Source organism: Capra hircus, chromosome 13 (genome assembly GCF_001704415.2).
Source record: "Capra hircus breed San Clemente chromosome 13, ASM170441v1, whole genome shotgun sequence".
Lineage (NCBI taxonomy): Eukaryota > Metazoa > Chordata > Mammalia > Artiodactyla > Bovidae > Capra > Capra hircus.
This window is the reverse complement of record NC_030820.1, coordinates 60,592,303-60,868,646: the sequence shown is the minus strand read 5'-3', so window position 1 is coordinate 60,868,646 and position 276,344 is coordinate 60,592,303. Positions and strand designations below refer to the sequence as shown.

The following is a 276,344-nucleotide window of genomic DNA, read 5'->3' as shown; positions in this document are numbered from 1 at the left end:
CCTGCTCTTATGTGTTTGGTTTATGTACTTAAATACATGTATGGCCTTTTAAAAGGCAGATATTGTTTTAATTGTGTGTTTAATTTTCTTGGATAGTACCTAAATTTTTAACTTTTTTTTTCCCACTCCATCACTAGATACTATTCATATCTAGCCATGTTACTGAAGGTCATTGTCTATATTCCCCATAGTCTATTTACCCATTCCGCTAGTCACAGACACCCAGATGGCACACAGCTTCACCCTACCATAAACAGTGCCACTGTAAACATCCTGATATGAGTCCCCTTATGAACCTACGTGAGCATTTTATTAAGACTTGGCTTTGCCAAGAATGACCGAAACTTACCAAATGGCTGCTGCTTGGATTCTTCTCCACCATTTCCCCATATCTTGACTGTACCTTAGGTATTGTCTGCTGGTCTTAATTTGAGTCCCACAGGAGTAGACCCTAGACACAGATTAAAGTGAAAGTTGGTTGTTTAGAAGGTGCAGAAAACACGGGTAAAGGAGTGGGTGAACGAGAAGGGAGGAAAGCCACTCAAGAAAGCATGACCTAGCAAGCTCCAACTGGGGGCTCCTGGAGCTCAATCATGCCTGGGGAGTGAACCCACAGAGTTATCCCACCTGAGACATGAGGTAGTCCGGGCATTTATACACCAGCTCCTGTCAGACATTGGATGAGGGCTGCTCCTGCTGCTATTTAGTCACTATATAGTGTCTGACACTTTGCAACCCCATGGCTGCTCCGGGTGGGGCTGGACATTAATGCTCCAACATTTCTGGCCTGCCCCGTGCATGCTCTAGTCACCAGAGAGAGCCTCTAAGAAGACAGATGCAGGTTCTGAGGATGTTAGAGTGTTGTTGCCAGCATCAGCCACATCTTCTGAGTTTGCCATTCTGATGGCAAAGGACCAGTGATAGCAGAAACATTCTCCTTTTAATAGCCAATTTCTCCAATTTCTTTTTTTGCTATTAAAGTAATGCTGCAATGAAAATCGTGTATGTGTTCCCAAAGCCCCTATCAACTTTACTGCAGCATAATATAAATAAAATGCACCATTTAAAATACTCAGCTTGATGAGTTTTGGCAACTGTAGACATCCATGTAACTACCACACTAATCAAGATATAAAGTTTTTTTTTATCACTCCAATAAGTTACTTTATACCCTGATACATTCAACTTCCCCACTCATTTCCAAAGGTAAAAATTGGCTGTTGTCACTATAGATTAACTTTGTCTTTTCTAGAATTTCACATAAATGCAATCATACAATATGTTTCTTTTTGTGAGTAAAATGGGCCTTCATTTTACTCACATATTAAGAGTTTCCACGTTTTTTTCATATTAGAATATGTTTTCCTTTTACTGTGCTGAGTAGTATTCCATAACACAAATGTATCACTATTTGTTCATTCATTTACTTGCTGGTGAATATTTGGGTTGCTTCTGTTACATGAATAAAGCTGCTATGAACATTCATGTACAAGTCTTGGCATGGATACATTTTCATGTCTCTTGGTTAAATGGTTTGGACTGGAATTGCTGGATCATATAGTAATTACATGTTTAACTAAGCTTCCCACGAGGTGGCTCAGACAGTAAAGAATTCACCTGCAATGCAGGAGACCTGGATTTGATCCCTGGGTCGGTAACTTTATAATACAAACCTAAAGTGGTTTTCAAGGTAATTATACCACCTTGCATTCCCACCAGTGATGGGAATCACCATGGTTTCCAGTTTTACCATGTCCTTGTCAATTTTGTATTGTTGTTCTTTGTGATTAAAAAAATATTTCCCCTCTAAGTCATATTAGCATGAAAGAACATTGATACAATTACAAATTTTACCCCAAAACACTACCTTGCTAGTATTTGGGATAGCAAACATTTTGTCTACTCAGGCATTCATTCATTCATTGTCATAGGGAATATAGCTGACCACACGAAATGGTGCTAAATACTGCATCTTTGGAGTCAGACTGGAGTTCAGATCCCGACACTGCCATTTATCAGCTCAGTGATCTTGCACATACTGAGTTACCTCTCGGAGCCCATCTCCTCATCTGTCAAGTGGGAATAGTAATAGTATTTACATCAGTGAATCATTGTGAGAGTCAACTGACATCTTATGTCTGAGGATGGTAAGGATTATAAGAAAAATAAAGCAAAGCAAGCGGCAAGCTGGTAGGGGTGGGGAAGGAGTGATGGTGTGACCCAAGATGGAGTGGCAGGGAAGCCCTCTCTGAAGAGGGAGCATGTATGCAGATACCTGCTGAATTGGGGGAGTGAGTAACGGAATAGTCTGGGGAAATGTGTTCCAGGCAGAAGGAATGGTAAAGGCTAACGTCCTGAGGTGTGACTGCACTTGATGTGTTTAAGGAACACAAGGAAGTCAGTGTAGTTGGAATAGAATGGGCACAGAAGAGAATGATGGAGAGGATGTTGGAGAGGGTGTGAGGTCAGACTATAAGGCCATGAACATCCTGATATTAAACTTTAATTGACACAGGTTGGGAGCAATTGGAGGGTTCTGACTTCATGGGAAATAGATGGGGAAACAGTGCAAAGAGTGTCAGACTTTATTTTTTTGGGCTCCAAAATCACTGCAGATGGTGATTGCAGCCATGAAATTAAAAGACGCTTACTCCTTGGAAGAAAAGTTATGACCAACCTAGATAGCATATTGAAAAGCAGAGACATTACTTTGTCGACTAAGGTCCGTCTAGTCAAGGCTATGGTTTTTCCTGTGGTCATGTATGGATTGAGAGTTGGACTGTGAAGAAGGCTGAGCGCCGAAGAATTGATGCTTTTGAACTGTGGTGTTGGAGAAGACTCTTGAGAGTCCCTTGGACTGCAAGGAGATCCAACCAGTCCATTCTGAAGGAGATCAGCCCTGGGATTTCTTTGGAGGGAATGATGCTGAAGCTGAAACTCCAGTACTTTGGCCACCTCATGTGAAGAGTTGACTCATTGGAAAAGACTCTGATGCTGGGAGGGATTGAGGGCAGGAGGAGAAGGGGACGACAGAGGATGAGATGGCTGGATGGCATCACTGACTCGGTGGAAGTGAGTTTGAGTGAACTCTGGGAGTTGGTGATGGACAGGGAGGCCTGGCGTGCTGCAATTCATGGGGTCGCAAAGAGTCGGACACGACTGAGCGACTGAACTAAACTGAACTGAGCAGAGGAATAAGCCACAACTGGCTTGTATTTTAATGGGATCTCTCTGGCTGCTTGGAGGAGAATGAATTAGAGGGACCAAAGGGAAGCAGGGAAGCCAATCAGCAGGCTGAGGCTATGCTCCAAAGGCGAGATGATGGTGGCACGGGCCAGGGTAGTGGCAATCAACAGTTGTAGGTCTTTTCTCAATCATTTTCAGATGCCTTAAACTTCATGGATATGCACAGGAAAAGTCATTGCAGCACCACTTTTTACCAGGAAAGAACTGGAAATAAGCTAAATGCCTGTCATTTGAGGACTGGGGAAAAATGATAATACAATAATGGAGTGCCCAGCAGTTGTCAAAGGAATAAGGATGTTTAAAAACTAATTGTCTTTCTACACATTGGCAATCAACAAACTGAAAATAAAGCTAAGAAAACAATTGTGCTTACAATATTAATGAAAAGAATAAAATACTTGGGAATCAATTTAACAAAAGAAGTGCAAGATACTTGGAAAACCAAGAAACATTTTTGAAAGAAGCTTAAGAAGACCTAAATAAAGTCATCTCATGGGATGGAAAAGACATCCCCTTTGTGGACTAGAAGACTTAATATTAAGATGGTGATACTCCCCAAAATGGTCAACCAAATCCCTATCAAAACCCCAGGTATCTTTTTAAAAAAATAAAAATAGACAAGTTCACCCTAAAATTTGCATAGAAATGCAAGGAACCCAGAACAGCCAAAACAATCTTGAAAAAGTAAACACTGAAGGACTCACTCTTTTTAATTGAAAACTTAACTACAGTAATCAAGATAGTGTGGTTACTGGCATACAGGTAGAACTATAGATCAATGGAACAGAATTAAGCGTCCAAAAGTAAATCCTCACATTGACTGCCAATTGATTTTCAATGAGGGTGCTGAGACAATTCAATGGGAAGAAAGAATAGTCTTTTCAACAAACGGTTTTGGAACAATTGGATATCCCCATGCAAAATAATTAAGTTGAACCCCTACCTCACACCACCCACAAAATTTAGTTCAAAATGGATCATAGAACTAAGTGTATGACCCAAAACTATAAAACTCTTAGAATTAAATCTTCACGACCTTAGGTTAGACAAAGCAATCTTAGATGTGGCATAAGAGATAAAAGAAAAAATAGATAAATTGGACTTCATCAAAAGTAAAAACTTGTATTGCAAATGATACAATCAAGAAGATGAAAAGACAGCACACAGAAAGGGAGAAAATATTTGCAAGTCATACATCTGATAAGGTACTGGTAGCCTAAATATTTAAGCAACATAATTCAATAATAAAAAGACAACATACTTGAAAAGTGGGCAAAAGATCTAAATAGGTATTTCTCCAAAGAAGCTATACAAGTAGCTAATAAGCACATAAAAACACTTAGCCATTAGGGAACTACAAATTAAACCACAAAGAGATGCCATTTCACATCCATTAGAATGGCTGATAAGAATAAACACATAATAGCAACAGCTGATAAGACCACGAAGAAATTAGAACCTTCACATATCATGGTGGAAATGTAAAACCGTGCAGCCCCTTTGGAAAGTGGTGTGGCAGATCCTTAAGAAGTTAACATGGAGTTACCATGGAACCCACTTCCAGGTGGTCCCACTTCCAGGGTGTCTACCAAAAAGTATTGAAATGTATGTCTACACCAAAATTTGTAAATGAAATTTTCATAGCAGCATTATTCATAATAGCCCCAAAGTGGAAACAACTCTGATGTCCATCAGTGGATAAATAAAATGTGCTATATCCATTCAATGGACTATTATTTGAACATAAAATGGTATGAAGCATTGATATATGTACCACATGAACTTTGAATATTTGTTACATGAAAGAAGTTGGTCACAAAATATCACACATTGTATAATTCCATTTCTATGAAATATCCAAAATAGGCAAATTTACAGAAATAGAAAGTAGGTTAGTGATTGTCTAGGGTGGGAGTGGAAAGAAGCAAGGACTGACTGCTAATGGGTACAGGGCTTTTTGTGGGGGGGAGTGGGTAACGAAAATGTCTTAATGGCTGCACAACTCTGAGAACATATGAAATATTACTCGATTGTACATTTAAATGGATGACTATGTGGATTCTAATTAATTCAATAATACTTTTTTAAAATGAAGAAAGTTCTATGTACTAATAGGGAACAAGTGTGTAAGTGGAGGGGAGCGAGGTGCACAACAGCTTCAATTATGTTTTTCTATGTGTGTGGAACAAGAAAACAAGATATGGGAATGTACCAGCACATGCCTGGACTGAGTCAGGAAGGGCACACGTAAGAAGCAGCTCCTGTGGTTTCTTCCAGGGAAGGGAACTATGTAGCTGGATGAGAGAGGAGAGGCGGAGGCTTATTGGTCCTAGTATACCCTTGGTACTCTCGAATTTTGAACCACCTGAATACGTTAATTATTCAAAAAATAATATTAATTATTCAAAAGTAAAGTCATTTAAAATATCAGAGATTTCATGGACAAGATAGAGTTGAGCTGGGTAGGATTTTTAGGGGATGAAGAGTCCCAAAAGGTTCTGTCTGTGCACTTGACACTGGGGCCAGCAGGGCAAGAATGATGGAAGCAAAGGCACTGAGGCTGGACTGACTGCTTCTCACTAGCTGTGACGTTGGTCAAGTTACTCAACTCCTCTCTGTCCATGCTTCTTCATCTGTGAAGTGGAATGGTAAGAGCGCTGACCTCACCAGGTCACTGAATCATTGCATGTCAAGTTCATTACTGTGCCCTCACTTACATCATCTCATTTAATCTCCTTGAAACAGGGATGATTATAAGAGGATGGCTCAGAGGAGTAAAGACACTTGTCCAAGGTCACACAGCCAAGAACAAATTCGAACCCAGGTCTCTGAGCCTCCAGTGTGCCTCCAAAAGCTTGTACACAAACTTGGTGTACAAGCAACTACACAAACTTGGTGAGTGTGCCCTGGAGACTGAAGAGCAGGGAGAGAGAGATGCTGATGGTGGGACATGACACAAGGCTCAGTCTTGCAGAACAACGCAGGCTTCACTTTACAGAGGGCCAGAGGGCTGCTCTTTCAGAAACATATTTTCCTATTTCCAGGAATATTTGCATTTTATTTATTTCAAATGCTTTGGGAACTGCTGATTGTTCTACATTCAAAGCAGGATAGGGGATGGGGAAGAGAGCCACAATGATTATTTCAGGGCCCAGATATTTCCCCTTTTAGTTGCCAAGTAGCCAGTGTTCGTTTCACAGCTACACCCTCCCAGGCAGGAGGTCACTGTTGCCCTCATTTTCCAAGAGAGGCAAATGAAAAACTGAGAAGGTTAGCCCATGAGAACTTCACAATAGCCCCTAGAAGGTCCTTCTTAAAAAACTCCTCCAGTCTCCATCTTCTCTAGCTGCCCCCGCCAAGCCCACCTCCGCCCCTGCCCTGGCTTATTTTTCTCCAGGGAACTTGTCACCACCAGGCACTCTAATACATATCTATGTTAACCTGTTTGTTGTCTATCTTTTCTACATTTTTTTGGCATGTTCCATGCAGATACTATTCATGTACACTGTTTTATAGATGGAGAAACTGAATGAAGGAAACAAATAGAATGATGAAATGAATGGCAGTGCCTAGGATCCAAACCCATTCATTGATTAATTCTATTAATATTTATTAAGGACTTACTTTGTGTAGCTTCCAGGCTTTTCTTTACATATTTACATACAAATATAGGTAGGTGGCACAGTGGTAAAGAATCCGCCTGCCTATGCCGAAGCTGCAGGTGATGTGGATTCGATCCCTGGGTGGGAAATATTCCCTGGAGGAGGAAAAGGCAACGCACTCCAGTATTCTTGCCTGGAGAATTCCATGGACAGAGGAGCCTGGCAGGCTACAGTCCACAGGGTCATAAAGAGTCACCCACCACTGAGTGACTGAGCATGCACGCACACATAGGTAAAAAAAAATAACCATGTTATATTTTTTAAAAATGAATATACTCTCTGTACTCTTCTACAAGCTTGTTTTACAGCTCTCTCTATGTTAATTCACCTGAGCAAGGTTAGGGCCCATGTCCTTTAATCTCTCCGAAAGCAGTCAGGAGCTGCCAGGACAAAAATTTACAAGATAGTCTTGGCCCTCAAGCAATTCAGTTAGGGAGACAGAAACTTAGACCAACAACTTAGACACAGAAGTAGAAAATTCTGTGGTAGAGAGGCACATGACATTGTAGAACCAAGTAGGAGGGACACTGGCTCTGCCTGGGGTGCATCACGGAGAACTTCTTGGAGAAGGTGATCCTTTGAGGTTTAAAGGGTAACAGTGGAAGGTCACGGCAAAGGGTCCTCCAGACAGAAACCACAGCCTTTCAAAGACTGAAGACTGGCCTGTTTGAGGAACCACAAACCTTCTTTTTGTTGGTGTCTGAATGGAACTCCAATACTTTGGCCACTTCATGCGAAAAGTTGACTCATTGGAAAAGACTCTGATGCTGATAGGGATTGGGGGCAGGAGGAAAAGGGGACGACCGAGGATGAGATGGCTGGATGGCATCACGGACTCGATGGACGTGAGTCTGAGTGAACTCCGGGAGATGGTGATGGACAGGGAGGCCTGGCGTGCTGCGATTCATGGGGTCGCAAAGAGTAGGACACGACTGAGCGACTGAACTGAACTGAACTGAAGCCCTAGGCAAGAGAAGGCACATCTGGAGGCTGGAGATGGCAGCAGCAGCACCGGATAAGGAGCTGGGACTTTTCCATGAGGGTGACCAGGGAGATTGCCCTATGGGTGTCTTGGAAGCCCACCTACCCCAGGTATACCCTAGCGGCAGCCGACCTCCTGCTCAGGGGTGTGGCGGAGCGGAACGGGGACGGGGGTGGAGGGGGTGTCCACGGAGTTGTTTTTCTGCCCCCAGCTGCGTGGCCACCTCCAGCTGATGGATCTCCCCCGGGGAGGAGGGGTAGGGGACAGTTCGGTTTCACAACCCTACTCCCTTCCCCCCGTGTCTCCGGAGGCCAACAAAAGAGGAAGCGCTACACGGACTTCCTCCTGGGTCCGGGTGCGCCGGAGCCCAGGGGGTCCTTCGAAAGGGCGGAGGGATGGGCGGGAAGATGGGCGGGGCAGAGCAGGACCTGCCCGCCAACCCGCGCTCAGCCTGGTCTTCACACGGTGGCCGAGCTCCGGCTAGGTGAGTCCAGGCCTGGAGCCCGGGGAGGAGGCTCGCCTCCTGGCAGTCCTAACTCATTATTCCTAAAAAAGACCTCCTTTCTGAGACTCACATCTTGAATGAGAGGGCACATCCTACCCAGCAATTTAAAACTGAGGCGTTGTGTATGAATTATCATGGAGAGAGCCCAATATATGCTTTCAGAATAGTATAGAGAGCATTATTCATTTAAAAAAACAAAAACAAACGGGAAACACATTGTTTTGTGTCTACCTATATACACAGACGACAAGAACAGAGATAGTCACTGAAGAAGAGTGTAACATGGGACCAGAGAGAAAGAGATGGTGACCTTTCCTCTGCTTTTAAAACTAGACTGTATTTGTTTTTATTTGTGTAATTAAAATATTAATAAATGAGAGGATTGGTATGTATGGTTATGGAGGGTCCTTTCCGTAAAGTTTCTTATTGCAAAACTTCCCCCAAATACATCAAAACTGAAAGACTTTTACAACAAAACCCCTATACTCACCACCTGCATCTACCATGAACATTCTACTTGCTTTATCACATGTCTATCCATCTAGCTGTGCATCAGTTTCTCTTTAAAAGTATTTCAGAGTGAATTAGTTCAATGTTTGTTTACAAATTTTTGATGTGAAATATATGTACAACAAACTGCATAAGATTAAGTGTTCATTTGCTGAATTTTTGCAAATGGATTGTACATTTATATAAATTCAACCCCATTAAAATAGACATTGCCATCAATCCTGAAAGTTCCCCTTTGTCCTGGTTTAATTGCCAGCATTCTATGAGTCAGCATCTCACACAGGGCCAGGTATATAGTAAATGCTCAATAAATGTTGGTTGAAGGATGAATGTGGACATGGCCTTCTCCCCTGAGGGCAGGATCATGTCTTTTTTTCTTGTACTCCCCCACAGAATGGATGCACAGTATAGCTCAGATTGTAAAGAATCTGCCTGCAATGCAGGAGACCTGGGTTAGATCCCTGGTTGGGAAGATGCCCTGGAGAAAGGAATGCTACCCACTCCAGTATTCTTACCTGGAGAACTTCATGGACAGAGGAGCCTGGCAGGTTACAGTCCAAGGGGTCGCAGAGAGTCAGATACGACTGACATACTTACTTACCTTCAGTTCAGTTCAGTCGCTCAGTCGTGTCCGACTCTTTGCAACCCCATGAATCGCAGCACGCCAGGCCTCCCTGTCCATCACCAACTCCCAGAGTTCACTCAGACTCACATCCATCGAGTCAGTGATGCCATCCAGCCATCTTATCCTCTGTTGTCCCCTTCTCTTCCTGCCCCCAATCCCTCCTAGCATCAGAGTCTTTTCCAGTGAGTCAGCTGTTCACATGAGGTGGCCAAAGTACTGGAGTTTCAGCTTCAGCATCATTCCCTCCAAAGAAATCCCAGGGCTGATCTCCTTCAGAATGGACTGGTTGCATCTCCTTGCAGTCCAAGGGACCCTCAAGAGTCTTCTCCAACACCACAGTTCAAAAGCATCAATTCTTTGGCACTCAGCTTTCTTCACAGTCCAACTCTCACATCCATACATGACCACAGGAAAAACCATAGCCTTGACTAGATGGACCTTTGTTGGCAACGTAATGTCTCTGCTTTTGAATATGCTATCTAGGTTGGTCATAACTTTTCTTCCAAGGAGTAAGCATCTTTTACTTACTAGATGCTTAATAAAGACTATTGACTGTACTATTTACACATTGCTGTGTAACAAATTGCCCCTAAATTTCACAGCTTTAAACATTATAAACAGTTATCTCACACAGTTTCTGTGGTCAGGAATCTGGAAGCAGCTTAGCTTAGTGGCTCTGGCTTGGGGTCTCTCTGAAACAGGCAAGGTAAACCTGGTTTACAGTCAAATGAAGGATTGACTGGGGCTGAAGAGCCATTTCCAGGATGATTCACTCATACAACTGTTGGCAGGAGGCCCAGAAGCTCACTACGTGGACCCCCCCATAAGGTTGGTTGCCTGAGTGTGCGGATGACATGGCGGCTGGCTTCCCCTAGAGCGAGTGATTGGAGAGAGGAGGTGATGCGTCACGCTGGTCACACAGGTCATCTCCATTCCATGTGGGAGTGGCCCACACAAGAGCAGGAATGCCAGGAGGTGAGACTATGTGGGGGCTTCTTGGAGAAGGAAGTCATTATGAATATGGATTCAGATTCTCTGAGCACTTGCTTTGTGTTGGATGCTGTGGTGGGCTCCAGGAGGGAGTATAAGTCACAACCAGTTCTTCCCATCCCCCTCACAAGATCAAGATCTGTGTGTGTGTGCATGTGTTGGAGATGGAGATGGGGAGGTCAGGTAGACACGGAAACACATGGGGTTGTAGAGTATGATAAATACTGCAATAACATATTTTTAATTGTTTTTCTGTGATTCATACTCATGGCACAATATTTAAGATACATCACGAAAAGAGAGTTTCTTTTCCTCCATATTTTACAGCTGTACATTCCTCCAGCTCAGAGACAACAACTATCGCCTGTTTCGTATATCCTTCCAGAACTATGTATTTCATGCGGAGACACAGACATTCTCTGCCCTCTTTAAAGAACAGGATAGCACCATCCAAAGTGCATTATTCTGCATCTTGCTTTTCTATTTTCCAATTACTTTATCCTGGAAACAATTCCACATCAGTACACAGAGAGCTGGGCTTCCCTGGTAGCTCAGTGGTAAAGAATCTGCCTGCCAATGTAGGAGATGCAAGTTTGATCCCTGGGCTGGGAAGGAAACGGGAGGAAATGGCAACCCACTCCAGTATTCTTGCCTGGGAAAGCCCATGGACAGAGGAGCCTGGCAGGGAGTCCAGGAGGTCGAAAAGAGTCAGACATGACAGCAACTAAAGGACAGCCATACAGAGAGCTACTCCCTTCTTATTTATGGCTGCGCGGTATTCTGTTGTCTGCACGAGCCCCAGTTTATTTAATCAGTTCTCTATCACTGAACACTTGATTTATTTCCAATCTCTTGTCCTTAGAAGCAAAGCTGCAGTGATTTTCCTTGTATCTTCATCATTTCCATGTTGTGGGTATGAATGCAGGAGACACTCCTGGCAGTGAAACCGTTGCATCGAAGGGTGTGTGCATTTAAAATAATGATAGATATTGTTAAGTAGGGTTTATACCAACTCGCCCTCCCACCCAAAACGTGTGAGTGCCTGTTTCCTCACACCTACCCACACTGTAAGTTGTCAAACTTTCCAAACTCTGCAAATCTAGTAACTGAAAAAAAAAAAGACTTCTCAATGCAGTTTTAATTTGCATTTTTCTTATTAGAGTGAAGTTGAACATTGCGTCGCAAGTTTCAGAACCAATTATCTTTTCTTTGAACTGAAAAAAATAATTTGCCTATTTTTCTGTTGGGCTATGGGTCCTTATTATTTATTTGAATGTTCTCTTTATACATCAAAGGCACTGTCTGCATGATAAGCTTGAAAAATAATGTTTTGGAACAATTTGCTTTGAGACAGAAATGAGAAGTTTCTACCCCATGAGCTGCTAGGCTCTTCTGTCCATGGGATTTCCCAGGCAAGAATACTGAATGGGTTGCCGTTTCCTTCTCCAGGAGAGCTTCCTGACCCAGGGATCAAACCTGGGTCTCCTGCATTGCAGGCAGATTCTTTACTTTCTGAGCCACCAGGAAAGCCTGAAGTTTCTACAGGTCACATCATTTTCTGTGCATCACTGCAGGGCCACCTAAGGGTTAAGGGAGCGGCCATGCCATGTATTGTTCTAGAAGGTGATGCTAAGACCTGGTGGTGTGGTGGGGTTGCGGGGAGAGGGGTGGGCTAGGAGGCAGTTGTGAGCCTTGTTCTAGAAGGAAAGAACTGTCTCAGAAGACAGCAAGCTCTCCAGTGCAAGAAGTAGACAAAACAGGCTGGCTTGGCTCTAAAACATTTTGTCCTTCATCTGGAATGTCTGCGAATAGACAAGTCAGAAATGGGAGGACACAACAGTGCGTGTGTATGTGGTAAGTCACTTCAGTCATGTCCAACTCTTTGTGACCCCATGGACTGTAGCCCGCCAGGCTCCTCTGTCCATGGGATTCTCCAGGCAAGAATATTGGAGTGGTTTGCCATGCCCTCTCCAGGACACAGCAGTGGGGCTGTCAATTTCTGATCATTTGCTGGTTACTGCATCTGGAACATTAATAGCAATATAAACTCCTTAGAGAGGAAGCCCCACGAGGCCAGTGTTCAAGTGCTAAATAAACAGTTGTGAAGAATGAATGAAAGAGGGAATGAGTGTTCTAATCAAAGGATATTAGATATTACTGTCTCTCAGCTGATAGGAAGCCCTCTTCCCCTCCCTCCTTCTTTGAACCTGCCTTCCCTTCTTCCCTGACTTCCCTGGTGGCTCAGATGGTAAAGGGTCTGCCTACAATGTGGGAGACCCGGGTTCGATCCCTGGGTTGGGAAGATCCCCTGGAGAAGGAAATGGCAACCCACTCCATTATTCTCGCCTGGAAAATCCTATGGACAGAGGAGCCTGGTTGTCTACTGTGCATGGGGTAGCAGAGTCGGACACGACTGAGTGACTTCACTTCCCTTCCCTTCTTCCTTCCTCTTACCGCATCTGAGCCAGTTCTTAGCATCTCTCCTCTGGTCCTTGTCCCAGCCCTCTCCCTAGGACCCCAGGGCCCAGGTTTTTCTCCCCTCCAAACAGCTAGATTCATTTTGAGAAAATGCAAGCCCATTAGCTCACTCCGCACTGCCTGTACTTCCCAGCCTGCCCTTCTAGGGGCATCTCAGCCTGTCCACTTCTCTGATTTCCTCCCCTACAAGCCCTGCCCCTCACCGCGCATACTCCATGTACCTCCCAAATAAGTCATGGTCACATTGATTAAGCACTTACTAGATTACTAGATGCTTTTGGGGTTTTCCTGATAGCTCAACTGGTAAAGAATCTGCCTGCAATGTAGGAGACCCCAGTTTGATTCCTGGGTTGGAAAGATCCCCTGGAGGAGGGCAAGGCAAACCACTCCAGTATTCTTGCCTGGAGAATTTCATGGACAGCGGAGCCTGGCGGGCTATAGTCTAGGGGGTCACAAAGAGTCAGACACGACTGAGCTGAGCGACCAAGCAGCAGCAGCAGGTGCACTTTTACACGGATTATCTTGTTCACGCCTCACAGCAATCTACAAGACCTCTGAGGCCAATGCTATTATTGCCCCACGTTATAGATGAGGAAAACAAGACCTTTAGGGGCTTACCCCAGCTGCAGATGACAGAGTTGGGACTCAAAACCACAAGTCTGACCCTGGAGCCAGAGTGTTTAAGTGTCTCAGAGGGTGCCATGTTCCCCTGCCTACACTCATGCTGGGCCCACCTGAAGGGCTCTCCCTGCTCTTGTCAACCTGCGAAAACCCTACTTGTCCTTCAAGGTCTCACTCGTAGGTCACCTCCTCCAAGAAGGTTTTTCCAGCTTCCCCCGAAAGAGCCGGTTTTTCACTCTTTGATTTTACAGCTGAGAATTTTGTGTAGTGAAAATTTGGGGACCATCAGGCTAGGAGCCCCCAGCAGGCAAAGATTATTCTGTATCTCCCTCTAGTGTCTAGCACAATGCCTGGCACAGAGTGGGTGCTCCCTAAATGACAGTGACTGGATGGCAGTGGTGCCACAACCCATTCCCAACATGCAGGTGCAAAGGATTGCTGGGAGTCTCCAGGGCCCCCAGGTGGGAGGGACTTCAGGGGCAGTGGCAGTTGGAGACGTTTTCACTGCCCAGCACTTGTCCACGGGGCAGGAGTGTCCTCAGGGGATCCAGCTGGTCGGGGAGTTCCATCTTTACACCACCCCTACAGATCTTTGGGAATCAGCTGTCCCTGCCCAGGGGGGTTTCCTGTTTTGCAGTGCCAGGAACTGAACCATGATGGGAAGTGACCCTGGCAGGGTTTCTGAAGGCTACAGGAGGAAGTGTGGCCAGAGTCCCCATTCTCAGAGCCTGGGTCACCCCAGCCCTCAGAAACCAAAGGGTTGCATGGCTTTAGTAAGAGGATAGTTCCGGGGTGGCTAGGGACTTCCTCAGGGTATGAGGGGAAGTTGCTCCATCCTCAGAGCTGTGGGGTAAGAGCTATCTCAGTGCCTCTCAGCAGTCCTGACTCTGTGCCAGGCTAGGACTGTGGCCAATTTCCAAGCCTGATCCTCTTGCAAAGCCCTCAGGCCTTTAAGAGGGACCCCCACCTCTTTGGTCTCTGCCCCTTGTCAATGGACTTCCCCCTCATGGCTGCCTCATTCAGGAACTTACCAGGACACCCCATGGCCTCAGGTCTAAATACCTCAGCCTCTGATCAATGTATCCCAAAAGTAGGTAGACAGGATAGCAGAGCCAGTAGGAGCCTGGGCTCTGGGGTGAGCCAGATATGGGTCCAAATCCCAGCTCGCTGTGGATCTTGGGGGTCATTCACTTCACCACTTTGAGCTCCAGTTCCCTCATCCACAAAATGAAGACAAATAAATTTGGAAATATCAAAATTAAAAATTTGTTCAATGGAAATTTGCTCAGAGGAAGGTACCACAGACCAGTGGTTCTCAGTGTGGTCCCTGAACCACTAGCGTCATCGGAGTACTTGTCAAAAACATAAGTTCTTGAAGTTCCCTGGTGGTACAGTGGGTAAGAATCCGCCTGCCAATGCAGGAGACATGGGTTTGGTTCCTGGTCTGAGAAGATTCCACATTCTGTAGAACAACTAAGCCCTTGCACCCTGACTACCGAGCCCAAGCTCTGGAGCCCATGAGCCACAACTCTGAGCCTGTGTACTGCAACTACTGAAGCCCGCGAGGCCTGGCGCCTGTGTTCTACAACAAGAGAAGGCACGGCAATGAGAAGTCTGTGCACAGCAGCGAAGAGTAGCCCCCATTTGCCGCAACTAGAATAAGCCCACGCCCACCAGCGAAGACCCAGTGCAGCCAAAAATAAATAAATAAACAAATATTTTTAAAAACCACACGTTCTTAGTGCTTCCCCGGTGATCCAGTGGTTAAGACTTTGCTTTCCAGTACACAGGGCATGAACTCAATCCCTGGTTGAGAGCTAAGATCCCACAGGCCTCGTGGCCAAAAACCCAAAATGTAAAACAGAAATAATATTGTAAAAAAAAATTCAATAGAGATTCAAAAAAACATTAAATAAGTAAATGCTAAAAACAAACACACACAAGTACTTGGGCCCCATCTCTGTTCTATTGAGTCAGAAACTCTGGGGTGGGAATCAGCAATCTGTGTTTTACAGAGCCTTCCAGGAGATGCTGATGCATGCTAAAGTTTGGGAACCATTGCCATAAATAAACTTAATAGATGGGCAAGGGACTAGGAGAAGATGTTTATAACAATATCCAACAAGGGATTAAAATCTAAAAGGTATAAACTACTCCTGCACATCAACAAGGAACAGACAGGAAACCCGAATGATAATGGGAAAAAGACATGAACAAACACTACTGAAGGGGAAGCCTAAATGCCTTACAAGTATAAGAGGAGGTTCTGAATCTCAGGGTTAACAGAGAAATGCAACTTAAAGCAACCTGATGCCACCTTACACCCAAATAGGCAAAAGGTTAGAAAGTTAGATGATGGTAAAGTCGCTGAAAACGTGGGGAGACAGTATCCTTCACACACTACTGGTGTAGCCATTCTAGTGACTTTTAGCGAAAATGAAAACATATATACCCTATGATCTACTCCTGGGTATAGAGCCCAAAGAAATTGTCACACAGCCCCACAAGGGTCATGCACAATTTTCATCACAGTGTGGTTTATGGTAAGAGGAAATTGGAAGCAACCTGAGTGTCCATCAGTGGATGCTCAGCTTGGAATATTTTGCAGTGGTTGGATGTAGTAAGTTAGGTTTTTACACAGGAAGGAAACAACAGAATGAGTTTGTTACATAATACCATTTATGTAAGGTAAACACACACATAAGACATTATACATTTTATGTCCAGGGACATATATCAACACATAGAGATGGGTACCCATGGTGGGGAGGAGAAGGATTGTGGGGATGTGTGGATGAAGTCTGGGGAATATAAAACGAAGTAAGATTCAGTCAGTCATGTCCGACTCTTTGCGATCCCATGGACTGCAGCACGCCAGGCTTCCCTGTCCATCACCAACTCCCAGAGCTTGCTCAAACTCATGTCCATCGAGTCAGTGATCAGAAGGGCCTTCTGTGGGTCAGTTATGACGGGATAGTCATTTGCCATGAACTGACTATGAATCAGGGAATTTGCTGAATCCAGGCCCTGGTAATAATAATGATATTACTTTAACAATGGCGATAATAGTACCTACCTCATGGTAAGCACCTTGTGTCTGGCCATGTAAAGTTCTACAGATAAAATTTAGCTCTTCTAAGTAATTCTCTTGCCTCTTCTGAGGGCTTCTTTCAGCCTCTGAGCCTTTCCTGGGGCTGTGCAAGTCCTGTCTTTATGCTGACTTTTCTCCCCCTCCAATTCTGTCTTTGGGTTTCTTTGACTACCTGAGATGCGACGGCTGACCTGCAGAATCTTTTCATTTGGATTTTGAGCATGGAGTCAGGCTGGAAGAGAGCTGTGAGGGGCAAGTCCTATTTTCTCCTCCCAAACTGTGAGTTCCCTGAGGATCTTCCTACATCTCACCCTCACCTCAGTTCATGTCCCGTTGCACACAGCTAAAGACAGGTAAACTGAGTCAGAAAGTGTTCGATGTGGAAGGGGACAGCATTTATTGAACACTTATCATGTGTTAGACCTAGCACTAAGGTCTTGACCTTCAGTAACCCCTACGACCCCCTTGTGAGGTGTGTGGGGTCAGAAGAGAAAATGGGAGAGGCAGAGAGGCTAGGACACCTACCAGACAGGGAGCCTAGCCTGTCCTGCTCCAGTCGCCAGATCTGAACGAGCGACTTGTTCAGAGCCTTAGGGTGGGGGCTGGGACCCAGATCATGCTCCTCTGGGTCAACTCTTGGTAGAAAGAAACCTCTATTCCACACTAAAGATCTAAGTCCATCTGCAAAGGGGAGACCCTGCCTCTTAGAGCTTCAGAAAGACCCTCTGCACCATTTAGTATGTCCAGAGTGAGGTAATATCTAAGGGGAATCAGGAGACTCCCTCCAGTTTCTTCTCTGGAACCTCAGTTTCTCAAACTGTAAAATAGAAAAAGAGGTCTTCAGGCTCGGGGAATTCTTTTCTGAACCGGCCAGCAGGTGGAGCACACTCTCCATCACTCGCTTGGCCTCCAGAAAGTTGCGGAGTCTCTCGAGTGTCTGTCCAGAGGCCGAACGTCCGGGCTATTGGGACAGAGAAGTTCGCCGCCCTCCCCGACCGGCAGAGGGAGCTGCTGAGCCCAGCTTTGGGTCCCGCCCCTTGCAGGACATTCTCAGTACTGTAGGGACCGGGGCGGGGGACCGGTAGGGACAGACTCCCGCCTCCGGAGCGCGGAGCCCCGGGCTGGGGTCTGGGGAAGGGATCCTGGGGATGGATCACACACACGCACAGACAAGGGCGCATGAGACTCAGGGGCGGGAGTGCGGGGCCACCCCCTTGCCCGCCCTCTGCATGGACGGCGGCACAGGCTACAGGTAGTTGTCCTCGGCCGCGTCGCCCCCGCCCGGGGAGTCCCGGGCCTCTTCGTCCGTGCTTTCGTCATCGTCGGGGGCCAGCGCCTCGATGTCGTGCGTTATGTCTGTCAGCAGCCGGTGGAAGGCCTGCGCCTCCGGCCGCTGGGCGCCGTCGTAGCTGCGCACCGCCGACGCCGACGTGGAGCTCATGCTGCGCTTGATGCGGCCGAAGCTGTCGGTGAGGATGCCGCCCTCGCGGATGCCCACGCCCTCCAGGAAGCCTTCGAAGTAGCCGATGTCCTGGTCCGGAATGAAGGGCCTCATCCCTGCGGGTCGAGAGCCACGGTGATTCCCCGGGGTCAGCCCTTCCCTTCGCACCGAGGGATCACCTTCGCTGGAGGGCGGAGTTCAGATCCCCCGCCCTGCCACTCGCTGGCTGTGTGGCTTGCACAACTCCTTGACTCTCTGAGCTGGAGAATAATGGTACAGTGCCCCGTACACATTTAAATGCTCACTGCATGTTAGCTTATTCTTGTTATCATTATTATTTCGATGGTTATATTCCTATTTATTCGTTATGTGCTGTGCTTAGTCGCTCAGTTGTGTCCCACTCTTTGCGACCCCATGGACTCAATAAGTAGCCTCAATAAGTATTCTGAGCCTTACTGTCCTCACCTGTAAAACGGAGGTAATTGCACCTGTTCTCCCGGGCTGTAAGGATTAAATAAGGTTCTTAGCACACACTGAGCAGCCCATTTGACTTCTGTTTTACTTCTGTCAGTACTTACTAGCTTTATGACTTATGTACTTCGTTTCTCTAAGCCTCAGTTTTCTCATCTGCAAAACGGAGGCAAGTCATAGTTTCAGCTTTCAGAACTGAGGGCCTTCAACCAGATGATCCTTTGGCAAATGGTTAACTGCCAAATACATGTTAGCTTATTAAGAATGATCATTCCTGGGACTTCCCTGGTGGTCCAGTGGTTAAGGCTTGGCCTTCCAATCAAAGGGGTGCAGATTCAGTTCCTGGTCTGGGAGCTAATATCCCACATGTCTCAGGGCCAACAAAACCAAAACATAAAGGAGAAGCAATATTGTAACAAACTGAATAAAAACTTTTAAAAAAAGGATTATCATTCCTCTTTCTGTTATCATTAGCCCTCTTTACTAGCTCCGTGACCTTGGACGAGTTCCTTAGCCTCTCTGAATTTCGGATGCCTCGTGGAGTAAAATGGGAAGTGTCATGTCCTCTCGCACCTTTGCTGTGAAGGTGAAATCGTTACACCTGTGCTCTCTTTCCCGGCTCTGTGACTGCAGACAAGTCCCTTCCCCTCTCCACACTTTGGTTTCCTCATTTGTCTCATGGATCTCATGATGTGGCTTTACGGGAGGCCAAAGGGTAAAGAGTGAACAATCCCAGCCTGGGCAGGGGGCTCACCAAGCAGGAGGAACTTGCGCCGGTCTCCGTAGAGCTTCAGCAGGCCTGCACAGTAGTCCTGGATGGGCAGCCCCAGCCGGTACTCCCGAAGCAGCAGCGCAAACTGCTGGATCTCTGGGGGCCCCAGCTTAGTCCGCAACTGTGGGTGCACCATTTGAAATTAGCCCCCTGCCTAAAAGACCCAGGGCTGGATGTATCCGGCCCAGCCCTCCTCTGAAAAGCTGGCCTCCTGGGGGACATCCAGACCCTTTGGGTTGCATCTAAGAGTGGGATGTGGACTCAAGCTGTCTAATTTAAAATCCTGGCCCCTTTACTAACCAGCTCTGTGATCATGAGCAGACGATAACCTCCTTAACCCTTGCTTTCCTCATCCGCAAAGTGAGAATAATGTTGGCACTTCCTCTTGGGTTTTGTTGAAAGATGAAAGGCGATGATACATTATGGGTGCTCAGAACAGTGCCCGGTATAAAGCCAGCACTCACTGCTAGCTGACTTCCTTAAAGTCTTTCATGGCTGACTCCGTTTACTCTCCGAATGTCATTCCCTGCCCTGACCTCTGTGGTCTTACACTTCAGTTATGCCCAGGGTTGTTCATGATTCCTGAAACACCTGGTCACCCTGCCCTCCCCAGCTCACCGTGACCATGTAGTCCTGTAACTGCTCAAGGCCCAGGCCGCTGTGGTCGCTGCTGCTGCAGTGGGACCCAGGGAAAGAGGGTGTGGACGTGCCGCTGTAACAGGCTTCAAATGTGTCCTGGGAGCTGTTGCTGCAGGAACAGAGGGAAGGGGCCTCACTCCCTCTCTCCAGCTCCTCTCCATGTGGTAGGCTGAAGGTGGGAGGGGACAGTCACCCATGCCCTGGGACTGAGCCCTCCTCCTGGACCCCATTTTGGCCCTTGAGGTCTCCTGTGATCTGGCCCTGCACCACCTCTCAAGCCTCGCCTCACCCTTGCTGCTCAGGCTCAGGCCACCTGTCTTCTTGCTTTTCCTCTAATACTCCAAGTACCTCCTCACCTCTGGACCTTTGCCCATGCTATTACCTTGGCCTGGAATGCCTCTCTTTCCCTGTTGTGTGCTCAGCTAACTCTTCCTCATCATTGGATTTTAAAAGTCATCTCCTCAGGAGAGTTCTCCCTGACCCCTCCCGACCGGGTTAGACCCTCTGTCCAATATGATCACAAAGTCTGTAAGTCTACCCACGACATAGAGGCCTTTCCAATGCCCCCGCCAAATGTCCTTTCTAGCCACTCTGTCCCTCACATCCTCTGCCGCAGCCTCAGTGGCCTCCTGGCTGCTCCTCAGCCTCGCCAAGCATATCCTGCCTCCGCCTCCTTGCACTTGCTGTTCCCTCTACCTGGAGTGCTCTTCCCCCTTTTATCCATCAGGTCTCAGTTCAAGTGTTGTCACCTTGGAGAGGCCCTCCTGACTCCCCAGATGAGGCAGCCACTGTCTGAGCTTCCCAGTAGTGTTTCTTACTGTTGATGCTTATTGCTACTAAATAATGATTTCACTGTCCGTTTGCCACACTTGCAAAGCACGCATGAGCAGGGACCTTGGTTTTCTGTTTGCTGAGTACCTGCTATGTGGCGAGCACAGGTCTCATTCTTGCCTTGCTCCCCCTGTATCCCTAGCACACAGCACAGCACAAAAGGATGCCGAGGCAGGATCCGCGTGGTGAGTCTGAGGAGCAGCCAGGAGGCCACTGTGGCTGCGACAGAGGGTGTGAGGGACAGAGTGGTTAGAGAGGACATTTGGTGGGGGCATCCGAAAAGCCTCTGTGTCATGGGTAGGTACAGAGGAGGTACTCAATAAATAGTGCTTAAATAAAAGTCAGCCTTGGGCTCTGCCTCCCAATCTCTATGTTGTTCCAGAACCATCGTCAATGATTAGCTCTATAGAAGCAGTGTGGACTCTAAGCCTACTTGGGTTCAAACCCCAGGCCAACAACTTACTAGCTTCTTGACCTTGTGTCAAGTTACTTCTCTATTTTTCAATTTCTCTAGCTATAAAAGGGGATGGTAAAAATTGGTGTCATTGTGAGAAACAGAGGCGTTAGAGTTATGGACTAAGCAATAAATAAACAGTAGTTCCTGTAATGTTGCTATGTTGATTTTTTAAAAGAAGTGCATTATAAAATAGCCCTTGGCACATACCAAGTTCAAAAGATACTCATTGTCACGATTGTTGCCTCTCTAGCATACAGCAGATTGTTTAAGGACCGGCCTAAGGGTACATAGTATTAGGCAAATATATTGCTGCTAAAAATAGGGTGGGGGGAGTAAGGCATATATCACTGGCAGAGACTTGCCCTTGTCCAGTTAAAGGCCTTAGCAACAGAATTACGGTGACCAATGTGTCTCACTTTTCCTGGGACTTTCCTAGTTTTAGTACTGAAAATTCCATGTCCTGGGGAACATCTAAATCCTGAGCAAACTGGGGTGGTTGGTCACCCAAAATGGAACCCTGGACAATGTTCCCCACTGAGACTTTTTTAAAAACCCTGTTTTCCAGTCCTGCTTATAGCTAGCTGTGCCTATGAGACCACGTTCTGGCCGACAAGATGTAAGCAGAAGCCATCAGGTGGAAATTTTAGCAAAGAATTAAAGACCTGCTGTGATGGTTGGAGCTATTACCACTATTTTGGCCCATGAGGTGATTTGGGGGATGAAAGCAAGTGTTAGGGAGGCTGGAAAGATACATCTAGGCCCTTGATGACCACAAGGCCATGAACTCCTGGTCTACTTTATGTAAGAGAGAGGGGGAGGGGGAGGAAACTCTTATTTAAGCAGCTCTTTTTAGAGTTTTCTATTCCATGAAGCCAAAATGATTTTTTGGCATAAGTTGTGATTTTGGCCTCTGCAAGCCACTGAGTGTCTGGATGACTGGGGAAGAGCAGCAGGGTCATGTGGACCTAGTTCTGGCCTCTGGCAGCCTTGTCTCTCTCTCAGGGGTTCAGATTCTATCAGCTCACCAGAGCCTCAGGCTCAGAGCTCAGTGTCTCAGCACAAATCAAAGTGGAGTCACTTTCCCCCATCCTGTCTTGCCCACAGGATCTCAAGAGTGCCCAGAGGAGCAGTCCTGTTTGTGCAGGGACAGAAGGGACCAGAGTGGGGTCCCTGGCCAGGGCAGTACCCACAAGGAGCTGCAGCAGCTGAAGTCGGCGTCGTAGGCATAGGTCCCGTCAGTGCGGCAGCTCTCACCTGGGGGCAGCAGAGAGAGGGCAGTGAGTGGTGGCAAAGCGGGGACCAATATCCCCGGCTCCCCGAGGCCCCAAGCTCAGCCCCACCCTGGAGTAAAGATGGCGGCTGGAGCAAGGATGGCCTTGTAAGCAATCGTACAGGAGTTAGCTTACACACTAAGTGAAACGGGCAGCCACTGGAAGATTCTGACCAGGATTCCTGCCCCCACCACCAACACAGAGACAACCTTGGGCAACCCACCTCTTCCTCCTGGCCCTCACCTTCCCCAACGTTGTGACAACACCACCTTCCTGCCTACTCATGGGGACCTTGGGGAGAGCAAGCCAGGGAACAGTTGCCGTAGGGTTTGTAAGCCATATATGTTTGAGAGAGAGAGAGAGAAAAGAACTTTGAAGGGAAGGAGGTCAAAATCATGAGGAGAAAGGAGCACCCAGTGAACCCAGGTACTGGCCTCCTCCTTGGCTCACTGAGTGGCACTTCCTCAGGACACTCCCCTGACTTTCTAGGTCAGGCTGGTTTCTCATTATACATTTTCATACTAGAGTGTGTGGTTGCATTTTATTTGTGTAACTATTTCTTTTAAAGCAGGTTCTTTCTCTTAAAAAAACAAAAACAGGATTTCCCTGGTAGTCCAGTGGTTGGAAATCCACCTGCCGATACAGGGAACATGGGTTCGACCCCTGGTCCAGCAAGATTCCACATGCTGCGGGGCCACTAAGACCATGCACCTTGACGCCTATGCTCTGCAACAAGAGACGCCGTCACAATGAGAAGCGTGTGCACCACGGCTAGAGAGGAGCCCCCCTTGCTGCAACTAGAGAAGGCCCACAAGCAGCAGTAAAGACCGGTGTGGCCAAAATAATTATTTTTATTTATTTATTGGAGTACATCCGGTCTTCCTTGTGGCACACAAGATCTTTAGTTAAAGCATGTGAAATTTTGGTCGCAACGTGTGGGATCTAGTTCTCTGGCCAGGGATTGATTGAACTGGAACCCCTGGATTGGGAGCATAAAGTCCTCGCCATTGAATCACCAGGGAAGTCCCTGTGTAACTTTAATTATTGTCAGCTGATTAAGGGGACGACCGAGGATGAGATGGCTGGATGGTATCACGGACTCAATGGACGTGAGTCTGAGTGAACTCCGGGAGATGGTGATGGACAGGGAGGCCTGGCGTGCTGTGATTCATGGGGTTGCAAAGAGTCGGACACAACAGAGCGACTGAACTGAACTGATTTCAGCAATGCAAGCCTCCGAGGGAGGATCATGTCTGATTTTAGTCACCAGTGCATCCTGGAGATTAGCAGGATCCGACACTCAGGTGTTCAAGAAATATTTGTTGAATTATCTTATTTATTTGTCCATCATCCCTGGGAGAGTCAATGAACTTCCCCAGATTCTCAATAACCACAGTTTCCACAGATGGGAGTGCCTCCAGGGGGAAAGAGCCCACTCCCTGTTGCTGCTGCTGCTGCCGCTGCTGCTAAGTTGTGTCAGTTGTGTCCGACTCTGTGCGACCCCATAGACGGCAGCCCACCAGGCTCCGCCATCCCTGGGATTCTCCAGGCAAGAACACGGAGTGGGTTGCCTTTTCCTTCTCCAATGGAGCTATGCAAACAGGGACCACCCTGAGGGGGCTGTGGCTGAGCAAGTTCACTTTGGGGCCTTGAAGGCAACCTGGAGAGTGAAGCTTTTGCAGATGGAAGCTTTAGAATCAGGTGCACTTGAGTTTGAATCCTGACTCTGTCATTTGCCAGCTGTGTGACCTTGAGACATTTATTGACCTCTCTGAGCCTTAATAGCCTCATCTGTTAAAACTGGATTCATAAAGCCTCAGACAGTTCTTTCATCCATTCAGAAAATACACCTTGAGCATCTGCCCCTGATCCTCCTCTAGGCACAGGCGACACAGTGGCAAACAGGACAGATGAGGTTGCTATGAGGATTACAAAACATGTGGCACGTTGGGTCTGTGCTTGGCACATAGCTGGTGCTCAACAAACCTCTGTTGATTTCATTTTCATTCCAGCCCTTGACAGCACTCAAGGACCAGTCTTGAAATCTTGGTTTTGACCTAGAGTCCTAGCAGGGCTAGACGGCTCAGTAAACAGACAATCCCCCTGGGATGCCAAAATACAAAAGGGAGAGAGAGTTCACCTCTAAAGGGCTTATTATAAAGCTAGGCTTGAGGTCATTATGAAATTGGACATTTTATTTTAGCTATATATTGGGGGTACACTGTAATTGCTGTAGAAGTCAGGACCCCTAAAGGCTTTTGTTGGCCCCAGTCTTGGGACATATCACCCTCTACCCCACGTCTGACCCCCACCTCCTCTGGCCTTTCGGGATGATTCACAGGAAGGTTGGCCAGGAACTGGAATACTCACTGCGGCTACAGAGCCACGGTCGTTCAGGCGTGGATGTGTAGTGGTAACCAGCCCGGTCCACACACTCGATGCTCTGGTCTCCGTAGATGATCTGGAAGACCTGACAGATGAGGGCACAGGACTCCTCGGCAGCATCCTTGTCCAGAGAGGAGGACAGAGCTCAGTCTCTCTTCCGTGATCAAGATGCCCCTGCTTCCTGAAAACGCAGTGTGAGCGGGCACACAGGGGCACACATGCAACTGTGGGCGACTTCAGAGCCACTCTAAGGTCATTTTCCATCAAAATTATATAGCCATGTTCTGGGTGGCTTTTATAGAAATAGCCACTTACTGGTCTTTATAGAATCCTGTGACAACTGTAACTCTTGTGCTCTGAAAAGTATAAACATGTACCCCCAGTTTATGGGAGAATTATGGGCCTTCCTGAAGCTTATGCTAAATTAAATTAAGTTTACATGTAGGAAGCTGAAACCCAGAGACATAAAGCGATTAGCCAGGACTAGAACCCTAGTCTCCTAATACCTAGTAAGAGGAGGAAGAAATACATGTATGAAAATGTTAGGCTCATCATAGTTATTGTGCCATATTTAGATGTGAGCTTCCTGGCACCCAGGGCAAAAATGGAAGCAGGATGAATATATAAACTTCAGTCCCTGATAGAAGGAAGGCATTTAGGTTCTTGGGTAAGACTTTTTTGAGATGGCAAATTTGAAGAGGAATTTGCCTCTTTGGTTTACCTTTTTGAGTAAGAGATATAGAAAGACAACTAATGAAGAGTCCATCTTCATGAAGTCATTTCTTATTTTGTGCTTCTCAAAAAGTCAGCCCAGGGTGTAAGTTAAAATGTAACCTCAGGACAGGCATTTTGGGATGAGGGAGTGAAATTATCATTAAACCAGGATTGATCCTTATAATAACCCTATCAAGTGGACAGAGAAGAGAGGATCCTTATTTTATGAGAGTGGATAAGTGACTCATATAGCAGACTCATGGCTTTGGTTAATATTGGCACCCAGGTTTTTTGACTCTAACTCCTATACCCTTCTTGAGACCACGATGCCTCAGATTGGAGGCCAGAGGCTCAGATACTCCCCGGAAAAAAAAGCCTTATTTATTTACTCATTCTACAAATTATTACTTATTTCCACTGTGTGGCAGGCACCGGGCTGGGTTCTGGAGTCTCAGAGGTGAATTAGGTAAGGCCTAAAGCCCTCCCAGCCTAGTGGAATAAACAGGGCACACTGGTGCCTATGTCTGGAATTGACTTTCTTGGCTCTTTGCCCTGCTGCTTCCTTCTCTCTTCCACATTTCAGTTCAAAAGGCACAAACTCACTTTCCCTCTGAAAAATGGATCTCCTTCCTCCTTATCATTTCAAGTTGCCTGTTTTTTTGTTGGTCCCCATCACAACATATTGTAATATATTACGAACTAATCCATCTACTCAATATATTTATTGAGCAGCTAGGAAATGGCAACTCATTCCAGTATTCTTGCCTGGAGAATCCTGTGGACAGAGGAGCCTGGTGGGCTACAGTCCGTGGGGTTGCAAAGAGTCGAACATGACTGAAGCGACTTAGCATGAACGCACACATATGCCAGGCACTTTTCTAGGTGCCAAGGATAAATGGGAAAGTGTTTCAAGCCCACTCCATAGCCTGAGTTTACTGGTTACTATCCACCTTTCTTTCTAAAGAGGCACCATGTCCATTTTGTTCACCACATGGGATTTATATATAGGGGGAGTTCAAGGCCCTGGGTCAGAGAAAAAGCTTACAAGTCTCAGGGTTTGAAGGTGTCTGCTAGACAGTGAGCTCCCTAAGGGAGGACACTAATTATGTCTTGTTCATTTCTGTATCCATGTCACCTAGACCAATGCCTAGCAGAAGCTGGTACTCAATAAACATGGTCAAATAAATAAAAGCAAGGGTGAATGTGGAGGATAGAGGGTGGGGCAAGATCTGTGGGAAATCTTATGCTTTGGGTGATGACCATTGTTACCAAGAGTACCGGCTCTGAACTTTCGGGTCCTAGTGTTGAAATCACCGCCTGCTTCCTGTGCGACCTTGCACAAGTTGCTTAGCCTCTGTCTGTTTCCTTCTCTGTAGAATAGGAATGATGGTAATATTTGCCTCTAGGGGTTAACCTGAGAACAAAATGATTAATGCTGGTTTCCTGTCTGGCACAGGTCGGGCACTCAATTCGTGCTGGTGATCACTGTCCTCATGATTCTTACTGTGGTAGTGCGGAGACTGACGATTTTGGGGAAAGAGGAGGGCTGGAGGAGGGATTAGATCTAAGTCTGGGCCATTTTGAACTTTCATCCCTCCGGGACAAGTAAGGGGGAGGTGTCTGGGAGCTGGAGGGTAGAAGCCTTTTGCCGTTATGGGCGCACAGTGCCTGAAATCCTGGGGAGTAGGGCCAAAGGAGGGAGATGAAAAGGGACGGGGGGACGCGGGAGTGGGGGCGGAGGGTTGCGGGGGTAGGGGCAGAGGGATGGGGGGCGGGGGCGCGGGGGTGAAGACGTGCCCTGGAGGCAGGGTGCAGGGGCGCAGGGTGCCCTCGGGCTCACCCTGTTGGCCACAGCCAGAATGACCAGGTTGCAGTAGGCGTCGGGGCTGGGGTCCTGCGGGTCTAGCGGGTTGGGGCCCGGGTGGCGCCGCTCCCAGCTGCCACCGCCGCCGCCCGCCTGCCTCCGCTCCCAGCTGCCGCCTGGCTTTCCCGCGCCGCCGCCGCCGCCGGCGTGCCGCCGCTCCCAGCTGCCGCTGAACGTCTGTCGCCGCTCCCAGCTGCCCGACGCCCGCGCCCCGGCGCGCTGGCGCTCCAGGCTGCCGCCGCCGCCGCCCCCGGCCCGGGCCTCTGCGCCTGCGCCGCCGCCCCACGCCATCCGCCAGTCCAGGCTGCAGATGGTGTGGCGCCGCTCGGTGGTGCCCACCCGCCGCTTTTCGGGCGCCACGCCCGGTGGGCCCGGGTCGCGCCCCGCCCCGCCGGGGCTGGCGTCTACGCCGGCTGGCACCGGGTCCACGCCCAGACCTAGGAGAGGTCGGGTGGCCGTCAGAGCAGGAGATCCAGGCTAAGCGCCCCCTCTCCCGACGCCAGCTGGGGGTCCTGACCCGCCGCTGCGGGATGGGGGTTTGGGAGTGAGTCCCCCGGCCCTTGTGCTCAGGCCACACCCCTAGCTTCAAAGTCAGGAGGCCCGACCCCGCCCCACCCTCAGGCTCCACCCCTGGATCTGGCCTTTCCCACCCATCCCACCCCATCCAGACGCCCCTTGCCTCGGACCCTGCCGTCTGATCTGAGTAGTGGTCAGACTATCGCCTCCCTCTTTACTGTTAACTCTGACTCTGTTCTTGGTTTCGGGAACCTCTCCTTGGATCCAAGCTTCCCTTCAGCCCCGCCCCTGGTCTCAGGCCCCGCCCCTAGCTTGGCAGGGTCTCACACCTCCCACCAGGTAGCTCAGCCGCGAGCTCCGCCCCGCAGTGTACGGCTCCGCCCCTAAGTGAGACGCCGCTTCTTGCCCCAGGTACCCTCCTAGCCTCAGAGCTTTGCTACCCATGAATCACGCGTTCAGGCCTCAGGATTCTGGCTTCTCCATCATTTCCGAGATGGTGGGTCAGGCCGCCCTCCTTCAACCCTCAACACTGGGCTCCCACTTCTTGCAAACAGCCATGCCCTATCCCTAGTCTAGGGGTAGTTTGGTCAGGCCTTCCATCACCCCATCCTCCAGCCTCAGGCCCCGCCCCAGCCCCAGGCAGCGCCCGTTTCTAGGTGTCGGGCCGTTCTCTACCCTTTCCCCTCCCCGCCCACCGTACCGGTCTTCAGCACCAGCAGGTGCAGAGCGTCGTCCTGCAGGTAGGAGGCGGCGGCAATCTCGTGCGTGGGTATACGCAAGATAAGCTCCTCGTTGTCGCGCCAGGTGAGCAGCAGGCAGCGGGCCGACAGGCTCAGGATGCTGTCTTGCTCCGCCGTGGTCTTCAGCGGCAGCTCCTTCAGCTGCTGTGGGGTGGGTCGGATCTCCTGAGTCCCAGTGGCCACGGGTGGGAAACGTAGGGGACCAGACCCTGTCCTCCCCTCTCCCGGCGCCTCACCCTGGCCGTGTCCAGCAGCTGCAGGAGCTCGTCCCGGCTGGAGGGGTTCAGTGAGGAGGTGACCCAGGTGAGGTGGCCCAGGAACTGTATAGAAATGGGACGGGGGTAGGGGTGGTGGGAGAAGGGCAGAGAGGTTACCTTGAAGCCGCGGAGGACCCTGACCTCACTGACACCGTAAGGGTAGACTGAGATAGAAATATCTGAATTAATAATAATGGCTTGGTAATAACTGTTATTAAAGCAATCCTAGGACCCATAGTCCTGCGAGTTTTATGTACTCATTCATCCTTACTTTGAGGATGAGAAAACTAAAGCACAGTCAAAATAAATAACCTGCCCAGTATTATCTATAAAAGAAAGGGTGGAGCTGGACTCCACACACCAGAACCCACACTCTCACAGCTAGCTTATTTTTGCTAATATAAGCTTACTTTATGAACATACAGTTCTTTGACTATGGCAGAAGCAAAGGTCACTGTAATAGCTTGAAAGAACGGGCCACTTGTAATTTCCCACTTGGCCTGAGTGGCTCCTGTTCATCCCAAGCACCCGTGTCAACAGGTCACTGGCCTTCTTTATGACCTTGTTGCAGAAATTAAGTGGGAAGGAAAGAATATTGTATCAAGTTAGTATATAATTTTGTCAGAAAAATAAGTAAATAAATCATTCATTCTTACTTATAGCTTAATGTTACTTATAGCTAAATGTCATTAAGTGTAAGAATTAACATTTTTCATTATTTTTTATTTTTATTCTTACAGGTGAATTCTACCAATCATACCATTTCTCTTCTTTTTATTCTCTATAAAGTTTTAGTCCCCAGTTTTTTAAGTGGATTTGTTAGCTTTTTGCTTTATAGGGTTGCCAGATAAAATACAAGATGCCAATTAAATTTGGTTTTCATGTAAACAACTAATTTTTTAGTTTGTTTTTAAAGTAATTTTAGTTTCATGTAACACTGGGTATATATTAATACTAAAAAATATCATTGCCTACCTGAAATTCAAATTTTTAATAAAAACTTTATTGAAGTATAATTGATTTACAATGCTTCAGGTATACAGTCAAGTGATTCAGCTGTATACATATATAATATATATATTCTTTTTCATATTCTTTTCCATCATAGATTATTACAAAATATCAACTATATTTCCCTGTGTTATACAATAGGTCCTTGTTGTTTATCTATTTTATATATAATAGTGTGTGTTAATCCCAAACTCCTAATTTATCCCTCCCCCTACCAAAATTTAAATTTAAGTGGGTTCCTGTTTTTGCTAAATCTGACACTCCTACCCCCATATCAGTCTTTGTTGGGTAATGAGGATTCTCCACTGCTCCTTCATGGTGCGCATGAAATAGAAGTAAAGCCCTTGAATTGGCCCAAGTCCCTGTGACTTGCAGAACTGGCTTCCTTTAATCTGGACACCATCCAAGTAGCAGTAATGTCACTGCAGTAAAATCTCACAAGATGGAGACTGGCTTTTCAGTGCACAGGGCACCTTCCCATCTGCTCTGCCCTTGGGGTAGACTTTGAGCCCCGTGTTGAGATGGGAACACTGAGGCTGAGCAGATGGAGGTCACTTGCTGAGGGTTCCCAGCATAATGCACGTGCAAGGCTGGGTTGACTCCAGGCCTCTTTCCCCTGAGCCTCCCCTGTGTCAGACAAGGCTGGTCATAGGTTGGTGTGCAGGAGAGGTAAAGTCTTTCCTGATGGGGTCCAGAACACGCCACCCTAAAATATGGCACCTCAGCACGACTATTTTAAGCTGAAGGAGTCAGAGGAAACGACAGCAGCAGGAAGGTCATTCAGAATTCCCCTGCATCATCCTTCTTCCCTGAAAGCAGGAGATAAATCTCCTTGGTGAAAGGTACCCTCTTTTCGGAGTATCAGCAGGAAGGGAGACCGCCTTATCACCAGAGACAGGGAACTGAGGGCCGAGAAGTCTGTATAAACAATCCTTGTTCCTCCTTTTCCATGTACTACCCCTACTCCGAACACCTCTGCCTTGTCAGTTCTTCACAGATTTATCGTTTCTTTGTCCAAAATGTATAAAAGTTTCCGGCTCTAGTCACTTCTGAGGGTCTTCCATTCTCTCACTGAACGTTCTCATGTACATGTGAAAATTTAATAAAATGTGTGTGCTTTTCTCCGGTTAATCTTTGTTCAGTTTAAATTTCAGACCCAGCCAGGGACCCTAGGAGGGTTGAGGGAAACTTTCCCCCTAACCCGTTGTCCCCAGATCCTTCACACCCCTCCCCCTTCATCCCATGCATACCTTGACCTCTTTCTCCAGATAGTCACAGAGCAGAATCTGAGGGTCGATGAGGTAGTCGGGGGGATAGAGGGGCATTGAGTGCAGGGGGCGGCGGCTCACACTGCTCCGACAGGCTGCCCGGCGCGCAGCCTTGGGGAACACCAGCCTCCGGATGGGGGACACAAAGCCCTGGGGGAGCAAGGGCGTGGGGGTAACAGCAATAATAATAGCCACTGACTTGGTCTTCTCCAGCACCAACACTTATACGAAGCATTATATTATCTAATTGCATTCTAACAAAAACACTGCAGGGAGGGGCAGGTTACCTCTGTGATTTCCATTTTACAGATGGAGAAACTGAGCCTCAGAGAGAGCTAGTAAGGTTACCAGCTAGTGGCTGTAGAACCAATAGTTGACCCTGGGCAGTCTGGCTCCAAACCTTCATTCTAAATACCCAGGTTAGAGGTGAGTTTAGGGGAGAATGGATACATGTCTATGTATGGCTGAGTCCCTTCGCTGTTCGCCTGAAACTATCACAACATTGTTAACTGGCTAACCCCAATACAAAATAAAAAGTTTAAAAAAAAAAAAAACACCCAGGTGATAGTAGGAACCTACCTAGGCTAGGCTGGGGCAAGTACAGAAGAATATTAACATCCAATCTGGCTGAATGGTAGGTGCATAGGTATTTATTAAGCTATTTTCTGTGCTTTCCTCAATATTAGAAATGATTGATTTCTAACTAATGATATTGTAGTATAATCCAGTGAGCACCTGCATAAAAATGGCCTGGGTCTAGATTGAAGGAGCAAATTCTAGGGCCTCAACTCAGCCCAACAGAATTTAAACACTCAGGAAAGTGTGAGCACTGATTTAGAGCAGTGGTTCTCAGTGTGTGGTTCCTGGGTCTCCACCACCAGCAGTAGCAGCATCACCTGGGAATTTAAGAGAAATTTACATCCCTGTGCTCCATCCCAGACCTATTGGATCAGAAACTGGGATGAGACCCCCATGATCTGTGTTTTAACAAGCACCCCAGGTGATTCTAATGCCCAGTTCAAGTTTTACAATCAGTATCATGGATCCTGGATTAAGTACAGGGAAGCTCTGAGCAATGAGATCAAGCAATCTGGGAACAAACATTCCAAGAAGAGGGCCCAGCATGTGCAAAACCCTGGGGGCCGCAAGGGCTGGATGAGCACAAGCCTGGAGAAGAAGTACTATAGCCATTTCACTGCAGTCAAATGATGAGATGAACAAGTCATAGAGGGCTTGAATGTTGGCTATGGAGCCAGGGCTTTATCCCATGTATGGGAGTATGTGTGTATGCCTGAGTGGACCAGGAAAGTGGTTGTTTTGTCTGTGGCCCTGAATGCTCCAGCCTTGCCCACTTCTCCAACTTCACCTCACTGCCCCTCACTCCTGTCCTGTGGTTCTAGGGCCATCTTTCAGTTCTTCCTACTTGCTGTATTCCTTCCTCCTGTGGAGGGGCTTTGCACACACTGTTTCCCTGCCTGAAACACTCTTTCCTACCCCCTTTCCTTCCACCTATCAGCTCAGGCTGACCAGTCTAAGGTTTAACATTCTCCCAGCACTGCATATGGAGAATTTTGTGCACTTTCACATTAATTGCTTAAAAAAAAATTGAAAGCTGTCTCCCTCACTAGACTGTAAGCTCCAGGGAGGGAGGAGGGACCTTGTCTGACTTTGCTCACAGTGCACCATCACGAGCACCAGGCATGGTGCCTGGCCCATAATAGATACTGAATAAATATCTGTAGAAGGAAGGAACCAAGAAGCAACAAGCACCTATGTCTTGGCTCCCTTCAGAGCCTTCATAATTCACATGGGAGCCTTTTCAAACAGTTGGATCTTGGTTTCTTGGGGGAAGAGGGCTCGGTGGGGATGGGGGTGGGAGTTGGAAGCCCAGAGGCTTCCTGGACCGCAAAGACAAACAGGTGAGATGCCCAGAGAACCAGACTAGAAAATTTCTGAGAGTCAGGAAGAAGTAAAGATCTAGGGGGTTGGGGAGTGACCCTCAGGCTGAGGCCTTTGGAGCAGAACTGGTCCCTGTATAAAGATGGGGAGAGGGCAGGCTCAGCTAGAACCTGGCAGGAGGAGGAGGTAGATGTCCCAAGCCCAGATAGGCAGCCTTGTAGCACACACTTGCCCTGCCTGAGGTCCTTCTCCCTGATGAGGCAAGGAGCAGGGGAATGGGTTTGCTTGATGTCTGTTTTCCTGTCTGTCCTTCAGTCTGAGAAACTGCAGGGGCGAACCCCCAGGAACACCAGGGAAGCAGGTTGGGAGTGTCTCCAGACTAATCTGGCTGGCTGGATTTTCCTGGAAGGTACCTGTCCGTCTGTTCTTTTCTGGGATGGCAGAGGTCACTAAGAGCAGGGAGACTGGTTAGAGAGTTTGAGCCAAATGTCTGGCTGCCCAAGGGTGGAGAGGAAGGTCTTTCCAAATAAGAAGAAAGGTGCTCCTGACGCCACTCACTGCCCATCACCCCACCCCTAGGCTTCTCATTTCTCCAACTCCGGGTACACTTCTCTACCCCGAACCCTTTCCAAACCCCCACCTACCTTTTTCCCTTTCTTGACTTCATATTCCATGGTGAAGCGTCCCCTCCGCTCCTGCCACCCTCCTAGCCACCCCTCCACCTTCTCCCCCCACGCAGTTCCTTTGTTGTTTTTCCTGCCTGGTCGGAAACTCCACCAGCCCTGGAGTTCCTGCCCCTCCCATCTGATAGTGAGCGCCGGGTGAGGGGTGGATGAAGGATGCAGCCTTGGGACCCTCCAGCTGAACAGTGGAAGCCCAGTCAGAGCACCAGACCAGGGAGAAAACCCCAAGATCTCCAGCCCGCAGGCTTGCTACCGAGGGGGCTTGGGAACTGATTAAGGCTGGGAAGTGTCCTCTGAATTTAGAGACAGAAAATCCCAGATCCACCCCCACTTCTGCCACTGGCCTTGCTGTGTGACCTTGGCAAGGCAGGTGGGTTCCCCTTTTCACAGCCTGTTTCCCCCTCCCTTTTATAAATTAGGAGTAAACATTGCCTTCCTCTCTAGGCTGCTGTGGTGAGAAAAAAATGAAAGAGTGGGTGGGCAAATGCTTCATAAACTAGGGACTATTGTGTGAAAGCAAGTTATGATTTTAAGAATTAATCATTACCAATATTAAAGGAGGCAGTATGCCTGGGCTTCAGAGATAGGCCGCTGGAGTTTGAATCCTGGCTTTGCCACTTACTAAGGTTATGACCTAGGGTCTGTAACCTCCTGTGCCTCCATTTCCCCATTTGTAAAATGGGTACAATATCAGCCTGACCCTCAGAGTGAACTTGTAAGAATTAAACTCACTTAGAAAAACTCCTGGAACATGTGAAGTACTCGATCAACATTAACTCTTCACTTATCTGTGTGTCTGCGTGTTCTGGGCTGTTTACTGTCTCTTGAGAGAATACTGCTAGGGAAGCAGGGCTCACTTTGTGGTTCTCCACTGAGCCCTTTCTGTGTTTCATCTCACTTATTCTTCACAATATTGGTGTACCATTGTTATACGTGTTGTGTTTGTGTGTGTATTAGTTGCTCAGTCGTGTCCAACTCTTTGTGACCCCGTAGACTGTAGCCAGCCAGGGTTCTCTGTTCATATAATTTTCCAGGCAAGAATACTGGAGTGGGTCACCATTCCCTTCTCCAGGGGCTCTTTTCGACCCAGGGATGGAACCCAGGTCTCCAGCATTTCAAGTGAATTCTTCACTGTCTGAGCCGCTAAGGAAGCCCCATATGTACTATCCAGATTTTTAAAACAGACTCAAATGCGGAGGTGAACCCAGGGAGGGCACACAGTAAATGGGACAAGAGCCTGGAATTTCTGCCTGGTCTGGCTCCGATCTGAAGCCTGGTTACTTACCTCTCGGGCCTATGCCCTCTGCGTGGCCCACCCAGAGCAACGGGAAAGGTTCTGAGTGATCCCTCCTCACCTTGCCCCGACCACTCGGTTCTGGAGACCTAAGCCCTGGAACTGATTTGCTATATGATGCAAGCAGCCTGCTTATTGTAACCCCTCTGGGTCTCAGCTTCCTCATTTTTCCACTGGGAACAATAAGCCCCCAAACTCTGTCCTGGAGTCAGAGGTATGAGAGGAGAGATATCAGGCCATGGATAAAAAGCAGTTGGAAACTGTGAAGTGCAGGGGCCCATGCATAGGATTGTCTGGAAAGTTTTTTTTAAATACCCCAGTATGCCAGGCCAGTGCCCGTGGGAGCAAAGCTCATAGCTCCCTGCTGCCTCTGGGTGTGAGAGCTGCAGAAGACTCTCAGACACCAGCCTGCCCTCTGTCTCTTCCTCCCTCTTTCGGAGGTGGGGAAATGGCCCAGACTGCTCAGTGATAGCTCACAGAGCCACCCTCCCTGCTCCCTGACATCCTGCCCGTCCTGTCCCTACAGCAGGAAGTGAAAGCCTCTGCCTGTGGGCTAACAGGAAGAGGCCGGGATGTACTAGCCAATCCCTGACCGCCCTGGACGTCACCCTCCCAGTTAACCCCTGAGCAGGTCCCAAATTCCCACCCTCAGATGGCAGCTGGGAATGAGACGTGGTCTCTTGCTCTGGAACCTCCATGATGGCTTTTGCAAGCCTTTTCTTCTCTCTGTGCCTCAGTTTCCCTCTGTGTAAAACCTGGATGTCTCTTATTCCTGGATTAACTCCAAACATCCGTGAACTCCTATGGAGCTCAAATATGACCAGTGTTCTGAATGCCACTCAAAATAGCAAACCATCTCTGTGTTCTCTGCAGTCCCAGCCCAGGATCATGAACAGATCAGGTGCTTAGTACAAGTCAGTGGAAAGTGAAAGTGTTAGTTGTTCAGCTGTATCTAACTCTTAGTGACCCCATGGACTGTAGCCCACCAGGCTCCTCTGTCAATGGAATTCTCCAGGCAATAATACTGGAGTGGGTAGCCATTCCCTTCTCCAGGGGATCTTCCCAACCCAGGGATGGAAACCCCATCTCCTAGGTGGTCTCCTACATTGGCAGGTAGATTCTTTACCATCTGAGCCACCAGCGAAGCCCAGGAGACAGGTGGACCTAGGTTCAAACGTGTATGACCTTGAACAGATAGTTTCTCTCTTGGAGTCCCAGAATCTCATGCCTCAAAAGCAGAATAATGATGGTGTTTACCTCAGGAGGCTGCTGCAGGGATTAAATGGGATCAGAAGTATACAATGGTAACACTTAATAATAAAGCTGCTTGTGAATCAAAGAAGAGGTGAGTAAAACAAAGTCTGTGCCCTGAAGACTCGACGGTCATGGCAAATGGAATTCACCTCTTTTGAGGCACCTCCAATTGACTGGCAGGGGCTGCCCTGGAGTGCTGATTATAAAAACCAAATTTCCCAGTGGAAAGGGGATTGCCATGGGATGGTGAGTGGGTGGGTGGAGGATGTGGCAGCCAGTGCGTATGCTGACCCTTGATCTAATGAGAAAGAAAGACAGACAGGCAAAGAACTCTGACACGAGGCAAGCGGCTTGTTTGGGGAAAGCAGAATTGGGAGCCGTCCACCAAGCCTGTGGCAAACGAACCAGGGTTTGAAGGGAAGCAGGATTTGAAGGGCATGTGTATAGGAAGGTCACTCCAGGCAGAAGGAATCGTGTGAACAAACACTCAGTGCCTGAGATGTGATGCTTTGAGCTGCTAAGAATAGACTATCCGATCAAAGGTGGCTTATACATAAGGAACATTTATCATCTCCCAAGACAAAGCCCAGTGATAAGTGATTTCAGGGCTGGTTAATTGAGCAGCTCAAGAATGATATCAAGTGGGAGGGGAGTATAGGGGAGAATGGGTATACATATACGTATGGCTGAGTCCCTTCACTCTTCACCTGAAACTATCACAACATTGTTTGTTAATCAGCTATACCCCAATACAAAATTTAAAAAAAAAATTTTTTTTAAAGAAAAAAAAAATCAGGCTTAAGAGAGGAAAAAGTAAAATCCCATTAACACCAAACCATTGAGAGAGAAACTCTACCAGGAAAATACACAGCCTCAGAGCTCACTTTGAAAAGGCAGCACACATTATTTCTAAATGGGTTTTTAAATCCCTTCTCCGGTTTAGTGTTTGTATTACTTTATATAATTAAAAGATTTCCTCATGCAAAAAAAAAAAAAAAGAATGGCATCAAGTTTCTTACATCTTCTGCTTTGTTGGTGTTACAGGCTGAATTCTGTCCCTCCCAAATTTGTATGTTGAAGCCGTAACACCCAGTACCCCAAGGGTGGCTGTTTGGGGAGATAAGGCTTTTAAAGAGGTGATTAAGTTGAAATGAGGCCACAGTGTGGGTTCTAATCTAATCTGACTGGTGTCCTCATAAGAAGAGGAAATTTGAAGACACAGATACCAGGGGCGCATATACACAGAGGAAAGACCACGTGAGGACTCAGTGAGAATGCTGCCATCTGCAAGCCAAGGAGAGAGCTTCAGAAGAAATCAATCCTGCTGACAACTTGATGTTGGACTTCTAGCCTCCAGAACTGTGAAAAAAATAAGTTTCTGTTAAATTGCCCAGTCTGTCATGTTTTGTTACGGGAGTCCTAGCAAACTAGCACAGCTGGAGAGAGGGTAGCAATACAGACATCATACTCTTCATCATTATTCTGGTTTTGATGCTATCAACGATTGAGGAGGCCAAGGGTTTCCCTTTCTTGTATGTCTTTCTGTTGAGAAGGAAACCTTTCCCAGAGATTCTTCAAAAGACTTCCCTTAGAAGTCCAGGGGTCAGATGTATTAGCCAGGATATATTTCAGCTGTCATGAAGACCCCCAAACAGTGGCTTAAAGATGATAGAAGTTGATCCCTTCCATCACATAAGCAGTCCAGGTCAGGTATGGCAGTTCCATGTGTCCAGGACCCATGGGCTTCCTGTCTTGCTGCTCCACCATTCTAGGAATTTGCTCTCAACTTCATGCTGCCAGTGGGAAGAGTAAACTGAGCTAGAGGAGAGCACAGCTCCTCCCTCTAGGGGGATGACCTGGAAGTAGCAGGAAGTTCTACTGCTCATAACCCATTGGCTGGAACTTGTTTCCATGGCAACAACTAATTGCAAAGGAAGCTGGGAAATACAGTCCTCTGCTCTACAGTGGCCATGTGCTTAGCTAAAAAGCCCTTTATGGAGAAAAGGGGTGCATGGATACTGGGGACATACAGCAGTCTCTGCCTCACTGAATTGGTCACATGCCCCTGCCCCCACCAATCCTCAATCAGGGGAATTATCTTGGACCAATGGTTCTCAAACTTGGGTGTGCATCAGAATCACCTGGAAGGCTTATAAAAAAATGCTGCTCCTCATCCCCACACTGACTGATTCAGCAGGTCTGGGGTGGGCTCTGAGAATCAGCATTTCTAACAAATTTCCTGGTGATGCTGGTCTGGGGACCACACTTTGAGATTTCTGTCTTAGGCCAATTCAGTCGTGACTTGCATCCTGAGGCCAGGAAGAGGCTCTACACCCTGAACACTTGGGCTGGGGGCTCCTAGGAAATGGGGCTGTACCTGACACCATGGTGAGAAAAGCCATTGGGTGGCACCCAAGAGAGGCTCATAGAAACAGGAAGATGGAGGTTTGGAGAAGCTATAAGACTGTGAAGATATGAGGGCCAGGTATGATAATGTTGGATGTGAGGATCAAGAGATATTTTGGGTCTCATTATGAAAAGTCAGCATCAGGCAAGGGGTTTGATCTTACCTACTAAAGAAAGTCACCAGCTATCTGGCGGTACAAGAACTGAGTCATTAGCCACTGCAGTCACTGACCTTTAATACACCCTGAAACAAGGTTAGGAATGAGGTACTCTATGCTCTGGGAAAACTGGCAAAACAGACTTTAAGATAGTTAGACATTTTCAGGTGAAATTTTTATGAATTTGGATTCTTGCATCTTCTCATACTTAGAAAAGCACTAAGACCATTAACTAAGATATCTGTTCCTTAAGTCTAGCAGCAACATTCTACAGAATTGTGCACTTGGTTGCACATATCCTCCCTATGCCCAAATCACATATATACTAACCCCCAACCCCACCTCTTCGGACAGTTTCTCAGAGCTAGCTAAGGGGCTGTCTCCTGGGCTATAGTCCTCAAAAAGATGCTGAATAAACTTGACTCACAGCTTTTGCCTTGTGCATTTTTTCAAAGTTGGCAATCTTTATCCTGAAGGCCCTGGGGAGCCACAGGAGATTAAAAAGTCAGGAAATGTCATGATCAGATTGGAGGGAGAAGACATTAAAGCAGTGTCCTCAAAGAGAGGTTCTCAGACCCCCTTGCACCAGATCTGCTGGAGAGCCTTTAAAATTCATATTCCCAGGCATGCTGTATCCACCCTCCAATCATGGAGGTGGAACTCTGTATTTTATTTATTTTTTATAATAATTTTAATTGCAAACTCCCCCCCCCCACATTCATTTTTTATTTGTTTATTTTTGGCTGCACTGGGATGTCATTGCTGGGCCTGGGCTTTCTCTGAAGCGGTCTGTGGGCTTCTCGCTGAGGCGGCTTCTCTTGTTGTGAGCACTGGCTCCAGAGCTTGAATTCAGTAGCTGTGGTGTACCGGGTTAGTTGCCCCGCACCATGTGGGATCTTTCTGGACCAGGGATCAAATCTGTGTCCTGGAGCACCAGAGAAGTCCAGAAATCTGCATTTTAAATAATCCCCCTCTACCCCAAGCATTTTAAGGTTCGAGAACCACTGGATTAGAGGGTGGAAACACTGGAGGTAACCAGATCATTTAAGGGCAATACCTTCTAGAACGTAAGCTCCATGAGGGGAGCGATCATGACTGTTTCATATCTTTCTTATTCACTGTGTCTAGAAGAGTGCCTGGCACATAGTAGGTACACAATAAACATTTATTTTAGTGGCATCAGGAACTTCAGTCTAGCTCCTGACTTTGTCCATGGACTCATCCTGTTGCCTCTAGCAAGTCTGTTCCCAATCTCTTTTTCCCCTTATCTGTAAAATGAGGAGTTTGGAGAAAATCCCTAAATTTTTGGTCCCACCCACCATTCTGGAAGTATGGATGTGAGAGTTGGACTATAGAGAGGTGAGTGCCAAAGAATTGATGCTTTTGAACTGTGGTGTTGGAGAAGACTCTTGAGAGTCCCTTGGACTGCAAGGAGATCCAACCAGTCCATCCTAAAGGAAATCAGTCCTGAATATTCATTGGAAGGACTGATGTTGAAGCTGAAACTGCAATACTTTGGCCACCTGATGCAAAGAACTGACTCACTGAAAAGACTCTGCTGTTGGGAAAAATTGAAGGCAGGAGGAGAAGGGGACAACAGAGGATGAGATGGTTGGGTGGTATCACCGACTCAACGGACATGAGTTTGAGTAAACTCCGGGAGTTGGCGATGGACAGGGAGGCCTGGTATCCTGCAGTCCATGGGGTCACAAAGAGTTAGAGTCGACTGAGCAACTGAACTGAACTGAACTGAACTGAACTGAGCCATTCTGGTTGAGTGATTGAGGCTTTGTCCAATCAACAGGGAGCTTTGTGGACTGCCACCAAGTGCCTCTGTCTCTTAACAGAGCCCCAGGAGCCACAGGGGATGTGGCAGAGGGTATCTTTCCTCCCCGCACCCTCCTTCCTCATCTTTCTCTGGCCCAGAATAGCCAAAACAATAGGACACAAACAGCACGTACTGAAATGACTTTTAATATCTCATGTCGCAGCAAAATTAAAAATATACAAAAAGTTTGTGGTGTACAAAAGAGTCTCAGTACAGAAGTCCCAGCTTGGGGTCCCCTCCCCCTCCTGGGGGAAGGGTAGAAGAGTGAGTAGGGTCCAGGACTGAGGATGGCACAGATGTAGTAAATACCAGGAGGTGGGACTGGAATGGGAAGCACAAGTGGGCAAGGGCTGGGGGCTGATTAGGAGGGGCAGAAAGAACTCGGAGGGGAGAATCACCCAGAATTGTGCTGAAGGAGGGAACTCAGCCCCTCAGGCATGGCTAGTGGTTCCTGGAGTTGGCAAAGAAATGGGAGGGGAGGCATCAGGAATGGGGTGTTCGGATGGGACCTCGAAGAACCTGGGCTCTGGTCCTACCCTGCTACAAACTCACCGTCTGACTTTTCCTCTGGCCGTGTCTTCCGGGCCTTCTCCTTTGGTAAAACAGATGCTGGATGAACAAGCCACTAATTCCTAACTTGGGATCCCAGAGGCAGAAATGAGGGCCCACAAATGCTCTTGAGAATTATATATTAAACATGCCAACAGAAGGCAGATATGCCTCCCACCTTTAAGCCCTAAAAGCTAACTCAAGTCTGTGGAAGCATTTATCTGCATTCAGAAGCTCAGCTTGAGTTCATTTAATGTGGGAAAATTATTCTTCAAGAAGTGAGGCTCGTTTGTGGGGAGATCTCCCAAACTATAGTATCCCCAGGGGTGAAAATAATAAAGAGGGCTCTGGGAATCATTCGAGTCCCTTCCAGCTAGTTTGTGACTGGTTTAAAAAAAAAAAAAAACAGTGGATTTGGGGGGCTGTTCAGACAGGGTCCCTCCAAGTTTGATTGTTTAGCCCAGTGGAGACAGGCCTGTTTTGGATGCTGGGATTGGGGGGGAAAAGGGAGATGGAAGAACATCCTTTTCCTACCTGGTGCCATTCTCAATCACTTTGTCGCAAGCTACCCTCCACTCTGGAATTATTGCAGGTGCTCCAGGGCCCTCATCCCTTCAGCCTGGCCTGGGGGTGCCCTTACAATGATTGTGCATAGAATAAAGGCCAGGATTGCTGGGAAGAAGGCAGCCCCCTTCTTGCTGGGAGAAGGGAAGGGTAAAGGAGGCAGGGCACAACAGGACTCTGCCCCTCTCCTCTGCATTCCCTGTTGCGGGGAAGCAGGGTGGAGGATGAGGGGGGAAGGTTTCTACTTCCAGGAACCAGGCCAGCCCTAGATCAGGACTTCCATTCCCACTTCCACAACTTCCTGTCTTCTTCCCCTCCCCTCTACCTGTAGCAACTAAGAACTGGGAATGTCCTACCCGCTCCCCAACCAGAAGGGCACATTAGCCCAGCCCCAGGGTCTCAGAAGCCCCTCTGGCTGGGAAGTGGCATCATCGGCCCCATCTCCACTGCTGCCCATGTGGCTTGGCACTCACTTGTAAACTTTCATTGAGACATCACAAAGCACAGAAGTACAGAAACTGATAGCTCCTCCGCCTGCAGGCCTTACCTGGGAGGGGGCCATCCTCAGGGTGCCTGTTGAAGAATGGCATGGCCCAGCCCAGGATGGGGGCAGTTGGCTCCTGGCCTTCAGTCCTCTCTGCCTATACCCAAACTCTCTCTCAACCCAGAACAGTTTCTCCCTAACTGGGGGCCCCAAACTGGAGAAGACCCTGGGTTTTACACTGCCCCTCTCAGGCTCTGGAGGGGCCTTGTAGCCCTTATTGGTGGATAGTTCCCAAACCAGGGACCTCACAGATGCCCAGACTTCCCTGGCCTTTTCAGCTGAGAGGGCATGGGGCCTGCTCTCATGTGGCTAAGCCGTAGGGGTTTAGGGTTGGACTAGAAAAGTCTCAAAGGAGTTTCCAGACTCTTCAGGGCTTCCCAGAACCATATCAACATTTTGAACCAGGTTTCAAACTGCTCGTCCATGGGTCAAATACAAGTGTTTAGATTGCCCAGGACTGGGTTTTTCAAAATTCTGAGTTTTAGTTGCTACAGACAGGGCCTGCACTCTTTGGTTTCCCAGAGTCCTAGGCATGCTTCATTGTCCAGCATCTCTACATCTCATTTCATTAACGGGAGGGATTTGAATTTGCATCCCATGCACTCCTGCCCCAGAAATCTCCCCACTGCCTGAGGTTTCTATGAATTCTCAGCCCAGGTGATCTCCAGGGAAGGGACTTGTGGGACTTTAGCCCTTAGGAGGGCACTGGGGCTGCTAGGCAAGACCTTCTCTGGACACTCCTAGTCCTGCTGGCCCTGATCCTGAGACCTGGACCAGGGCTTGCTCTCCCTGCCCTCTGCTTTCTTTAATTTTCATGGGTGACATGTCTCTGCAGGACACAGGTATAGCAGGGAGCTAGCTGGGGGTAAAGGAGATTTGGGGGAGCTAGGAGGATGAGACAGATGAAAGGAGACCAAGAAAGACTTCCTTGGTGGGGAGTCCCCTGCAGGGGATGGATGGAGGTCTCTGTGTGTCCAACCAGGGTGAGAGTCACAAGGCACGTGGTACATTAGTGCGTGGGGGTGTGTGCTGCCTGGAGAGGTTTGGGGAGCACAGTCAGCAGCCTGGGGCATCAGTTCCAAACACCTGGGAGCTAGAAGTCTGCCCTGGGAATGGGGACATGGTCTCCTAGGGGTTGAGACACTGCGGGCAAGGCAGGGCCCGGCATACTTGATACCTGGAGCATCCTGTTCTCTTCTATCCCTGACAAAATTAAGATGGACCCAACTTGGTTGAATAGCATCACCAACTCAATGGACATGAATTTTAGCAAACTCTGGGAGACAGTGAAGGACAGGGAAGCCTGGGGTGCTGCAGTCCATGGGGTCGCAGAGTCAGACATGATGTAGCAACTGAATGACTACCTCTCATCCCCAGGAAAACACTACCTCTACTATGGACTTCCTCTGTGGTCTTGGGCAAGTCCCTGGTGCTTTCTGGGCTTCCGTTTCTTCTTTCTAGTAGATGTGGAGGATAGTGGCTTAGGGGACCCTAAAGTCCCCTCTGGGCTGTGGTTCTCACTGCAAGCACCCTCTAGAGGTTCTGGGAAGGACTGAGTCAGGCTAGGGTGGAGGACAGGGAGTGAGGAGCGGGAGGTAAGGACCCAGGGTGTCCACTTCTGGCAAGGAAGAGAGACTGGCTGAGGTAGACTGTGTCACAGAAAGGAAAACAAAACAGCTTGAATGGGATGGTGCCCCTTCTGCACCGACTTCTCCAACCCAATGAGACCAGCAGACCAGCAGGGATGAGATGAAGTAGGCGACAGGTCAGCAGAGAGAGGGACCCCAGGCCTGGGAGGGATGGGGTGCTGAGCTTCTAGGTATGGAGGGAGGGGGGAGTCCAAAAGAGGCCTTTCCAAGGATGAGAAGCAAAAGGTGCCTGCAACCCCCTCCTTTGGGCCCTTTGACTATGACGGCTCTGATGCTCAGACATCCTTGCAAGCAAATGCCTTTAAGGGAAGGTTTTGTAGGATTGAGACAATGTGGGGGTAGGGGTAGAGTAAAATCCAAAATGAGAGCCTGCAGCCACGAGTCAGCACTGCCTGCTTGTCTCTACTCTGGTTCTCTGGGCAGTTCCTGGAGCTGTCAGCTCCCAGGGAGGGTTGTTTAAACTTTTCTTTCTAGGATGCTAGGGAATGGGGCAGCCAGATGGACCATTCTAGGACATCAGGGAGTAAGGTAACTTGCCAAGGCTCACCCTCATGTCCCCTCTCTGAGCGCACTTGTTTCTTCCTCTGTAAGATGGATCGATAACACCTCTGTTGTCAGGATGTTGCCAGCAGGTGGGAGTCAAAGTGAAACAGTCCAGAGTGAAAACTCCTGGCACAGACAACCCAGGAGAAGCAATCAATCAGATCTGGGTCCACACCCTCAATGCGCCCACCTCACAGAGGGCCATGGAATTTGATCTCTGAAAACAGCTGGACAGAGGACAAGGAGGATGACAGAACCCACCAGAAAGAGTCTGAGTCAACCTTGGGCTTCCCCCAACTCCCACCACCTTGAGGCCTGGCTCCTGAGGCATCTCAGGGATCAAGGAAGTAGAAGTGAGAGAGAAGGGAAAGCACTCTTTGTATGTAGATGGGGAGGAGGTATACACCATCCTGGGCTGGAGGGGGGCTGCGGGGCGGAGCTGAGGTGATGCGTTACGGGGGTGCCGTGTGCTTGTGTGTGTGTGTACGTGTGTGTGCAGTCCTGTCTTCTCTGCCTTTGGAGCTACTCTGCACACCCTGAGTGTGGCCCTCTTCCAGCACCTTCAGCAAGTTCACTGTCAACCCGTCACTATCTGATGGGACACAGGAATCTAGGACCTTGTGAGACTAGCTGCCACTCTGGGCCTCGCTTCCCATCTTTAACCCAAGGGAGGCTGAACTATGAAGGGCTAATTTGCCCCTCTAATTTGCATAGTCTAGATTCTTACATCCACCTCGTCCCAGCCCAGGTCTGCATGTGTCCTTAGTATTGCCTGTTGAGCCCTTGCAGTGAACGTGCGTTAGTAGGCGTGAGCGAGGAGGTTTTGAAGGGAGGGGTTCCAAGCTTCAGCTAGAGGCTCTGGCCCCTCACCCCACAAAACTGCCTTCATCTTGGCTCCCATACCCCCCACACTATCCAGGACTGGCTGTCCCAGGTGGAGAGAAAGGACACTAGATTAGTGGTCACAAGGATGCCCTGGGGTGTTTGGGCCATGGGAATGAACCATACGTCCTCGAGGGTTGTCAGATCTGAGGCAAAACAAGTCAGTTTTACAGCTGCCGCTCCAGGGAGCTTCATCTGCAAGGTGGCTAAAAGCCAAGATTCGTGTCATGTCCTCATAGCTAATTTTTCCCAGCTGGAAACCAGCTGGCAAATTGAAATGTCTCAGAGGTTCTGAGGACAGTTTCTTCTTGGGGAGATGGCTATGGACCAAGGTTCATAGGGGCATAGAACTTATATAAACCTTAGAAGTCTAGAACTGGGGTACCCATTCCTAGAATATTCCACTCACACAGGGGTCTGGAGCCCCCACTCCCCTAGAGTCCCTGCTGCTGAGCGGGGGACGGGTACCAGTGTCTCCACCCTTTATAACAGAATACAGGTCAGAGTGACTCCCTAGGATATTTTATCAGCTACATGTCCTAGAACTTAGTCCAGAACTAAGAATGTCTCTCTAGAAGTTCCTCTGTTGAACGTGCCAGCACCTCATCTACAATTGAACCTGAACAGAGTATCTTCCCAGGAAGTTTATCTGTTGTGTTCAAAACCTTTATCTAGACGAAATGTTCCAGAGGTTCACCTAGAATAAAGAATGGCGCCTTGAAACATTTCACCTGAGGTATCTGGAGCCTCATCTGTAACAGCGCCCACAACAAAGGGGGTCTCCTGAGGAACATTCTCTACACTCCAGGTCAAGTTCCTCTCCCCCACATCCGCCACCCCTTCATGCTTCTGCCAGTCTGGACCCCTCAGATGTCTCAGGGTTCTTCCTCCTATCCACCTCCAGCACTGTCAGCCCAGCCCACCCCAACTTCCCACCCCACCCCAACTCCCTCCTTTAATTCCCCTTTTTCCCAGGCTCCAGGCTGACCCCCAAGGGCTATACCAACCTCGTTCACCAGACGCTCCCACCTCACCCCACATTTTCAGTGGCCTCTTCCATCCTTCTCAGAGGCAGCCCACCCCCACACCCCCTGAAGAGTGCAGGGCCTAGGTCGTGAACTCCCTCCTCTGCCAGACCTGCCAGGGCTGCCAGCTGGGCAACTCCAGGCAGGGACAGGGTGTGGGGCCCCTGGCACCGGCCGTGATACAGAGGCCTCCATGAAAGTGGGGCAGCTCACGAGGAGCGTAGCACCAGTTGGTTCCCTGGGCCCTGGTTCCAAAGAGTTTAGGAAATGGGCCGCAGGGTTGAAAACAGGACTGAGGGCTGGGGCTCCACAAGGCTGTCCCCTCCCAAGAAAGAACCCAGTGATGGGGGCCACTCTACCCTTGGACCAACAGATCCCCTCGCCCTCAGCTGGCGGCCCTCAATTCTGGGCTCAACACTGTGGTCGATGTGGGATCAGCCAAAGCTCATCCCTTTTCATGGGAAACTCTGGCCTACACCGTGCTCTCATACTCCAGCAGCTCCCGGGAGGCCCCGACGCTCCGGTACTGCAGGCGGGGTGTTGTGGGTGAGGAGTACTCCAGGGCCAGGATGGTCTTCCGGAGCCGGCGGTCAATGAAATGAGCATCCCAGGCGGGGTACTTCTTCCGGGGCAGGTCAATCCGAATGACAGGCCCCTCTGTCCGCAAGGTGCGGGGCACAGGTGTGGGAGGCAAGCCAGGCCGCACCTGGAAGACAGGTGGCGTGGGGGTCCCCGCACGCTCGCCTCCCACAGAGGCCCCATCCCGCTCAGGGCCTGTAGTCCTGGGCAGGGACCTTGGAGGACTTGTGACAGCGTCGGCTGGTGGGCCACAGGGCCCTGGGGCCTTAGGGAAGATGCAGCCGGGGGCCTGGGGGCTCAGCATGGGCCCGTTGGGGTGCAGGAGGCAATAGTAGACACACATGAAGAATACACCCAGTGCGAAGCTGGAAGCCACCACACAGACCAGAATGAGCGAGTGGAAGTCGGTGGAGAAGTTGCGGCTGGAGTACCAGAAGCCGGTGAGCGCGGCGTTCTCCAGCAGAACTATGCAGTAGTAGAGGGTCACGCGGTGGCGGCTGCGGCCCTCCTTGACGTTGAACCAGCAGAAGATGTAGATGATGCCCACCACCATGTTGTAGATGATCTCTTCCCACTTGGACATGCAGAAGTCCGTCTCACCCTGGATGACCCAGAAGGTCATGACGCACCAGTGGGCCACGATGAAAATGCCAAAGTAGAGCTTGTAGACACTGGCGAAAAGCGCGAAGGCCAGACTGCGGGCCGCGATGGCGAACAGGTGCCAGAGCACCTGGGCCACGGCGCCCTTGTAGGACAGCGGCCGCTTGTCGTCCCGTGAGTCTCGCAGCACCTTCTGGTAGGAGGCCAGTGTCCAGGCCAGGGACACGAGCGAGGCGGAGATGGAGAGGGCTGTAGAGAGAGGGTGGGGGGGGGGGCTGGGTTAGGGATGGGTCTGGGGAAAGGGGGAGGGGTCTGGGTCAGGAGCAGGGTTCTGAGGAGGTGTCGGGGGCAGGGGCTCTAAATCAAGAGGGGTGTGGGGAGGGTCTGGGTAGGTGGTCTTCCAGAACATGGATGTAGGGCTGAGAGTGGTGGGGGTAGGAGCTTCCACAGGGGTGGGGACACCAAGGGAGAGGGGAGGTGGGTGATTTTGATCTCTATAAGGGCCAGGTGCGGGTCTCTAGTAGGGAGCTGTTAGGGTGCAGGGGTCTTGGTGGGGGGTGGGAAAATAGGGTCCAGGACTCTGGGAGTGAAAAGGAGGTGAAGAGGCAGGGTCATGATTAGGGAATGGAGAGCCAGAGGGGACTGTTAGAAGCTATAGGCCACCAGGATGAGGCTGGGGCGTGGAAAGGAATATCCAAGCTGAGCACAGCTGAGGGCATGGGAAGAAAATGCCAAGTGGGAGGTTTCCATGGGGGCCCGGGACCCTGGGCAAGGGATGGCCCGGGACCCTGAGAGATGGTGATAGAGTCTTTTGAAACACTGAGGGTGTGTCAGACAAAGTCTGGGTGGGAGCCCCAGGGAGACAGGGAATGTGGTTTTTTCCTCTGACACAGGTGACGCAGTGGTAATGAATCCGCCTGCCAACTCAGGAGACTTGGGAGATGCCAGCTCAATCCCTGGGTTGGGAAGATCTCCTGGAGAAGGAAATGGTAGCCCATTCCGGTATTCTCGCCTGAAAATTCCATGGACAGAGGAGCCTGACGGGCTACAGTCCATGAAGTCTCACAGGGTCAGACACGACTGAGTGAGCACAGCACAGCAAGGTGGCTGTGTGGGGTGACTACCTGGGGACCAGGACAAAACCTGGGAGGAGTCTCCAAGGGGGCTGAAGAGCAGCCAGGGATGGGATGGAAGGGCTCTCTGGAAACGGGTGGTGACTGAGAGGGTCTGAAGCAGAGCGGTCCCCAGGAGATGCAGGCTGGGATGGGGACAGTCTAGGGAAAGAAATGGACAGGGAACTTCCCTGAGAGCCTGCAGTGTGGTGATGGGGTCAAGGGCCTCTCTGGATTTGGCAGAAGTGGAGTCTCGTCTGCCCTGGCAATGGGGAAGGGAGGGCGAGAGGGGGCCTGAGAGGAGGCAAGGAGGTGAAGTGGGGGGGCGTAGGTGTCGCCTAACATTGAGAGTAAGTGGGCCATTGGCGGGGACGTGGGGGGTCTCTAGAGGCCTGGAAGATGGGGAGAGGAGAAGGGGCAGGGCCTCTAAAACCCGGACAGTGAGTGGGCCAAGGGTGCGGGAGTGGACAGGGCCTCCCCAAGGGGCCTTAAGCCCGGGAGAGGACCAGTGACGCCGCCGTCCTCTGAATCCTGGAGACAGGTGAGCCCCCGGGGGCGGGGCTTTGGGGGCGTTCGGGGGCGGGGCTTTGGGGGCGCACAGGCGCGGGGCGGGGCTCACCGGGCAGCAGTTTGGGCGCTCCGCCTTCGTGCACCACCAGGCTGAGCTGCAGCACGAGCTGCGGCGCGCTGCGCAGGAAGGTCTCCAGCAGGCGCAGCATGCTCACGTCGGCGCTCTCGAACAGCATCCGCCAGTAGAAGTGGCGCCGCAGCCGCTCCCCGCGCCAGCGGCTCTGCAGCCCCAGGTACATAGTGCGCAGGTACCTGCGGGAGGACGAGGTGCTTAGGACCTTGGGCTCGCGCACGCTCGGCCCCCTCGCCCTCTCCCAACCAGCCCCTCGCCCTCGTCAGCAAGTGCAAAGGGCCGGGGCGTAGTGTAGCCCTGGGCAAGTCACTTACTGTTCTCAGCTTGCTTCCTAGGCTGTGAAACGGACATAGCAAAAGGATCACCAAACAGAGCTGTTCCCAGTGGGTTCACTATCTTGAAGCACCGGCACACAGCAAGCCTTTCATACAGCATTATCAGCATCACAATATTGCTGTGATGAGTTAGGTCCTGCTTTCTTTGCAGGATTCCTGACACTGTACCCTGAGTTTACACTAGCTCTATTATTGTCCCCATTTTATAGATGAGGAAACGAGGTCCTGAGAGTTATGTCCCTTGTCCAAGGTCACACAACTAGGAAGTAGTGGAACCAGGATTCAAATCCAGCCATTAGACAACACTGCCTCTCACTGTAAGCCCTAAAGAGTTGCCCACATACAGGTTCAGGCACCGTTCGGGTACCAGCCTTCAGTTCTGTTGCCAGCTTCCTGGCCTTTCCCCCAACCTCACCTCTGAGTACCCAGTTCTCCCCATAGGGAAGCTGCTCAGAGATCCCCTGGCATTGGAAACTTGGCTGCTTCCTCTGGTGCCAACTGCTCACAACAAACTTGACAGCTCCACCTGCTTTGCACTCATCACAGATGCTCACGATGCTCACGCTCATCTTCATGGAACACCTTGCCTTGCCCTTCAATCCCCACCCTAGCCCTAAACCTAGACAAGTCTTGCTTTTCATCCAAGGCTAAGCTATTAGACATGACTTCTTTCAGGCAGCCTCTGCTGACCACCCTGCTCTGAGGTGAGGGGCTTTCTCTAGCATCCCTCCAAGCACTGCACTTGTCATGGGGAGTTATAACTGCCTGGTTATGCATCCATCTGCCCCAGACTGAACTCCATAAGGATGACCGGTTGGCTTGCTAACTGCTACACCCTCAGTTCTTTGCACATGGTAGGTGCCAATCCATGTTGGCTGTAGGATTGCAAATTTGTTTAAATGAATGGAACTCTGGTGACCCTGTAGAAGGTATGGAAGGGAGCCTGAAGACTTGACTTCAATTCCTGACTTTGTTTCTAATTTGCTGGGTGAGTTTGAAGAAGACCTTCTCTGAATCCTAGCTGATCCCACCTAAAGTGGCTGTGACGATTAAATGGATGAGAGACTTTGCAACTATAAAGTGCAGTGCCCATTAGGGTGGCAAAGGACCTGTCCACCAGATCCCGGCCCTGGTTCCTTGCCCAGCAGCTTCACTCCTGGCAAACTCAACTCCCAAATTCTGAAGCACAGGACAGGTGTGCCCTCTGCTGAAATCAGAGATGGCTCCCCTAGGAGTCATATTCCCCCAGATCAGGGGAGAAAGTCCCACCAGATTCGATGGCCATATCACCTGAATCTAGAATCAGGGAGCCAGGGATCTGGGGGTCTATTCCCACGTGTGAAGTGCTGGCATTTCCAGGATATTCTGTAGTCAACTATGTGTCACCAGCCCAAGGGAGGAAGCACAGTGCTCCCTGGAATTTGTGCTCAGCTAAAACCCAGAGTTTCCCCAAATGAGTATCCTGGTCTGAGCAATGGTGTGGCCCTCTCTGAGGCTCAGCATTGCCATCTGCCGACAAGAGGGATGGCGTTGATGACGCTGAAGATCCTTTCAGAGCTAATGTTCTGGGACCCAAAGTGTCCCCCCAAGACATGGCCAGAAACACCCATATACGGCTCTCCTTCCGATCCCTTGGTCTTCCCAGGACCAATGGGTGGGGTAGACGTGCCTGCAGTGTGACACGCTATGGGATGGCAGTGAGGAGAGGGAAGAGGCTGTTCCCTCAGAATCTGACTCAAGAACTGCAAAGGCCCCGCAGTCTAACTCTCCCGTCCAGCACTGGAGTCCCTCTGGCAGTTCCCAGCCTATGCATTTACCCCTTTGCTCACATACTTCTCAGAACAGGTATACTCTACCTGCTGAGGCAGAGCCCTCAGTTCTGAGCAGCTCAAGAGCCAAACTGAGTTTCTTCTGATTGAGCAGAAATTTGCCTCCCTCTGATTACTATTCTTTGGACCCCTGCCTACCACCACCCGCCCCCCGCAAGGATCTCTGCAACTAGAATATTCACTTACATAACAAGGGTATCTTGACCTCTTGCTGTGTGCTAGGCCCTGTGCCCTTAAGTATCTCATAGTCACATGAGAGAGAGAGATAAGCTAAGAGTTGAAATAGAGGCTCTAAGATGCTGTGGAACTCAGGAGATGGATAACTTTAGCTGGGGAAGGGGGTCAGGAAAGATGTCTTGGAGGAAGAAACATTTGATCTGTTTTAAAGCAAGCATGGGAAGGCATACAGGAAGCACAGAAGGGCATTCCATGTGGAAGAACCAACTGAAGTGAAGGTATAGAGGCACAAGAGAACATGGCTTTTTAGGGGAATGGCCAGTGTTTTGCCAGGCCTGGAAGTAAGGGTTTTCCTGGGCCTTTGGAAGACTAGAATTATGAAGGGCATCGAATTTTTGGAATGAAGAGCTCATATTTCATTCTAAATCTGAATTTAGTCCCAGAATCAAGGGTGATATGATCAGCTCGGTGGCTTAGAAAGCTCACTCTGGAAGGTTGGCTTGGAGGAAGGCCAGGTGAGGCTGGGGTTTGGTCCAGGCATGAGATGACAGGGCTGAGTTAAGGCAGGGCACAGACGAAGGGGCTGAGCACAGAGCTGGAGATGCCAGAAGTGGGGGCAACTAAGAGAGAGGCCAAGATGACCCCCAGAGCTTCTGAGGCCCCCCAGTGCACACCAGGTGTCCCAGCCTCTGTCTCCCTGCTCCCTGTTCCCTCTCCCAGTCCTGTGGTTCTGGCTTTGGACAGGAAGGAGAGACCAGCTGGTCCAATGTGAAGGGGCCTGGGGAGTTGGGGGAGGGCAACACCCTGGAAGTTTCCCTCAGGCTGGAAGACCATCTGTTTCCTGGCCTAGGTCAGCATGAGGGAGGCCCCGGCCCGGCCAGCATCCGTCACCAACTGACAGGCTGCCTGCCCAATTCCCCGCCCACTCCTGCCCCCTCCCGTGCCAGCTCCCAACACCTATGCCCCAGCGAACCGCAGACAAAGGGCTCACCCAGCCCAGGGCCGCTGTGGGCTGGAGCAAGGGAGCAGGAGGGGAAGAGAAAGGCTTCTGAGATCCAAGAACATTGGGTCAGCGGGGAGCATGGAAAGATCATGCTACAGCCTGGGGATAAAAGGGTCTCCGTTTAGCCTCATTCTGCCCCTTTTGGCAACAGGACCAAAAACCGTGGCTGTCCCTTCCAGTCTGCACCGAACACATTGCCAAAGGCCTGCAAGGTTTTCATGGGCCTGGGAAAACGTCTGAAGCCAGGGGGAGAAATTGGCTCTAAAACACAGGGAAAAACTGTAGAATCAAAATTAATAAATGTTTAATTAAATGTCTGCAAAACAGAACATCATATCAGCCAGTCAACTGCAATTTGGCTTTCATCTGATTATATATAATTTACACTTGATGTTTGATATGGCTGCATTTTAATATGCTTGATAGATTGATGTAGGGACCATAAAGGTCTTAAAACAGCCCAGCCCAGGACATGTAACCTAATTTCCCTGGGCCTCACTTTTACCTTCTCTAGAAAGGGGCCAGCACTTGCCCTCCTGTCTACATCATAGCCACTGGGGCAAGGATCAGGAGGCAAGGTGGATATGCTGGGTTTGGGGGTTTGCTCTTGCCCTGAGTGCTGTGTGGCCTTGGATATTCTATCTCTCTAAGCCTCATTTCACCCCTTGTTGTGAACATTTGTAAACTGTAGGGGAATGTGCACATAGAGAGGGGGAGCATATGCTAGGTGGAGGCCTCTGGATCCTCCTGATCACCAAGCAGCCTCTCTTTTCATTGAAATGTGGTTGACATACTAGCAGCCTCCCTTAAAACCTCCTCCAGGAAGCCCACCCAACTCCATTCTATGTGGAAGAAGTTCACCACAAATGGGACTGATGCCATCCACGCAGGACATCCTGTCTCGGGGAAAGGAATCCAGCCTTGGGGCAGTGCCTCTGCTCTCCTTCAAAACATATCCTCAGTCTGTCCATTCGCTGCCACCACCTGGTCCAGGCCATCATTATCCTCTGCTTTCTCAGACCTATATTCACTCCTGCCCCCCACCCCTGCCTCCTGCCCCAACCCTGTTGCCGTAATCCATTATCCACATGGCAACCAATGGAATATTTTAAAAACTAATCATGTCAGATCATGTAATTCCCCATCTCAAACCCTTCCAAGGGCCTCCCTCCCACTTGGAGTAAAATCCAAGCATCTCCCCTTGGCTTGCAGGCCCGAAACCATCTGGTCCTGCCTGTTTCTCTTACCCCATCTCAAACCACTGTTTCATTCATGCCCTAGAGGTTCCTGGAACCCAGCCCAATTTGTTCCTGACTTCCGACCTTTGCACTTGCTGCCTGCTCTGCCTGGAGCCCCCTTTCCCCAGATCCTCCTGTGACTCCCAGGTCTCTTCCTCAGCTCCCAGGTCACCTTCTCAGAGAGGCGCCCCAGGCCACCCATCCCATGTCAGCCCCTCCACTCTTGCTGAATCCCTCTCATCTCTCATGTCACTCTGTCGTTTTCTTCTTAACATACCTTATGAAACAATCTTATTTATTAATTTACTGTGGTTCACTGAGAGTTGGGACCTCATCCGTCTTGGTCCCCACTGTATCCTCAGCATCAGTATGTGTAGTAGGCACTCAATAAATATTTGTTGAATGAATACATGTGCATGAGTGTTTGCAAGCATCTCCCTCCTGACCTTGGCAGCCCTGGGGCCTCTTTTCCTGAGTCTGCATAGAGCTGGAATATCTGTCTTTCCTCTTCCGGGAAGCCTTCCCTGATGTTCCTTGCTAATTCTGACATCCCCTCTTCCCCACAGCCTTAAACTGCCTGAGGCTGGTGTGCGCGGAACCTAACAGACAGTTTCTACCACCCCCATTTTACCGGTGAGGAAACAGGTGCTCAGAAGTCTTATTTTAGATCTAATTTGCTGACTCCCAGTCTTGGGCTCAGAGAAGAAGACTGTCTGGGAGGAAATTGGAACAGTAAGTGTTTATAGTTAAGACTGGGGTTGGGAGCAAAACAAGCAAGCCTGGAGAAAAGAGAAATCAGCAGTGGAAGTGTGACGTCCCTCCACTCAAGGATCCAAAAGGCTGTCCCCCACCACAAGCAGGCAGCTGGGCAGGAGATGGACAGAGCTCATTCCCTTCTCCCCAGGCCCAGCATCCCGCAGCACTGAGGGCTCCTCTCTAAGAGGCAGAAGGGAGGAGGATGAGGGATCCCACATCCCCGAGTAGCCCGGAAGCTTCTGGGCCCGGTGTCAGGGTCACCCTGTCTGTCTCCTGCGCTCCTGGGTTACCCCGAGTCTCTGGCACTAGTCAGGGTTGCTGGCATTGGCCTCAGTCTCCGTGCAGATGGTCAGCCTGGACCCGTCTCTCTGTGGTCCTCAGTCCCACTTCTTTGTGGGTCATTGTCTCCATCTCTGGCTCAGATCAGCCTGTTGTGTCTGTCCTGTGAATGCAGGGTCAACCTGTTTATGTGTCTGTTCTTGCATTACTGTCAATCCATCTTACTTGTCTGTCAGCCAGGGTCACCTGTCCTTGGACTGTAGGTCACGTAGTCTTTCAGATGCCATGTCCATCTACTAGCCAGCTTGGCCCTGGGGTCCTCAGTCAGCCTGTCTGTCTCTCTGTCCCTTGGATGTCAGGATAGATTGTCTGTCCCCTGGATACCAGGTCTGCTCTTTGTCTGTCCTTCTGGCTGTTTCGGGGCTACTGCCTGTTGGTCCGTCTGTCTTTCGGTCTCTCCATGGCTTGGTCCATCTGCTGGTCTGTTGCTCAGCTCGTGGCTCCCGTGACTGCCAGTTTTCCGGCCGCCCTCCCCTGCCTGCTCCCCCTCTCCCGATTCCAGGGCTCTCTCTGTCTGTCTGCGTCTCTCACATCCTCGGCGCCTCCATCTGTCGATCTCGGCGTTTCCGAGTGTGTGTTCTCGTCCCTCTCCACGCCCCCTCACAGCTCTGGGCCAAAAAACACAGCAGCTTCCAGCGGCTCCCCCGCGCCTGCTCCATCCAGGAACAGCCCTGCAGCACAGCCGGCTCTCTGGTCTTCAGTGTGGGTCCGGCTTGCAGGCTCCAGAGGGCGACCAGGCAAGGCTGATGGGAAGGAACGGGAGCATTGGACCAACTGAGCCCACTGCCGCTCTGGCAGTCTGTGTGGGGATAGTGTGCAGGCATTAATAACAATAATAGCTCACACTTATTGAGCACCAACTGTATGACAGGCTGTGCTTTTTATACAGTATCCATTCCTCACAGCAAATCTTTGGAGTGGACGCTATTACTATCCTTATTTGATAGTATCCCTATTACTATCCTTATGAAAAAGCTGAGACCCAGAAAGGGATGGCAACTTGTATAAAATCACACAGCAAGTTCGCGCCAGACCTAGGGCTCAGACTTGGCTCTCCATGGGCCCCTACTCCAGGGAAGATGCTTTGGTTGCCTGGAGGGTGTGCAGAGTGCTGTCCGGGAGGACCCATGTCGGACGGGGCTGGACCTAAAAGCTTTGTCTGGAATTAGGTGGGTTTAGAGAAACCTGAGGGGGAAGAAACAATTTTGGTTGGAGAGTCAGGAGACCCAGGCTCAAGGCTGGGTCTTTCTGGGAAAGTCCAGCCCCTCTGTGGGCTTTCGTCTTCCTATAAAATAGGTCCCAGTAACCTGATTCTTGTTTGCCCCAGGGAGTTTTCATTAGGCCCGCCTCCCCACCAATCTAGTTCTGACAACATTAAGACCCTTCTGCTGTGTCCTGAACCCAGGCATTTCTCTCCATTTCTGTGTTATTTCTCTGGTCCAAGCCACCCAACGCCAAGCAGCGGTAGCCTCTGTCCACCTTGATCTCCTTCCCTCCATCCTTGCCCTCTTACACCATATACTTCACACAGCAGCCTGAGGGGTTCTGTAAAATCCTCCATCAGGTCATGTCCCTCCCTACTCCCCTTAGAATAAAATCCTCACCATAATCTTTGGGGCCCAGTGTGATCCAGCCCCTGCCCGCCTCTAGGACCTCATCTCCCTCTACCCTCCCCATCTCCCCGGTCACCAGCTACACTGGTCTTGCTTCTTCGTGAACACCCCAAGCTCTTTCCAGCCCCAGGGCCTCTGCTTAAAAAGGGCTTTAACAACACCTGGCAAATTCTCATTCTTTCCATCTCAGCTCAGTGTCACCTCCTCAGAGAGGCCTTCCCAGATCCTCCCTGCCCCGCCTTCCAAAGCACTTCTGCCCCTCTGGCCACTTTCTGATCAAGTTACCCTATTTTCTTAATAATATACATCACAACTGGAGATGATCTAATTTACTTGCTTACATATTTCTTGTCTGTCTCTCCATGAGTGTGGGGACCGTGCTCCTCTTCTCTGCTATGCCACTAGTGCCTGGCACATTGTTAATGTTCAGTATATATTTGTTGAATTCTTGAAGGGGTGAATAAGGAGTATGAATGTATTTTATAAGCCCCCAATTGAAGGCTGTCAAGCGCAGAGGGAAAGAGTCAATCTTGAGAGTCAGGGAGCCCTGGGTTCAGATCCTGATGCCGTCATTTCTTGTCTGTGTAGTTTTGGGCAAGTTGTGTCCCTCTCTGAAGCCCTCCACTCAATGCTCACCTTTTCTGGGTAGCTATGAAATCAGAAAGTGCTGAGACTTCCCTGGTGGCACAGGGGACATGGGTTCGAGCCCTGGTCTGGGAAGATTCCGTATGCCTTGGCGAAATTAAGCGCATGTGCCACAGCTCCTGAAGCCTGCATGCCTAAAGCCTATGCTCTGCAACAAGAGAAGTCGCCACAATGAGAAGCCTGCACATCGCAACCAAGGAGTAGCCCCTGCTTGCCGCAACTAGAGAAAGCCTGCACAAAGCAATGAAGACTCAGGGCAACCAGAAATAAAATAAATAAATAAACATTTAAGAAAAGGAAAGAAAATGGTGATTTGTATAAAATGCCCAGCCCAGTGCGGAGCACTCAACCAATAAGAAGTCTTAAGAAGCTGACACTCAGAGGCTCCAGGAAGAAGAGGAGGTCTTGTAGTTTCTGGTGGAGCTGAAACCTATTCCTTGCTGACTTTCCCTGGTGCTGACTGAATCTGTCCTCAGAACAGAGGGCCAGGGAATTTCCTTCAGGACAAGGTATTCTCCGGGGCGTTTGCCCTCCTCCAGAAAATAACAACCACTCACCGAAGACCTTCTGTAGGTACTTTGCTAACATCCTCAGTGCAGCTTATGACATTTTGTGGGCATGATCCCCATTTTCCAGATGAAGAAACTGAGTCTCAGAAAATAGGAGGTTCACTGACATTTATTCACCCAGCACTTTTCAGTACCTACTGTATGCTAGGAGCTGTACTAAGCACTCTCAGGAGCGAGACAGACCTGATCCATTGGGTGCTGTCTAGTGGGGGACTTGGACGTTAATGAAATTGTCATGTGAACCTGAAACAACAGACATTCTGTGGCTTCTACACATGCTCCAGCCAGCTTCTGTGCTCCAGCGCTGAGGAAGGCAGTGCTATTAGAGAAGGGCCCAGCTGGGGAAGAGTGAGGCAGTCAGGGAAGGCTTTCTGAAGGAGGTGGCTACTGAGCCATGATCTGAAGCAGGCACAGGAGTTAACCAGGTAAAGGGAAGAAAGGGGGTTTCTGGCAGAAGAACAACATGGGCAGAGGTCCTCAGTTGGGAGGGAGAAGTAAGTAGTCAGAATGGCTATAGCTCCCGAAAAGGAAATGAGGAAGCAAGGGATGAGGGGTCCATGGTGAAACATTTAGTTTTTATCTGAAGCCAAAGAGAGGTTTTAAACAAGAGGATGAAGATCACGTGAGAAAGCACGTCTGCATTTTAGAGGGAGCACCTTGGCTGTAGGGAACAGATTGGAGGGAGGCAAAGGTGGAGGGTGGGAGGCCAGGTACCAGGTGAGAGGTGAGGATGGCCCAGACAGAAGGGATGAACCTCAGAGATGTTTAGCAGGCACTTAGAGAAGTGATTTGCCCAGGGTCAATAGCCAGAAGCATCAGAATTGCACCTCAGGTTAGGGATGGACAACTCCCCCATTTCACTGCAGGACACGGATCAAGCAGAGGACCTAGATGTGATCTGTATGTTCCCTGGGAAACATTGGGCCTCCAATTATATAGCTACCTCACCTGCACTGTGGCCAAGTACGCTCTTGGGGGCAATGGCCTTGCAGCTCCCGCCCCATCTGTCCACCCGTCAATGCTGTGTGCTCCTGCAAGGATGCAAAATGGGACCTTCCTGGAGTTGGCAGCCAAATGAGTCATAAATGTCAGTAAAGGATGCGATCTTACACGTTTGGCTCCCGTTTCGTATGGTGCTGGGAGCTAGGCTGTCTCCTTCCTCCTTAGCAGCCCCCTACAGAGACACAGCACTTTTTTTTTTTTTGCTGGGATAAGGCCAAACATCTCCCTGCCACTAATTTTAGGCTCTGGCTGAAAAGCTGAGACCCTCTCTCAACCCACCCACTGAAGTCAGCTCGCAACCAGTGCTTCTCTCGTTGCCTTGCAGAGAAGCAGGTAGCTCTTCTTCAGCAAAGTGTTTGGGACCAGGTTCCTGCCTCATGTCCTTCACTGTTTGAGCACAGCCAGATCTCCTTCCTTCTTGAGGCCTCACTTTCCCCATCTGTGAAATGGGTGCACAGCAGAGACTAAAACCCAGGACTCCATACTCTAACCCAAGGCTCGTTGTTCCCCCTTTTCCTGAAATCCTTGTGCAACATTGGGATGATGTGAGCCTGTGAGGGAGAGGGAGTTAGATCCTGGTCTCCAGGTGACATTTGAAGGTGCTTGAAGATCAAGGCAGGGAAAAAAACACCATTTTGTTTGTCTGTTCTGAGGGATCCTAGATGGTAGAGGGGCTGAGCTGATATTATTAAGGACTCTGGGGAATAATAGAGCAGTGTTCTGACTAAAGAGGCTGCTGTCCCTCAGCTCCAGTTGATTGCTGCCGTGGGAAGGGAGAATGTGAGGCCAGTATGGCTGGAATTTCAGTTTTTCAAGAAAAGCTGGGAATTAGGATACTTATGCAAAAAAAAAAAAACACAAAAAATGAAACAAAATTCAATTTGGAAATGTTGGCAACTAATTTTAAAGCTACCATATGAATTTTAAAGAAATTATTATCTCTTTTTTAGGTATGGTGACAGTATTACATACTTTAGTTAAATTTTAAAAGTCTATTTTTTAGATGTACTGAAATATTTATGGATGCAATGATACCACACACACACACACACACACACACACACACGAAATTTCCATCACTGCAGAAAGTTCTTTTAGATGGTGCTGGCCAGGAGTTGATCATTCTTGGAACAGGCTGGTGGTACATGGAGGAATCATTATCCTGTTCCCTCTGCTTTTATATACTTAAATTATCTCCATAATAAAGCTTCATTAAACAGGAAGGGAAAAAATACCATGTGGGCCAAATGAACACAGTCTTAGGCTGGGCTTGCTGTTGGGCCACTGATTTGCAACCTGTGGTCTGGCAAATAAGTGTCACAAAGCCCTCAAGTCAGATCCACAGACTCAGAACTGTGAGGGGCTGTAGAGATGACTGGTTTATCCTCCAAACTGAAGACAGGAGGCCCTGCTTAGCTCCCCTGCCAAAGTCAGCCACTTTTGTCTGCATCCATGTCTGGTGACGTGGAGTTCACTCCCTTGGGGCAACCCGCTTTCTTAGGGGCAGTTTGATTGTCAAGGTGATCTTCCTTCTTGTCAAACAGCTTCTGCCTCCCTTTAACCTATTGTCACCTATCCTCTGAGTCACAGATAAGTCTCCTTCCTTGAAAGAGAGGTCCGGTGGTGAGAGGTAGTGAGCCTCAGGTCCCTTGATGCCCTTCTCCCAACCCCTGTCTTGTTACTAAGAGTGTAGCATGGGCTGCTACTTAGGCCAATAAAAATTGGTGGTAAATATTTTCTGAGAATATAGTATGTTAAGGCCCATGCATTTATATTATTTCAAGACATCTTTTTTTTTAAATAAGTGAATGTGGTCATTTAAGGTAATGATGGTTCCTTAAAAAAAAAAAACAAAAAAAAAACAACTTTATTTATTTATTTATTTGGATGCACAGCATGTGGGATCTTAGTTCCCTGACCAGGCATCAAACCTGTGTCCTCTGCTTTGGAAGTGTGGAGTCTTAACCACTGGACCACCAGGGAACTCCCTCAAAACATCTTCACAAGAACCTTAAGGGGTGGGTTTTACCATCCCATTTCACAATGCAACTAGAGCTCCAGCTGGTGGGGAAACTTGCCCAAGGTCACCTAGTGAGGAAGCCATGGTGCCATGGGCTGTACCACTGCTCCAATCTCTTAGCTACTTTGTTTTCTTGTCTGAGTCCTGGGAAAACTCATCCAGGATTCCCAAGGCCCCAGCTGAACTTTACAGATGGGGTAGCTAAATCCCAGGCAGTGAAATGTCTTGCTCAAGATTCTGATTTTAGAAACAGACTCACAGAGTTAGAGAATGAACTTTTGGTTACCAGGGGGTAAAGATGAGGGGCGGGATAGATTGGGAGTGTGAAATTAACAGGTACACACTGCTATGTTTAAACGAGATCATCAACAAGGACCTACTGTATAAGTCAGGGATCTCTCCTCAATATTCTGTAATACCCTAAACGGGAAAAGAACTTGAAAAAGAATAGATACATATATATGTATAACTGAATCACTGTGCTATACTCCTGAAACTAACACAACATTGTTAATCAGCTATATTCCAACGGAAAATAAATTTTTAAAAAAGTCATATTTCTAATAGTAACTTTTAGTCAGAGAGGAAGAACCCAGAATATTAAGTGGGGGAAAAGTTCTGATTTTCAAGATTCTATTCAGTTCATGTGAAAATTTATTGAGCACTTACTGCATACAAGGAACTTTACTTCCTCTGTCTCTTAAGTCAGCCGCTCGTGCATCCTCCTGGGAACTCATCCCCAGGGTTGCTCCTACTGTATCTTGTACTAATACATTTGTATTGCCCTGAGCCTGCACTTCTTCACTGACAGTTTGGAGGCTGCAGCTGCAGATGAAGGCCTAAGCAGACCCCAGCATCATGTCTACACAGGGAAGTGCTCCCACATTGCCTTAGCGCTCCCCACTTCAGCCACAGATGCAAACCCTGCTTCAACAGACTTCATTTTCTGAGAATCTCCAGTGCAGGCTCAGTTGTTTCAGTTGTGTCTGACTCTCTGTGGCCCCATGGACCATAGCTCCTGCCAGGCTCCTCTGTCCATGGGATTTTCCCAGTAAGAATACTGGAGTGGGATGCCATGCCCTCTTCCAGGGGATCTTCCTGACCCAGGGATTGAACTCACTTCTCCTGCATTGCAGGAGGATTCTGTACCACTGAGCCACCAGGGAAGCCACAAGAATCTCCTATGGACCTCATCAAAGCTGGCAGGCCACCAACAGTAACAGAGGGTCTGCTTGGAGTCACTCACCATGGGGGACAGAGAGAAGAATGAACGAGGCTTCAACTCCCCAGGGGCTTGTAATCTGGTAAGAAAACCAATCAGGTGGGCAAGGATCACAAGAGAATCTGATCAGGATAGTGGGGCTAAGAGGAATGAGTAATTGTGCCTGGGGGGAAAGTCTAAGAGGAAGAACCCAGAATGTGTTAACAGTAGGTATTTTGTATTAAAATAAAATTAAAAAAATACTTTTCTGACTTTTTCTCTTTCCAAAGCAATAAATGATTATTTGTTTTCTACGAATACACTTAACTAGTCGGAGGCAGTATATTTTGGTAGTTACACATGTGGACTTGGGAGCCCAACTGCGTGGCTTCTCATGCACTGGCTTTGCTACTTATGTATTGAGAGGCTGTTACCTCTCTGTGTCTCAACTTCAACATCTGTAGCAATAAGCCAATAGCTCTAGCTAACACTAATCGAGAACGTATGATGTTTTGAGTACTGTGCAAAGCAAATTCCATATATTAATTCAATAGCCCTCACAAGGGCCATTTGTGGAGGCATGTTATTATTCCACTTCACAGATAAGGAAACAGGCCCAGAGAGGTTAAGTGACTTGCTCAAGGTCACACAGCTCATAAGTGGCAGAGTCAGAGTTTGGGCTCAACAGTCCTTATTCTACATTATCACACTCCCAACCTGACAGGATTGAAGAGGAATGGTCTAATCTAAGTCTCTAAAATTATAGTTATAATTTTTAATAACATCTGATTTTTTACAAACAGATTTTTTTTTACAAATATGTTTTTTAAATGCGTATGGGTAAAATGTATACATGTGTTTCTTGATTAATTAAAAACCAGAGTAAAATCTTCAAGTGATATAAGAAATACCTAGTTAATAAGAGAAAAGTCTCTCCTAACCCCACCTCTCAGCCCCCAGAGATCATGAGCAAGGACAGTCTTCTTTGGACCTCTCATGTGCTGCCTGAAGTTTCAACGAGCGCATACAGCTCCTTTTTAAACAGACAAAATAAGCAAGCAATTGCCATTTTAGATGAAAGAACAAACAGTCTGTCTGATTGAGGGGGTGGGATTTGGGGTCTGAGGGGTAGAAAGTGGCACATGTTGGGTTTGTCCAGGGAAAGCTATTCCGAAGAGGTGGCTTTTTTTTTTTTTTTTTTTTCCGATTGCACTTGCAGAATGCAGAATCTTCATTCCCCAAATAGGGATGGAAACTGTGCCCTCTTCAGTAGAAGTGTAGGGCCCTAACCACTGGACTGTCAGGGAATTTCCCAGAGGTAGCATTTGAGCTTAGCCTTGAAGGGAGTGCAGAGTTTCACTGGGTGGAAGATGCAGGGCGAGGGAGGTGTTGCTGAAGGAAGGAGAGCAGGCAGCTGCTCAAGGCACGAAGGAAAAGAGCGTGTGGCTTATGGGGGGGTGGGCATCGGGGATGGGCAGAGCGCTGAGGAGATGAAAGGGCAGGAGGTAAGGGGCTTGACACTAGGCTACTAAGACTCGCTCCACGGACAGAGGGGAGCCAGGGCTGGCCCTCTGGCTACAGAATGGCAGGATCAGCTCTGAGCTTTAGAACTATCATTCTGGCTGCAGGTGGAGGCAGGATGGGGAGGGGTAGGTTGGGGAGAGGAGGGACTGGAGGCTGATAGGATTTCCCAAGGGAAGAATTCCGAGGCCCTTACAAAGGCTGAGTGGTGAATGGAGAGGCCAGAGTAATCCCAACCCATCTTCCTTCCTCTCCCTAGGGACCTTCGCCCCAGCTGCCGGGGTTCAAAGCCATTTCCTGGCAGCCCTCCCTCCTCCCCCAGGGCTTCTCCTGTGTGGTCTTTATAGATCAAACAGGGGACACTGGGCCCAACTGCCGCCGCTGTGTCTGTCAGGGGCTGCTCTAATGGCCTGTTGCTGCCAGCTGGGCAGAGAGGGGAGGACGGTGGGGTGGAGAGCATCCTGGAGAGGGGTCTCCCAGGAGGTGGGTGGTGAGGCTGGACTGCAACAACCCTGCAAGGTCAGAGCAGGGAGGGACCTTGAGGATAGTCACAGTTCAAGGGGTTGTAAAACATGTTTCAGCTGTAGGGCTGTCAGAACAACATCTTAGAAATGCAGTCATCATATCGAGAAAAGAGAAACGAGATGCTCAGACTGAAATGATGGTGAGAGGTGAAACACAGTTTGAAAACCACTGTGGAATCCAACTCCTGACCTGTTTTATAAGTAATAATACAAATAGTAATGGTGACTGAGAATTGAGCATTTCCTGGGTTCCAGGTCCTGTGCTACACATACATTCTTCAGTTCACTACTCCTCCAGATCACACGTGATAGATATTGTTAGGAAGAATGTCCAGTTTGCAGATGAGAAAGTTAAGGCACAGACAAGTTATACCATTTGCCCCAAATCACAGAAAGTTGCAGACACAGGTAATAAGGCTGATTCCAGAGTATGAGTCATTAAATGTTAATTGGCCCCAATGGGGTAACTGACCAAAGAAGAAGAGCTGTCCTGTCTGCTATGCTTGAAACAGGTCCCTCCCTGCTTTGCTACCACCCTGGTCCAGCTCCCATCTTCTCTCACCTGAATCATTAAGCAGCTTCTTTGTGGGTCTCTGGACTTACCTTGGCCTCCCTCCAGTCCATTTTGCATCCAGCCGCCAGAGTGATCGTTGTAAAACCTAAGTCCAGATCCTGTTCTTCCTCTGCTCAAATCCTCCTGGGCTCCCCACTTTGTGCAGAGTGAAAACCCCAAACCTCCCCTTGGCCCTGCGTTGTCCAACCCCAGCCAATCTGTCCACAATCATTTCTTACACTCACCCCTCAGCTCTCTCCTCTGCCCCAGAGACTTCTTCTTGCTCTTCTCCTTTCCTATGCCTGGAACACCCACCCCAAGATGTCCACACAACTCCCCCTCACTCTGTTCAGCCCTCTGCCCACGTGCCCACCCCTCACAGAGACTGCCCTGACCGCCTTATCTTGAAGGACTACACTCTCACCCATTTCACTTTTTCCCTAGGGCTTACCGCTATCTTGACCCATTATATTTTATACTCTGTTATATTTTTATTAAATATTATGTTTATATTAGGTAATTGACTGGAAAAGCTCAGTTTTCATTCCAATCCCAAAGAAAGGCAATGCCAAAGAATGCTCAAACTACTGCAGAATTGCACTCATCTCACATGCTAGTAAAGTAATGCTCAAAATTCTCCAAGCCAGGCTTCAGCAATACGTGAACTGTGCACTTCCAGATGTTCAAGCTGGTTTTAGAAAAGGTAGAGGAACCAGAGATCAAATTGCCAACATCCTCTGGATCATTGAAAAAGCAAGAGAGTTCCAGAAAAATATCTATTTCTGCTTTATTGACTATGCCAAAGCCTTTGACTGTGTGGATCACAATACACTGTGGAAAATTCTGAAAGAGATGGGAATACCAGACCACCTGACCTGCCTCTTGAGAAACCTGTATGCAGGTCAGGAAGCAACAGTTAGAACTGGACATGGAACAACAGACTGGTTCCAAATAGGAAAAAGAGTACATCAAGGCTTTATATTGTCACGCTGCTTATTTAACTTATATGCAGAGTACATCATGAGAAACGCTGGACTGGAAGAAACACAAGCTGGAATCAAGATTGCTGGGAGAAATATCAATAACCTCAGATATGCAGATGACACCACCTTTATGGCAGAAAGTGAAGAAGAATTAAATAGCCTCTTGATGAAAGTGAAAGAGGAGAGTGAAAAAGTTGGCTTAAAGCTCAACATTCAGAAAATGAAGATCATGGCATCTGGTCCCATCACTTCACGGCAAATAGATGGGGAAACAGTGTCAGACTTTATTTTTCTGGGCTCCAAGATCACTGCAGGTGGTGATTGCAGCCATGAAATTAAAAGACACTTACTCCTTGGAAGAAAAGTTATGACCAACCTAGATAGCATATTCAAAAGCAGAGACATTACTTTGCCAACAAAGGTCAGTCTAGTCAAGGCTATGGTTATTTCAGTAGTCATGTATGGATGTGAGAGTTGGACTGTGAAGAAAGCTGAGTGCCAAAGAATTGATGCTTTTGAACTGTGGTGTTGGAGAAGACTTGAGAGTCCCTTGGACTGCAAGGAGATCCAACCAGTCCATTCTGAAGGAGATCAACCCTGGGATTTCTTTGGAAGGAATGATGCTAAAGCTGAAACTCCAGTACTTTGGCCACCTCATGTGAAGAGTTGACTCATTGGAAAAGACTCTGATGCTGGGAGGGATTGGGGGCAGGAGGAGAAGGGGATGACAGAGGATGAGATGGCTGGATGGCATCACTGACTTGATGGACGTGAGTCTGAGTGAACTCCGGGAGATGGTGATGGACAGGGAGGCCTGGCATGCTGCGATTCATGGGGCCGCAAAGAGTCGGACACGACTGAGTGACTGAACTGAACTGAACTGATTAAGTAATTTATATTATATTATGTTTGTTTATTGGTTTATCCTACTAGAGTTTTGAGCTCCAAGAAGGCCAAGACTTTGTCTTGTTCACCACTCTATTTCCAGCACTTAGAGCAGTGCCTGGTAGATAGCTGGTACTCCATGTATTTGTGGAATGAATGATTACAGGTTAAATGCACAGCTGCCATGTCCCTGTGGCTTCAGGGGCCTTCTAGGCCCTCTTACCTTCCTGCCCACTCCCAGAGCACTTACTCAGTGAACAAACCTCTTTCCACAGGGAATAAAGCTCAAGCTGATGGCATGAACCACTGCCAGCGGTTCTGAATACTTAATGATGGGCCGGTTCTTTGCTAAACCCTTGGTGTATTATCTTGTGAGACCTCAAAACAACCCAAGAGGTGACACAATTATGGTCTCGTTTATAAAGGATGAAACTCAGGCACAGAGATTGTGTCTTGTCAGGATCACATATATAATGTGGTACAGTCATGATTTGAATTGAGCACATTTGAATCCAGAGTTCATGCTCTTAACCATTATGTGAAGAATAGAGTTTCCCAGAGGGGAAATGCAGAGCCTCGTTTTCACACCAGGGAGGTCACTAATTCATTTCCAAACTTTTCTTGAGTGCAGAGCTTGTGAGGAGGCAGAGGGAGAAATACTGGGGCCTAAACATAGAGGAGGTGTTAGAGGGAGGGCCTTCAATGTCCAGTTTGCCTCCTTCCTTCTTCTCCCTCCTGTTTGGGGTCCCCAGATCCTGACAGCCTGAGAGGAATCCCATGCCAGATCATCTCCCACTAATTGGCTTAACAAACCATGCTTATCTGGGCAAAGCTGGGGCCCAGTGAGTTTAAGATTAGGGAAAGCAGGATTCATGGCTTACTGCTCTGCTGCCCACGGGGTCAGAGTGGACAGGGTTAGGACTTTAATTGGCTTAACAGTGCTGAGTGGCTTAACAGCTCAGAGGGTTGTGTGGGGTAGGGAGGAATGCTGGGCAGAAAGGGATGAATGCACAGGTTGGTGTCCAACCCACAGCCAGCTTCGTGTCCGACCAGAGGATCTGTGTGTTCTCTCAGGGATCAATCTGTTTCTGTGCTGGGCCATTGCTCTGGAATCTTCTAATGCAGCCAGTGTGATGGTACCGGGGATAGAGCTTGGGCTTGGGAACTGGACAAAGGTAGGTGGACATCTCACCTCTCCCCTACTACCTCGATGGGTAACCTTGGGCAAGTTACTTGACTTCTCCAAGTCTCACTTTCTTGTCTTATAAATGGGTAAATCAACTGCCACCAGAGGGAAGGTTTCAGGGCAAAAAAAGGATCACATTCCTTGAGCACCTCACATGGGGCCTGCTGAGGCATGGAGGGTAAACTGTGTCTGTGAATTCCTTCCTTTCCTCTCACACCTCAGAGCCCTATTTTGCATTTAAAATAATAATACCCATTGTTTGAGAACAGAAAAACAAAGGACTTCAATCAACTGCGAGGAGCTGGCCAGAAGTTACAAGGAGGATGGGGCCCACATTTATTTCATGTAGTTGATATTATTTTTTAAAACCTTAATTAGTAGTTAAATACTGGCAGAATTCAGCTCCCCACCCCCTCAAAAAAAACCCTGATTTCCGATTTCTCAAGAGAAATCAAGACAACACCTGGTCCATGATTTCACATGGGACCATCAGCTGGAGCTGGGCAGTAGCTTCATCTTTTCTAGGCTTGCCTCATACTGTCCCCTTGACTGAAACCCATGTACTGACACAGGTCTATGTTATCTAGCTCCTTAAAGTATTCAAATTTTGATTGAGCATTGTGTCATACAAGCATGAGGAGTTGAAAATTATCTTTAGGTTTCAAAGTAATTTATTTGGATTAATTTATTCAAAATTTCAGGAAGTAAATGACTGACCAATCCCCCAGCTTTGATTCTGCAGGTCACACACACGTCTCCTTCCTCATTACCCCAGGTTTCACCCGTGAGAACATCTGCACCAAGTCCCACTGAACAGTGAAGCTGTTCTTTGTGGGAACCTTTCACATGGTAAGCAAACACATTGTGCCCACATTGCTTAGTTTCTAGGAATACCAACCCTGGTGGCTTCTCATCTGGATTTGCCTCCATTTAGCCATATCCTCAGTCATTTTAGAATCCAAAGCTTTGGGGACAGGGGCCCAGAGGCTTCAGCCCTGATAACTAGACCCAGAGTCAAAATTCCAGAAAAGGGAAGGCTCTTAAGGTCATCAAATCTATTATTCTCATTTTACATACTGGGAAACTGAGGCCCAGAGGTGGGAAGAGCCCTCGCCCAAGGTCACCTAGCAAGCTAGTTACAAACCCGCATAAAGTCTCCTGATCCCCACACTACCCCCAATCCAGCACTTTACTGACAATATGCACTGTCTCCCCATCCTTATCCACATAGTTCAACTCCCTCCCCCTCCTTTCCCATTCTTATCTCAGTCTAGCAGAAGCCCTGAGTTTCTATCATCCTGGAATCTTGGGATCTCAGACTCATAATTCTTTGAGCTTGGGGGGACACTTTAGTGGCAGAATTGCAGGGTAAATAAATTGAACTTGGGTTTTGAAGGCAGAGAGTCTTGAGTCCCAACGCTTTTACTCTCTAGTTGTGTGACCTTGGGCAAGGATGTCCCCTTTCTGAGCCTCCATTCCCTCATCTGTTAAGTAGGAATGATAATACAACCATGTTACAGGATTCCTAGGAGGGATACAGGAGATGAAGCAGGTAAAAAGGCAACCAATAAGCTGGTGCAAAGTGAGTGCTTAATAAAACAATTGTTACAGAACTGTAAATTAGGGGTCTCATGTCCAGATGTGATCAAAGAGAATGGAACTGGACAAACTGAAGCACAAATACCCTGTCTAAATTGTTCCAGGCCTGGAACTGCTCGATGCTTTTTTTTTTCCACGGGAGAGTGAGGACTCTAAATTTTTGAAATACTATACAAGCTAGACAAAACACTACTGTAGCCCAGGTTCAATCCAAGAGCTATTAGTTTGTCATCCCTGCAAAATCACCTCATCCCAACCCCCTCACTTTACAAATAGGGTTGAGTAGAAATTGCTAGCCCTTTTATCTAAGAAACCATGGAGTTCAATGGACTCTCAGCCATCTGCGGCCACTCTCCTGAGACCCCACCCCCAACCCGTTGTCATTTTTTGCTCTGTTTGAGGGAAATTCAGTTTTATGTTCAAGAAAAAAAGTATTCATTCCTTGTAAGTAGATTCTGAGCATAGGGAGAAGGAGGTTTTGAGGTAGCCAGTGAGTCAAGGGGCAGTTGGCCCACTTTAGGCTGAAGGAAAAGGGGGATGAAGCTTTGGCTACCAAGAATAGGAAGTTACCATTTCAGAATCTAAAAATATCTTTCACCATCTGTCCACTCGGGCACAGAATGATAAATGCAGATTAGTTCCTGGATGTAGACATGAATATTTTTATGTGTCAAGCTAATAATAATAACACCACCTTGTGTGGATAGTGTTCCACCCACCTCTTCCCCCAGGGCAAACTAAATGGAATACACAGAACATCTAGGCAAAGCTTAGATGGGGAAACCAAGGCAGAGAGAGATTTGGCAACATAATAAGGGTGACACAGCAAGTGAGCAGCTGGGACAAACCCTGGGAGTCCTGTTTCCAACCCTCAGCCCAGAATTGAATCTACTGAGTTAAGCAGAACATGTTAACAAGTAGCAGAATAAACTTAACAACAGCAATAATCACCCTTTACTCCCAGTAGCATTGACTTTTTCCATGTTTTCCCCACATCTGTGATAATCATGATAATCTATTGTATTCCTAAAACATGTTACAGTCTGCAGGGCTTTTACAAAGAGCTTTCCTCACCTGACCAACCCAAAGAGGTAACAAAGTGTGATGGTAAGTCAATGAGATGAGAAAAAGAGGGAATCTCCCTCATTTCACAGGTAAGGAAACAGGCTTGGAGGGAGGATGGGTTTGCCTAAGTTCAAATAGTAGGCAAGTTCATTCTGTCAGTACACAGTAGAGCCCAACTTACTAGAGAAATACAGACTCAAGGGAAACCCTAGGTTCAGAATTCCCCCTGTCTCCAATTAATTCAGCTCAGCTCAGCAGGCACCCTCAGTCCTGGCAAAGGAAGAAGCCTAGAATTAGGCTGCTGTACAAAGCCTCAGTTTTGTCTTACTGTCCTGAGATGAAAGAACAGCTAGTGGCTATCTAACCTCAGATTTAAGATCCCATATCCCCATGGCCCTGTTTCTTTTGAGGGTAAGGGTAGAGACACTGAAGAAATCTTAGGAAACAGAAAGAGCTAGACACATTCTCAGCTGGGTCCAGCACACCCTTTCCCCAAAGTCCAAAAAGTTTGGGGAGGATATTCATTTAGTTGCCTCAAATTCTGTTTCTCATGGGAGATTGGGAATGGACTGCAATTCCAAACTGAGAATCTTTGAGAGCAGGGAAGGACTTCTGAGATCTTTCCTAAGCCCAGGCTCAGACTCAGCACTCAGGTACACTGGAGTAGGACAGGGCTGGATGGAACCCTGGGGCCCTGTTCCAAGCTTCATATTCATCTCCGTTGGCCCTGGGCCCTCCTCATTCACACACCCCTGATGATCTCTTTCTCTTTCTTCTTGCCCCATTCCCTATCTTTAGTAGCCAGACCAGAGAGGATGGAACTGAAGCTGGTCAGAGTTAGAGGGCAGAGGTCAGTGAAGAGCCGGCAGAGAAGGAATCAGAATTGTAATAGGGTGGGGCGGGGCGGAGGTCAAGACATAAGGGGGCGTGGAGGGTCATACAAGGACTAGGGCGGCGGTCAGCCCCTTACCACCCCCACTCCTCCAACTCGGTTCTCTCCACCTGAGCTTCTCCTACCTCCAGACCTGGCCGAGCTGCAGGAGGTGGACGAGGGTCTGCAGCAGCCAGACGCAGAGGCGGCAGCAACGGCGGCGGTAGGTGCTGGCCGAGGAGGGCGCGGGTCGGGAGCCCAGGTCAGGACTGCCTTCTTTGGTCCGGAAGGCGACGGCGCTGTCCTTGGTGCTGATGACCGGCCCGCCGGCACCGCTGTCCTTGGTGCTGACGGCGGGTCCCGGGGCCCCCGCGGGATCCGTATAGTCGTAGACGAACCAGCGAAAGCTGAGCAGTTGCACGACAAGCGAGGGCAGGAGCACAAACAGCAACGTGAGGCCGAAGTAGGTGTGCTGACCCTCCAGGTAATAGGAGGCCGCCAGCCACAGGTCCGTGGCGCCGTCGGAGAAGAACACGAGCAGCGCGCACAGCACCCAGCAGCAGTCCCGCAGCTCGTAGCGCGGCCCCGGGCCCCCCGCCCCCGTCACCGCGGGCCCCTCGGCTACCTCTGCCGCCTCCCCGCGCCCTCCTGCACTGCCCCGGGCTCCTCCGGCCGCCTCCTCCGGCCCCGGGCCGGCCGCGGCCACCGCTCCATCCGACTTCGCGGCCATGTTGGCGGAGCAGGAGGCGGGGAGCGACTTCCGGGCGGCGGAGGGGGTGGGGTGCGGATTGGGGAGGACCCTGTGCAGGCGGCTCCCGCCTCCTCTTCTTCTTCCTCTTCTTCTTCCTCCTCCCTAATACTTCAATTATTCATTCCCCTCGGCGCCGCCCCTGCCTTCCCCAACCCCGCCTGGGCTGTAGCTGGATGGGGGCAGACCTCCGGGGAATGAAGAGGGGGAAGGGTGGGGAGAGCATCCCAGGTCACCCTCTCCTTCCTTCCTCAGAGGCGTGAGGCTCCAGCCGCATGCTTTCTGCCTCTCAGCCCCCCTCCCCACTCCACTTCCTTCTTTCCTCTTTTCTTCACCGGTCCTTTCTCCATCCTTTCCTCTTCATCTCCTCTGTTTACCTTTGGTGGTCAGGGTCTGAAGAGGGTAGGGGACCAGGGACTTTGAAAACAAGGGGCTTTTTAGGCGGGGACCCTGATAACCCACTAGTAATCACTCCGTGCTCACACACCACTTCCTAGTTTCCAAAGTGTTCACATATTGTTCCATCCCTTTCTTTGATCGTGAGAGGTCTCTTTTCTTATTGTCTTTTTCTTACGGCTTTGAAGCTGAGTAAACTGCAGCTCTGAGAGTTGCTGTCTCTTCCCACTCTCCCCTGTCCCTCCCTCAGGGACTGCCTTCATCTGGCCACAGCCTTAGCTGAATAGAGGCTGGGAAGGGGGCAAAATCAGAGGGTAATGGATGGGAGGAAACGCCAGGTGGAGGAAAGAGCAAATGCAAAGGCCTAGAGGCATGAGACTGGAGGGCATGTTTTCAAGGAAGTCTGGATCACAGATCCAAGGAGGTGGAAAGCTAAGAAAGATGGGACTAGAGAGTTCCAAGGGATGCAATCCTAAAAGGCCAGAAGCAATGGGCAACCATTGCAGAATTTGAGCAGGGAAGTAATATGATCAAATCAATATTTGGAAAAAAACATTTTGCACCCAGAGGAGAGAATTGCTTAGAGGGAAGCAGCCTGGGGATGGAGAGACCAGAGACAGAGAGAGAGAGGTAACAGTAATCCAGGAGAGAAGTAGGGTCCCTCCCTGCTTTGCTCAGATTGGATGTACCAAGGTATCTATGATACAAAGACTCATGTAGCAGTTTCTCTTTGCTCAGGACCATTCCAAACACTGTACATTTACTAACTCTTTAACCTTACAATTTGTGAGGCAGTGTTTGTTTTCCTCCCATTTTACAGATGAAGAAACTGACTCACAGAGAAGGTTGTTTGTGTGTGTGGAATCACACAAAGTGCTTACAGTTACACCAAGTCAAATTCAAAGCCATCATCCAGTTCCAGAATAAGAACCTTTCTACCTTCCAAGGGGAGGATAAGAATTAGGTGAGAAGGGGAGAAGAGAGGAGGGGAGGAGAGGAGGTTTGAGGATCACCCTGCTTCAGAGTGGCAAGAAAGGGAAGATGAAGGGAAGACAGCTGCCTTGGGCTGGGAAGCCCCAGCCATCTGCAGCCCTTCAGCCCAGCATCCCTTTCACGTCCAGGGACTGTTTAGGTCCCAGCGATGTTCAGGAGGTTGGAGTGGCAGCTGTTGTCCAAGGCTGAATGTGGAGGAGGAAGAGTTAGGGATTAAGGGAGTTTTCCAAGCTGGATACAAAGCTGACAATCTCCCCATGGGCCTGTGTAGACTGGTGGGAGTTTTGATAGGTTGGGCTGGAGGGGAGTCAGAATCCCAATGTGATTAAACAAGAGTGGTGTCTCTTCCTTCCTTTCTCCTCTACGACCCTAGGTAGGGAGATTCATGGGGCGCACAGAACCAAGAGCAGAGGGAAGATCTGACCCCAGACCCACCTGTGGCCCTGGGCCAGTTCTACATGTGTCTGATAGGGCCTGACAGAGTCAGGTTCTTGGCCCCACCCAATGAAGACAGCCCCTCTACCTCCCATGCTTCTCCACATCCCAGGATCAGCCTGTTAAAACAAGCAGTAGAAGACACACTTTTGCATCTGAGACTCTAAAGTCAGGAAACCTTGGTTCCAAACCTTCTCACTCCTTCCTGGTTCTGTGACCTTGGGAAAGTCACTCAATTTCTCTTAGCTTCAGAAAAGAAAGTAACATGATAGGCATGGGGGATAACCAATGCCTTCCTCCTAGGGCTGTGGTGAAGATAATTAATGCTAATCATTTGTTGGGGTGTTGCCTCCCTCTGGAAGCCCTCCTGGATCTCCCACCCACCCTGGTCCCTATCCCTCAGAGAAATATCCCTGACCCTCCCTTGTTATGAGCTTCCACGACACTTTAGTCTTTTCCTTCTTAACATCAGTACACTGGAAATTTATCTTTTTATGTCTGCCTGTTTGGAATTGCCTGGGAGTCCCACCAGAGTTGGAATAATTCATCTATTTTCTTCACTAACAAATCACTGTTCCTGGCATTCAACAGATATTCTGTAAAAATCATTGAATGAAAGAATGAATGATCAGCCCTATGAAATAGGTTCTGCTAGTCTCTCTATTTTATAAACAAAGTAACTGATTCAGAAAAGGGCAGTGGCCTGTGCGACTATAAACCCTTCTGCATGTCAGAAGCTGGGTTAAGAAATCTACCGAAATTACCACATGTTATCTTCAGACCATCCATTTTGGAGGGGGTAAGGAAACTGGGAGTCAGGGAGGTCCTGTCATTTACCCAAGACCATTAATTAGGAAGTAGCAGAGTTGGATTCAAGAACTCTAGTTCAGGTACCTGGAGTGGCATAGGGAAAGGAACAGGTGGGGAGCCTAGAGAGTGGGTCAGATGGGAGAGACTCACCTGTCGGTGGCGCTATAGAGAGGACTCTGCCCTGAATGAGTTTGGACCCGTGTGGTCTGAGTGGCCTGAGATCAGAGATCAGGAATTCAACTGAGACCAATAAGGAACTACAGGGGTGGTGTTCCACTGGGGACTGAGGCAGAACAGCTTAGGCAAAGGCTCTGCAATGGGACTGAGCCAGGATCATTCATGGGCTACAATGAGGCTGGGCCTGGCTGATGTGGAGGCAGAAGGTAGACCAGAGCTGCTCAGAAGTGGGTAGGTCCTTTGACATCTCATCCAGTTTCCTAAGTTCTTTCATTTTACAGGGACACTGTAAACACAGAGAGAAGTACATATAACAAGTGGCAGAAGCAAATTTGAGAACTTTTCCTTTGTGCCCAAGGACATAGACTCTGGGTTTTGTTGGGAATCACTCTTGGGAACAGCTTTTATCACATTTCCTCAATTAGCCAAGAGCTCAGTTCGTGCCAACCACACCCTCTTCTTGGACCAGTTTCTAATACCATTCCTTAGTTCCTGTGCAAATTATGCATGATATAATTGACACAGCATTGTTTATAACAAGAAAAATTGGGAATGACCCACTTGCCCATCAGTAGGTGACTGACTAAATAAATTGTGGACTTCCTGACAACAGAATGGCATATGGCAGTAAAGGGGCTTTTTAAGCACTCTGTCTCCTAATATAGAGAGGTGTTCATAAGGAAAAGCAATGGACAGAACAGGTGAAAAGTGGGACTAATAATTTATATTTGTAATTGTTTGCATATGCATAAGGAAACTTTGGAAGTCTATGTAAGGAAATGAGATCACTGGGGAGGGAAACAAGGATGGGAGGGAGACTTTATTATATAACTATTTATAATTTCTTGAATCATGTGAATGTATTTACCTATTAGTAAAATGAAATAATAATGGGGACAGCTGCTAGTCAGCTACTGCTGAGTGCTGTCATATGGGAATAGGCGCCCAGTATGGTCACATTTTCCAATTATTCAAGAGAAGCCAGAAATCCAGATTTTATTGTGAAATCTCTGGATTTTTAAACCTTGGCTCCATTTTTTTCTCAAATACTTTTCAGGCCAAATAAATAGGTCAGTGGGTCAGACACTGCCTGAAAGCCACCAGTTTTCAGCCTCAGCTCTAATGGCTTCCGGCTCCCAGAGCTGGGAGTTCTCAGCACCCGAGGTCCCTGCGCCCACATGGGTAACTAAAGACAGAAACAGGAAAGCGTCTTGTCCTTCCCCTTTTCTGGCACTCTCCAACATTTGTCCCTTGGGGCTGTGACATTTGGGGCTTTTAACTCAAGATCTGGAAGGCAGAGAGGGGTTATGAACGCTCAGATAAATCCCTCCCCTGGGGCCCTGCAGGCCTCGAGGCCCAGCTGCCTCCTGCTGCCCACCCATCTGTCCCTGGGAGGTGGGGATAAGAGTGGGACTGGCAGTGATGCGGGCAGGCAGGAGTCTCTTCTCTGAGCCTCAGATCACCGGGCTCTGTCTAGACTCAGCATCCAAGAGATTGCAAGAAAAGAAAAACAAGGGCTTCCCTGCACCTAGTCAGTGTATGCTGAGGTAATTCAACCAAATTACAGAATGTCAGCACTGGAAAGGCTCTAAGGAGACCATCTCATCCAACCCGCTTGTGCAGCTGCAAAGACTGCCTTCTGCTCCCCAGCACCCCACCCCAGACTTCTTAGCCTTGTCACCTCTCTCCTGGACACCTGGACCACACCAGCCTTCGCTGGGTACCCCACAGCCTTTCTTCCTCCATCTTTTGATCAATTTTCACCATTAGCCAGAGGGGCCTTTTTGTTTTATTTTTTAACAGATGTATACATGTCATTGGAGAAGGAAATGGCAACCCACTCCAGTGTTCTTGCCTGGAGAATCCCAGGGACAGGGGAGCCTGGTGGGCTGCCGCCTATGGGGAAGCACAGAGTCGGACACGACTGAAGCGACTTAGCAGCAGCAGCATACATGTGTGTGTATATATATATATATTTATTTATTTGACTGTGCCGGGTCTTAGTTGTGACAAGCAGGATCTAGTTCCCTGACCAGGGATCAAACTCTAGTCCCTTGCATTGAGAGGGTGGAATCCTAACAACCTGACCATCAGGAAAGTCTCCGGTGGGGGGTGGGGGGAAGGGGGCTTTAGAAAAGGGGAATTTCATCAGACCCCATTCTGCTTAGAACTTTCTGACTACTTCCTACCTCGCTTTGAGTCTGAGTCCTCAGCTCTGCCTACAGCCCTTCTTAGGCTCGCCTCCCCAACCTCATCTCTTTCCGAGTTTCCCTCTCACATTCAGTTCCAGCCACACTCTTTGCTATTCCTTTAACATCCACCCTCTCATTCCCACCCAGCTTTTGTTCCTGCTGTACCCCTAGGTGTTCACAAGTCTCTATGTCTCTCTTTCCTAAAATGCTGCCTCTTCAGAGGGGTTTTCCTCATCATTTCCCCCAACACTCTGTCCCCTCGCCTGCCTTATTTTTCATTCACAGCATTTATCACTACACAACACGTATTTGCTTCTTGTCTAGAGTATAAGACCTGCGGAGGCAGCAGTCACACCCACATTGTTCACCTCTATATCCTCAGCACTTAGCAGAGTTTGGCACATAAATGCTTAGTGATCCTGAACCAGCTGTGACATGAAAGGGCACAGTCTAACAATTCAGGTGACAGCCCATCCTGGTTCTGCCATTACCTGCTTCGTGACCTTAAGCAACTCATCGCGCTTCTCTGGGCCTCAGTTTCCTCATTCAGTCACTAAAAGACACCGTCCATTCAACAGTCTGTCCCAACATCACTTTCTCCTCCAAAGGAATCTGGAAGTCCTTTAAACAAATGTAATTGTGTTTGTCTATTTATCAAATAGTTAATACATTCACATGACTCAACATCCAAAGGTACAAAGGAATACATGTCTCCTACCTTGTGCTCCAAGGCTCTTCCTGGGTGCACACAAGTTTCCCCTTCTTTCCTTCTTTCCTTAGTCCACCCCCCCACCACCACCACTTTGTTTATCTTTATATTGTCCTTCACCATTTTGAAGCAAATCATAGCTTAATTATACACAGTTCTGTATTACGCCTTTTTTTCACAAGACAGTAATTTGGGAGGCTGGTTTATTTCAGTGCATAGAGAGTACTCCTGTTCTTGGCATCCCAGTGTTCCATTGCTTTGATGTACCATAATCCACTTCACCAATCCCCTACGTGGTGGGCAATTAGGTTATCACCAGCTTGTAGCCATACGTCAGTGAATGACTTTGTGGACACACCATTTTGGATATCTGTAGAATAAATGGCCTTGCTGATTGAGTGGTAGGTGTGTTTGTAATTTTGATAGATGCCCCCTGTAGGGACTATACCAATTTATCCTACACACATCAGCATTGAGTAAAAGTGCTCATAAAAGGCCTTTTAAAATGGGCTTCAATAAGTCCTCAAGACTCCTTGTAGATGGATAAACTGTTCAGACTTGCTAAGCCTGTTTCCTCATCAATAAAATGTGGTGGTGAAGATCAATGAGGTAGTGCAGGGAAAGTCCTTAGCACAGCTCTTGGCACATAGTAGGGCCTCTCTGAAAGTTAGCATTCCTCCTCTGCTGGATGCTATCTGCCCCTAGTCTGTGAGCTCTGTGGGAACAAGGGCCTTGTTGGTTTTGTTTGCTGCTATAGCACATCCCTGGCAAATGGAAGCTGTCCAGATAATTATTAATTAAGTGACGAAGTCCAATTTCCAACTTTGCTTTGCCCACTAGGCCCTGTATTATGACCTAGCTCCTGCCTAGCTATTCAGACTCATTCCCTATCCCTTTCTCCCCTTACCCTTGGGCTCCATCCACATTGCCTCCTCTAGGTTCCCTCCTGCCACAGTGCCTTTGCACTTGCTGTTTCCCCTGCTTCAGTTTATCTATCCTGCCCCCCGCCCCACCACAATCTCTCCATTTGCTTAGTTTATTTCTACTCATCCTTAGGCCCAGGTCAAATGTCACTTTTTAAAGAAAGCTTCCTCTACCTCTATTCCCTGATTTAGGTTGAGAGACTCTCTATACAATCTCACTGAGCTTTTTATTTGAGTCTCATCACAATAAGAATGGTACCTGAATGAATGTCAATCTTATCTTTGTGACTGAAAGTCCATGAGACCCAGGACTAGGCCTGTCCTCTTAAGAGTTGGATCCATAGGGCCTTGCACAGTGTAGGCACTCAAAAACCATCAACTTGAGGGAAACAATGAGTGCCAACACCCATTTTACAGAGGGGTTGAGTCACGCATCCCCATGCAAGACAGGGGAAGTCTGGATTCCAAGTTCCACTCTCTTTCCAGTGGAAAGAGCCACTTTTGTAAGGTTCTGGTTGGTAAAGAAGAGGGAGATTAGACCCTTAATTACCCCCAAAGCATGATTAAATCATGATCTCACTTATTCAGCAGACCTCTCCTGAGGCATCCTCTGAGGATCCTGGGCAGGCGAAGCCCAGAGAGCCCCTAACCTCAGTAAGAAGAGGAGGACCAGAGTCCCTCTAGAAGACCTGAGAGAGAGCCACCCTCCTGCGGCATCAGGTCAGGGATGGGATGGGGTCTTCTAGGAAGAAGGGCCTGAAGAGAAGAGTAAGCCTCAACAAGTGGAGAAAGAAAGCAGAGGATATTCCAGGCAGAAAGCACAGCCTGAGCAAAGGCTGTGGGCAAGTCAGGAAGTATTTGGAAACTTGGGTTCAAGGAGAGTAGAGGAAGATGAGACAGAAATTGAACTCACAGACAAGTTTACCAGATGTGTCTCTGAAGGGTCATTGCAGCCATTCTTCTTTTTTTCATTTGAAAATGTCTTCAGTTTTTATGTTTTTTCCTAGTTTCCTTTTTCTTTCAATTGAAGGTTAATTGCTTTACAGTATTGTGTTGGCTTCTGCCATACAACAACATGAATCAGCCTTAAGTATACATATGTCCCCTCCCTCTTGAACCTCCCTCCCACCTCCAACCCCATCCCACCCCTCTAGGTTGTCACAGAGGACCATGTTCAGCTTCCTGTGTTATACCGCAACTTCCCATTTTACATATGGTAATACACACGTTTCAACGCTACTCTCTCAATTTGGCCCACCTTCTCCTGCACCCACTGTGTCCAAATTCTGCTCTCTGTGTCTGTGTCTCTATTACTGCCCTGCAAATAGATTCATCAGTACCATTTTTCCAGATTCCATATATATGTGTTAATATATGGTGTTTTGTTTTTCTCTTTCTGACTTACTTTGCTCTGTTATAATAAGCTCTAGGTTCATCCACCTCACTAGAAGTGACTCAAATGTGTTCTTTTTTATGGCTAATATTCTATTGTATATATGTACCACACTTCTTTATCCATTCATTTGTTGATGAATGGTTCCATATCTTAGCTATTGTAAAATAGTGCTGTAATGAATATTGGGGTGCGTGCATGTGCTAAGTCACTTCAGTCGTGTTTGACTCTTTGTGACCCCAGGGACTATAGCCCACCAGATTCCTCTGTCCACGAGATTCTCTAGGCAAGAATACTGGAGTGGGTTGCCATGCCCTCCTCCAGGGGATTTTCTCAACTGAAGGATCAAATCAGTGTCTCCTGCCTCTCCTGCATTGCAGGCAGATTCTTTACTGCTGAGCCACCAGGGAAGCCTAAATAGTGGGGTACATGTGTCTTTGCCAGTTATGGCTTCCTCAGGGTATATGCCCAGTAGTAGGATTGCTGGGTCATGTGGTAGTTTTATTCCTAGTTTTTTTTAAGGAATCTCCATACTGTTCTCCACAGTGGCTGTATCAATTTACATTCCCAGCAACAGTGCATCACTTCTTCTAAACCCCAAAGATGGAAAGCAACTAAGTGTTGATCCAAAAGAGAAAGGGTCAATAAACGTGATACTTACAGCTGCCACACTAGCAAGCCTTAAGAAGTTATTTAGTCCCTAATGTTGGGAAGGATGTGCATCACTGGTAAGAGGGTAAATGGGCACAGCTATTCTGGAAGAGAATGTGGCATTGTTTAGGAAAAAGAAGTGTGTGCACGCTCTCCGTCAAGGCAACAGCACACGAGGGTGTTTGTTGTGGGACTGTGTGGCTGGTGCAGAGAAAAAGGGAACTCAAGCACCCACAGCCTAGGGAGAAGACATATGAAATGTCATGGAAGAAGTCTGGGGTTCTCAGGAATGAGAGATATACAGAGGATGTGGACAGATGGATGGAACATTGAGATGAGGGAAAAAAAAAGTGGAAAATTAACACAACAGCACAATGATATTATGTGGATTATCTGTGTCTACTATCTATTGAAACTAAACATACCCAACAGCCCAATCCTCAGTATTCATGCCACAGGAATGATACATACGTGCATGTACCCAAAGGCACACACACGACTGTTCATACCTGCACTCTTTGTAACAGCCCCACGCTGCAAACCACTGCAGGTCTGAAAGCAGAATGGTTTAATTGCTATGTAGTAATTAAATTAATTAATTAATGTACACCATACACAACTACACTCAACGACAGAGATAAATCCATGAACAAAATGGTGAGTGAAAGAAGTCAGGCACAAAAGAGCACATCCAGTGTGATACCATTTGTATAAAGTCCAAATCCCAGCAAAACCAATGTGCCGTGTTAGAAGTCAAGGTGGCGGTGTTACCTTTGGTGGTGGATGGGAGGGCTTGGAGGATCTCCGTGGGAGGAGGCTGCTGATGTTCTGTTACTTGATCTGAGTGCTGGGTACAACGGTGTGTTCAGTTTTTGAACATTCATAAACTATAAAATACTTAAGATTTGTATGCTCCTGTATGTGTTATACCTTAATAAGAATGCTTAAAACACATAAACGTTTAACAAAACTACTGTGTATTTTTCAAGAAATCACAGATATTTTAGGCCATATATCAAACACAGTAGAGAGGGTGGGCTCAGAATTGAGTGGGGGTGGGGAGGAAAAGAGAAAATTATATAAACAAGACAGGGTCTTTGAAGACTAACTCAGGACCATGTGCTAAGAGCTGAGCGGTGAGATTAAGTCAACCATCTGCACTTTAGTGTGTGAAAAGTAAATGTAAAATTTAATTTAGAAAACCAGATAAACAAATGAACTCTGGTGCTTATACGCTGTAGAATACTCTGCAGCTGTCAGGGAATAGGAGAGATCTAAATATACCCATCAAAGATGTCCAAGAGCACACGGGCTGCAGAGTGATCATTTGTGTGCGACGCCCTCCTTCCCACCTTTCTACCCTGCCACGCATGTGATAGTTTTACATATGCTCTCTGGGTTCCTCACTATGTCTTTAAATGAACATCATCACACACCCAAGCTGGGACTCCAGAGGGAACTGAGGTGGCGGGGCCGGGGGATGTCAAAACCAAACTTTGGTCTTCTTTGTCATGTTTTCCTTTTCAATAAAAAGAATCTATTCATGTAATTTTAAATGAATGGATTTCGTATTAAAGGTAGCAGGAAAGACCAGCTCAGGGAGGCCTGGAATGTTCTGGGCTTGTATTCTCTTTGAGGTCATTTAAGATTTTTCAAGTCAAGCCTTGGGACCATCTGCTGCCTGATGAAATCAGGGCGTGTAGATTTAGGACGCAGGTCCCCACCTGGCGTCCCCATCTGGCTGCATGACCTTGGGAGGGTCCCATGCCCTTTTCGGGCCTCAGTGTCCTCAACTACCCAATGGGAGTCAGATTTCTTCATTCCCTGGGGACATGGGAGGATGGAGTGAGGGCAGGAGGAGAATCACATGAATATAAGGGATTATTCTCTGGGTCAGAGGAGAGGGAGTGGCGGCCTCCCCTCCACCTGCCAAGCCCACAAGGCACAAAGGAAGTGGAGGGAGGAGCTGGGGACCACCCCGAAGAGCAAACAACACTTCTGTGGGACAGGGGCACATTGTCAGCAGCTGGGAGGCTGGGCCTGGACCACTCACAGACCAGAGCTTGTGGGCCAACCACCCAGGCTGCCTGAAAAATTGGGATATTGAGCCAGCTTCCTGCTGCTCCTAACACCAGTACAGTCACAGCCCAGTCACCTCTCCAAGCCCCATCATTATCCTCCCATGCCCAACACACACACACACACACACACACACACACACACACACACACACACACACACAGGACCGCACCATACTCACCATTTTAATCCCATCCTATTGCTACAGCCAGAGAGGTTTCACAAAGGAAACCCAATCATGTCCCATGCTTGCTCAAAACCGTCCAGTAGCTTCATACTGATCTGAGAACAAAAGCCAATCCCCTTGCCTTAGTGACAGGCCTGGTGTGACCTGCCGCTCCCATTCCACCACCTCCAGCATAAGGGTTAACAGCCTGGCCTCAGTGAGAATCTGCCTTGCTTAGAATTCTGGCTCTTCTCCTCATTCATTCATTCAGAAATGTTTATTGAGCACCTACTGTGGGCCAGGTAATGTTCCAGATATTGGGGATCCATCAGTAGCAAATGAGACAAAGATTCCTGCCCTCACAGAACTTCCTTTCTAACAGAGAGAGATTAACAATAAACATATGTACATTCAGTAGCATGCTGGAAAGTGACAAATGCTGTGGGGAAAAGAAACAGAGCAGGGGAAGCTGATCGAGAGTACTGGGGGAGGGGGCATTTTCAGATAGAATGTTCAGGATAGGCCTTGTTGAGAAGGTGAAATTTAAGCGTAGACTTACAGGAGCTGAGGGAGGGAGATAAGAGGACTCAGAGGGAAAATGCAGAGGGAGCAGCCAATTCAAAGGCCCTGAGGTGGGACCGCACATGGCTGGTTTCAGGAGCAGCAAGGTGGGGAGAGAGACGGGAGATGCTCAGAGGGGGAAGGCGGGTCAGGGAGGGCCTGGTGGGCCTCAGGGAGAAGTTGAGCTTTTACTGGTGAGATGGCAGTGCTGAAGGGTTCTGACCATAAAGGAGTGGGGACAGGGGAAGCAGGACAGAGAAGAGGAAGCCTGGGAGGGCTTGTGGACATCCTGTGGGGGGCTGCTTCAGCCTGATCCTAAGGGAGAACTCCGGAGCGTTAAGCTATACCTCAGAGTTGTCCATCCCAACTCCTGTCGGCATTCCATGCAAGGAAGGTGGGTTTCCATATTCCTGAAATGATGAGCCACAGCTTAAAGTGAAGGTAAGACCCTCCCAGGAGGCCCCAGCAGCCTGAGAGCGGTCCTCCCTCAGGAGAGAAGTGGGTGCTGGTCACTGAACCCTTAGCCAAGACGAGCACACAGAAACAGTAAAAGGTCTCCAAGGGGAAGGAGAGTAGCGTCGTTCTTCTTGCCTCCAAACCCCAAAGCCCCAGCTGTTACAGTCTTTTTGGCCTGGAAGGAAGGGCTTGCTAAAGATGAGGCACACCCCAGTGTGACCAGGTAGACTTTTCTGGTTAAGAAAGACTTAGGGATCACTCCTACATGAATTGCAGAGGGATTCATGGTCTGTAATATCCTGACCATACGGCAGCCCAGCCTGATACAACTTTTGGCATGGGAAGCTAGTTACAATTGGGTTAGTTCTGTTCACCTTTGGATACTTTGGGTTTTAGAAAGTTCTGCCTCATGTTGAGTCCATGACTGAGTGCATACTGTATGCCAGGCAATATCCTGGGTTCTGGAACCCAGCAGTAAACAAAAGAGACAAGATCCCTGCCACAAGGAGCTCTTAGCTGGGGAGGGAGATAATTACAGAAAAAGATAGTGTCGTAAATAGAGAGAGGGGTATCCCAGGAAGCTCTGGGGGCTGAGGGAGAACTCTTGATCTTTAGGAGAAGTCGCCAAGCTGATAAGTGGGGGTTGTGTAGTAGTTATACACTTAGAGGTGTGGGAGAAAATGAATCCGGGTGGATGGGAAAGGAAAGTGAAGTCGCTCAGTTGTGTCCGACTCTTTGCGACCCCATGGACTGTAGCCTACCAGGCGCCTCTGTCCATGGGATTTTCCAGGCAATAGTACTGGAGTGGATTACCATTTCCTTCTCCAGGGGAACCTTCCCGATCCAGGGATCGAACCCAGGTCTCCCTCATTGTGGACAGACGCTTTACTGCCTGAGCCACCAGGGAAGTCAGGGTGTGTGCAAAGGCTGTGAGGATCCTACAAGTGCTATCACTGTGGCTACCCTCTGTCCAGCAACTATCCTCTCCTACGTGGATGACTGTAATAGCCTCTTCATGGGTCTCCCACAGAAGGACAGAGAAGCTGGGGTACGCAGCCACTAGCTCTTTTCTTGGCTGAGGGCCACTCCTATCTGCACTAACTCACCCACATTCCACGCTCAATCTGTATCCATGAGCAGAGAGAAGCTGGAAGCCACAGGCCCTTGCTGCAGTACCTGCCAGCCACCTCAAGGGAGGGCCTTGCCGTGTGAGCAGGGCACCTATAGCCCCTCCTATGAGAGTGAAAAAATTGGTTTAAAGCTCAACATTCAGAAAACGAAGACCATAGCATCTGGTCCCGTCACTTCATGGGAAATAGATGGGAAAACAGTGGAAACAGTGTCAGACTTTATTTTTTTGGGCTCCAAAATCACTGCAGATGGTGACTGCAGCCATGAAATTAAGACGCTTACTCCTTGGAAGAAAAGTTATGACTAACCTAGATAGCATATTGAAAAGCAGAGACATTACTTTGCCAACAAAGGTCCATCTAGTCAAGGCTATGGTTTTTCCAGTGGTCATGTATGGATGTGAGAGTTGGACTGTGAAGAAAGCTGAGTGCCCAAGAATTGATGCTTTTGAACTGTGGTGTTGGAGAAGACTCTTGAGAGTCCCTTGGACTGCAAGGAGATCCAACCAGTCCATTCTGAAGGAGATCAACCCTGGGATTTCTTTGGAAGGAATGATGCTAAAGCTGAAACTCCAGTACTTTGGCCACCTCATGTGAAGAGTTGACTCATTGGAAAAGACTCTGATGCTGGGAGGGATTGGGGGCAGGAGGAGAAGGGGATGACAGAGGATGAGATGGCTGGATGGCATCACTGACTCAATGGACGTGAGTCTGAGTGAACTCTGGGAATTGGTAATGGACAGGGAGGCCTGGTGTGCTTCGTTTCATGGGGTTGCAAAGAGTCGGACATGACTGAGCAACTGAACTGAACTGAACTGATAGCTCCATAGTTTCAACGCCTCCTTCCCCTTATCGTCCTCACTTCCTGTTTTTCCCTCCTTGCTCATTCTGTTCCACCTACACTGGCCTTGCAACTCGCCAAAATGAAGGCTCATCTCTGGGCCTTTGTTCCCCCTGGGTAGAATGCTTGTCCCCTAGATATCCATATGGCTCAGCCTCTCATCTCCTCCACATCTCTGCATAAATGCCACCTTTTCAGAGAAGCCATCCTCTGCCCCTGACCACCTTATCTCAAATCACCCTTCATTCATTTCTCTCTACCTTGACATGGACATGAGTAAGAGCAAACTCCAGGAGTTAGTGAAGGACAGGAAAGTCTGATGTACTGCAGTCCATGGCACGGCATGGGGTTGCAAAGAGTCAGACACAATTTAGCAACTATAAAACAACCTTGCCCTGTTCTTTTCTCCATAGTGCTTACCACCCATCACCTGACATAAGATGTATTTTATTGTTCATGCATTTATTATGTGTCTATCCCACTAGACTGAAAGCTTTGGGCAAGGACCAAATCTGGTTTTGCTCATGGTGAATTCTTATAACAGGGCCAAGGCAGTCAATAAATATTTGTGAAATTGATGGTTCTGAAACATAAGTGGTTCTAAAATAGGAGTCCTTCCACGTATGACTGTCTCAAAGGCTTATGTCGCTCCCTTACAATGCCAGTGGCCAAGGGTGCCCTCTGAGGGCCAGTCACAGCCAATAAGCTGCCAATTTGGGAGTCTCCTTCAACCCCTTCCCATCCAGGCCCATCTGGCAGGGGTCAGGGGTCAGCCTGGCCCAGGCCCCTTTAAGCCCCAAGGTGGAGGGGAGATAATCCTAGGGTCCAGGCCTCAAGGATGCCTGGTGAGCCCTGTTTCTCCTTTGGCAAATGTTCCTCCTTCCTTCACAAGGCCTGTGTCTGCGTTTCTGAACCAGAAGGTATTTACACAAAACATCCTGGGTTTGGCGACAAATTCACCCTTAATGAGGAATCCTTAATGAATCTCCTTCTTTCCCCATGCCAGGTGGCTGCAGGGAAAACTAACTGCCTCATCAGTTGAAGGAAGCCAAAGGCCAGGCAGACAGGGTGCTTCGAGGACTTTTGGGGCCACAACTTGGTGGAGGGCCTTTTTTCTTTCAGGATCCAGAAACAGCTGTTGTCTAGAAGCTTGAGCACTCCTGGACCATGTTTGCTCCTGACTTGCTGTGGGACAAGGAACAAGCCTCAGCATGCAGCTGCGAGATGTGTAATAACCCACCCATACAAAGACGGTTGTGAAATTCAAGGAAGGCAAGGGGTGTGAAAGGGCTTGGTTACAGTGGCCAAAAGGAGAGCAATACAAGCTGGACTCAGGGAGACAAGAGGTCAGAGCTCTAGTACTGGGTCTGCTGTTGACTTTTTAAAACCCTCACCACCCTCTGAACCTTGGCTTTTCCAGCTGTACAGTGAGGGGTTTGGGTGTGAAGATCTCTAGGGAATCTTCTGATTCGGAAGGGCAGCCACTTTCCACCTGCCTACTTCTTCTTGGAAATCTTCCCAGCTCCTACAGCCCACAATGATTCACTTTCCAGCATTTATACAACTCTTCTGAGCTGGCACTTCATCACTCACCGCCCTTCCTAGGGTCTAGGTCAGCTATTCTTGACACTGGGTCCAACACAGGGGCTCAATGAAAGTAGAGGTCAAACTGAATTTTAAGACTCCTGCCTCCTTCCAATCCTGCGGAAACACAATGAGAAGGATTTTTGTTCACTCTCATTTTATAAATCAGAAACTGCTACACTTGCTTCCTTGGTGCTCCTCAGGCAGGGGAAGAATGGCTTGATTTCTCCAAAGCCCTATCACTGCCTCCCATAGTATATAATTATTTGTTTTGTGATCAATTGTTTATGTTACCCACTAGATGAAGTTGCGCGAGGGGCAGGGACTTCGTTTTGTTCACTTCCGCATCCTCAGCGCCTAAGAACTATCCTGAGGGAGGGCGAGGTTAAGAGGTTTGGACCTGCAGGGGGCGCTCCAGCCCCGCCCCCAAGCTAGGCCCCGCCTCTCGCGTCCGCTTTCGCGAGAGCTTTGGAGCCTGCGCGCCTCCGTTCTTCTTTTAACTGCGCATGCGTGCCGGAAGCCCTGTGAGAGCGGCGCGTGCGCGGACGGAGCTGCAGTGCGGCAGAGCCGGAGGTGAGCTCGATAGGATTGCGGCGTAGTGGAGTCGTGACTGGTAGGCATCATGCTGTCGCCCGAGGCGGAGCGGGTGCTGCGGTACCTGGTGGAGGTGGAGGAGCTCGCCGAGGAGGTGCTGGCGGACAAACGGCAGGTAGGAGGCCTGTCCGCGGGGCTGGGGCCCGGGTTTTGCGGTTGGGCCTGCGAGCTCCTAGGGCAGCGCGCTGGGTCCGGAATCCGGCTCCAGCTTGGGCTCGCTGTGAATTGACCTACTCTTGTGGGCCAAGGGCTGTGACGACAGACCGGGCGGTTGTGAGATCATGTGGGCCAAATGTCGAGTGCGTGGCACAGCGCCGCGCTTGACTCCTGTATTTGGCACATATTAAGCCCGTCTGTGCCAGGCCTTTCCTCTCTTGCCATCCTTCCTCTGCCCTTTGCCCAGCTTTCCGGATCCCGACCCATTACCTCTTGGGGCCTTTGGTTTACCTGAACCGCTTTTTCAAAATGCAGTTTCTGGGCCCCCACACTGACCTGGGCTGCACCGCTCCAGTCCAGGCCAGAAGAGGAACAGGAAAGAAGTCTGAGTGGTCTAGTAATCGCGCAGGAGTCGGGACGTGGGAGAAGTGTGGGGCCCAGGCCACCGGAGGGCCGTGGAGACCTGCACAGGGAGTTTAAGGCAGCTTGTGGTGGGCAGAGAGAATGATATAATGGATTGAGGCTTTGAAAGATCCCTCTGGCTGCTCTGTAGAGCACAGACTATAAGGGGGGAAGGGGTAAATGAGGGGCCAGGTAGGGAATGGGTTTGGGCCTAGGTGGTGGTGATGGGTCATCTCCCTTTGGAGATGGCCTCCCTGATGCTGAGGTATAGGGGTGAGGGAGTAGGAGGGATCAAGAATGATTCAGACTCCTCATCTCCAGTTAGAATGATTGGATGCTTGGTCAGTTGGGTATTAAGGGAGAGCCTAGTAAACACTGCATCAAGGTGTGCTGGCTGACAAATAGCAGTTAAAGTTGATTGAGTACTTACTGTGTATCAAGTACTGTGCTGACTTAGTTCCTAGGTTAATAACCTAGGTGGTGGGTCCTCTTCCTGTCCCTGTTTTTCAGAGAGGTGAAGTCACACCGCTCGTAGTAAGCTGCAGGATTCAAACCTGGGTGTTCCGCCCCAGAGCCTCCACTGCCAGGCAGTAGTACTGCACTGCTTCCTCACTTTCTTAGTAGCCATTTTGCTGTGACCACTGTCTCAGTGTCTCAGTGCCTTTCTGATGTAATATTGTTGTTTTTCTCAGGATACTCGGTCAGAATCAGCTGGAGGAGCTTGTTCAGGAAGTGGTTTCCACTCCCCTGGTGATTCTGAAATGCCTTGAAGCTTGAGAACTAGTGCTCCCGTGGATGATGATAAAAAATTACCCATTTAGTCATTAGACATTTCCCCAGCTCCTCCTCTGGGGTGAAAGACCCCTGGATGAAGCATCATCTTTAAGGAGCTGGAAGCTGAGTAGGGGAAGAAGTACCTTCACACATCTGTCCACTTTAGGCAGGACATTGGAATTAACCGAGGAATGATGCCTTGTCATCTTTGTTAGGTTTTAACAGCACTGGTCTGTTGGGAGTACAGACCCAGGTAGGAGGTAACTGAGTTCCCTCCTGCCCCTGTGCTTTTCAGATTGTGGACCTGGATACCAAAAGGAATCGGAACCGGGAGGGCCTGAGGGCCCTGCAGAAGGATCTCAGCCTCACTGGTAAGCCTAGCTTCGTTGTTGCAGCCCAGGAGACCTGTTCAGTTTACCTTCTAATGCCTTTGACTTATTCCTGTTAGAGACCAGGCAGGAGGCCACAGGTGTGTGGCACAGCCCGTGGAGATGGGAGAGATGGCATTGCAGGTCTGACATAGACTGTGACTCAGGATTTCAGTTTCTTACCTCAGTGACAGGTTGTTAGCTGCTAGCTTATCAATTGATGACACTGGGAAAGTGCTGGGGGTATAACAACAGTGCAGTTCCTGCCCTTGTGCTCTACAGGTGAGTCAACAGCATAAATACAGAACTGAAAATAGTAAGAAAGCTGCAGAAGGAAGTGAACACAGGGTTGGTCTTGGATAATGGGATGGTGGCTCTTTAGATGAGGCTAAGTGGTAGTGATAGAGAAAGCAATAGGGGAGGGGCATGTGATCATGCTAGAGAGATGGGCAGAGGCCAGGCCATGATGAAGGGCCTCAGGAACCAAGCACTTAAAGTGCACTGGAAAGCCTGAACCCTTCCAGGGTCTTGTCTCCCCAGAGTAAAATCCAGAGTCCTGCAGGGCTCCGTGTAATTTCCCTGAACTCTCCCACCTTGTCTCCTCTGCTCTTGCGCTCGCTCATCAGCTGCACCCTCACCGTTCTCCTTGCTGTTCCTGACACACTGGCACGTTACTGATCCTTGCTGTTCCTGGTTCCTCTGCCTGGCTCGCTCGTTCCCTAGATGTGTGTCTGCAGGGCGTGCACACTCCTCACTTTCGTCAGGTCTCTGCCAGAATGGCACATAATCTGTAAGACCTTCCAAGACTGCCTGGTATAAATGACAAGCTCCTCTTTTTGGCATTCCCCATCTCTCTTTCCCTGCTTTAGTTTTCTCTAAGATACCTTTCAGGGTCTGATGAATCATATCTTTATTATCTTGACGTTGTTGTATATTCTCTCTCCTCCACTCTAACAAGCTAGGAAGGCAGGAATTTCGTCCTGTTTTGCTGTGTTTTCAACATCTAAAGCAATGCCTGGCATCAAAATATTTGTTGAAGGAATGACTGTTTGCCATTTCAGAAGACGTGATGGTTTGCTTTGGGAACATGTTTATCAGGATGCCTCACCCTGAGACAAAGGAAATGATTGAGAAAGGTAAGCCTCCTGGGCAGGAGTCAGGGACAGCACACCGCCCCCATGCCACAGCCTCTCCTGCCCCACCCTGGCTTCTGGCAGCTTGATGAGAGGCGGCTGGTGGCTGTGTGCATTTTAATCTTTGCTCTGCCACTGAGTTGTTTCTTCATCTCTGAAAGGGGATACGTCTACATAGCACAGTTGTTGTAAAGTTCAGATAAAATAATATTTACCTAGCATAGTGCTTGTTTGTCATTGAGGAATGAGTTGGATTGCAAATAACAGAAATCTAGCAGTTAGGAGGACTTAAGGAAATACAGTTCTGTTCATCCCATGTAAGAAGTTTTCCAGAGATGGGCAGTCCAGGACTGGCACAGCTGCTTAGCAGAGTCTGTATTCTCTTGGTTGTTGTGTCATGATTGCAGGCCTTGTGTCTGAGAGCCAGGCTAGAGGAAAGGTAGGAGGGCTTTCTCCATATATGACCTTGCCTTCTGGTTTGGAAATAAGACCGTACTCCTCAGGGACTTCTGCTGATACCTCATTGGTCAGATCTAAGGCACGTGCTCATATTTTCACGTCCCTTGTAGTAGCATCAGGGTTGAAGATAGAGGTTTAAGGAGGGTGAAGCTCTCGAGTCTGCCACACTAAGGTACACAATGGATCTCACAACCATGATCCTAGAGGCTCTTTGGAGAAAAGTCATGAAAGCAAAAGGTCAGGCTGCAGATGGGTCCTTGGCTGGGATAAGGGCAGGTTACGCATGTTTTCTCTTCCTCACCCCTGAAAACATGTGGGCCAAGAGAACCAGCAGCACGGTTGCCTCTGCCGCTGAAAACAGGGTAACTCTATCCCTGTTGAAACTGAAATTCTATCAAAGGAAAGTAAGTCAGCTTTGAGGAGAAACTTCTGTGGAAAAACATCCACTAGAGACTTCCTTGGTGGTCCAGCGGTTGAGAGTCTACATTCTAGTGCAGGGGACTCGGGTTTGGTCCCTGGTGGGGACCTAGGGTCCCACGTGCCAAAGGACAGCTAGACTTATGCATTGCAGCTAAGACCTGATGCAGTTAAATCAATAAACATTTTTAAAAGAAAGTAGAACATACACTATCATCATGGTTATAGAATTGAATTGTCATTGCACTTGCAGAGGGGCTGGAGGCTGCTCAGAGGAAGCTTCCAGAGGGCCTCGCCTGCCTGGGCTGAGGGTCAGGCCCCTGGCTCTCTCGGCCTACGATGTGTGGTCTTGTCACTGACCTAGAGGGGTTCCAGTGCAGCATGTCTGTTTCCCAGGGATGGATACAGGCTAAACAAAGGTCATGCGAGATGGTGGTTACTCATTTACAATGAGAACCAGAGCGACTGCCCAGGCCGGAATGCTTAGCTGGTCCTGGGTTATCACCATCAAAAAGAATGAAGGTCTGTAGGAAAGGCAAAAATGTCACTCACGAGTGGGTGGAAACAGCAGATGGAATTGGTTGGGTGTCGTCAGTTGGGTGCACTTCTCACGCTGCATCTGCCTTTGGGCACAGTCCATTCTGTAAGACAGCCTTCTCTCCCCTGCCATGAATTGGTTGGGTGTCGTCAGTTGGGTGCACTTCTCACGCTGCATCTGCCTTTGGGCACAGTCCATTCTGTAAGACAGCCTTCTCTCCGCTGCCATGACCTTGGCTAAGAGTGAGCATGAGACAGAATGCTGACTGTTCAGCTCACAGTTCCCAGCAGTTCCTGCTGTTGCAAAAACTCCTCACCTGGATGGATGTGGGTTTGTAAACTTCGTCAACCACCTATTTTCCATCCATCTTCGAAGAGCCTGGGTCTGTTTATTCTTAAATCTGAATTTTCCATAATTTCATTGTGAAAGGGTGACTTAAAATCCTGGTATTGCCTTCCCCATCCACTGCCCAGGGTACTTTGCATAATGGAAACAGGTTGATAAACTGCAAGTTGGGAAAAAGTGTGCTCAACCCTGTTCTGGGCTCACTCAGTGGTCGGGGTAGGCCATGTCCCTTCCTTAGCCTTTAGTTTCTTCGTCAACTGGTCTCCCAAGTCCCATTTTCATCCCCACATGCTCAGACCCCTGCCTTCAGTGGGGCTGGGCAGAGGCTGGTATCCTTGGGTCTGTCTGTAGTGTAACCTCGTCTTGTTTGCCTGTCTCTTCTTTTCAGATCAGGAACATCTGGATAAAGAAATAGAAAGACTCCGGAAACAACTTAAAGTGAAGGTCAATCGCCTCTTTGAGGCCCAAGGTATTGGCCTGGGGACTAAGCGTGGGGCCGGAAACAAGGCGGGGAGACAGTATGAGCACAGACTTTGCAGGCTGGGGTGGGCAGCTGGTAAGTGGCACTAAAGCTGTGGGAAGTGGGCAGGGTTGTCTTGAGTCGACCAGAGATGGAACAGACAGGAAGTTTGTGGGATCTTATTCCCGTTACAAGTTCTTTTCAGGCACAAGAATGGCATGGAGTGTCTCACATTTTATGCCAAGGTGTGACTGTGGAGGCCAAGATACCTCTGACTAAGGGTCAGAAGGCCTCAGTCAGGTGGTCCAGGTTAGAGCTGAATTTCTAGGTAAACCTAACCACTCCAGATTGGCCAGTCTGGCACAAATTAGGAGGGTTCTGCACAGCAGTCATGACTCCGCAGGTTCTGGGTAACTCAGGAGCAGGTGTTGATGTTCCTCGTTCTGTGCTTTGCAGAATTTGAGGCCCTTCTCTGTCAGACTTCAGGGCCAAGTTTTTGGCATCATGAATGCAGTGTGAGTCCCTTTGCCAGGCTAGACTCCAGGACCAGTAGGTTGCACAGCAGGAGCCCTGACTCACTGATGAATTCTTCCCCTAGGCAAACCGGAGCTGAAGGGCTTTAACCTGACCCCCCTCAACCAGGATGAGCTTAAAGCTCTCAAGGTCATCTTGAAAGGATGAAACCTAAGAACCCAGGTGGGGGACCTAAGACCAGCATCCTCCCCTGGGGTCATGGAGGACCCAGAACTCTCCAGCCTTGAAACCTGCAAGGACAGGATCTACCTGCAAGGGGACAGGTGTGAGAAATGCAGCAATAGCCATGTACGAAGCTTCTTTGTCTCTAGCATTTGGCTACTTTTTGACAGCAGGAGGGAACCCTCAGCCTACACCAGTATCTGCCGGCCTGACCACTGGGGCTGGATGGACACAAGGCCCATTGACAGGCCCTGGCAGCCACCAGGAGGTGGGTGGGGGCAGCGCCAGTGGGGGTGTGAGAGGGACTGCAGCAGGCACTTCTCAACAATGGCCTGCTGTTGAGATGGGCCCTGGAGGGAGAAGAGTGGGAGCTTCATTCCAGCATTCCTCTCAGAAGGAGAGAGACGTATTTTCAAGCAGCGTGTGTAACGGAATTGGAATAAGGCAGGAGGCTTACAGGAGGCTCCTGTGCTGGAGGAAGGACAGAATGTTAGTGCTTTGTGGTTCAGCACAGGCAGACACATAGTCCCCCCGCACTGCCACTGGGGCCCGTTTTCCTGCTCACCTCCGGGATGGAGTCCGGAGTGGGGGCTGCTTATCATCCTTCCTCGGCTGCTCTGGAGTCAGGAAGGCCTTGCAGAGTCCTGCACCAGCGATGGATGAGGGCCTGCGTCCTGCTGTGTTGTGCAGGATGCGACTCCCTGGGCTCTGAAAGCAGAACCCGGGCAGCGCTGCTTAGAGTTCCTGTCCGCCTTCAGGGTCTGCGACCCTAATGTGAACGTGCTATGAGGGATTTCCTCGGTGTGCCTCAAGGGCTCAATACATGTTACCTAAATGAATGGATAGTAGCTTCTAGTCTTTACCTCATTTGGTCCTTAATGGAAGGTATGCCACTCCCTTTGGAGTACCGTCTGTGAAGGGGCAGTGGTTCCTCCTTGAAATGACGTCAGGACAGGGTGGAGAGGGCACTCCATTTGGTTCTGGCCGATAGTTAAATGCGGGGACACAGGCTGCCATGGCCAGACCTTGTGTTTTCTTCGAAAACCTAGAAATTCAGATTTTTTAAGTTGAATCCTCTGCTTTTTAAGTACTGCTGATTAATTCAGAAAATTTAAAAAAGCTTGAATGTTGGCCAAACAAAACACTTTATATAAGCCACATTTGGCCCAAACCTCTGGTTTTGCATCCTTTTTAGTTTTTTTTTTTAAGTAGGAATTGCTGGGGTTTCTCCAAGATGGCCCTAGGAAGTAGGGAGGTGGAATCGGAAACTAAATGTCCAGAGTAGATGAAAGGATTTGATAAATCTAAATAGTGGAATATTATACAGCTGTAATCAAGAATAAAGAAGCTGAACACTGATTTGGAACAAACTTCAAGATACATTAAAGTGAGAAGCAAAGACAGGTGTCTAATAAGCTCATAATTTGTGTGCAAACAGTTATAGGGTTCCCTCAGAATAGAAACTGTATGGTTAGGGTGCAAGGGAAGGACATGTTGCTGTTGTACTTTTTAAAATAAAAATGTAAGAAAATGGAGAATTGTGGCATTCACTGGTAGTTTACTGTCTGGATGACTCCTTGGCTCAAAGTTGTTCTCTCTGAATGTTGACCCTGCCTGTCTGGCCAGATGGATGCTAGGCCAAAGAAGAACCAATCAGATTCTTTCTCCTGGAGACGTGGACCCTGTTCCTAGGGTTGTCTGGGCTTTACCCAGTCACAGGGATGAGGGAAGCCCCCACATTCTGGAGCAGGAGCCCCAGAATGGCCTGGCTTCTGGCCTTCCCAAGGCTGGCTGATCTACTTAGATTTGTCAGTATTTTTCTTTGAAAAGCCCTTCCCTTCCCCCCGCAGTCAGATTCTGCTGTTGGCAGTTAAAAGAACTGTCCTGAAGCAGGCGGAGTGATAGAGAAGCTGCCTGGGGTCCCTTGAAAGGTTGTCCTGAAGGAGTTAGCCACTAGCCCACTCTTGGTTCAACTCCTCTTCAACCAGGAGGCGTTGGAATGTGGAAAATGCAGACATTCTTACTTGTGCCCAACTCCCCAAGCCATCTCTCCCTGACAGCCCAGGGCTTTCTAATCTAAAAAGCTCAGCTCCCAACCTCAAATAGGAAGACCCAGAGAGGCACCTAGGTCACCTAGCTGACTTAATAAGTGCACCTTCTTGGAGACTCTCACTAAGCAGCTCTGCCTTCCTGATCCTTGCCTCCTCTACTTGAGAAATGGGGATGCTCTGGCCCACTGGTTTTCAAATGGTCAGGGAGCTCCATTGGTCCCCTGACATGCAGTCAGCGTATTGTAAGGAGGGCAAGATGTATTTAAGGCTCAGCCCTTACTCAGACCCCTAATAAACACACAATCTTAACAAATGATTGCTTTGCAAACATAACTGAACCCTTGCTCTTGGAGGAGCCTATCAACATATCCCCTGAGAGACATCAAAGGGTCAAAACCAGGAAGATGTGGTTATGGCAACAGTATTCCCTGAGCCAAGCCTGGAGCCCAAAGACTCTCCAAATAAGGGCCGTAATCCTTTATTAGATGTGATCTCTCTCGGGTATAACTTGCTGCATTTCTCCTCTTCACCAAGCTAACCAATTCACCAAGGTTAAAATCTATCCAGTCCCAGAGATTGGCTCTCTCCTGGTGCAAAGATGTCCAGGGTAGGGTGGGGTACTGTGCCAGCAAAGCAGCTGCCAGGCCGGAAAGAGGGAGGGAGGGTGACTGAGTGCTCTGAGTGCTGCTGTGCTGAAAAACGGGGAGCAGAGAGAAGACCCGTGTGGTACCAGTGGTTCTCCATGCTGGGGATTAGTTGGGAGTTTTCTTCTGTCCTTGAAGGGAGCGGAACAGCTGCCTCAGCTGTTTCTTCCGATCATTGACGCAGCCTGGAAGGGAAGTGGAGAGTTGACTGGGATGGCCTGTCCTTGGTAGAGGGGTCTTAGGGGAGTAGAAGGGGCCAATGCTCCTACTACCTGCAGAAGGAGGGGCCAGCAGAAGCCATGCAACCACAAATGGTTTCCCAGGTGGCGCTAGTGGTAAAGAACCCACCTGCCAATGCAGGAGATGTAAGAGATACGGGTTCGATCCCTGGGTCAGGAAGATTCCCTGGAGGAGGGCAAGGCAACCCACTCCAGTACTCGTGCCTGAAGAATCCCTTGGACAGAGGAGCCTGGTGTGTTATAGTCCATAAGAGTTGCAGAGTTGGGCATGATTGACGCAACCTAGCACACATCCCAATTGCCATGACTATTAGGTCACTTAACTCTTTGAGCATCAGTTTTCTTATCTGTACATCAGGATACTTGCTTTATGGGGTAAATGCAAGGATCAGGTAATATTCGCTGGGGGCTTACCCCCAAATCGGGGGCTACTTCAGGTGAGGATGTAGATTTGACTTGAGCTTTCACAGGAATAATGTGTGCAAGAGAAGAGGAGGCTCGGAGAGGTTGAATAGTTTGCTCCAAATCGCACAGTTAGTAGCAGGACTGAGGCTTGAACCCAGGCTGCCTAGCTCCAGAGGCCAAGCTTTTAACCACTTCCCCATACTGCCCTGCCTTCTGGCTTTGCTCCGTGAAAATGCACTTAAAGCTGGCACAGTGCCTCGTACCTAAATCTCGTGTGTCAGGCACATTCAGCTAAGAGGTGGATCTCCCCCACAGGTGGCTCCTACTCTTGTGGGAGAGTGTCCCAGGCAGTTCAGGCTGACTTCACATCCTCTCTTAGTGCATTCAGTGTTTCCTGTCTTTTGTGCTCAGAGCTAATCCTTGAGGCAACTCCATGGTCATTTAATCTTGTGCCAGGCGCACTGATGGCATCTCATAAACAGTGGTTGAATGACTGAATCCCCATGGGCACAACTACAGACCTGGAGGTGTCTGCCATGTTTCTCAGCTCCCCAGAGCCCCAGCCCTGCCTCCTAGGCACTCACAGCAATCAACGCTTCCCTGAGCTGAAAGTCCACTAAATGCCAATCCCCGGGGTTTTCCGAAGTGAGTTCTGTGGAACTAGCCTTAACTAAGGTTCATAATTCATTCATAGTTCACAAACCTTCGTGTCCAATGCAAATCTCTTGGAGTTCTAGGCTCATCTCTGAGTTATCTGTTGATCTTTTCACCGGATCACCAACACATCCCTAATTCATTTCATCAATACTCTTTTCACCCCCAGCCAGCTCCTCTTATATTCAAAATCACCCACCCACATACTCAACTGGAGAACCACCGTTCTGAGTCTTTGCTGCTTAAATACGGTGCAGGAACCATTGGCACTGATATCTGAGGTGGATTGTTAGCAAAGGTGGCTGCGACAATCCTCTTGGTCCTCTATGGACCTCTCTGCAAAGTAACTGTGCCGCTCCTCCCATCAAGAGGTGGTGTCTATTTCCTTGCCCCCTGAATCTGGGCTGGACAGGCTTTGGCTAACGGACTGTGGCAGAATGACACATGGGTTTTCTGAGCCTAGGCCTCAAGAGGCTTCACTGTCTTCTCTCGCCTTCTTGGAACCCTGAGACTACTCTGTGAACGAGTGGCCACCTGGGAAAAAAGGCAGCTGACAGCCTGTCTCAACCACCGCACATGTGAATGAAGCTATCCTAGGCCACCATGTCTCAGCAAATCTGCTAGGTGCCTGCACCCCTGTGAGAGACCCCCAAGCCACACCTAAAGAATCATAAGCAAATAAGATAGTCGTTTCAAGCTGCAAAGCTTCAAGAGAATTTGTTACACAATAGTTTACTATTCGGGGGCTTTTAGGTGTGCAGACTCTTAGCCCTCTTCTTCCAGACCTACTGAATCAGAACAGCATTTTAACAAGATTCCCAGGTGATTGTTTGTACAGCCTGAAAGCTTTGTATAGTCATCCTCCAACAACACCATGTGGCAGGCACTAGGGGTCTGCCGTGGGAGAACCATCACAAACCGCCTCTCCTTTGCCTTCCTCAAAGCAAACTACTTAGTACTTGACTTCCCTGGCTTCCTTGCAGCTGAGGTGCCATGTGACCCAGCTCTAGTGGGTGAGATGTCAGCAGAGTTACCTGCTTTCCTTTTGGAATAGCCAAAGCTTGAAGGAAAGGCTTTGGCCCTTGGGCCTGCCTGGGATGAGGACACAGTGTCTGGAGTTGGAGCAGCCATGAGGCAACAAGCCTCAGCATCAGGGCTAACAGGCTGAGTGTGGTAAAGAAAGGAAAGATCTGGGTCCTTGGTGGCACCGTGCAGCTGTCACTATGGCCTGCCCCATGACTTCTGGTGACTCAAGACAAATCAGTTCCTCTCTGGATAACTATTAGTTTGTTAGTTGTTTGCAGCCCAACCCAATCCTAAATCATACCAAACCCTAAAAGATACTCAAAACTTTTCATCAAAAAAGAAGGAAGAAAAATGCCACAAACAAAAAGGAAAATGACAAACTCATTTTGTTTGAATGGAAATATTCGAACAAAAGGAAAATATTTATAGTAAGTTTGACAGGGGGAAAATATCCTTAATATATTAATATCTAAGGCCTTCACAAATTTAGACAAATAGAAGCCCACTGGGGGGGGAAAAATAAGTACGGACAGCTTACAAAAGAACAACTGCAAATTTTAAATCTAAAGCCTCACACATAATCAATGGAATGCACAGAAAACAAGTAAATATTTTTACCTATGAAGTTGGCAAAGGTTTTTTTGTTGTTGCTGCTCCTGTCATTTTAAATTCAGAGCTTGCAAATTTGTGTAAACTTTCTAAGAAAGCAATTTGACTATAATAAGTCCATCTTTTTAACCCAGTAGTTCTATTCCTAACAATCTGTCCTAAAAAAAAATAGCCAGTTTCAGTTGAACTTTGAGAGGATGCCCTCACAGCATTATTTATAAAAGTAAAAAACTGGAGTCATGCCAAGTGCTCAATTATGTGAGACTGGTTTCATAAATGTGGGGATGTTTTGCAGCTGTATGGTAATTTTGTTTCTAATTTTGCCAAGGGGCAAGTGCTAGCAGCCTAGCTTTCGGGTTTTGAAGTTGGACAGATTGGGCTCAAGGCCTCTCTCACCACTTATGACCGAGACCGTTGGCGCGTGATCTAACATCTGGAGACTCTTTCCACATCTGTAAAATAATCAAGGCTGCCTAAAAGCGAAATGAGATAATGTATGTAAAGTAGTCTGGACCTGGCCATAGTGTGTTTCCAAAAGAGAGTGAGTGAAGGTTGCTGTCATGTCTGACTTTAGTCCATGGGGTCTTCAGGCCAGAATACTGGAGTGGGTAGCCTTTCCCTTCTCCAGGGGATCTTCCCAACCGAGGGATCGAACCCAGGTCTCCCGCATTGCAGGTGGATTCTTTACCAGCTGAGCCACCAGAGAAGCCCCAAAGAGGCTCTTACTAATGTTATTGAATGAGCTGGAAAATGCTATGTGGAAAAATTAGACTCAAAGCTTCAGCCCAATGCCAATTTTGTAAGAAAAAAATATGAATATATGCATTTTTGTAAAATTGGAAGGAAATACACCAGATTGTTAAAGATGGTTATGTTTGGATGATTTTTTTCATTTCTTTCTTTAGTTTTCAAATATTCTACAATGAGTGTGAATAATTTTTATAGTCAGGGAAATTTTTCACTTTTTAAAAGCCAAGTTTAAGGTCAAGCCCTGAAGTCCTTAATTTCTCTTAGCAACATATCGTGTTTTTTGTTTATGTGCCACCTAAGCTTTTTGAAATCTGCCTCATAACAGATTAATAATATCTTTCACCACATGCCGTGCAGTATTCTAGGCATATATTGAGATGGAAACTATCGAATCTGTTTTACAGATGAGGAACAGGTTAAGTCCCTTGCTCAAGGTCACACAGCTGGTAAATTTTAGACCAAATTAAAACATTCTGGGCTTCCCTGGTGGCTCAGATGGTAAAGAATCCACCTGCAATGTGGGAAATCTAGGTTCAATCCCTGGGTTGGGACGATCCCCTGGAGGAGGGCATGGCAAGCCACTCCAGTATTCTTGCCTGGAGAATCCCCATGGACAGAGGAGCCTGGCAGGCTACAGTTCATGGGGTCGCAAAGAGTTGGACATGACTGAGTGACTAAGCACAGCACAGCACATTAAATCAATAAAAGTGTACACAGAGAAAAAATACAAAACAATAGAAATCTAGTAAAACATTCTAATCTCCATGACAAGTTGCCTCTCAGACTACTTGCTACCTCCCATGTACCCACTCCCCACCTAGCCCCACATACCGAGATGTGTGTTGGTCACAAAGTTCCCCATCCCCGATAGGTCAGGACCCCCCTCTTCTCTGCTGACAGGGCCATCATTCCACATGAGGTCAAAGCCTCCTACTCGCTTCTCCCTTCCTGTGAGCCTGGACAAGCAGGAGATACAAAGGGTTAATGAAGGTTCACCTGGTGGGGCCCTCAAGCCAGGGCCCTGAACCTTCCCAGTGCTCTACTGGTGCCCACCCTGTCAGAGTACCTTCTTTTGTGCATCCAAAGTGGGGGATGACCTCAGGGGGTCATCCCCCATTTGTCCCCAGGCTTTCATACTTGGCCCCAGTAACGTGCTTTCTGGTTTAAAGTCTGCTGTCCTTCCCAGACTAGACTCCATGAAAGCGGGGATTAGACCTGTCATGTCCTTTATTTACTGTGTTCCCAGTGTTTAGCACAAGGGCTGGCACATAGGAGGGTCTCAAGTGTGTGATGAAGGAATAAGTGATGGTGGATAAGGGTGGTGGACACCTGAGGTTCTGCCTGCTCAGCATCCATTTCACTTTTTTTAGCCTTTGGATACCTGAGTTTTCCTTTTTGAAAACCAGGCCTCACTCTCTCACTCTCATGGTTCAAGTGGGGTTGACCCCAACCCCTGGGAGTGGGCACAAGACCTAGGCTTGGTCAGTCAGAGTCCCAGTGATTGATTCAGGGATGGGCATGTGACTCAATCCCACCAGGGAGCAATGAGAGTCAGCCCTCAAACTTTTGCTGGAATAACTGGGGAGAAACTAACACAGAGAAAAGAGATAAGAGAGGAAAGTGAGAACAGACAAACCAACCAACACCGTCTGAGCCATTCCTGAAGTCAAACCCTGGATCTTTCTATTATATGTACATCATTATATCAATAAATAGCCTCTTACTGAGCACTTACTGTGAGTTAGACATGTTAAAATAAATTACCTTTGTAAATTAACAACCCTGAGAGTTAGATATGAAATCTCCCACTTTACAGATGAGGACACTGAGGTTCAGAGAGGAGAAGTGACTGGGTCAGGGTCCCATAGTCAGGAAAGGTTGAGGAAATCCTGCGGGACTGAATCTCAGAAAGCTGTAGTTGGCCCTGTTCTGCTGGGTCAGGGCTGGGTCCTTGGGCCAGGACCCGATCCTTTGTGAACATCTCAGTTTCCCCACCTGTGGAACGGTGGGGCGGGGGAGGGTGGAGGGGCCAGAGACATCTCTGAGGTCCTCTCAAGTTCCAGGGTTCCAAGTTCTCTCTCCTCGGTGGGAGCCCTGATGGTGAGGTACAGGGGTGTATGAGTGAGGCCGCCCTCTCTCACCTGGCCTCCATGTCCACAATGTGCAGGGTGTCTTCCAGGAGGCAGGTCTTGAGCTCATAGTCCTCCTGGCTGCTGGCTGTCAGTGATGGGGACGCATTGACCTCCAGGAGCCACCTGGGGAGGGAAGGGGATGGAAAATCTTAAGGCTGCCTGGTCCCTGGAATTTCACAAGAGACTAGATGAGGTGCCTGGGCCCCACCCTCAATTCAACCAGCGCTGCTGTCTCTACGTTTCGATCTGAAGAAAGGTTTCAGGGACTAAAACTTCTGAAAACTGTCACACACTTGAAACCCCCACAGGGTCCAGGGGGTAACAAATGAAGCAAGCTGGTGGGGTAAGAACAATTTTACGACCTTGTGACTATTACTCCTTTGGCTTCTTTCGAAAGAGCTGGAGTATGAGGGAAACTTTCCTAGTGAACATTTGTCTATAAATGGTAACCAGGGGACTTCCCTCGTAGTCCAGTGGTTAAGAATCCACCTTCTAATGCAAGGGACATGGGTTCAATCCCTAGTGGGGGAATTAAGATCCCACATGCATTCTTAATACCTTTTTTCAAACACTGATATTTGGACTTTTCAAATTTGGGAATTTTTTTGTCTAGTACTAAAAGTTTAAAAATGTGTATTATCTGTAAAAACTTGATGTTGAAAAATATGTTAAAATGTTACCGGCCAATTAAAAAAAACAAGATCCCACATGCATGGGGGCAACTAACCCGTATGCTGCAATGAAGCGCAGATGCAGCCAAATAAATCAATAAAAGTATTAAATAAAAGATGGTTTTTAAAAGATGGTAACCAGCCTGCCAAGTCAGGAGGGTCGGGAGTGGCAGGGAGGGGTAGGCCTGTGGTGGCCTGGGAAGAGCGTTCCACCTCTGAAGGGGTGGCTCTGGCAGCTCAAGCAGAGTGTTGCCCTGTGCTCATATGAACCCAGAATTCTAAGACCCTCTGACTCTTCCAAAACATCCCTATGTTTGTGCAAACATCTTCCAGTTATGGGAGATGGTCGATGAAAATCAACCCAATGAAAAAAAACATTCTGAAGGTCAAACTCAAAGTGTCTGCAGGCCAAAAGCAGCCCAAGGGATTCCAGCCTGTGACCTCTGGTTTTCTGCAGCCCTGTTAGTTGACAGACAGGAATCTGGGGCACAGAGGGAGGAGGGCTCACCCAGCAGGTCAGTGAGAGACTGGGGGCCCCTTTTCCTATCTACTGCCTCCTCCTAAGCTCATTTCCCCCATCGGTGTCCACGTTAATGCCTGTAGCACAGCTTGTATCCCAGAAGGCAAAGGAGAGAGACCCACTGGTGCCTGGCCCTGGTTTCTCTTGAACTTGGGCCTGACTTAGGTCTTGCTCTAGGGCTCCTACTCCTGGCTCAGAAAGGCCCCCAAGAGAGATACAGTGACCCTGGGGAGAGGGCTGGGTCCAGGAGCCATAGTGCTGGTGGAAGCTGCTCAGTCCAGGAACATGGACTCTGGGCCCAGCTCAGCCCTGGACTTACTGCATGACCTCAAGCTGCCTGGACAACCCCACTGGGCTTCTGTGCCCTGTTGTATCACCCAAAGTCCATCAGTGTGTTCCCTGACAGCTCAGGTGTGTTCAACCTCCTTGTGAGCACTGTAGGAAGGCACAAAATTCTGGGAATTGACATGGTAACAATTCTGGGAATTGACATGGTAACTCCCTTGCCCAGCCCTTTGCATCCTCAAAGCACCAGGATTCACAGAGGGGAAGTTTCTTGCCTGATGGGAGGGGAGGATCGCTGACTCAGCAGATGCTTGGGAAAGGCCACAGTGTCGAGCATGGGGCTCATTTCTTCCTCATAACATTCCTCTCTGCACAGTGACCATTTTACAGACAGGCAAGCCAAGGCTCAGAGAAGGGAAGCATGCCCAGCTAGGAAGTTGCAGAGCTGAGCTTAAAGCCAGGCAGTCTAGGTGCAGAGTGTGTAAAACATCCTCCCTCCCCCGCAACCCCCACGCTCTCCGGGCCACCAGCCCATCCACTTACGGCTTGAGGTCCTGATCTATGAGGATGTCATAGCCATACAGCTCAAAGCAGTGCTTGTCGCTGATAATCACCTTCTGCACGCTCTGCAGGCTTCTGATGAAGATGTTGTCCATGTCGCTGAAAAGCGTCTCTACTGCCTCAGGCCCGTGCTTGGACGCCAGGTACTGCCGGAAGCGTTGCAGCATCCACTTGCAGCCCTGGGCCCCACCACCAGGTTGAGAGAGGAAACTTGAATCAGTCCAGACCTGGCCAGCCCAGACGGCCATTCACCATTAGCACAGACCTTAGTCTTGGACAAGGGGAGCCAGCCCTGAGTCCTGTGATGAGCAGAACCCTTACAGGGCAGAGAATTTGGACTCCCAAGGAGGTGTGGCCCACCCAGAGCCTGGGCCTCTCTTTCTAGAGCACTGCCTGCTATCTGCCATCCCAGATGCCCTGCATTGGCCTCTTCCCTGGGCCTGCCCTTTGAGGACAGATTGCACTGATCATGTGGGTACCCCAAGACCCAGGGAGTCACCCACAGCTTGCTGTTTTGGGTGTGTGCATGTTTGCAGGAGGCCCCCACAGGGTGATGGAGAGCTGGGGACCGGCTCTTCCTGTATTCATCTGTTCTGGCTCTTAACTCTGAGAAGTCTGAGTATGCTAAATATGAACCTGGTCCTCTGGCAGGTTATTAGGTAGGTAGTAGATAGATAGATGATATATCTGTCAAGGTAGGATGACACAACACAAATCGTTAAAGGGTGTACTGGTTTGATGTGTAACTCTTAAACATTTAAACATGATCTGTTGGCCTCCATGTATACGCTTACCCTGGGCCCTGAAAACAGGCAGTGACCTGACCTCTCTGGAGAACTCTCCTGGGCTCTCCCTCCTCACTACCCCACCCCACCCCAGTCCCAGAGGCCATATCCGAGGGCAGAAGCCCAGCTTCCTCACCTTCTTCGGGTGGTAGTCGGGAGACGTCTTCTGCACAGCGACATTGGTGAGGTGGACGTCTGGCAGAGGTCAGTGGTCAAGGGCCAGTGTGGATAAGAAGGGTAGCCCCCAGGGACCAAACTGAGACCCTTGCTTGGGAATCTCTGAGGGAAGGCTACCAAACAGCCCAGAGCTCAGGTGTGTGGGTTTTGAAGTCAGATGGACTCAGGTCCAAATCATGCCTGCATCTATCTTTACTGGTTGTGGGCTCCTGAGCAAGCCACTTAACCTCTCTGAGCCTGTTTCCCCCCTTATTAAATGCCGTTGCCTAGTAGTATGTTGACCTCCCAGGGTTATCTGAAGGATCAGATGAGATGCTGTGTACAGTGCTGGCATGGCTGATATTATTAGATTAGTTAGGATTGTCCCACTCTAGAGGAGAGAACCCTTTCTAACAAGTAGAGACACCAAATACAGAACAGCCTTCTCAGGACGTTCTGAGCTCTCTGTCACTAGAGAGGCTCAGACTGGGTGGCTGCTTTGTGGGAATATTGGAGAAATGACCCAGCTTTGGGATGGGGTCAAGATGGCTGCCTTTGAAGTCCCAAACCTGAGAGTCTGCCTTTTGGTGTCGTCACCATCACCGGTATTGTCACCACCGGTAACGTCAGCAACATTTCAAAGCTAATAGAGCATATTCACACGCATCATCTCTTTTCCCCAAATCACTCCCATCTCACAGAAAGGCTCAGAGAGACAGCCATTCAGCACACCCCATCCTCCCCCACATAACTAAGTAGGATGGAACCCAAAACCTCACGAAGAGGCAAAACGTAACTTTCTCCTGGACTTGGTAAAACAGGCGGGGTCCTAGGACCAGGACCCTTTGCTGCAGTGCTTGCACCTGGACAAACATCACCTCCTCAAGCGAAAATACAGAGAAACTATAAGGGACTAAAAAGAACTGCGTGCCATGTGCAGCTGGGGAAAATTATGGACAACGAGACACAAAGAGACCAAAGAGCCCTACTTCCACTTCTGAAGGGTGGGGAGCAAAAGCAGGAAGTCAGGAGCAAAAGCAGAGTACAGCACACAGCACCACCAAAAGGGTGGGCAAACCACCTATGCCAAGCTTCCAGCTTGACCCCTGGACACACCCCTACCCTCACCCCATAGCAATAACCAACTCTTCACACCTCCGTGATCCCAGCTAGCAAGGGAACCTGTTATTTGTTCTTGTTCCCCTCTGCTGCAGCAGGGACCCCAATAAAACCTTCCTGTATTTCTTGCCTCTGATCAATTTCTATTGATTGAGGTGGCCGACAACCTTGGTCGGTAACATTGGGCCATTCACAGATGGGGAGGTAGAGCCTCCAGGTCACTGATCCAAGTCTGACTCCCCTAACACGTATGTTTCTCCACATTTGTGGCACATCTGGCAGGATTGTAGCCTCTCCAGAGGAGGTGGGTATCCTCTCTAGCACCTTCTTTATAACTCTTCAGAGACTTTTTGGTCACACTTGTCTGAGAGTTTTTCTGCCTTAATTTCAAAAGAATAAGCACATAACAAACCACTAAATAAGAAGAGAACCCTTACATTTTTGGTCAATTGATTTTTGAAAAGGGCGCCAAGGCAATTAAGTGAGGGCAAGCATCATCTTGGGCTTCCCTAGTAGCTCAGTTGGTAAAGAATCCTCCTGCATTGCAGGAGACTCCGGTTTGATTCCTGGGTTGGGAAGATCCCCTGGAGAAGGGATAGGCTACCCACTCCAGTATTCTTGGGCTTCCCTTGTGGCTCAGCTGGTAAAGAATCTGCCTGCAATGTAGGAGACCTGGGTTCGGTCCCTGGGTTGGGACAATCCCCTGGAGAAGGAAAAGGCTACCCACTTCAGTATTCTGGCCTGGAAGATTCCATGGACTGTATAGTCCATGGGGTTGCAAAGAGTCAGACATGACTGAGCAACTTTCACTTCACTTCACTTCAACCATCATCTTTCCAACAAATGGGGTGAGGATGCCTGGATATCAGTGTGTGAAAGAATGAAGTTACTATACCACAGGCAAAAATTCACTCCAAACAGACCACAGACCTAAATATAAGAGCCAAAATTATAAAACTCTTAGAATAAAATTTAAGAATAAGTCACTGTGACTTGGGGTTAGGCAGAGCTTCTTAGATGGGACAGCAAAAACACAGATGACAAAAAGTAGATAAATTGGACTTGATCAAAATTAGAAAATTTTATGTTTCAAAGGATACTATAAAGAAAATGAAAAGGAAGTGCACAGAGGATTTTTAGGGCAGTGAAAATACTCTGTATGATACAGTAATGATGGACACACGCCATTATACATTTGTCCAAACCCAAAGAATGTACAACTTTAATATAAACTATGGATATGGGGTCATTGTGATGTGTCAACCCAGGGTCATCAACTGTAGCTAATGTAGCACTCTGGTGAGTGGTGCTGATAATGGGGGAGGCCGTGCACAGGTTGGGGCAGGCGGTCTATGGGGAATCTCTACCTTCCTCTCAATTTTGCTGTGAACCTAAAACTGCTCTAAAAAATAGTCCTTAAAAGAAAAATGACAACCCACAGAATGGGGGAAAATATTTGTAAATCATGTATCTGATAAGGGAGCAGTATTGAAAATACATCTAGAAACTTACACCTCAACAATAACAGAGACAATCCAATGAGAAACTGTGCAAAGACTCTGAGTAGAAATCTCTGCAAAGATTTGCAAATGGCCCAGAAGCTCATGAATAACAATTATTAGTCATCAAAGAAATGCACATCAAAACCACTTCACATCCACTAGGGTGGTTGTAATTTAAAAGGACAGATAATAACAAGTATTGGCGAGGATGTGGAGCAATTGGAACCCTCCTACCATGTTGGTGGGGATGTAAAATTGTGCAATGCTTTGGAAAATAGTCTAATAGTTGCTCAAAAGGTTAAATACAGAATTACCATGTGACTAGCAACTCAACACCTAGTATATACCCAAGAGAAATAAAAACATATGTCCAAACAAAAACTTGTGCAGAAATGTTCACAGAAGTATTATTAATAATAGCCAAAAAGTGGAGACAAAAAAGATGAAAAAAACTACTGCTACATGGTACAACATGATGAACATTGAAAACATTAAGCTTAATACAAGAAGTTAAGAGGACTTCCGTTGAAGTCCAGCAGTTAGGACTCCGTGCTTCCACTGCCTGGGGCTCGGTTCGATCCCTGGTCAGGGAAGTAGGATCTCACAAGTCATGCAACACAGCCAAAAAAAAAAAAGATACAAAAGGCCACGTATTTTATGAATCTGTTTACATGAAAGGTCTGAAAAAGACAAATGCGTAGAGATGAACATGGTTGCATAGGGCTGGGAAGAGGGGTTGTAGGGAAGTGGGAAATGACAGATAATGAGTACTGGGTTTCTTTTGGAGTGAGTGAAAGTCACTCAGTCGTGTCCAACTCTTTGGGATCCATGGCCTATATAGGACAGAATAATGGAGTGGGTAGCCTTTTCCTTCTCCAGGGGATCGTCCCAACCCAGGGATCGAACCCAGGCCTCCCGCATTGCAGGCAGATTCTTTACCAGCTGAGCCACAAGGGAAGCCCAAGAATACTGGAGTGGGTAGCCTATCCCTTCTCTAGGGGATCTTCCCAACCCAGGAATCAAACCAGGGTCTCCTTCATTGCAGGCAGATTCTTTACCAGCTGAGCTATCAGGGAAGCCCTAGAAAAGCTGATTTGGGGGATGGTGAAACTGTTCTAAAATCGACGGTGGTGATGCTTGTGTGAAGATGCTAAGAAGTACTGAGTTGTATGATTTAACTGGGTGACCTGTGTGGTATGTGAACATTCTGCAATAAAGTTATTATTTAAAAAGTGGAAAAAGAGGATGTTCAGGCAAAGTGAGTTACTGGTTTTAAGGGGGGAGCGGGGAGGGGGGGGAATTGCTCTCTTTTGTTGGAAGAAGCGCTCACATTTCTCGGCACACTGCTCCTACCCGCAGGAAGGAGAAATCAGGGACTTTCCTAGTTTCCCAGAGCAGAGGCTAGAGGAGGAGTATGGGTCAGCTGATTTCCCAGCCTCCTCTCTCCACGATGGACCTGAAACCAGGTTCTAATGAGCCAACGAGCTAAATGGTGAAGAGCAAGCAAACAACTGAAGCAATCCATAAAGAAACAGAGCTGAGTGAGTAGCTGTGAAATCTTTCAAGGGGAAAATCTTTTCTTAGCTTAGCAACAATAGAAATCACAGAGGAAATCAGTGAATATAGTCAACTATGTGAAAAGGAAATCAATCAGACTGAAAAGGCAAAAATCACGGGCAAGCACGGCTAGAGAAAAGATTTGTAACAAAGATGACAGGCTAATGTTTTTCTGCGTGAAAATCACACATAAATTGTTAACAATAAAATTTTATGACCCTCATAGATAAATAGATAAAGGATATTCAAACAAACAAACAAACAAAAAACTGGTAAAGGGCCATCTGGGAAAGTGCCCAAAGTTTCTAGTAGTAAAGGATACACAATTTTAAAGGAATGTAAATGGGGGGAAATGCAAATTGTAAGAGATGCAAATTCTAACGCAAAAATTTGCTTCCCCAGCAAATCAGTTATATTTTTTTTAAAACCTTTTTATTTGGAAAGAAAAACTCAAAACCTACAGAATACTCTCAAGAATGGTATAATGAATGCCCATATATGCTTCACTTAGATGTGACAATTGTTTAGGAAATGTGTTTTGTAATCTGTTTAATTGTCCCCAGTGCTGGGGAACTGGGGCTAAATGGGCCCTGTCAATGGGAGGGTAAAAATATGAGGAAATCTGGAAAACAATCTGGCTGATTCCCTTGACCCAGTAGTTACACCTCTGTGAGGCCATATAAAGGAAAAAATTTTAATATAGTAAAAGATTTATGAAAAAAAAAGTTTCTTTACAGCATTGTCTGTCATTATAGGAAAAAACTGCTGCTGCTGCTGCTGCTAAGTTGCTTCAGTCGTGTCCGACTCTGTGCGACCCCATAGATGGCAGCCCACCAGGCTCCCCTGTCCCTGGGACTCTCCAGGCAAGAACACTAGAGTGGGTTGCCATTCCTTCTCCAATGCATGAAAGTGAAAAGTGAAAGTGAAGTCACTCAGTCATGTCCAATTTAGCGACCCCATGGACTGCAGCCTACCAGGCTCCTCCGTCCGTGGGATTTTCCAGGCAAGAGTACTGGAGTGGGTTGCCATTGCCTTCTCTGGTAAGAAACTGACAATTTCCCAAATGTCTGCAGCAAGTACAATAGGATTAGTAAACCAGTGAGTCTACTCAGTGGAATACTTTGTAACTAATAAAAAATGTCTATGAGGAAAATACTTAAATAATGTTCAATGAAAAAAAGGTTATACTTATCTAGTGGGATTGTTGCAGGAAGGAGGACCCCTTCCAGGGCCCAACACTGAGCTCTTGTCTAACACTTGGAAATGAATTGTCCAAGGAGACACGTGCTAACAAGGCAAGAGATTTTATTGGGAAAGGGCACCGGGGCAGTGAGCAGTAGGGTAAGGGAACCCAGGAGAACTGCTCTGCCACGTGGCTCCCAGTCTCGGGTTTTATGGTGATGGGTTGTCTTTAGCCAATCATTCTGACTCAGAGTCCTTCCTGGTGGTGAACACCTTGTTCAGCTAAGATGGGTGCCAGTGAGGATTCGGGGAGGTGGTTGGACATGTGGGGTCTCCTTTTGACCTTTCCTGAACTCTTCCAGTTGGGTGTGGCTTATAAGTTCTGTGTTCCTCACCAGGACCTCCTGTCGTAAAATGCAAATAGTTACTATAGCACCTAGCCAGGGTGGGCGGTTTCAGTCAGTGCGCTTCCCCTAACAGGATCAGTCATATATAAAAGGGTGAGCAACAACAAAAATTTCAGAGGAGATACACCAAAAAGGTTATTTCTAGTGTGACTAGAAAAGGTTTCTCTTCCTCCCTCCTCCTTTTCGTACATTTCTCCTGGATTTTCTGATTTGTCTTCAAAGAGCTATACTTTTATTATGAAGACTATATCCTTTAAATGTTTTATTATCTTTTATTAAACTAATACATATCAGTTGCAAGAATAGTTCATAATACAAAGAAATGTTAAAGTTAAAAATACATGTTTCTTGACCTGAATCCCAGGGACGGGGGAGCCTGGTGGGCTGCCGTCTATGGGGTCACACAGAGTCGGACATGACTGAAGTGATTTAGCAGCAGCAGCAGCAGCAGACCTGATTTTAATCTTCTAAATTTTTTAAAGTTAATAGATTTGTGAACCTCCTTTCATATATTCTTCTAAATGGAAAAGTAAAAGCAAAAAATGGGATTGTAAACAGAGCCCAACACTGAGCTCTTGTCTAACACTTGGAAATGAATTGTCCAAGGAGACACGTGCTAACAAGGCAAGAGATTTTATTGGGAAAGGGCACCGGGGCAGTGAGCAGTAGGGTAAGGGAACCCAGTTCTACACGCACATGTTGTTTCCACCTCACATTCTATCATAGACACCTTTTTTTTTCACCTGGCCGCACTGCATGGCTTGTGGGATGCTTGTGGGATATTAGTTCCCCTACCAGGGATCGAACTCCGGTCATCAGCAGTGAAAGCACTGAGTCTTAAACACTGGACCACTAGGGAATTCCTGTAGTTACCTTTCCATAACATTTCAGTCACCTCACTGTTCAGCAGCTACACAGGATCACAGAAATGCTTTATCATTCATTTCACCATCCCTCTATGGTGGATTAAGCTGTTTCTGCTTGTTTACTATTAGTGTTGAGGTGAATATTTTTTCATTTTGAGTATGTGTATCTGATTTATGTATTTGAATAATTGTGTGTAAGTTATATATATAAAATATATTTATTTACAGTCAGCTAAATAATTTTATATATTAATATTATTATTTTGCAATCCATAGTTGCTTTATTATTTTAAAAGTTGGTATGTAATATCTGAAGCAAATAAGGTAAAATATTAATAACTGCTAAATCTGGATGGTAGATGCATAGATTTCTGTTACAGCCTTTCCTACAGTTTTCTATATAATTTAAATATTTCAATATTTAAAAATTAAAAACAATTAAACAAAGGGATGAAAATTATGTGTATTCACTCACTGTGAAAACAGCAAAGGCTTGTTAAATAGAAACTAGCTGTGGGAGAGTCCTCAATTTAATAAGGCTCTATGGTGCCTAAAGATAAACAAACATTTTAAAATGAGGGCAGGAGGACCAATAATGTGTACTGAGTAGTCACTCTGGGTTAGGCACTGTCTAAATGCTTTACATGTATCGTTTAACTTTATTCATTTTTAGGTTATTTTTCCTTGGCCACATGGCATGTGCGATCTTAGTTCCCTGGAATCAAACCTGCGCCCTCCACAGTGGAAGCATGGAGTCTTAACCACTGGATGACCCAGGGAAGTCCCTCATCTAACCTTAATAAGAAATGAGGTGGCAAAAAAAGAAACTAAAATAAATGCAATGAGTTGCATATGACAAATTCTTGTTAGAATCACAAAGTAAGACCTACTGGAAATGCTGAAGTTGGCTAAACAGAAAGAAACAAATTGTAGATAATACTCAGGAAGGCCTAAGCCCTTCTGACATTCAGAGAATGCAAATGTATTACCTTGGACAGGCACTTAATTGAATGATGAGATTAAGGCAGAGCAATGTGAACTGGCTAAAAGCATTAGCTGGATTGCCCAAGCCAGAAACTTGGCAGCATCACTTGCTACTTCCACCTCTCCCACATGAAGGTAATCTAGTTCTGCTGGTTTATCTCCTAAATATTTATTTCTAGATCATTTACCCCTTTTCCTCTGATGCTCATGTCTAAAAACAATGTTTGCTCTTTTTATTTTGACCAGATAATACACTCACATAGTTCAAAAGTCAAAAGTATAGTATATAAGGAATATCTCCCCCTAACCCCAGACCTGTCCCCTCCCATTCATTTCTCCTCCAAGTCAAATTCTGTTTCTAGTTTCTTGTCTATCCTTCCAGAGATGTCTATGCACAGATAAATATATATACAGAGATATACGTTTTAACATGAATGGGAGCATCCTTTCCACAGAGTTCTACACTTAGTTTTTTTCCAATGAACAATACATCTTGGAGATTATTTCATCAGTACCTAAGGCACCTCCCCCGGTTCCTATTTACCAGCTGGATAGTATTCTGTTGTGTAAATGAGCCATTCATTCAGTTATTTCCTATTATTATTTTTTGCTCTCACAACTAGGCTATGCAGTGGATAATGTTTAAAGTTCTCTTTTCCTATCCTATATTGTGAGTGTACCTGGAGGATAAACTCCCAGAAGGGAATTGCTGGGTCTGTGCATTTGTTTTTGATCGAGATTTGCCAGATTGCAGCCTAAGCAGTTGTACAGTTGACACTCCACCAGCAATGCATATACTCCCCTAGCCTCGCCAATACAGCGTGTTATCAAAATTTTCGTATCTGCCAATTTGGTGGAAAAGGCACTGTATTCAAGTGAATGAGTGAGTTAGTGACTAGGCACATAAAGGGATGTGAACATTTTCCAAAGGGGCTCAACAAGTCCAATCCTATGAATCAAATCAATGTGAAATGATGATCAAGCAAGGATGCTTGGGGTGAGTTGCTATGAGCATAGCAGGACTGTTTCCCTCAGGTCACTGGGGGATCCCCCACCCCCTCAAGACTGTAAGTTCCCTGAGGGAAGGGACCAGGGCTGTTTTGTTCACTGCTGTGAACAAAATGCCCTGATTGGAGTTTGACATCTATGGAATGAATGAGTTATCTCAGGACCAGCCAGAAGACGGGAAGGGCAGGGTGCCTGGAGGATGCTGGGGGCGGGTCGGGGAATCCTAGGATACACTGGTCATCGATGCTGTTCAGTGTGAAGCGGGTGTTGGAGAATCGGGCGAAGCCATCCCGGTATAGCCAGGCCCGCAGTGGGATGTACTATGGGGGAGGTGGGAATGGAGAGAGAGAAAAGGGAAGGAGGATCAGTTCCAGCACTTTCACACCTCCTGGCTTTTGCATCTGCTGTTTCCTCCACCTGAAATGCTCTGCCCATCCTGCAAGAATCTGCTCAAACATCAGCCTTCTCTGATTCGATCCCTGCCTTCCTGGGGGTAAGAGTGGGTATGGAGAGATGCAGAGGGAACAAAATTAATGGGCCTTTCCTCTGCTCCACCACCACATGTGACACCCGCCAGACAGTGAGCTCCAGGAGGGCAGGTCCAGGCCGAGCCTGTCTTAGACACTCCGATATCCTGTGCCCAGCATATTGTACCATGAAGGTTTAAGTGTTTGTTGAGTGCATGGCTGGAGGGAGTACAGCAGCTGTTTGGTAAAGAGAGTCGGGAACTGAATTCCTATTCTGCCACTCACAGCTGTGTGACCTCGAGCAAGTTGCTCAACCTGTCTGATCTATCTCCTTATCTGTAAAATGAAGCAAACAAAAGAACCTACCTCCCTGGTTAATTAGAAGGACTGAAAGAAAGAAAATCTGCTAAATACTGGGCCTGGTACTTAGTAGGTGCTCAATAAATGTTGGCTGTGGTTACCACGGATGACTGAATGAACAGAGAAGGAAGGCAGAGATGATCCAGATCCTGGGGCCTCTGAGATGGCGAAGCTTGGATCCGTTGACCAGCCCCTGGGGTCTCCCAGGCAGGTAAAACCAGACAGCTCACATGGATGCCCCCAGAATGGCTGCCCTGTCCCCTGGGCCAGCTGCCCCGCCCCCACCCCTGGAGGAGAGCACCTGTCTTGGTCACTCACCGACATCACCAGCACGTAGACACGCAGGTCAAACTTGCGGCCTGTCAAGCAAGGGGAGGATGAATTGGCATAACAAATACCGATGGTGTATCCAGCACTGAGCTAGGTTTGGGGGAGATGGCAGCGGACAGGCCGATGTGAATCCCCATAAAACCACAGGAGGTGCCACGTGCCTGCCTAGCCCAGAGTCGGCAGGGCCTTCAGGCAGGAGGCGCTGCCTGAACAGAGTTTCAGAGGGGACAAAGGGGGCTTGGTCCAAGGGCAGAGTGCCATGAGATGAGGTCAGTGAGGTCAGCAGGGGCCAGGTCGTGTGCAGTTTTGGGGTCTTGTTGCAGCAACCATGGGAAGCCACTGAGGGGTGACTGTGTTTGGAACAGAGCAAAGGGGACCAGAGCCGTGGGCATCAGTGAGGAAGGAGAGGTCAGCGGCCAGAACTGGGTTTGGACTTGGCCAGCCAGGTTCAAGAGCTGCGTGGAGGCTTGATGAAGAACCAGATGTGGGAGGAGAAGAGAGGGACGTTTCCAGAATAGTCTCCACTTTCTGGCTTGGTCGGGGGAGGACAGTTCTGTCCCCAGGTAGGGAGGCTGAGGGGTGAGCCAGATGGTAAGGGGAGGACAAGGCTGGATTTTAGTCTTGTTGGGTTCGAGCTGCAGAGAGAAGCTTGCAAGGGGATGTCACAGACTGTGGGACATCAGGGTCTGTGGTGCGGGGCAAGGTCTGAGCCGGAGACAGAAATCTGGGAGTCACGGGATCTGCGTGGTGATTAAAGTCATGAAGAGGATGGGGGTCACTGGGGGAGGGAGGGGCGGAGGAGAGACCCACAGAAGTCCCCGAGGAAGGACAATGCCTGAGGAAGTGAGAGGAGGCAAGTGATATTAATGCTATTCCACGGGGCCCCTTCAGAGCACTGGCCCCTCTTGGTCAAGACCCTGCAGGATGGGGCTCCATCTTTGCATCCCATCATGCCTGGCGGCAGGCTGAGCCCATGACTGGCTGCTGATCCAGGCTTGTTGACTGACTAATCGACCAACCATCCTGTAGAAGGGCAGGGAGCAGAGACGGCCATCTCACCTCCTATCAAGTAGGGATTTTCGATGTAACGCTGAGCTACATAGTTCTCCACAGGAATTTCATCTTTCTGGTCTTCAGAACTTCTTGTGTCCTAGTTGTAACAATAATTGTTATTAACATTTTTGGGGGGGAGCATTTCCTGTGTAAGAGGCATTGTGTTAGGCACTCTACTTTGGGTATATGGTCTGATCCTTAAATCAACCCTGTCAGGAAAGTACTAATGTTATCACCATTTTACAGATGAGAAACTGAAGCACAGAGTGGGGAGTGACTTGCCCAAGGTCACACAGCTGATGGGTGGTACAGCTGGGAAGTAGTCTCACACAGGCTGGGCCCAGAGCCTGGGCATTTAACATCCAAATCTGTGCTGTCCAATAAGGCAGCTACCAGTCACATGTGGCTATGTACATTTATATTTAAATTGGTTAAAAGGAAATGATATTACATGTGACTGTATGGATGAAACTTGGAGGCATCATGCTAAGTGAAATAAGCCAGACCTAAAAGGACAAATCCTGTCTGATTCCACTTATACAAGGTGAGAGTAGTGAAATTCTTAGAGATAGAAAGTAAGAAGGTGGCTCTCAGGGGTTGGGGGCGGCGGGGCAGAAGGGAGTTAGTGTTTAATGGGTACAAGTTTCAGCTGGGGGAAGATGAAAAAGTTCCAGAAATGGAACACAGTTTGCACAAACCTATGAATGAACTTAATGCCATTGAATTGCACACTTAAATAAGGTTAAACTGAAAACTTTTATGTGTATTTTACCATAGTCAAAGAGGAAACAAGTTAAAAGTCCAGCCTTTCAAGTTGCCCTAGCCTCATTTCCATTGTCTGGATATTAACATGTCACTAGTGGTCAGGACATCAGAGAGCACAAGTGTGCACCATTACCCCCCCCCGGAGAAAGTCCCATTGATGGTGTTGCTGGAGTACCACCCGGGCCTCCAAGGACATTCCTCTCCCTTCTCTTCCTGCTGACTCTTTGCAGCCAACCCAATTCAGGCCTTTTTACCTCACCATCTACAAAGCCCTTTCCCATCCATCGTCTCCCCATCACTGTAACCTTGTGAAAAAACCGAGGCCCCAGGGCAAATGTCACATGCTTGGTGAGGTCATCTGGGCCCAAGGGCAGAATTGTCTACACCTACCATCACCCCCACCCTGAAGATTTGCTTCTCCATCAAAGCAGCCAGTTCTTCTCTTTCTGGGGTCCTGGGCCACCCCCACCTATACTCACATGGCTGCCAGAGGGGTTGACAGTGTTTCGGGCCGGCTGGGCCTCCAGGCTGGTGAGCTTCTTCCCAGCGGTGCCCTGACAGTTTCATGAGAGGAACAGGGACACACAGTGAGGAGAGGCAGTTCATTTGTTATGCCCCTGCTGCGAGCCTGCCAGCACAGTAGATGCAGGTTGTGACCTCCTGCTCCTGTCACCCAGCCTGCACCATTACCATCTTTCAGGTTCAGAGGGGTTCAGCACTTTCCCCAAGACCACAGAGCTGCTGAATGCTGGAGACAGGGTTGGGGCCAGCATTTCTATTATACAGATTCCTGCACCAAGACAGGCTTGGGTTGGGGGGCAGGGAGAGGGCTGCTTCAGGTTTAGTCCAGGAGCCGGAGGAAGAATTAGCCAAGCTCCCCCAGCCAGATGAGTCAGAGGCCCAGGGAAAGAGCATACTGTTCTCTTAGACACACTAACTCATCGTATCTTCAGCGGGTACTATTACTATCCTGATTTATTGGGGGCACCAAGAAGTGAAATAACTTGCCCAAGCTCACACAGCTAGGAAGTGGTAAGGTCAGGATTTGAACCCAGGCAATTTGGCTCCAGAGACCCTGCACCTATGGGCAGGCCTGTGGGCAGAGCTCCTTTGCCAGCCTTCTGAGCATTGAGGGTAAGGAGGAGGGGCCCCTGATCCCTGCAGGGGGGAAAAGGAGGGTGTGGGGAGGAAGGGGGAGAGGCAAGCTCACCTTCTTCCAGTCCATGATGTCCTTCAGCCTCCGGAAGAGGAAGATGCCCTTCCCCTGTGACCGGGCTACCTGAGGTGGGGGGTGAGGGCAGAAAGATTGGCTCTTAGCTCCATGTGGTTCCCTGTGGGCCCCTGGACCTGGGGCCCTTCCCCAGCACTTCTCTGTCTTCAACTCCCTTGTGGGCCTCCCAGCTGTCCCCAGAGATTGGCCCAGTGCAGCCTTGAAGGGGTTGGGACAGAGAAGGTGTTAAGCCTGGCAGGAGGGAGGGAGGGAAGTAGGGAGGAAAGTGAGAGACTTGGTTCACAAAGGCACACACTTGCATGAATAATACAAAGGAGCAGACAATTAAAAAGCCATTTCTAACAGTCCTGGGAACATATCATCCAATTCTTTTTTTGGAAATCAATTTGCCTTCCTAATTAGATTTTGCTTCAGCTAATACTGAAGTCAGTCTGCCTTTACTGAATCCCAGCATAGATAACTCGAAGCTTCAGAGTCTCAGGGTTGGGAGGATCTTTAATATCATGCAGAGCAGGAGGCACCAAAGACATTGCCCTCTCTGTGACATCCCTCCACAGGTCACCTGCCTGACCTTGCACATTCACAAGGCCAGGGAGCTCACTACCCTCCCCCACCCCTAGATAGCCCATTCCATGGCAGGATAGCTCTATTAAGCAGTCATCCAAAAGGTACGGATTGGGTGTGCTTGGCTTTATGCTATAGCCATAACCTAGACCTCATGGACTTTCACAGCTTAATTTGTGTTGGGCTAAAAATCTGTCTGCCTGGTACTGGCCTCAAGGGCCTCCTAGAACAAATCTGACTCCTAGACCCCAGAACAGCCCTTTTTAATTATTTGCAGCCACTGAGCAGGTGACCCAGAGTCATTTTTCTCCAGCATAAATGCACTCAGCCTGTGCAAATTCTCATTTTGCTCTCATCTTCTTGGAGCATGGCCCAGCTGGTTGAAGAGAAGCTCCTTATACAATGTGAGAGGGACAGAGCTGTCACTGGCATGCCTGTTCCAGAAGATGTCCTCCTAAGGGAAGAATCCTAAAGAGTGGAGAATAAACTTCCTGCATGGTGATTTACCAGGGTGGTTGAGACTGGAAATCATCTAATATCTAGCCTGCCGGACTGTCATTTTCAAAAGCAATCATGATATTCCCAGTCCCATATGTCTTCCACAACCTTATTACCCTCCACCTTCCGTCAAGAGCAGAAATAGCTGTCCCTTCTCCTTGAATCTCTGTGAGCCTATAGGACTGTTTCAGCTATTTTTGTGTACAGCAGAAGCAATCCTGTGTGAGTTCCAATACAGGGTCATAAAACGCAGCACAGCTTCCACACGCTTTCTCTTGGAGGATGGTCACTCTGGGAGCCCAGCCACCATGCTGTGAGGAAGCTCAGGGCACATGGAGAGGCCCATGTGAAGGGCAACTGAGTCTTCCAGCCCTCAGCCCTGGCTGAGCTCCCGGCCAGCAGCCAGTACCAACTTGCCAGCAGAGCTAGTGAGCCAGCTTGGCAGTAAATTCTCCAGCCCTCAGTAAAGCTGCCTTGATAAATGCTGGAGCAGCCACAAGCCCAGCTTGGAGACTCGTGAGCTACATCAGAGATGACTGTTGTTTCAAGCCTCTGAGTTTGGAATGAAGCAACGGAAACCAAAATTTAGGGGAACAGTTCCTAACAGTGATAATGTTAGCAGCTAATATTTCTCAGTGATGAACCAGGCACACAGATTTCACACTCATGTCCTCATTAAAGGGTTTCAAAAAACTTGTATGTAGGCAATATCCCCATTTTGCAGCCAAGGAAACCAAGGAACAGAGAGGCCAACCCTTCTGCTCAAAGTTGCCTAGCTTGTAGGTGACAAATCCAGGCTGGTTAAATCTGTGTTTCACAAGCCTAGAGCTCACTCAGCTCCTGCAAAATGTGAGGGAGTATGCAGAATTCTAGTTAAGGCTATGATTTTCCCTGTGGTCATGTATGGATGTGAGAGCTGGACTGTGAAGAAGGCTGAGCGCCGAAGAATTGATGCTTTTGAACTGTGGTGTTGGAGAAGACTTGAGAGTCACTTGGACTGCGGGAAGATCTAACCAGTCCGTTCTGAAGGAGATCAACCCTGGGATTTCTTTGGAGGGAATGATGCTAAAGCTGAAGCTCCAGTACTTTGGCCACCTCATGCGAAGAGTTGACTCATTGGAAAAGACTCTGATGCTGGGAGGGATTAGGGGCAGGAGGAAAAGGGGACGACCGAGGATGAAATGGCTGGATAGCATCACGGACTCGATGGACGTGAGTCTGGGTGAACTCCGGGAGATGGTGATGGACAGGGAGACCTGGCATGCTGCGATTCATGGGGTCGCAAAGAGTCGGACACGACTGAGCGACTGAACTGAACTGAACTGATGCAGAATTAGGCGATAAACACGGTGTCACTTCTGGGAGCATCAGTGTTACCTGATGAATCAGGAAGAAAATATTTTTATAGTATTTTTATTTAAAGATATGTTATTGATTGGGCTTCCCTTGTGGCTCAGTTGGTAAAAAATCCACCTGCAATGTGGGAGACCTGGGTTCAACCCCTAGGTTGGGAAGATCCCCTGGAGAAGGGAAAGGCTACCCACTCCAGTATTCTGGCCTGGAGAATCCCATGAACTCTGGAGTCCATAGGGGTCACAAAGAGTTGGACATGACTGAATGACTTTCACTTTCACTTTCATGTTATTGACTGAAAAACAGTACAAGTGGAATATTAAAATGAACCTAGTTTGATTTTGTATCATCTGCAGCCAGTCATAGCCCTTCACCCCCTCCCTCCCCCTGCCATGCCCCTGGGGGCCATTCATCAGGGGTCATATTCAGTGGGTGTTGCAGATGTGGTTGGTGGTCTCCCCAGCAACCATTCTCTTTCCTTGCCAATGGAACCCCATTTGGGTCTCCTCTTCCCTGTGGCCCCACCCTATGAGGAGGTCTGAGCTCTCAGAGTGGTTCTACGCCCCTGCCATGTGATTGGTTCCGGTGTGAGCTGGCAGGATGCCAGGGGAAGTCTGCTGCGGTGACTTCTGGGAATTTGTGTCTTCCTCTAAAGGCCACAAAACCAGGGTATTCCCTTACTCCCATGGGCAGGTGGAGATGTGAGGGGGTGAGTTAGGGCTGCAGCAGCCTTGTTGTGACTGAGAGCCCACTGAACTGGGAGTAGATGATAACGTAGAACAGCCTAATGAACCACCCCTGGATTCGACTTTCCATCATCAAAGGAAATTCCCTGGGGTCTGTAAATTTGAATGAGGAAAAGGTTTCATCTTTATTTTCATTAACCCATGACCAGATTTTCATGTTTCCTTCCGTTATAAATGCAGGCATGAAATCCTAACGGTGTTAGCCAGGCCTGTGACTTGGGTCTCAAAAGAAATCACAGTTATTTTCATATCGCGTTACAACCGTCTCCAAATACTGTTTATACTCGTTACAACCTTGAAATTATGGTAACGATTGGGCCTGCTGCTAAACTCTCTTTAATTGTTAATGGACAGCACATAAACTCCTGCAGCATGAGGAATGTGTTAATAGTTTGTGGCTGCCCGGTGAGAAGTGCCCACAGGACTCTGACTGCAGTGCTGCAGTGAAGCCCAGCCCTGCTGGCCAGGCCAGCGATGAGGATGCAGGGACATGAAGGCTGGCCCACTCCTGGGACACAGGGGACTTCTGACAACAAACTGGGCTTGAGGCCTCGCTGAGCTCCCCTCAGGCCACCTTTCCTTCACTCTCTCCCTCACTGGGGTCAGACGTGGTGGTGTATCAGCACCCCTGGCCTCTCCTGGCTCCCTCCCCCTTGTCCCACAGGCCACACTCTGGCCTGTTGAATCTTGTCTTGGCGTCTATTTCTCAGAGGACCCAGACTAACACAATTGGTAGCTGTTTTACAACATAGTTGCTTTCTTTTACAGTCAGACACACACTCTATGCCAGGCTTCTAAAAACCCTGTTCTGTGATGGGGTCCACACATTTCATCAGATGCCAAAGAGACACAAGCGTGAGAACAGTTCAGAACCCTTGCCTCCTTGTCTGAGCTTCTGTGAGTTGGTTGTTTTCTGTTACCTGCCATCCCAAACAACCCAACTCTTGGGAGAGTTCAGTGAAAAAGTGTGAGAAGCACTGGCTGGGGTAAACCCACATAAGAAAATGTTAAAACTCAATTTTTACCATCCCGTAGTTTGGACAGAGGCCCCCAAAGCCCAGAAGAGCCCAGTGGTTGCCCCAGATGCTCACAGCCCTTAGTGAAGTGTCAGACCACTAAGTCTCTCTGTGGACGCACTAACAGACAGGGCCCTGAGTGCTAGCATCTGCCCTCCCAGCCACACAAGGGAGGCTGAAGGAGCAAGCATGGTTCCCATGAGCTGGGTCCTGTTCATTTCCTTGTTAATCCAGAGGGCGTGGGCTGGTGGGAGAGAGAGAACGCCTAGGTGGAAAAAAGTTTGGATTGAGGTGATTTATACACTAGACTGATGGGATGGGAAGACAGATCCCTGTATGTGTGCACTGAGTCATGTCCAATTCTTTGCGACTCCATGGACTGTAGCCCACCAGCCTCCTCTGTCCATGGGATTCTCCAGGTAAGAATACTGGAGTGGGTTGCCATGCCCTCCTCCAGGGGATCTTCCCAACCCAGGGATCAAACCCACATCTCTTGTGTCTCCTGCATTGGCAGGTGGATGTAGTAGGGTGACATGAAGGGGATGACACTGTCTGCTCCCTTTTGACTCAGTTCAACCTTCTCCTTCCAAGCCTGCGCTGCCCCCACTGAAGAGGAAGATGAAGGCTCGCAGGCCCCAGGGAACCATGCACAGGAGACACTGGAGGGAAAGGCAGGCTGGTCGCTGTCCCAACTGGCCTGGCCACAGCAACAATGTGAAAAATCTGGTATGTGAGTGGATGACAACTGGCTGGGTCACAAAGGCAGGCCTTGTGAGAATAGAGGGAAGGGATTCAAGGGGCTTTCTCCCTCTAATTTCCAAATTTAGGGCAGTGTCCTATTTTTTAACATTCCTCCACACCAAAAGGATCCAAACAACAGGATCCCAGAACTAATGATCTGGCCCACTGGTTCTCAGACTGTGGCACTCAGACCAGTAGCACCCTTGTAACCCAGTGTGATGGTTAATTTCATGTGTCAACTTGGCTGGGCAATGCTGCCCAGTTGTTCGGTCAAATGTTTGTCTAGATGCTGCTAAGAATACATTTTTTAGATGTGATTAATATCTACAATCAGTAGACTTTAAGTACGGAATATCATTCTGGATTATGTGGGTGAGCTTCACTCATTCAGATGAGAACTTAAGAGCAAAACCCGAGGGTTCTGGAAAAAGAACAATTTTGCTGCAAGACTGTAACAGAGAAGTCCTGCCTGAGCTTTCTGTCGCCACAGTTTAAACTTACCAGCCCCCACAATATCACATGAACTAATTCCTTATACACACACACATACACACACACACACACACACCCTAATAGTTTTATTTCCTTGGTGAGTCCTAACTGCCCCATTTGGGAATTTGTTAGGAATGCAGATTCTCAGGCCCCACACCAGGCCTAACTGAATCCAGTAGAGTGGGTGCTTCAATCAACTCTCCAGAGGATCCTCACATGTGAGAATTACTTCTCTACAGTCTCATTACTCAAAGTGTTGTCTGTGAACCAGCCCCAGTGGCATCACCATGAGTGGTTAACAATGCAGATTCTGAAGTCTCATCCAGACCTGCTGAGAGGGGCTCTGCACTTTAACCAGATCCCCAAGGATTTGTGAGCACATCCAAATTTGGGAAGCATGGACCCAGTGCTCCCCAGGGGCAGGGGGAAGAAATGGTGTTGCCTGGACTCTGTGAAATAGCAATAAAAATGGCCAATTATTGGGCACCTAAGTGCGAAGCACTTTATACAGCTTATACAATTCATGTTTACAACCCATGTAACTTCAATGAAATATCTCATAACCCTGTAAGGCAGGTGTGTCAATTAAGGCCATTTTACAGATGAGGAAATGGACTGAGAGGGGTTGGGTCACCTGCTCAGGGTCACACAGCTAGTAAGTGGTGGCTCAGAATTAGAACCCAGGCTTCTGACTAGAAGCACCCACTCTCCACGCCCCACACCCTAGACAGGGAGCCTCAGCGATTCAGGAGAGAGGACACACACACACACACACATGCACGCACACACAAACATAAGCCAAGATTCCTCCTCTTAATTACAGCTGTCGTTGTGTCTGCTGCTAACAAAGGCCGGGGGCTGGGAAAGGAATCAACTTAATGTGCAGTTGCTTGTTCCCAATTAGCACAAATTACCATGTGTCTGAGAAGATAATATTGGGACCTGGGATCCGCCCCAGTGGGTTGCAGTGTTCCTCTGCTTAACACCCTTCCAAGCCCTTCTCGCTGGCCTTCCCTTCTCCCAGGGAGGGGGATGAGCCTTCCAGCCACATATCAAGAGGCCTGAGTAAATCCTGGCTCAGTTCCCTTTGGGAGCATCCATTGTTTTTTGTCAGTCTCCCCCTCCATTCACATGTGTGTACCTGTGTCGCTTCAGTCACATCCGGCTCTTTGTGACCCCATGGGCTGTAGCCCTCCAGGCTCCTCTGTCCACGGGATTCTCCAGGCAAGAGTACTGGAGTGAGTCGCCGTGCCCTCCTCCAGGGGACCTTCCCGACCAGGGATGGAACCTGTGTCTCCCGCACTGGCAGGCGGGTTCTTTACCACTAGTGCTGTGTGCCTGTGATATTAGCTAAATCTGTGTCAGCCAACACTAGCCTGTCCTCAGCCACAAGGAGGACTGCCCCCTCCCTGCCCTACCCCCAGCTCCTTTCCTGGGGCCCAGCATGTTCCTAAATCCAGAAAATATTGAGGGGCTCTGATAATGCCATTCAGGGCTATGGTGGCATCGTTTTGAGAGCCCAGCCCTGGCACGACGAAGGGCTGAAGGGTTGACAGGAGCTCTGGCGCACTTGCCCTCCTCTCAGTTTCTTGATCCCCCCAAGGACTCCCTCCAGATGCAAGGCCTTTGTGCTTGCAGTTCCCTCCTCTTGCACTGCTCCTACTGCCGCCCTTCTCCAGGCTGACTCCTCTGTATGCTTCAGACCAAAGCTCAATTCTTTTCCTTTAAATTTGTTTCCTTTTGTTTTTGAGTACTAATTCTTACAACAACAACAACAACTATCATTCAGTGAGGGCCTAAGATATGCTGTAGTTTTGTTAACCCATTTAGTCACACAACAACGTTATGCAATCGATAGGGGCTATAGTGATTCTCACTTTCCAGATGGGGAAACCAGGACACGGAGAAGTTAAGTAATCTGCCTGAGGTCACACAGCTAGCAGGTGGCACAGCTAATATTTGAACTAAAGGGTTTGGCCTCAGAGCCCAATCTCTCACTTCTTCAGAGAAGCCTGCTGAAGGGCTGGAGGCTGGCTCCATTCTCCTGATCAACACTTGCCACAGCTGTAACCACACATGTGTCCTCTACCTGAGAGCTATCTCCCCACCACCCAGTTCTGTGCCTGGCACATGGCAGGTGCTCAAAGAGCATGTGTGGGATGCCTGAATAAACAGGTCTCAGGCTCCTCATCTTTAAAACAGGGCAGATAATACCTCCTCCGAAGGGCCATTATGAGAACCCCAGACAACGCAAGCAAAGCCCTTCTCATGGCCTGGCCGTTGTTTTCATTCAAATCAGAACGCGATTTCTCTGGGTTCCCTGCCTTGGGGTCCTAAGGCTCACCTGTTTATCTAGTGAACATTTGTTGAGCATCTACTATACATTTACTGTGTACCAGCAGTCACAGGTGCTGAGTCCACAGACTGCAGAGAGGAGATGTAGTCAGCCCTCAGCACTCAGATGGTGCATCTAAGGCTGAATTCCCAGGCAGAGTCCTGTCCAGACTTGTGCCAATGAAGGAGCCCTGCTCGAGTGCCTGGGATGCCCCGACCCCCGGGCCTCAGCACTGGGCACTCACAGGCTTCATGATCCAGGTGATGCCTGGGTTTTTGCGAAACTCCTCCACAAACAGGTGATACTCGCAGGGCATCTCAAAGGTTTTGGGGAAGAAGTCGCACTTGGCTGCCTCCAGCTTTCCTGCCTCACGCTCCAGTTGTTTCCGGAACCGCTTCAGGTTCTTCACCATGTAGTTCTTGCGGGTGAGCTGGGCAGCAAGATTGGCAAGCAGGTCACTGGCGCTCATGCTCACTGCCCTGTCCACCTCCCAACCCCAGCATCCCACCAACTGCGGCCCTCAGCAGACCCATTCTCTGCAAGGCAAGGAGAACAACAAGAGCGACTTTGACTGAGAGTCTGCCAGTCTATAAAGATCCTGACTAAGCAGTCAGGGAAACTGAAGGTCAGAAAGGCTGGATAGCTCAGAGCTATCCAGATAACAGGCAGCACAGGCAGGGTTTGACCTGCGCCTGACTCCAAAGTTCTTGTTCTAACTGCTAAGCTAAACTAACCTTTTCAAATCTCCCACCTTTGTTCCCCCACTCCCGCCCGTCCTATCTTTGTGGTCTTGTTCCTCCCAATTCTTCCTTCCCATCTCTAGACTCCAAACAGCTCAACATGCCTCATCCTGAAATCACACAATCCCTCAAGCATCCTGCTTGCTCCTCCCTTGCACCGGAGGCCAGCTAGCCCATGACCCCAAGCCCCTCCCCAAGGCAGTCTGTTCCTCAGGTCTGAGATCCCTGCTGCCTCACACTAGCTCATCATGGATCGGCTGCACATTCCCCACACCTGGCATGTAGCCCCAATTCCCTTATACTTCTCCATGCTCATCCCTGTGTCCCCAGCCAGCCGCTGCTCACTGCCATGCCCAGCCTCCAAGCCCACTCGGCTCACCTCGTAGTGGTTCCGGAAGTGACTGATCCGCACGTGCTCGCCCATGTAGGTATGGTCAAAGTTCTCCCGAAGCCAGCTGACATCACACCAGTAGAAATCCCACTCCCCTTCGCTGGAGGCGGGGGTGGGACAGAAGTTAGGACTGAGGACCTCAGCACTGCAGGGGGTCTAGGGTGGGATCTGGGGCCTGGGGAGGCGCAGCTGAGGAGTGAGCAGCTGTGTGCCCTTCGGGAGTCTCAAGGAGGTGGCTTTGGGCTGCCGCTGCCCACCGTGTACTTGGTGAGGCCTGTGAAAACTACAGGCCTGTGAGAGTGAAAACTACAGAAATGTTCCTACAAAAATCCAGGCTGCTGGCTTCCTTTGAACAATCAGCAGATCTCAGATCTGGCCATACTGAGCCCAGATGCCTCTCTCCCCCAGCACTCATCACCATAGAGAGGACACACCCTCTCCAGATCACAGTCCCCACTATGCTACATGGTCCACGACAACCTGCCAACTTCACCTGCTCGTGTTAACTGCTGGGCTCCTAGAAGCATCCACATAGCCACCTCTGAATCCACATTACCAAGCAGTGGAATTAGATCACATTTGTAAGCCCTTCCCAGTTCAAAAAGCTTTCCTCTCACTGACTCCTCAAAGCAGCCCCCAGAGTGCTGTGATTATGCCCAGAGCCCTAAGATGGGGGGACAGTCTTGCTCACTGAGGACACGGCAGCCTCAGGATTCACACCCAAGCCTGCCTGCCTCCAAATTCTGACCCATTCCTCACCACCATGCCAGAAAGGGGGACAGGAAACTAGACAGAGCTACCGAATTCACGTAGCAGAGCGGGGTACACAGAGGAGATGCCTGAAAAACGCATGAGTGACAAGAAATAAAATACCACGGTCACTTTCAACTTTTTTAGTGAAAAATTAGATATAATCAGAGCCCCATGTATATCCCTGCTTGATTGTACCTCTTATTCTCTTGTCTCAAAGGAAGCCATTAGTCTGAACTTGGAATCATATCTATGAGTGTCTTTATAGTTTTACTATAGATATATGTGTATATTCATACATGGCACGTGGCATTGTTTGCACATGCCATGTATGAATACACAAATATATACACAGTAAATGTATATGTACATATTAGTTTCCGTTATTATGTCCATTTTAAAGACGAAGAAACTGAGGCACAGAGAGGTTAAGAAACTAAGCTATTAAGTGGCAGAGCAGGATTGGAACTCAGGCCATCACGCTCCAGAGTCCAAACTCTGGATAGAACCACTCTTGTCTATTTCCTTTGACAACGTGCTTCCCTTTGTTTCTTACCAATCTTTTGTTTTGGGTGAATGAATCGTGGATGAATGAATGAATAATGCATTATTCATTCATTCATCTCACAGACAAGTGTTGAGGTTGTCTTGGTGTCGGAGACGATGTTGGGTGCAAGGATATAGGGGGAACAAAAACACCTGGCCAGGTGGTGCATACAGTCCTGTGGGAAAGATAAATAAACAAGGAGACAAACACGCAAATCTATGAGACATTTCACGAGTAATCCAGTTGGAGGCCATGAGGCAGGGCAGTTGAGGAGCCTATGTTAGGTGGAGGCCACCCTGTAGAGCTGATATGTCAACTTATATCTGAAGAGTAAGGAGGGACAGCCAGATCAAGGGCAGTGGGGAGAGGGTTCCAGGATATAGAAGAGCAGGAACTGAGGTCCTGACGTTGGAAAAGGCTCATTCAAGGTTATGAAGAAAAGCCAGAGTGGAGGGACAGAGGTCAGGGATGACACTATAAGTGGAATAGGGCCTAACAAGCAGGGCCTTGTATACCTTGGTGTGGATTTTAGATCCTTTTCTAATCCTAAAAGTTTGTTCATTTGTATACCATCTTCATGTTTATCATAGTCAAGTTGTTCTTCCATTCCCGGGGAAGTCATTAAACTGCTCAACAAGGCCAAGAGGGACTGAGGTCCTTCTACCTCCCCATTCTACCATCCTCAGCATGTCTTCATGCCCATCATCTCAGGGTCACAGGATGGTTGCTGCTGTTCCCGGCATCCTGGCCACTTTCTCTGCGGGAAGCAAGGGAAGGGACAGCTCTGGCCACATTTGTTCCAAACTCTGACCTAACAGGCTTGTGGTCTGAACTGGGGCCTCATTCTGTCCGGAAATACCAGACTCCAGCTTAGGTCCTAAGGACAAGGCCTCACATTCACTGAGCCATGTCTGGTGTAAACACCCTGGCCTCTGGCCCTTGATTTGAGGACTCTTGAGGCTATCGGGGATCAGCCAGGAAACAACCTGTTTCATGGGCTCACACAGCATCAGCACCAGACAAACCCTCAGACCTTGTCCCACTTGACCATGGAACAAGGCTGAGGAGGAACAGGGGGCAGCCTGAGGCACATGGAAGGTCAGGACAGTGCCTTTTCCTACACACTTCCCTTGCCTCATTCTCCACTACATCCAGTCCTTCAGGATCCAGGGAAGGAAAGTTCATTCCAAGATAAGTGTGTTACATGAGAGAACCAAGAAGGAAAATCCACAGCTGGAAAATCCCTGTAGCTGCCATCATTACCACCATCACTATCATCACCATCATCACCACCATCACCATCATCACCACCATCACTATTATCACTATCATCACCACCATCACTATCATGACACCATCATCACCATCATCACCATCACCACCATCATCACCACCATCACTATCATGACACCATCATCACCACCATCACCATTATCACCACCATCACTATCATGACACCATCACCACCATCACTATCATGACACCACCATCACCACCATCACTATCATGACACCACCATCACTATCATGACACCGTCATCACCACCATCACTATTATCACCACCATTATCACCATCACTATCATGACACCATCACCACCACCACCACCATTACCACCACCATCACCACCATCACCATCATCACCACCATCACCACCATCACCATCATCACCACCACCATACCCACCATCACCACCATCACCATTATCACCACCATCACCACCATCACCATTATCACCACCATTACCACCATCACTATCATCACCATCACTACCACCATCATCACCATCACTATCATGACACCATCATCACCACTGTAACATTCACCCAAAGCACCAAAGAGAGGACTCTGCCATCTTGGATTACCCACACCACAGCTTGCCATCAACAGCCAATTTCTAAATTTTTTGTGGGGTGATTTAGTCAAAATCTGTCTCCCCTACTAGACTCCAGCACCAGGAAGTAGGAACCATGCTGCTACTGCTACTGCTGCTAAGTCGCTTCAGTAGTGTCCGACTCTGTGCGACCCCAGAGACGGCAGCCCATCAGGCTCCCCTGTCCCTGGGATTCTCCAGGCAAGAACACTGGAATGGATTGCCATTTCCTTCTCCAATGCATGAAAGTGAAAAGTGAAAGTGAAGTCACTCAGTCGTGTCCGACTCTTAGCGACCCCATGGACTGCAGCCCACCAGGCTCCTCCGTCCATGGGATTTTCCAGGCAAGAGTACTGGAGTGGGGTGCCATTGCCTTCTCCAAGTAGGAACCATAGATTCACCTATTCACTCATTTGTTTCTTCATTTACCGAGAGGCTGCTAGAACAGGAAGGATGAGCTTGGGATTCTACAGACAGTTAGACTAGATGCAAACCTTAGTTAAAGCCCTTACAAGATGAATGACCTCATGTTTTTTTTCTTAACTCTTTTTGTCCAATTTTTCTCCTCAAGAAAATGGGGATAATAATAGCACCTACTGGAAGATTTGCTGGGATTATTCAAAGAGGTTGTGCATGTTAAGTGCTGAAGAGTGTCCAGCAGGCTTAGCTACTGTTATACAACAAATATTTATTGAGGACCCTGGCAAGGCAGCTGATTGCCCTCAGCCCTCATAGGTATTCTCTCCTTTTCCTACAGTCATAGGATTCTCAACATTTACCTGGGAAAATGTAAGCTTGCACCTTCCAGATTCCCTTGCAGCTAGTTGTGGCCACATGACTAAGTTCTGGCCAGTGAAATGTGAGAGGCTTCTGAGTTGCATCCTTCAAGAGTAGGACATGACTTTTCTTGTCTCCTTCTTACCTCCTGCTGATTGGAATGTGCAGGAGCCTCACCTCAGACCATGAGGCTGAAGGCCTCATTCAAAGAATAGCAGAGTGGAAAGAAGGAAGCAGATGGGTCCCACATTTCCATACCATCTCTGAACCTCCTACATCTGGACTTCAGTGGGAGGGGTAAATAAATTATAGTCAGTCAAAGCCTCTTTTACTTTGTGTGTCTCCTACATGCATTCAAACCTTAACCCTCACTAACATTAGCACCTACTAGGTGCCAGGGGTTGTATGCTTATTCATCTCAGTATCCAGAGGGCTCCATATAGAAGAAGAAATGTAGGTGTAGGGGTCAAAACACTTGTTCAGGGTCACAGAATTAGTAAGAGGCCAGGACCTGCTATCACGGGAGAATTCACCCTGTGGGTCTGTGATGGATGCATAGAGATCAATAGGACACTGGCTGTGGAATAGCCAAATTGCACTGGGCTTGAACCCCACACTGGCACTTACTTTCTGCGTGACCTTAATCAACTAGCTTAATATCTCTGAACATAATCACCTCTTTCTGGATGGTTATGAGGCTTAAATAAGACAGAGATGGCATCAGTAATGCCCTTGACACACTGCGAATGCTAAATAAATATTGGCCCCTGTCATAGCCAAATTGGAACAAATCCCAGAGGCCACCCAGGGGAACTGGGAGAAAAACAAAGGGAGACAAGGACCTGAGAGACAAAGGGAAGGAGAGATGAGGCTGGTGGAGGGGGGCGGAATCTTACTCCTTTACTTCCACCCATCCTGGCCTGTTGCGAAGGACGTCCATGAGAGTATTCATAAGAGTGGTCTTGAACCGGATTGAGGCTCTCTGCTCTCTGCAAGAAAAGGCAACAGAACATTTGCTCAGAATCAACTATTTCCCTAGGATGGGCCAGGGATAGGAAAAAAGGAAGAGGAAGAAATGTTAGTTCCATACCTAGAAATTCCAAAACAGAATTACCAAATTCCAGAATTTAGCATCATAGCATGAAACACTTTAAAAATTCAAATTGAGAATTACAGAATCTTTGAATCATTGAAAAATAATAGCAGTCACTTGCTTCAGTGCTTTCTATGGTTTGGTGGCTTTACACACGCCACTGCTAATTCTTATATTGAATGGTGTGTGCTGCGTGCATGCTCAGTCGCTCAGTCATGTCCGACTCTTTGAGACCCATTGACTGCAGTCCGCCAGGCTCCTCTGTCCATGGAATTCTCCAGGCAAGAATACTGGAGTGGGTGGCCATTTCCTTCTCCAAAGGATCTTCCCAGCTCAGGGACTAAACCAGGCCTCCTATGTCTTTTGCATTGGCAGGCGAGTTCTTTGCCACAGTGGCACCTGGGAAGCATATTAAGTGATAAGTATTTGCAAATCCCCCTTTCTGTTACTCATCTGAGAAGATGGAATGGGTATACTTTTCCCTCTTCCTCCTACCAGGAAAACTACAACCCCAGCACATTAGATATAAATCAAACATAAGACGACACTGAAAGGGGCACAGAAGAAGGCAGACTGACTGGCTGAGGATCTCAGGACCCAGAGAATTGCATGTGGTAAACTCCCCAGGCTATCTTTTTGCCTCATAGGTCCCCGATGTGGAGAGGAAGAAGCTGGCAAGTCTGAAACACCAATGGGCACAGACAAAAAAGCTCCAATAAAAGCCCCTCTCTCCAACCAGGAAAGGAAGACTTAGACAATAACTTCTGTACTCTGGCCAACTCTGTGGCTTAGCAAAGGCTGAATGGGGAATCTAGACTTCCCACCAGGTTGTAACAAGGCATCCAACATCCCCCAAGACACCTGGGTAGGTTGGTGTCAGAGGTCAAAGATGGAGCCGGGACTTTCATCACTAGCAGGTGGTAGTAAGATGCCCACACCTGCTGTGACAGTGGAGACCATGTGCCTGGACTTCCGTCCCCACCTGGCAGTAAGGAGGCACCCCTCTCCCTTGGGCTGACTGTCAACAGAGGCCTGGTAAAGAATCAGGACTTTCACTACCACCCAGTGGTAATGAGGCTGCACCTCCTGTTGTGTTCGAGTAGGTCAGGTGGGGAGCAGGTACATGGTGCTCCCAGCCAGGGTGAAATCAGCAGAGGCCTAGTGGAGCCAGAACTCCCACTCCACCCAGCAGTAAGAAGGAGCCCCCTCTACCCTCAAGTGTCAGTGGAGGCCAAGTGGGGAAACTAGACCACCCTATATGACAATAATGAGGTGGTGCCATACCCCCTTCCCTGGCCAGAGCAGCGTCAGAAAATGTCACCTAAGAGGTTTAAACAAGATCCAGAGTTCTACAACATAATACCCCGAATGTTCAAGATTCAATTGGAACTCACTTGTCACACCAAGAATCAGGAAAATCTCAATGCGGCTAATACCCATGCCAAAGTGGCAGATGTGTTAGAATTATGTGACAAATTTTCTAAAACAACCATCATAAAAATGTTTCAGTGAGTGACTAAGGATGCATTTGAAGAACATATGAGGAACTCAAGAAAAAAATAAAAGATGTGTACTTTCACTAATCTTATTCAATATAGCTCCAGAAGTTCTAGACAGTACAAGAAGGCAAGAAAAGTGATGTAGATCAGGAAGGAAGAAAGAAAATTGTCCCTTTTTGCAGATGACTATGTAAAACTTCCCAAGGAATCTAAGAAACAATTCATGAACTAATAGGTGAGATCAGTGAGATCACAGGATATAAAATGAATATTCAAAAATCAGTTATATTTCTATATATTATCAACGAACACATGAACACTGAAATTAAAAATATAATTTACAAGTTCTTTTTAAAAAGGCATATTTAGGTGCAAATCTAACAAAACATGTGTAGAACTTATGTACTGAAAACTACAAAAGCAAAAATTCAAAGATCTAAATAAACAGAGAACTGTGCTATGTACATGGATTGGAAGACTCAGTAGAGGTGTCAGTTCTTCCCAAATTGGTGTGCAGATTTAATATGATTCCTGGGATCAAAATTCTAGTGAGATTTTTTTGCAGGATAATTCTAAAATATATGTGGAAAGGCAAAGATATTAGAAGGGCTTCCCTGGTGGTTCAATGGTAAGGAATTTGCCTGCCAATGCAGGAGACACAAGAGATGCAGGTTTGATCCCTAGGTCAGCAAGACCCTTGGAGAAAGAAATGGCAACCCACTCCAGTATTCCTGTCTGAAAAATTCCATGGACAGAGGGGCCTGGCAGGCTACAGTCCATGGGGTTGCAGAGAGTCAGACATGACTAAGCAACTGAGCACACACAAACACACAAATATATTAGAACTAGAATATCTAAAACAAATTTGAAAAGAAGAATAAAGTGGGGTCGTTTCAGTTCAGTTCAGTCGCTCAGTCGTGTCCAACTCTTTGTGACCCCATGGACTGCAGCACACCAGGCCTCCCTGTCCATCACCAAGTCCTGGAGCTTGCTCAAACTCATGTCCATCAAGTTGGTTATGACTTCCAACCATCTCATCCTCTGTCGTCCCCTTCTCCTCATGCTTTCAATCTTTCCAGAAACAGGGTCTTTTCCAGTGAGTCAGTTCTTCTCATCAGGTGGCCAAAGTATTGGAGCTTCAGCTCCAGCATCAGTCCTTCCAGTGAATATTCAGGACTGATTTCCTTTAGGATGGACTGGTTTGATCTCCTTGTCGTCCAAGGGGCTCTCAAGAGTCTTCACCAACATCATAGTTCAAAAGCATCAATTCTTTGGCACTCAGCTTTCTTTATAGTCCAACTCTCTCATCCATACATGATTACTAGAAAAACCATAGCCTTGACTAGATGGACCTTTGTCGGCAAAGTAATGTCTCTGCTTTTTAATATGCTGTCTAGGTTGGTCATAGCTTTTCTTCCAAGGAGCAAGCATCTATTAATTTCATGGCTGCAGTCATCACCTACAGTGATTTTGGAACCCAAGAAAATAAAGTCTGTCACTTTTTCCATTGTTTCCCCATCTATTTGCCGTGAAGTGATGGGACCAGATGCCACGATCTTAGTTTTTTGAATGTTGAGCTTTAAGCCAGCTTTTTCACTCTGCTCTTTCACTTTCATCAAGAGGCTTTTTAGCTCTAATTCACTTTCCCCCATAAGGGTGGTGTCATCTGAGTGTCTGAGGTTATTGATATTTCTCCCAGCAATCTTGATTCCAGCTTGTGCTTCATCCAGCCCAGCATTTCGCATGATGTATTCTGCATAGAAATTAAACAAGCAGGGTGATAATACACAGCCTTGATGAACTCCTTTCCTGATTTGGAACCAGTCTGTTGTTCCATGTCTGGTTCTAACTGTTGCTTCCTGACCTGCATACAGGTTTCTCAGGAGGCAGGTCAGGTGGTCTGGTACTCCCATCTCTTTCAGAATTTCTCATAGTTTGTTGTGATCCACACAAAGATTCTGGCGTAGTCAATAAAGCCGAAGTAAATGTTTTTCTGGAACTCTCTTGCTTTTTCTATGAGCCAACGGATGTTGGCAATTTGATCGTTGGTTCCTCTGCCTTTTCTAAATCCAGCTTGAACATCTGGAAGTTCTCGGTGCACATACTATTGAAGCCCCGCTTGGAGAATTTTGAGCATTGTTTTGCTAGTGTGTGAGATGAGTGCAATTGTGCGGTAGTTAGAACATTCTTTGGCATTGCCTTTCTTTGGGACAGGAATGAAAACACATTTTCCAGTCCTGTGGCCACTGCTGAGATTTCCAAATTTGCTGGCATATTGAGTGCAGCACTTTAACAACATCATATTTTTAGGGTTTGAAATAGCTCAGCTGGAATTCCATCACCTCCACTAGCTTTGTTTGTAGTGATGAAAGGCAACCATTTTGCCTTTTTGCAATTCTTTTTCTTGGTCACGGTCTTGATCACTGCCTCCTGAACAATGTCACAAACCTCCATCCATAGTTCTTCAGGCACTCTATCAAATCTAATCCCTTGAATCTATTTGTCAATTCCACTGTATAATCATAAGGGATTTGATTTAGGTCATACCTGAATGATCTAGTGGTTTCCCTACTTTCTTCAATTTAAGTCTGAATTTTGCAATAAGGAGTTCATAATCTGAGCCACAGTCAGCGCCTGGTCTTGTTTTTGCTGACTGTATAGAGCTTCTCCATCTTTGGCTGCAAAGAATATAATCAATCTGTGGGGTAAATCATTATGTAGCTACAATAATCACAGAAATGTGATTCATTTCTGTGGTATTCACAGAATACTGTGTGATATTCACAGAAAAAGAGATACAGAGACCTAGAGAAGAGAAAAAAGAACAAGGAAATAGACCCACATAAGTATGCCCAAATAAATTTTGACAAATGAAAAAATCAATTTGATGGAGGAAGAATAGCCTTTTCTATAAATGGTGCTGGAGCAATTTGATATGCATATGCAAAATATGAACCTAGACTTAAACCTCATACTTTATTGTGTGAACTAATTTTAAAAGTTAATTTTATTTAATTAATTAATTTTTGGCTGTGCTGGGTCTTTGTTGCTGTGTGCAGACTACTCTTCATTGTGGAGCACAGGTTTCTCCTTGCAGAGGCTTCTTTTGTTGTAGAGCTTTGACTTAGTTGCTCCTTGACATACAGGATATTTCTAGACCAGGGATCGAACCTGTGTCCTCTGCATTGGCAGGCAAATTCTTAGCCACTGGATCACCAGAGAAGTCCCTTAGACCTCAGAGTTTATATAAAACTTAACTATAGCCCCCCTAGGCTCCTCTGTCCATGGGATTTCCCAGGCAAAAATACAGAAGTGGGTTGCCATTTCCTTCTCCAAAGGATTTTCCTGACCCAGAGATAGCACCTGCATCTCCTGCATTGCAGATGGATTCTCTACCACTGAGCCACCAGGGAAGCCCAAATTAATAGCACAGGAAACTTAAATGGCCAACAAGGCATGTTAAAATATACTCGACCTTATCAATAACCAAGAAATGCAAATTATGATAAAAGGACTTCTGCTTTTAGTTAGGATATAAAAGGATGTGAAAGAGTTTCAATACTAGAGTAACAATGAGAAGACAATGCATAGGATAAATGTCCCTGTTCGTGGTGGAGAGCAACGGGCAAAGGAAAACTTGACAAACGAATTCCAGAGAGAAACAAGGCCTTCATGGAGGAGCAGAGAAGATGCAGCATTTTCCAGGTCTGGGTCTGGGTTGGACAAGTGAGGGAGCAATGGCAGCGGTGGAAGATGGACTTTGCAGTGCCAGGAGAAATTAGCTGAGTTTAGACATGTGGGCTTCCCTGGTAGCTCAGCTGGTAAAGAATCTGCCGGCAGTGCAGGAGACCCCAGTTCGATCCCTGGGTTGAGAAAATCCCCTGGAGAAGAGATAGGCTACCCACCCCAGTATTCTTGGGTTTCCCTGGTGGCTCAGACAGTAAAGAATCCACATGCAATGCAGGAGACCTGGGTTCTATCCCTGGGTCAGGAAGATCCCCTGGAGGAGGGTATGGCAACGCACTCCAGTATTCTTACCTAGAGAATCCCCGTGGACAGAGGAGACTGGCAGGCTACAGTCCATGGGGGCCGCGTAGAGTCAGCCTGAGTGACTAAGCACAGCACAGCACAGACAACACGTAGGGTGGATAAAAATCTGAAAGAGTCCTTTCCAAAACCAGATGAAATAAAGCTGGATTCTGGCAAATTTGCTTAAGAAAGGAGCACTAACTATAGAAAACAGTAAAGCTGAGAGAAAACCCAGACTTCTGCACATGGTGCTTGCATTCCAGCAGCCCTGCCAGAGTTGAATCCCAAAGTGAACAAAAACAATCAATCCCACAAACAAACAAACAACTGCAGTCCAATCTCCTCCCAGGTCAGATACTGCTGCTGCTGCTTCTAAGTCGCTTCAGTCGTGTCTGACTCTGTGCAACCCCATAGATGGCAGCCCACCAGGCTTCCCCGTCCCTGGGATTCTCTAGGCAAGAACACTGGAGTGGGTTGCCATTTCCTTTTCCAATGTATGAAAGTGAAAAGTCAAAGTGAAGTCGCTCAGTCGTGTCCGACTCTTCGCGACCCCATGGACTGCAGCCTACCAGGCTCATCCATCCATGGGATTTTCCAGGCAAGAGTACTGGAGTGGGGTGCCATTGCCTTCTCCAATATCAGATACTAACAAGCTCAAAATGGCAGTACAGGAGGCTAGGCTCGAGAGGAAGTCAGTGTATTAAAGCTTTGATCCAACCCATGCTCCCAGCGCATATAACAAGTTATGTTTATACTGTAGTCTGTTAAGTGTGCAATAGCATTGGGTCTCTTTAAAAGTGGACATAACTTAATTTAAAAACATTTTATTGCTGGGACTTTCCTGGTGGTCCAGTGGTTAAGCATCTGCCTACCAGTGCAGGGTACACGATTTCAACCCCTGGTCTCAGAAGATCCACATGCCTTGGAGCAACTAAGCCCTTGATTCACAACTACTGAGGCCCACGTGCCTAGAGCCTGTGCTCAGCAGCAAGAGAAGGCTGAGCACCACAGCGAAGAGTGGTCCCCACTGGCCACAACTAGAGAAAGCCCATGTGCAGCAACAAAGACCTAGCACAACAAACAGTAAGATGAATAAATATGTAAATTTAAAAATTTAAAAATACTTAATTAAAAAAAAATGCTGTCCTTTGAGTCTTCAGTGTGGTGTAGTAGTAACATCAAAGATCACTGATCATAGATTCTCATAATAAATATAATAATAATGAAAACTTTGAAATGTTGAAAATTACAAAAGTGTGACACAGACACAAAGGCAGAAAATTCTGCTGGAAAACGGCACAAATAGACTTGGTCAATGCAGGGTTGCCACAAACCTTCAATTTGTGAAAAAAAAAAAAAAAAACACATAGTATCTGTAAAGTGCAACAAACCAAAGTATAATAAAAGGATGTATGCTTGCACACAAACACATGTACACAAATATACGAGGGTGTGGAAGTGGGTGTACGTAATTTTTTTGGTCTTCACTATTTTTTATACACAATGTGCAGAATGGAATATAAAATATATAAGACATGCAATAATAAAGCAGAAAAATGTAATGCATAATCAAGAGGAAAAACAGCCAATTGAGATAAACTCATAAATGACCCAATTATTGGAGTTATAAGATTAAGACTTTACATAGATACTATAAATATGTTAAAGAATTTATATGAAAAGATGGATATAATAAGTAAATATATGAGTTATTGCAGAAAAGATATTGAAAGTCTAAAAAGGAACCAAGATGGAAAAATCTAAAACTGAAAATTACAGTTATCTGAAACTAAAAATTCACAGGATAAATTTAATAGGTGATTGGACATTATCGAAGAAAGGACAGTAATGTTAGTCAAAGGGTACAAATTTCCGGTTATAAGAGAAATGAGCTCTGAGGATCTAGTGTATAGCATGGTAACTATACTGTATGATATGCTTGAAAGTTGTTAAGAGTGGATCTTAAGTGTTCTCACCATAACAACAACAACAAAATGGTAATTATGTGAGGTAAAGATGCGTTGACTAACCTTACTGTGGTAAACATTTTACAATATATATGTGTATCAAATCATCACATTATACACTTTAAATTTACACAATACTATATGCCAATTATATCTCAGTAAAGCTAGAAAACAATTGAAAGATAGTAAATTTGAAGACAGGACAATAGAAATTATTCAATCTGAATTAGAGAAAGAAAAAATTTAGAAAAAGACATCTCAGGGCCTTACAGGACAATATCAAACAATATAACATACATGAAATCCATGGCAACATACATCACCAATGGGAGCTGGTGATAGACAGGGAAGCCTGGCATGCTGCAGCCCATGGGTCAGAAAGAGTCGGCCGCGACTGAGTGACTGAACTGAATAAAACAGATGGATGGGTTCTGTTATCAGAAGTGCTCTTTGTTTTGTTGAGGTGGGAGCAGATGTGTAAATTTGGGGCCAGGATCTGGAACGTAGTGGAATTGCTCTATGTGCAAGAGTGAAAGGTTTAAAATTGGTGGAAAGGAGTCAGTACATATAGACAGAAAGCAAAGAAGAAGGGTGCTGCATGAGAGAAAGTTCAGAGACCATGCATGCCCTCCCCAGTAACGGTGTAGTCAGGAAGGACTTTAGAAAAAATAGAAACATCTAAATGAAATAAGAAAATTCTAAAAGAACTGCCATGGTGTGTGCAATGTAACTACCTCCTTAACTCCCCACAAAAATCTTCAGTGAAGTCTGCATTGCTCACTTCTGCTTTGTGCATGTGGATTCTGTTTAAGAAATCCAAAAAGGTGCTGAGTTCTGCACCCAGGTTACTGTTGCAGAGTGGTGCAGAAGTTTAGAATGGATTTGTCATTTGAGTTATCAAGTCCATTTCACATGGCTGTTGAACGAGGCAGATACAACATGGTCTGTGGAGTCCAACAAGCTCTGTCACTAACAGATCCTTCAGTCTTGACCAAGTAACAGCTTCTCTGAGTTTGTCTCCCCATCTGTAAAATGGACAGAACAGTAGTATCTACTGCAAAGGATTGTGGTCAGGATTCATTGAGATAAGCAAGTGAGGCAACACGCCCAGGGCCTGGCAAGTGCTTGCTAACTGTTTGTTATTATTAAAGTAAAGAAGGGGGAAGGGAGAGACGGACAAAGGGAAGGAAGGAAGGAAGGCAGCAATTAGTTCTGGGTTTATTGGACTGGGTGGGACCACTCACCGTTCTTTTCCTTTTGGCAATCCATGGCCCTTGTAATTTTGATTCTGTAATGAGAAAATGAAAGTGATATAATTTTATGCATTTGCATTCTGTTTTTTCAGCTCAACTTACTGCAGATATTAAAATGTTCAAACTATCAGACTCAGCACTGCACAGATGCTATGACAAGAAGGTTTAGCCTGCCAAAGTTCTCACTGGTTAGCATGTACTCAGAAACTTGGTCCTTGGAATGAACCCCCAAGGATCCAAGGGTTCACATCACTCTAGGCTTACTCCTAGACCGTATAGTGAATACCCAGTTTTAAGTGTTTCAAATGTCCAACCATGATCCCCAGTATGAGGGCTGAACTCAGTAGGATCTGGACCTTCTGTAACATTGAGTGTTTGATTAGACCCATGATTCAGGAGGAGCTGGGTTAATGACTCAGAGCAATGTTAATTGCTTTGACTCAAAATGGACTTTCCAAATCCTCAAAGGGTATTTGGGGTATTATTCTCCTACAACTATGTCCAAAACAGTTTGATCCTCAGTCCTGGTATGACTGATCCCTAAGGCAGGTGTGAAAGGAGAATCAGAAATTGGTTTTATGCAAGATGACCTATGCACCTTGGACAGATGTGCCATCTGTATTAGTCTTCTATTGCTGCATAACAAATTACCACAAACATAGTAGCTTAACGGAGAAGGCAATGGCAACCCACTCCAGTACTCTTGCCTGGAAAATCCCATGGACGGAGAAGCCTGGTAGGCTGCAGTCCATGAGGTCGCTAAGAGTCGGGCACGACTGAGCGACTTCACTTTCACTTTTCACTTTCATGCATTGGAGAAGGAAATGGCAACCCACTCCAGTATTCTTGCCTGGAGAATCCCAGGGACAGAGGAGCCTGATAGGCTGCCGTCCATGGGGTCGCACAGAGTCGGACACGACTGAAGCAACTTAGCAGTAGCAGCTAGTAGCTTAAAGCAGTGCAGATCTATGTCTCACAGCTTCCTTGGACCAGGAGTCAGTCTGGGCACATCTTAGCTGGATCTTCTGCTCAGGTCTTGCAAGGCTACCATCAAGGTGATGGCTGTGGTTATGTTTCTCCTCTAGGGCTTGGGGTCCTCTTCCAAGATCATCCAGATTGTTGGCAGAATTGTTATTTGGGGTTGTACAACTGAGGTCCCTGTTTATTTGCTAGTCATTGGTTGGGACTGCTCTCAGCTCCTAGAGGCTGCTTGCAGTTCCTTTTGAAGTGGCCCCCTTAGGCAATTCAAAACATGGATGCTTACTTTCTTCCAGGCCAACAAAAGCATATCCCTCTGATTCCAACCCTTCTCCCACTCCAAGCTGGCTATGATGGAGGCTCATATAACATGGTAATAACTATCCCATCAAAGCCACAGGCTCCATCAACACTCAAGGGGAGGGCATTATACAAAGTGTGTACACCCAAGCTGGGAATCCTGGGGGCCATCTTAGAATTCTGCCTACCACACAATGCTGTGCTGTGCTTAGTTGCTCAGTCATGTCCGACTCTTTGTGACCCCATGGCCTGTGGCCCACCAGGCTCCTCTGTCCATGGAGATTCTTCAGGAAGGAATACTGGAGTGAGTTGCCATGCCCTCCTCCAGGGGATCTTTCCAACTCAGGGATTGAACCCAGGTCTTCTGCACTGCAGGCAGATTGTTTACTATATGAGCCACCAGAGAAACCCAATAATACTGGAGTGGGTAGCTTATCCCTTCTCCAGGGCATCTTCCTGACCCAGGAATTGAACTGGGTCTCTTCCACTGAAGGTGAATTCTTTACCAGCTAAGCTATCAGGGAAGCCCCTACTACACAATGCTGCTGCTGCTGCTAAGTCGCTTCAGTCGTGTCCGACTCTATGCGACCCCATAGATGGCAGCCCATCAGGCTCCCCCGTCCCTGAGATTCTCCAGGCAAGAACACTGGAGTGGGTTGCCATTTCCTTCTCCAATGCATGAAAGTGAAAAGTGAAAGTGAAGTCGCTCAGTCGTGTCCGACTCTTAGTGACCCCATGGACTGCAGCCTACCAGGCTTCTCCTCCATGGGATTTTCCAGGCAGGAGTACTGGAGTGAGGTGCCATCGCCTTCTCCAACTACACAATGCTACCCCTCAAAAAGACAGTAGAAAGGGCTAGAGGTTACTGTTTTACAAAACCTGCAGAAGTAAGCCTCCCACAAAAGCAAGGGTAATTTTATCCTGTTTCAATCAAGCCCCTCTAATTCCCCTAGTCAAGTGTTCTAATCTTTTTTCATAACATCTTTTATATCCTCACATGTTTATGTATGTTACACAGTTGCTCCAGAGTCTTTGCTTGAAAAAAATTTCCCGTTTCTCACTGAATTGTCTGCCTCTTTTGTCAAAATTCAATTGGCTATGTATATGTGGGTCTAACTCTAGACTCTATTTTGTTCTATTGACTTATTTGTCTACTCTTATGTCCCTACCACACTGCCTTAATTACCATAGATTTTTAGTAAATCTTGAAATCAAGTAGAGTAAGTCAAATTTTTTCAAGATTGTCTTACAAGTTGAGGTCCTCTGGACTTCAATATTAATTTTAGGATCTGCTTGCTAACTTCTATCAAAAGAGTATATTGGAATTTTTATTGGGATTATAATGAACGTACAGATCATTTTGGGAAGAAGTGACATCATAAACGATTGAGTACATTATTCCATGAATATGATCTATCTCTATTAATCTAAGTTTTCAATTTCTTTCCACTGTTTTCTAGTTTTCAGTATAGAAGTTTTGAACATGTTTAATTACATGTATTTTTAGACATTTGATTTTGTGATGCATTGTAAATTTTCACTTTCCAATTATTTGATGGTAAACAGAATAAAGCTCCCTCAAAATGTGTCCATGTCCTAATCCCCGGAACCTGTAAATATGTTAGGTGCCTGTGTGTTCAGTGATGACCAATTCTTTGGGACCGCAGGGACTGTAGCTAGCCAGGCTCCTCTGTCTACCGAGCTTAGGGAATCTTCCTGACCCAAGGATGGAACCCATATCACCAACGTCTCCTGCATTGGCAGGTGAGATTCTTTACCACTGTGCCACTCGGGATTGCATGGCAAAGGGAAATTAAGGTTGAAGGTTTGGAATCAACTGACTTGAAAATAGAGACATTATCCTGGATTATTTGGGTGGGCCCAAGATAATCACTTATTTTTTTGCTCTGAAAGTGAAAGTCGCTCAGTCGTGTCCAACTCTTACAGTCCATGGAATTCTCCAGTCCGTGGTAGCCATTCCCTTCTCCAGGGCATCTTCCCAACCCAGGGATCGAAATAGAGAAATAGAAGTGCCATTCTTCGGAGGTGGAACACGGGGTAAAAAGCAAGCCGGGGTGGGACAGCTGGATTCTAGAGTAATTCATTCTTTTCCCTGGGTCTAATCTTTCCCAGATTAGAAATCTCTACCACTTTTGAAATGGGGGCGTTGGTCTGTGTACACCTAGAGGGCAGGGGCTTGTCCTGCCCTCTAGTATTGGGCTGGCCTCGGAAAAAACACTAATGAGCGTTTGGGGGACGGATGGATGAGAAAGTTGCAAGCGGCCGACGGGGTAAATAGATCTCTAAAGAGCTTTTCCAGATCAGAAAATCTGTAATTCTGAGCTTTCCACGGAGTCATAAAAACCGCTGACTATAGTCTAGAATCCTAGAGTTTCATAAATTTCTGGCTGCCAAACCAGGTTTCTTAAACTCGCGCTGAAACTCCGGCGTTGCGCAGGATGCCGGGACTTGTAGTTTTTTCCCGGAACGCGACATTTTCTTCCTTCCTAACGGGAATCCCTCCACGAGGACTCCTCAACTTCTGAACCCCTCTGCGATTTCTCTCCCTCTCTAGGGACGATGAACCATTTGGATCGAGGGGCATGCCTACCTTCGGTCGTGACATGATAGGATTCCCCAGGGCGCGATCCAAACAGCCACTTTGTCTGGCTACAGCCTTAGCGTCCCGTTGCCAAGGCGACGGAGGGAGGGCTCTGCCGTTCTGATTGGATGAGGTTAGGAAACTCCTTTCCGCGCAACTCACAAACCCCAGCTCAGAAGCCGTTGCGTGCCAAGGCGGCCCAGACTCCTCTAATCCCTAAAACTTTCTCCCTCAGCCCTAAGCCACCGCAACCTAGCCGGAGACTGGCTGCCAACCGAGGGCACTTACTCCTCGTGTCTCCTCCGGCTGCACTTCGGTTGACCTAATAGACCTGCATCTTGAAAAGTTGTCAGCTTTTGGTCAATGCAGTGGTTCTAGGTTTCCTTACTCGGTCGCTCACAGTCACCTGGTCAGTTGCTCACGTGGCCAATCAGTGGCCAGATCACTCTTGATCTCTCTCAGTCACTCTAATTCTTAGGCACCAACTCAGTGCCAGGACTCACCTCAATGTCTGCAGTAGCCTCCTGACGCTCTAGGAGTGCCCACTTTGCCCTATCCATTCCAGTTCATTCTTTGCACTGTTGGCAAAGAGCTCTTTAAAACACAACCCTGTTTGGGGGCAAATAAGTGGGCAACAGGGAGGACAGGATGGAGGAGATAAGGGACTGATGGTGCTGGTTCCCTGACCTCCGAGAATGGGTGCTCCGGCCTGCTGGGAACGGACTTCTAAAATGACAAACATGTCTGGAAGGCTGTGGTCCAAGGCAATTTCTGCTGGCTATAAACGGGGTCTACGGAACCAAAGGGAACACACTGCTCTCCTGAAAATTGAAGGTGTATATGCTCGAGATGAAACTGAATTCTATTTAGGCAAGAGATGTGCTTCTGTGTACAAAGCAAAGAACAACACAGTAACTCCTGGTGGAAAATCTAACAAAACCAGAGTAATCTGGGGAAAGATCACTCGAGCTCATGGAAACAATGGCATGGTTCGTGCCAAATTCCGAAGCAACCTTCCTGCTAAGGCCATTGGACACAGAGTTCGTGTGATGCTGTACCCTTCGAGAATTTAAACTTCTTGAAAATAAATAAAAGTATGGATTTGTAAAAAAAAAAAAAACACAACCCTGATCTTGTCTCTCCCCTGCCTATAACCGGGCCATTTATTCCTCACTGCGCCCTGTACTGGCTCCATGTCCTTCCTTGCCTTACTTCCCACTGCCCCAGGATCTATATAGAAAACAAAATGAAGTCGCTCAGTTGTGTCCAACTCTTTGCAACCCCATGGACACCAGGCTCCTCCATCCATGGGATTTTCTAGGCAAGAATACTGGAGTGGGTTGCCATTTCCTTCTCCAGGGAACTTCCCAACCCAGGGATTGAACCCAGGTCTCCCACATTGTAGACAGACACTTTACTATCTGAGCCACCAGGGATGTCTATATCTATATTGCTGATTAGAAACTATTTAAAAATTTTTGTTGTTGTTATTTTATAGCAATAAAAATATGTAGGAATATATCTAACAAAATATATGAAAGACATTTCATCAAACAACAAATTTTTATTAAACATCTACTGTTATGTCCTGGCTCATTCTTGACTCTGAGGATACAACAGTGAACAAAACTAATAAAGACTGTGGAGTTAATATTCTCATAGAGAAAATTACAAAACGTTATTGAAGGACATTAAAGAAGGCCTGCATATGTGGAGGGATATACCATGTTCATGGATGGGAAGACTCAATATCATAAAGACATACATTTTCCCAAATCTAATCAGAATTTTTGAGAGCAATTTTCAAACCCAAACAACAAAATTTATGTGTTGGGGAAGGGAGCTATTTCTCTGCTTATCAAGTCACATATGGTGCAAAGAGGCAAATATTAATGGAATACAATAGGGATCCTAGAAACAGACACAGGTTTTTCTGTACTGATGTACGATAGAGGTAGAATCATAAATCCGTAGGGAAATGGTGGAGAACTCAATAAATGGCACTGAGAAACTGGCTTTCCATAGGAGTAAAAAATTGATGCCTGATTCAAGTAGATTAAAGAATAAATACGGCAAGCAAGTATTTCAGACAACAACTGACCCTTGAATGATGCAGGACTTAGGGGCACCAACCCCTAAGCAGTTGAAAAACCACCTATAACATGACACTTGGCCCTTCTTGCAGACGGTTCCACAACCTTGGATTCAACCAATCTCTGATTGTATAGTACTGTATTATGCTTTTATTGAAAAATAAGTGGACATGCCCAGTTCAAATTCATGTTATTCAAAGATCAACTGTGGAGTATGATTTTTTTAATAAACCACAACTTATAAGGTAAAAACTGATCTGTGACTTTCTCAAAATTTAAACTGCCATTTAACACTGCTGTTGCTGCGAAGTCACTTCAGTCGTGTCTGACTCTGTGCAACTCCATAGATGGGAGCCCACCAGGCTCCCCCGTCCCTGGGACTCTCCAGGCAAGAACACTGGAGTGGGCTGCCATTTCCTTCTCCAATGCAGGAAAGTGAAAAGTGAAAGTGAAGTCGCTCAGTCGTGTCTGACTCTTAGCGACCCCATGGACTGCAGCCTACCAGGCTCCTCCGTCCATGGGATTTTTTCAGGCAAGAGTACTGGAGTACTGGAGTATTGCTTTCTCTGCCATATAACATAAGACATTATAAACCAGACTAAAAGACAAGCTACAGATTAGGAGTAAAAATCTTCAACCTGTATAACAAAGGGATAGTATTCAAAGAACTCTTGCAAACTATTAAGAAAAAGACTCTCTCCCACAACCTGCAAAAGAAAAGTGGATAAAATACACAACTGGGGACTTTCAGTAGAAGAAACTGAAATCACTAATAAGTAATTGAGATATATACATAAAATAATTATAAGGTATGGTTTTAACTACATCAACCAGAAAAATATTAAAACATTTATCAATGCCAAGTGTTTGTGAGCATGTTGGGAAACAGGAATCTTTATATGCTGCTGGTACATTCACACTTTGGAAGGCAACTTGGCAATATCTTATAAATTGAATGGGTGCACACCTCACAACCCATCAATTCAACTACTGAACATACACTCTTTGAATACAGCTGCAAGACCTATGAACTACCTTTAATTTTGCAGCTAATGTGCAAGGTGACAACCTTCCCTAAAGAAGTTGTTACACTTGTGCAAGGGTTGTATGTATAAAGATGTTCTTTGCATATAATATAAAACATTCTTTGTATTAGCAGAAAATATTAGAAATGATTTAAATGTCCACTAGTATGGTGATGGATGAATAAAATGTGATATAGTTTAATAATAAGATACTATATAGTGATAAAAATTAATGACCCAGCTCTATATCAACATAAAAATATCCTCCACATCTATTTTTGGGTCAATAAAAGAAAGTTGTAGAAGGATAAATATTTTTAAAGGCTATGATTTGTGTTAAATATAAACACATACACAAGTATATTCTATATGCTACAGGTATATAGGTATTACAAATTTAAAACCACAGACTGGAAAGATGTACACCCAATTCATGACAGCGTTGCCTGTGGGGAAAGAATTAAAGATGAGGAAAGAGAAGAAGAAATTTCAACTATGTCAAGTTTATTTGGAATTTTTAAAATAACCCAGCTGAAGCAAATATGTCAAAATATTCTTATCTGAATTTGTTTTTCAGTTGTTTTTTTTTTTAATGAAAAACAAGCCATAGCAATAACAGAAAATCAGTACTATGAGAGATGACATTCAGGATACTTTGGGAATGCACAATGGTGGGGTCTAACCAACTCTAACTGGAGTCAGTAGAGACTTTCAGGAGGAAATGGGAGTTCATCTGGTAAAGGAAAGGGCATTCCAGGAAGAGGGACCAGCATGTACAAAACCAGAAGACAGTGAAGCACATTTGAGGAAGTGAATGCAGATCAGTGACCAGGAAAGAGCGAAGAGAGGAATGATGAGACGGCCAAACCTGTATGTTTTTGTTTGTTTCCTTTTTCACAGATGTGGAAACAGAGCCCTAGAGAGGGCAGTAGAACCCAGACCTCCTAACACCCTGTCACTTGCTCCGTGATAATAATAATAATAACAACAAGGATGATAATGTGATAATGTGCTGTGTGCAGTCTCTCTAGTAGATACTTCAAATACGTCCTCGGTTTTAATCTTGCTACAGACCTAGAGGGGCTTTTTCCCTCCTCGTTTTATAGACAGTAAATCTGAGGCCTGTAGAAGTTAAGAAATTTGCTCCAAGTCACAGTGGCAGAAGCCTGATCCCACAAGGCTTCGTGTGCCCTGCTAAGCAGGTTGTACTTTTCCCCAAGGACATTGAGTGTATTAGGTTCCTACTGCTGCTGTAATTACCGTAAACTGAGTGACTTAAAACAATACAAATGTATTAGCATATAGTTCTTGAGGTCAGAAGTCTGAAATGGGTCTCACTAAGCTAAAATGAAGGAGTTGGCAGGCTTGAGTTCCTTCTGGAAGCTCTGGGAGAGAGGCTTTTTCTTTCTTTGTCTTCCTTGGCTTATGGCCCCCTGAAGCCAGAAATCACACCACTGTGACCTCTGCTACTGTCATCACATCCCCTCTGGCTCTTATACTCCTGCCTCCCTCTTTCACTTACAAGGATTCACTTACGTGAATCCAAGGTGGCTCCATTGGACCCACCCAAACAATCCAGGCTAATCTCCCCATCTCACAGTCGGCTGATAGCAAGTTCAATTCCATCTGTGGCCTTAATTCCCTCATAACATAACACGTTCCCAATTTTCAGGAATTAGAGAATGGACACTTTTGTCCATTAATTTGCCTACCCTGGTGAACCACTGAATGGTTCTAAGCAAGGAAAGACAAGGTGAGAAGTGCATTTCAGCATTTTCACGTTATTATTGGTTTTAGAAAACTGTCACTTCGTGACTCATTTAAGGCAAATTAGGCTTTGTAACAACTAACACTTTCAAAGGCTGAACAGTACATAGATATTAAATGTGTTAACTCTAATAACTACATTTTCCCAGGGTTTTTAATGTGATAGAGTTCTTTCCTACATGTGCTTTGAAAAAGTCAAGTAGAGGAACAGAGGGCTATGTGGTAATTGATCCCATATGAATGAGAAAACAGACCCTGGGGCATTTGGTCACCTGCCCAGGTTCACACAGCTGTTAAGGCCAGGGACATGAAGAGGAACTGGACTTCAGGCCCTCTTTTAGGCATTTCTTTAAGCTATCTGTGGGGTGGGACATTCTGGGAAACTCAAATCATACATCTTTGGCGCAATACTTCATGTGTAACCTAGGGCCCAATAAATAATATTTGTTGAATGGATAAATAGCCATGCTTTTACTTCTGAGGCACAGATAGTGATTTTCAAGGCAGGAAAACTGGGGGTCATCCTAGAATTCCTTCCTGTTCCCCATATCTAGTCTATGTGCAAGTCAGCTAAGCTGCCAAAATACTAATACGTGCTGCATCTGTCCCCTTCTTTTTATTGAGTCTTGCCCCAAGGCCACAGAAACAGAGCCCAGAACCAAGATCACCTCCGAAGCTGACTGAGCCCCTTTGTAACCTTGCCCAAAGCCCCCTGATAGTCACTAACAAGCTTCCTGACTCCCAATTAAGCAAAGATGCCCACTCAGTAAACACCCTATTGCGCTTCAACCAATCACCTAACACCAACCGTCCAGCAGGAATTTTCTTTGTCTTGAGACTATAAAAATTGACTATTAACCCGTGAAAACTGTCGACTTTCCCTGGTCTGTCAGGAGGTCGCCCCACTGAGCTCACAGTGCCCACTTATCTCTGCTGTTTGTTCTTAATAAACTCACTCCATCCTGAAATGCTCTGTGTCTGAAAATTCTTTTCCAAATTGCGCTTTGACTGCCTCAACACTTTCCAGCTTCTCAGCTCCCGCTTCTCCTAGGGTACTGTATCTCTCCTGAAAATCTCCCTTCTCTGCCTCTCTAATCTACACTCCCATTAGGGGCCAGGATGATCCCTGGTAAATCAGATGACATGGGCTCTCAGGTTCAAATGTTACTGTCAGGCTTTCTATCATGCTGAGAAGGAAACTATAAACACCTAATCATGGCCACACATGTTCTTTCACTCTGTCTTCCTTAGCCTCATACCTACCACCTCCCTCTGGCCTCCTCCCCTCCAGTCCTACTGACTCTTCCCAAAGGCCAAGCTTTCCCACCAAAGAGCCTTTGCTTGTGCTGTTCCTTCTGCTGGAAACCACTCTTTCAACACCCCTGTCCTTCTTACACGTCAGGTCTCATCTCAAACGTCACCTGTTTAGAGTTCTTCCTGTCCCCCATTTTGTTTCTTCTACAGTAAATTTCCATTGTTTGCAAATGTTTTGTCTATTTGCTTATTTTGTTTGCCTTCTTTCTTAGCCCTGATGCCCAATATGGAGCTACCAACCACATATGGCATTAAGCACTTGACATGTGGCTAATCTGAACTGAGATGTGCTCCAAGTGTAAAATACACACTGGATTTTGAAGACTGAATACAATTAAAAGAATGTAAAACATGTCATTAATAATGTTTAACTATTGACTACACATTGAAATGATTATATTTTTGCTATCCTGGGTCAAATAAAACCATTAGTAACAACCTGCTTCTTTCTACATTTTTAATGTGGCTACTAGAGAATTTATGATAACCCATGTGGCTTGCATTGTATTCATATTGGGCAATGCGGGTCTAGGCCATTAGCCAAAAAGGTAGGAACCACCACCACCTTACCTACCTCTGTGTCACTACCATATAGAGGGTACTAAGTATCTGTTGGATAGTTTAGTTTTTATGAGAACCCTGGACTCACTATGTACACTGCAAATTTGAGGAAGAAAGAAATACCAAGGAAACACTTTTATTTTCCTCCAGTCACTGTACTTCAAACAGGTTCCGTGGACTTGGCCCCCACCTTCCTGCTGCAGTCACCTACTGCTGTAGATGGAGAGGGGCAGGTGACTGCTGGGGGAGCAGAGCCGCTTTAGTGGCTACTATTTCAGTCCCCTAGGAGGTGTGTGCTCTCAATTATTTCACGTTCTCCAGCTTTGGTCCCAGTGGTAACACACTGAGACATACAGTCAGTAGCTGGGAGCCCAGGGGGATTTGCCCAGGGTCACTGCACAGGTCATAGGTGAACGAATAGGGCCTGGAACCTTGGTCTCCATACCCACCTTTCCAGACTCCTGCCTCTAACTACACCCTGTTGCAGTCTCCCTTACCTCAAAGGACCCAGGTGACCATAATGCTCACTCATCTCCCTCTCCTCACATGTACCTCTGATTTATGGGAGCTCCGAAGTAGAGTTATGCCTGGTCCCAGGAAAGCTGACCCAGATGGTACCCTCCTCAGAGGCCAAAGTGTATGAGAGGAAGAGAAGAGGATGACTGGATGAATGGACAGACGACCAGTGAATGGATGGAGTGGAGGATGGGAGGACAGACCAGCTGCAGAGACGGGGAGGAGGATGACGGCGGGTAGGACGCCTGCATGGGGGCGGGGCAGGAGGGTGTACAAAAGGAAGGAATTACCAACTTTTCTCGCCTCACACAGAATCTGAAGATCAGAGGACCCCTATCAATCCAAATCCAGCTTCCGTCACGTTTCTACCAGAAAACCTACGAGGCCGAAGAAGCCCGGCGTTGTGCCCCAGGGCCCCACAGGGAGGGCCGGGCCGAGCCGGAACTGGGATCAGAGTCTCTGGGCCCCGCGGCTGGGGGGCTCTCTCCGCCGCCATCCGCAGCCGTCCCCTCCCCGAGCCTGACGGTGCCAGGGTTGGGGGAGCGCCCCCACCCCCCACCTCCGGAGGTGGAGGCCCCACGCGGCCCCAACAAGCTGTCGTTGTCCCGCGGGCCCCGGGCCCGGCACACTGGGGCTTTGTCCAGCCCCCCGCCGCGACCCACGGGTGTGGGGGGGCGGCCCACGTGACCGAGGGGTAGGAGGAGCCTGTGGCGGCGGCGGCGGCTCCAGCATTTCCCTCCCTGGCCGGGGGGGGGGGGGCGGCGGGCGGCGGCGGCGGCGGCGGCGGCGGCGGCGGCGGCTGGGGAGAGCTGGGCCGAGCTGCGGACGCCGGGCCCCCCGATCCCCGCCAGGCTGCAGGCGCCGGGCCCGGGCCGTCAGGGCAGCTGTTACCCTTGCCTTCAGCGGGTGGCGAGCTGGGGGTGCTCCCGGAACCCCGTGCCCAGGATCATGGGGAATGGTATGACCAAGGTAGGGGGCCGAGATGGCGCAGCCCGCCCCTGGCCGCCCCCAGCCCCGGCCGGGCGCCGGCCTCTGACCTTCTGGCTCTGGCTGGCTGTGTGTGTGTGTTTCTCCGTCTCGCTGGGACTCTGAGAGCAGACTTCAATGTCTGTCTCTCTGGGGCTGTATCTCTCTCTCTCTGTCTCTCCGTGTCTCTGTGACTCTGTATTTCTTGCTGTGGCTCTCTGTCAATCCTAGGCTCTATCTCTCCCTGAGTCCTTTTCTCTATCTCCATGTGTCTCTGTCGGCCTTGTCTCTGTCCCCCTGGACTCTCTAGAGCTGTTTCTCCATCCTTCCGGACCCCTACTCCCACACCCCCATGCCGCTGCCGGACCCTGCACCTGTCCCTACTTCCCACCGCCTCCCTGTCAGAATTCTCCACCGTCTGCCTGCTACCCGCCAAGTCCACCTCTCCATTCGCCCCTCCCCTGTGCTCCTCCCACTCTTTCCCTAGGTCTTTGTGCCCCCCTCCTTCTTCCTCTCCCCCCACCCAAGCTGGCCTCCCTTGGTGGCCTGCCTCTGCCGCCCTCCCCAGACCGCTCTCACAGAGAGTCCAGGCCCACAAGAGAGAGGACTCTGCTCCTTGAGTCCTGAGGGTCAGACACTCTTTACGAGTCTAAGGGGAGCTGTCATGCACCCCTACCCGGTTGACCCCCTGCCTGTCTCTCCTGTAGGTACTTCCTGGACTCTACCTCGGAAACTTCATTGGTGAGCACTGCCCACTCTGTCCCAAGGCCCTGGCATGCTCCCTGTCCCAGGCCTGTGTCCACCATTCATGCTCTGGCCCACGCACCCTGGACGTGTTCAGGAATGGGGCTGGGGGCAGGGAAGTGATGCCAGGCTAGGAGCAGGGAAGAACTCGTGAGGTCTAAGGGGGATGAGGGTGGAGGAGCAGCCCCAGTGCAAAGGGCTCAGACCCTGGCCGCGGGGCAAGTCTGCACCTGCTGGGAGCCTCAGCGTCTGCCTCAGCACAAGGCCTACCCCCGCCTCTAAGGATATTTTCTGTCTTGAGGTTCTGGGCTGAGGTCTGTTTGGAGGTGTTGCTTCTAGCTGGGAAGCTGGGAACACTTCCCTGCACAACCTCCTCCTCAGAGGAGAGGTCTCTAAAGACTGGACTCTACCTCAGAAACTTCACTGGTGAGCACTGCCTGCTCTGTCCCAAGGCCACGGCACTCTGCCTGTCCGAGATCTGTGCTAAGACACAGGCTGGTCTGGAGCTCGTGAGACCCGAGGCAGGAGAAGTCACTTCTATCAGTGGAGTCAGAGAAAGCTTCGGGGAGGGAGCAACATCTGCCTGGGGCAGAGCTTTCTCCACCCACTCCTGTCCTCCCTGGGCTTAGGGGCTCCCTCTCTCCTAAACCCTAGTCCCTTCCTCCCTGGGAGCTTCCTCAGCAGTTCACACCACATCAACTTCTGAATATTTGGTAAGTAAGGTCTGAATCCTCTTTAAGTATGTAGGCCCATGAGGGCAGGGGTCATGAACTTGACCCCACAGTGCCATGCTCGGCTAAGGGTGCACATAGTAAACAGTCCATGTGGTGAATGATGAAGTGGGCATGGAGCGGAGATAGAGTGTTATTTACTTTGATGATAAAAGATCTTCATACACTGGGAATCCAGCCCCTAGTGATGGTCACTGAGAACTGGGGGTGGGGGGGGTCGGCATCTCCCTGGATCGTGTTTCATTTAACTTTATAGATACAGATACACTATTTAAAACAAACAATGGAAGTCTATTCTGCACGCTATTTTGTAGCCTGTGTTTTGCATTTAGTAATATATTGTGGACTTCCTTGCACATCAGCAAGGAAGATCCTTTTAGTAGCTGCAGAGTATTCAAGTATGAATATACCAGTACTTATCCAGTCCCTTTTGGGGTTGTTCCCATTTTTAACTATTTCTGATGTGTTCACGGTCATAAGAGAGAACATGGTCTTCTCCCACACAGTTTTCCGTGTGACTTCATTCTTCTGTAATCAAGATTCCTAAAAGTAGAATTGCCTGGTCAAGAATATGCCAGGAAAGGGTGTTTGCGATGGGAAGAACGGGGGGGGCCAAGGCTGAGGAGGTTCTGGGCTGTTACCTGTGGGTACCCCAGTGGTAAGACTGAAGCCTAAGGGTATGACAGGGGTATCCCCTGTCATGCTGGGGGCAAGAGGTGGCGGAGCAGGGCACTGGCGGAGGGTGGGCAAAGGTGGAGAGGGAGGGACCAGGAGGAGAGCAGGGCTGTGAGCTCCTGCCTCACTTGACCATCGGGAACATACAAATCACACCTGCCAGGTTGGCTCAGACATCCTGTTTCTTTCAGATGCCAAAGACACAGATCAGCTAGGCCGGAATAAGATCACACACATCATCTCCATCCACGAGTCACCCCAGCCTCTGTTGCAGGTATGCCTTACCCCCACCCTAGGGCTGTGCATAGCGGGGGAGGGGTGCTTTACACCCCCACAGCACCCGTTTATCAAGTACCAACTACGTGCCAGGTCCTATTCTGGCACATGGGCCTTCCTGAGCCATGCTAACTCATTTGGTTAAAAACTGATCTGTTTTCCATTAGCATCCCTACTCGCTCCCTCTTTGGCAACTGAGGACCAGAGAGGTAAAGTAACCTGCCAAAGGCCACACATCGAGGAAGCTTAGCTCCTTGGCTAAGGAGCTAAGTCCTCACAGGGGCTTCCCACTGTCCAACTGAATAGATGATTCTGGGCTCTGCATCTCACTTGTGACCTGGGGCTATGATTTTACCCATCTGGGCCTCTGATCCCTCAGCCCTGTCTGTCCCCAGGGAGCTGTGAGATGGTGAAGATGTTTTGCACACTGGCCTCCACTGAGAGGGTTGGTGCTGGTATTATCAAGTCCTGGAAAAAACGGAATGAGGGTTATGACCTAGAGTCGGAAAGGCGGAAATCCAGGCCACATGTGCTAGAGCCCAGAGGTCTGAATTCATATCTTTACCACATTCTCTCTGGATGGAACCTTGAGCCCAGGACTTCACCTCTCCAGACCTCAGTTGTCTGAAAAAGGGGGATTTTACAACAGTTCCTACCCCACTGGGTTGTTGAGAGCCACATAATAAGTACTCAATAAATTTTAGCTGATATAATAACAAAGTTAATCATATTCTCAACCTATAAACAGAGCCCCTACCTTCTTATCTGTTAGGGTCTGGGTCACCCACTGAAGGGAAGGAACATTGGGTGGAAAGGGGCCCTGGAGATCTGAGATCCAGACCAGCTTCTGTCACAGATTTGCTCTGTGACCTTGGGCAGGATCCTCCCCCTCTCTGGGCCTTAGTTTCCCCTTGTGTCAGATTTGATGGTCTCTAAGAGCAACCTCTGATAATCTTTGGTTCTCAGTGTCATTTGTAGAAGAAATTTCCAGGTCAGTGGAGTCTGCTTTTGCTTTATAGGAAAGGTTTATTTTGGAGTATTTGGAGAATGCAGTCACTAGAGTGCCTGGGGAATCTGTCTAGGCATGACTATATTTACTAATGAAATGATAGCTGGCAAAATGAGTCCTTGCTCCCACAGCCCTCCCCTCTCCTCACCAGCATCTCCCTCTCCATCCATCACAGAATTTACCAGTCAGGGTTTGATAATGCCCAGGAAGTTCAAGGCCGGTTGTGTTGCAAACTGAAATTGCAAACCTTGCAAAAGATGCAGGCTCTAGTGACCTTGGGGAAGATGAGTTCTAGAGAAGGGCTGGAATTTCACACAAGCCACTAACAGATGAGGAACCTGGCCAGGGGGTCCCTTAGTCACTGGCTGGAGGTGGGCCAGGCCCTTGAAAAGAGCCATTTGAATATTAAAGGACGAAGAGAGGTCCTTGAGAAAAGTGCCTCTTGGAATGTGGGCAGAACTCATCTTTAAGATCTTGTGTGAAGGTTGGGTATGATATCAGAGCATGTTTGTTGGAGAAATTACTGACACTTCATACCTTGATTATTTTAATAATTAGTACAGAATTGGGAAGATGCCCTGGAGAAAGGTATGGCAAACCACCCCAAGATTCTTGCCTGGAGAATCCCATGGACAGAGGAGCCTGGTGGGCTACAGTCTATGGGGTCACAAAGAGTCGGACACGACTAAAGCGACTTAGCATGCAGAGAGTTTATACCTACAGTTCATGAACTAAAAGTTTATCTTCATAGTTTTTGTTTCTTTTCAAGATAATAAAATCTACTTTGCCCTTCTTAACTGTATAATTTTGTAATCTTCACATGGAGGGGAGTCACTTTAAGTGACCCTTTCCCAGCTGTTAAATAAAAGGTCCCTGGGCCCGTTTTTGGCAGATGCCCAAGCCACCCATGGGGTTAGGATACTATCTTCTCAGAAGGTTCTGGAACCATAGATGGTCAGACCTGAGAGGCTCTCAGAGAAGGGGTCTATCCTCTGGGCAGAGACAACGTGGCCCAGAGAGGGGCAGGAACTGGCCTAGGGTCGCAAGGTGCTTGGGAGGCCCAGGCTGGGGTCAGGGGGTGCAGGCAAGGGCTGCCCACTGCCCATGTGTGTTTTGTACTTGCAGGACATAACCTACCTTCGCATCTCAGTGGCCGACGCCCCTGAGGTACCCATGTAAGTTCCTCTGGACGGGCTGACAAACAGGACAGCTGCCTCCTGTGGTGGGAAGAGGGAGGGTGGGAAGTGGCCTGAGAGAAGACAGAGAAGAATTCAGGCCCCAGAGCTGTCCTGGGGACCCCAGCACAGGTGGTCTCCCAGACTGCTTTGACTCTCAGCCACGTCCTTGCCTATGCCGCTGGCCAAGCCTTAACCTCCCAGAAGAGCTCAATGTCCTCAGCTATGAATGGAGAAAGCACCCTGTCCCTCAGGCTCAGATGCCCTCATGGGTTTGAAAGGGTCAGGCTCAGCCTGTTCCTGGCCTCGGGGTTAGGAATCTGGGTTCAGGCCAGGCTTTGCCATTTACTTGCTGTGTGACCTTGGACAAATCACTTCCCCTCTCTGAGAGAAGAAAAATGGGTGTGTGGGGTGTGGGGGTCTGTCATCATCAAGGAGACTTTTAAGGATCAGATGGTACAGGTTGAGGCTGTAGGACAGGGCCTGGTGTGTAACGGAGGCTCAAAAAGCAAAGATTGTTTGTGTTATTAGTAGTAGGGGCCCCCAGCCTGCGGGGGACACAGACAGACACTCTTGCCCATTGGGACTCTTGCTCCCAACCCCACTGCTGACTGTTATTGTCCCCAGGTGCTCTGATTATAGACCCCAGAGGGGTGGGACTCCTCCCACCCATTTCCTTGAAAGATCAAGATGAATCCTCCATAAAAACAGGACCCCCAGGACCCGTTGAGGAGGTGCCCCTGCCTCTGTGGTGGGATTTCATCCAAGGCCTCTCACCGCCTGAAATGCCACCATTATTGCACACACACTTCTCCACCTGTATTGCAGCATCGCCCCCTAGTCACCTCATATGCCAGCTGACCTGAGGACTCAGGGCTCTTTGTCTCTTGCCATCTCAGAAATGGGGGGGGTGGGGACAGCTTCTTGGAGACCTGTGCCCCCCACCCCAGCACTCAGTGCCTTCTTGCTTTCTTCTCTAGCAAAAAGCACTTCAAGGAGTGTATCAACTTCATCCACTGTTGCCGCCTCAATGGGGGAAACTGCCTTGTACACTGGTGAGTTAGGGGAGGCGTGGGGGGAGGGGGAAGTGAGTGAGTGTCCTCCATCCTGAACACCCTCATCCTGGGGGGAGTGCAGCCTGTCACCATGCCTGACAGTCCACCATTTGTCTGACAGCCTGATGGATGACGCTCTCCCCAGCTGTGGCCAGATAGCTGTTTCTCCCTGAGACTCAATTTTCTCATCTGTGAAACAGGGGACAGACTGTTGACCTGATGGGCTATTTGGAGGAATAGGTGAAGTCATGTGGGTAGTTCAGCATCCTCTAGTAGTTCCGGCTCCTTCTCCTCCCCTCCAGCCTTAGAGGCTATAGTATAGGGCAGTGAGGAGCCCCAGGCTGGGAGATGGAACCTTTGAGTTTTCCCAGGACCCCCTGGCCCTGTAGATGTCATTCATCCCATGACTTCTCACCACTCTTGCTTCAGGGAAGCTTTGCCTGAGCCATAGGGACACCTCCTCTAGCCTGTCTCTCCCCCTCTCTCCTTTCCTTGCTTCAGCTTCACTGGTCATCTCCATTCTTCAAGTCCATCTGGATCCCACTCACATGGTCTTTGTACACTGCCGGAATATTCTTAACAATCCTTACCCATCTTTCAGAATTCAGCTTGTTGTCACTTCTTTGGGAACCCCTTCCCTAATCCTCCACATCCCTTCCACTAGATGAATACCTCTTCCTACACCATCTCCTAGCCCCTGGACTCATCTTCCAAGCAGTTATCACCACCTGAAATTGTCTCCGTGGTTAGTGTCTGTCTCTCCCATCTTATAAAGCCCCAGGCTGGCAGAGACCACGTCTGTTTTATTCCCAACTATATCCCCAGTACCTGAAAAATCACCGATGATCAGGAAATAAGTGTTGAATGATTGAGTGAAGTGATGTTTCACTCAGGCCTTTGTTGTGGGTGAATGCCAGGCAGAGGGTACAGCAAGGCCAAGGCTTGGATGTGAGGAGACAGGTTTTGGCAGGTTCCTTGTAGTTGGAGCTCAGGAGGCAAAGGTGGGAGAGCTGAATGTGGATTTGGTCCCTGGGGACACAGAGGAGACTGGGCCTAACCTGAAGTCTTGGGGGTATGGTGTCCCAGCTTTGCAGGCATCTCCCGAAGCACCACCATCGTGACGGCGTATGTGATGACTGTGACGGGACTAAGCTGGAGGGACGTGCTTGAAGCCATCAAGGCCACCCGGCCCATTGCCAACCCCAACCCAGGCTTTAGGCAGCAGCTTGAGGAGTTTGGCTGGGGCAGTTCCCGGAAGGTAGGGGCTGCGGCTCAGTGGTAAAGAATCCGCCAATGCAGGGGACGCAGGTTCAATCCCTGGGCTGGGAATATACCCTGGAGGAGGATATGGCAACCCACTCCAGTATTCTTGCCTGGGAAACCCCATGGACAGAGGAGCCTGGCGGGCCACACATGGGGTTGCAAAGAGTTGACACAACTGAGCAACTAAGCAACAGGGGCAGGGGCTGGGGCCGGGGTGCGAGACTTCTTACTTGAGCTGAGCACTGATTGGAAAGAATTTTGCCTGTGCTTCAGACCTGGCAGAAGATTTTTCTGAGGTCTTGAACTTGTGGCTCTTGAGCTAACTTAGCCCCTAGGTGTATTTTGGACAGCCAGAGGTTTTCTTCTCCTTTTAAACTTAGGATGTGTATACCCGCGGGCCAGATTATGGACCCTTCAATTTGGCCAGGTGCCAGCAATGCCCACTCTGCCTGCCTGGAACCTGAAGGCATTTGAGCCTCTGGCTCCTTTGGAGAGACCTGTCCAGTCCCTACTCCACCCCTGGGTCCTTAAGGAGGCCAAAGCAATTCCTTCTCCTGTGCCCACTGGGCAGATGGCACGTGTAGATGTCAGGGACTGAACCAACCCTTCCCCCTCCCCGGAATAAGAGATGAGAAACAGAGAGAGAAGCAGCCAGTGTAGGAAGCCAGGCTGGTTCCGAGTCTTGTCTGCAAGGCTGTATTAGGAAAGAGACAGGCGAGTTTTGCAGGCTGGGGAGGACTTAGTGTGGTCCCCACTGTGCAGGTGGAGGGGTCACTTCAGTAGGTCTGGAAGTTGGAGTGTCAAAGGGGAAGGAAAGGACTCAGGGAGAGGGGAGGGACTCGGAGGGAGAGGGGGCTCACTGAGGTGGGTGGAGACCCCACGGGAAGCTAAGAGGACGTTCAGGAAGGGGAGGGGCTTAGCGAGGTGTGGGGAGCTAGTAAAAGAGCGGAAGCTCTGAGGATGGAGAGGGGACCCGGGCCCGGGCACCGACCCCGCCCCTTTTCCCGGCCCAGCTTCGCCGGCAGCTGGAGGAGCGCTTCGGCGAGAGCCCTTTCCGCGACGAGGAGGAGGTGCGCGCGCTGCTGCCGCTGTGCAAGCGTTGCCGGCAGGGCTCAGCGAGCGCGGCCGCTTCCCCGGCGCCCAACTCCACGGCCTCGGAGGGGACCCTGCAGCGCCTGGTGCCGCGCTCGCCTCGGGAGGCCCACCGGCCGCTGCCGCTGTTGGCGCGCGTCAAGCAGACTTTCTCCTGCCTCCCGCGGTGTCTGTCCCGCAAAGGCAGCAAGTGAGGATCCCGTCCCCGCCGTGGCGCCCCTCGTCCTCCCGACTGGTCCCCCTTCTGGGATCGTCCGGGCTTCTCACGGCCTTCAGGAGGGGCCCAGCGCCCGTGGGAGCCGCGCGGCGGCCTGATCCCTGCCCCTGCCCCTCTGCCCGCCTGGCTTGTCTGCGTCTGCAGTCCGTGTGTCCTCCATCTATGTGTGTGGCTCTGTGTCTGGGCCGGCTTGCTGCAGCCACCTGGTGCCTTAGTCCTTGGGCTGCGGGAGGGTGCACTCGCGCCTCCCCCCCGCCCCGCCGCATTGAAGGCGGCGGGAGTGGGAGTGGGGGAGGGGGAGGGTTGGATGGGCCTGGAGGATATTAAAGAGACACAGAAGCTGCCGGTCTGATCTCGCCTCCCAGTCATTCAGTCATTGAGCTAAGTGGGGGCGCTGTTCCTGACGCCTGCAGGAAAGAATGGGAGGAAGTTTGCATCCCCTTAGGCCTGAGGAGCCTGCCATCTTCCCAGCCCTGCAGTGTGCTGGGCTGAATTCCACTTCGTTTATCCTCACAGCTCTCTCTCCCTGGAGCCCTGGTCTCCAGAAAAGGCCCCCAATTCCTCTTTCTCTTTGAACCCCCTGCCCCCTGGCTGAGCCCCTGCCCTCCCTGAACCCCACCTTTTCCTCCCCATCTCCCTTCCTTTCCCTATCCACAAATCCTAGCTAGTAAAGGTATAGAAGTAGTTACCTCCCTCATGCCAGATTTTTTACTTGAATGAGCTCACTTAATCCTCGGGGAGGAAACAAGTTCAGAGAAGTCAGGCAGCTTGTCCAAGGACACACAGCCAGAGTAGGGGAAGCTGGATGTGACTCTGGACAGTCTGTGTCCAGCTCCTTCTGGTCTTGAAGATTACTGGCCAGGAGGACCCACCCCCGGCTGGTAGGAATGACCCTTCCCACAGAGTTTAAAGGCCAGGGGAGCACTGAGAAGGGAGGGCCTCAGGGCAGCCCAAGAAAGCAGCAGACTGACTGAGGATGAACAATGGTCACCTGAGCTTATGTTTCCTAAACTAAAATTAACTTAGAGTTAAGAGGGATCTGAAATTTCTGTAATCAAATAATCACCTGTACCGGGGTTCTTATGATGCACCAAGACCTGGGGGTGATGGGGGAGGCCCAGATTCCAGGATTTGGGGTGGGAGATGGATGAAATAACCTTCACTTGCTGCCCAACCTCCTTGGCATTCACGCAACAAAAGTTCATTGAGTACCTACTGTGTGCCAGGCCATGAGCTGGGCACTGAAGACACAGCAGTGAGCAAGCTTCTGCACTCATGTTGCTGATATTCTGATGGGAAAGACCCTGGATAAACAGATAAACCAAAGAAAAACTACTTTTGGTAGTGAGGGAGGGAGCTGCTTTGCTGTGTGGGTGGAAGCATTTCAGGCAGAGGGTACAGTACCTGAAGAGGTCTGAGTTAGGAGGGTGTATGGAGAGCGGGGTGGTAGGACTCACCAGAGTGCAGGAGCCTGTGGTCCTCCTGGCTGGTTAGTGGTGCCACCACCCGCCGGGTTTAAAACATCTTTGCGTTTCTGTTGGTGTCGCTCCCTATTTAAAAGCCCCCATCACCCTCTGGGCTTCCCTGGTGGCTCAGAGGTGGAGATACAGGTTGGACATCTGGGTTGGGAACATCCCCTGAAGGACAGCATGACAACCCACTCCAATATTCTTGCTAGCAAATTCTTGCTAAGAAGAACCTGGTGGGCTGCAGTCCTTGGGGTCACAAAGAGTCGGACACGACTGAAACGACTGAGCACACACAATTATCTCTGTCATCTCTAGGAGACAACAAAACCCCTTGATAGGATATTCCAGGTCCTTCATGATGCTCCCCACCCCCCTCTTCATTACCTTCACCACACTCTGGCTCAGCAACCGCAATAATATTATCACTCATTTATTGAGCACTCTCTGGGGGTCAGGCAATGTGCTGGACACTGGACCTGCATCTCATGGAATCTCCAAGTGGACCTATGAAGTAGGCTTTGCTATTTGATAGATGAAGAAACTGACTGTCTTGGTGCTAGAGATAGTCAGCTAGCAAGTTGGGCGGGGGGGGGGGTGGGCATTGCTGGGATTGGAATCCAGGCAGTCAGGCTGTGGACCCCATCCTCCTCGTTACTATGACTCTGCCCCCTGCACTGAAAAAAACGAAGAGATTGCCTGATACAATCAAGACTCCTGTTTAGATGCATGTATTACTCTTGTATTTAACCATCTGAAATTCTCTGTGCCCCTTTGGAGCCCTGCAGTTCCAAGTTTGAATCCTGGCTGTGACTGTAGAAGGGTCAGAACTGGGTGGCAGCTGCCATATGAAGAGAGAGAGTGGGGAGCATGAAGAAAGCTCCCTGGCAGGTACACACGAGGGACAGTGCCCAGCCTCTGGTCAGTGCTGGCCCCCATCTTGCTCAGTGCTGGCTGCAGGGAGGGCTGGTTTCTCCCTCTCAGAGCCTCAGTTTACCCAGGTACACAGCCAGCGTGGAGCAGTCTGAGCTCCTTGACCTTTTTCGTATCACAGTCCCCCTTTGACAGTTTAATGAAAGATACGTGCGAGCTAAGTCACTTCAGTCATGTCTGACTCTGCGACCCTGTGGGCTTGTAGCCTGCCAAGCTGCTCTGTCCATGGGATTTTACAAGCAAGAATACTGGAGTGGGTTGCTGTGCCCTCCTCCAGGGGATCTTCCCGACCCAGGGATTGAACCCTTGTCTCTTACGACTCCTGCATTGGCAGGTGAATTCTTTACCACTAGTGCCACCCAGAAAAAATACGTAGAGATGAAAAAATTGCATATACTTCTGGTGGGGGGGTCGGGGGGGTATCACAGACCCCACCAGGAATCTATAAACTCTAGGTGCAGCTGTTGGGAGGCAGTGTGGGACACCGTTTAGGCTCTTGGACTCTGGGGGCAGAGTCCCGGATTCAGATACTGGCTCCCCCAGGCACTAACTGGGTGACCTCAGTCTTCTAATGACAAAGTCAGTAATTTTACTCACCTCACATGCTGTTGAGATGTGAGCAATTTAGACACTGCAGGAAAGCCAGATCAAGCATCTCAGGGAGTGGTCAGAAGGGGACTCCCAGTATTTAAGGAAATATTTCTCCAAGGGTGGCTCATGGATCACCTGGATCAGAATCCCACGGGGGACTTGTTTAAAATTCACGTTCCCTGACTTCTTGCCCAGGAAATCTGATTCTGCAGGTCTAGGTTGGAGGCTGGAACTGTGCATTTTAAACCAGTCTCTGCCTCCCAGTTCTGCCAGGAGTTAGTTTGGTAGGTTCTTTGTTTTTCCCACCTCTTCAGTCCTGGTCCTGGAAAGAGACCAAGTTTCCCGGAGGCTGGGAAGAAAGGAAAACAGGTGCAGGGATGGAGCAAGGGACACCCTGGGTGCCCGCCACCCCCGGCCCCCGGTCCCGCTCTAGGGACGGATAGAACCCAGGGCTACTCCGCCCTTACCCTCCAGTGGGTCTTGGCCTCCCAGGGTACTTCAGGCTGCCCGCTGTGTGAGGACTGATGCCCTTCAGGCCAGGCGACACAGGGTGGGGCGAAAGGGCCTCCAGGGAGCAGAAAGGAAAGCGAAACTTCCTACCCAGACTTTCGCTTTCGCCGCCTCCGCGCTGTCCAGGTGGCCCCGGAGCGCGATCCCCTGTCGCCCTGGGGTTCGGTCACCCGCGCGCCCCAGACCTGGTTCCCGGAGCACTGCGTTCCCCTATGGCCGGCGACCCCTGGCGGAGGGACGAAGGGAAGGTCTCCGACAGCAGGCGACCCATGGCGGGGGCCGGGGGTCCCCTGCGCCTCCGAGAATGGCTGGTGGCGCAGATCGAGAGCGGGCGCTATGCGGGGCTGCGCTGGGAGGACGCAGGCAAGACCCTCTTCCGCATCCCCTGGAAGCACGCAGCCAAGCAGGGTTACCAGGTGCGGCAGGACGCTGCGCTCTTCAGGGTAAGGGAGTGGGGGCGGGGGTCCCAAGTTTAGTTCCCGGAGGGCTCTGTATGCACGCGGTCCCAGCGCCTGGGGCGACCTGATGCGCTGTTATCTCGGGCCACTCGCTCAGCCCTTAACCTCCGCTGTCTCTAGGTTGATGATAATGTTTTCTACATATGGGAGACCCTCCCGTGGGTGCCTGCTATGTCGCTTCAGTTGTGTCCAACTCTTCGTCACCCCATGGACTGTAGCCCACCAGGCTCCTCTGTCCATGGGATTCTCCACGCAAGAATACTGGAGTGGGTTGTCATGTCCTCCTCCAGGGGATCTTCCCAGACCCAGGGATCAATGCAGGAGTCTCTTATGTCTCCTACATTGACAGGAGGGTTCTTTACCACTAGCACCACCTGGGAAGCCCACCCTCTTAAAAGCGAATTAGCCAAGGGCTGCATGACTTGCACCGTCCTCACCCTCTAGGGTACTTCACCCTCTTCCTGGGGAAATTAGATACCACTGCCACAGATGGAAATTCCCTCCACTTCCCACCTCTAAACACTTAACCCCAGCAACTTCGGGGCATTTTCTGTGCTTCCCAACACCAGCCCTTCTCAGGGACCTCCTCCAGGAATGCCTTGTCTTTCTTCAGTCACCATTAACTTCCTCTCAAACTGTCTCTTTCCCATCAAGGTTTTAACTCGGATCTCTTCCATGAGCAATAAGCAACCAGCCACATCCCAGAGCACTGCCACCATCCCAAACACCACAGCTACCTCCAGCTCCTGCTTCTCTGGTAGCTCCCCTCTACTTTTACAGGGTATAAAGCATCTAGAAAGGGCCTTCTGGTCATCAACTCCCTCACTCATAGCCCCTCAGCTCCTCCTCTCCCCAGTCTGGCTTCTCTTTCTCCTGCTGATGTCGCTATGTGTCTCTCAGAATGCCATTGCTATCATCTTCTTAGACACCCCCTCCCCCGCCTCAGTTGGTCTACATCTAGTGGTCCCCTCCTCCTCCTTGAAACAGTCTTACTTGGTTCCCAGGATCTCTGTGTGCCCACTCCACTCCCACCCTGACCTGTTCTCCTCCTGCCTTCCGGGCCCCTGCTTCTCAGCCTCCATTCCCTCTCCTCCTCTTTCCGTGTTCGCAGCACTCCCTCCTGGGCCTCCCTCCCAGTGTCCCACTCTCCTTACACAGCCTCAGCGTGGAGCCCAGTGTTTCCCAGCCTCCCCTCCAAGCCCCAAGCCTGCTAGTCCATCACTCCCAGACCTCTCAAACTCAGCACCTCCTCAGGACCACACTTGTCAGCTCCTCGCTGCAAAATTGTTTTTCAAAATGGGAGATGGCATCACCTGCCACCCAGACTGCAGAACCAGGCACCTGAACCCTGGCTGCTCCCCTCTCTTCCAATCTCATTCTAACCCATTACCAAGGTGTTTGGCTCTTTCTGCAGAACTGCTCTTTGGATCTACTTGGATCCATTCCCATCATCTCTCACCAGGACAACTGAGTGCCCTGCTTTCCCGTCCCTTGGCTCTCCCCTTTGTCCTCCAGAGGGATCACTCTAAATGTAAATCTTGCCTCTGCACTCCCCTCCTCAGATTCCTTCCATGGCTTCCTGTTGCTCCTTACCAGGACCTCAGAGCCCTGCACAAACTGCTCCTCTCTGGCTTCTGTCCACCTCTCCCCACTCCCTCCCCAACTTCAGACCCAGCCAGATACTTCTTTCACTTTCCAAACGGTTCCTGTGTCTCTCACTGGGAGACCTTTGTACATTCCGTTCCCCCTGCCTGGAACACCCTCTCCTCCTTTACCGGCCAAATCCCATCATGCTCAGCATAAACATCCCCTACTGAAGACAAGCCTCCCCTGATGTATTCATTTGTTTAAAGCATTGAGGAAGCTCTCAGTGCTTCTCCAAGTCAGCCCTGATCCCTTCTGCTTCCTCCATTGAACAACTTTCCCTATGAATTATAAGTGCCTTGTATGACTCTGCCTCCTCCAGCTGCCCGTGGGTGGTGACCCGGAGCACAATGCCTGGCCCACGGAAGGAACTCATTAAGTGTCAAACAGGTGGTTACCTGGCCTGTACCTTAAGGCTATGTGCTGTTCAGAAGTGGGAGATTCTGTGGACTGGCCCTCCCTATCCCTCTTTGGGGGTGCTTTGACCCATCCTTCAACCCACTAGTGACACACACATGTGGCCCCCTGGCTTCATGCCCTCCTGGCACCTCAGAGCCCACAGGATAATGCTTGGCCTTCATAATCCAACTTCAGTCTGTCTTCTTCCTTAATTCCTCTTTTCCTTTCCCCCAGCACATGCAGTAGATCCTCATTCTTCACAGATTGCATATTGACAGATTCTCTTGCTTGCTGAAATTATGTATAATCCCCCAATTGATATTCAAGGCACTTCTGCAGTCATTCACAGAATGGGAAAAAAAAAAAAAAACTGGGTCACCAACATGCACACTTCCAGCAGAGGCTGAACAAGGTGACAACCCCAGTTTCAGCTCTTCTATTGTCCTTTCACAGGTATCCTTTCAGAGACAATCTTTAGTGCCACATTTTTGATACTTTTTGTGCTTTCTGTTGGTGATTTCACTGTCTAAAATGACCCCCAAGCCCACACAGTGCTGAAGCTTTGTTAGGACTCCTGACACAGGAAGGGTGTGATGTGCCTTTTGGAGAAAATACCTGTATAAGGTAAGTTCCTTTCAGATGTGAGTTATAGTGTTGTTGGCCATCAGTTCACTGTAAATGAATCAACAGTTTATATTCAATAAGGTGTCCTTCAACAGAAACACACATAAAACAAGGGTATGGATTGACTAGTTGATAAACAGGATGTATTGACCAGTTGATGTACCAGAGGTGGACAAGGACTTAGCCTTGTATTTCCTTTAGGAGCGATAGTTCAGTGTTCCCTTACTCAGTGTATCTGTAAATTTTATGAAACACAACTCTCATGAGTAATGAGAATCAACTATATACATACCCTCACATACATTCATCAGCTCGTCATACCAGGCTGCTCACTGTCCCCTGCATGCCGCATGCCACACTTTTGCTCAAGCTGTTATCCCGCCAAGAATATCACTTCACCTGGCAATTTCCTACTCATCCTTTAAGGCCAAATTCAGTCCATCCCACAAATATTTACTGAGCATCTCTTGTGTGCCAAGCGCCACTCTATGTGCTTAGGGGGCACAGCAATGTTCCCAAAGATCTCTCTCTCAGCTTGGTGACAGCAACCTGAGCCTTCAGCCCAGGTTACCTTTGAGTTAGAGCATCATGGATATAATGAAAAGTTCTGCAGCAAACAAGCACGGACTGTGTGCCAGGTGCTGTGCTAAGCATCTTACACAGACCGCTCATCTTACACCTGCCACAACCACGTGAGGTTAGGTATTATTAGCACAGTTTACAGACAGCAAAATCAAGCCTTAAAGGTCTCACCCCTGGCAAGAGACACCAACACGGGAATGTGGCTTTCGTCTGGTGTCCCAGTAAGCCTGGGATCTCCAAGAGCAATAACTGAGTGCAGTTTATCAGTTAAATCACCCCCCCCCCACCCAATCCACCACTGATTCCTGAATGTGATCAATTCAAGCAAGACATCTCTTGTCTTCCCCTTTGACTACTCTGCTCCACACTGGCCTTCCTTGAAATCTAGCTCACCCCCATGGCCTTGGCCCTTGCTGTTCTGGGAAGAACAGCCTTCCCCCAGTTCTTCATCAGACTCCTTCCTTCTTTTCAATCAGGCTTCAGCCCAAATGCCACTTCCTCCAAGAAGCCTTTTCTGATAACCCTCTCTAAAGCAGTCCCTCCCATTTTTTTATTTATTTAGTCCCTCTACCATAACAGTTGGGCTTCCCAAGTGCCAAGTAGGAGGCAGAGGTTCAGTCCCTGAGTCAGGAAAATCCTCTGGAGAAGGAAATGGCAACCCACTCCAGTATTCTTGCCTGGGGAGTCTTGTAGACAGAGGAGCCTGGTGGGCTACAGTGCATGGGGTCGCAAGAGTCAGACACGACTGAGCCTCTGAACAGCAAACGACAACCATAGCAGTCACTCTAATGTGTTTAATGAGTATCTTTGGTTTATACGTGTTCATTGCTGTTTCGTGTGTGTTCTTATCTTAGGGACATCATCTTGTGTTGTAGGTCTCATTCTGTATCTTACTTTGATTTCACTCAGGGTCAGCTCTGAAGATCTATTCTTGTTCTCTGTCCATCTAATTTGTTTCTAGATGCTGTACAGACTCTATAGTGGGTATCTATTACACACACACACACACACACACACACACACACACACACACACTCATCTACTTTCCCAGGGATGGACACAAATTTGCTTTCCGGACCACAAATAACTGCGGTGAATCTGGTCCCTTCATGAGCTTCTGTGAGAATGCCTTGGGAACTGAAATTTCTGGTCACAGGCTATGCTTATACTTAACTGGACTAGGCATGCCTAAGTACCCTCCAGAAACTCTGCCCCCATTCCACTAACAGTGTCCACATCCCAGCCAGCTGGCTTAGCCAACTGGCTAAATTTTGTAAGCTTACAGGTGATATCTCATACTTTTATCTGCACTTCTGTGGCACTAATGAGTCACAACATCTCCTATGCACATGGGCTACTGGTTGCCTCTTCTGTAAACCACCCATTGGTGTCCCTTGATAAGATTTTTTTTTCTTTCGGGGTTGTTCTCTGTTTCTTCTTGATTTGCAGGAGTTCCCATATGTTCTAGATCTTAGCCCCTTGCTGATTTCAGACTTTGCAAATTTTTTGCCTATGGTTCATGCCCTCAAAATTCTGTTTAAGAAACATTATCTGCCCCCTAGAAGATTTCTTCCTACATAATCTCCTATTAGGTTTATGGTTTCACCTTACTTTTGTTTTTTTGGTCACCCGGAGTCCACTTTGTATGGTGCGGTAGATGTGGATTTCATTTACGGCTCTCCAGGTAGCAGGTCCAGAGAAGGCAATGGCACCCCACTCCAGCACGCTTGCCTGGAAAATCCCATGGGCGGAGGGGCCTGGTGGGCTGCAGTCCATGGGGTCGCTAAGAGTCGGATATGACTGAGCGACTTCACATTCACGTTTCACTTTCATGTATTGGAGAAGGAAATGGAAACCCACTCCAGTGTTCTTGCCTGGAGAATCCCAGGGACGGGGGAGCCTGGTGGGCTGCCGTCTATGGGGTCGCACAGAGTCAGACACGACTGAAATGACTTAGCAGCAGCTAGCAGGTCACTGCCATCATTTTCTGTCCCATTGTATTATTTATTTATTTCTCACAATCCATAATTTGGAATATAATTATTTCTTTTCAGCTGTTGGCAGCTGCCTTCTCCCATTAGACTTGCATTCCTTGAGAACAGGGATGTCTGTCTTGCTCCCCCTTCAGTCTCTAACTTGAGCTTGCTCAAGGAGCAGGAGCTCAAGAGATAAGTGTTGGATGGAGGGAGGGAGGAACAGAGGAGCCTAGGGGCAGAGAAAGAGAGAAAAGGGTGGGAGCCAAGGCAGTCCTCATCCCTTTCCCTGGCACCAGCCCTGTCTCCCAGGTCATTCCTCCCCAATTCCCCTGCTTATCCCCAGGCCTGGGCCATATACAAAGGCAAGCACCTAGAGGGCATTGACAAGGAGGATCCCTCTACCTGGAAGACACGGCTCCGCTGTGCCCTCAACAAGAGTGCTGACTTCTGTGAAGTACCTGAGCGCAGCCAGCTGGACATCTCCAACCCCTATAAGGTCTACAGGCTCCTGTCTGATGGTGCCCACGACCCAGGTACCATACTGCCCCCTGGAGGTAGAAGCTTAGAATGGCTCTCTAGGCAATAAGGACTCCACCTTGCCCATCTGTAAAATGGAAAAGAGTGAACTTACTGAGCGTAAAATCATGGGCTGGTAAACATAGAAGGCTGCTTAAAGTTTATCTCCCCATTCCAAAAAGAGGAAACTGAGGCCCAGAGAGAGGTGAGCCTTGCCTGAGATCATGCAGTGAGCTGGGATCATCTCAGACAAGGTTGAAGGGATTCACCTTGGGGCCCATGAAACCACAGACTGTTTCTTGCTCCATCCAGTCACCAGGGCTTGTGCTCCCAGTAAAGAGGAGGGCATTCTTCAGAGCCAGCAGAAGCCCCCTGGAGGAGTGACAGAGCCAGGCTGCAGGACAGAAGAGCAGGTCAGCATGTCCTTCTAGCCCCTGCAGCCTTGCCAACCCAGTCACCTCGCACCCATGCCAGCCCCTCTACAATCTCCAGTGCATCACCTCATCCTCTCCACCAGGTCTTGGCCATCATTGTCCCCATCCCGCTATCAGCTCTGCTTCCTACCTCTTCTCCATCTCTGCGATCACTTTCAGCTCCTTCATTCTATTCTCCTTAACTCCACCATCTCTGTCCCATTGTCTCCATCACCTTCACCTCCATCCCTCCTGTGCATCAACCCTATTTTCTCCCATTTCACCCCCTCTCCCCTGTTATCACTGGGTCTATCAGTGTGTCCCCACTCATGCCACCAAATCCAGTTCCACCATTGTATTCCCTTCACCTTCATCACCTCTAGCTCTCTATCATCTCCTGTCATCTCTGTCTCCATCATTGTCTGCATCACTCTTACTCCACCCCAACATGTCTCCTCCTTCATCTACAGTCCATTGCTCCATCCCCATCACCCTACTAGCCTGGTTCATTCCACTGTCCCCTGGGTGCCATTCCATCCATCGCTCTGTCCCCCCATTTCTGTCACTCCATCTCCTAATTCACTCCTAGCACTTTTCTCCCTACCACAATGAATTTCATCTCTGACCCCATCATCTCCAAAAACCCCATCAACTCTCTCTTTACCTCTGTGGGGAAAAAGAATTTTCAGCTCTGAAACCTCAAAGTGCCTATTAACCCCAGCTGCCCTCCATTCTGCCCAGACCTCCATCTGCCCCAGTGCAGACTGTCTGGGAACTCCTGTGGCCCACAGGTCTCATCTCCTACCCTTACCACCCTTCCTCCCAATGCTCAGGATGTATCCGGATTAGTCACAGAGGATAAAGACAAGGAGCAGCCTTCCAGGCTAGCCCAGCAGGACTTCCTGCTCCCAAGCCCTTTGGCTGACCACAGTAAGGACTGGGTCTCCTTACCCAACCCTGCCCCCTCCCTGGCCTCTTCTGTGACCTTGTTGTAAGGGTAAAGGCACCCAGCGTGAGACAATGCCTTATTGCTTTTTCTCCTTCCCCAGGCTACCAGGCACAGAATCCCATTCACCCCTGGAGCCCTTTGCCCTCTGAAGATTTCAGCAACCCTGGTAAAGAACTGGAAGGCCCTCTCCTCTGACCACTGTGCAGAACTGGGGAAGGCCCAGGATTGAGGCCAAATAGCCTCTGTCTCCCACCCAAAGCACCCATGCAGACTCCAGATAACAAGAGTGAACATTTGTTGAGGGCTATGGCAACCCACTCCAGTGTTCTTGCCTGGAGAATCCCAGGGACGGTGAAGCCTGGTGGGCTGCCGTCTATGGGATCACATAGAGTCAGACACGACTGAAGCGACTTAGCAGCAGCAGTAGCTTATGCCAGGCATCCTTCTAAGTCTCCCCACAGCCCTGTGAGATAGATACTGCCATTCCTGTCATTTTACAGTTGCAGAAGCCAGACACAGAGATTAAGAACCCTGCCCAAAGCCGCACAGTAACCTTTCGAAAGTTACTAAGAGGCCACAGTTCCTAAGTGGCAGTGAGAGATTAGAATCCAAGGGCCTGGCTACAGAGCCCACAGCCCTAACCACTGAGCATCCTGCTAACTGTAGGCTGCTGTTTTATTGTTGTTGCTATTATTATTATTTCTTCCAGCACTAAAATCCTTGCTGGGAAGACGCTCCTAGAATTCCAGAAACTGGGGCTAGGAGCGCAGCAGTATCGCGCCCTCATTGTACTGATGGCTCCAAACTCTGATTTTGAAGCTCAACTACCAGTTCCATCCTGGTAGTTAGAAGTATGTATCCGTTGAAAGTACTTACACTGGAAGCTGCAATTATATACTACCACCACCACTACTGCTAGAATTATTGTCACTTAATGGGAGAGAGTGTCAGAAATTCCTGAGGTGGGGGCCGGGAGGACCGCTGGGTCCCCTGCCCGGTTGTGTGGATGGAGGGGGAGCCGGCGCCGCCAACGCCGGGCGCGCCCGCTCCCTTTCCCGCAGATTGCTGGCTGCACGTGCGGCTCTTCTACCGCGCGGAGCTGGTGCGCGAAGCCACAGCGCTGGCGGCCGAGGGCTGCAGCCTGAGCCCGCGGGCGGCCACCGCGGCCGCCGAGCGACTGCTGGGGCCGCCGCCGAGGGTCGCGCAGGTTCGCTTCCCGGAGCCGCCGGCCAGCGCCCACGTGCTGCGGCGCCTGCTGCCCCACCTGGAGCGCGGCGTGCTGCTGTGGGTGGCGCCCGAGGGCGTCTTCGCCAAGCGCCTCTGCCAGGGCCGCGTGTACTGGCGCGGCCCGCTTGCCCCGCACCGCGCGCGGCCCAACAAACTGGAGCGCGAGCGCACCTGCCAGCTGCTCGACACGCGCCGCTTCCTCGCGGGTAAGAGCGCGACAGCCGGGTTTGAGAATTCTGGGCCTGGGATGGACCTGGAAACAAAGGACATGACACGGAAACACCGAGAGTGGGAACGAATACGGACATGGGCCTGCAGGAGGTGGAGGTGTAGGCTTGTGGCAGGCTTGGGGCGCTGGGTGTGGGACAGAAGCCTAGGACTTGGGCACGTGCTGTCTTAGGGCATTAAGCATAAAGTGGGCATTGGGGCACTGGGCACAAGATGGGCATAGGTGAGTGGCAGTGGGCATGATAGTGAGCCTAGGGCACGAGGCACAGGGCCTGAGAATTAGAAGCAAGACATGAGACAGGCATAGGGATGTGGAAGTGGGCCTGGGCACATGGGGGATGTGGATTTACAGGACATGGTCAGGAGATATGAGCACAAAGTGGGCATCAGATGGGATCCCCCCACCCCAGACCCCAACATCTCGGTGCCCGTAGAACTGCGAGCCCACCTACAGGATGGTTGCCCGGAGCCCGAATACCAGATCCGGCTGTGCTTTGGCGAGGAGTACCCGGGGCCCCCGGACCAGCCCGAGGATCGGCTCATTATGGCCCATGTGAGTCACTTTCCACACCAGCGGAGAACCACCCCCCACCCAGCCCCTCTAAATAGCCTCTCACTGCTCCCTCCAGTCCCAGCTCTGCCCCTGACCTGCCATATGACCTCTGATCTGGAAGACCTCCTGTGTGAAAATGCATGTGGAGATGGGTTGTCACTCCCCACCTCTCAACAAAGTGGGTGGGTTAGGAGAAGTTTGGCTCATTCCTCCACCTCACTCCCACCCCGCAGGTGGAGCCAGTCTTCGCCAGGGAACTCCTCCTGCACTCGAAGATCCACGGCCAGGTGCCCGGGTGGCAGGTTCCCAGCCTAGCATCCCCGACAGCATCAATCACCCTCTGATGCAGCTGAGTCAGCCCTAAGCGGCTTCTTCTTCATACCATACCCACTAAAACAACTCCCCACAGGGTATAGATCCCACCCTAGTCCTGCCCCAACTGAGCCAGGGGATTTAAGGTAGGTTGGGACAGTGGAAGCCAGTCACGGCCTTCAACCACTCAGCCACCAAGCTGGAGCCTGGGAACCAGGCGCAGAGATAGACAGCTGGACCTGAGGCATCAGGCTTGGAAATCAAACTCAACCTTGAGGCTCCAGAAATAACAATTAGGACAGAAACAAGGCTTGATCTTTTTGTTGAGAGTCGGACATGTCTACACTGGTTTACCTAAAGCAGACTCTAACTGCAGTTGATCCGTTATAAAGTTTGCTTAAAGCTGAGTTTACTGGGAGTTCCCTGGCACTCCAGTGGTTAGGACCCTGCACTTCCACTGCTGGGGGCCCAGGTTGGAGGGATCCCTTGTTGTTGGGGAACTAAGATCCTTCAAGCCCCACCGTCTGGCCAAAAAACAAGGGGGGGGGAGGGGTGGCTGAGTTTACTAATAATTAAACCCTTGGTATGGTTTAGACTGAAGCCCAACCAGTAACAGAACTGTCACACTTCTGAGGGGTTCTGAGTTTCCAGACCCTCATTCCACCTGCCACAAGTCTCTCTTCTTTGGAGGGGGTAAGAGGTAGTGGGGGTCGGGGCTCCCGAAACAGAGGACTTGACCTGAACTTGGGGCTTTGAATGCTAACCACTAAACCGCCGCCTGTAGATACTGACTTTGGAGAACCTGAGGCAGGCCTAGGATAGGAACCTAAGTGGGAGCCAGGAGTCCATCCCATCCCCAAGCCCCACCAATTTTTGCAAAATGTGAGTTGTAGGGAGTCTGTGAGAATTGGGAGGGAACCCCCTCCACCATGAAGGCAGTGACCCTGCCTTGTCAGTAAAGTCACTGTTTTCTACCCCAGATATCAGACCTTTTACCTTTTCTGATTTCTGACTTTATTTATGGGAGTTCTCTTACAGATGGCAATGTAATAAATTTTTCAGTGATACATAAATAAGCCACTTTTACAGAGGAGACACTGTGTGACTCCACAAAGGACAGAAGTCAGTCAAATCACTATTTTTAAAATTCATTCTACAAGTGTTTATTGAGCACCTACTCTGTTTCAGGCAAATGCTGCACACCGGGGATAGAGCAGACCGTGGTCCCTATTCTCTTGGGGGTCACAAACCTGTTTTGCAGCGGTGGCCCGGTAACTGTCCTCTACCCCTGCCCCTCACAGAAGGAGTAGCATTACGGAGGTCCAGACTTCTGAGTTGAAATCACAGCTTTGGTCTCTCACGAGCTGTGCCACCGCAGGCAAGGCACTTAACTTCTCTAAGCCTCAGATTCCTCATCTACTCTGAGGGCCTCTGGAGCAGAGTCAGTCTGAGAAGCAACTGTCGAGAGGGGAGGGGAGCTGGCCTAGCATGTCAGTGGCACGCAGGAGGTGCCTGCTGACTTGGTTTGCTTGGGGCTGGGAGAGCACGGTGGAGGTTGCTTCATCCTTCAGAAGCCTTGACTGTCCTGGGCTTCGCTGTACCCCCAGCCTAAGGCTGCAGCTATCGGAGAAACTCAAGGTGACAGTCCTTGTCATGTCGAAACCCTTACTCGGTGCCAGAACTCTAAAAGGGCACTGGATTCCGTGTAAGCTTTACCACAGCCTGGACAACTGCAGAGTCATCAGCTCCATTTTAGAGATGGGAAACTGAGGCTCAGCCAGAGAATTGGTTGAGAGCCTCTGGGAAGGGGGATGTCTCTGGCCTGAGGTCTGTCCTCCCCATACTAGTCACTAGAGGGCGCCAGCGCTCAGCAAGCCAGGTTTGGGCTGGCTCTCATAACCACCCTAGATGCCCCACCTCTTGCAGACCCCAGTGCTAGAAGAGCAGGGAACAGTGTGACCCCGAGTGCTCTGCACTGCGGGGAGGAGAAAGAGAATCACGGGCCTGGGAGGACGAGGAAAGGAGAAAGAGGAAACCAGAGGTGGGGATTCAAGAGGCCCCTGAGGCTCTTCTCACAAAGCTCCCTGTGCTTGAGCCACAGATCCTACCTCTGCTCTCTCCTGAGAGTGTCTGCGTGTGTGTGTGTCTCCCTCGTCCTGTCTTGGTGGATTTCTCTCTCTTGTTCAGTGATTCTTTTTCTGTGCTCTGCGCACGTGCGCCCATGCATGGGGCTGGCTCTCAGTGTCTCCCCTTTCGCGTCCACTTGTTGTCTCTTGTCTCCGCCTGTCTCCTCTGTGTGTTCCTGTCTCTCTCTTATTATGTCCCCGCCTCTCTTCCTCTCTGTCCTGCCTTTCTTCATTCTCTCTATCTCTGCCTGGATCTCTTTTGGTTTCTGTCTCTGTCTCGCCCAGGTGCACATCCCGTCCGTCCTCCACCACCACCACCAGCCAGCACACGTGGGCTGAGGGTCTCAGTCCCTTCCCTCGCGTGCCTCCTCACCCTGGGCAGCTGCTCACAGCTTCCCAATCCTGGCCTCTCCTGCCCGCCCCTCTTGAGCCTGGGGGGAGGGGAGTGAGGGAGGAAGGGAGGGCAGCCTGGCGGGCCCACCCCTTTTTGCCTTTCCAGGCTGGGAGGCTGGGCCAGTGGGCCTTTTAACCAGCCTGGGCAGGCTGTGCCGGACACCAGCCCTGGACATCGTGCCTGGCCTCTGCGGTTCCGGCAGCCCGGCCAGCCCGGCCAGCATGCAGCAGCCGCCCCCACCCGGGCCCCTGGCCCCTGCAGCCGAGCCAACCAAGCCTCCTTACAGCTACATCGCCCTGATCGCCATGGCCATCCAGAACTCTCCAGGGCAGCGGGCCACACTCAGCGGCATCTACCGCTATATCATGGGCCGCTTCGCCTTCTACCGCCACAACCGGCCGGGATGGCAGAACAGTATCCGCCACAACCTGTCACTCAACGAGTGCTTTGTCAAGGTGCCTCGCGACGACCGCAAGCCGGGCAAGGGCAGCTACTGGACGCTGGACCCCGACTGCCATGACATGTTCGAGCATGGCAGCTTTCTGCGCCGCCGCCGGCGCTTCACCCGACGGGCAGGTGCCGAGGGCGCCAAGGGCCCCACCAAAGCACGCCGTGGACCCCTCCGAGCCACCAGCCAGGACCCAGGAGCCCCCGACGTCGCAGCTAGCAGACAGTGCCCATTCCCACCGGAGCCACTGGAACCCAAGGGCCTAAGCTATGGGGGTCTGATGGGGGCCTTGCCAGCCAGCATGTGCCCGGCCACCACTGATGCCAGACCTCAGACACCCTCAGAGGCCAAGGAGATCCCCACGCCCAAGCCTGCAGGCCCAGGGGAGCTCCCTGTGGCCACCTCGTCTTCCTCGTGCCCTGCTTTTGGCTTTCCCACCAGCTTCTCTGAGGCTGAGGGGTTTAGCAAGGCCCCTGCACCCCTCTTGACCCCCGAGGCCACCATCGGGAGCAGTTACCAGTGCCGGCTGCAGGCACTGAATTTCTGCATGGGGGCTGACCCAGGACTCGAGCACCTCTTGGCCTCAGCAGCCCCCTCCCCTGTACCATCCACCCCTCCAGCCTCCCTCCGAGCCCCGCTGCCCCTGCCAGCTGACCCCAAGGAACCCTGGGTTGCAGGCAGCTTCCCTGTCCAGGGAAGCTCCAGCTACCCATTGGGGCTGACCCCCTGCCTGTACCGGACGCCAGGAATGTTCTTCTTTGAATGAAGGCCAGCCGGCCTCAGGCCGTCCCTGCATAGCCCCTGCCAACTACGCCCTCCAGGCTGAGCCTGACTCTGGGATCTGGGGAGCTCTCAAAGGACGCGGGCCTGGCAAGCCCACGACATCTGGGACAGAAAGCCAAGATTGCAGCGGTGAACACTCAGCCAGCCCTAGGGCCTCTGGACAGACTTGGGGGTGAGGGGAAGCAGGGCCCCCTGGGGATTTACTCTGTGGCTCTCAGGGCCAATAAAGCCAGTGTGATGATGAGGGTCAGTCTGCTGGATGGTTGGCAGCTGAATACCAGGACGCCTGGTTCCATGTGGAATGGGTGTGGTTGTGGGGTGGAATGGCAGGGGGAGGGGACCCCAGATAGATATGTCTCACATGAGGCTCTCTACTGCTGGGGACTTTCTCAGGAGGTTTCCCAGGAAGGCAGAGGAAGGGGGAGCAGGGAGTGGGAGAGAGAGAGAGGAGGGATCCAATCAGGAGAGATGCCCAGCAGGGTTGGGGCTGGGCGGCACTGAGGGGCTGACCCTCCAGCCCCAAAATCTGTGACTCGGCTCCCTCATGATGAGCAGCCACAATACCTGTGACCATTTGTGGTATTTATCCTGTCCTGGGCTCATATATATCTTGTCATATATATATGTGTGGTACAGAATGTTATCCCCATTTTACAGTGGTAGAAACTGAGGCTCAAAGAATTTGGGGCTCACTAGCTCTGGCTCCAAATGGCAAATGAGTGGCAGAGAAGAAATCCAAACCAGGTCTGTGTGGCTCTACCCGCCCCCACCCCCACCCCCCAACAACCAATCCTAACTTGCAGTTTGAGTGAGGCTGCAGGGTGGCACATAGGGTGACCCCCTCAGAGGGAGGGGGGCATTTTTTGAAGCCTGGCGTGCCAGGGCTAAAAAGCCACCCCTCACCCCTAACACAGACAGGGAGCCCAAGGCTCAAAAGGCAGGCACACTTCCCTTGTCTGGATTTCCCATGTGACTGGGAGACCTCCCTGAGCCAACAGCTCTCTGAAGTCTCCTGGTGTCTCTTTAAGAAAACATTTCCCTTAAAGTGGGAGGGGGTGGCTATCCAGGGTACAGCTCAGAAGAGGCTGAGCCCTGACCTTTGACCTTCTTCAGCTGCCCCCTTGGGTGGAAGCAGGAGAAGTGGGTATATTCATGTCCCCCATCAGAGGAACAGGCTTAGGGACCTGAAACCTCACTGTTCCCACACCTTCCAACACCAGGCTTGCTGAAGCCGATAGCTTTCTTCTGGGACCTCAGTCCCCCGTCTGGATCATGGGTGTAGGGAGAGAAGACAGGAGCCAAGGATTCTTTGCTGGAGGCTCTTGGGTCCCACGAGATGATACCCAGGAGGCTAGAGACCCCTTCATCAGTCAGGCAGCCCAGTTCCCTCCAGAAACCCCCCTCTCGGGCAGGCAGCCACGCTGGCTTCAGTCTCTGCGGCTCCCTCCTCCCTCAGCCAGTCCCCTGAGGCCTGGGAGGAAGCGAGCCCGGCTGGACGGCCCCAGCTGTCTGGTTCCCACAGACTCCAGAGCTGGGGTGGAGGGGGGACCTGCAGGGTGGGAGGCTCAGTGCGGCCAGAAGGGGGTGGGGAAATGCCTGGCCAGTTTGGGGACCCTCCCCACCGTGTGTGCTGGGCCACAGCCTGGAACCCATGGAGCAGCGGGGGGGACGTCGTGTCCCATATGGGCGGCCTTGTGGCCGAAAGGGGACAGGATGGAGCCCCATGAGTGCAGGGCAGGGCGAGGAGAGGTTCACACCACAGGGTGTGCCTGTGTGGGTCAGTACGACTCAGGGTGTGTGTGTGTGAGAGAGAGAAAGAGAGATGCTCGGAGACAGAGACAGGGACAGATTCAGGGGGCAGGGGTCCTATCTCAGCTGGATCAGAGAAAGAGGCCGCTGCCGGCGCCGTTCCCTGCGGCGCATTCCTGTGGAGGCCCGGTGACCCCAGTCCCTTCCCAGCCTGTGTCCTGGAGCCAGTAAGAGGATGGGAGGCCGGCCCAACAGGAGAGCCGAAGCCTCGGCATCCTGCTCCACCCACCCCTGGAGGAGGTTTAGTATCTGACTGGGGCGGGGGCTTGTGGAGAAGAAACTGCACCCCCTGCCCCCATTTGTGGTAGGGGAACAGGCAAAGGGGTCAGCCACACCCAGAGCTGGGCAAGCCCCCTCCGTGTCCCTCTCAGGTCCCCTCGAAGAGTCCAGAAGTGAAGATGGGCCCCTCAGCCCCAGTGCCTAAGCAGGACCCTGGGCTCAGAGCCTGCCTTGGACTTGCCATGTGAGCCTGGACCGGCGCCCATCTCTCTAGGCCCTGATTTCATTCCTTTTGCCCGATGAGGGGGTTGCAGTCAGGAAGGCACAGCCTGACTCTTTGAACCCAAATCCCAGGGTGGGGCTGACCTGGGGGACAAACTGGAAGGGATCCCCTCCCAGAGGCGCTGGACCAGGAAGACCAGACACCATGGTCTCACGTTACCCTCTGCCTGCCTGCTGCCCAGCCCGGGGACCCCACCCACTGGGCCTCCTGCCCTCACATACTTTCCGTGACCAACAGACACCCTCCGGCTCCTGCCTAGCCACCCCCACCTGACGGGAAGGACCGTGCTCAGCAGAGACTTGGAATCCCTAAGCTGGGCTGACCCAGAGAAAGCACCTCAGCACAGATGGAGAGACCAAGGCCAGAGAAGGTAAGTGATGTGCCCAAGGCCACACAGCAGGGCAGGAGTACCCCTCTGCTGCCTTAACTGTATAGCTCTTAGGGGATCAGGAGCCTCTCCTGATTCTCCACACTGGAGGCTGGCCTGTCTCCAGGAGGGGCTCCCAACCTCCACTCCTTCTCAGCAGGTCAGAATGCAAAAGGGTGCTGAGTGGCCTGAGCAGAGTCAGGCTAAATCAAATCTAAAACAGTAAAACCAGTGGTACTTCAGAATATTCCAGAGTCTTTCATCACAGCGACTCAGATTCTTGGACTATCAGAGCTGAAAGGGCGTCTCCCGCCCCATTTCTGAATCCCCTCCACACCAGGCAGTGCGTATCACGTGGGGTGCCTTCAGAGCTGGCCTCTTCCCACCCAAGTTTGGCAGCTCTGAAGGGCTGTCAGGAAGTTCTTCACCTGCTGGTCCTTTGGTCTCTGCTCTCTCTGCCTCCAGGGAGGCTGCCCCCACCCATAGGGCTGGGCCTTCCTCAGCTGCTTCTCCACCCTCCACATCTTATCTCCCCCTCGCCTCTCCGCCCACCCGCTTCCTTCCCTGGTTTACAGCATTCCACTGCCCAGAGTTCCAGGCTCCTTCCCACACCCCAGACAGAGCCTGGGCCAGGGTGGGGAGACCCTCTCCCTTAGAGCGTGGGCCCTCTGGGGCCACCACAGTGATGAGGAGGACGGGAGAGGCTGTGTCAGCTAGCCTGGCATGTCTACCTACTGGGAATGTACAAACCCAGGAATCTAATCCTCGGCCAAAACATCCCCTCCCATCACTCCTAAGAGGCCAGGCTGCCAGAGGCAATAGGTACGGCAGCTAAGAGCAAGGGCTCTGGACCCTAGCTGTCTGGCTTCAGGTCCCAGTTGTCCCTTCCCAGCTGTGTGATCTTGAGCAAGTTGCTTCCCCTCTCTGGGTTTCCCTCATCTGAAAAATGTGGATTTACTAACAGTGCCTACCTCCATGGGATTGTTGCTAGGATTACATGAATTAATATTTACAAAGTGCTTTGAACAGGGTCTGGCCCATGCAAACAGCAATGTGTGTGTTTAAGCAAAATAAATACGTGGGTTCTGGGGGCTTGTCTTCTTAACCTGGTTTTCCCCCCAGGGGAGGCTGTAGCTACTGTGGAGGTTGGGGGTGTGTGTGTAGGGAGAGGAGAGATTGTTCTGAGATGAAGCTTTGTATTCAATTCCTGGCATCTTCACTTCCTTGCTGTGTGACCTTGAACAAGTAGATTCACCTCTCAGAGTGCTAGTTTCTTCATCTGTAAAATGGAGCAAGATTTCAGTTCTCAAGGACTGGCATGTGGGAAAATCTCATCTTGCACAATATGTGTACAATTCAGTCAACATGAATGAAATTGGATGCCTGAAACTAACACTACATGGTACGTCAACTCCCGAAACACGAAAGAGCCCCGCTGGAGGGCCTTGTACCCTCAGCCCAGTCCTCTCTGCCCCTTTCATTGGCAAAACTGTCCCTGAGGGTCCAGACCCCAAGGTGCCTAATCCCGCCCTGCTGGTGGTAACTGGGTGGTGACTCAGGGAGGTAGCTGGTGGGGCTAAAGGAAGTGGTTCTGGGCTAAAAACAGACCAGAGGCTCATTTAGTCCCACAGTCAGCCAGAACCCTCCCTTTGACCCCCAGAAAGGCTGCCTCCTCCAGACCGCAGTCCTCAGGGTGCCCTGATCTCTCTGGGAGACCAAGAGGAGGCTGACTCTCCCGAGTGAGTTAAGGCAGCTGATTCCTCTAAGCCTTTGCACTCGCTGTTTCCTCCGCCTGAAAAGCTCACTCCCCATGGCTGACTTCTTAGCATCCAGAGGCCAAGTTGAATATCACTTCCTGGGAGAAGCCTCCCCTCACCCTTTGATTTGAATGGATGTCTCTAGATTTTTTCCCCATCTCTGTATCCCATGTGTTTCCTCCACCTGGTGCCTACTGTAATGTGGAAATATGCATCTCTGTGTGTATTCACTTTTTCTTATATCTCTGCCTTAGTGTCATAAGCCTCTGGAGCCAGGGTTTCGGTCTGCCTTATCCACTTTATCCACTTCTCCAACCCAGTGACTGGCATATAACAGGCCCTCAATAAAGGTGTGCTGGGGGATAAAAGGATAAATCCATTTGCCATGGATTAAATCTCAGAGAATCCTCCAGGGGCTCCTGGTCAGAGCCAGAGGCCAAGCTCTCAAAGGCCTGTATGATCTGGCTTTGGTTCCTCTTGCACTCTCTCCCACCCTCACTCCAAACAGGCTTTGCACTTGGCTCATCCTTCTGCCTGGACCAATCTTCCACGAACACCCACAGGACTCATTCCCTGACCACCACGTCCCCCACCCACCCCACCAACTCATTCTAAGTTCGTTATTGCCGCCCAGTGTCTGTCTCCCAGGAAGGAAGTTCCATGAGGCCAGGAGTTTTTGTCTATTGGTTGCTTGTCCTCTACACCTGGAATAGTGTCTGGAACAGAGTAGGGACTGGAGAGAGTTGTGGAACACACGTGAACTCAGCAGCCTGGCCAGGTGCTTGATCTCTACATCTCAGGTCACTTTTGCTTTGACCCCAGGAGGCAGGTACTATCATCCCATTTTACAGACAGGAAACTGAGGCTCAGAGAGGGTGCACAGGCCCACGTGAACCCCATTCTGCCTGTCTGCAGCCCCCTCTTCCTGTCCCCACAGTCCTTACAGCCCCCTCAAGCAGTCATGCCCCAACCTCCCCCTGGCCTCTCCCTGCCTCCAGTCTCTCTCTCCCATCAGTGATGTCCCGGACTGCAGCGATCCTTATAAATCACAGATCTGATCATGTCCCTCTTTCATTTGAAACCCTCCCATGGTTCCCTATGGCTGGGGTTCAGCCTGGCATTTGAGGCTCCTGCCAACTTCCCCAGACTTATTTCTTGCTTCCTCATCTGCAAAAGCCCCCTGGGATGCTTCAAGACTAGCTTGTTCTCAGTTCCAAGTCTTTGGAGCTGCCCAGAACAACCCGCCTCACTCTCTCTGGAAAAGGCCTGCTCCTTGTTTGCTCTCAGCTTGGCTGTCACTCCCACTGGAAAGGAGAGAATAGGAGCAAGTGTCTTCTTCTACGCCCTTCTAGCTTCACCACAATCCCCAACCTCCCACCCCAGGGGTTCCAGAGACTGTGAACTCCCCGAAGACCAAGGCCATGACTAATTCATCTCCAGGCTCTGGCTTAAGACTAGGCCCAGAAAAGGGTCTCAAGAAATAGCAGTGAAGTGATAGGATGTGTCTGAAGTCAGGCCACCTGCTTTGCATCCTCACCCTACTACGTACTGGCTGGGAACCCATGCACTTGTCCGTCAGCTCCTTGTGCCTCAGTTTCCTCATCCCTGAACTGCTGAAATACACACTCACCGGGTGGGATGAAGTGAGTGCACACATGGGAATCACTTGGTACGTGCCTGGTGCTCAGTAAATAACACCCATTAGAGTGAAGGAAGGAACAGGTGTGGGGCAGCTGCAGGAACGGATGCTTGGTCCAGGTGGGCACAGCCCTTAGCACAGCCCTGGCCGCTCCACACCCTCGGGGCGGCGCTGTCACTGGCGGAATCTTTTCCCACAGCTGCCCTGCTGGGTCCAAGGTGGCTGGTGGAATTCAAGGCCACTGGATGCCGACAGGAAAAGGCAGCGTCACCAGCCCCGGAGTAATCCAAACCAGATGTGGCCTCAGACCCATGGGGGTGGTCACTGTGGGCCTGGCCAAGGCCCAGAGGCAGGAAATAGTCTTGGAGAACGCTGCTCTCCGCTCCGCTCTCTGGGACCAGAGGAGCTGTCCTGTTGAGGGTGTTAACCCTTCAGAGCCCACGGTAGGGGGAGGGGTTTGCCTGCGATGGTGCGCAGGAGCAGCTGGTGGCCCTGGCCCCATGGGGCAACAGAGCTCCTTGCAGAGAAGATTATAGCATCAGCATTGTGATGGGCACTATGCAAGGGAGCCCACAACACAGGCACGGGGGGTGGGCAGGGCACGCCAAGCAAGGGGCAGGGTCTGCTGCCCGGGACTTGCAGAACCCCAGCCCCAGCCCCGAGCTTTGGGCCTGGCTCTGGCTCCACTCCCTCTATCAGGGCAGCTCAGAGGCTGCTGGGGATGGGAGCGCTAGTGAAGGTCATGGGGCTGGATCCCAGCCTCAGACGGGCAGAGATTCAGTCCCATACCAAGGACTGCCACCCCAGCCTTCTCTTGGGTGTACTCTGTGGCCCTAAGGGAGCAAAATCTCTCTGAACCCCCCCACCCTCATTGTTCCCATATTGTCGAGTCCATATCCTTTACCTCCAGGGAGCAGGGGAAACCCAAAGGAGGCACCTGATGAATAAAAAGAGCTTTGTAAGGTGTGCTCCCTGGAGGGAATAGAGACAGGAGAGGCAGTGATCAGCCCTGTTCCACGGCTCTGGGTGGGCTTCCTTCCCAGGACAGGTTCATTCGCTGTGTGGCCTCAGGCAGATCAGTTTCCCTCTCAGAACCTGTTTCCTCACCTGTGAAATATGGTGACTGAGCCCCCCTGTCCTATCTCTCGATTGTCACCATGGCCCTTGGGGTGGCAGAGGACAGTGGTGCTGAGGCTGTCCTCTGAAACTCTGTCCTTTGTCCTTTGTTTCATAGAGGGGGAAATGAGGCCTGTGCTGGGAGCTGGGGTCCTGGGTTCTAGTCCCAGCTTCTCCTGTCCCTGCTGAGCAGCCTGCTCATTTTGGCCTTGGTTTCCCCAGCTGGATCCCGGCCCTGGATCTCGGTGCTGGCTGGACCTCATTTCCTCACCCCTCCACTATGGCGGTGACTCATTCCTCATCATCACGCTGTGTGGCCAAGGCTCAGCCTGGGTGGGGGCCAGCACGGCTGAGAGAACGCGGAGGAAACCACAGGCCTGGCCCAGCTAGCAGGTGGTGGGCAGACAGGCAGGCAAGGGATCCACGGCCCTAGGGTCCCTGCCCATAACACATCTCCCACCAAGAGCCTAAACCAGGCTCCCCGAGGCGCCCCACCCTCCTGAGCCCCGAGTGCAAGCCCAGCAGGCTGAGAGCCCAGAGGCCCCTGATCCTGTCCCATGTGGCACCTGCGGCAGGGGAACTCCACACCCATCTGCTGGAACAGGGCAGGGTCGGGTGAGGACCTGGCCTTGCCCTCCTGGCCAGCGTTCATGGAAGGCTGAGCAGTCAAGGTCTCCATCCAAGATTTCGCAGAGGCAGATAGTGCAGTGGTTCAGAGTGGGGGCTCTGGTTCCAGACTGTCTGGGTACAAACCCTGGCTCTGCCATGGGCTAGCCGTGTGACCCTGAGCAAGAGGCTTCGCCTCCCTGAGGCTTGGCTGCTCCGTCAAGAGAAATGAACGTAATACAGCTGCCCACCATGCGGGGTCGCTGGGACCAGTCACTTGAACACACAGAGCTGGGTCTGGGCCATGCCCCCTTGGAGCTCAGTGCATAGGAGCTGCTGTTATTGCTATTCCTGCTGAAGCCCCGCTTAGGCCTCAATTGACTCAATTGTCCTCACAGCCAGAAAGGCTGTCCTATTAGCATTAAGCTCTCTTGCCGTCTAGGCTGCTCCCTCCAGCAGAGGCTTGGGATGAGGAGGGCTGAGGCCTGTGGGTGAGACTGGAGAACAGCTCGCTCCCTAGTCCTCCCAGGGGACCCCCATCGCTGCAGGCCAGAACTCCTGGCTCCCTTTGGAGACTCTGCTATCTGCTTACACCTTGTTCTGGTGAGAAGCAGGGAGGACTTGTGAGCAGAGACTTGCTGTGGGAGGTGGAATAGTCCATTTCAAGCCCCAGCTTCTGACTTGTTGAAAAGCCTTCAAGTTCTTCTCTCTAAGCCTCAGTATCCCCCGTTTATAATATGAATAATACATACCTCGTAACCTCATAAATGAGTAAACAGACATACAAGCCCTTAAATAGAGCCAGACACACAGTGCTGTGCTATGCTTAGTCATGTCCGGCTCTTTGTGACCCCACGGACTGTAGCCCACCAGGCTCCTCTGTCCATGGGGATTCTCCAGGCAAGAATATTGGAGTGGGTTGCCATGCCCTCCTCCAGGGGATCTTCCTGACTCAGGGATCGAACCCAGGTGTGCCACATTACACGCCGATTCTTTGCTGTCTGAGCCACCAGGAAAGCCCAAAAATATTGGAGTGGGTAGCCTATCCCTTCTCCAGGGGATCTTCCCAACACAGGAATCGAACTGGGGGTCTCCTGCATTGCAGGTGGATTCTTTACCAGCTGAGCTACCTGGGAAGCCCAGACACATAGTAATCTCGTATAAATGTTGGCTGGTGCTGTGGCCTCTCACAGATGAGCACACTAAGGTACCAAGCGGGCAGCCACTTGCCCAGATCAAGCACTGGGTAGTCTGGCTCCTGAGGCTGCATCAGTAAGCACCACACCATACTCGAAGCACTGCTGAAGTGACTGGCCCACAGCAGTGCTCTGTAAACGCTGGCCAGCTGTGACCTCACCCAGGTGCACACACATAGAGGGAGGGGGCCACTTCCAACCTGTACATTTATTTACATGGCACAAGCTGAGAGCAGGTTGGGGGCTGCCCGACAGCCTTCCCACTCCTCTGGGCCTGCCGACACCATCCTCTGAGGCCGTGGGTGACCCCTGGAATGGGGGCCGGAGTGGCTGGGTTAGGCTGGCTTGGCCTTCAGGCAAGCTCGGGGGTGGTCTCCCCTGTCCCCCAGGCCTCTCCCCTCCCCCTCCACCCAGGCCTGGGCTGGGCGTCTTCTCTCTCACACAGAGTTCCTGTATGTTGGTGGTCGCAAGGAAGGTGGGCGGGGGCCGGGCCCTGCACCAGATGGTGTGTGCTAAGCCTTATCTGTTGGGAGTGGGGAGACGGGCGGGTGGGGACACGGAGGCCCTCCTTCACAAAGCCTGCTCTGTCTCCCTGGGCAGCTGCGCCTTAGAAACCGGCAGTCTGCCGTCCTGCCCCACCGAGGCCTCCCACCCACAACTGCAGAAGCCCCACATGCCAGGACCCCCAGCCCTCCCACTCTAGCTAGGAGCAAGCCCAGGCCAGGGATGCCCCAGGTGAGGCCAAGCAGGGGTCACCAGAGCAGCAGTTCCAAGAAGGGGAGCCAGGCAGGAACAACAGGGCCCGTGGCGTCCGGGCTGTGCTGGGGGCCAGAGCCCTGTCTGAAGAGGTGCTAGCAGGATGGAGTCAGGCCACATCTGAGGCGGCTCACGTCGGGGAAGCAGTCACTGCGTGGGGGCGTGGGAGCCCCGAGCCTCCCAGCCTGGCGCAGCCTCGTCCTGGCCAGCCTTGCCCGGCGATCTGGCCCATCTGCTCCGGCCTTCTGGGCTGTGTGGCCTCAGCCCTGGCCACTGCGCAGCTGCGTCCAGGCCTCAGCTGCTCCCCGGGGCTCAGACCCCCAGAGCCATGAGTGCCCCCGAGCTGCTGATCTTCTTGAAGCGGTTGGCAGCGCTGACAGCAATGAAGTTTTTCTGAGGGATGAGGGAGAGGGGTCCCGGTCAGCAGCGGGGCAGGGGGAAAGCTGTAGGACAGACTGTGTGTCTCCCAAGGTCCCCTTCATTCCAGGAGGGCCCTTGGCCAGGGAGGCTGCAGTGCCCAAAATGGCCACAGGAGGCGCCATGACACCACAGCCTCCAGGATGCCCTGCCTCACTCAACAGACCCGTCAGCAAACCTGAGTACCGTTCCCCTCATGGCGGTCTGTGTGTGCACCGCTAAGTCGCTCAGTCGTGTCCGACTTTGTGTGACTCCAGGGGCTGTAGCCCGCCGGGCTCCTCTGTCCGTGGAATTCTCCAAGCAAGAATACCGGAGTGGGTTTCCATGCCCTCCTCTAGGGGATCTTCCCAACCCAGGGATCGAACCCGCATCTCTTACGTCTCCTGCGTTGGCTGGCAGGTTCTTTCCCACTAGCGCTACCCACCTGGGAAGCAGTCCACTGGTTCCTATTTCATTCCAAGAAAAAGCCCCTCAGCGTGGCTCTCTCCATGCCCCGCCTCCCCATCCTCTCGGACACCTCTCCTGCCGCTTGCTTATTCCACTCAGAGGAACTGGCCTCCTACCCGTTCCTCACACTCCACAACCATGCTCCTGCCTCAGGGCCTTTGTGCCTGCTGTTCCCACCGCCTGGGGCCACTCCCCCTCCATACCAGCCTGACTCAGCCCTCATCTCCTTCAGGTTTTTGTTCACAGGTTCCTTCTCAGTGTGCTCTCCCTAGACACCCTATTTAGAAGCACAGCCTCTCCCCAGCACTCCTGACCATTCTTATTTCTTTCCAGTAAGTGTAAGTGATAGTTGCTCAGTCGTGTCCGACTCTTTGTGACCCCAAGGACTGTAGCCCACCCAGCTCCTCTGTCCATGGAAGATTACTGGAGTGGGTTGCCATTCCCTTCTCCAGGGGACCTTCAGGGATCGAACCTGGGTCTTCTGCATTGCAGGCAGATTCTTTGTCTGAGTCAACAGAGCCCTTCCTTAATTCCTTTTAATAACTCCCCACCCTCTAACAAAAGTAAGTTCACGAAGACTGAAATCCTACTCTCTTTGCCCATTGCTGTGTCCCCAGTGCCCAGAGGTGGTAGATGGTTAAGAAATATTTGTGAAATGAAGGGAAGAAGCCTGAGATGGGGTCAGAGACCTATTCCTAAGCCCAAGCCATAAAAGGATGCCCCTCCCCAGGGTGGAGGGGGTGAGCAGAGGGCCACCACCCAGGGCAGGAGCCAGCCTAGGACAAAGAGAGAAAAGCCAGTTCTGTTTTCCAGACAGAACCAGCCAAGACGGGGCTAGTGGGGCCAGCGCCCTTCCCACCCCATATCCCTCTCTCCTCCCTGCCTCAGTCCAGCGGTACCTTCCAGCGCCTCTTCATGAGGTATTTCTTAAGCAAGATCTGGGACTTGAGGCGGCGGTTACAGCGCTTGGCCTTCTCTGCCAGGTTGTTGAGCCAGGGGTGGGCGAGGCACTGGGCAGCGCTCATCCGGGCCCTGTGGAGAGTGGGTGGTGTGGTGAGAGGAGGTGGCAGGCCTGGGAGGCACCACTCCTGCCGGCCTCCCAGCCCAGTTCCCACCCAGCACACACACACACTGGACTTTGCACACATGGGGTTCATGTCCTGGGGGGTGAGCCTCACCGCTGGTCCTTGACGATGAGGTTGGAGACGAAGTCTTTGGCCTCGTCTGACACGGCCTCAAAGGTTTCCTCGTCAAAGTACCAGTTGCTTGATAGAACGTTGTTCAGGGTCTCTGTGTCATCGTCTCCCAGGAAGGGGGAGAGACCACTCAGCCTGGAAGGAGGCGATGGCAGGAGGCAGGGAGGTAAGATTGGGTCGGGGATGACAGATCCTGAGAAGCAGCACCAGGAGCTGGAAAGACCCCCAGCCTCTCAGGTGGGACAGACCTGGGTTAAAATCTGGCTGGGTGACCTCGGGCAAGTCACTTCCCCTCTCTGAGCCTCACTCTTCTCATCTGTAAATGGCCATAATCATCCCAGCTTCCCAGGGTTAGTGTGAAGAAGAGGAATGATGAGTGCACCCCCAATGCCCAGTAAACCCTGAGAGAGTGGGGAGGTGGAAGTGATCTTGGCCTCAGCTGCCCACCCATGTGCCCCAACCCCATCAACACTCACAGCATATAGGTGATGACCCCCAGGCTCCACATGTCTGTCTTATCGGAGATTTGGTCGTAATTCACCACCTCAGGGGATAGGAACTCTGGGGTCCCAAAATTCACCTTCAGCTTCTCGTTGGGGTTATACCTGGAGGTCAGGCCAAGGGCTCAGAGCACAACTCCCCCAGCCCATTCCCAGACACCTTCCCACCTTCCCCTGGCCCCACCCACCCCGCCCACCCAAGGTGATACCTCCGTGCCAGGCCAAAGTCGATGATCTTCACCAAATGGCCCGTGGTGTTGACGCACAGGATGTTCTCTGGCTGAGGAGAAGGGGGTGGCCTGGACTGACCTCTGACCCAGCTCACCCTCCCTCCCCATCCCAGTCCATCCAAGTCTCAGGCTCCCTGGACCAGAGGCCCAGGCTGCCAGAGTGGATAGCCCCCCATCAGAAACCCTCAGATCTGCCTGTTCCAGACACAGAGGGGGATCTGGAGGCCTGAAAGGGGCTCTTCTCCAGGCGTCCCTGCTCCCCACCCTCAGCGTCTAACAAAGTGCCCAGTAGGTGCTCAGCCAAGACTCCTGGAATCCGGCACCCCAAGCATGGGTGAGCACGCTGAAGGTCTAACTGAAGGCTAACGCCTCCCGCGCTGGGCCTCCATCTCCTCCTCATGTAACACAAGGACACAGGACTCATCTGAGGTTGTGGGGCAGAAACGTTGTAAGTCGTTAATGATGGCTAAAAGGCAGATTTTGCACAAGAACCCTGATTTTCAGCACCATCTGAAACACTGGAAGCCCTGGCCATATGGCCACACATGGCTTGGAGGGACTTGGTGCTGACCGCCGAGATGGGCAGGAGTCTTCTAGTTCCCCCAGGGCCTCCACCTCCTGACCCAGCTGGGTTCTGAAGAACAAGGTTCTGTTCTTCATCTGGGCTTTGTGGTATCTGATCTGAGGCCCCAAACAGGAGGCTTTCTGAAGGTCCTTTCACACTGCTGCACTCAGAGCAGGATGCTAGTGACTTCAACAGCCCAACAGTGCTCTACTGAAACACGGGAAGGATGCAAAGGCTCTGAGGAGGGCTTCCCTGGTGGCCAGTGGACCTCTAGTCCTGGAAGATCCCACGTGCCTCGGAGCAACTGAGCCCATGTGTCTCAATTAATGAGCCCATGCTCTGGAGCCCATGAGCCGCAACTACTAAAACCCATGTACCTGGAGCCTGTGTTCCACAACAAGAGAAGCCACCGCAATGAGAAGCCCTCACACCATAACTAGATAGTGACCCCTGATCACTGCCACTAGAGGAAGCCCAAACACAGCAAGGAAGACCCAGTATAGCCAAAAACAAATTTTTAAAAAGAGAAAAAATAATATTAAAAAAAAAAAAAAAAGGCTCCAAGGACACAATTGGCAGGGGAAACCAGACAGATCCATATCTCCTTTTGGAGGACGAGGACAGGGGACTTCCTGAAAAGCCCTGCAGCTGGAACCCTGGGAAGGGGCTTCAGGCTGCGGTTCACCTAGCCTACTCGACCATGAAACCCTTTATTGATGAAAAACTTATTGCTATCCTGAAAAAAATCACATTTAGGACACACAGACTTCAGTGCACTTGTTCCCAGGACACTGCATTTTTATCAGAGACCCTGCTCTACCCCTGCTTTCACTGGAGAAGGGCAGCCTCCAATGCCATCATGCAGGCTTGAGTTCTGCCCAGAAACTTGGGAGGCACCTGTACTCTTTCCATTCCTTCTGCCCTCCCACATCCAAACCATCAGAAATCCGACTGACTCTTATTTTCAGAATGTGTCCATCATCTGACCACTTCCCATCCCTCCCCCACTGCTATGGGTTCCAGCCCCATCATCTCTCCTGGCTTATTATGACCACCTCCTAAATTCCCTGCTGTCAGAATGGCCCCTTGAAACCCATTCCCTTACTCTCCTTGCTCCCTCACTTGTCAGTGGCAATGATAACAGCACACGTGACCCAAAGGACTGTCACACACTCTAAACACACCTTGAGTGCCTCTGACCCCTAGTAAGCACAGAGGAGGGGTTAGTTCACAATAGCACCAGTAGCATCTCCTGTATCGGACCTTGAATGCTCCGGCCTTTACCTTCTTCTTCAGTTCCACCTTGTATGTCTCCCTGTTACACTCACGCACTTTTCCATAACACTTGGTGGTTTAAATTGATCTAAGGGACTTCCCTGGCAGTCCTATAGTTAAGACTTGGCGCTTCCACTGCAGGGGGCGTGGGCTTGATCCCTGGTGGGGGATCCAAGACCCTGCAGGTTGAGTGACACAGTCAAAAATAAAAATTAAGAAAATTTTAAGAAAAAATAAAACGATCTATTCATCGAGTTATTACGTCTGATTCTACCATGACCCCACAGGCTCCAGGGGCTAGGGTCATGTCCTCACCATCCAGAGGGCAACAACCACGCCCAGCACTGTGTACAGTGCACAGAGGCACAGAAGCAGGTGCTCAGTATGTATTTACCAAATGAATGAACGAAAGTACTGTCCACTTCGCCGACGGCCGTTCCCCCGCCTCAGTGTTCAGATTTCATCTTCCCCACTAGCCTTCCCATTGACTCCACATTAACGCCTGCCATAAGGATGGGGCTACCAGGCACTCATGGGGCCCCTGCCCACTCCACACCACGGCCGCGGCCAGCTGATCAGACTTGGAGGGATTCATAAAATCTTAGGGAAAAACCCAAACAAACTTTTTTGCCAACCCAGTATTTGCTCTCCCTCACCTGCTATGTGCAAGGTATCGAGCAAGAAGAACATAAATGTCCCCTCAGCACACACTTCCGTTAGTGCCTGCCCTGTGCATGCTGCTGCACCACCACTGCGTTTTGCTCTGGTTCTAGTCGCTAAGTCGTGTCCCACTCTTTGGCGACCCCAGGACCTGTAGCCCGCCAGGCTCCTCTGTCCATGGGGTTCTCCAGGCAAGAATACTGGAGTGGGTTGCCATTCCCTTCTCCAGGGGATCTTCCCAACCCAGGGATCGAACCCGAGTCTCCTGCTTGGCAGGCAGATTCTTTACCGCTGAGCCACCAGGGAAGCCCAACACTATACTTACTGACGTGTCTTCCTGATTCCCCTTCTAGAACGTAAGCTCCATGAGGGCAGGCATTTTTATCTATTTTGTTCACCAGTGGGTCTCCACCACCAACACTGCCTGGCATCTAGTGGGCCCTCAACACATGTTTGTGGAATAAGTAAATAAACATTAGCAGTGCCCATCAGGGGCCTACACAGAGGCAGATGCTCCTGCAACACTGATCAGCTAGTGTTATATATGGGGCTCACAGGACTGCAAGAGACCCTTTCAACAAGTTCTACAACAACTCCAGACTCGGAGAGGGCTGGGACCAAGTCTTTCTTGCTCTCTGATGTGTCCCCTGTTTTGACTCTTACAGCTGGAAGGACTGGATGGAGGAGGAGAAGGAGTCACGGGGGATGGAGGGATGGCTGGCTGCAGCGGTGATCCCAGGTGGTCCGATGCCACCCCGACCCCTCCCAGGAGGCTGCCCACCCCGAGTACCTTGAGGTCCAGATGCAGAACTCTCATCTTGTGCATGAAGAGGATGCCATCGCAGATCTGCCTGACAAACACCATGGTGTCCACCTCAGTCAGCTGGTAGTCCTCGTCCACAATCCTCTCGAAGAGCTCGCCGCCCTCGATGCTGTGTGCACAGACCCCTCTACAGGCTTGCCTCTGGGCCTGCTGCCTTCTGCTCCCCCCCCCACCCCAGGCCCCCACCCTGCCGCCAACACTCACTACTCCATGAAGAGGACTATCTCATGCGGGGTCTCGATGGCCGCATAGAGCTGGATCAGGTTGCGGTGGTTCAGCTGGTTCATAACTTCAATCTCCAGCAACACCATTTCCTGGGGACCAGGAGCATCAGGGGTACCATCTGAGCATCATGACTCCCTGCCCTCCACCCTCTTCGGGGTGGACCTAACCTGAACTGCTGCCTTCCCGCTCCTCACTGGTCTCCTCGCCTCCTATCTCCCTACCCTCCAGCCTGTGTCCTTACCACACAGTCATTTCTGCTGGGACATCTTTCCTTTTCTTTGCTGGTTCTTTGCCTCCTGCTGGCTGAATCCTGGGCCCCATCCTTCCCGCTCAGCCCTCCCTGCTCTACACTCTCCCAGGGCATTCTCAAGTCCCATGACTGGAAATTCCATCCAGATGTGACTGATTCCCAAATACATATCTCCACCCGCAAGTACTCCTTTGAACTCCAGAAACCAGTCCCTCCCCCTTGGATGCCTAATAGGCATGTCAAATCTCTCATGTCCAAAATTAAACCCTTGATACCACCCTTTCCCCACAGTTGAGTTGCCCGCAGCATGTCCATCAGCAAAAGGCCGTCATTTTTAACCCCAGTGTGCAGGATAGAAAGTTAGGAGCTTTCCAGGTTTCTCTCTTATTCTTGCTTCCTCACAAGAGGAAGCAATCCGTCAGTAAATCCTTTGACTCCACATCCCAAGTAGATTACAAATCCAATCATTTCTTAGCTCCCCCACCACTGCCTTCCTAGTTTCGGCTGCCATTATTTGTCACTTTCAGAAAGTCTGCCAGCCAGTGGTCACATCCGTAGCTTGAAATCAACCACAGTAGGAATATTTACACCAAGGAAATTGGCAGATGTTATAGATCAGGTCTCTCCCTAGACCTGTTCCCCCAGAGCACTGGATCACTGCCTGGACTGTTCCATTTTCCATTATTCCATTCCTTAGAATATCTCACCTTCCACGCCACTTCCTCAGAGAAGCCTAATGTCACCTAACCCTATCTGAGCGGCTCCACACACCCTGTTCCTTCCTGGCTTTACTTTTCTTCTTAACACTGTCTCGGCTCCGGACACCACACTTTTTATGTTTTGGATTGGTTTTAGTTGTCTGTTCCCCTTCTCTAGCATGTTAGGACTTGTTCGATGCCATTTCCCTAGCACCTGGCACAGTACACAGCACTGTGAAAAAATACCCAATAATTAATCAATCAATAGCTGACTCCAATTAATTTACACATCACATTTGAGCATCTCCGCTGAGCCAGGTCCATGATAGAGGCCTTGGGACCTGAGCCCCGTTAAGTGGAAGCAACAGAGAAAGAGTCACGAAGAAGATCTTCCCGACCTCCCAGCACTCCTCCGGAGCTGCTTCTCCTGCTCCTTCTGGGCTCCAGGCCTCTGCATGTGCTGTCTCTGCTCCCCTGGTCTCGATCTCGACTCAAGGGTTCCCACCTGCCATTTCTGATCCTCAGGCCTTTCTATCCACAGTCTCCTCTGTCTGAAAATCTCTCCCCTGCCTTTCCCACTGGAAAACAGCTCCTCCTTCTTCAAAGCCTTCATTCAGGAGACTCTGCTGACCTGCGGGTGAGTCAGGAGACTCCACTGTGACAACTCCTCTCCCCACCCTCCCACCCTACCTTTCCTGAGTTATGTAGCTCCCACCATGCCAGGCTGCTAGGTTGCCATCACCTCCTCACACACCCGACTCCCTCACTCCACATGAGTCTATGCCTCATTCATTCATTCACTCCTTGAACGCGCACTGCTCTGAACCAGGCCCCGGGCTGGTGTTGAGGCCTGTTTCTCTTGCTGTTCTCAGGGGGCAGGGACCACCTGGCTTCCCTCAGGGACCTCCAGTGCACAGCATAGCATCTGGCCCAGAGCCTGTGCTCATCAGCCCTTACTGACTTGAACCAGAGGGCTTGAAGGGGAAGTCCCCAAGATAAATTCACCAACTGTGGGGTGAAGTTTATGGTCAGGGGCATCAGGCCCCTATGGCAGGACTGTCCGCCTGTCTGTTGATCTGTGTGATATCTTTGGAGCATCAAGCTTTGCACCCCTGGCCCCTGGTGCATACGTGTGGGTGGCAGAAGGAGAGAGGCACCAGCTCCAAGGTTCCCCTCCTCCTCCCCACAGCCAGACTGCACTACCTTGTCTTTGGGTGTCTGTTTCTTGATGACCTTGGCTGCCAACTTGAGGCCTGTGGCCTTCTCTGTGCAGGTACAGACCGCTCCAAACTTGCCGCTGGAGAGAGAAGAGGCTGAGAGTAAGGGAGTTCCAAAGGCCAAGTTGGGAGAGGGGGGTGCTGTGCTCTGTTCCCTGTGAGATGGGGAAATCCCAGCCAGCTCCAGTACCCTCCCAAAACGTGAGCTCTACTGCAGAGACCACGGCGGACCTGCACAAATCACAGGCTCAGGCAGGATAGGCTTATCAAAGGACAGCCCCTGATGGGCACCTCACAGGCAGGCAAGGGCTCCAGGCCCCGGGAGAGGGAACTTCAGGACTTCTAACAAAACAGAGGATCACCCTCAAGGGGTCAGTGTGGTACTCCAAACTGAGACACACAGGACAGTATTACGTGCTTCCTATGGGACACACCTAATGACCAATCGTGTGTTTGTGTGAGTGACTGACACACCAGCCATTTAACAGCCTGCACACAGACAAGTGAGACCACATGGAAACAGTCGTGACCGTGTGGTTCACGTCTGATCGGAATGTCTGGGCCTTCCATGGGGCAGATGTAAGGCCTGGGGACTTCATGCTCTCCTGCCCGTGGGCCAGGCGCTTAGGGACCCAGCTCTCACCCGCCCAGTGCCTCCTTGGAGTTCAGGCTGAATTGATTGTTGATGTTCCCGGGCCTCAGTTCCACAATGCGGTGGGGGAATGGGGCTGGGGGCGGTGGGCAGTCATCTGTGGAGCAGAGCAGAGCCATTTCGGTCAGTGCTGGGGCTGCTAAGGACTCACCCTGGCACCATGCCCTCCTGCCTGGCCTAGGCCCCGTCCAGGGGTGCTCACCAAGTGATACCTGGGAGACAGTTGGCTCCAGGACAGGGGCTAGGGACCCAGTTTCCAAAGTCAGCTCTGCCACCAACACTCACCCTCCTCGGGAGGCCTTTGTCAGAGAGGGGCTCAGCTTCTCCCGGCACAACAGTGGGTACGGCTGATTGGACTCCTCAGACCCTCCCACATTATAAAGTATGAAGACTCCATCCCAAAGTTTTGCATTTCCATTTTTAAAAAGGGCGGAGCGGGGCGGGGTAGGGGTGGGGGTGGGGAGTTCGCAACCGAGTGATCCCTGGTGGCTCAGAGAATCTGTGTGCAATGCAGGAGACCAGGGTTCAATCTCTGGGTCGGAAAGATCCCTTGGAGAAAGGAATGGCAACGCACTCCAGTATTCTGGCCTGGAGAATTCCATAGACAGAGGAGCCTGATGGGCTACGGTCCACGGGGTTGAAAAGAGTTGGGCAGGACTGAGCTACTAACTTTCACTTTCAACTATAATGGTGGAGCGCCATGCCAGATAGGCGTTACTGTGTCTGAAGGAGTCGAGGATGGGACCTGCCTACCACCCCCTCTAATAACACCACAAGCTCTCACCACCTGTGGAATGGGTATCCCCCGGCCCTGGCCCAGGGGCAGGGGTGAGCGGGGAGGAGCCGGGGAAGGAGCTGTTTGGTAGGGACTTGCTGCCACCTAGTGACAATACGGGGAACAGCAGGCCCTGCACGCCGACAGGCTGAGTCACCGGGAATGGAAACCTCTTTATAAATAGCCAAGAGGCCGCAGGGGAAGCCTGCTGGTGATAAATCAGACGGCCCTTGGAGGTTGTTCAGGTCCGTCCCTCGAGGATGTGATTGCTGGGCCGAGTGGGCCCTGGAGGTCTGTGCCGCTGCTCAGGGGAGGAGGCAGGGCTCCTGGATGCCGCCCAGCCGCCAGGCCCTCCCACCCTGTCTGGGTGGCACCATGCCGCTCACCAGGCAGACTGGCAGGTCTCCCGGGGCACCGTGGCCTGGAGGAGGGGGGTTGTCAGGACACTCTGGGCTCTCCTGACCCCATCTTACCCCACCTCCCAGGCCTGCTGCACCCTTTCCGGAGCCCTTTCCCTATTCACCTACTGGCCAAGCTTGCTCACGCTCAGTGGCTCCCTTCTGCTCGCTGAATAAACCATCAGCACTTGAGGCCGCTCCGGCCCTGCCCATCTCACGTGCCCAGCTTCCTTGGGCACCGCCTCCCTCCCGCCTCCACACACACACCTGTGCTCCTCAGTTCACAGCCCTCTGTGGCTCCCATGACCCTCCCTACTAGTCCAGGATGCAGTTTAAAAGGGCATTTGAGCCCTTTTACAGGGTAACTTCAAACCCCACCGTCCAGAGTACTGGTGGTGCTCCAACATGTATGATTTTTTTTTTAAACTCCATTTTAGCCAATGTAGAAGAAAGTAAACAAGAGAGCTCTGGAGTCAGGTTCATATCCTGTTCTAGCTGTGGGTTTGGGGTGCTCCCTTTTCTGAGTCCTCATTTCCCCATCTCTTGAAGGGGACTAGGAACTCAGACTTCCTGGGGTTGGATGACACTTTTATGAATCACCCTGGGTGAGGTGGCTCAGAAGAGTTTAGTGCTCAAAGCGAGGAGAAGGGGGAGACACGGGGAGCCCCTTCCCTCCTCCCTGGGCTCCAGGGCAGCCCCGGCCTACCCAAAATCTGGAAGCAGTCCTCCTCCCTGGCTGTGGGACTGAGGGCCTGCCCCACCTCTGCTCTCTCCGAGGGAACGGCCTGGAATTCGATTCCTCTCGAGGTGTCCCCTTGCACCCCAGCCTGGCCAGCCTGGCCTGCAGCCTTCTCTTCTTCCTTCTGGCTGCCTCCCGGGAGGTTCTTCTCTCCTTCAGCTACCATGGCTGGCTCCCTTTCCGTGGGACCAGGGGTCACAGGCACCCCTTCAAAGATGAGGTCTGATGTCTCATCTAGGGGCTTCTCGGCCAGTGGCTTCTCAAGGCTGAAATGTGAGAACACAGAAGGGTGATACCCTTAGCAGCCACAGCCCCCGCCCCCCGGCAGGCCTCCTAAAACCTTGTCTGCAATCTAGAGCCGATACAGCCTTGCCCCCACCCAAACACGTGGGATGGTGAATCCAAATTCACTTCATATAAAATCCAGGGATGTTAATAATACATAAATGTCTGTGGTGGTGGTGGTTGTTTCTTCCCAGCTATGCCATGCGACGTACAGGATCTTAGTTCCCCGACCAACGACCAACCCACGCCCCGTGCAGTGGAAGTGCAGAGCCCTAACCCCTGGACCACCAGAGAATTCCCATGTCTGTGTTGCTATTTTGAGTATCAATGCACTAAGAGATCATTAACAACTGTTAACAGGATTGCTGATTTGGTTAATCATTAGGTAGCAACAATTAGGGAGGTTATGTAGCTCTTGATTCATAAAATTGTGGTGATACAATTGATAACATATTAATGATACTAATTTATATTACCACATAGTTCAAACTGGTATGGTAAGTGTTATTATTGTGGTTTACAATAAATATATCATTAATAACCTCACTTATATCATTGGCATTCAGGTAAAGCTAATGGATTGCACCTTGAGGCTGGTGCTGTATTATAGCTCTAAGAGTATAGTGGGCTTCCCTGATAGCTCAGTTGGTAAAGAATCCACCTGCAATGCAGGACACCCCGGTTCGATTCCTGGGTTGGGAAGATCCCTTGGAGAAGGGAAAGGCTACCCACTCCAGTATTCTTCGGCTTCCCTTGTGGCTCAGGTGGTAAAGAATCTGTCTGCAGTGCAGGGAACCAGGGTTCAACCCCTGGGTTGGAAAGATCCCATGGAGAAGGGAAAGGCTACCCACTCCAGTGTTCTGGCCTGGAGAATTCCATGGGTTGTATAGTCCATGGGGCTGCAGTCAGATACAACTGAGTGACTTTCACTTTCACTTCACTTTTCACTTCAAGAGTATTAGTAATGATCTATCAGCCTGATTATTAGTCATATTTTCAGATTATACCAATAACTGTATTAAGAAGATGAGTTATCTCTTCCTCCTGACATCTCAGTCCTGGCCTTGGTGAGACCCAAGTCCATGGGGTAAGGGGCACTCTGGACTCCAGATGCCTGGAGAAGGGGTTTTTGAGGTCCTCTGCTGCCTGACACGGCAGAGGCTGTGTCACAGCTCACAGTTCACAGGCTTCTGTGAACTATCACATAGTTCTGATCTCTGCAGGAAGACCAGGTGGTCAGGCCAATGCCTAGGACAGAGAGAGCTGAACATCGGAACTACCCAGGCCAGCACTGAATGTGGTGATGGTGCCCGATCCCTCCCCGCCCCCAGGCAGGGGCCGTTCACCTCGAGATGGCGGCGGGGCAGCTGGGGCTGTGCAGAAAGGCGGGTGCGCCCTTCTTGCTCGCTGCTTGGCCCTCTGCTACCTTCTTGTGCAAATTGCCTTCTCCAGGGTCCTGGCTGCCCGGGGTCTTCTGCTCAGCCTCGGGCTTTTTGATGTCGGCCTTGGTTGTTGCTGTCTCCTGGGGCAGGGCTGCCAGCTGCCCAGCAGAGCCCTCCGCAGGCTCTCCCTGCAGGCCTCCTTCTCCCTCAGGGCCCTGGCTGGTGGTTGAGGCTTGGGCCGAGGCCCCATCCCCTTTCTCTGGGGCCGGGGCTTCAGTATCTTTCGTCGAGTTGAGGGGATCAGGTTCTTTCTTTGGGTCTGGGGGCCCAAGTTCTTTCTCTGGGTTTGGGGGACCAGCATCCTTCTCTGGATCTGGGGGCCCAGGATCCTTCTGTGGATCTGGGGGCCCAGGATCCTTCTGTGGATCTGGGGGCCCAGGGTCTTTCTCTGCAGCTGGGGGTCCTTCGCCTGCTGCACCCTTTGGTGCTGCGTCTGCAAAGGAGGTGAAACACCAGTCAGGATTCACCCTCCTACCCCTCCCGCCCCAGCCAGGCTGGCCAGGGACCGGTTCTGGGCCCAGGTCCCCACCCAGGCCACAGTTTACAAGCACTTGTCCCGCTGAACTTCTGGGGCCATTCCATGGGCTCCCAATACGAGCTGTCTGGGCTTCTGAGGCCCTGGGTGCAGGGTTCTGGGCCCCTGGTGGGCCTTGAGCCCACCCCTCAACCCTCACTCTGAGTTTTCAGGCCTCATCCATGGGGACTTCACATTTTCCCAGTCTCTCTGGGGAAGGCTTCCTGTGGGCCCTTGACCCAGTCCTACCCTATCCAGAGATAATTCTGATTTTTGGGTCCTCCATGTGCCACACAAAGAAGCCTTGGGCACAGAACTCCCACTTCGAATCCAGAGCACCGGCCCAGCTCTGGATTCAAACACCCCTTCCCAAGCTCCTCCCTCCACCTCTGGCCCCCGCTTGGCACCTGTTGATGAGCTTGGGATTTCCAGCTCCACTGCTCCGTTTTCCGTCGCCATGAGGTAGGGAGGCGTGTGCTTCTGCTTGTCTAACTCGAGTCTTTCCAGCTGCAGAAAGAAGAGAAAGGTGTGTCGGGCTGCTGGATGCCTCCTCCTGTCTGGCTGAGAGGAGGCAGAGGCCAGCCGGTGGAGGGGACAGAGGCACCTGGAGCGGAGAGGGGTGACCTGGTGTCTGTCTGTCTCACAGCGGCTGCCCGGGAGCCGTCCTGGGCAGTTGTAAGGCCGGGGCCCGGTGGGCAGAGGCGGAGGCAGGGGTGCAGGCAGAGGAGGCGGGGACGGGGGAGAGGATCTCTTACACCAGGGGCCATGCAACTCGGACTGCCACCACCTGTCACTCTTGGCCCCCATTCAGAGGACACGGCATTCTTCCCGTGGACCGACCCGGGGGAGAGTGGTGTTGGAACAAGCAGGAAGAGAAAGCAGGAGGGGGCACCTGGGGCCCCGGGGGAGCAGCCTTCTCCCAGACCTTGCCTGGTATCTCTGATTTGGGACAAGATAGATGAGGGAGCTCTCAGACAGGGCTGAAGGGCAAGACTATGCTCAGGCCAGGCTCTGGCTCTGCCAACATCTCCTGGGGTTCCCCGGAGTCTGGTTGGAACCACACAGGCCCAGGTGTAGTCACCCTGACCCCAGCACTCCGCTCTGCGTCCACAAGCCTTGCACCTGGCCTCCAGACCAGCGTGGAGCATCTTTGAGTAAGAAAAGGTCTCGGGGGCACTTGCTCAACTTGCCTGTGGGCCTGAAAGCCATTTCTTTTGAAAATGTCTATTTCCTGGGCTCCTGGGGAGATGGATGCTGTCCCAAACAGCTGTGAGAGATGGTCAGTGTTTTTGCTCCTCTGAGCTGATGCAGGTCTTTCCAATGGCCCACTGGAAAGTGGGGGTGCTGGCTGGTGGAAAGTCTTTTCCAAGGATCCTCCTTCGCAGCGGTGACCCAGTGGTGACCCACTCCAGCCCAAGGTGTTCAAGCAGAGATGGGATGGGGAGAGGTATGATCCAAAGGGCCTTCCATCACCCAGGGGTTGGGCCCAGAGCTTCTCTGCAGGCCACCTTGAGTACCAACCCCAAGCTGAGTACGTTGGAAATAGTTCTGGAGTGGATTCAGGATTGGGTCCAGGTCCTGACTATGGTGACCCATCCAGTCACTCCAACCCCACTCCAGGGCCCAGCTCCTCCAATGATCAAATAGAGGAAGCAACTCTTGCCCTCCATGGAGACAGGGAAGGGGACAATGGCTTGAGGATACAGCACATCTGAACGGTAGGAAATTGTGTAGCTGTAAAAAAGATGGAAAAAGCTGTGAGTGAACTGACAAGAAGCAACCTACAAAATGGGGGGACAAAAAGCAACATGCAGAACAGCATGTAGAGGGTGCTATCACTTGCACAAAAGGTGGTGAAATTTATAGTAGTGAACATAACATACAATATATACAATTTCCCTTTACAGGCACGGAGTTTTGACAGGCTAAGAAACTGGGAGCCAGAGGTGGGAGAAAGATGTTGTTGCACACTCTTCTACTTTTTTATTTGAACCTAAAATGATGTGAACAGATTAATATTCAAAATGAATGATGCTTTCTTAGGTGAGAAAATGTTGGGGTTGTCAGTCCAAGGCTAGCAAACGCCAGAGTTGGAGCCCCTTCCCCAACTTGCTGCCTTTTATTCAGCCTGTCCTCCTCTTCTGACCTGGCCTCCCCTATTTCATTTCTCTCCTTCCTAGCTGACAGCCTGCCTTTTCTACAAAGCAAAAATACTAGCAGCTATATAGTACTTGCCACGTATGTTGGCCCCTGTTCCAAGTGCTCCTGTGTACGTTCACTCACGTGATCTTCGGAACACCCCAGTGAGGTAGGTACCATTACAGATGGCAGAATTGAAGCACAGAGAAGTTAAGCAGCTGACCCAGAGCCACTGGGCTTGGAAGGGGCTGAGCTGGGATCTGAACCCAGGCTCCCTAAAAAGACGGGAGCTCCCATTTTCTGAGTGCCTCCTATTAGCTTTATCCATATTGTTTTAAAACATCACCTTGATAATAACTCTGTGAATGATCTCAACCTGTCTTCTAGGTGAAGACGGCAGAATCCAGAGTAACTTGCCAAAAGTCACTCTTCAAGGAAGGGAGCTGGGCCAGAAATGTGCTTCTTTATGGCTCAGAGTTCCCTTTCTTGCCTAAAATTTCCCAGACTGTGTCTCACCCTGGCTCCCTGCCGGGTACGTTTTATGGGCCTCCTAACATTCTGAAGGTTGAAATCTTCTTGTCTGTGCCTATAACATGGACCCCTGGCCCTCTATTTGGTTGTCCCCACAGCATGTTCCGGTTTAGCTCGAAATGTTGGACTCCCTCCTCTGGTTCCTTCAGTTCCGGGCTGATCCCACCAATTACACTGTCCGAGTGCCCCTCGAGGGCAGGGGCTGTATGATGCTCACACGTGTCCCTGGCACAAAGTGCACTTGCCAACCAGTGCCTGATGAGTAACTGAGTCCAAGGCTCTGGACCACATTCGTAGGATTACTCTATCATGATGGCCTTTGCTGATGTCTTCTCGTTATGATTGTGGTTATCAGTACTGATCATTGATTGAGTGAGTGCCCATGAAGGGCCACTAAGGGCTCTGCCAGGGGCTTTGCTCAGTTTGTTGGATCTTCACGAGGGACTCTAGGGGTCAAGTGCTAGACTCTCTTAACGATGCGGAAACTGATGCTGAGAGAGGGTGAGGTTTGTCCCTAGGGTCACACAGCTATTGAAGAACTTCGAATCACCCAGATTCACATCTACAGCCACCTTTTGAGACCAAAATCCAAGCTGGGACAATATAGGGGCTTTCATGGCTACATTTGTTACTGTTATGATTCCCAAATAATAACTCTTACCAAGTGGGCCAGGCCCCATCCTCATTCTATCCTTACCACAGTCCTGCTGAGCAGTGGCTGAAGAGGTTGGGCAGTGACGCTCTGATTAGTGACCGCAAATCTTAGGCAAATGCCTTCTCTTGTCTTTCATTTATAGGACGAGCCCCTTCATCACAGGGGAAGTATGTACATAAAGCATTAGAACAGCGCGTGGGTACTTAAGTGCTGTATAAACATCAGCTGTTTCATCCCCATTTCACAGATATGACAGGAAAACTGAGTCACAGGGCAAAGTCACAGAGTTGGGTTTGAACCCCCTGACACAATGCCCAGCTCATAACTACTCTGTCCCATTGCTTCTCTCCCAGGGACGGCTGGGAGCATTTAGCAAGCACGTGGATGTAGAGTGGTTGGCCCAGTGCCTGCTGCACTGTGGGGTCTCCATCACGTGGACACCCCAGGTGGAGGCTCATCTGTCCCTGCAGATTTCTCCATACATGTTCCTACTGAGACGAGAGCCTGGCCTGCTTCTGGATCCACAGGGTTGCCTGCAGCTTGCTCGCCCATCCACCCACCAGGGCTGAGCTCAGCTTGGCCAGCTGCTCCCCGGGAGGCACAGGGGTGGGGCATGGGGAAACCTCCTCCACCTGCCTGGGGGCTGCCAGAGCCCCTGCCCACCCTTAAGAAGGGGCTTTCCCACCCTGCACCAGCTGTGCAGCCATGCACACCCCCCCACCCCCGCCTCTACAGTGGCAGGACAGGAAGTGGGGCAATGCCAGCGCCAATTAAACCCGCCAGGGGAATTAAGGTCAGGAGGATGCAATTATGCCTGTTGGATTTAACAAGGCCAGAGAGAAGGTTTCTCCAGCCAGAGTTCACGGCTCCTTAGGCCTCTTGCCCTGGAAGGCTCTGCATTCCAGAAGCCTGGGCTCTCAGGCTCAACCACCCCTGCGAGAATTCCTTGGGCGTGGAGGGGTTAACTCCACTCGGGCACTGCTTCCCTGGCTCCTGGAGGAAACAGATTTAGCCAAGAGGCTTTAAAAGGACCGGCTCAGAGGAGACATTTCCCGGCCTGACCCTCTGCCTGCTCGGCTGTGATGGAAAATCCAGGGAGTTGAGCAACGACCTTTCTGACTCCAAACAGCGCAGCCAACTCTCCTCGCGACTTTCCCTCCAGTCCTGATATGGGAGCAACTAAGGGCTGTTTCCTTCTGCCCTCTCCCATCTTGGGTCCCTGAGCCTGGGGCTTTGGCAGTACCTCTCGGCCCCAGGGACAGTTCTGGTAAGGCTGCTGTCCTTACCGCAGACCCAGTCCTTTCCTCCAAGGAGGGTAAGCAGAGATCTATGGACATTGTGTGTGACCAACTAGATGTAGATTTCTCTGGAAGTTTAAATGACACTCATTGTTCAACCCAGAACTGTAGAATTTTATTGCCAAGATTATTACTAAGTGCTCTGCTCTGTGAAAGTGTTAGTCATTCAGTCCTGTCGGACTCTTTGAGACCCCATGGACCTTAGCCCCCCAGGCTCCTCTGTCCTAGGATACTCCAGGGCAAGAATACTGGAGTGGGTTGTCATGCCCTCCTCCAGGGGATCTTCCTGACCCAGGAATGGAATCCAGCTCTCCTGCATTGTAGGCAGATTCTTTACCATCTGAGCTACCAGGGAAGCCCTACTCTGTGGCAAGAACTAAATTGGTCACTTTGGGGACACAGAGATGAAGGTGAGGAAAAGCTCTAGAATCACCATATAGTACATTTTGGGGGAAAAAAAAGACTGCAAAATTCTTCATGAAGTGGGTTCTTTTTGTTGCTAACAATATTTGTAGAGAAAATATCTGGGGGGATATGTATGCATATACACGTATATACATGCAGGTGTGGGAAGAGAGATTATTTTTATGCTTTGTCTGGATTTTGAGACATTTCTGAAATGACTATTTGTAACTCTTAGGCGATAAATAATTCAAGATACCAATATACAGATTTCTACAACTCAAGACAGAAAATGGTTAGAGCTACACATGAGATATGAAACACTGTGGGGTCTCAGAGGTACAGTTTTGGGGACTGATGACCGCAAGTGACTTCTCAGCTGAAGATATGGCTGCGGCAGGCTTTCTCAGTGCCTAGGCCCTAGAGTTTGTTTAAAATGAAGCCTCCTTCAATTGGGGCCCCAGGAATCTGTCTTTATAACCAGCATTTCAGGGGGCGTTCACGCACTCCTGAAATTTGAGAACCCACGAGTCAGAGGGCCACCTTTGAGGCAGTCCTGAGGTAGTCGGCAGGGTACTCCCAGGACACACAACCTTCTAGCCTGGGCTGTATTCTCAACCCTGATGTGCATGGGAAAGTCTGGAGAACGTTCATGATTTCTAAAGTCTGAGCTCCTCTTGAGCTCAAACCATTGAAGCAGCACATGTGGAGGTGGGGCTCAGAGTGTTATTTTTCAGACCTGCCTGGAAGATTCTGACGTGCTGTCAGAGTTAAAAACACTGCTCTGAGGCTCTCCCAGGGCAAGAACTTCACCTGTTTCCCTGGAATGCTCCCACAAGCTAGGGTCTCGCAGTGCACATGGCAGGTATTCCCTTCTGACTTGTATTGGCTGCGTGCCCTGCCCCAGTACCTGGGGCTCTAGGGACTAGGTGCCAGCTCAGAACAGATCAGGACCATGTCAGTCAACCTTATATCCCAAGGACTCAGTACAAAGAGTGGCACTTCTGTTAATAATAATAGCCCCTAATATTTACTGTACATTTACCCTGTGCCAGACGCAGATGTGAACTCCTTTAATCTTCATGGTAACGTTATGAGGTAGATACTATTATCAGTCCTGTTTCCAAGCGGAAACTGAGTCACAGAGAGGAGTAACTTGCCCAAGATTTCAGATGTGGGATTCCACTGGGACTAGAATTCAAACCCAAGCCATCAGGCTCAGAGCCCTCACTCATCATCACTGTTCCACACCACCAAATGGTGAACAGTGAATTTGTGGGCGAGTGAAGAATACTTAGATTATGTTACAACTTGGTAGCTGCGGGGCCTGACATGCAGTAGGTGCTCTGTGAATGTTGAAGTATAAATGCTCCTACTTTAGTAGGGCCCTGGGATGATGAGAAACCGAGACCGACCCCTCTTTCATGCTTTCTCCCTCTCGCCCATCCCAGCCCAACTTCTCTACAGCACAAACAGCAAAGCCAAAAATAGCCATCTAATGACGTCAGAGGAACAAGGTCATCTGAAAACTGCCCATGGCCACTGGATACCTCCCTATAGGATCATGTAGCAGGAGGGTACCCCAGGCTGGTGCAGCTGTTCCAAGAACAGGAAATGTCCCCGAAGCAGACTTGGAAGCACCGCCCTCCAAAGGCAGGGCCCATGGGGGCGGGGGGACAAACACAAACAGAAAGAAGCAAGACTCAAGGGCAGAGTGCACACCCTGGAGAGGAGAGGAATTGGGAGTTTATCTGCAGTAAGAGTCACTGCCGGCACACGATCCCAGGAAATGGCTCCAAAAGCGGGGAATGCATGTTCTGTCCTGGTGCACCGGTTGGCTTCCTGGCCTACCCCTGAGCTATTTATAACTCTCCAGGCCCGTCTGCTGAACTGGGTTACCACATGAGCCAGGGGGTGCGTGATGAGCTCTTGAGAGACTGCTGGGAGAAGAGGGTCCCATCTGGGATGGTAATGGGGGTTTCAAATAAAGGATGAGGAGTGGGCTGGGGCAAAGCACCTTCTGGCTGCACTCCCTTGGCACTTCGACCATGCTGGCTATCATTCAGGTCTGCTGAGGCTTGTGACTTAATTGACCGGCTGCTGCCGCATCCCGGACAGGAATGCAAGCATCCGGCTTGGTCTGAGGAGATGCCTGCTGGGTGAAACTGAGGAGAGAACCCCGCCTCTGGGAAGCGTAGCAGGAGGTTCCCACAAGCAACATCGAGAGTTCAGTGAGGGCTCCAGCCCACAAGCTTGCTCCAAAGTCCTCAGTTGCTGGCCATGGTGGGTGACAGAAACAATCTCTTCTTCACCCATGGGGCTCTTTGATCCAGTGTCACTTGGCTCCCAAAAGAGCTAGGCCCTGTCCTCCAGGAGCTCCTGAAAATGTCCATCCATCCTCTCATGGGATGTTAACTGGTGTGGTGCAAAAGGCACTTGAGGGCACAGACCTGGGTCAAATTCTGACTCTGCCACTTACCAGCAGTGTGACTTTGGGATAGTAACTTAAACTCAGAGCCTCAGTTTTCCTCATCTGTCTTATGACTTGTTGGAAGGACATATGGAAAAGCATTCTTCCTTCCATCTTTATTCTGGTAACGGAGCCTTGGCTAAGGAGATAAACACTCAAACTCAGCAGCTCTCCTGGGTAACATGAACAGGCTGCACAAATGTGACTCTCCAGGGAGCTTAGAGGGGAGGCATGTTCCTGCTGTCCACATGGGCTCTAGGTTTGGCCTGGATACTGAGGGTCACAGGAGAGAATGGCTGCAGATTTCCTGATTCATAGGGAACGCTGAGTTGGGAGTTCTGTTGTCCACTAGGACAACACCTGCTGACACAGTGGTCCTCACCCTTGGGGGTACCTCACAGCTCTCTGCTGCTACTTGCTAAATCGCTTCAGTTGTGTCCTACTCCGTTAGACCCCAGAGACGGCAGCCCACCAGGCTCCCCCGTCCCTGGGATTCTCCAGGCAATACTGGAGTGGGTTGCCATTTCCTTCTCCAATGCATGAAAGTGAAAAGTGGAAGTGACGTCGCTCAGTCATGTACCAACTCCTAGCGACCCCATGGACTGCAGCCTACCAGGCTCCTTCGTCCATGGGATTTGCCAGGCAAGAGTACTGGAGTGGGTTGCCATTGCCTTCTCCACAGCTCTCTGCAGGGCTTGTTAAAACACAGTGCTGGGCTTCATGTCCATAGTGTCTAATTCAGGGGGCTGAAGAATTTGCATTTCTAGTACCAGTGATGCTGATCTGCTGGTCTCCAGGCCAGCCTGAGGACCACCACCCTAGAGAAAAGTTCCCCAACTCTAGTGGCTGAGCTTTCAAGCCTGTCAATTCCTACCCATTTTCCTGGGGCCACCGAGTAGGAGTGTTTTGGTACGTGTGAGGAAAACACAAAGACCCTGTGGTCAGTATAGCTAGGGAGACGAACAAAAGTTGTTTAGTGAAGGTGGGAAGATACTGACAACCCCTCCCAACTCCTACCTGCTATGTTGCTTCACATATTCGTTTTCTATAATTGTAGTAACAAATTACAAGGGAGAAAATGGCTAATGTGCAAATAAGAGTCACGGAGGCTACAGTGTAGACATCAACCTCCAGACCAGTGAGAATGGGATTCTACAAGCTCGACTAAACTTCCTTGCCTCTCTTGCTTATGGCTGACTAGTAGCTGCTGGCCCTGTCCTGTCAGGATGCTAGCTTTGGGTTAACTGCAGGGGCCTCTGGTGACACATACGGACAATTCATATTGAATATACAACTCAAGCAGGGTCACACTGAATCACGCTGGCCAACACAGGGATGAATGAGTGCCCAATGTGCCAGTCACCATGACGGCCCAGGGTGCTTTCTGGTCATTTTCAAGCAAGGAGCAAATTCTCATTCATGGAGCCAGAGAAAAGGTCCTTTCTAGAAACGTTGTTTTAAACTTCTAAGATGGAGAATTGAGACCCACAAAATGCAAATGACATGCTCAAGACCACAAAACCAGAAGCTGCTCTCCCAATCCCCAATTTAGGATTCACTCCACTAAACAACTTTGTATTCCTCCAGAATTCTGTGACAATTATCTCAAATCCATCCAAGTTCCCTTTGATCACAAACATTATGCAGAGAGAAATAGAAGAGCAGCAAGGCAGGGTGATATCCTTAAATTGCCGCTAACAATTAGCGAAGCTTACATCTTGGAAAAGCCAAGGGTGGGAGGGACTTCCTTGTTGTAGTCTGTTAGAATTCATTGAGCATTCTGTGCTGTCTCTAACCAGTTCCAAGGTCAAGAGAAACATCAGAAAATATGTGTGTGTGTCAGAGGACATTATTCAGAGATTAGTCCCCTGGTGTGATCTGGGCTAGATTTCCGCTTCCAGAACAACCCTTGGAAAGTCCTCAACGAGTCAGTGCACTGGTCTCCAACATACTTCACTGAAGTCCAAATGGAAATCTAGGGGCAGGGAGCTTGCTAGAAGAGCCCTCTTGCAGTGACTGAGCAGCTGACTATAGAAAAATATAAATGTGAAAGCAGGGCCAATGTGATTAAAACAAACTGCCTAGGAAAAAAATCTGAAAATATTCAAGCTGGGAAGAACCTTATTTTTATTTCTAATTCAATCTCCTCTTTGACGATATGGAAACTGAAGTGATGTGGAAACTGAGGTCCAGAAAAGCAGAGTGCCTTTTTAAAGGTCACCCAGTGTGCCTATGCCAGAAGAGAGATTATATTCCCTGCCTCTACTCTTCCTAAAAGACACCATCATAGCCCAGCTAGTTAAGAAAGACAAAGGCGGTCCTAAAACAAATCTCAACAGCTTTGAGACAATCTACTGGGTAAATCTGTCTTAAGACACAGAGTTCCAAAACTTTAAAATAGCATAACTAGAATTCTCTTGAGAAAGGCTTTGCTAAGGGCCAATAAACTTTTTCACTGGGCACCAGTGCCAGTAACATTGACATGTCAGCCAAAAGGAGCTTTCCAATTTGCAAACGTGTATGCCAGAATGATGTCATCAACTATGCTTTTGGGAGGGACTTACATTTCCTTTGAACATTTTAATTACAAAGATTGACTAAGTGGTTTGAAACAGCCATTTAAATTTTAGAAACAGATATAATACATTGGGGGACAAAGAAATCTGTCTTATAAATAGCCTAGAAAAATCTTTTGCAAAACAAACATTTTCAATGGGGAGAAGTAAACTCAAGACAATGGAACAGCATGCTGCTATTACAATTGGTATTTATAGAGTATGCAATAATACGGGAAAAATATTTGAGTTACTACTCTGAAAAAAAAAACAGAATACAAAAAATACATATAAACAGAAAACCACTACAATGTAGAAAAAAATTTTTATAAGAGAAGATTATACATAGAAACAGCAGTGTTCAACATGAGTGATGGGACCACGGGTTTTTTTCTCCTGCCATTACCAGGTATTTTCTGAATTGTATATAATAAACAATAAATCCCAATTTTAAAAAAAACACTGTGAAATCCAGTTGAGATTTTTGTATAGAGCAAATTCAAAGAGTATGTAAGAAAGTATGCTGGAACACTGAGTGGAGTATGTCAGTGCCAGGTCAGCCTCAGGCTTTTCACCGCTCCTTACCAGCAAACTTGATAATGCTGCCCCAAAATGCTTCTCAAATAACAATTTATAACCACTGACTATATATTTGACCCACTGAAAAACACCCACCTTGGCTCCCAAAAGAAGCCCTGAGAATACCGTGTGTGTGTCCTTAGTCACTTAGCCATGTCCGACTCTTGCGACCCCGTAGACTGTAGCCTGCAAGGCTCCTCTGTCCACGGATTCTCCAGGCAAAAATACTGGAGTGGGGTGCCATTTCCTTCTCCAGAATACTACCAGTGCTGAAACTAGCTGATGAACAATTCTTAACCTGGTCACACACCTGCCTGTGAGGTTCTGGGATACTAGTCCCATAACTACTTGGGTTTTGGCAGATCAGACAGGTCAGTTTTTATTTCCCATTTAATAAAATTTTAAGAAAAAGGAAGAAGGTAACTGATGCCCTCAGGCTAGGCTTAATCTGGCAAAATAATTCCTGATAAAACCTAGGATTTTCCTAAGCCCCTCCAACCATGGTTTCTTGGAGTATGTTAGCATTTGTCAAGCCCTTTCAAGAAGCTGATACCTTCAGCACATAAGAGTGGTGTTTTGACCAGAGCCCTGCCTCTTACTCTCTTGCAAGAAAGAGAATAGCAAACAGCATCAGACATTGTTTTTGATGTCACCAATCTTCACCACAGCACTAGAGAATAGAATGGGTATGCAGGAAGACAGAAACAAGGAAAAGGTATGTCCCCAGGCTTCCCCGGTGGCTCAGACGGTAAAGCATCTGCCTACAATGTGGGAGACCTGGGTTCGATTCCTGAGTCGGGAAGATCATCTAGAGAAGGAAATGGCAACCCACTCCAGTACTCTTGCCTGGAAAATCCCATGGATGGAAGAGCCTGGTAGGCTACAGTCCATGGGGTCGCAAAGAGTCGGACACGACTGAGTGACTTCACTTTACACTGGCTTTGGTTGAATAACAAATTGTCCTGGAATTCTTGGCACTGAAGCAAACACGTCAGCTCCCTGGTTACTGCTCAAAGTAACCAAAGCCTTCGTCACTGCTCAAAGTACCACACACTTTAACCTTCCTGCTCTTTCCATAGGCCTGGGTTTGTCCTGTATCCAGGAAACTTTATATGTTGTCTAAACTGACCATCCCAGTAGGCTACAAGGCAGAATCAGAATGCTGGCCGGTTTCTACCTGGATCCACACCACCAAGTTGTTACTCAGCCTGCCTGTGCAGAAACAGGAGCCCAGCCACGTGGCTGACAGCTTTTTTAACTGCTACTCTCAGCAATGAGGAACTTCCCCAGCAGGCAAGATTCAGAAGGGAACTGAAAAGGAAGCATAACAAGATTTACCGGAGAGGATACACAGGTTTAACCAGATACTCAGGCCAATAAGCTGTCAAGGTTTCAGTGAAGCCATGAAGAGCTAAAAGGCCAGGTGTTGCTGACCTGACCTCAAGCCCTTGGGACATCAGGTCACTTGGCCAGGATGTCACACAGAACTAGATCCCACTCCAGGTGTGCCTCCTCATCACACTAGATTCTCCTAAGAAGGTTCATACTTTTGCCAGGGAGAAAGCTACCACAATGCCCAAGGTAGTCACATCACCCAACGCAAAATACATTATAAAAAGAGCAAGGTGCAGAGTGTAAATTATGATACTATGTGTGGAAAAATGAGAAAGCAGATAGGAATACATCCATGCTGAAGCCATCTCTGCAAGGAAACAAACCTGGAGTATCATCTATACCTGGAGTGGGGAACTAAACACCTTTGCAGCTTTTGAATTTTGAATAATGTGACATATAACCTTAAAGAATAAATTAAAGGCAAATGCATACGGCTATCATCTTATTATTAAAAAGATGCTCTGTGACTGTGTGTATATAAAAAACATTCTGGAAGAATACACAACTGTTAATAATGGGTAACTCTCAGGGGATGGGAGGAGGGACAGTAAGGGAGACTTTAGTTTTATACAGTTTGTACCATTTTGTTTCCAAAAGGCAGTACAGTTAGCCCTCTGTAACTACAGGTTCCATATCTGCAGATTCAACCAATCACAGATCAAAAATTTAAAAAAAAAAAAAAATTTCCAGAAGTTCCAGAAAACAAAACTTGAATTTGCTGTATAGGGACAACTTTTTACATACCATTTACATTGTATTTACAACCATTTACATTGTATTAGGTACTGTAAGTAACCTAGAGATGATTTCAAGTACATGGGAGGATGTACATAGGTTACACCCACTTCATATGAGACTTTAGAATCCACAGGTCCTGGAACCAATCCCTTGTGGATACTGAGGGATGACTGTACTACTTTCATAATTTTTACTTAAAAGAGAGACATCTTTAAGAACGGCAATCTCACCTCAGACAAGAATTTCTAAATTCCTGCAGCATTTTTTCTGTCTCCTGTTACTCAGTCACATCCTATCTTGTAAGACAACTATGTGTGTACAAGACTTATCTCCATTAAATGTTGGAGCAAATGCCACTGCAGCCTGTCTACCACTTAAGCTCCACTTTCCAAGGACAAAATTCTGTGGAAAAGAAATGGTAAGGAATAAAACAGTAGTCAAAATGGCAATAAAGCAATCACACAAGAACAAAATGATCAAATTAAGAGTGAACAATAATTTTGTATTAATTAGCGTAAAACTATTAGCAATGGGGAACCATGACCAAGTCAAAACAACACTGAAAACAAGAGTCCTTCCCAGAAAGTGTGGGAATTCCAATAATCTGCATGTACACATGTGCTAGAAGTTTTACAAAATTGCCAAGCCAAGTATGGCCACAAGACTTCTCAGTTAGAATTCAGTAAATTCCTATTAGAGGTCCAGTTCTTTGTTTAGGAAAATTCCAGGGTAGCTTGAGAATTAAAAGCAAAGCTCCCTCTTGGACAAGTCCTGAAGGATAAAATAGAACCCAAATTTCCCTGTAAAATAAAAGTAGTTTGATTTTCAGGGAAAATGGGAGGCTTTACTAGAAAAATGAAGGTCACGTGAGGTGGTCCAAAAGAAAGGATTCAATACTAGACGGACGGTGATGAGAAGAGACAGACATCCACCCGGAAATTCTGGGAAGCAAGGGCATCTTAATTTGAAAAGCTATTTGCTCTGAAGTAATATAATCCCTCCTTGTTGTCTCTAAGACACTGTCACACATTACCACCCTGATGTGGGTATGTCTACAGAGGGTAATCCAGGCTGGAGCAAACGGGGTGAAAAATCCCATAGGTCCACAATTCTTGATAACACTCTAAAATTCTCAATTTGAGCACCAGATTTATTCTTCTATCTGAAACTGAAACAATAAATGGACAAAATATATGAAAAAATGGTTTTAGATGGTACTATATAAACGATAGCAAACTGTTAAGAGAACTGCTGATTCACGGGAAGGAGAAAAGTCGAAAAGGACACACACAGAGAGGGGACCAACATATGAATAGAGGTAGAAAAACCTGAGAGGTGACAAGAAACAAACAGAAGTCCTCCTCACCCCCTGAGAATCCACAAGAGATACAAGGACTGTGGTAGAACTGGATTTTTCACAGCACAAGGCCTGGAGAACTCTATCTCTGTTTGAGGTTGATACCTGAATGCCCTTCTCTACCCTCTCTCCCTTTCCATGTCCAATCAGTCAGCAAGCCTTGTCAGTTACAGCTTCAAAATCCATTCAGAATCCCACCGTTTCTCATCACCTCCACTGCTACCACTCTAGCCCAAGCTACTACCAGTTCTCACCTGGACAACAGCAAGAACCTCCTCTCCTTCCTGTTCCCAATCTCACATTCCCCCCCAAATCCCCATCTCAGTCTATTTTCCACACAGCAGTCAGTCAGAGAAACATTCATCACCTGACAGAAGAGGACAGTTACTTGTTTATTGTCTGTCTCCCTTCTAAAAGGTAACCTCCAAAAAGTCAAGGTCTTCTATTTCTGTTCATTGCTTATATGCCCAGAGACTAGAACAATGCCAACATATATATAACTAGCACCAAATCAATCTTTCAAAAATGAACTACCCAAGTTGTTATGGAACCACACACCACAGATCTTTAGGAAACGAGCAAAAGAACTGCACTGTGTTATCAGTCTGTGGGCCTTCAGGAGACGCAGGATCTGCAAATCACGCCTCGCTTTGTTGCCCATCACTAAATCTGCAGTGGACTGTAGATAATGCTCACCGAATGAATAGACAAAAGGAATATAAAATAGATCCAATATACTGCCTAGGACTGACTGGCCTCGGCAGAATAGCATACAGCCTTTAACTCATGGCACAGAACTAAGACTGGTACAGAGTAAGAGTTCATAAATGATATCAAGTCTAAAAGAAAATAAACTATTTCACATGAACCTGGCAAATTCTGTGCCAACAGAATACAAGGACCATGGATATGATTACCCTAATTTTTATCTTCAAGGAATAACAATTTTATTTATCTACATCTCTACTAGTTTATAAACAAGTCCAAGAAACTCAGTGGTTTACCTGTTCTACTAGAGATATATACATTAAAAAACATCTGGGAGGCACAAAGAAGGAAGTTATCATCCTTACTGGATGAGACCACATGGTCAAGAAAAGATTTATGAGAAAGATTTCATAAGGAAGAGTTTACCACATGAGAAAAAACACATTTGGAGAAGGCGGCACAGTCCGTTTTGAAGGTATAATGGGTTTCCAGAGTCATTCCTAGGAGGGAGTTAACAAACAATGGAAGGATTCTGACATAGGACAGAAAAGAGCACTTTCATTTAAGGACAGAGCCTATGCTTTTAAAAGCTCCTGGACTCTCCTCTCAAAGTAGCCACTTCCCCAGTAAGATGTGACCTCTAAAGGGGCTCAACAGATATAGAAACACCAAATAACAAAAAATCGGGGCTGGGGGAAGAGAGGGGAAAAACAAATTTTATTCCAGTCCAGGTCACTGGAAAACTTAACACACGTACTGCTCAGGGTTCCGTTATCACAGGCACCAACAAGGGAAGAATCTGCCTGAACAGCAGATCTGCCTGAAGCCAGCTGATGGCCGCTGTGAGGTTCTGGTCAGTCAAGTCTCATCAGGTGGTTCATGAGGCTTCCCCACTCATAGTGATGGGCCCCTTAACTATAAATTCTTTTTGCAGAGAAGAGGAAAGAATCTGATGGTTCCATTTAATCCATAACTTAAATCTCTCAGTATTTAACTATGTTTATTTTATGATTAAAATAGAAAAAGAGAGGTGGGATAAGGGCAATAGAAATTACACTGCGCTGATATAGAGGCTTAAATTCTAGTCAGAATTAAGGTCCATACTGAAGGTCAACCATCATACTGATGGTTCCAAAGAGTCTGGTTGAGACATACATGAGTTGAGTCTCATTATTAGCCACAATAATATAGGAAAACAACTCTCAATGAAACTGGGAGTCCACACTTGTCAGGCATGCTCTGTAAGGCATGGGTAGGAAAAAGCCTGGAGAAATGGATTCTCTCCATGCCCCCATGACAAAGGTGGCTCCTGGTTTGGTGGAAAAAGCAGCTCAGGTTCTCAGATGGTGTCTGCAGCTCAAAGACAAGTTTAGCAGTGGAATCGGGTAGAGAACTTGGGTGAGACAGGCACAGTCAGGGGCTGGTCACTGGACTTGACTTCCACACCCTGGTATCTTCGTATTGGATTTGCTTTGTGTACCTGCAGAAAAAAATGTAATTACCATTGATAAGGATGTTAGAGAGCTACACTTATGGGTGTTTTTATTTTTCTTGAGAACATTTTTGTATAGTATTGCACATCCCAGTCACTAATTAAGAGAAGGGGGGAAAAAGGCAACACAGTCTAGCAGCAAAGCATTAAGAGCTCTGGAGCCCAAGTAGATTTCATTTCTATTATTCTTTGAAGTTTGTTTTTTTTTTTTTTAATGTGGACCATTTTAAAACTATTGAATTTGTTACAATGTTGCTTCTGTTTTTCATGCTCTGGTTTTTTTTTTGGCCATGAGGCATGCGGGATCTTAGCTTCCCAACCAGGAACTGAACCCTCACCCCCTGCACTGGAGGGCACTGGACTACCAGGGATGTTCCCCAGGCAGATTTCTCTTCTGGTCTTGGTGGATTCCTCAGAGTGCATGTATCACCAGTCTGACTGTTCAGTACTGGAGTATAATGGGGGTATACTCAATTGCATCAGAGGGGAGTTACACCTTAAGAATCTGTCAGAGTACAATCTTAAGCTTACTGAGTCTCAATATTCACCAAAAGTATGGACTTTAAAGCAAACAAGCAAATAAAAAACTAGGAAGCGCTGCTGGGAGAAGGCATGGTCCCATCCGTTCTTAACCCTGAATCAAACCAGATTACTAAAGAGCGCTACAATATGGATAAACACAAGAGGCAGCACTCAAGCAGTGAAGAAAAATCAAAACACTTGAGACTGGCTTTCTGAGTGTATCTGGACTGAGGATTATATATATGTATTTTTTCATCTAATCAGCAAACGGTAATTTGGTTTTGTCAAGAAGCTACCCCTTTAATAGTTTGTCCCTAGAGTCTTCCTTGGCATTGTCACCTCTACTAACAGTTACATCAACTGCTGGCTTAGCTATTTTAGACAGAATCTCAATAACATATATTTCCACAGTCATCCTTTTATTTCACTAAGCATTTGAAGTTCCATCTAAAATGTTCCTCATTAATGCAATTCATGTGGCTTACTACCGTCTTAGTGAAAGGGTCCTTAAGGTGAATTAAGCTTTCTTTTTGGGTAACTAATATTTAAATCGTTATCTAGTGATAGCATGGAACGTCACCTGGACTGATATGCACTATAACTCCAAGGGATCTGAATCAAGTATTATGAGGAAAATGAAAATACAGTTGTCACACAATTCCCATGCCCTTCCTTACCTATATATTCTAATTGTAAAACACACTGGTTTCCTTATTATTCCTTAAGCCTGAAGGCAATAATAAAAATAAGTTAAATAAAGAGTCCTGGGACTTCCTTGGTGGTACAGTGGATAGAAGTCCCCCTGCCAATGCAAGGGACGTGGGTTTGATCCCTGGTCTGGGAAGACTCCACACGCCATGGAGCACAACTACTGAGCCCCAAGTGCTGCAACTACTGAAGCCCATGGGCCGAGAGCCCATGCTCTGCCACAGGAGAAGCCACCATAACGAGAAGCCTGCACACAGCAATGAAGCACAACCAAAAATAACTTTTTTTAAAGTCCTACAAATGTGTTATTGTGCACTGGCATAGCATGCGATGTTCTCTTTAGGAAGAAATTCTGACTGAATCTAGGATCAAAGATAAATGTATTTTTTAAAATAACTAGTTTGTTTATATCTCTCGACCATGGTAAGTTTTGCAACTGACAGGTTGGTTCCCATAAAGGGCCAAAATTATAGTATAAACTTAGGAGATGCATGGATCACAATATAAACATCTTTAGCCTCGTTCACTTGTCAACTTTGTCACCACCCTTGGTTTGCGTGACTTCTCGGTTTCACTCATCTCTGATGCATCCTTGGAGGCCACCTTAGATCCCTTCTGGAACAAGGCAAGGTACAGATGAACAAAACAGATGCAATCATGGGTTAGTCAGCACTTAGGCTGCCCAGTTACCAGTTCTTTCCGTAGTCTGGCCAACTCCTCCTTCTGCTGCTCTTCCTCCTGCTGCCTGGCTTCCTCTAGCTGCTGGGCTTTCAGGGCCTCCACCTCAGCCATTCTTTTCTCCAGCTCCTGCCGCTCCTTGGCTCTCTTCTCTGTCGCCAGCTGAAAAGGTTCCTGAACTAGAGAACCAGAAAGGCCCTCTGAGTACAGAAACAGAGAGAATATTGGTGCACAAGCATGACTTGCGGAACCCTAGCCCCATAGACCCAGCAAGTGTACAGAGATGCATGGCAACAGAAAGGCGGAGCTCAAAGGAAGCCCAAGGGGGAGAAAGGTGAAGTATACCACATACAAAAAAGTCCTCAAATTTTCAGGGTTGCAACAGTACCCCACTCCAGCACTCTTGCCTGGAAAATCCCATGGACGGAGGAGCCTGGTGGGCCTCAGTCCATGGGGTCGCTAAGAGTCGGACACGACTGAGCGACTTCACTTTCACTTTTCACTTGCATGCACTGGAGAAGGAAATGGCAACCCACTCCAGTGTTCTTGCCTGGAGAATCCCAGGGACGGGGGAGCCTGGTGGGCTGCCGTCTCTAGGGTCACACAGAGTCGGACGTGACTGAAGCGACTTAGCAGCAGCAGCAGCAAGGACCCCTGTAAATCATCTAATTAGGAGAAAAGCAAGACCCATATAGATAGTGGCTTGCTCAAAACTACATAGTGACTGTGAGACAGATTTAGGAGAAGAATCCCACTTTTCTAGAAACGCAGCTCAGTTCTTAAAGAAATCAAATGTCTTCTATCTAAGACTAGCTTTAGGGTGAAGTCCAGAAAGAAATCCTAGCTCTTCCCTCCTTACTTGCTACTCTCTGAGCTGAGAAGTAAAATTGTTGAAATGCCAGCTGCTTCCTCCCAGACACTATTCTGCTACATTCCACAAAGATCTAAGGAAGAAATGCTAGATCTCTACATGCAAATGCTTCTGGTTGACACAGCATTGTACTGACACAACTCAGTTCTAGGAAGTCTCACAATTCTTCCCCAATCCCTCAAGAACACATAAAATACTACCGATAATGGATTTTTTCTCTCTCTTAGGAACAAAGGGCTCCTGGGAGATGACAGTGTTTGGACGAGCCTTGAAGCAAGCTGCTTCTTTCTGCTGCTTTAGTTCTTCATCCAGCTGTAAGAAAGAAAATCTGTCAGCCAAGCAACCACCAACTTTCCATTAACTACCACCTCAATTACTCAAGTTCGAATGTTTCTGAATTGTTTCATCTATAAAGACAGCAAGTAATTACTAATCAATACCATGGGAACACAATGACCAAAATCCAGACTGTAAAACCTAGATAGGACAAACAATCCCTTTTATTCAACGTACAAAATGCACATAGAGCAGCCTATAGATGAAAAGTGATTTAGAGATTTATCAAACAAATATAAAATATGGACCTTTTCTTGATCCTGATTTGAATAATTCAACTGTTTTAAAAATGAGAGATAGGGGATATATGAATGCTATTTGTCACTATTAAGAAATTACTGTTAATCTTTTTAAGTGTGATAATAGCACTGGAGTTATGAAAACTTTTTAATCCTTGCATTTTAAAGTTACACACTAAAGTATTTTTGGATAAAATGAGATGGCACCTAGGATTTGCTTCAAAATAATCTTGTGTAGGCAGAAATATCCAGTATAGAGATGAGTAGGTAGAAAGTTAGAAGAAGTAAGATTTTCCATGTTTTGAGCACTAGAAAACACGGTGACAGATTCATGGAAGTTCATTATACTATTCTTTCTTTTATATACATCTGAAAAACTTAAAAAATCTTTTTATTATGGAAAATACCCCCCATATTCTATGTCATGATTGCTTTCAAAGCAACAGCCCTAAGTTCTCCTAGAGAACAGTGCCAACAAGGGGCCTAGACTTAGTAACTTAATCAATAGTATCTCTTGGGCTGCAACAGGGGTGACTTTCTACAAAGATCAAGCCAGAGCCCCTTTTGGACAGATTCCAAAATAAGAGATAATATTAATACTGACAAACTTAGGGATTCAGAGATTTTTTCCCAGACAAGGCAGAATTAGATCCCAACTAAATCAGCCAACAACCTATTAACTGTTTTAAATCACCAATCATCTATAAAGAGCAAATAGCACACTATGTTGAGAAAACATACTCTATTGAGAATCTATTTTTATCATATAGTTTCTTATCAAACCACCAACAGAAAAAAGTGAATATTTAATGAGCAAGTCTAGTAGATGAAATAGATGAGATCTTTAAGAATCTCCTGTCACAAAAAGAGTCTATCAGCTCTCACATTCTCCAGATGATCACTTACAAACTTAAGCTTACAGACCAAATCCAGCTTGCAATGTCTTTTTGTACAGCCCTTAGGATAAAGATGGTCTTTATATTTTTAAAGGGTTGAAACACACAACATGTGACAGAGACCATATGTAACCTATACAATCTATAATACTTAATATATGGTATTTTATAGAAAAAGTTTTCTGACCCCTGACTACAGTCAGTCAGTTCAGTTCAGTCACTCAGTCGTGTCCGACTCTTTGTGACCCCATAAATCATAGCACGCCAGGCCTCCCTGTCCATCACCAACTCCCGGAGTTCACTCAGATTCACGTCCATAGAGTCAGTGATGCCATCCAGCCATCTCATCCTCTGTCATCCCCTTCTCCTCCTGCCCCCAATCCCTCCCAACATCAAAGTCTTTTCCAATGAGTCAACTCTTCGCATGAGGTGGCCAAAGTACTGGAGTTTCAGCTTTAGCATCATTCCTTCCAAAGAAATCCCAGAGCTGATCTCCTTCAGAGATCTACAGTAAGAGTCCCTAAAACAATCCAGTATGTTAGTTCCCAGATGAAGGCTGGTGTAGCGGGTCTACCTACTGTAACAAACCAACAGTCAAGCAATTCACATTTTAACTGCTCTCCCCATCCCCACCTGGTGCTTCCAAGTCTGTGCCTTCAGGGCACCTCTTCTGTCTGTCTCCAAGCAGAATGGCTCAACCTGGGTGGTATTCTTCACCTTCTTTTCTGGCAGGTTAATGGTGTCAAAGTGAGGCAAAGGATGTGCCTTGAACTTGGGCACCTAATAGAAAAGAAAATGTAAGATTTAAGATAAGGCCTTTCTAGTCAGAAAGCCACAGCTACTCCAGAATATTTGGATGAATCTGAAAAATATAAAAGGCAAGTTTTTCAAACCAGCACAGTACAGAAAACTAATAAGCTCAAAAGGAAATCAAGGCTTTCCTCCCAATTTTGCCAATAACTACCAGCATGATTCTAGGGGCAAGTCACTTAACTTCCTTGTGCTTAACTTTCAGAATGGTTATTTAAATTACTTGCCCTATTTATACTTCATAAGGTTCTTAGAGGGATCAAAGAAAGTTAGTGACTATACAGTTAAAAGTACAACATAAGGAACTTCCCTGGTGGTCCAGTGGTTAAGAACTGCCTTCCAATGCAGGAAACACGGAACTAACATGTCACGGGGCAACTAGAGAGCCCACATGCTCTGGGGCCCATGAACCACAACTAGAGAGTCCATATGCTGTGATGAAGATCCTGCAAGGCGCAACTAAGACCCGATGCAGCCAAATAAATAAACTTTTTAAAAAGTGCAAGATAAAGATACCTTTGAGGGATTAAAGACTAGTATTAATATTATGCTACTTATAGAAATGGAACACCTACCTCTCCTTTCTGGAGTTCTTTTATTTTCTTCTCTTTCTGTAACTGACGTTCTTTGTCCCGGGAATCAAAAGAAAAAGGGCATACTTCCACAGTTCTCCCCACTGGGATCTGGGGCTTAAAAGGCATTCCAAAATATGGCACAGGTTGAGCTCTTATCACTACTGGCTCCTCCTCTTCCTAAGGGGAAAAAGTTACCAGTTTTAGAGACAAGATTTCTCACTCTCTCACCTCCTCTGAATGCGAAGTCAGAAGACAATATATGAAAGAAGTCATTAAGGCAAGTCACTCAATCTCTCAGGTGTCTTAGCTTCCTTTTCTATCAAAGAGGGATACCTACCAACTCACCAACCTACTAAGTCATTTATTAACTCACAGGTGTAAGATCAATGTGAAAGCATTTGATAAACTAACACAATTACCTTTAAAGCATCTAAAATTTTTCACAGGAAGGCTGGAAAAACTAAATGAGCTCAAACTGTGAGTAAAATGAAGAACAGAAGAAAAGTACTAACCAAGCATATACCTTGGCCTCTTTTTTGACCCAGCCTCCAGACTCTGCTAAAACATGTGACTGGGAGTTATTTCCAGTTGCTAAACCCAGAATAGGACCAAGTAAGTTGACTGGGTTCAAGCTGGTAACATAAGATTACTGTGTATTCTAGTTTCAAATGAATCTATAAAAAGGTTTATGCTTGAGATATGCTATAAAATTACCCTAACTCTGGATATTTATAGATAAAAAGGGAGATGTAACAAGAAACTAGCCTGATCAATGACAGTTTATGTATTCCAACTTCATGAACCATCACCACATAGTCACCTCTTTAACCCTTGGGTCAATGGAGATAGGACAGGGCAGATGTAACTACTTAGTGTAAATTTTACAAATCTTTCACTGAATGATGACAATAGCTCAGGCAAAATAGAGTATAGGTCTTAAAAAAAGACTGATTTTTCAATTCAATGGAAACAAACATAACTCGTTACAACCAGTTACCACTGAAAGCCAAAATGACTCATCATTGTCATTCAGTTGCTAAGTCATGTCCAACTCTTTGAGACCCCATGGACTGCAGCACATCAGGCTTCCCTGTCCTTCACTGTGCCCCAGAGTTTGCTAAGATTCATGTCCATAGAGTTGGTGATGGTGTCCAACCATATCATTCTCTGTTGCCCCCTTCTCCTCCTGCCCTCAATCTCCCAGCATCAGGGTCTTGTCCAATGTTATCAGCTCTTTGTATCAGATGGCCAAAGTATCAGAGTTTCCACTTCAGCATCAGTCCTTCCAATGAACATTCAGGGTTGATTTCTTTTAGGACTGACTGGCTTGAACTCCTTGCTGTGTAAGGGACTTTTAAGAGTCTTCTCCAGCACCATAATTCTAAAGCATCAATTCTTCGGCACTCAGCTTTCTTTATGGTCCAACTCTCACATCTGTATATGACTACTGGAAAAACCATAGCTTTGACTAGACGGACCTTTGTTGGCAAAGAGCCTCATACACTTACTACTTTGTTCTTGGAAGAGCAAAAATAGATGATCAATCATTCATACCCATTGTTAAGACAACTTCAGCAAGAATGACTGCCTTTGAATTCCTCTATGTTTAAGAAAGAGTAACATTTAGATTTGGAGAAGGGCATGGCAACTCTCTCCAGTATTCTTGCCTGGAGACCCATGAACAGAGGAGCCTAGTGGGCTACAGTCCATAGGATCGCAGAGTTGGACACAACTGAAGTGACTTAGCATGCACACAATGCTTAAATTGATTATGCAGAAGGAATAGAGATCCCATCCTAGGGAATCACCTCATCTTCTTTGGTGGGCATTCTGATTCTGTTCTTCAGAGCAAAGGCTGGTGACTTTGGAACAGTGATTGGAAGCTCTTTCTTTTCAGGAACACCCTGAAGAGAGCAAACAACTCAATTAGATATCCCAGAACAATCTCAACTAGGTTATGTGATGAAATTAATACCCCTCTTAGAAGTTCATGTATTAGAAATCAAAAAAGGCTAGTTGTTATTTATCCACCTAACACTGGTATGTATTAGTACTCCAAAGGAGGATTAACATGACAGAAGATCTGCAAAAAACATAGTTTGAATTGTATATTCAATAAAAAATAAAACTCATCAAAATATTTTTTGGTATTTTTGAAAAACACCACAAAATAAACTAACGTCAATATTTTATTGCTTCTCTCCCTTTTATACCCCAATCCCTTAAAAACAAAATCAAAAAGGATTTCCAAATGTTAACTAAGGACAGAATATGGTCCATTCTCCTATACCTATTTCATATACAGCTCTACAATAAGAACTTATATTTTAAAATGTTACCCTCAAAAGGTGAATGGAAAAAAGCACTGGGCAAGGTCTAGCTTAATTTCCTTTTGCCAAATAACTGGACAAAGAGCAAGAAGTTAACAAAGATACACAGAGGCTTAATCTCAAGAATTTTAGAAACTATAATCAGGCATTTTTCATCTAAAAGACTGAGCAATACACTTTAAAGACTGATTAATATCAGTGTTGGTTGGCATGTGATGAGAAGTGGGCAGTCACATACAGTTGGGTGAGGTATAGGACACAAGCTGGTACAATCTTTAGGAATTAGCTATTAAACCTTTAAATGGTCATACTCTTTCACCCAATATTACACCCTAATATTTGATCTCTAGTTTAGTTTTTAGGTATATTTCAATATAATATTTTTAAAAACAATAAAAACAACTGGTTAAATCCTTTCTTAAACTATGGTGCATATCCACACAATAGAATATTATACAGTCATCAAAAAGAATAAAATAAAACTTTATTACTGACATAGAACAGTATTCATAATATTGACAGAGGAGGGACAAGTGGCTGAAACAAAAAATATTTTGTGTTTTTAAAACGTACATGTAGAAAGACAAATATATGGTATCACTTAAACGTGGAATCAAAATTTTTTAAATAATATAAATGAACTTATTCACAAACAGAAACAGACTCACAGATCTCAAAAATAAACTTATGGTTACCAAAGGGGAAATAGGGGCAAGGGGATGGGGGGTGAGCAGGGATAAATTAGGAGCTTGGGACTAACACACACACTACTATATACAAAACAGAAAATCAACAAGGACCTACTATATAGCACAGAGAACTCTATTCAATATTCTAAAATAACCTATATGGGAAAAGAATCTGAAAAAAAATGACTATATGCGTATGTATATAACAGAATCACTCTGCTGTACATCTGAAACTAACACACTGTAAATCAACTATACTCCAAAAAATTTTTAATAAATCAAAAGATACCTGCATATACACTAAAAATAAAACAATTTATATACATAATTAATCTAAGCATAGAAAACAAAATTCAAAAAGAACACCAAACTATCAACTCTCACATCTCTTTGGGAGCAGATTAAAAGAGGCATTTAATCTCTATATTCCTTAATTCTTATACATTCAACTCCTTTGAAGATTTTTCTGTTTTGTGATTCCAAAACACTGCCAACATTTCAAATCCTTTCGATTGAATTATGTGTATCATACTATGCACGTGATTCAAACATAGTTTAGAAAGCTGTTCCACAAGTATTTTCTAACTCTGCTAGAGTTTACCCTCTATCATGAATCTGGCAATCTCTAGGGCTGTTGTTCTTCATAAAGTGTATGACCAGATCAATTTTTTAAATATCTTAAAGACATCCTCAGTAACTCCTTATTTGTTACACCCACATCCATATGCTTCCCCCATCAGCTCTCTATTCCACTTCTCTAACTCTTCATTGTTATGCCATAGGCCACACTATCTATTGCCTGTACCGTTCCACTAGCCCACTAACAACTTTCAGCTTCTCATCTCATTCTGTGAGTCCATCTTCTTATACAGTCAAAAGATCTGATCATGTTACTTCCTGATTTAAAATTCTTTAATGGCTCCTAATGTCTACTTAGAACAGTATAACATATTCCTTAGCATGAAGGACAAGGTGCTTCATAACTTGGTACCCTGCCTGACTCTCCAGGCATGTCTCCTGTCCCTCTCTAGACATCACCTTCCAGCCACAATGAACTACTGGCAACTGCCAAAATTTAACACTGGTTCTCATCTCAGTACCTTTGCCTATGCTCTCTCTGAAATGCTCCAGCTGCTGGGAAGTATCTAATCTTTCTTTTCAAGCCTCCACTAAAGCATCTCCTCTTTTATAAAGCCCGTCAGTAGATCACTCCCTGAACCTACTGATCCCACTCTCCCTTGTACACAGTTTATTATGGTACATACAAAAACTTCATTGCAGGACTTCCCTGGTCATCCAGTGGTTAAGAATCCACCTGCCAATGCAGGGGACACAGGTTTGATCCCTGGTCTGGGATGATCCCACATGCCACTGAGCCTATAGGCCACAACTAGTGATGAACCGGAGCTCCCCAGAGCCCATGCACCGCTAGAGAAGAGTCCCCATTCACATCAACTAGAGAAAGCCTGTGCATAGTAAAATTTATTAAAAAAAAAAACCTTCATTGCCCTTGTTGATTTAAGATACTCATCTCCTCCTGCTATGAGTGCTTTGAGAGTAGGGACTGTTATTCCATCAATCCCTAATACCTAACACCTAACACAGATCTTGGCAAGTATAAGGCATTCAGTAAATGTTTGTTGAATGAATACTGTAAGCATGAATAACAGAATTTATACCTTGAAGCCTCTTGGACTCTAATTTATACCTTGGGAGACTTCTTAATCCCAACAATGCTGCAACTGCTCCAAACATGTTTGGAATGTCTTTCTTGGAGTGGCCTTCAAAGCCAGTTTTAGGGCCATGCAAGGCAGTTGCTCACTCTTTAGTTTTAACTAAGCAATACTGTTTCCAGCTTCATTACTCTGGACTACTCCGAAGTTTTAGTTCTGAATGACTTGAGACCAACTTCTAAAAGCTAATTAATCTTTAAAGTAACAAGACCTGGTATTGTTGAAGAGATCCAAAAAACTGCCACAACATCTAAGACAAGTGGCTTTTCCAAAATGTTTTGTACACTATCAATCTTTGGAAAGAATACGTACTCTCTCAAGCTGACTACTGTAAAGGGGAGCTTCAATCTGCTGTGAAAAGTTGTCACACACTTTCCAAAGAAAATCAGAATCACTAATACAGTAAAATTTAATATAGAACTTATAACCAGACTGACAAAAGTTTATGAAATGGGTTTTCATCTAATGCTTACCAGAAAACAACAAAAATCTCTTGTTCTACATCCTGGACAGGTGGACACCAGCCTGGAGCTTGAACACAGCCAGGACAGGTGGAAATGGAAAGAACACTGCACAAGAAGTCAGAGGTCTTTTCTAGCCCAGCTTTCATTCCAATCTGTATAATATGTCCTTGTTTTTTTTTCTTTTCGTAAAAATAATTGAAATAAATATCTGAGAACTCATTTAGCTCTAAAATAATCCCTCATTTCCTACTTTTCCCCTCTGTCTGCATCCTCCCAGCAGAGAGATATGCATTTTGAAAGAAATCTCTAACAAGTAAGCCAGGAAAGAGATATTTCTATGAGTGGGATCAATCCTCATATTACTTGGGGGAGAAGGAAAGGTGATTTATGAAAATCAATCCATACCCCATCTCCACTGCAATCAAAGCCATTAGGGGGCTCATTCAGAAACAGAAATAAAGAAACTAGGTTTCTAGAAACAGAGAAAGCTTTTTGTTTTACTGTTTTAAATTGTTTTTAGTTATAAGCTCCTTGAGGGTAGAGATACTGCCATTTGCATTCCTCTAGAGCACCTACAAGAAGTAGTAATTGTTCAGGGAACATATGTTGATTAGTATTACTGTCCTTATTTGTCTACATGCCAATCTGCTCTTCTAGACTGCGAAAGCTTTGAGGATGAAGGCTATGTCTGATTTCATTTGAATTCCCAGTGTCTAACACGGGCTGATGGATTTCAGCTTGTATTGTCTCTCACACAGTTGTTCAATACCCCAGTGCCTATGCTATGCTTAGATGTTGGCGAAGCAGGAGTGAACAAAACAGATAGACATGGTCCTTGCTATCTGGGAGCTCACATTCTAGTGGAGGAAAGAAAAGACAATGAAAGAGTAACAAACCAAGCATTTTTTGATTTTCACAAGTGCTCTGAAGAAACCCAACAGAATATGTAGCTGAAGGAATGGGGAAGCTCTGAAATGAAGCTGAGGGAGGGTATTTCTAAAGAGCTGACAAATCGGTATAAGTGGGCAATGTGGATGGATAAAAGACACATTTAGGAAAAGCAGCCCAGGATGGGATGTAAGGGGTGAGCATGTCTCCCTAAGGCAGATATGCCCCCAAGTGCCCTGGGACAACTTATGAGGCCTATCCCAGAGCAATTAGGAATTACCATGAAGCAATGTTATCTCAGGGACTATGAAAAAAAAATTTTTAAAGCCTGCTGGTGTCCCCAAGTCCCTAAAATATCACTGCTAAAATTACTCACTGGCCTCACTGATATCATATCCACCTCTGTGGAGCCCCAACTCCCCACTAGATGTCGGCACCAAGTTCACATTTCACACCCTGGAGCTCAAGGCTTTCATCACTCCACCTCGGCCCGAAGGGCCCTTTTCTCATCCCTGCCTCAAGGCCCACTGCTGCCCAAGCCCATCTCTCATCAGCCCCGTTGTCTCCTTGCCACCTATCAACAAGTGGGAGAGCACAAGAAACGCTGTAAGGACACAGGAAAGAGCTTCAGCATCAAGGGGACACAGATGGAGACAACAGTCGCAGACAGACAGCTGCACTCAGGCTCTGAAGGCATGTTCTTTTGCTTTAAGAGTAAAGCACTAAAAGTTAAGACACCTAACTTCAGTTCTGCCATCAACTTTTAAAAATCTTCCTATGGGCAAGCCATGTTCTTCCTTCAAAGAAAGCCCCCCTTTTCTAAAAAATGAAGAGAATAGAAGGAATAAATATATCTATGACTCCTTCTATGCTTTGTTTTCTCTAGAATCCAAAAGTTGAAGTCCCTGGAAATTTCAGTAGGGAAAGAGCCAAAAACAAACTCAAAACTGCACTTGTCAGAATAAATAATGATAAAAGCATTGTGAGGTAGAGAAACACAGGGTTTAAGGAGATGACAGGTTCAAATCCTGGTTCTGCATACTAGACACCTCTTAGCATCTCTCTGCTAATCTGAAAAGTAGGGATAAAAATAGAACCTATTTCTTAAGAGTTGTTATGAGAAATCAATAAGATAACCTACGTAAAACGCTGCACAATGTAAGCATGCAACAGTTATTACTATTAACAGCACAACTGCTTACTCTGTGTCAGACACTAAGGTCTTCATCGGGGCTCTCTAATCTATGCTGCACCTGACAATCAAAACTCCAGGGATGGGGCCCAGGAATCTGTTTATGTAACAAAATCCCAGAGGACTCTTGAGACGCAGGTGATTTGGCAGTGACTACCCTACAACATACCATATCAGTTCAGTAGGTTCTTACTTACTCACCTAGTGTTTTGCTGATCTGTTTATCCAGAACTCTCAACACCACGTTACCCAGTACAACACTACTCTATGATCTCACTTAACTAACTCCTCATGAACCCTAGTCACCCGTCCCCACTTACCACTTCACCACAACATTTCCAAAGTACAACAAACTGCCAAACCAATTTCCTCCATCAGTGTTTCTAAAAATGGAGTTCAGGTAATACTGGTGATATTTAGGTAGGATGTAGACAGCTTTTTAAAAAATAATCACACATTTTCCTAAGAACCTTTCATCATTTTAAAAGGTACTTCCTATTTTAATATAAGAGCATGGACCTTTGAACCACATTACCTAAATTCATATCCCAGCTCTGCCACTGGCTGCTTTATGATCCCATACTGGACTTTAAGTTTCCTAAGAGCAAAATCCACCTCTGCCATGTCTCTTTTTCACCCAGAGCACCTAATACAATGTCCTGATCACAGTATCCAAACATGTGTGACTGGGTGGATATGTGGTTGTGAGCATGACACTTCTACCAGCTCGCAGGGCTTCCCCACTCTTACCACAACATCTTCCAAGATCTTAGTAGGGCAGGGCCTGGAATGAAATTCATAGCGTTCCTCTTCCAATTTCTTCTTTGACTCCCGCTCCTGGATCCTTTTCTCAATTTCTAAATCAAAGCCAACAGGCTGAGTAGGTGGCTTCACAGGCGGTTTCTTAGGCAAGATGGGCCCACCTTCAAGAATTCTGGGATCAAGTTCCTGTGCTTTGAATTTGTATCTGTAAGGCGAGAGTTTAAGCGATAACCACAAAAAAAGATATTTTTAATAAAATGAAAACTAAACAAAGTAGGCCAAAACCAGAAAAGAAAAAAAGTAATCATTAAGATTATCCATCATGTGCAACAAAAATTCAACTCTCTATAGCCATTATCCCCGCCTCGAGAGCAAAGGAAAAACAAGACAGTCTAACATCTCCACCACTCTAAAGACTGGGGTTTTTCTTGTACTTCTTTTGAGAAAAGAAACTCCCCCTTCCCAAAAGAAGTACAGAAGGGAAAAAGAAGGCCACAGGAGACAACCTCCAGATTTAACTTACATTAAATCCCAGTTCTCTCCACTGGTAACAGTTTTAACAATCCCTTGGGTAGCCATTCAAAGGGCACTCTTTACTGGAATCATAAATTCTCCCACCCCAACCTCTGATTTTTTTTTTTTTTTTATACCAGTTTACACTCCAGGAAAGCTCCCTACTCCCACTTTCAATCCTTTCATCACAGAGGCAAGGCGGAGCCTGCAGCTCAAATACCATAATTTCCAAGGCAAGAAAAATAGTAACTGTCCCTCTTACAGAAGTGAAAAGCAAGCAGGCAGGTTTTGGGAACTCTTCCTCAAATACTGCCAAGTGGAACTTACTGTTGCTGCTTCTCAAGCTCCTCGGCCTCCAGATCCGCTGCACTCTTGCAGGTCACAGGCCGTGTACGATGTTTGGTTTGCAGCACAGGAGTCTGTGGGTCTCTGCATATTCTGACCACAGATTTGGAGGGTAATGGCACTGTAAACCAAGATCACAGACATTCACCTAGCTAAGACCCCGTTTACCTGTAGGTGCTGACATAGCTAGGCAGCCTAGAGATGCTAAGCCACAGAGTGGCTGGCCCCTCACACTCAACTCAGCTCAGCTCAGCTCACATCACTCAGTCTGACAAACATTCAGTCCTTTCTCTCCTATCACTCTCTATTGAGAAGTGATGATAAAGGTAGCCTGTGGGTAAACTCTGCTATCATCTTCTGAATCTAAAATCCATTTGTGTCTCATGGATTTCTTATCACTGCAGAGGCCTGCACTGCCTTTCTACTGACAGCGCCAACTATTTTGCATGTTATTGACAAATAAGATTTAAAATAAGGCATTTTTAAAGACCAAGTAACAATTTCCAGTATTATGAACTCCTTAAAAGCATCTATATCAAAACATCAAGACTATCTCCCACAGAAAGTCAAATGAAAAAAGTAAAAAGAAAAAAAAGCTATGTCAAAGCATCAATATTAAGATCACCATCATCATTCACAGAAAATACTATTTACCTGGCCAGAAGCAACCTTGTCAATTTTCATAATTACCCAGAATAAATTTTCTTACCACCTTACCACCTAACAATTGGAGATGAAGACAAATCTACTTATTTTAGAAATAAGCCAGGCTTCAAGTATATATATAACTATTAGTGAGCTATAATAGTCCAAAATTTTAAATAAGAATTGCAGAAAATAATTTTTCTTTCTATTTGCTAGGTCCAAGATTCTAAGAGAAGAATACCAGACTCTAAGAGTCACATATATTTGGAAAGTCGCGGCTAATACTTACATTTCCATTAGAATAAAAAAGATTATTTTCATGATATAAAATTTGACAAATGGCTACTAGAACACGATTACATTAGGAAATGCTGTCCTTAAAGGAACTAACTTATCTGGCTACCTAAAATAGCACTAAACAGTGCCTAGGCAAAGGCAGGAAAAATTCAGAAACCTTCAAAGTCAAACAACCAGATTTTGCTTTATCCAGAATACTACCCTGCATGGTTGACAACTAGTTTACACCACACCTCCAATCCTCAAACTTCTTTTAGGAGGTATTTTATAAAGATAGACACTGTTAGATTAGCTTCCTCTCATCTGTTCACCACCAAATCTACAAACTAACCAACATTTGCACTTGTTGCTCTCTTCTGCTCCCCTTTCAAAGAACAATCACCCCACCTGTGCTAAGTATCCCTCTCCTACCTGCACAGGGTCTTAACCATTGGGTATCTCTTTTCTCTCCTGTATTTCCCTGCCTGGACTTCTCAGCACACAGACTGCCCTCCCTGTCTCGCACTTCCTTTGATTCTTACATTTCACTCCACATTCACGGCACTCACAATGATCTGTGATGACCTATTTATCTCTCTCAATGAATTACAAACTTGATGTTGAAAAGCAGCAAGTCTGTTTTGCTCACTTCTATACCGCCTACCTCATGCGAAGAGTTGACTCATTGGAAAAGATTCTGATGCTGGGATTGGGGGCAGGGGGACAAGGGGATGACAGAGGATGAGATGGCTGGATGGCATCACTGACTCGATGGACGTGAGTCTGAGTGAACGCTGGGAGTTGGTGATGAACAGGGAGGCCTGGCGTGCTGCGATTCATGGGGTCGCAAAGAGTCGGACACAACTGAGCGACTAAACTGACTGACAGACTGATACTGCCTACATCACACAGAGTGTCTGCTTTGTAGCAGTCAACATTTATTGAAGCAATGAACAAAAAGCACACAACATTAAGTGAAGAGAAAGCTTTCATTTTCTGTAGGTAAGTGTGCACCTTGACACATGGCAAAGATAACCTTGATGTGTCATGACATTTCATGTTACCTTAATTCCCCTCAGCCAATTACTGACCAGGAGGATCAAGGTGGTTGATGGGTGTAAGTGGACAGATAGCTAGGTGGTTTGAGAAATGTTCAACTATGGGTACATTTGTTGTCTGCATACAACATATGCCATGCTTTAGTTCAAAAACAAGGATTTCAACTAAAGACAAATTTGTACCTAAGATGCAAGCAAAGGGAATTCTAGGGGAGGCTCCAGCCAGGTATGATACTAGAAAGAAACTTACTAATATCATCCTTCCTGTTCCTCAGGTGGTATCTGGTAGGGGTTCGTTTATGGAATGCTTCGACCTGCTGTGCAAGGGGAACGTAGGTAGAAGCCGTCTCATCAAATGTTCTTTTCTTTCCTTGTGACAGGTTGAAAGGCATAACAATGGTGCAGCCCTTAGTCACTCGGGCCTGAAAAGAAAGAATTCATTCCCTAAATGAAATGTTATGGAAGAGCTCAGATCCACCTCAAGATTCAAACTCAGCACAGAGGATCAAAAAGAAAAGAATCCATGGAAAGCCAAGATTATTCTTCTTAAGTTGTTGGTCCTTGAGCATGGGTTATAATCTGTATACTTCCATCTTTTAAAAAGGGGGAGACAGCATCCAGCACTTAACAAATTATCTATTCTGTACATAAGGTGATTTTTCCAAGCATGTTCATGTTTTGAAGCAATCAAGAGCAAGTTTTCTTAGAATTAGAAGGGGTAAAAAGCTGTACAGGTATCCCACCCCGAGTCATTTAAAAATTTTAACTGGGCTTCTGGATCAGCTCAGGCAGCTACTTGAATCAAATTCTCTTCTCATATCCTACCCCAAAACCGACTAATGAAGAAGCCTACTCCTTGGGTCATTAATTTTGATAAAATTAGTTTCTGACTGAAGTAAAACTCAAGGACCTACATCTCAAAGGAAGAAGCACAACTCCAGGATTTAAGTCTGCAAAGGACTGACTTAAACAAGTAATGATGGTGGATTTCCCTGGTGGTATAGTGGATAAGAGTCTTCCTGCCAATGCAGGGAACCTGGGTTTGATCCCTGGTCTGGGAAGATTTCACACATTGCAGAGCAACCACAAATACTGAAACCTGTGCACACTAGGGCCCAAGAGCCCCAGCTACTGAGCTCATGTACTACTGAAGCCCGTATGCCTAGAGACTGTGCTCTGCAACAAGAGAAGCCACCACAATGAGCAGCTCATACACCACAACAAAGAGTAACCCCTGCTCGCCGCAACTAGATAAAGCCCACACACAATGATAAAGACCCAGTGCAACCAAAAATTAATTAATTTTTTAAAAAGAGATTAACCTACTTAAAAAAAATGATAGTGACTGCAAATCCAAGTAGAAAGTCTTAGTGCTAGATTTTTTATTTAGGATTATTACTGCTTTTGTTAGCACTCTGGTAACAAAACTGCATAGGATTTGAGTGGTCTGCCCCAACTTGACTTTCCCCATAAACCCATTATATTTTGCACAAAACTTTGCAGACACAAGATTTTTTTAAACAAATGTTTAATAGCACAAGCTGTAACAAGCCTGTACCTACAATCTGCCACATGTAATTCTATGTGTTTTACGTACATTCTCAATTCCGTTTTCACAGCAGTTTGATAAGATGCTTCCCAGAGACAGTGATTTATTCAAGATCACACAGCTAACAGGGGGCAAAGTGAGGATTTAGATATATCATAACTGAAAAACACATGCTTCTCTCAATTACATTACTATAAAAAGTGACCATAAATACTACAACCAGAATCTTCACTGAATAACTAACAAGAATATTAACTTAGTCAGTCAACTTACAGGAGATGGAGGATGCTTTCGCAGTTCCGATGTAAAGTTCACTTCCTTATACTCCTCCTGGTTTTTAGGATGCTGTTTGATCCGCTCATCTGTGCGGAAGTGGAAGTCAATTGATTTGGTTACCTGGCTCACTGATTTCTTCACAGGTTGTCCTGAGTAAAAAGTACAGTAAAACATACAGGTAACACTAATAATAGAGAACATATATACAGTAAGTCCCTTTTTATTCAGTCCTTTTGGTATTTCTATTACCATGGATCTAACTTTATTTACTCTCTACATATAACCCAACTTGAAACAGTCCTCAAGGACACCAATATACGTGCCTTATTCATTTAGTACTATTGAGTTTGAGGGCCTTCAGTCAGATGCAAATTGTATAAGGTAGCACAGGGGAGAAGAATCCCATCTCCCAGGTGTGTTCATAGCTCTGGAGACAGAGAGAAACTGGAATACTTTCAACAAGAAAAGCTATGAAATGACTTTAGAAACACACTTAACTAAGCACCTCTAAAAGGGAGACCCCATAGCTCCAAGGACGCTTTTCAACCCAGTAAGCAGAGCTTTACAGCTTTGACTTCACCAATATAATTATGCTAAAGCAAAAAAGAACTCTGATCCTTTCAGCTCCCCCAGTCATACTTTCCTCCCCAGCTACAAGTGGATTCACTCAACTTTCTTCTCCTCTGCCTAGGATAAAATAGAAAAAAAAAAAAAAATTGGTCTGTCCAACTGCTCTATCTTCTGTCTTAATCCTAGTTCCTTCTTTTTCTAATACAAAGAAAAAGAATTAGGAAAAAAGAGGAAGAGATTAATTCTACTTGGGAAAATGAGGTAAGGACTCATGGAAAAGACCTCAAAAGATGGGTGTCAAAAAAAAAAAAGACGGTGTGACTTCTACAGCTAAGAGATGGAGAGGAATGACAACGTGCTCTAAGAAAGGACCAACGTACATAAAACATTCTAGGGAATGATCACTGGGATATGAATGGCACCCATGTCCAGGCTCCTAAATAAACACATCTTTTTACGCTGACTACTGACCAAGAAAGATATTTTTGCTTTCTAAACTTTTAAAAACTACCAAGGTTATGAGAAGCACCACCTCATAAATCAGACTCAATCAGAACCAAACTGACCTGCTCCTGCAAGAGCAAACTTTTTGAATTCTTCATTCCTTTTCCGCATCTCTACCACTTCCTGCTGCATTTTCACTCTCTTCTCCAACTCTTGCTCCTCAGTACTTTTTAGAATCTTCTGCCTAAAGGGCAAATAAGTAAGGAGATGAGAGAGGAGAGGAGAGGAGAAAGAGATTCAATGGTAAAAAAAAAATCTAAAGGCATTATATAGATTAGATTTTTAACCTGGGATTAAATAACCATCAAAACCAAAAAGTATTATCCAAGAGATCAATACTAACTTAGATAACACTATGAAAAAAAAAAGATGCAAAATTAAACACAGCAAAAGGTTAATATACATAAAATATATACTATGATAAAGAGAAAAGACTTAGGAGTAGAGCCAACCAGAGTTCAAATCATAACCCTGTTGTTTCATTTCCTTCCTATGTGATCTTGAGAAAACTGTTTAATCTCTATGAACCTCAGTGATCCCCAGTGTAAATGGGTAATACAAATACTTGTTTTCACGGAATACTTGTGACTATTAAAAACCAGACAGTTTCTGAAATAACTGACATAGCCTACGTTCAATTTAAAGTAGCCATTCTTAAGAAAAAACAATAATAAAGTAGTTATTCTTAGTAATGAAACATCACTAAGACCACTTACAGATAAATAAAAAGGAAACAACTCTGGAAAAGATGTTTATAGCAACAGTAATACAATCCTGTTAGCAAACAAACAAAAATTAAAAATTTGATGCCATCAACATTAAATTTGAAACAATTTTAAAGTAAAAAATTCAATACAGGTGAGACTACAAGGAAATAAAAATATTCAAAGTTGATGGCACTAAAAATTCACACATTTATTTCAGAAATAAAACTGACAATATAAATAGCCATAAAAAGGATCATACTCATAGACCAAGTAATTTCTCTTTCCTTATCTTGAGGAGACTACTCAAAGAAAAGAATCTCTCTATAAAGATGTTCACTGATTCCTTGTAACAGTGAAAAATTTGAAACAGCATTTTTAACAGGAAATAATTAATATAAAGAATCTTAACCATCAACCAAAAAGAAGGATAAATGTGAAGATTTTGTAGCAGTCCAGAAAGTAAGAGTTTCATAGTGAGTGAATAAAGCAGAATCCAAAGACTGCTTAAATACTGACTGTAAAAATGGGTATTTTACTAGAGTGAAGTCCAGAATGGAGCTTGACAAAGTAAATACTGTTCAATTTAGGTAACTGGCCACGTGATGTGAAGAGAGGACTCAGAGGAAAGACCCTGACACTGGGAAAGAAGGCAGATCTACTACACATGGCTCAAGTTTTCTCACTCTTTAGGACAACAGCCATACTTCAACAGCCAAGGTTCTTCCAACAGTATCATCTGAAGGCAGGAGGAGGACACAACAGAGGATGAAATGGCTGGATGGAATCACTGATTCAACAGACATGAGTCTGGGCGAGCTCCAGGAGACTGTGAAGGACAGGGAAGCCTGGTAGCTGCAGTTCACAGGGTCGCAAAGAGTCAGACACAACTGAGCGACTGAACAAGAACTTTTACTAACTTTTTTCTTTTATATTTCTTTTACATTTAATAGTTTATTTTTTTTCAATGTATAAGACTCAAGCACCCACTAGGACATAAACAATGTACCTTACCATGGTGACAGCCTTTAGAGTTTCCCAGGCTCCATGTGCTTCAAACAGACTGTACACATTTGTAATTTTACTCTGACTCTAAAGCTGAAATTCAGGAAAGTATCATACCTTACAGGTGGGATACAAGGTGCAGTATGTCTGCCCTTGGCTTTTCCTGGGGAAGATTCATTCTTTTCAGAAATATCTTGACAAGCATTGCCTTCTTCCTCTTCTAACTTCTTTTTATTGTGAGAACTTGAGTTGAAAAGGACAAAAAATATCTCAATTCCCTACAGCATACAAACATCTCAATCTCCTCCCCAGATCTACTACACATGGCTTAAGTTTTCTCATTCTTTAGGACAACAGCCATACTTCAATAGCCAAAGTTCTTCCAACAGTTATCATCAGTTTACATATACCAATAGCTACAACAAGCAAACTTTGAGAACACCAACAGAAGTCAGGTAAGAGTTGTCTGGTGATGGTTCAGGAAGGTGGGAAAAGATTCCAACTGCTCATTATCAAATGAACAAATGCAAGACAGTTTCCATTCCAAAATTTATGTCGCTTTAAATGGCAACCCACTCCAGTATTCTTGCCTGGAAAATCCCATGGACAGAGAAGCCTGGTAGGCTACAGTCCATGGGGTCGCAAAGAGTCAGACATAACTGAGCGACTTCACTTTCACTTATTAACAGAACTCTAATTTTGTTTGGGGCAGCCAACATATGAAGGTAAAAGTACTGTACTTGCTTCAACAATCTCTACTGCAAATAGAGGGGATCTAATTGACAGTTCAGTCAACTACTGTATAAACATAAGCATTACTGGAAAATATTTTACTTTCCTATTATGGATGCTACCCCTTTCTTCGCCAGACCCTTCTTCTCTTGAACATGGATATGATACCTAGAGATAGAGAAGCTATCTTGTGATAATGAGGCAACAAGCACAAGGAAGAAGCTAAGAAACACAGAGCAGCCACCTTGAGCAGCAAGTATTGGGGGGGAAAAACCCACTAAGTTTCAGAAATGTCATCGAACCAAAGCTAGCAGCAAACTACTTTCAGAATTCTATGAAGCAAATAAATCACTGTTCTTTAAACTTCTCTAATTAAATTGGCTACCATATTACCTTCAACAAAACGCACTCCTAACTGACAAAAATAAGAACAAGCACCATGTATTCTGCTTGCTATTACCATAGGAGCAAACAGGGGTAAAATCTATGCCAACTGACAGAAGCCGTGGCTACTTACACTTTCATTTTTTTGGAGGGTGGAAATTCATTGATGATTACAGGAGTACCACATCTCTTGGCTTTCATTTTTACATGCTGCTTTTCTGTCTGTTCCAAATTCTTCTTAGCAGAGAGTCTGAGAGATCTTCTATGGTAGAAGAATTGACAAAACTTATCTGTAATGAACTACTAGATATGTTGCAGAAATGTGAAAATATGTCAAACTACAAAGGCTATTTGTACAAACTACAAAAATGGTATTATTTCCACCCTAAAAATCTAATGTCTTATTGATAGCTTTTGAAAATTCACCATAAAATGTTGGTACTTTAAGTGCACTGGTATTTGTAAATCAAACCTCAATAAAGTTGATTTAATTTTGTAAAAAGGCACTGGTACAACTCCTTCCTTTTGAAGGTATGAGTAAAAATAAAAAACAAAATGAGGAGACTTGACCCTGTTACACAGCTAACTAGTCAGACCTGAAGTTAGAAGATCTCCTGGAAATTTGCTGAAGTGCTTATTTTCTCAAGTTTTCTTAAAATATGTAACACATAACAAAAAGTACACAAAAACCAAGTTAAGTTAATGATTACAAAGTGAAGACTCATGAAATCACCACCTAGACCAAGAAACAAACACTGGAAGCAGGTGCTACCTTGACTTTTACAGCAATGACTACTTTGGCTTTATCTTTTTTACCAAACAAACATGCATTCCATAAACATAGTATGTTGGTTTGAAAAGAAAACAAAAACTTTATTATACATTTTTTCTGTCTTGCTTTCTGTCTCAATATTATGTTTGTGAGATTCAACCACATTTATTCACGGAGTTCTAATACATGAATTTTCGATGCTCTGTAACATTCATTACACGAACATACTACTATTTATCCAATCAACTGTTGATTCTCACATGTGTCCTGATCTACACATTGTTGTTGTAAGATTGCTAAGTCACAGGACATTGGTTTATTAACTAAAGTTATTTTCCAAGGTGCTTTTACCAATTTATGCTTACACTGGCAAATTTATAAGAGTCTGTATTGCTCTACATTCTCCTAAATACTTAGTATTGTTGGATGACTTAATTTCAGTCATACAAATTGGTATATATTAATCATAGAGCCTCACTGTGGTTTTAGTTTGCTTTTCCCAGGGAGATTGAGCACCTTTTCACATGTTTATTGGCCATTTGGTTATCATCTTTCATTAAGTACTAGTTAAGTCTCTTGGTTGTTTTCTATTGCATTGTGAATCATTTTCTGATTAGTAGGAATTCTTTATATACTGTGAATATGAGCCCGTTGTAGGTTTTAAGTGTTACAAATATCTCCTGCCAATCTAGGGGTTGGCTTCTCACTCCTTTTTTGGGGGGTGTGGCTTCTCACTCTTTATGGTATCATTTGATTAGACAGTAAGTTCAAAAAGCACTTCTTCCCAAAAAACATGTCAATGCTTTTCTGTGTGGATTCTATTTAAGAAATCTGTCCCTATTCCAAGGTCATGAAGATATTCTCCTGTATTTCCTTACTTGAGCTGCGTTTTCACATTTAGATCTACAATTCACCTAGTACTGACTGTTTTGTATGGAGTGAGATAGGTGACAACTCTCATTTTGTTCTATTTGGCTACCTATTGTCCAGTCATTGTTTACTTCAGGGGGAAAAATAAAAACATCCTCTCCTCATAGGCATGCAGTACCACTTTTGTATATATTGTGTCCATATATGTCCATATATGACAGAGTAAGCTTCTATATGATTCCATTGGTCTCATCATTGGGCAATGCCCAAATTAATATAAAGCATTAATTATTGTAGCTTTATAATATGACTTGCTATCTACAAAATACTTTAAAAGTATTCTGACTACTCTTGGACTCTTGCATTTCTGTATAACTTTTAACATCAACTTATCAATGTCCAAAATGAAAACCTTTCGGACTTTTGTAGAGATAGCATTGAATCTATAGGTTGGGTAAGGGACTCTCAAGAGTCTTCTCCAGCACCACAGTTCAAAAGCATCAATTCTTTGGCACTCAGCTTTCTTCACAGTCCAACTCTCACATCCATACATGACCACTGGAAAAACCATAGCCTTGACTAGACGGTATTTGTTGGCAAAGTAATGTCTCTGCTTTTCAATATGCTATCGAGGTTGGTTATAACTTTTCTTCCGAGGAGTAAACGTCTTTTAATTTCATGACTGCAGTGATTTTGGAGCTCAGAAAAATAAAGTCTGACACTGTTTCCAGTTTCCCCATCTATTTCCCATGAAGTAATGTGACCAGATGCCATGATCTTCATTTTCTGAATGTTGAGCTTTAAGCCAACTTTTTCCCTCTCCACTTTCACTTTCATCAAGAGGCTTTTTAGTTTCTCTTCCCTTTCTGCCATAAGGGTGGTGTCATCTGCATATCTGAAGTTATAGATATTTCTCCCAGCAATCTTGATTCCACCTTGTGCTTCTTCCAGCCCAGCGTTTCTCATGATGTACTCTGCATATAAGTTAAATAAGCAGGGTGACAATATATGATGCTTTTGAACTGTGGTGTTGGAGAAGACTCTTGAGAGTCCCTTGGACTGCAAGGAGATCCAACCGGTCCATTCTGAAGGAAATCAGCCCTGAGATTTCTTTGGAAGGAATGATGCTAAAGCTGAAACTCCAGTACTTTGGCCACCTCATGTGAAGACTTGATTCACTGGAAAAGACTCTGATGCTAGGAGAGATTTGAGGCAGGAGGAGAAGGGGATGACAGAGGATGAGATGGCTGGATGACATCACTGACTCAATGGATGTGAGTCTGAGTGAACTCCAGGGGTTGGTGATGGAAAGAGAGGCCTGTGTGCTGTGATTCATGGGGTCGCAAAGAGTCAGACATGACTGAGTGAATGAACTGAACTGAACTGGAGGAGACTTGATATTTATAGTACTGAGTCTCCCAAAGCATCAAGGGGGATTTTCTGGTGTCTCAGTGGTAAAGAATCTGCCTGTCAATGCAGCAGACAAGGATTCAATCCCTGACTTGGAAAGATTCCACATGCTGCAGGGCAATAGGCTCATGAGCCACAACAATTGAGCCTGTGCTCTAGAGCCCAGGAACAACTATTGAGTCCACATGCTGCAAACTACCGAAGCCCACATGCCTAGAGCCCAGGGTTTATTTTCTGCAACAAGAGAAGCCTGCACCACAATGAGAGCAGCCTGTACTTTTGCTGCAATCAGAGAAAAGTCTGCACAGCAAAGAAGACTCAGCATAGCCAGAATAAACAAAACATGAATGTAGTATGTCCTGTCATTTATTTAGATGTTGTTTAATTTTTCTCAACACTCTCTTAAGATTTATTAGTATATATTCAAATTTTTATGAGTGCATAGAGTACCTAATTTAAAAATCTTTATCACAGAGAATTTAAAACATTTTAAAAATGGAGAATAACATAAAGAACCAATAGGTACTCATCATTCAGCTTTAAAAATTATCAACTTATATAAAAAAAAATTACCAACTTATAGCCAATCACATTGTCAACTTTCTTTTCATCTACCCATCTTAGATTTTGAAGCAAATCCCAAATTTCATATCTTTCATCTGCAAGTATTTTCATATTAATCTCTAAAGGGACTCATAAAAACAAAAATATGGAGTAATGTACATTTATCATGCAAATCTTCTTGCATATTATTACAAAAGTACACAATATACAAAAATATGACTATTTGAGTGCACTGGAAAGTGACCAAAAGCAGGCAGAAAACAGGAATATTTATCCATGAATAGTAACTACAAAGGTTAAGAGTTATGAGTTTTTTGCCTGTGGGCATGCCCCAAATGTGGCAGCTCCAGCAGCAGAAAACTCTACTCTCACTGGCTTTAGATAGCAGAAGATAGAATTCAGGCCAGTACAGGAGCTAGAAACTTAGGAGGAAAGTCCTAGAAGAAAAAGAGCTACAAAAAAGGTGTCACTCAAAATCTGAGCCAAAACTCTGCACGAATTTCCTGTTACTATATATGCTAACTATTTGTATTTAGGGGAGACCAAACATGCCCAGTGAAGAAAGCAGAAACTGCTGAGGTGTCCATCCTTAAAAGACAAGCGAACTAGGTAAGACTGGTGAGTTTGCTGGATTTTTTTTTGATTCAGTGCATTACCCAGTGCGCAGATAGTAGAACAGTGCATGACTCAAGTCTTACTAGCTTGAGGTGTCTGAAGCAAAGCAGCTGGAAATTTAGAGGCAATACTCCAGAAGTTAAGAGAACCACACAGAGGACGAAAACTTAAGCCTGAGTATAAACTCTACTTGGTTGGCTGACCACTAAGATCTTCAGCATAGGGGAGACTCCAAGAAGGCAGATTTGAAAAGCAATTATCAGTTCACTCGCTCAGTCGTGTCTGACCGCAGCACCCCAGGCCTCTCTGTCCATCACTAACTCCAGGAGTCCACCCAAACCCATGTGCATTGAGTCGGTGATATCATCCAACCATCTCATCCTCTGTCGTCCCCTTCTCCTCCTGCCCTCAATCAGGGTCTTTAGCAATTATATATGTAGACATATGAATGGCCAGAAATCACATGAAAATATGATCAACATCATTAGTCATCAAGAAAATGCAAATTATAAACACAATGAAGTATCAGTAAAAAGACTGATAATACCAAGTGTTGGCTAAGATATGGAGCAACTGATACCCTCATACTATCCTGCTTATGGAAATGTAAAATGGTACAGTCACTTTGGAAAAATTCAAACTGTTTCTTATAAACAGTTTGAATCCTGTCTCTGAAATAAATCTGCCCTGGACAAGCAACTTTAGCACCTCTATCCTCTTATCTATATAAAATAAAGTATATAACCTACAACTCATTAATGTTATGAAGATCAAATAAGGTAACATGAAAAGTCTAATGTACTATGGGACACATAACCCTTCTCTGAACATGATTAATATAACCACCATTTTTGAACACTTCTTACCTTTGAGGCTGAGCTTGATTATTTCTTGATGTGGTTTCTTTGACTTTCATAGAAGGACATTCATTTGATGGAATGGACTCTTCCACCAAATTTTCTTTTTCTGCTTGTATGTTGTAAGTATTATCAACTGCAAGAGAACAAAAACTAGTCTATACTCAAATCCCCAGGAAATACGTATCTATATATACATATGACTTAATACAGAATTCTAGATTGAAATATGTGTGTGTGTATCCTTCTAAGCAGTGGAACCTTTTGTTCCAGTGAAATCTTATGCAGAAGATCAATTTATAAAAGCTACTTTAGTTGAAGCAGAAATGAAATATCCAGAGCCCTGCCTATTTACTGGTCTAAGGCACCTCAGAAAAAGTGTCCCAAACCCCTTGTGACACTTTGTTTTATTATTTATTTATCTGGCTGCACTGAGTCTTAGTTGCACCATGTGGAATTGCTGACCTTTGTCACGGAATGTGGGATCTTTAGTTGTGGCATATGAACTCTTAGTTGCAACATGTGGAATCTGGTTCCCTGACCAGGGATCAAACCCGGGCATCCTGCACTGAGACCAGAGTCTTAGCCATCAGACCACCAAGAAAGTCCCTCTCATGACATTTCAAAAAGTTAGAAATTCTGAAAGCTTCTGTGAAAAAATGAAATCACCTAAGTAAGGAAAACAAGGTAAGCTAAATTCCTCATGAGCAACAAAGGAAGATAAAAGATAATGGACATCATAAAACAGAAGCAGAGAAAAAGTGCTGAGAATAATGAGAAAGAAACAATCAAGTAAAGGCTTCATGGAAAAAACAGCATTTGATAGTACAGCTTATGAATTGAGCCTTGATTAAAGAACACTTCAACCAGATGACAGGGAAGAAAAGTCAGGCCAAGAAAACACATTTCACACAATATTTATTCCAGAGAACAATTATTTAGCTCATTTCCTAAAGAACTTTTTTTCTCGAGGGAAGAAAAAGATACAGAAAAAAAAATAGTATGCCATGTCAAAGCTTCAATAGAGTATCTTACCCAATTAAAAGACACAGATGATTAAATTTTTAAAAAGACCTAACTATATATATATAACCTCAGATATGCAGATGACACCACCCTTATGGCAGAAAGTAAAGAGGAACTAAAAAGCATCTTGATGAAAGTGAAAGTAGAGAGTGAAAAAGTTGGCTTAAAGCTCAACATTCAGAAAACGAAGATCATGGCATCCGGTCCCATCACTTCATGGGAAATAGATGGGGAAACAGTGGAAACAGGGTCAGACTTTATTTTGGGGGGCTCCAAAATCACTGCAGATGGTGACTGCAGCCATGAAATTAAAAGACGCTTACTCCTTGGAGGAAAAGTTATGACCAACCTAGATAGCATATTCAAAAGCAGAGACATTACTTTGCCGACTAAGGTCCATCTAGTCAAGGCTATGGTTTTTCCTGTGGTCACGTATGAATGTGAGAATTGGACTGTGAAGAAGGCTGAGTGCTGAAGAATTGAAGGTTTTAAACTGTAGTGTTGGAGAAGACTCTTGAGAGTCCCTTGGACTGCAAGGAGATCCAACCAGTCCATTCTGAAGGAGATCAACCCTGGGATTTCTTTGGAAGGAATGATGCTAAGGCTGAAACTCTAGTACTTTGGTCACCTCATGTGAAGAGGTGACTCATTGGAAAAGACTCTGATGCTGGGAGGGATTGGGGGCAGGAGGAAAAGGGGACGACAGAGGACGAGATGGCTGGATGGCATCGCTGATTCAATGGACGCGAGTCTGAGTGAACTCTGGGAGTTGGTGATAGACAGGGAGGCCTGGCGTGCTGCGATTCATGGGGTCGCAAAGAGTCGGAAACGATTGAGCATCTGAACTGAACTGAACTGAACTATATACTGCCTATAAAATATGCATTTATAATAATCATGAAAGTGAAAGTGTGAGTTGCTCAGTGTGTCCAGCTCTTTGCAACCCCATGGACTGTAGCCTGCCAGGTTTCTCTGTCTACGGAATTCTCTAGGTAAGAATACTAGAGATGGTAACCATTCCCTTTTCCAGGGGATCTTCCTAACCCAGGGATTGAACCCAGGTCTCCTGCATTGCAGGAGGATTCTTTACCATCTGAGCCACCAGAGAAACCGAAGAATACTGGAGTGGGTGGCCTACCCCTTCTCCAGGGGATGTTCCCAACCCAGGAATCAAAGCAGGGTCTCCTGCATTGAGAGACTCCTTACTCAGTAAGGAAACACTGGCCTTAAAGGACACAGTAGACCAGATATATATAGAGAGAACGTGTGGATTCTTTACTAGCTGAGCTACCAGGGAAGCCTGCCCATAAGGCTATCCACTGACTTTTCAGTAAGCATATATTAAAGACAGTAATCATAAGGGGAGGAGAGTACAAATTCAGGGCTGTTAAGATTCACTTGAAATTATGAGTTCAGCAACATAAAATAATCATGGAGATATAGATACATATATATAAGGGTCATGGTAATCACAAACCAAAAAAAATCTATAATAGATATACAGACACATAAAAAAGAGAAAGGAATACAAATATGACACTACAGATAGCCATCAGACCATAAGGGAAGAGAACAAAGCAACAAAAACAGATATATAAAAACAACACCCAAACAATTAAAATGGCAATAAGTAGATATATATCAGTAATTAGTCTAAATGCAAATGGATTAAATGCTTCAATCAAAAGACACCAAGTAGCTGAATGGATACAAAACAAGACCCATATATATGCTGCCTACAAGAGACTGACTTCAGATCTAAAGACACACACAAAGAGAAGTGAGAGGATGATAAAAGGCATTCTATGCAAATACGAATCAAAGGAAAGCAGGGGTAGCAATAATTATATCAGACCAAATGGACTTTAAAACAAAGACTGTTACAAAGACAAAGGATATTATATATGATCAAGGAACCGATTCAAAAAGAAGATATAGCAATTGTAAATATATATGCACCCAACATAGGACCACCTAAACATCTAAAACAAATATTAACAATCATAAAGGGAGAAACTGACAGTAACACAACAACAGGGAACTTTAACACCCCACTTATCTCAATGGACAGATTAGCCAGACAGAAAACTCAGTAAGGAAACACTGGCCTTAAAGGACACGGTAGACCAGATATATATAGAGAGAACATTTCATCCAAAAGCAGCAAAATACATATTTTCAACTGCACAGGGAACACTCTCCAGGACAGATCACATTCTACGCCACAATACAAACTTCGGTAAATTTTAGAAAACTGAAACCATATTAAGCATCTCAACACTATGACACTAGCAGCCAACCACAAGAAAGAAACTGCAAAAACACAAAAACACATGGAGGTTAACCGATATGCTACTAAACAACCAATGGATCACTGAAGAAATCAAAGAAATCAAAAAAATACCTGGAGACAAATGAAAAAACACAACAGTCCAAAACCTATGGGATGGAGCAAAAGTGGTTCTAAGACAGAAGTTTACAGCAATACAAGCTTACCTTAGGGAACAAGGAAAATCTCCAACAATCAACCTAAACTTACACCTAAATCAACCAGAGAAAGAACAAACAAAACCCAGTTAGTAGAAAGAAAAAAAAAAATCATAAAGATCAGAACAGAAAGAAGTAAATAAATGGAATATGACTAAAAGAAAAATAGAAAAGACCAATGAAACTAAGGGCTGGTCCTTTGAAAAGATAAAACTGATAAACATTTTAGCTAGACTCATTAAAAAGACAGAAAGGCCAAATCAATAAAGTCAGAAATTAAAAAGGAGAAGCTGCCAGCACCACCACAGAAATACAAAAGATCACAGGAGATTATTACAAACATCTATATGCCAATAAAATGGACAACCTAGAAGAAATGGAAAAATTCCTAGAAATGTACAATCTCCTAAGACTGAATCAGGAAGTAATAGAATAGATTAAGAAACCAATTACTAGTAATGAATTTGAATCATTAATTTTAAAAAACTCCCAACAAACAAAAGTCCAGAAACAAATGACTTCACAGGTAAATTCTACCAAACATGTAGAAGAGTTAACACCTATCCTTCTCAAGCTATTTCAAAAAACTGCAGAGAAAGGAACTCTTCCAAACTCATTCCATGAGGCCAGCATCACCCTGTTATCAAAACCAGACAAAGATATTACAGAAAAAGGTCAATGTCACTGATGAACATAGATGCAAAAATTCTCAACAAAAATGTATCATATACCATAATCAATATCATCTGTATTCATACCAGATACTTAAGGAGAAATAAACAATCCACAATCATAGTCTGAAATTTCAAAACCTCTCCCTAAGTGATGGAACAAGTTGACAGAAAAATCAGCAAGACTATAATAGCCACGCACACGTGTATGTGCTAAGTCACTTCAGTCGTGTCCAACTCTTTGCGACCCTATGGACTGTAGGCTCCTCAGGCTCCTCTGTCCATTGGGATTCTCCAGGCAAGAATACTGGAGAGTTGGTAACTCTGATAAGCTGGTTCTTTGAGAAGATTAATAACAGTGCTAAATCTTTAGCCACACTGATTAGAAAAATAGAGAGAGATGACATAAATTGCCAATATCAGGAATGAGAGAGGTGATATCACTACAGAATTTGTAAGTATCAAAAGGATAATAAGGAAACATTATGACAACTTTTTGCCTATAAATTAAACAATTTAGATGACATTGATAAATTACTTGAAAGACAAACTACCAAAGCTCATTCAAGAAGAAACAGATAATCTATATCTGCTAAATAAATTGAATTTTTAGTTAAAAACCTCTCTGCAAAGAAAACTGCAGAGCCAGATAGCTTCAATGGTAAATTCTATAATATCAATTTTACACAAATTCTTCCAGAAATATGAAAAGGGAATATTTATATAGTAAGGCCAACATTTACTCTATCAAAATCAAACAAATGCATCACAAGAAAGGAAAACTACAGACTATTCCCCATGAACACAGATGAAGAAAATTTTAAACAAAATAATGTAACAAACTAAACCTAAAATATACATATAAAGAAAAATACCATCCTGCCCAACTGGGGTTCATTCCAGAAAAGAAAGATTGGCTTAAAATTGGAAAAGAAGTGTAATTAAGCAATTTAAAAACTAAAAATTTTAGAAAGGGAAAAAAATCATATAAACATCCTAATATATGCAGACAAAGCATCTAAGAAAATTTAGCATATATTACTATAAACATTATCAGCAAAATAGGAATGGAAGAGAAATTCCTCAGCCTGATAAAGGACATCTATGAAAAAACTACATCAGGATTGAAATCAAAATAAGAAATGAGGCCTCCAGAAAAAAAAAAAAAAAAGGACTATAGTTAACATTATACTTAATGGTGAAAGCCTGCATGCTTTCCCCTAAAATCAGGAATAAAACAAGCATGTCTACTTCTCCTCTCCTATTCAACGTCACATTAAAGGCTCTAGGCACTGCAATGTGCAAGAAAAACAAAAGGCTTATTTGCAGATGACATAATCACTAAGGTAGAAACCTGATGAAATCTACAAAAAAGGTACTAAAGCTAGTAAGTGACTTTAGAAGGTTGTAGGATAAAAGATCAATATGGAAAAATTTATAATTATTTGTACTAGCAACACAATAAAAGCTGAAATTAAAATAGAGGTCTGGGGACTTCCCTGAGAGTCCAATAGTGAAGACCGTGCTCCCACTGCAAGGGGGAGTGGGTGTGATCCCTGGTTGGAGAACTAAGATCCTACATGCTATGAGGCCAAAAAAAAACCCAAAAAACCAGCGCTCTGAAAAGTGCTTTGTGAACACAAATAAGGGGAATCAATTAGAGAAAAAAAGATATTTAAGTTGGAAACTGAATGATGAATAAGAATTTTTCAGTTAGGCTAAGGGTAGAATAGCACTAATGAGACAGGTGAGAATGTATACTAAGAAAGAACAAAAACCCTGTGGCTGAGGGGTATGCATGAGTGGAAGCAGTGTATGTGGTTTTTGATACATGATGGGCCAAGCAGAGGCGTCCTACTCTGGGGCTCACTGCTGACAAATAATTTTAAACTGAAAATGATCCAGACAAACTAGGTACCATCACATCCTCTTTCAACTCAAGAAGAGCACAAAGACCGTCAAAGCAACAGAAAAATCTTCCACACTTCTAAGCACCTCAAGTGAAATATGTATACATGGTTATAACCTCTTACACAAGAAAGATGGATACTTGTCCAGACCCCAAATTCAGTAAGATATCACCTGTGTCTGAAAGTCAGCCTAGCAACTGAGACTCTGAACTAAACAAGTTCACTGAAAATACAGCGACTTTCTAATATGGCCCTCTAGTTAGTGCTGCAATTGGCGCGAGTTTCAGATTAACCCATAAAATTAATTCTCAAATGTTCTAAATTGACGATGGTGATTGCACAACTATTCCATGAGCATATGAAAAAAAGACTGAAAGGTACACTTTAAGCAGGTGAATTGTATGACATGTGAATTACATCTAAATATAGCTACTATTTCAAAACAATCATTTTTGAGGATTTATGACCTCTTAAAAGAATACTTTTTATTCTAATCAAACAGACAGTATTTTGTATATTTAGTAACTATTAGTTAAATGTCAATCATCTTTTAAATCAGATACAAGACTCAAAGAATTCTTGCATAATTATCAAGCAGTACATTCTTCTCTCCTGCTGTTTTGTTTCCCAGCCAGACTCGGGTTACATTACATTAAATCTACTCAAAAAAGAAAATAGTTATATATCTGGCAATAAAATTCTATGTTAGCTTAATTTCTCAAAGTTTGAAAACTGAAAAGAACATAGCACATCATTAGTTTTCAAATCACCATGAAATGAATAAATGAATTAGCCCATTCCACCAATTAAAAACAAAGGGATACATCATTTAGGTAATTTCCCCAGGTCCCTCAGGTTCCTAATATACTGCTCCACCATTCTGCCAAGGAGCTTTTTTCTAAGATGTTCTTTCTTACCTGGCCTCAAGGGTGTGACATCTTGATGAAGATTAGCCTTCTTCAGAGGTGTTTTGCCCCGAAAAAGCCCTCCTGTACCATCCTTCCCAGGAAACTTATTCTCCAAATTAGCCTTCTCATCTGTGAAAAGGTAAAATCATGATCATCTAAACAACCAGCAAGGAAGCAAACAAAAGAGTATCATACACTTAAAATGAGGCCTAAAGCCTCCTACTGGTCTACTTCGAACTCATTTGGCAAGTACCAGCAAAGCTTCAGTGATTAAAAAAAAATAATAAGTACAGGTTATATAACAGAGACAGCAACTGCAAAAACTAACACTAAAACACTGGTAACACTGAACAAAGTATCACAGAAAAGGAGAAGTGCAGACTCTGCATTGTGAATAGCTCTTTATCTTTGCTTGATACAAATTTAGGACCATATAATCATAAACTGGCCTTATCTACTACCTAAATACATCATGTTCCTTTGAAAGAAAACTGTAATCAGTGAGATTGGTAAGGCTTACAAGGGACATCTTGTAGTCTAATTGAGTTGAGGTTCTTCCTCAACTAAGACAGTGTGGGGTGCAAGAGGATGGAATAGAGCTAGGTTCTCTCAGGGAATTATATCTTAGGTTTTGCCATAACCAAAGCCAGTACAAGCAGTGAAAAGTGTATTCAATCAACAGCCTACTGATACATGTTTTAGGAATGTGTTGAGCCCCACTGTGAATGTATACTCTGACTGCAACTGTGTAAAAAGATGTGATTATCTGGAAGAAAATTATAAAGGAATACATTAGAACTTGTGTGGACCACAACAAACTCTGGAAAATTCGGAAAGAGATAGGAATACCAGACCACCTGACCTGCCTCCTGAGAAATCTATCTGCAGGTCAGGAAGCAACAGTTAGAACTGGACATGGAACAGACTGGTTCCATACAGGGAAAGGAGTACATTAAGGCCATATATTGTCACCCTGTTTATTTAACTTATACGCAGAGTGCATCATGAGAAACACTAGGCTGGATGAAGCACAAGCTGGAATCAAGACTGCCGGGAGAAATATCAATAACCTGATATGCAGATGACACCATCCTTATGGCAGAAAGCGAAGAACTAAAAAGCCTCTTGATGAAAGTGAAAGAGGAGAGTGAAAAAGTTGGCTTAAAGCTCAACATTCAGAAAACTAAGATCATGGCATCTGGTTTCATCGCTTCATGGCAAATAGGTGGGGAAACAGCGGAAACAGTGACAGACTTTATTTTCCTGGGGTCCAAAATCACTGCAGATGGTGACTGCAGCCATGAAATTAAGATGCTCGCTCCTTGGAAGAAAAGTTATGACCAACCTAAACAGCATATTAAAAAGCAGAGACATTACTTGGCCAAGAAAAGTCCATGTATAGATTTTAGAGTTGGACTATAAAGAAAGCTGAGTGCCAAAGAACTGATGCTTTTGAACTGTGGTGTTGGAGAAGACTCTTGAGAATCCCTTGGACTGCAAGGAGATCCAACCAGTCCATCTTAAAGGAAATCAGTCCTGAATATTCATTGGAAGGACTGATGCTAAAGCTGAAACTCCAATACTTTGGCTACCTGATGCAAAGAACTGACTCATTTGAAAAGACCCTGATACTGGGAAAGACTGAAGGCGGGGGGAGAAGGGGACGACAGAGGATAAGATGGTTGGATGGCATCACTTGACTCAGTGGACATGAGTTTGAATAAACTCCGGGAGTTGGTGATGGACAGGGAGGCCTGGCGTGCTACAGTCCATGGGGTCGCAAAGAGTCAGACACAACTGAGCAACTGAATTGAAGATGATTTTGAAAAAACAGTAGGATCCATTTTTTCTTTCAAAGTATATTTAAAAGTATTGTTATACTAATATTTCCTTTCCTGTTTTCAAGAAAAAACCTTGGAAAAAGAGAGACAGCCCAGGTATTTCCTCAGGGTTTCTGTGGACCAAGGGCATGGAGAAGACCTTCTGTATGGCAGCAGGCTTTCTTATCCACCCTTCCTCCTATACACACCCAACAGACCCACTGGATTTCATTAGAGTCCTTTTCCAAGAGAATGGTATATGCTATCACATTTGGACACTGCACTATAAGCATGAAGCACAGCTGCAATGGACTCATTTCTACCCCCATCACATACTGATTTCTCTTAATGAGAAAGAAAAAAATGAAGAAGACCCAGCAATAACTAGCATGACATATCACTGGTCTCACATACTATCCCAAAGTAATAAAAAAACAGAGAACAGACTTATTGGACATGGGGAGAGGGGGGGAGAGGGTGAGATGTATGGAAAGAGTAACATGGAAACTTACATTACAATATGTAAAATAGATAGCCAAATGGAATTTGCTGTATGGCTCAGGAAACTCAAACAGAGGCTCTGTATCAACCTAGAGTGGTAGGATGGGGAAGGAGATGGGAGGGAGGTTCAAAAGGGAGAAGATATATGTATACCTATGACTGAATCACAGTGAAGTTTGACAGAAAAAAAACAAATTTCTGTAAAGCAATTATCCTTCAATAAAAAAAAAAAAATTTAAAAAACCCTCACATCCTTATTCATTGACGATGTCAAAGTTTGTGTCATATCACCTGACCCAGTATCAGGGAATCCTATCTCTGTTTGGAGACTGGGTTCTGAGTAGCATAATCCCTCCATTTAAAAATGGCAACCCACTCCAGTATTTTTGCCTAGAGAATTCCATGAACAGATGATCCCAAGGGGCTACAGTTCATGGGGTCCCAAAGAGTCAGACAAGATGGAGTGACTAACACTCACTGTGACTTTGGGCTAGTTCCATAAATCCTAGAAGCCTGAATTTTAATAACCAAAGCAGTCTTGAGAAAGAAGAATGGAGTTGGAGGAATCAACCTTCCTTACTTCAGATTATACTACAAAGCTATAGTCATCAAGACAGTATGGTATGAAAAGAAACACAGACTAGTGAAACAAGATAGAAAGCCTAGAAATAAACCCATGCATTTACGGGTACCTTATACCTTATTTTTGACAAAGGAGGCAAGAATATACAATGGGGCAAAGACAGCCTCTTCAATAAATGGTGTTGGGAAAATTGGACAACTACTTGTAAGAAAAAGAAATTAGAACACTTCCTAACACCATCAGTTCAGTTCAGTCGCTCAGTCATGTCTGACTCTTTGTGACCCCATGAATTGCAGCACGCCAGGCCTCCCTGTCCATCACCAACTCCCAGAGTTCACTCAGACTCACATCCATTGAGTCAATGATGCCATTCAGCCATCTCATCCTCTGTCATCTCCTTCTCCTCCTGCCCCCAATCCCTCCCAGCATCAGTCTTTTCCAATGAGTCAACTCTTCACATGAGGTGGCCAAAGTATTGGAGTTTCAGCTTCAGCATCATTCCTTCCAAAGAAATCCCAGGGTTGATCTCCTTCAGAATGGACTGGTTGGATCTCCTTGCAGTCCAAGGGACTCTCAAGAGTCTTCTCCAACACCACAGTTCAAAAGCATCAATTCTTCGGCACTCAGCTTTCTTTACAGTCCAACTCTCACATCCATACATGACCACAGGAAAAACCATACCCTTGACTAGACGGACCTTTGTTGGCAATGTCTCTGCTTTTGAATATGCTATCTAGGTTGGTCATAACTTTTCTTCCAAGGAGTAAGCATCTTTTAATTTCATGGCTGCAGTCACCATCTGCAGTGATTTTGGAGCCCCCAAAAATAAAGTCTAACACTGTTTCCACTGTTTCCCCATCTATTTCCCATGAAGTGAGGAGGCCTAACAAATAGTTGTGAAAAGAAGAGAAGCAAAAAGCAAAGGAGAAAAGGAAAGATATAAGCATCTGAATGCAGAGGTCCAAAGAATAGCAAGAAGAGATAAGAAAGCCTTCCTCAGCAATCAATGCAAAGAAATAGAGGAAAACAACAGAATGGCAAAGACTAGAGATCTCTTCAAGAAAATTAGAGATACCAAGGGAACATTTCATGCAAAGGTGGGCTCAATAAAGGACAGAAATGGTATGGACCTAACAGAAGCAGAAGATATTAAGAAGAGGTGGCAAGAATATACAGAAGAACTGTACAAAAAAGATCTTCAAGACCAAGATAATCGCGATGGTGTGATCACTCACCTAGAGCCAGACATCCTGGAATGTGAAGTTAAGTGGGCCTTAGCAAACATCACTACGAACAAAACTAGTGGAGGTGATGGAATTCCACTGGAGCTATTTCAAATCCTGAAAGATGATGCTGTGAAAGTGCTGCACTCAATATGCCAGCACATTTGGAAAACTCAGCAGTGGCCACAGGACTGGAAAAGGTCAGTTTTCATTCCAGTCCCAAAGAATGCTCAAACTACTGCAAAATTGCACTCATCTCACATGCTAGTAAAGTAATGCTCAAAATTCTCCAAGCCAGGCTTCAGCAATAAGTGAACAGTGAACTTCCAGATATTCAAGCTGGTTTTAGAAAAGGCAGAGGAACCAGAGATGAAATTGCCAACATCCGCTGGATCATCAAAAACGCAAGAGAGTTCCAGAAAAACATCTATTTCTGCTTTATTGACTATGCCAAAGCCTTTGACTGTGTGGATCACAATAAACTCTGGAAAATTCTGAAAGAGATGGGAATATCAGAGCACCTAACACCATACACAAAGATAAACTCAAAATGGATTAAAGACCTAAATGTAAGACCAGAAACTATAAAACTCTGAGAGGAAAACATAGGCAAAACACTTGATGACATAAAACAAAGCAAGATCCTCTATGACCCACCTCCTAGGGTAATGGAAATAAAAACAAAAGTAAACAAGAGGGACCTGATTAAACTTAAAAGCTTTTGCACAGCAAAGGAAACTATAAGCAAGGTGAAATGGAAGAAAATAATAGCAAATGAAACAACTGACAAAGGATTAACTTCCAAAATATCAAGCAGTTCATATAACTCAATAACAGAAAAGCAAACCACCCAATCAAAAAGTGCAGAAAAGACCTAAATAGACATTTCTCCAAAGAAGATATACAAATGGCTAACAAACACATGAAAAGATGCCCATTTTCATTCATTATTTGAGAAATGCAAATCAAAACTACAATGAGATATCGCCTCACACCAGTCAGAATGGCCCTCATCAAAAAGTCCTCAAACAATAAATGCTGGAGAGGGTGTGGAGAAAACGGAACACTCTTGCACTGTTGGTGGGAATGGAAATTGATACAGCCACTATGGAAGACAGTATGGAGATTTCTTAAAAAAACTAGAAATAAAACCACCATATAACCCAGCTATCCCACTCCTGAGGAAATCAAAATTGAAAGAGACGCATGTATCCCTTTGTTCACTGCAGCACTATTTACAACAGCTAGAACGTGGAATCAACGTAGATGTCCATTGACAGATGAATAGATAAAGAAGTTGTGGAACATATACACAAAGGAATAACACTCAGCCATAAAAATGAACACATTTGAGTCAATTCTAATGAGGTGGATGAACTTAGAATCTATTATACAGAGTGAAATGAGTCAGAAAGATAAATACCGTATTCTAAAACATATATACAGAATCTAGAAAAATGGTAATGAAGAATTTATTTACAGGGCAACAACAGAGAAACAAACATAGAGAACAGACTTATGGACATGGGGAGAGAGGAGAGGGTGAGATGTATGGAAAGAGTAACATGGAAACTTATATTACCATATGTAAAACAGATAGCCAACGGGAATTTGTTGTATGGCTCAGGAAACTCAAACAGGGGCTCTGTATCAACCTAGAGGGGTGGGATGGGGAGGGAGATAGGAGGGAGTTTCAGCAGGGAGGGGATATATGTATACCTATGGCTGATTCATGTTGAGATTTGACAGAAAACAGGAGAATTCTGCGAAACAAGTATCCTTCAATAAAAAATAAATTAAAAAAAAAAAAGACCTGGGGAGAGGTAGCAAGAGGGAGGTGAGTATAGTTCTAAAAGAGGAACACAAGGATCCTCATGATGTTAGAACAGTTTGATATCTTGACTTTGGTAGTAAATCAGTGAATCTACGCAGGTGATAAAATCACATAGAACTTAATACACATGAAAATAAGTACAAGTGATACTGGGGAAATCTGAGTAAGATTGGTGGAGTGTATCACTGTCAACATTCCAGCTGTAATATTATACTCTATGCTCAGTGACAACAAAGCAAGTTTTTATGTGACTGCCCTCACTATAGACATGTAATTGAATTTCACTCAATTTTTTTCAACCGAATTTTACCATATGTTCATAAAGCTTAAATATTCATCATTTTTAACCGCAAAACTTTGATTTCTACTGATAGTCCATTTCCAAAATAGTGGACATTTCAACTACTTCTATCATATGGTGACAAAGTCTCTGAGTGCAGAAAGGAATTTATGTTTTAGTTATCTACAATCCATTCTTTTGAAAGGTGCTTAGCACAAAGCAAGTCACTATCCCTTAAAACAACTAGAAAAGCAGACACTTACCAAACCAGGAATCTATGTGTTGCGTATCTTCCTCATCAGCCAAGGATGAAAAATTGATGAAGTCCGTTGGAGCATCATAGGAATAAGAGGTTGTGACTTGTGACATTGTGTCCCACCCTTGGTGCAAAACAGCAGGTTATTTCCAACGTTTGTGTCACTTTTCTCAACAGGTCACTTCCTACGGAGATAAATGGTTCAGAAACTTGATTGCACATTTATCTAAGGTACTGGTACCCTATTTTGCTTTTACAATCACATATGCATTCTGAAAATAACCTGGGCAATATGCCTTACTTTTCAAATCACACTAAAAGTAAAGTTTACTTTTTCAGTAACTTGACACTCCTTGAGGTAAATACATTGGAATTAGAAAGAGGCCAAATTTAATGAATACCTACGATATGTCATGTACTGTGCTAAGTCTTTTACATTCATTATCTTATTTCCCTCAATCTATCGTTTTCTCATTTCCAGTCTCATCCACATCCAATGCATTTTCTCTTTGCCCTGAATAACACAATTTCTGAAACACATCATAGCTACCAACCAAAATCTTACTCATCATTGAAAGTCCAATTCAATCATCTCTAAAATCTTTCCCAATTTGCACCTACCATTCATTACTGTTGCCCCTCCAAAGCCATTGTGCTTTTATACCATCTAATTTTATATTAGCTAACTATGCAGATCTCTCTCCTAGTAAATCCTAAGTTCCTTTAGACAAGGATGAACTCTACTCACTTGTGTATAGCTCATCCATTAAGGTGCTTAGAACAGTATCTCATACATAGTAAAAAATCTCAATAGTGTTTTGCCAAGTACAGGTTTCTTCTTTAAAAATACTTTTGTAAAAAATACTACTCCTGGGCATAGAGACAAATACCTTTAAAAATACATAAAAGGGACAACATGCAGATTAGGTTAAAAAAAAAAAATGTGGGCCATCCTTACTTCTGCATACTTTGTACAGAAGAGCTGTCATGCGTCCTGTGCCCTCTGTCCTGTGGAAGGAGTGTCAGCCCCCGACTCCAACCCAATGTGGTTAAAAAAATAGCTAAAAGTAATAGCCTAAAGGCTATACTCACTTGGCAAATAATTTCCCTACAAAACCCAATGAATCATTTGTCTTCATTATGGAATGACATGGACTTAAAGTATTCTGCATCATGGAAGAGAAGTAGACATCAGTTAATGACTTACATACACATTTGCTAATTTAAGTACTTTCTTTAAGCCTTGATAAATACATGCTCATTTTTTAAATGAGATCACAAAAAAATGATTTCATAAAAATCCATAATGCCATACTACTTCACACACCCACACAATTTCTCTCAATCTCTCTCTACACACACAACACATACACACACTTAACTTTTACTTTTTTTTTCAAATAAGATCATTGACATTTTGAATTTGCTTCACATATCGCAAGCATCTTCCATGTCAATATAGATATATCAGCAACTAATAACTAATTTACTTATCCCCTATATTAAGACTGTCCCAATACTTTCGCTTTAAAGATACAACTAGAAGAATATCCATGAAGCTAAGTTTCTGTATATATACTTAATTCTTCCCTGAAGACAAATTCTTAAAAGACAGAATCACTGGCTATTGACACATAATGTGAAAACGTTCCTCAGGAGAGTTAATATCCCTTTGCATTACAGAGAGGTGTGCCAGTTCTCTTCCAGGTACTAATAGCCCTCAGTACTCATTTTCTTTATATTATACCACTATACTTATGCTCTGAGATAAATTATGAGATTAGGTCCACTCAACCTCATTGTTGCTCGGTGGTTTGGCCAGTGGACTTGGGTAATATCTCTCAGTGGACTTGGGTAATTGAGAAGGAATTTGTTCTATTTGGTTTACATAGTGAAATCAATCTACGCACCCCCATGGTCTCCCCTATGAACTCACTGAAGCTATACCTCCACAGCTATCTTTATAACGATGCTCCAATTGAAGTACTTAGTGTAGAAATATGACATTTTGGAGTTGGGAGGAGTTTTAAATAACACCTATATTTTCCAGTTTATAGATAAAGATTAAATAAAGCAAAATGAGGTCCTCTTTCACTTTTCACTTTCATGCATTGGAGAAGGAAATGGCAACCCAATCCAGTGTTCTTGCCTGGAGAATCCCAGGGACAGGGGAGCCTGGTGGGCTGCCGTCTATGGGGTTGCACAGAGTCGGACATGACTGCAGCAACTTAGCAGCAGGATCATACAACACTACTACTAATGATCATGGTAAAAACAAGGTACCAAAGGTGCTTACACATGCCAGGCACCATGAAATAACAATACTAAAGACATACAATTTTAATCCCCTCAACAATCCTCTAAAGCATCAATTATTCCCATCCTAGAAGAGAAAGCTGAAAGTAAGGGAAATTGAAAACGACTTGCCTAATATCATAAAGTTATATAAAGAAAGAATCCGATCTAGAACTGAGGCGCCTGACTTTAGTATAATATGTTTTCTACATCATCTGCCCTTACCCTATGAGTTAAGAGAAGCATGTTAATGTAGTTATGGTCTATATTTGCATAGGAAACAGTACTGTATCTCTTTCCAAGTATAGAGACGGTCTTCGTAGTCTTTTACCCTGAATAGAGGATTCTTTACTATCCTCAATTCTTACGTTTTCACACTTCCCCATTTCTACTTTCATTATTCAATTTAACTCAGTAAGCTATGTGTTAGCAGTTCACTCACAGTTGCTAGGGGCCATAAACCTGGGCTTGATAATACTGGAGCTCCTTTCTCACTAATATTCAAGGAGGAGACACTGTCTCATACAAAAAGTAGAAGATTTAGTCTCAGACACAAAGGAATTCAAAATCTAGACAGGAGGCCTATCAGACTTAAAAGATGTGCTGTGCTTAGTCACTCAGTTGTGCCAGACTCTATGACTCCATGGACTGTAGCCTGTCAGGCTCCTCTGTCCATGACATTCTCCAGGCAAGAATACTGGAGTGGGCTGCCATGCCCTCCTCCAGGGACTCTTCCCAACCCAGGAATCAAACCCAGGTCTCCTGCATTGCAGGTGGATTCTTTACCGTTTGAGCCATCAGGGACACCTAGACTTATTTTAAGACTATTAATCAGACTTAAGAGATAAGATGGTATAATATTTAAATCATATAGTATGAACTATAAGCATAAAGAAAATTAGACGTTAACATGGCTTAAGCCAAGGTATGATTAAATATTTTTCATTGAACACCATCAAAACAGTAAAAAGTGCTCTAAGACAGAAATCACCCCCTTGATCACCAAGTTTCCAAGCCTGGAGTAGTAGCCAGGGGACAGCTTGGCCAATAAGAACAAAGTAGGAATCTGCTGAGGGATTCCTAAGAAAACTCATACTTTCCTAATATAGATATACTACAGCCCTTGCTCCTCCCCTTTTCCTTCACCTTGCTTCTTGCCTTGAATGCAGATGTAATGGCTAGAGCTACAGCAGTCATCATATACACAGGGGTAAATGGCCTAGAGTAACAGATATCACTGAGCTACTGATCAGTGATGATCAAATATCAGCAAACACCTACCTCCAGACAATAAAATTCTTTTCATATAGGTCCTTACTAAGCAATCCCAACATGGAAATACAGAATTCTAGGCCTCTCCCTGGCATTACTTGATGTATATGACAATGGGGAAGTTACTCTACCTTTCTGCCTACCTACTTCCCATAAACAAGAAAGAAGGTATTTTGAGTGCTATGATATTACCACTGCCTTTTGACCTACTGATACCTTTCCTCTCCTTGACCAAATTTCTACTCAAAGGACCCTATTGGAAGATTCTCCAGCAACTGACAGTGGCTAAAATTCCTCTGTTGTAAGAAGGACGTTTTCCTATTCTTTGAACAAACATCCTAGAAGACATGGGAAAATCTTGGATTCCCATGATCTTAATGCCTAACCCAGGTCACTGGGAAGACTTCCCAGGCAGGAATGTTACAAAGACAAGTAAAGCTAGGGGGAGGGAAGAGACAGGAATGTAATATGCAGCAATCCCACTTAGTCTTCTAAAAATCATGATTCCACCAAAGTATGCTGCTGAAAACAACCTGGAAAGAATTCAAATTTAACCCCTCACAGCCTTTTTTCTTTTTAAATAATGAAGCTACACTGCTAGGCTCTTTGGAAAATAATTTGCATTTTTCTTTGATAGATCTTGCCAAAAGTAGAAACTTACCTTATAAACATGTATCTAGGCATATATAAGAATATTCACAAAGCATTGTTCATGAAAGCCAAAAAACTGAATATGCAAATTTGACCAATAGATTAGTTGAATAAATTATGGCACAACCACATGTTGAGATACTAAGTAACTTTAATATTAAATAATGTTACATATGTGATTTCTACAGAATGAGCTCCAAGAGCTATTAAATAAGAAAAGCAAAATGCACAAGTGTGTGCTCTCATTCAAGTTAAAGAGGAAAGAGGTAATGTATACTCATGAATACCTTTATACATACATAGACTACTGCAGAAGACACAGAAGTGTTAATAGCATTTGGGACTGGGAAGAAAGCTGAGAGGTCTGGGTCAGGGGAACACTTTTCACTATATTAACTTTCTTATTCTATTATTTCAATGTGTACCTTTTCAGTTTAAAGAGCTAGTTAAGCTGTATTATTATCCCCTGAAATCCATGGTGACAGTCCAGAAGTCATTAGGTTTTCTGGGATTTGTATTATTCTTATAATCCAGCAATAACTGTTAAATCTTTTGATTTTTGGAAATAACGCTTCCCATTTACATGGTCTATAAACCGGATACTAACTTCACATATCCAAATGATAAATATTTTCTTTGTTAATGTTTCTGCATAAAATCCTGTGTATTGACCTAATAAAAACTTTGAAAGCAAAGTTAAAAATATTAATAACTATTAATTACTGAATACTTATGACAAGCAGACACTGTGTAATGTTTGCATGTATTAACTCCACTAAATTCTCACAGTAGTTCTATAAAGTGGGTACTATTCACAGATGAGGAAACTGAGGCACGGAGAGATTTACTATTTGTTCATGCTCATACACTTAAGTAGCAGAGCCAGGATCTGAACTCAGACAAGCCCTAAAGGGAGTGTCCTTATCCACCACACTATCCACTGCCTCTCCTATTTGCTTAAAAATAGATATTTATGTAGATTAATATCAAATGTCAAGGAGCGAGAGACAATACTATTTAGATAATAACTTCCAAATACTGATTGTGTACTACAGGCCAAGCACAAGCACTTTACTAGGCACTTCATATAAATTATCTCATTTAAACTGTATTAACAAAACAGAAAGTAAATATCATCATCACTGTTTTACAAATAAGGAACTGACTCAGCTACTCCCTGGTGGCCCACCTGTAATGTGGGAGAAACAGGTTCGATCTCTGGATCGGGAAAATCCCCTGGAGAAGGAAATGACAACCCACTTCAGTATTCTTGCCTGGAAAATCCCATGGATGGAGGAGCCTGGCAGGCTACAGTCCACGGGGTCACAAAAAGTCGGACATGACTGAGCGACTTCACTCAGCTCCTCCAGGATCAAGCTACTCCAGGATCACAAACTGGCAGGTAGCAGTATTGAGTTATAAGACTTGGTCTATAGGATTACAAAATCTGAGGTCACCATAATATACAGGGTTTTCCTATCAATATTCCTTTAAAAATGAGAAGCCTGTTAGACAAATACAAAAATAAACTATTCTCTACAGAAAAATTAAGCATTTTTAACAAGTTTTGCAAAAAGAACACCCTGGTAAATTAAAAATCCTATTCTAAGTATACCAAGAAAGCTCAGAGCTGAATCTTCTCATCAACTAAAACATCACCCCTTAATTTCTCTTTTTCTAAGTCTGTATTCTTGCATGTAAATTTTTGCTGTAAACAAGATGGAGGTTTGTCTGAATCTCTCAGTGGATAGTTCAGAGTAAAAGGGACTACTCAAGCATCAGAAGGAGGGATGTGCTCTGAAGTCTAGAACTGCATTTGATCAGTAGGGGTTAAAAGGCAAAGGGGGCTCAAACCTAAATATGCCTACTTTTTTTGTATGTTAAAAATTTTAAACGAAAATACTAATTTTTAAAATGATCTCTTTTTCAAAAAATCTTCTTTTGAGTCATCTTTTAGTCTAGTACACCCCTCTACCCCACTACCAAAGAAAAGGAACAAATAAATATATATCCATTGAGAAGTCTGACTCTCCTCAATAAAGAGTGACTGCACAAGTACATGAACAAAACCAAAAGTAACTACTGGCAACTGCTAGCTTCATTACAGCGCCTCTCCCACAAATATTAGGATGTAAAACCTTCAAAAACTAAAAGCCTTGTGGGAAATGAAACAGGCCAAAGCCAACTGTTTAAATGAGAGCCCCAAGCAGGGTGGAACTGGATGCCTTCCTGCACCCCTTAATCAAGATTGAATTTCTGTCAACAGGTTTCACTGAAGGAAAAAAAAAAAGGCACATGCGTCAACCACATTCCCCAACACAAATCAAGCTGCCGCAAGAGAATCGGCTTCACATTTCAAAATTACCTGAATCCACCACAGCTTCAGACTCCTGTAAAACTAAATATTCTGTGTGAACAGCTCTTCCCGACCAATAATCCTATGACAGACCTGAGGGAAAGGCTTCTCCTACATTATGAACTAGTTAGGTTCCTTTTAAAACCGCCTATTGAGTGCCATCCATCATATCACATTGCTTATTCTTGTTTCCTAAAAACAAAGTCTGAAAAGATACGTATAATCCTTCCCCATAAGGAACTCACAGTTAATTGTGATACAGGGTGATCTTTGCAGTAATGAGGGATAAACAAAGAGCACTGTGGAAGCGCAGAAAAGGAGGCTACATTTTATAGATGGAGGGTCAGAGAAGATTTGCTGGTGGAAGTGATACATAAAAGATATAGACAGACATGCAGAGTTCTGCAGGCTAAAGATGAATACTAAAAGGGAACCCTCTTACACTGTGGGTGGGAATGCAAACTAGTACAGCCACTATGGAGAACAGTGTGGAGATTCCTTAAGAAACTAGAAATAAAACTGCCGTACAACCCAGCAATCCCACTGCTGGGCATAAACACCGAGCAAACCAGAACTGAAAGAGACACGTGTACCCCAATGTTCATCGCAGCACTGTTTACAATAGCCAGGACACGGAAGCAACCTAGATGTCCATCAGCAGATGCATGGATAAGAACGCTGTGGTACATATAAAAAGCCATTAAAAAGAATACATTTGAATCAGTTTTATTGAGGTGGATGAAACTGGAGCCTATTATACAGAGTGAAGTAAGCCAGAAAGAAAAACACCAATATGGTATAATAACGCTCATATATGAAATTTAGAAAGATGGTAATGATAACCCTGTAGGCGAGACTGCAAAAGAGACACAGATGTATAGAACAGTCTTTTGGACACTGTGGGAGAGGGCGAGTGTGGGATGATTTGGGAGAACAGCACTGAAACATGCATATTATCATACATGAAACAAATCACCAGTCCAGGTTTGATGCATGATACAGGGTACTCGGGGCTGGTGCACTGGGATGACCCAGAGGGATGACATGGGGAGGGAGGTGGGAAGGGGTTCAGGGTGGGGAACACATGTACACCCGTGGCGAATTCATGTCAATGTATGGCAAAACCAATATAATATTGTAAAGTAATTTAGCCTCCAATTAAAATAAATAAATTTATATTTTTTAAAAAATAATAAAAATAGAATACTAAAAAAAAAAAAAAAGAATAGGTTAGAATCACCAGAGAGAAATGTGAGGGTGGCTTAACAAAACCTTATTTTCAGACTTGAAGTGAACCAATAAAGACAGTTAAGTAAAGATGTTCTATCAAAACTTTTACTCTATTGATCTAGTAAGAAATGTTCACTGAATAAATTCTTACAGGATTTAAAAAAAAAATAAAGATGAATACTGACTTTTTCTAGCAGAAGAAATAAATGGAAAAGGAAAACACATACTGGGAAGCATGCAACTGAGAAAGATTGTAAAAGAAGCAATGTAACATATTTCCACATTCAACTGAAATTAACCTCCATGGCTCTCTCTCTCTCTTCACTCTCCAACCAAAAATAACCAGCCATGACAAGCTCTATAAATCAATAGGTGCAGGTTCAGAGCAGGGTGGAGGAAAGCTGGAAAAGGGTGCATTCTAAGCAAGGCTGAAATAGCAGCCCAGCAGCTCCTGAGCAAAACAAAGACTTTGGTGTGATAGACGATCTCAAGTACCTCACAGTTCACTTGTGAAGTGTCTTGCCTCGTTCTATTAGAGGAAAATCATGAGTTAAATAAATGGTAATACAATAGAATAAACAGAGTAAGTCAAGACCTCATTAGAAGTATAGTTAAGTTAAAATGGTCCCATCCCAGGCAGTGCCATTTCCCCAGGGACACCCTCTCCTATTTCCACAAGGGATAAGAGATCTTGTTACACTACCACAAGTTAGAGTTGAGTTATTTTCATCTTACCCAGGGAGAAAACACCTCCATTCTTTTTTTCTTTTTTTCCTATACATAGGATTAGCAAGAGACAGCAAATGGCAACATAGTCCAGACTGCAATTTTAATTGTTAATCAAAGTCACAAACCAAGTCTGAAGGAAGTTAATGGACTTTGTGTTTCCACATTTGTTTGCTAACTTCTATGTTGAAATCAGATCTGTTTACAGAAACAGATCTATGAAGCTTCCAAAATTGGGTCAATTTAAAATCCAATGACAATCTCTCACTGTCCAAGCACTTAGAAGTCAGCACAGGACACAAGGACATTTGTTCTAATTCATCACTGTCCAAAAATCTCAAGCAAACATACTTTTCTATCACTTTCCTTCCAAACTTTCATATTTCATTTTTGAATGATTACAAATTCAGTTACACATTTTTTATTCATCCACAGAACTCTATAAACCATAATTCACTCTTACATAACTAATAGAACCTGGATAGAAATCAAAGATGCCATTTACCTCTAGGCCAAATAACAACTCTTACCTTTACCAAAGTGCTCTGATGTTCTAAAAGTAAATAGCTAAGAGACTTTGTAAGGGCTGACAGTGGGGCTATAGGAGGTTACAACCCTTGTCAAATCTCACTCAGTCTTATAGAGAATGATATCCCTCAAAAGGTGTCTGGTTTGGAAAGCAGACACCCCAAAAAGTGATTACCAATGAGGTGGCAAGGGGTGAGATGGACAGTGACAGGGTTGGAAGATTTTGAATGCTAAATTTTTTTATGTTACTTTGACTTTTGCACACTCGTGAATCTAAATATTAAATACTTTAGAAATATAAAATTGTGCCTGTGTGATGTATACTGTCAGTGGATAGGTAAATCAGCACAATTTTCCTATGAGGCAATTTGGTATTTTGTAAAAGTCTTAAAAATATGCATTCTTTTCGACCAGTGATTCCATGGGGTAGAATACTACAGCAGAACCATATAATGGAATAATATATTAGCCATTAAAATTATGTTACAGAAAATTTTAATGAATGACAAAATTTTCATAGCCTAATTACAAAGTGGAAAAAAATGATAAGTTATTAGTGCATGATTTCTTAAAACCAAACATACGTTACCAACCCCCCCACCCCCCCAAAATTGGAAGGAAATCTACCAAAATGCTAGCCATAATTTATCTGAGAAGCAGGATAGTGGGTGACATTATTTTCTTTTCCACATTAAATAAATTCTCTTCCAAAATGTTATTATAAAGATGAATGAAAATTACGTAAACAATTTTTAAGCTTTAGCAGTCCCCTTATTTTTAATGTAACACTGTGAACACAGCCTTACCTGTGGTTTAATCCAGTCAGTACCCTTGACTACAGACTTTATTCAAAGTTGCAATATACTCTTGCACCTCTCTCCTGAAATTCTGAAGTCCAGAAAATACTTCTTTTCCAGAATCTGAAAGAAGATGAAACAAGTTCAAGTTCTTTGTAGCAAAAAAGGTTAGCAGAGAACAGAAGGGGTAGTATAAAACACCAAGGATAACCATGCTTAAAACCAGGGTACTTCTGAGAGCTAAGGTCTAAATAGCATGATGCCCCCTAAACGTCAAACTTAACAGATTATTGTTTCATTAGTGTAAAAGTGTTCCTAAATTTTTTAGGGTATATGTGCTATGTCCCTGTGTTTTTGCTTGTTACATACTTCCACTTCAAAGCAACCTCTCCACAGCCTGCAACTGAGGAACACTAACATCAAGGGGTCAATAGTTTGTGTTCTATTCAAACATCAGGACAAAGAGTAGGCACATTGTATATGAAAAAAAAAAAAATTCTACCTTTTTAAATTAAAAAAAGTAGAAACAGCATTTTATAAAAAACATTTCTAAAGTTTGCTCCTACATACAATTTTATACCTTTCTCACTAACCTTTAATTTCCCCCAATCAAGTTTCTTTATGCAAACAAACAAAAATAGAACCTCTTCCAGTTACCTATACTTTTTTCCACAAAGTACCTTGACAGGTGAACTTTCTCAAACACAGATCTATTCACAGAATTGATTGGGTTGTTCAATGTCCCTGGAGTAAATTCTGCTTCCTACCTTTACCCCATGGCAAAGAAAATTCGTTTGCCAAAGGACATTTAAATCTCTCCTCCTGAGGACTTCCCTGGTGGTCCAGAGGTTGGGAATCTGTCAATGCAGGGGACATGGGTTTAATCCCTGGTCCGGGACCTAGGATGCCGCATGCCATGGAGCAACTAAGCCTACAAGCCACAACTACTGAAGCTTGCATGCCTTAAGGTCCTCAAGAGAAGACACCCGCACACCACAACTAGAGAAAGCCTGAGCACAGCAAAACGAAGAGCACATGTGCCGCAATGAAGATGCAATTCAGCCATAAACTAAAGACTTGAAATAAAAAATTTCTGAAAAGAAAAAACCCCCCACAAAACTCTCCTCCTTCTTTCCTTCCCAACAATTCCAAAGGAATTAGGGAAAGGCTTTAAAAAAAAAAGTACACATAGGAAATATGGGAGAACTCTGACTCTCTCCTGGTGCCTATATAAGAAATAAAGGACCATCTCGTCACCTATTGAAGCTTAATTGCAGCTACAGGTAAGGTAACTTTATTACGGTCAGAATGCACAGACTTAAGCATAAGGCTGGCCAAAATAGCTATTTTATTTAAATGACTTGAAGGTTTAAACAAATTTATCAACCTAATTCAATATACTCAGTTTTTCATACCTGAAATTTTGTAGTCAATTTAAGATAACACCTTCTTGCCTTTCCAATTCAACAGATACTGAATGGGTGGTTTCCATGCACCAAGACTGCCCTGGTTCCTAACTGAACTCTACCAAGAGCAGTTTGTGTCCCCCCTGCTCCCCAAAGCTACCTTGGCCTGTTTTAAGCCTCAACAATCTCCCTTACCTCTAAACTGCCATGTGCTTACTATATAAAAACTAGAATATGCAGATGCTATCTTTCTTGTTCTAATTGTCACTTGTCAATTTGAATCAGACTTTTGTCCTCAAGCATACCAGAAACCCTTTGACTGTACACACACAGTATCTTACACCAATCTGAGCACAGAGTATAACCTCAAAGATCAATTAGCTAAGTGAGCTGGGAGGCACAATAATTTTTATCCCAAGAGTGACAACCTAATACTGAATTGACACACCCACAGTACAAAACCAAAACAACCAACCAAAAGGACTCAAGTTTGAATTAGGGGTTGCTTGACAGGCGGTGTGATACACTGAGGCCGCAACACAAAAATATCCTTAGCTTTGCAGCAAATAGTTCGAATTTTGACATCTCATGAGACAATTTCAAAGACAGGCCATAGATTATCAAGACAAGGTAAGGCTGAATCAGGGCAAACTCCAAGTGATGGTCTTAAAGCAAAATCTGTAGAGCACTCAGATGCTATCTTGTCTGTCCTAAGCAGGACTGATTGGAATTTCTTGGTACCTAAGTACTAGAAAATTGTGAGAAAAAGAAACCACTAATGAAGAAAAGAGGAGAAGGAAATGGCAACCCACTCCCAGTATTCTTGCCTGGAGAATCCCGTGGACAAAGTAGTCTGGTGGGCTGCCGTCTATGGGGTCGCACAGAGCCGGACACGACTGAAGCGACTTAGCAGCAGCAGCAATGAAGAAAACAGGGAGAAAAACAACCCTACAATATTATAATCTGGCTCACTTTTTCTTTCCACTCCAATCTGTTAAGTGTCTTAGGACAGGAAATTAGAAAGGCAATAATACCCAGTGATGCACACAAAGGGGGGGAGCTGATAAAACGGAATGAATTTTAGACCCCCCAACAGAAAGTCAGCTCCAAGTCGCATCACACGCCTTCAATTATGTTCTTACTTCCTTTACCTTTCTATTTTACAAAAGAGTTATGAGATGCAGTTGTTTCGTGGCCACACCTGTTTTCCTCCACCAAACGCCAGACGTCCTGAGGGCGGGCTACTGTATCACCCATTTCTAGAAATTCATCTAGATTACGGGCCTCATTCCCCCTCCTATAAAAGAGAGCTAAGACTAGCACCGACTTCACTGGCTTGGGAAGAAAATCAAATGAGAAAACACACAGTGCTGAGTCCAGTAAACGCTTATTGTCTGTGTGCTGGGTAATAATATAATTGTCATTACCCTTAGCCCACAGCTTCGCCCTAATTCCTCCTTCTGTTTCCCACGCTGGCCTCCGCCTCTACCTGCAAACACAGCCTGCTAGACCCGGTCCACCGAACTTCACCGGGAAATCCTGTCGCGAAGGGAAGGGAGGCCGGAAGCCCCGCTCCTGCTCCGCGGGTCAGGGCGGCACCCTTGCAGTACACGTCCCAGGAGCTGCGTCCTCCACGCGGAGACTCCAGTCGCTTGAAATTAGGGTGAAGACCGCCAGGCGCCCCAATTGCTCCTCTTCCCTCCTCACTGCTCACCTCAGCCCAGCGCTGTCAACCGACCGCCGCGAAGACCCGCCGCGGGACTCATTCAGTACCGTTGAAAAATTTGAACGCAGACTCTGCACAAACGCACCAATCAGTGTGCCGGGAACCGGCAATCCCAGCCTTCCGATTGGCCCCTTAGATCCTGGCGACGCCGGAAGTCAGGGTGGGGGACAAGCAAACAACCGGCCCCGAAGGCTTCTGGGAAATGTAGTGTAACTGCGAGAGCCGGTTGCAACAACTCGACTAACGAAGTTACTACAAAGCCCAGAATGCTCCGCTACAAACTATTTGAGATAGGTGGTTAAAAATTCGCCTGCCAATGCAGGAGACAGAAGAGAGTCGGGTTCGATCTCTGGGTTGGGAAGATCCTCTTGAAGAGGGCTTGGCAACCCACTCCAGTAGTCTTGCTGGAGAATCCCATGGACAGAGGAGCCTGGCGGGCTAACGTCCATAGGTCGCAAAGAGTGGGACACGACTGAAGCGACTTAGCACGCACCCAGCAATGCAACAGAGGCTGGCCCTTAGATTCTTTGCCAACTGTGGAGTCTCTCAAACTTATCATCCAACTCCACGCCCGGATGTTAGTGCCTGAAGCCAAGGTTTTTAGAGGATTGTTCTTTTCTCCTTTAATTCCACCAACATCCTTGGTTGTATTACCCTCATATTGTAGAAGAGAAAACAAAGGCTTAAGGAAGTTGAATAAACTTGTTTAAAATCACATTTTTTTTTTTGAGTGAAGAAGATAGGATTTGCATTAAGAACATCTAGTCCTATTTATCATCAATAATCACTTAGGAGGTAATAGCAGCAACGAGAACAAAAAGATCAGCCTTCATCCCACACACACATGCCCCCCGGGATTTTGTTTTAATTAGTCTGTGGCACTTTCAAGTGCCCAGGCAATTCTCATATGCAGCAGGGATTGAGAAGCATTACTCCAAACCAGTAGTTCTCAAAGAACTAGATGACCGGTATAGTTGGAAACTTGTTAGAAATGTAAATTTTAGGTCCCATGTGAGACTTATTGAATCAGAAAGTCAGAATGGGCACAGCAATCTGTGTTTTCTATCAGCCCCTCAGGTGATACTGATGCCCGCTGAGGTTTGAAACCCCTGCTCTACACCAAGGGACACTGACAAAATCTCAGGCCTCAGGACCTATTTGTTTTGACAAGGGTTTGAGCTGGATGGTCTTGGCTCTAGATTCTCCCAGTTCAGTTCAGTTCAGTCGCTCAGTCGTGTCCGACTCTTTGCGACCCCATGAATCCCAGCACGCCAGGCCTTCCTGTCCATCACCAACTCCCGGAGTTCACTCAAACTCCATCGAGTCAGTGATGCCATCCAGCCATCTCATCCTCTGTCGTCCCCTTCTCAGACCCCTGTTATTCCACCCAGCATTCTGTGAGGCTGAGATGCCTGCTGCAGATTCTGGCGCCACGTTACCCGAGTGGCCCAGGATCCTAGATGCAGAGGGATGGTCCACTCTGTTGCAGCGTGTTACTTCTCCTTAAAGTCGTCTGCGCCCTCCTGGATATTCTCCGTCTGCAACAAGAGCCCGGTGCGTTTTCCAGGAGCGCCTCCGGCACCTAGAACGACCACACACCAAAGGACAATGTCACTGCAACGCCTCTCCACTTCACACTGTGCCTCACACTGAGCACAGAGGCTCTGGGGCGCCAAGAGCACCTTTCTCATGGCAAATATTATTAGAATTCAGATGTCTCTCTCTAAGAAAAGAGGGAGGAGATGGTCACTAAAGCATAAAATCTGGATATATTTTAACGGCTTTTAGGGTTGGATTTTTGGAGAAGACGATGGCACCCCACTCCAGTACTCTTGCCTGGAAAATCCCATGGACGGAGAAACCTGGTGGACTGTAGTCCCTGGGGTCACGACGAGTCAGACACAACTGAGCGACTTCCCTTTCACTTTTCACTTTTCTGCATTGGAGAAGGAAATGGCAACCCACTCCAGTGTTCTTGCCTGGAGAATCCCAGGGACTGGGGAGCCTGGTGGGCTGCTGTCTATGGGGTCACACAGAGTCGGACACAACTGAAGTGACTTAGCAGCAGTAGCAGCAGCAGGTTTGGATTTTTTGAGCAAAAAGGTTACTCGTGGCAGACCATAGACTCTGTCACAACAAGGAGCTTTGGGCTCTCCAAAGAAATTTCTGGCTCCGTAAAGAAAAGTTTCACTGACTTGACCTAGTGTCTCTACATTTTCTGGTGATGGATGCTTTTGAGAAGCTAATAAACTCTCTGGATCAGTGCTGCCCCATAGAATTTTCTGTGGTAATGGAACTAGAAGACTGTGTGATCCAACACAGTGACACCACATGGCTACTGAACATTCAAAATGTGGAAAAGGCAACTGCAGAAGGGAACATTTAATTTTATTTAAGCTTAACTAATTTGCATTTAAATATCGTATTAGACAGCTTGGATCTAGCATTCCATGCACCCTCAAAATACGCACGTGAATATAAACACATATTTTTAAAAATATGTTTTGAGGGGGTTGTGGAAAAGAATGGATTGTCAAACTTGGCCTCCAACACCCCTCAGGGTTCCGCACAAGTAGGGAAGGGGGCTGGTGGGGGGGGCATCCTCTTCTCAACCTGAGAAATTTCTTTTTTAAAAATATGTTTTTTTAATATATTGGATTTTGTATAATCTTCAGTTTGGAATGGGGATAAACTAACTTTTTCTTTAAAAGGACACAAATCTGAGGAACTTTCTGGAGTGATATAGATGTTCCATATCTGGATCTGATGATTACACTGATGTATAATAGGTAAAATTTGTTAAGTTGTACCTTTAAGATTTGTGTATTTTACTATATGTAAATTATGCTTAATAAAAATATATAAAATTTTTTAAAAAGATAAGTGTTCATAATAAAAAAAAGCTACAAAAGTTTTAACAAATAAGCCTAAAACTTTTACAGGAAATTTTAAAACTGAAACTTTGTTGGATGCTAAGTCATTTCAGTCGTGTCCGACTCTGTGCGACCCCAGAGACGGCAGCCCACCAGGCTCCCCTGTCCCTGGGATTCTCCAGGCAAGAACACTGGAGTGGGTTGCCATTTCCTTCTCCAATCCATGAAAGTGAAAAGTGAAAGTGAAGTCATTCAGTCATGTCCGACCCTCAAGGACCCCATGGACTGCAGCCTTCCAGGCTCCTCCATCCATGGGATTTTCCAGGCAAGAGTACTGGAGTGGGGTGCCATTGCCTTCTGCGGCAATGAATAACTATAAAAATAATTAAATAAGGTTTGGGTGTCCCTGGTGACTCAAGCTGTAAAGAATCTGCCTGCATTACAGGAGACCTGGGTTCGATCACTGAGTTGGAAAGATCCCCTGGAAAATGGAATGTCTGCATACTCCAGTACTCTTGCCTGGAGAATTCCATGGACGGAGGAGCCTGGTGGGCTACAGTCCATGGGGTCGCAAAGAGTCAGATACGACTGGGTGACTCATGCTTTCATATACCTTATTAATGAATGGTGAGATCTAATACTCTAAATTCTCCATATTAAAAGTTAAATGCAATTCTAATGAAAATCCAATACATGTTTGTCATGGAATTTGCCAAATTGACTTTAAAATTCACATGAAAGAAAAAAATAGAAGAATTGGCATCTTAATTTTGAAAAATAATAGGGGAAATTGCCATACCAGATCTCATAAATATTAACATATTATAAAATTATAATTTTTAAAGTATCATAATTGATTCCATGAGGATACAATCAGCAAAATCCAGTTGAGACAACTGGACAACAAAAAGACAAAAGATCTAGTTTTTTCAAAAAATAAACAGAAAAAAAAAACAAGCAAAATACAGCAAGAGTATTTTGGTTTGTTTTTGTTTTTCAATATTGCTTATTTCTAGAGATACATATAGAAATGGTGAGGATGAAATAACTCTAGAATTTGCTTCAAAATAATCTGGAGTATGCCAAGAAGAGAAGATGGGAGTATAGCTGAAACAAGGTTAGCCACAAATTGATAATTGTTAAAACTGAGTAACAGGAGGTTTTCCCTAGCGGTCTAGTGGCTGAGGACTCCATGATCCCAATGCAGGGACCCCAGTTCAATCCCTGGTAAGGGAACTAGATCCCACATGCCACAACTAAAGATGCCGCATGCGGCAATGAAGATCAAAGATCCCATTTGCCCCAACTAAGACCTAGTGCAGCCAAATAAATAAGTAAAACATTTTTTAAAAACCTGACTGACAGGTTCATGATACATATATACATGCGTGCATGCATGCTAAGTCACTTCGTGCCTGATTCTTTTCGACCCAATGAACTATATAGCCCACCAGGCCCCTCTGTCCATGGGAATTTCCAAGTTAAGAACGCTGGAGTGGGTTGCCATGCCTTCTTCCAGGGGATCTTCCTGACCCAGGGGTCAAAACTGTGTCTCTTATGTCTCCTGCATTGGTGGGAGAGTTCTTTACCACTAGTACCACCTGGGAAGCCCATGTATATACATATTCAAACATATATGCATTTGAAATTTTCCACAATTTTTTAAAGTAGGATACTGGCATAGAAAATTTTTTTAACAACAAGAAAAGATCAGTAGAAGAATTTAAGAGTGCAGA

General features: G+C 47.1%; 8 protein-coding genes, 1 long non-coding RNA gene and 1 pseudogene across 15 annotated transcripts; 5 read left to right on the top strand and 5 right to left on the bottom strand.

Annotated features, from left to right (window-relative positions):
* On the bottom strand, nucleotides 16,284-33,957 carry CCM2L (CCM2 like scaffolding protein). Of its 2 annotated transcripts, none has more exons than XM_018057688.1 (10): nucleotides 33,891-33,957; nucleotides 31,330-31,497; nucleotides 29,048-29,131; nucleotides 28,772-28,955; nucleotides 27,532-27,992; nucleotides 24,963-25,098; nucleotides 22,512-22,575; nucleotides 20,013-20,142; nucleotides 19,377-19,515; nucleotides 16,284-18,267 (listed from the first exon to the last, which is right to left on the bottom strand). In XM_018057688.1, the coding sequence occupies exons 1-10, from the start codon at nucleotides 33,918-33,920 to the stop codon at nucleotides 17,957-17,959; spliced, it is 1,707 nt and encodes a 568-aa protein (XP_017913177.1). In that variant the 5' UTR covers nucleotides 33,921-33,957; the 3' UTR covers nucleotides 16,284-17,956. The 2 variants fall into 2 exon arrangements, with proteins under 2 accessions (XP_017913177.1, XP_017913178.1); XM_018057689.1 differs by having other exon boundaries at nucleotides 28,772-28,952.
* Nucleotides 46,621-72,203, bottom strand: XKR7 (XK related 7). Its single transcript, XM_018056896.1, has 3 exons — nucleotides 71,620-72,203; nucleotides 49,536-49,738; nucleotides 46,621-48,053 (listed from the first exon to the last, which is right to left on the bottom strand). Exons 1-3 carry the CDS (start codon nucleotides 72,201-72,203, stop codon nucleotides 47,098-47,100), a joined length of 1,743 nt encoding a protein of 580 aa, XP_017912385.1. The 3' UTR covers nucleotides 46,621-47,097.
* Nucleotides 88,224-95,594, top strand: PDRG1 (p53 and DNA damage regulated 1). Its single transcript, XM_018057687.1, has 5 exons — nucleotides 88,224-88,426; nucleotides 89,939-90,014; nucleotides 91,073-91,147; nucleotides 93,292-93,372; nucleotides 93,962-95,594. The coding sequence occupies exons 1-5, from the start codon at nucleotides 88,340-88,342 to the stop codon at nucleotides 94,042-94,044; spliced, it is 402 nt and encodes a 133-aa protein (XP_017913176.1). The 5' UTR covers nucleotides 88,224-88,339; the 3' UTR covers nucleotides 94,045-95,594.
* On the bottom strand, nucleotides 96,573-145,023 carry TTLL9 (tubulin tyrosine ligase like 9). The gene is made up of 15 exons (XM_005688368.2): nucleotides 144,931-145,023; nucleotides 141,033-141,076; nucleotides 132,097-132,189; nucleotides 127,243-127,354; nucleotides 126,368-126,553; nucleotides 118,358-118,426; nucleotides 117,627-117,701; nucleotides 116,389-116,479; nucleotides 115,318-115,358; nucleotides 114,405-114,492; nucleotides 105,528-105,586; nucleotides 104,589-104,785; nucleotides 102,579-102,692; nucleotides 101,269-101,393; nucleotides 96,573-96,939 (listed from the first exon to the last, which is right to left on the bottom strand). The coding sequence occupies exons 1-15, from the start codon at nucleotides 144,943-144,945 to the stop codon at nucleotides 96,863-96,865; spliced, it is 1,386 nt and encodes a 461-aa protein (XP_005688425.1). The 5' UTR covers nucleotides 144,946-145,023; the 3' UTR covers nucleotides 96,573-96,862.
* LOC102183156 lies at nucleotides 145,602-146,010 on the top strand (annotated as a pseudogene).
* DUSP15 (dual specificity phosphatase 15) lies at nucleotides 152,973-174,819 on the top strand. Its single transcript, XM_018056866.1, has 16 exons — nucleotides 152,973-153,166; nucleotides 153,871-153,904; nucleotides 155,505-155,587; nucleotides 157,724-157,773; nucleotides 158,754-158,828; nucleotides 159,915-160,086; nucleotides 161,105-161,373; nucleotides 164,655-164,665; nucleotides 164,910-165,343; nucleotides 170,927-171,116; nucleotides 171,412-171,512; nucleotides 172,346-172,442; nucleotides 172,562-172,627; nucleotides 173,523-174,085; nucleotides 174,224-174,469; nucleotides 174,703-174,819. The coding sequence occupies exons 1-16, from the start codon at nucleotides 153,146-153,148 to the stop codon at nucleotides 174,811-174,813; spliced, it is 2,523 nt and encodes an 840-aa protein (XP_017912355.1). The 5' UTR covers nucleotides 152,973-153,145; the 3' UTR covers nucleotides 174,814-174,819.
* FOXS1 (forkhead box S1) lies at nucleotides 175,101-178,777 on the top strand. Its single transcript, XM_018057686.1, has one exon. The coding sequence runs from the start codon at nucleotides 177,523-177,525 to the stop codon at nucleotides 178,513-178,515; it is 993 nt and encodes a 330-aa protein (XP_017913175.1). The 5' UTR covers nucleotides 175,101-177,522; the 3' UTR covers nucleotides 178,516-178,777.
* On the bottom strand, nucleotides 187,706-202,317 carry MYLK2 (myosin light chain kinase 2). Its single transcript, XM_005688364.3, has 13 exons — nucleotides 202,193-202,317; nucleotides 201,996-202,095; nucleotides 200,979-201,507; nucleotides 199,315-199,613; nucleotides 197,427-197,532; nucleotides 196,770-196,863; nucleotides 194,598-194,707; nucleotides 194,361-194,502; nucleotides 191,050-191,120; nucleotides 190,817-190,945; nucleotides 190,323-190,475; nucleotides 190,044-190,176; nucleotides 187,706-188,673 (listed from the first exon to the last, which is right to left on the bottom strand). Exons 2-13 carry the CDS (start codon nucleotides 202,045-202,047, stop codon nucleotides 188,593-188,595), a joined length of 1,899 nt encoding a protein of 632 aa, XP_005688421.2. The 5' UTR covers nucleotides 202,048-202,095; nucleotides 202,193-202,317; the 3' UTR covers nucleotides 187,706-188,592.
* Nucleotides 203,503-209,548, top strand: LOC108637408. Its single transcript, XR_001919052.1, has 3 exons — nucleotides 203,503-203,631; nucleotides 203,769-203,896; nucleotides 208,065-209,548. It is a non-coding gene; the product is annotated as an uncharacterized LOC108637408 (long non-coding RNA).
* Nucleotides 217,397-271,825, bottom strand: TPX2 (TPX2, microtubule nucleation factor). 6 transcript variants are annotated; one of them, XM_005688361.3, is made up of 18 exons: nucleotides 271,724-271,825; nucleotides 268,613-268,726; nucleotides 258,756-258,933; nucleotides 252,261-252,380; nucleotides 245,259-245,385; nucleotides 240,295-240,423; nucleotides 239,163-239,288; nucleotides 237,399-237,520; nucleotides 236,260-236,411; nucleotides 234,688-234,859; nucleotides 232,441-232,579; nucleotides 231,589-231,805; nucleotides 225,351-225,446; nucleotides 223,543-223,719; nucleotides 222,791-222,937; nucleotides 220,887-220,998; nucleotides 219,828-220,015; nucleotides 217,397-217,895 (listed from the first exon to the last, which is right to left on the bottom strand). In XM_005688361.3, exons 3-18 carry the CDS (start codon nucleotides 258,859-258,861, stop codon nucleotides 217,785-217,787), a joined length of 2,241 nt encoding a protein of 746 aa, XP_005688418.2. In that variant the 5' UTR covers nucleotides 258,862-258,933; nucleotides 268,613-268,726; nucleotides 271,724-271,825; the 3' UTR covers nucleotides 217,397-217,784. The 6 variants fall into 6 exon arrangements, with proteins under 6 accessions (XP_005688418.2, XP_005688417.2, XP_005688420.2 ...); XM_005688360.3 differs by having other exon boundaries at nucleotides 271,499-271,794; XM_005688363.3 differs by having other exon boundaries at nucleotides 219,828-219,994; nucleotides 271,499-271,794.

Bases quoted from the DNA above. Each gene is read 5' to 3' on its own strand.
- CCM2L (XM_018057688.1), bottom strand. From the start codon at position 33,920: ATGGAATATGAAGTCAAGAAAGGGAAAAAG. The intron at 29,132-31,329 runs GTATGCATGGGA...ATTTCTATACAG, and splicing joins ATCTGGAGAAAGAGGTCAAG to TTCCTGGGCCACCTCACCTG. The intron at 20,143-22,511 runs GTGGGTACTGCC...CTGTTCCTGCAG, and splicing joins TTCAGCTGCTGCAGCTCCTT to CAACAGCTCCCAGGACACAT.
- XKR7 (XM_018056896.1), bottom strand. From the start codon at position 72,203: ATGGCCGCGAAGTCGGATGGAGCGGTGGCCGCGGCCGGCCCGGGGCCG. The intron at 49,739-71,619 runs GTAGGAGAAGCT...GTCCTCCCGCAG, and splicing joins CAGCTCGGCCAGGTCTGGAG to GTACCTGCGCACTATGTACC. The intron at 48,054-49,535 runs GTGAGCCCCGCC...CTCTCTCTACAG, and splicing joins AGCGCCCAAACTGCTGCCCG to CCCTCTCCATCTCCGCCTCG.
- PDRG1 (XM_018057687.1), top strand. From the start codon at position 88,340: ATGCTGTCGCCCGAGGCGGAGCGGGTGCTGCGGTACCTGGTGGAGGTG. The intron at 91,148-93,291 runs GTAAGCCTCCTG...TCTTCTTTTCAG, and splicing joins AAAGGAAATGATTGAGAAAG to ATCAGGAACATCTGGATAAA. The intron at 93,373-93,961 runs GTATTGGCCTGG...TTCTTCCCCTAG, and splicing joins TCGCCTCTTTGAGGCCCAAG to GCAAACCGGAGCTGAAGGGC.
- TTLL9 (XM_005688368.2), bottom strand. The intron at 126,554-127,242 runs GTGAGCCGAGTG...CTTGCTGCCCAG, and splicing joins ACTTCCGGAACCACTACGAG to CTCACCCGCAAGAACTACAT. The intron at 115,359-116,388 runs GTGAGATGGCCG...CTTGCTTGACAG, and splicing joins AAATCCCTACTTGATAGGAG to GCCGCAAGTTTGACCTGCGT.
- DUSP15 (XM_018056866.1), top strand. From the start codon at position 153,146: ATGGGGAATGGTATGACCAAG. The intron at 157,774-158,753 runs GTAAGTTCCTCT...TTTCTTCTCTAG, and splicing joins GACGCCCCTGAGGTACCCAT to CAAAAAGCACTTCAAGGAGT. The intron at 174,086-174,223 runs TAGGGCATTAAG...AGACAGGCATAG, and splicing joins GACTTGGGCACGTGCTGTCT to GGATGTGGAAGTGGGCCTGG.
- FOXS1 (XM_018057686.1), top strand. From the start codon at position 177,523: ATGCAGCAGCCGCCCCCACCCGGGCCCCTGGCCCCTGCAGCCGAGCCA.
- MYLK2 (XM_005688364.3), bottom strand. From the start codon at position 202,047: ATGGCGACGGAAAACGGAGCAGTGGAGCTGGAAATCCCAAGCTCATCA. The intron at 201,508-201,995 runs GTGCCAAGCGGG...CCTCCTTTGCAG, and splicing joins AATCCCAAGCTCATCAACAG to ACGCAGCACCAAAGGGTGCA. The intron at 190,946-191,049 runs GTATCACCTTGG...CCTGACCTCCAG, and splicing joins GACTTTGGCCTGGCACGGAG to GTATAACCCCAACGAGAAGC.
- TPX2 (XM_005688361.3), bottom strand. From the start codon at position 258,861: ATGTCACAAGTCACAACCTCTTATTCCTATGATGCTCCAACGGACTTC. The intron at 236,412-237,398 runs GTCAGTTTGGTT...CTTTTTACTCAG, and splicing joins GTTTGCTCTTGCAGGAGCAG to GACAACCTGTGAAGAAATCA. The intron at 222,938-223,542 runs GTAGGTGTTCCA...CTTTTCTATTAG, and splicing joins AAGAACTCCAGAAAGGAGAG to GTGCCCAAGTTCAAGGCACA.